Below are 288,358 nucleotides of genomic sequence, written 5' to 3'. Positions count from 1 at the left end.
TTGCTGATAACTAGGACATTACTAATTCAAAGACAGAGAACAGCAGCATGACATTAGTTGTATGTGGGGATCAGAATCCTGGTAACAATTGACTCACACAAGTTTGCTGAACACAAGTTACCTTTGGCCTTAAGACAGATTTGAGCTAGCTAGAATGACACTGTATTTTATTAGACTGCCACACTGGTCAGTCACAGTGATTGCCTGCACACTATGATTATACTCTTCTGTAGGCCAGGCATAGTCCATTTGGCAGAAACATGATGATATCAACAAAAATAATTCAGCTCAGTGGTTATCAAAAGCTTTTAGTGTTCAGCAGCATCATGCAGCTAGTGAGTGAAACAATTTGCTGACTGTGTCCTACTTTTTTCACTGTCCTGTGTTTCCTTTACTTTGAGAGCCAGTTTCCAAGCAGTGTTCCCCAGTAAAGGCCATCACTTGCTATTACCATTTAGAAATTAAATCCTCTGACAACTCAGCCTGATGGGAAAAGCCAGCTTTTGCTTTCCTACTGCACCACCATATGAACTAAATTAACTTCCAGAAACACAGGGCACACTACTCTGCATGTTTCAGCTTCTGGCTGTCAACTGGGACTTGCAAGTTGTGGTGGGCTGAAGCTACCACACAAGTACTCTATTCAAGATGTCAGATGATTTTAGTTTCTCAGGAGCCTTAAAATAAAAATCTTTTGTAAAAGTTATACAATGCCTTGTCTCCAAAGAGAAAGGAATCCTCCAGCTACAACATCAGGGCACAGAAGGTGAAGGAGAGGGACAGAAGTTTATTTGCCCTCCAAAAGGGTGCTGTGGCAGATACCTTTGTCTGGCACAGCACTGACAGGAAGACTGATCAGTGAAGATCCAGCCATAGGTTTGCTGTGCTCAGGTAGTCCTTACTATTAATACTGGCTCTTGGCATATGTGTTTAGCTTAGTTGCAGTATTAGGCTAATGCATGTTTGTAGCCATACTACACCCAACCTGCACCAGCACATATGTCAGCTTGGGGGTTTCCACATGACTGCTTTCACCAATGGACACATACTCCTGCCATTCCCATCCCAAAAGGCACAGAGCTGTCTCAGCTTCTGACAAGGTTCACACTCAGTATGACTGAAATGACTGCACTGACTGCAAGCAGACCTTTGCTGAGCTACAACCCTCTTGGACTCCGTCTCCTACATGCTCACCAGTCAGCAAAAAATGTGCAATCATGTACTTGTGCTTTGGGAGGACAGAGAGAGATCACAGGCTCACGTTGTTGCAGTATAGCCTTATGTACAGCCATCAGCTCAACTTTGGCCACAGGCCCTCTGGAATTACTCTTGGCCTCTGATGTGAAGATCTCACGTCAGCAGTACTCATGCAAAGCTAAAGTTTTCCATTTGCTCACTGCCCCCCTCTTTTCACTGCCAAACTAGAAGTGTGCTAGATGCTTACACATGCAAATGCAGTCATTAGGGGCCTGCTTCCACTGAAAGTAGCAGAAGCTAATTTGGATCAGTGGAGGTTGCACTCAGTTCCTTATCAGAGAAAACAGAAGGAGCAAACACAAAAGAGATACAATATGCTTACCAATGTACCTAGTACTGGCAGTAATACTAAACAACAACCCATATGGTACCACTTACAGCTAGACAATCGCTACACGCTGGGAACCCCAAAACTCAACATAGCATTACAGTCATCATTAGAGGCAATGAGATTTCATGCACACCCCCTACAAGTCCCATTTGACACACTGAGAGTAAATACCAGGCTTGTGTGTGTATCCATTGATGCAGTTAAAATGCTTTGGAATGAAGGCCTGATAACAGGTTTAGTACTTTAAATTAGCTTAGGGAAACACCAGCTGGTAAAGCCAAGGCATTATTTCAGGCTTGTCATTTTAAATAAGGTTGATAAAACTTATGTTTGCTTATTCCACTCTATTCAAGGCTAAAGATTTGCTATGCACCACTCTTCAGTGCTCTTATTCATGTAGCAGTCAGCTGACACTCTGTTGGCGTTATAAATGGAGCTGGAAACAAATGAAAAGACTGTGTATCAGTAGGGAAGATTTTAGTCTATGGGATGTTGAGGAGAACAGCAATAGTAATGGTGACCTCACAGAGTCAGATTGATGGCTGAAGCAGCCAAGAACAGAGCCAGCTACTCAGTAACATTCAACTGCAGGTCACAGCGTTTCTCCAAGTTATACATCTTTCAATCCATCTTCAGTTACAGATTGAATTCAATCACCTGTAGGAATCTACCCTCAGAAAGATCCCAATCAGATGAACATAGGTTGATTGTCCCAGAGATTTTAGACTGGAGTGGAACCAGCACCAGAACAAGAGGACACAGTCTCAAGCTGTGCCAGGGGAGGTTTAAACTCGAGGTGAGGAGAAAGTTCTTCACTGAGCGAGTCGTTCATCATTGGAATGTGCTGCCCAGGGAGGTGGTGGAGTCGCCGTCCCTGGAGGCATTCAAGAGGAGATTGGACGTGGCGCTTGGTGCCATGGTCTAGTCATGGGGTCTGTGTTGATAGGTTGGACTCAATGATCCTCGAGGTCTCTTCCAACCTTAGTTGTACTGTGATACTGTGATACTGTAAAGCAGGCAGTATTTTCCCAGCTCCAGCTGTGACACTGATGGCTTGGTGGTGTCCCAGTCCCTGTTGTCAATTCCCCACTGAAGATGACTTTCCCTACAGCTTCCCTTAGAGAAATGGTTCATGCGGAAACTCACTGGTCTATCTGGTCAGAATAATCCAAACTTTTTGTTACACTGTTCAAAAGAGGTTTTCTGGAGTACAGGGCACAGAGATGAAGAACTCTTCAGAAAAAAAACCCCAAACCTTCAGTAGAACAGACATGCTGTCAACTCATTAAGCTGTTTGCTGAATGTGAGTCTCCCAACAGCCCTCTATTCTATTGTTGTTGTTGTTGCTCTTACATTCTAAAATGCTTTTAACTTCGAGGTTTATCATTTCCAGGTACAGAAAAATTATTACTTTAGATTTACTTGTATAATCATAGAATCATAGAATCAATAAGGTTGGAAAAGACCTCAGAGATCATCAAGTCCATCACTGGAGGTGTTTAGGAAGAGACTGGATGGGGTGCTTGGTGCCACGGTTTAGTTGATTAGATGGTGTTGGATGATAGGTTTGACTCAATGATCTCAAAGGTCTTTTCCAACCTGGTTAATTCTATTCTATTCTATTCTATTCTATTCTATTCTAGTGTATGCAAGTATATATATGTGTAGAACAGGTGCTCTACAGTAAAATAAAGAAAGGTGGTGCTGTAAAAAAGGCTGTTGAGACAAGTCCACATTCATTAATATCTTAGTGGGATCTGTATCTGATAGCATAAATAGACTCTGGAAACAAAAGTTACTTGTTGGGAGAAAAGTAAAAAACAAAGCAGAAAGAGAGAGAGGGAAGGGAAATGGAAAGGGGAAAGGAAAAAGGATAAGAAAATGTGAAAGGAAAGAACAACAAGAGAAAACACTGCACCAGGGGCTCTGTGAAATACCATCTTGGGTGAAAGTGTAGTGTTGAGAGCAGAAAGGAGACTGTGGCAGAAAATCCCCAGTAATGTAAAAGGCTGGCAACATGCAATACCTTAGGCACTGTGAAGCCATTGAAAATCCATGGCATTTATTTGGTTTTACATTATTGTTTGATTTCCAAAGAACCTAATAGCTTGAGGACTGTCATAATCTGGGGCTTGGTATCATCTTAATTTTTGCCAAATTATATGAATAAGCATATTCATCATGTGAATCAGCACAGCCATTTGATAAACTAGGTGCAAGATAAAACACTGAACTGTTCAAAAATAGAAATCTAGCCACAGGAATCTATTCATTAATTATTTAAAAGAAAGCAAACTTCTGCCCTAAAGGCTATTCTAAGATTTCAACACAAGCACTTTGTAAATCGCTAAAATATTCTTGGCTTCATTCTTAAGAAATGAACAAATACAGTGACTGCTGAAATGGAATATTAAGCTTCTGTGGGTGTGAAGAAAAAGGCTGGACTGATATTCTCCATCCCTTCTGCTGTAGTATTCACTCATAGCCTAGCCTGTAGTGTTTGGATTTCTTAGGAGCTGTAAAGGCCAAAGTCAAACAGCTTCAATATGGTATGACAGATTTTCTACTTATTTGGCTCTAATTGGTGGCCTTCACAGGCATGCAGTAGATGATAGAAGAAGATGAAAGAACTAAGATAAATTTAAGCCTTTTAAATCCTTGTGTTCAGTTGTCTGGGTTTTTTTTCTTTAATTCAGTTCAATAGCCCAGCTGGTAAATTCTAGACAATGACATTCCTCTGTTTTGCATGCAAGGAACCATAGAATCATAGAATCAATAAGGTTGGAAAAGACCTCAGAGATCATCAAGTCCAACCTATCACCTAACACCTCATGACCAACTAAACCATGGCTTCAAGTGCCACATCCAATACCTTTTTGAAAACCTATAGGGATGGTAACTCCACCACCACCCTGGGCAGCACATTCCAATGGCCAACAATTCTCTCAGTAAAGAGCTTTATCCTCACCTTGACCCCAAACTTCCCTTGGTGCAGTTTGAGACTGTGTCCTCTTGATCTGGTGCTGGTTATTAAAAACTCTAAGGCATTCAGAGGTTTACTCTAATTAAGAGAGCCACATAAATACCTACTGAACAGAAAAAGTACTCCCAATACTGCCACTTACTGACTTAGTTGTTTGATTCAATGTTTTGTTCTTCTGAATTGAAAAGTCCTACCCTTCCCTAATAAAAGTAAAAATCAGCATTTAAAAACTAATATTAGACACCCAGAGCTAATAGGTTTGTTCTTGCACCATCAGTATTTTTCTCTTCATGATGGAAATACTGCTACCCATTTGTTATATTTTATTGGTATAGAACAGCCTCTGTGTGTTTGCATGTATATGTACACACATACACATATATATTCAGCAGTGTGCCCAGGGGGCCAAGAAGGCCAATGGCATCCTGGCCTGTATCAGGAACAATGTGGCCAGCGGGAGCAGGGAGGTCATTCTGCCCCTGTACACTGCACTGGTTAGGCCACACCTTGAGTCCTGTGTCCAGTTCTGGGCCCCTCAGTTTAGGAAAGATGTTGAGTTGCTGGAACATGTCCAGACCAGGGCAACAAAGCTGGGGAGGGGTTTGGAACACAAGCCCTATGAGGAGAGGCTGAGGGAGCTGGGGTTGCTTAGCCTGCAGAAGAGGAGGCTAAGGAGTGACCTTCTTGCTCTCTACAACTACCTGAAGGGAGTTTGTAGCCAGGAGGGGGTTGATCTCTTCCCCCAGGCAACCAGCACCAGAAGGAGAGGACACAGTCTCAAGCTGCACCAGGGGAGGTTTAGACCGGATGTTAGGAAGAAATTCTTCATTGAGAGAGTGATTGCCCTTTGGAATGGGCTGCCTGGGGAAGTGGTGGAGTCACCATCACTGGAGGTGTTTAGAAGACTTGATAGGGTGCTTGGTTTAGTTGATTAGATGGAGTTGGATGATGGGTTGGACATGATGATCTTGAAGGTCTTTTCCAACCTGGTCTATTCTATTCTATTCTATTCTATTCTATTCTATTCTATTCTATTCTATTCTATTCTATTCTATTCTATTCTATTCTATTCTATTCTACCCTATTCCTATTCCTATTCCTATTCCTATTCCTATTCCTATTCCTATTCCTATTCTATTCTATTTAATGCAAAGATTTCTGTCTTCAGGAATCTAAGCAGTGTTACATGAGAGTTTGCTTGCTTTAAACTCACTGGTAATATGCTTTTAAAGAATAACAAGATGTGGATATAAATAAATTAAATATGTCCTACTGGAGCTTTTTTTTTTTGTTGTTTTCTTAAAAACTGAATTACTGCCCAACATTCACTCAGGAGGAATCAAAGACATCTGTTAAGAGCCACTGTTTTTGTGTTGCTTCCAGCCTTATATCTGCTGCTGTTCTGGGTGGAAATAAGGGAAAGCCTGACACTTGTATAAATCATGAAGTAAGTCACTGTAAATCAAAGTAGCTATTACTATGCAGAGTTAGAAATTACCCAGCTTGCTGGGCATCAGTCTTCATAAAATTACACTATTGCTACTCCTGTCAGGAAGTGCAAGCAAAGAATAATGCTCTGTAGTACTAATTTGGTATATTCAGGAACTGCTTAGCAAGAAATGGGGCCTCATTAAGGCATTGACTACATCTGTAAGTGCAGTCTTTCATGATTGTGATGAACTAGGATAGTGGTCAATTCAATATTGTTGATTTGTTAAGTAAAATTTATGGAGGTGTGAGAGCACCAAGGTCACTTAAGAGAAGTATGTAGAACATGAATCTGATGAAGGTGACCTTGTAAAATTTAAAAGCAAGTAAACAGTGGGGTGAACACAATGGATATTGTTGGAGTGGAAATAAGGTTCTACCAGAGCAAAAGAAAATTCTTAAGGCATTACCAGTAATCAAATCCTCCAATTTCCAGAGGTCCAGCAAATCTGCTGCAAACCTTTGGCAGCTTAGGCAGTGACACTAAGACTACCAAGAGTTGGTCTTTCTACCCCTTTTTTTTTTTTAAGATTTAAAACCAGCTATTTTTTAACCTCCTTTAACAGGAAGAATAATAAGAAAATTTTAGGAACCCCTAAGTATTATTAATTCTCTTTTTTTATTCACACCATATAGGTGGTGTTGGATGATAGGTTGGACACGATGATCTTGAAGGTCTCTTCCAACCTGGTCTGGTCTATTCTATTCTATTCTATCCTATTCTATTCTATTCTATTCTATTCTATTCTATTCTATTCTATTCTATTCTATTCTATTCTATATTAAGACTGTGGCAGCAACAACAAGAACCACGGGCTCCAGTTGCTGTAAAGCCAACGAGGTTAAGAATCATGTCCTGTATATTTTCATGGTGCACATTAGCAAGCCATTACAGTAGGAAATCAGTCCAGTGTAGGATGGGCAGCAACACCTCACACTAGATCAGGCTGGCCAGAGCCTCATCCAGCCCAGTCTTAAACACCTCCAGGGACGGGGCCTCAACCAACTCCCTGGACAACCCATTCCAGGGCTTCACCACTCTCATGGTGAAGAACTTCCTGCTCACATCCATCCTGAATCTCCCCAACTCCAGCTTCATTCCATTTCCCCCTAGTCCTATCACTACCTGAGATCCTGAGCAGTCCCTCCCCAGCCTTCCTGTAGGCCCCCTTCAGATACTGGAAGGCCACAATTAGGTCACCTCGGAGCCTTCTCTTCTCCAGACTGAACAGCCCCAACTCCTTCAGTCTGTCCTCACAGGAGAGGTACTCCAGCCCTCTGATCATCCTTGTGGCCTTGTGACAATTTAGAGAGTTCAGAAAGTGGAAAATGCTAAGCCACAAAACAGCTTTACCCAATGGGCGATGGAGATTGGAACCAATACGGCTGACCAATATGATCGAGTATTGTTCCTTTATTGTTCCAGTGGTGCAGGCCTGAGGTGCAAGTATAGCACAGTAAAGTGTAGAAGAAGAAGAGACAGGAAAGGCAGAAGTGCGTAGCAAGGGAACTTCTACAACTTATATAAACTCAGAGTGCCCTGTTGGCATAGCTTCATTGGTTCCCTATGAGTGACCACACATCACACTATTATAGATTATTGGTCCAACTACTAACGACACACGAGGTTGTTGATGCAGGTGCATGTCCTGTTGTCCCAAGATAACTGTCCATGTTTATAGATACCAGTGTCCTGTTTTAGTTACATGCTGCAGGCACAGCACTGTTTTGCTACACTGCTAGCTGGCTCTGCACTTATGCTGAGCATGACCTACCACCATGTCAGGCTCTAGGCCTGCACTGCCAGGTTGCTCACACTGCTCATCGCTGGCATTGCCACATTACCCCACTCACACAATGGAGGCAAGCCAGGACCTTAGGGAAAGCCAATGAGAGTGCTGGTTGTACCCATGAGGACAGAGAAGGAGTTTGGAGATAGTCCCTAGGTCTCTCTTCAGTGGCAGGCTCCAGAACTGCAAGTTTATAATCCAATGTGTGCATAATGTGGCACAAATCCAAAGGAAAAGGGACCTGCCAGAATCAAAGCGTCCTTAGACACTGCTGCCACGAGGCAAAACGCATGCAGCAGCGCTGAGGAGTGGGAGAGAAGCCACACTGCTGGCCTGTTCCAGCCAACAGCCACAGTTTTCGGCAGGCAGGGTCACTCCAGCAGCAGGCAGAGTCACTCCAGCGGCAGGCAGGGAGCAGAACCCCATGGTAGGAAGGTCTGGGGAGAAGCCAGGTCCGCGTGCTGATCTCTCCGTTTCATCTCAAATCCATAGCCAGAGCAGAGTGAGTCCAAAATGAGTGCCAAAACTGATCCAAAAAATGAGAACCAAAATGAGACACAGACCACCTTCTGGTCACTCTATTTAAGATTTACCTAGACACTGTGCCCAGTGCCAATATATACTGGCCACGAAGAGCACAGCCCATCACAGTTCCAAATGCCAGTGCCGACTTCTCCCACAGGTGAATACATGTGAGCGACCTCAGCTCCCGTTGGGAAGAATGGGTGCCTTTTACCTGTCCCCCAGGGGGAGGGGAAGCCAATTTCATACCTTGGAAGGCAATTTCATTGCTTTGTCTTCCCACATTCAAACCTTGGTTGATGGAGATGGGGGACGGCGGTCTGGAGCACCCCGTAACAATACCTGACAAGCCACCCCAGGGTCTGTTTATCTGAAGCACTGAGCACCTCCACCTGGGTTACATAATACAAAGTATTTTGAAAAGGCTTAGTCTTTAGTGGACATCTCCATGTGCCTCAGCTCCCAAGATAAAAAAACTATCCTTCATCTCACAGTATTATTGAGAAACTAAATTAGCATGTTTGAAAGTTGTATATTCTGCCTGATTGCCATGGAAACACCACAATGAAATGATTAGTTTCATTTTCAGAGAAGAATGTAATTACTAAAGCACAAGGCCATAAATTGAACAATGAATATAGACCAAAGTACTGGCCAGTGTAACACAATTGGTCTGTCTTGTTCACTGAATGAGGCAGTGCACCTCTGCAAAGAGAATACATGCTCATGTCATGGAACTCTTGGTCAAGTGGTTTGCTCTGTACATTCATTTGCTCTTTGATCATTCATTAAAAATATTTATTTATAGACAGACTCATGCATAACTATATGGAGAACTGTGTGCCTACACACACACATCTATATATAAATATCATAGAAAAATAGAATTATTTGAACTGGAAGGGACCTTTAAAGGTCATCTAGTCCAACCCCTCTGCAGAAAGCAGAGGAACCTTTTGTTAGGTCACAGTATCACAGCATCACAGTATCACTTAGGTTGGAAAGGACCTCGAGGATCATCGAGTCCAACCTATCAACACAGACCCCATGACTAGACCATGGCACCAAGTGCCACGTCCAATCTCCCCTTGAATGCCTCCAGGGTCGATGACTCAACCACCTTCCTGGGCAACCCGTTCCAATGACGAATGACTCGCTTGGTGAAGAACTTCCTCCTCACCTCGAGTCTAAACTTCCCCTGGCGCAGCTTGAGACTGTGAGCCCTTGTTCTGGTGCTGGTTGCCTGGGAGAAGAGACCAACCCCTTCCTGGCTACAACCACCCTTCAGGTAGTTGTAGAGGGCAATGAGGTCACCCCTGAGCCTCCTCTTCTCCAGGCTAAACAATCCCAGCTCCCTCAGCCTCTCCTCATAGGGCTTGTGCTCAAGGCCTCTCACCAGCCTTGTTGCCCTTCTCTGGACACGCTCAAGTGTTTCGATGTCCTTCTTAAACTGAGGGGCCCAGAACTGGACACAGTACTCAAGGTGCGGCCTAACCAAAGCAGAGTACAGGGGCACTATGACCTCCCTGCTCCTGCTGGCCACACTATTCCTAATGCAGGCCAGGATGCTATTGGCCCTCCTGGCCACCTGGGCACACTGCTGGCTCATATTCAGGTGGCTGTCGATCAGCACACCCAGGTCCCTCTCTGTTTGGGAGCTCTCCAGCCGCTCCGACCCCAGCCTGTAGCTCTGCATGGGATTGCCGTGGCCAAAGTGCAGCACCCGGCACTTGGACTTGTTGAATGCCATCCCATTGGACTCTGCCCATCTGTCCAGTCGGTCGAGGTCCCTCTGCAGAGCCTTTCTACCCTCTAACTGACTAATATCTGCCCCTAACTTTGTGTCATCTGCAAACTTGCTGATGACTGACTCTACCCCTTCATCCAGATCATCGATGAATATGTTGAAGAGGACAGGGCTCAGAGTCCTGTCCAACCTGACCTGGAATATTTTGAGGGATGGGGCATCTATTACCTCTCTGGACAACCTGTGGGAGTGTTTTGACACCTTTGCTGTCAAAAAAACCCATCTTCCTTGTATCTAGTCTAAACCTACCCTCTTTTAGTTTAAAACCATTACCTTTCGTCCTGTTGCCACAGGGCCTGCTAAAGAGACTGTCCCCATCTTTCATGTTGGCCCCCTTTAAGTAATAAAAGGCCACAGTAAGGTCTCTCTGGAGTCCTCTCTTCCCGTGGCTGAACGAGACAACAGTCTCAGCCTGTCATCATGAAAGTGTTCCAGCCCTCTAATTATTTCTTTGGCCATCCTCTGGACACACCATAACAGATCCTTCTTGCACTGAGCACTCCAGAGCTGGCCACAGTACTCCAGCAGGCATCTCGTCAGAGCACTGTAGAGCGGCAGAATCACCTCCCTCAGCCTTTTGTCCACGCTTATGTTGATGCAGCCCAGGATACTATTTGCCTTCCAGACTGTGAGCACATATTATTGGCTCATGTCCAGCTTTTCATCTACCAGTATCCCCAAGTCCTTCTCTGCAGGGATGCTCTCAGTCACATCATCCCCCAGCCTGCAGGGCTGTTGCATGTCGCCTTTTTAGCACAGGCACATTTCTCAAGCTTGTCTCGCTCCCTCTAGATAGCATCACATCCCTTTGGCATTCAAACTGCAACACTCAGCTGGGTGTCATCTGCAAACTTGCAACTTCTTATAACGTTCAATATCTTTATTAATGATCTGGACAAGGGGATTGAGTCCATCATCAGTAAATTTGCACATGACACCAAGCTGGGAGCAGGTGTTGATCTGTTAGAGGGTTGAAGGGCTCTGCAGAGGGACCTTCACAGGCTGGACAGATGGGCAGAGTCCAACGGCATGAGATTTAACACATTGAAGTTCAGGGCTCTACACATTGACCACAACAACCCCATGCAGTGCTACAGGCTGGGGTCAGAGTGGCTGGAGAGCAGCCAGGCAGAGAGGGACCTGGGGTTACTGGTCCATAGTAGGCTGAACATGAGCCAGCAGTGTGCCCAGGTGGACAAGAAGGCCAATGGCATCCTGGCCTGCATCAGGAATAGTGTGGCCAGCAGGAGCAGAGAAGTCATTGTGCCCCTTTACTCAGCATTGGTTAGGCCACACCTTGAGTTCTGTGTCAAATTCTGGGCCCCTCAGTTTAGGAAAGATGTTGAGTTGCTGGAAGGTGTCCAGAGAAGGGCAACAAAACTGAGGAGGGGTTTGGAACACAAGCCCTATGAGGAGAGGCTGATGGAGCTGGGGTTGTTTAGCCTGGAGAAGAGGAGGCTCAGGGGTGACCTTGTTGCTGTCTACAACTACCTGAAGGGAGGTTGTAGGCAGGTGGGGGTTGGCCTCTTCTCCCAGGCAACCAGCCCTAGAACAAGGGGACACAGTCTCAAGCTGCACCAAGGAAGGTTTAGGCTGGGTGTTAGGAAGAAGTTCTTCATAGAAAGAGTAATTTGCCATTGGAATGTGCTGCCCAGGGAGGTGGTGGAGTCACCATCACTGGAAGTGTTTAAAAAGAGATTGGATGAGGCACTTTGTGCCATGGTTTAGTTAATTAGATGGTGTTGGATGATAGGTTAGACTTGATGATCTCAAGGGTCTTTTCCAACCTGGTTAATTCTATTCTATTCTATTCTATTCTATTCTATTCTATTCTATTCTATTCTATTCCATTCCATTCCATTCCATTCCATTCCATTCCATTCCATTCCATTCCATTCCATTCCATATAAAAATACTAAGCAGTACATGTCCCAGCATGGACTCCTGAGGGACACCACTTGTCATTGATACCCATGTGCACATCCAATCATTGAAGATATATATATATATAGAGAGAGAGAGAGAGAGAGAGAGAGAGAGAGAGAGGCACACTTCACAAAATCTTGGTGTTAATGACCTTTAACATTAAAATCCACCTCCTCATTTTCCTGTCCAATAACATTGCTATTAGTATAAGAAAAGCTTTCTCTGCTGGAGCTCTGATCCACGCAGTGGCATTTCTGCCTTTTGCATCAGCCCTGATTCTTTTCAGGGGAGTTCTGAAAGCATTTCTTTTCTTTTTTTTCCCTGTAACAATTTATAGTCAAATGGTGAGCAATGAGCCTCACAATTTAATGACATGTGCCATATTGAGATAATCTTTTATTAAAGCACTACTGAAGACAGAGGTGGAGTATGTGTATTTGTATGGTAATCTGTAAATGTAGCAAAAATTAAAGTCCATTTTTTAACTCTTTGCTTCAGGGACCTGCTGCTTTTAAGTTTCACCAGTCCTTTGAGTTAGGAATTACCCACTTAAGGTGCAGCTGTCTTCAAGTTATTGCTGCCATTTCAAAAAGCAGTATTAGTTGGGAAGTCTTTAACAAGATCCTCTGTTCACATGATCCTGCTGTTTGGGGTGTTCTGAGATTTGATGACAGGCTTTGTCCAAGTAAATGAGTGGACATGTAAAAGCTTTCATTCACAGCAGGCATGAATCTGGTGGACAGGGCAGAACAATCTCTCAGGGGAAATGACAGCAGCAGGAAACTCCATCCCATTTGTGCGAAGTCAAATGAGAGCTCAGGAGGAATACTTTCCCAGCCTCAGTGATTTTCAAAATGGCATCTTGCTTATCACACACAATAAGAAAAACACAACAGACTGTCATTTAGCTCAGAGTGTGAGCAACTGAGATTACTGTATTGTTTAACCATCTTCATGGTTCTTGCCAGCTAAGCTTTGTTGATAAAGACAGAGATTGTTTCCCTCTTTTATGAAGCTCTGTGAAAACTTCCATTTAGAAATTAAAACAACCTCCTGCATCTATCTAACCACAGCTACCAAAAAGACAAAAAAAAAAGAAGGAAAAAAGGCATCTCCTGTCTTCTTCCATGACTATGCTGGGATCCTCTTCATTTTTGCAATAGATTCAAATGTCTTGAACTCATTTCTTACTTCTTCAAGGATGGTGCTACCCATAGTCTGGTCTCCAGTTCTTTCTCATCCTCCACCTTTCTCCATCTCTACATTCTGCTCAGTAGTCTTCTTGACTACCCCTGTACCTTCCCTTGTCCTTTGTACCTGTTTTCTGCCAACACATAGAACAGATTCCTACCTCCTCTCTATTAGTTAATTTTATGTTTCTCCATATTAGTTCCTTAAAAGTCACTATTTTTCTTCATGACATTCCTTAGACTGGTTCATGAAAAGCCTCTCCTCATAGGGCTGTGCTCCAGACCTCTCCCCAACCTTGTTGCCCTTCTCTGGACATGTTCAAGTGTCTCAATGTCTTTCTTGAATTGAGGGGCCCAGAACTGGACACAGTACTCAAGGTGTGGTCTAAGCAGTGCTGAGTACAGGGGAAGAATGACTTCCCTGCTCCTGCTCACCACACTATTCCTGATGTAGGCCAGGATGCCATTGGCCTTCTTGGCCAGCGCTATGGTGGTAGGATCAGAATTAAATCACTAGAAAGGTTTGCAAAATACTTAGTTTTGTGATAATACAGGAATTTATTGAATATTATGAGGCAAAAATAGCTGCAAATATCAAACTGAATATTTTCATAGGCAGGAGATACACAGAATGAAGTCTTATTTTTTAAGGATGTACTTGTACTTTGTTCTGTACTTGTCTGTCTGTGCTTTCTTGGGTTATTAACTGATTTACTTCATCTTGCACACAAAAAGAAAAAAAAAAGAAGAAAAAATAACTTCTGGTTTGCATCTTCTGATTGTAGAAAATTAATTGGGTTTTGACATCTGTTTATTTGCCTACATACCACAAAATAGAATGGAATGGAACGGAACAGAACGGAACGGAACGGAATAGAATAGAATAGAATAGAATAGAATAGAATAGACCAGACCAGACCAGACCAGACCAGACCAGACCAGGTTGGAAAAGACCTTTGAGATCATCGAGTCCAACCTATCACCCAACACCATCTAATCAACTAAACCATAGCACTAAGTGCCCCATCCAGTCTCTTCTTAAACACCTACAGGGATGGTGACTCTGCCACCTCACTGGGCAGCACATTCCCATGACCAATCACTCTTTCTGTGAAGAACTTCTTCCTAACATCCAGCCTAAACTTCCCCTGACACAGCTTGAGACTGTGTCCTCTTGTTCTGCCACTGGTTGCCTGGGAGAAGAGACCAACCCTCACCTGGCTACACCCTCCCTTCAGGTAGTTCTAGACAGCAACAAGGTCTCCTCTGAGCCTCCTCTTCTCCAGGCTAAGCAACCCCAGCTCCCTCAGCCTCTCCTCACAGGGCTGTGCTCCAGACCCCTCCCCAGCTTTGCTGTCCTTCTCTGGACACATTCCAGCAACTCAACATCTTTAGCTCAGACCTGGAAACACCTACTGCATTTTTCTGCATAGCTCAGTTTCCCCATCCCTGGTTCCATTGAACATCTTTGTCAGAAGTATTTTGTCAACTGAGTTTTGAAAGAAAACATTAAATTACAATCTGGGGGGGAAAAAAGGGGGGTGGGGGTGTAAGAGTAAAGCAGAAAAAGAAAACTGAAAGACATTTTTTAATATAGAAAATGTCTCTCTGTGTTCATTTTTAAGTGCCACACTCAGAACAGTCATGGAAGAGCTTCCTCAGCTTCCTGAAAGTGATGTCTGCTGGCACTGATAATTAACTGCTTCCTGATTCACAGCTCAAAGGCAAGGGGGAGAAAAAAGGGAAGAGAAAAAAAAAAGGGGGGGAAAGAAAAAAAAAAAAGGGGGGGAAAGGAAAAAAAAAAAGGAAAGAAAAGAAAAAAGAAAATTAAAGAAAATTAAAAAAAAAGGAAAATAAAATAGAAAAGAAAAAATAAAAGAAAAAAGAAAAAAAGAAACAAAAAGAAAATAGGAAAGAAAAAAGAACAAACATTAAAAGAAAGAAAAAAAAGGGGGAAGAAAAGATGAAAAAGGAAAAAGAAAATTTAAAAAAAAAAAAAAGATAAAAAAAAATAAAAAGAAAATACAAAATAAAGAAGAAAAGAAAAAAATAAAATAAAGAAGAAAATGGAACAAAAACCAAACCCCAAAGCAGATAAAAAACCAACCACAAAAAACCTCACCAAACCCCACAACAGTCTCAGCTGTTTCCTAAATTCCTAGCCGGTGAAAACCTGCAAACTGTTTTGCAGAACCCCAGTGCCGGCGGCCCAGGCTGTCCTATGCCTTTAAGGAAAACTCAGGCAGGGCCACGGCCCCCGGGGCGCTTGGGGCCGGGGCCTAGCTCCAGCTAGGTCGCAGCCGCTGCGCTGCATCTGCGGACCGCACAGCGCTCCGCGTCCGGCGCTTTGGCGCCGCCTGCTGCCGGCATTGAGGAACCGCAGCGCCCGCTCGAGCTGGCCCTGCGGCACGCCGGTTGTTACCGCCGCACAGGCCGTGGGGGCCAGGCAGAGCCGCGGCCGCACCGGCCCCGTCCGCGCGGAAGGGCGCACGTGGCTGCCGGGTGCGCAGGAGGTAAACCCTGCAGGCCGAAGGCGCTGCCTCAAGAGCGGTCGTGCCCTGCCTTCCCTGCCGTCACGCTCCTGCTCTAGGCACTTGGCAGCCCCGTAGCTGACAGGGGAAAGAGGCATACCTGGAAAATCTCTGAGCTTTTAACGGTTTTTTCTTTTGGTAACAAAGCTGTGCTGGCCTCAAAGCCGAGCCCGATACTGCGTTGCGAGGGCTTGTTTGTGTTACACAGCCTTGTCTGCAAACCACCTGCCAAGGACACTGCTGCAAAAACACAAAACAAAACTGCCAGACCGTATGAGGCTGTGGAAAAGCTGAGGCAATGTAGAGAAGCATGTGGAAAATAAATGCTTGCAAGCTCGTTTTGTACTGGCCTCACAGAGCACTGCATAGAATCATAGAATCAATCAGGTTGGAAAAGACCCCAGAGATCAACTCCAACCTGTCACCCAGCACCTCATGACTAACCAACAGTGACTCCACTGCCCCCCAGGGCAGCACATTCCAATGGCCAATCACTCTTTCTGGGGAGAACTTTCTCCTCACCTCGAGCCTAAACCTCCCCTGATGCAGCTTGAGACTGTGTCCTCTTGTTCTGGTGCTGGTTGCCTGGGAGAACAGACCAGCTCCCACCTGGCTATAACCTCCCTTCAGGTAGTTGTAGAGAGCAATAAGGTCTTCCCTGAGCCTCCTCTTCTCCAGGCTAAGCAACCCCAGCTCCCTCAGCCTCTCCTCATAGGGCTTGTGCTCCAAACCCCTCCCCAGCTTTGTTGCCCTTCTCTGGATACCTTCCAGCAACTCAATATCCTTCCTAAACTGAGGGGCCCAGAACTGGACACAGGACTCAAGGTGTGGCCTAACCAGTGCTGAGTACAGGGGCACAATGACTTCCCTGCTCCTGCTGGCCATACTATTCCTGATGCAGGCCAGGATGCCATTGGCCTTCTTGTCCACCTGGGCACACTGCTGGCTCATGTTCAGCCTGCTATTGACCAGTAGCGCCAGTTGCCTTTCTGCCTGGCCGCTCTCCAGCCACTCTGACCCCAGCCTGTAGCACTGCATGGGGTTGTTTTGACCAAAGTGCAGCACCTGGCACTTGAGCTTTGCCTATCTGTCCAGTCTGTCCAGGTCCCTCTGCAGAGCCCTCCTACCCTCTGACAGATCAACACCTGCTCCCAACTTGGTGTCATCTGCAAATTTACTAATCATGGACTCAAGCCCCTCATCCAGATCATCAATAAAGATATTGAACAGGATGGGGCCCAGCACTGATCCCTGGGGCACACCACTAGTGACTGGCTGCCAGCTGGATGTGGCACCATTCACCGCCACTCTCTGGGCTCAGCCCTCTAGCCAGTTCCTAACATAGCACATAGTGCTGCTGTCCAAACCACAGGCTGACATGTACCTGGTTATGTCTGCTAGTGTGTGGTTTCAGCACACACACACACACACACACAAATCTGGAATATTGAAATAGTAGAGAAGAAAAGTTTAATGCAAGGACTAATCCCTTCTTTACATGAGTTTATTGATCTCTGCAAAGTGGAAAACACTTTTTTTTACTGTTATAGTAGTTGAACACTGAAGTAGGCTGCCCAGAAAGGCCACGGCATCTCTGTGGAGCAACTCAAGAGCATGAAAGGACATGGTCCTGGACAATCTGCTCTAAGTGATATAGAATAGAATAGAATAGAATAGAATAGAATAGAATAGAATAGAATAGAATAGAATAGAATAGAATAGAATAGAATAGAATAGAATAGAATAGAATAGACCAGGTTGGAAGAGACCTTCAAGATCATCATGTCCAACCTATCAACCAATCCAACCCACCTAAACAACTAACCCATGGCACCAAGCACCCCATCAAGTCTCCTCCTGAACACCTCCAATGACGGCGACTCCACCACCTCCCCGGGCAGCCCATTCCAGTGGGCAATCACTCTCTCTGTATAGAGCTTCTTCCTGACATCCAACCTAAACCTCCCCTGGTGCAGCCTGAGACTGTGTCCTCTTGTTCTGGTGAAGAACATGATCTTGAGAGTCCCCATGTAGTCTCACTAATCCTGTGTTCCTCATTTAGGCAGAGATTCAGGGGGGGTGGGAAATCACCACACTGCTATTTTGGCATTTATTTGAAGAACATAACTTCTACTGGGTGGGTATTTTTCTGTGCCAGGGTGTATTTTTGCCATTGTCACATCATTTTAAAGTGATTTTGGAACTAAGGAATAATAAAAATTATGTGAAGAAGTTGGGGGGGCTTTTAAGTTTGCAGAGAACAATGCTATCCTCCTGTGTCATTCCTGGAAAAGTCATTCCATTTAACTGTTATGTCAGGAAAGAACTCACATGTGCTTCCTTCTGCATCAAAGACTTGTTGCAGAACCTTGACTTTGCAAAGAAAAATGATGTTATTGTGTGTGCTGTTGGTCTGTAGTTCTGTAGCCAGGGTGATGTCACCACTTTTGCTGCAAATAATTACCCTGCAATGAACTTGGGGGGATTTCTAGTTAAAAGGGGACTAATCAATTCTTAGAAAAGTAGAGTTCTTGTAGGTGAAATGTAGCAATGCCCTCAGGCCCTGGTCCCTGCTCTATTGTAATGATTGCTGTTAAAAAACCCACACAGTAAGAAAGATTGGAAAGCTTTAGAACATGGGGAAACATCCCAAAATACATGTGTGTACTTATCCATTCCAAAGCTGAGCAAGCATGGCAGAAGGCCAGCGTGGATGAGCGTGTTGCTCCTGACTGAGCACAGACACGACAACAGACCCAGAAGGTGGAAGCAGCAACAGGCTATTTGAGAGGCACACACACACTCAATCATCTGAGAGGTCGTTTCCAACCAAAACAGTTCTAGGATTCTGTGATTTTGGCTGCACATGTCAGAGTAGAATTTGCAAAGCCAAAAGTCAGCCACAGGTGAAACTAGCAAAGAAGGTGAAGGGCAACAAGAAAGGATTTTATAATTACACTGACAACAAAGAAAAGGTAAGGAGCATGGGGGCACATTACTCAAGGAGGCAGAGGATCTCATGGCTGAGGGCATGAGAAAGAACAAGATGATTGATGGCTATTTTGCCTCAGTTTTCGTTGTTAAGGCTTAGTCCCCTAGGCCACTAGTAGAGTTTGTGGGACTGAGGTGTTCAAGAGGGGATTGGATGTGGCACTTGGTGCCATGGTTTAGTCATGAGGTCTGTGGTGACAGGTTGGACTTGATGATCTTTGAGGTCTCTTCCAACCTTGGTGATTCTGTGGTTTTGCTACTCTGTGAAGCAGGACCCACAGTATTGGAAGAGAGAGTTCAGGATCACTCTTCACACACAAGAGATCAGAGTCAGCTGGGATAGGACAGATGGCAGCAGATGGAAGTCAGAACATGGGAAATTTCAATCAGATATTAGGGAGGAAAAAAATCACCATGAGTGTGGCCAAACAAGTGAATCTTTGCCCAGAAAGGTTGTGGGATCCTGAAACTGGTATTAAGACTGAACTAGAAGGGTCTCTGAGCAATCTGATCTAATTAGATGTGTTGTTATCAAGGGGACTGAAGTTGATTTGCTCCAGACATCATCTATGATTCCATGAGCTTTGCCTTGGTTTATAATTAGAGAATTGTAGAATCAAGTCACAGAATGGTTTCTGTTGGAAGAGACCTCTAAGATCATCAAGTCCAACCTTCAACCTAAGACCATTGTGGCCATTAAAGCACCCACTCAGCAGTTCATTTCAGCAGCTGAATGATCCCATACAACAAATTCTTCTGTCTATACATCCTTTACATGCAGCATGACAAAATGGAGCTGGGGCAGATGAGAGAGAACATGGGCTGTAGTGAAGGCGCCCAGAAAATATGTTAAAGCATCAAGATATATATGCAATGCCATCTGTGCACACACAAATGTTCTAAGGGATGTGCACTTTTTGTCCTGGGTTTATACAAGTGTGAAAGGAGTCTGGTGCCTTAAACACACTCAGCAAGATCTGCAGACCACAGGAGTGGAGGAGAGGACCACAGACACTAGTACCTCTTTAGTTTCTGTTAAAGGCAATATCTGGTAAAAGACAGCACCTGTTGGGGCTGCTATTTCTGGACAACTTGTACAAAACAGAATTCCTGTTTGAATCATAGAATGGTTGGGGTTGGAAGGGACCTCAAAGATCATCCAGTTCCAGCCCACCTCCCTGGGGGAAACTATTCAGTGTTTGATAATCCCTTCAGTGAAGAAGTTTGTTCTGATATCCAATCTAACCCTCCCCGGGTGCATCAGAATTCCATGGCATCATGCTTTTCAGTTTGCAGGATCTTTGTGATCATGCTGTGTCGAGGGTTGGGGGGAAGGCCAGGCCTTCTCCCCACGCTGTAAAGTGAAGGGAAGAAAATTGCTCAACTCAACATTTGCAGAACATTCAACATAGTAGATTTCGAGGAAGAGCTCTTGAGATGGTAGTTTAAATAATTCATGTTAATTGTGTGTTATATTAGTGACCCTTAAATAATCAGGAAGACTAATGGTAACTGTTGATTGCAGTCAACTAAAATACAGAGTGGAGCTATTAATGAGTTTCCTACTTGCAACTTGGAGGAGCATACAATGCACATAAACATGCTATGTATTGTGTAGTGAAGTATCAATGCAGTATAATGTTATTTTTTTCATGTGTGTTATAATAAAACCAAACATATTTTTTGTGTGTTAATGAAACATGACAGAATTTACAGTAAATACATAGAATCAGAGAATTGATAAGGTTGGAAAAGACCTCAGAGATCATCAAGTCCAACGTGTCAGCCAACACCTCAGGACTACTAAACCTTGGCTTCAAGTGCCACGTCCAATCCCTTTTTGAACACCTCCCTAGGCAGCCCATTCCCACAGCCAATCTCTCTTTCTGTGAAGAACTTTTTTCTAACATCCAGCCTAAACTTTCCCTGGTGCAGCTTGAAACTCTGTCCTCTAGTGCTGGTTGCCTGGAAGAAGAGACCAACTCCCTCCTGGCTACAACCTCCCTTCAGGGAGTTGTAGAGAGCAATAAGGTCACCCCTGAGCCTCCTCCAGGCTAAAGAATCCCAGCTCCCTCAGCCTCTCCTCACAGGGCTTGTGCTCAAGGCCTCTCCCCAGCCTCATTGCCCTTCTCTGGACATGTTCAAGTGTCTCAATGTCCTTCTTAAACTGAGGAGCCCAAAACTGTACACAGTACTCAAGGTGTGGCCTAACCAGTGCTGAGAACAGAGGCACAATGACTTCCCTGCCTCTGCTGGCCACACTATTCTTGATGCATGCCAGCATGCCATTGGCCTTCTTGGCCACCTGGGCACACTGCTGGCTCATTGGAATGGGCTGCCCAGGGAGGTGGTGGAGTCACCATCATTGGAGGTGTTCAGGAGGAGACTTGATGGGGTGCTTGGTGCCATGGGTTAGTTGTTTAGGTGGGTTGGATTGGTTGATGGGTTGGACACGATGATCTTGAAGGTCTCTTCCAATCTGGTTTATTCTATGTATTCTATGTATTTTCTTGTTCAGCCAGTTGTCAATCAGTACCCCTAGGTCCCTTTCTGCCTGGCTGCTCTCCAGCCACTCTGACCCCAGCCTGTAGCACTGCATGGAGTTGTGACCCAAGCGCAGCATCCGGCACTTGGACTTGTTGAATGCCAACATGTTGGACTCTGCCCATCTGTCCAGTCTGTCAGAAGTTAAAGTAATGCAAGTAGTGTAGAGGATATTTTCCTGCCCAATTAAGGATTTTTCAAGTGGAAAGTACTGTTTTGTTATTTCCAGATGCCTAATACAGTGAACCCTACAGTATCACGTCAGTAGTAATCAGGCTGTGGAAATCGTGTCGTCATTTATTTATATTACTAGAGTACCATGAATTGGGCCAAATAATTGCAGTCCACCAAACTAAGATTTACAAAAATCATGTGTTTGGTTACCATAGGCCCCTGGGATCAGTTTATTGTCCTTGCAAATTCTCTGTGCTTAACTAAAAACTGAATTGGTTTTGCAGTTGTTTTATTCTTTGAGAAGAAACAGAGCGAACCGTCGAGGACAGCAGCCATCTATCTCATGGAAAATGTCCCAATGTCATTGCTGTATTTCAGATTTGCACCAGGCACCCTGCCAATTAGTCTCTAGCACTCTGCTCTTCTAAGTATATGCTAAATTTTGAAACAAAACCAGACTACACCAATGCCCACATTTCAGAATAGTCAAATGATAACAAAACTATGAGATAGAATAGAATAGAATAGAATAGAATAGAATAGAATAGAATAGAATAGAATAGAATAGAATAGAATAGAATAGAATAGACCAAACCAGGTTGGAAGAGACCTTCAAGATCAACACATCCAACCTATCATCCAACACCACCTAATCAACTAAACCATGCAACCCAGCACCCTATCAAGCCTCCTTCTGAACACCTCCAGTGATGGTGACTCCACCACCTCCTCAGTCAGCCCATTCCAATGGGCAATCACTCTCTCTGTGTAAAACTTCTTCCTGACCTCCAGCCTAAACCCCTCCCGGCGCAGCCTGAGACTGTGTCCTCTTGTTCTGGTACTGATTGCCTGGGAGAAGAGACCAACCTCTGTCTGTCTACAACTCCCCTTAAGGTAATTGTAGAGAGCAATAAGGTCACCCCTGAGTCTCCTCTTCTCCAGGCTAAGCAACCCCAGCTCCCTCAGCCTCTCCTCATAGGGCTTGTGTTCCAAGCCCCTCACCAACTTCGTTGCCCTTCTCTGGACACACTCCAGCAAGTCAACATCCTATTGCCATGCCCTTTCAGCTGCTAGACTCCATGAAAGAGAATAAAACCATTAAATGGCATTATTATCTAATTACTTGGTTTGGTGCCACAGAAACACTAAGTGCAATTGTGACTGGTAGATAATGTACCTTATACAAAAGTTCTGAACAGCCTTATTTTCATGTATGCTTTCTAGCCTGAAAGAGGAATTAAGCATTTTCCATCTTCTGCTTATGGACGCTCGATTGAAATCTCATACCCATGTGATTTAAAGGAGCTGCAGCCTGACAAGTATTAGCAATTTGGACTTCATCATTTTTGCTGTTTACACAGCAGATCCAGCTCCCACAGCACAACAAAGACAAAAGTCAACCCTGGGGCAAAATGAGTTCATTTTATCTACAAAGGGAAAGAACTCTTAAGTCACGGAGAACACACAGTCTACCTGTGACCCTGCTAGCAGAGCAGTGCTTAAGGGTATTAAAGCATATGCACTAAGTTCAAAGCAGTCTCTGCAAATAGTCTTGGAAGTGTTTTTATCTTCTGAAGTACAGCAAATATTCAAACATCCTTCTGTCCTTCTGTTACTGACATTGAGAATTCAATTCTTATTTTTTTTAATCTGACTTTAAGATTCAATATCTGTTTGCAAGAATGGTCCTTCAAGCTTGAATGATTTTTTCTGGCCCATCTCCTCTGTGATCTAACCAATACTGACAAAAGAGAGAGTAAATCTGCTAATTAAATGTGCTAATATTTGCCAGCACAGATCTACAACCTTAGTTTTCCACCTTCATTTCCAAGCAGGGATTTTAATAATGTCAAAAGGAGTCTCAGGATGTCAGTAGCTCTACACCCAGTGTCCAGATTCCCTACTTAGACTCTTTGTTTCTGCCCACAGGCTTGGATCTCGTTGTCAGAGTGGGTTCCACCATCAAAGTTTTGAGGCTTTCATCAAAGCCATGAAATTTCCATTACATTTAGCCACTGGCAATCTCCAATAGGATTGTTGTAGTGCAGCCTGGGGACTCTTTCCATGATTATAGCCTAAAAAGTGACAACTTCCAGGCTTGCAGTTAAAATTAATGCTCTTTGAACAATTATCAACTGCTCTAATACATCTTCATCTTAGTGCAGAAGCTCTGTCAGTTTGGTATCTACCTTTAGTGGTCTGCTGGGTCTATGTTGCTGTTAGAAGGGATTGCATTCCCAGTAAGCCTGGACTGAAAGGAAGGGCTAAAGAAGGTGTACACACTATCTATCTCTCCACCTGTAATTTCAAAGACTACAGGGTCTGACAACCAAATCCCACCACTGTCAGAGAGTTCAGTCTCTCCCAAGAGTGTGAGCTATCTCCTCTCACAACACTTCTACAGGGCCTGTGATATTTTTCCTCAAGCTATTTCCTACTGTGCTTCTAACATAGCCCTCCACTATAAGGATACTCTTTAGTGTCTCCATAGCAGAGAGAAACCACCTACTTTTACCAACTTTTACCTCCAACTGTTAGGGATTAGTCAAACATAAAAGAAGATTTTTTCCTCTCCCTTACCCTTGCAACATCCTCTGTCAAAAGCTTCATTTCCTCCTGTAGCTACATCTATCTTTGGAAGGAAGCTTTAACACATGGTGGTTCTGAACTGCTGATGGTTTCCAGTCACTGTATTGGTCAAAGAGTGAGACAGCAAAGAAGAAACCCAAAGAGTTTTTATCTGATTTCATTCCACATGTTACTGCAGAGCTAATCTACTGACACTGAAGCAGAGATGAGAACTACCATGTGTAGTTGCTGTGGAACAGATGCCAGCTTCCAGCAACATGGCTGTACAGACAATACTCACTTTTTAATATACATTTATATATAGATAAATATTATTCTGTTTTTACTGACAGATGTGCAAGCAATTCACATGACAATGTAAAATGTACTTTTACAACTCAAGCTGGTTTTTTTCATTACCACATGATGATTCACAAAGTGATTGTAAGTAAGAACAAGATAATAAGATCAGGCCCATATATACAAAGTTTAAAACTGACAGGTTTATATGAAATATTACACAGTTTCTTTGGGGGGGAGGGGGGAAGAAAGTGTTCATTTGTAGTGAATTATGAAATAGACCATCACAGAATAAACATCTGGTTATGAAACACACTGTGAAAAGTAAATACAGAACAAAACATAGTTCATGCATGGCAGTATCTTACCTTACTGTAATGGGTTGGGGCAAACCCCCTTCCCACCATGCGCAGAAATAACGACTCAGACAAACAGATTGCAAAAGTGATGGAAAGTTTAAATAGAGAACAGTGAGTGCGTGCAGAGAGCTAGAAACACAGTGACAAGAAGAACCCCAAAACAGACCCAGAAAGATCCCATCCCCACCTGAGGGTGCACCCAAAACCCCCAGGGCTCCTCCTTCCCCCCCCACTGCTAGGCTAGTCTCAGCTGGCCAGATCTGAGGCTGCCCATCCCCCCATGGCCTTGGGCCTAACCAGGCCCATGGCCGGGAGATCTCCCCAGTTACAGGGTGGCGGAGAGGAAGGAAAGAGGAAGTGCCAGACTCCGCCGTGAAACTTATAGTGGTGCAAGGGATCATGGTAGGAAATAACCTAATTTCCTGTGTCCACCCACTGGGCTGGACTTCTGGACACAGGAAACACCCCTGTAACAGAGGGCACCCAGCCCAAACTATGACACTTACTTATATCAAAATCAGGCACTGAGATTATACAGAACCCTACATAGGCCAGGGGAGGTTTAGGCTGGATATTAGGAAGAAGTTCTTCACAGAAACAGTGATTGGGCATTGGAATGGGCTGCCCAGGGAGGTGGTGGAGTCACCATCATTGGAGGTGTTTAAGAGGAGACTGGATGGGGCACTTGGTGCCATGGTTTAGTTGATTAGATAGTGTTGGGTGATAGGTTAGACTCAATGATCTCAAAGGTCTTTTCCAACCTGGTCTATTCTATTCTATTCTATTCTATTCTATTCTATTCTATTCTATTCTATTCTATTCTATTCTATTCTATTCTATTCTATTCTATTCTATTCTATTCTATTCTATTCTATTCTATTCTAATCGTATCCTATCCTATCCCATTCCACTCCACTCCACTCCACTCCATTCCATTCCATTCCATTCCATTCCATTCCATTCCATTCCATTCCATTCCATTCCATTGTCAGTCAGTGTTACCTTGCCTGATAAGGGATAGAGAAGGAAGATGTTAAGTTTCTGGAAATCAAAGCTGCAATTAAGAAAAGGTACTTTTGCAAACTACAAAGGTGGAAACAGCAGGTATATGGTGTGTTTTTTTTATTTCTAAAGGAAAATTTGCTGAAATTTCTTGGCAATTCAGGTAGGCAGAGAGCATATGAAAAACCACATTCAAAAGTCAGCGTGATGTTGCATTTATACTGAGTAACTGTGTTATGGAAATACCTAATAGAGTTTTGAGAAAGATCTGTTCAGTGAAAACAAAAGGTGTTTAGGATGCAGCGGTACTTTATCCCACACAGCTGGAGGAAGAGGCATATTTTCATAGGTTAATGGAAATATGGATTATAGGTTCTCCGAATCTTCATTGAAACTGATTTAATTTTGACTGGCTTGTTGTTCAGTGTCCAGGTATCCCAGTGAATCCCAGTTTCCAGAAGTCTGCCTGTGTAGCGATGAACGCCGTTAAGATTTGCGAGGCCGCACTGGCTGAACCACCATCCAGTGTTACCACTGAAGTTACTGCAGCTCTTTACAGGCTGTTCTTTAATAGTGCACATTGGCCTGCAGCCATCATTATCAACATCAAGTGTGCTGAAAGGCATCGAATTCTGGTTGTCTGCTTTTCTGTATCCTCTAAATGCATCACCTAAGTCACAAAGATAAAACATAAAGATCAAACGGTTATTATGGGGACTTGAGTATCTCCCCTATGAAGAGAGACTGAGAGACCTGGGGTGGTTTAGTCTTGAGAAGACAAGACTGAGAGGGGATCTGATCAATGTGTATAAATATCTGAGGGGTGGGTGTCAAGTGGAGGGGCCAAGCTCTTTTCAGTGGTGCACAGTAATAAAACAAGGAACAATGGGTACAAACTTGAACACAGAATAATTCACGTCAAGATGAGGAGAAACTTCTTTACAGTGAGAGTGACGGAGCACTGGAACAGGCTGCCCAGAGAAGTTGTGGATTCTCCTTCTCTGAAGACTTTCAAAACCTGCCTGGATGCATTCCTGTGCAAAATACACCAGGTAATCCTGATTTTGGCAGGGGGGTTGGACTTGGTGATCTGTGGAGGTCACTTCCAACTTTGAACATTCTGTGATTCTGTGTGATTCTGTGATTTCTTGCTTACTACATACCTCTCATAATGAACTGGCAATGGACATAGGAAAGACACAGGAAAGAAAAAGTATAAAATACTGTGAAGTATGGAAGTTGAAATTTGATGGAACACATTATATTTTTATTGCTTTCAGTGATACACACCAAAAAGTAAAGTTTTTTGTCCTGAAAGAGAGTGGAAGAAAAGATAAAAGCAATAAAAAGGATTATTAACTTCAGATTTTCCAATGGTGTGCCCAGAGGCTCAGAGTGAGTGTTGAGATAAAATGGAATTGTTAAAACACAAAGGTCAGTGATGACTGGCTCTCTTGTCTTACTAAAGAAATAATGTTTCTTGCAAATACAGCTAAAGGATTAACACATTTTGAGATTAACTATTCCTTTGGTAATAAGAAACATTCTTGCATAATAGTAAACATGCAACCCCCCCAAAAAAATTAGAAGAAAGCAGTAATCCATGGTGCCATAGCCACGTTTGGTATAGCTATGATATTAAGGGAGGCCTGGAATGGTAAATTAATTGGTGACTATGTATCAGCCACTAACTGTTATACAGTGTAAGGTCTAATTTGTTCCAGTCAGTTTCTTTCAGTATCCTTTGCATGCTACTGTGTGGGCACTTCTGAACTAACCAAAGCAACAGCACTAGGAAGACTTCTGCTGCCATCAGCAAATTTGAAATGAGATCACGGTCATCTAAAGAATTGGACCATTAATACAGAATACAGAATTAACCAGGTTGGAAAAGACCTTTGAGACCATCAAGTCCAACCTATCACCCAACACCATCTAATCAACTAAGCCATGGCACTAAGTGCCTCATCCAGTCTCTTTTTAAACACTTCCAGTGATGGTGACTCCACCACCTCCCTAGGCAGCACATTCCAATGGCCAATCACTCTTTCTGTGAAGAATTTGTTCCTAATATTCAGCCTAAATTAAATAGATATACACAAACATACAGAAAAGCCCTTACATATTATCAATTCTCTGGGCTTAAATCCATTATAAATCCTTTGTTTTCTTTATTAATTTTCTTTTTGAAAAGAGTGTTTATTCAAGTGTTTATTCAGAGAAGGGCAACGAAGTTGGGGAGGAGTTTGGAACATAAGCCATATGAGGAGAGACTGAGGGAGCTGGGGTTGCTTAGCCTGGAGAGGAGGACACTCAGGGGTGACCTTATTGCTCTCTACAACTACCTGAAGGGAGGTTGTAGACAGGTGGGGGTTGGTCTTCTCCCAGGCAGCCAGTACCAGAACAAGAGGACACAGTCTCAGGCTGCGCCACGGGAGGTTTAGGTTGGATATTAGGAGGAAGTTCTATACAGAGAGAGTGATTGCCCATTGGAATGGGCTGCCTGGGGAGGTGGTGGAGTCACCATTGTTGGAGGTGTTCAGGAGGAGACTTGATGGGGTGCTTGGTGCCATGGGTTAGTTGTTTAGGTGGGTTGGATTGGTTGATGGGTTGGACGCGATGATCTTCAAGGTCTCTTCCAACCTGGTTGATTATTCTATATTATTGTATAATTCTAAATATTCCATTAAAGACCTTGAAACAATAGAATAAAATTATCTCTTACTATGTAAAAATTGATACTGGCATAACCAATCATGACATCATTAACCATTTACCTGCATCAGTGTTCATTATTATAGGGAAAAACAGATTAGAAATAAATATTTTTAAAGTAGCTTTAATTAAGCATTGCTCTTTTGGATGTAGTTTTTTCATGCTAAGAAAGGGAGCAGCTATCCTTGAATATTTTAAAGAAGCAGGGTCTTACCAGCATTTCCTGAATAATGTCCCAAATGGATCTTAAAAGAACATGCTTCACCCTCGATCCAGAATCCATCATATGATGCATAGGCGTGCTTGTCATTTTCTGATTCCAAATCCACATAGAGACTGAAGCTGGTGGCTTTTTGATTTACAATGTGAAAAATCTTCCTCAGACCAAGCCAAAATTCCCCTAAACCAGAAATAAAATACAGAGCAAATAAATGCCTAGAGATGGAAAGTATAAAAGAAAGAAATTATTCTAGTTTTCCTACTTTCCTTCCTGAACCAGGTGTAATAAGGCTTGTATGATAGGCATATATTCCATTAAACAACTAATGAAGGGACAGAGCCCCTCAGTTTAGGGAAGATGTTGAGTTGCTGGAAGGTGTCCAGAGAAAGGCAACAAAGTTGGTGAGGGGTTTGGAACACAATCCCTATGAAGAGAGGCTGATGGAGCTGGGGTTGCTTAGCCTGGAGAAGACGAGGCTCAGGGGAGACCTTATTGCTCTCTACAACTACCTGAAGGGTGATTGTAGGCAGGTGGGCGCTGGTCTCTTGTCCCAGGCAGCCAGCACCAGAACAAGAGGACACAGTCTCAAACTGCACCAGGGGAGGTTTAGGCTGGATGTTAGGAAGAAGTTCTTCATAGAAAGAGTAATTTGCCATAGGAATGTGCTGCCCAGGGAGGTGGTGGAGTCACCATCACTTGAGGTGTTTAGGAAGAGACTGGATGGGGTGCTGGATGCCATGGTTTAGTTGATCAGATGGTGTTGGGCAATAGGTTGGACTCGATGATCTCAAAGGTATTTTCCAAGCCGGTTTATTCTATTCTATTCTATTCTATTCTATTCTATTCTATTCTATTCTATTCTATTCTATTCTATTCTATTCTATTCTATTCTATTCTATTCTATTCTTCCTACTTCATTGGGAAATCCATAGAAACAATTCCCATGGGCACATCAGCTTTTTTCCTCTGTGTCATTTCTAGAAAACTGCCCACATGGTAACATTGAAGCATTCCTCTGCAATATACCTTAGAAGGCCACAAAACTCTATGAGCTAAAAATCTACTTGATTACGCAAAATTCAGCCATGTTCCTATGGGCAATACTGAGAATTTACACATGTTAACATTCCATGAAATGCAACAAAACTCAAACTCTATTCTCAAGATTTGCTGCCTCTGTGTCGTAGGGTTGGAAGGGTAAGGCCCAAAAGCCTCCTCCCTCCCCCCTGTAATGTAAAGGGAAAGAAAAGTGAAGGGAAAGGAAAAAAAAATCTCACAGCTGAATTAGCAAAGCAGTGGAGCTGTATATTTACAAAGCAATGTAGGATATGCAGGGAAATATATACAAATTTACAATATTTACAATATATACAAAGATATACAATAAAGTAGCACAGAAATGAGAGTTCCCCCCTCTGCTGAGGGGGTTCCCCACCTCCGCTCTCCCCTCTCTCCCCCTCTGCCCAGAGCGGGTTAGAAAGAGAGAGAAAAGAGGAAAAAAAAATTAGAAACAGTTATGTGTTAATTGGAAAGCAGTTAATACAGGCCTTAGTAGCTTATCGGTTTCAAGGCCAAAGCCTTGGCCGAAAGCCCAGGAGCTGCAAGCTGCTGCCCTGCGGAGGAGCGGAAGCAAGACTGAAGATAAAGTGCCGGAATGCCCAGGATACCCTCCTGCACTCCCAGTTCAGAAGGTGCTTCCTCCCACTCTACCAATGAAATTAGTTTAGATCCTTCTTTTCATTCACCAACTTCCGTCCACCATATTCCCTTTCTTAAAGGCACAGCCTCAAACAGTCACACTCTGTAATTCACATTTTTTCCATGAAGATTGTTTCCTGTGTGCTGCACTTTTTCATGGAATCATAGACTCAAAAAGGTTGGAAAAGACCTCAGAGATCATCAAGTCCAACCTGTCACCCAACACCTCATGACTAACTAAACCATGGCTTCAAGTGTCACGTCCAATCCCCTCTTGAACACCTCCAGGGACAGTGACTCCTCCACCTCCCTGGGCAGCACATTCCAATGGCCAACAACTCTTTCTGTGAAGAACTTTCATACAGTTGAAAAGTTGTGTGCCTCCATGGCAATCCCAGATAAACTCCTGAAAAAGCAGCTGGCTTTAGACTTCCTGGTGGCAGTCTAGGTGGCAGTGAAAAAAGTAGTATCACAGTTGTGTTGGTATTAGCTACTGAAAGATTTCCATTCTGCTTCTAACTTTGCTGCCCTGTGGTGAAGAATAGAATAGAATAGAATAGAATAGAATAGAATAGAATAGAATAGAATAGAATAGAATAGAATAGAATAGAATAGAATAGACCAGACCAGACCAGGTTGGAAGAGACCTTCGAAATCATCGCATCCAACCTTTCATTCAACACCATCTAATCAACCAAACCATGCAACCAAGCACCCTATCTAGTCTCCTCCTGAACACCTCCAATGATGGTGACTCCACCACCTCCCCAGGCAGCACATTCTAATGGGCAATCACTCTCTCTATGAAGAATTTCTTCCTAACATCCAGTCTGAACCTCCCCTGGCGCAGCTTGAGACTGTGTCCTCTTGTTCTAGTGCTGGTTGCCTGGGAGAAGAGACCAGTCCCCCACCTAATATTACTGATTTTTCACTGCTTTAAGGAAGTTTGCTTTAAGCAAGTGTGATTAAAATTGATTGAGGCTTTTGTTGTGGGTTTTTTTTTAATGTGAATAAAGAAGAAATACAACTTACACGTTATTTCAGAAAGAAAACACCACAATACTTTAAATATCCTTTGTGAGACTGAGGATGGACAATAGCTACAGATTAGTAGGGTGAAAGTCATCATTGACATCACACAATAGATATGGATAAAAAAAATCTTAGTAGAAATAAGACCTTTAAGAAACAATAACTTTATACTACTAAAAATGCCACACAGTTTAGTGGAATGTGGCTCACAAAGACAGCAGAAATGTTGGTTTCAAACCACCTTGAAAGTGTTTTAAATTAATACCAGAAAGGTCACCAAATCCATCCAGATATTCAGACCACGTTCTCTGAAATGGAATGATCCCGTCAGTTCTCTTCTGAACCACAGTCCATCCACCCCCTTGGAAATCCATGTCACACAAAACCTAAAATAGGCATAAATAAGATTAGATATTCTTGAAGCAGCTGTTATGAAGAGAACATATCAGTTACATAAAGGTTGACTACTCAGAGCTTTGCAGAGCCACATAGCTTTCAAATAGCTTAAAAAGAAGCTCAGAGAGGATAAAAAATGAAACTGCAGTATTTTCTTACATGATCTTTCTTACATGATCTTGTACACCTTGATTTGGATATTTTACTCAACCAGTACAAACTGTTATGTGCACTTGTGTGCTCATACCAGAATCAAAGAATGCTTTGTGTTGGAAGGGACCTCCAGAGGTCATCTAGTCCAATCCCTGCAGTGAGCAGGGACATCCTCCAGTAGATCAGGTTGCTCAGAGCCTTGTCAAAACTAGCCTTACTTATGTTCAGGGTTGGGGCCTCAGCTACCTCCCTGGGCAATCTGTTCCAGTGTTTCATCACCCTCATGGTAAAGAAGTTGTTCCTAACATTCAATCCAAATCAACTCTTCTCTAATCTCAAACCATTGCCCCTCATACTATCACTAAAGGCCTTTGTAAACAGTCTCTCTCCAGCCTTCTTGTAGGCCCCCTTCAGGTACTGGAAGACCACTATTAGGTCTCTACAGAGCTTTCTCATTTCCAGGCTGAGCAACCCCAGCTCCCTCCGCCTGTCCTCATAGCACAAGTGTCCCAGCCTCCTGATCATTTTTGCGGCACTCCTCTGGACCAGCTCCATCTGGTCCACGTCCTTCCTGTGTTGAGGGCTCCAGAGCTGGATACAATACTCCAGCTGAGGTCCTACCAGAGCAGAATAAAGTGTCAGAGTCACCTCTTTTGATCTGCTGGCCACACATCTTTTGATGCAGCCCAGGATGTGATTGGTCTTCTGGGCTGCAAGCTCACACTGCTGACTCATGTCAGCTTCTCATCCACCAGCACCTCCAAGTCCTTTTCTGCAGGGCTACTCTCAATTTCATCATCCCCCAGCCTGTACTGATATCTAGGATTACCCTGACCTAGGTGCAGGACCTTATACTTCGTCTTACTGAATCTCTTAAGATTCTCCTCAGCCCACCAGAAGCTTTGATAAATATTACTGTGTATTAATAATAGCATGAACTGGAAGTAACATGCAATACCACATATTAATCATGCAAAGTATTACAGACAGAGGCACTAACACTGTGAATATACTTTTATTTCATCAAACTAAAATAGACACAACTTTTGGGTTCTCTCTCAGCATCAATACCTTCTTCTCCATAAACAACATGTTTGTGATGCCTAGGAAATGAGAGCCTTTAACAAAGAAATGGAAAAAGGGATTGTGGTGGGTTGGTGTTTCCCATTCACATTAACTAAGCATGACCTTCAGGCAGATCTAGCTACCTAGGCACAGCCTAAAACTGCCACAGGGACAGCAGTAAGTCAAGATATAATTTAAGGTGGAGCAGCAAAAAGTTCAATATAAGAAGGGGCCCCAATCCAGGGAAATCCCAATATGGACATTTAATAGCCTGCAACTGAGCAGTCCCACTGAACACATAAGATCAATGGTCAGATTTATGAGTCGTCTGCTACAGTTTGTGCCAAACAGCATGTCAAGTGGCAGCAGTCCAGCTGCCCTCTGCTCTGCTATGGAATATCACATTATGTGGCACATTTTCTTCTCAGCCCATTTAACTTTAGACACACACATGAGTTCCCTAGTTAGGAATCTTATTACCCTCGTCTGCCCTGTAATCCCCCCTATACGGAGAAATGTGCATTCATAGTGTGGCTCTGGGAAACCACGATCTAAATCACCCTCTGCAGGTGTTACCCCTCCACTGCCTACAGAAAAGGGCCCCAGACCCTTGGCTGCTCTCTAGGGATTCCCTCTAAGCACCTAAAGTTGAATGGAATCTATCCAGGCTGCTTTTGAGTGTTTTTCAAGTATGTTCCCAGTGCCAGATACTGACCAATTCTAACAGGTATTAGAAAATGTTTAGATGCTGCACCACCTAAGCTGTTCAAAGTAATTCTAGGGGATACTATCCTTAATTAGCAATACCTGAAGGGATCCTAGAGGAAGGCTGGAGAGGAACTTTTCATAAGGGTGTCTAGTGATAGGACAAGAGGGAATGATTTTATGATGTAGGAGAGTAGCTTCATACTGGATCTTAGGAAGAAGTTCTTCAGTTCGAGGGTAGTGGGACTCTGGAATAGGCTGGCCAGGGATGTTGTGGATGCCTCCTCCCTGGGGTTGTTTAAGGCCAGGCTAGATGAGGCCTTGAGCAGCTGACTGTAGTTGAAAAGCATCCCTGCCCATGGGGAAAGGAGGTTGTTATGAGGTGGGTGCTGGGTCTCTTTTCCCAAGTAACTAGTGATAGGACAAGTGGAAAAGACCTCAGGGGTGGCCAGTGGAAGTTTAGATTAGATATTGGGGAAAATTTCCTAACTGGAAAAGTGTTGAGGCACTGGAATAGGCTGCCCAGAGAGATGTGGAGTCACCATCCCTGGAGGTGTTAAAAAAACATGTAGACATGGCATTCTGGGACATGGTTTAATGGCCATGTGGTCTTAGGCTTAAGGTTGGACTTGATGATCTTGAAAAGCCTTTTCCAACTGAAACGATTCTATGAAAATTAATGCAAATACCTCATTACAATAATGCAAATAAAACTCATTACAAATAATCCCATTGCCTCATCTACTGCCTTGAGAAGATGATTTCATGCTTGGCTACTCCTCTCACTATGAGTCAGAAAGAGAAAAGGGAGCCCACTTGGTTACAAGATCGATCTTCAGTCCAGTAAAAATCAGCATGTGTTGATAGTTCTCTGAAGAGGCACATTTGATTCTACATGAAAGGTCTTCAGCCAATTAGGTACGATACCAAAACATGTACTAACTAAGGGAAAACATGAGCTAGAGACACACAAAGAAAGTCATTGCTGTATAATTTCTTAATCCTTTATATGCTGGATTGGACGTGGCACTCAGTGCTATGGTCTAGTCATGAGGTCTTGGGTGATAGGTTGGACTTGATAACCTTGGAGGTCTCTTCCAACCTTGGTGATACTGTGAAATTATACTGTTTCTTAAAATCTTATAATAGCAGATCCACTTTACACCTTGTTCTATGTCTCATATCTTGTGCAAGGTATGAGGGGCATGACTGCGCCCGGTACATTTTAAATGAGCAGGTTATATCATCGGACAGCAATGTGCCCTTGTGGCCAAGAGAGCCAACAGCATCTTGGGGTGCATTCAGAAAAGCGTCTAGGTCCAGGGAGGTTCTCTCTCCATCTCTCAAGAAAAGTAATTTGGATGAAGTATCAGTATTTCCTCAGTGGAATCCCCTTCAGTCTAGAAGAAATTCTGAAACAGATGCGTTTTGTGATACAGTTCACCCCAGTGTGAGGCAAACAGCTTCATTCTGTGGATGCTTCTACCTGTCTTTGCCTTTCTTTTACCTGGAAGGAGCTTTCTGGTGAGATAAAAATCTTTTCCCTGAGCTAGCTACATTGTTTAGAGAGAATAACAGGCTGCAGAACCAAGCTCACTTTTCCTTTTGAGATCCAGCACACTTGTGAAGCCCTTTCATCAGCACTTTGAACTCTTTCTTTGTTGGTCACATTTTGTAGGATTCCAATTGGCTAGAGATAAAGGGATTTAACCTTCCTTTGTAATATATAAAGTAATACTATAAAGTTAGATATTGGATTTTGCTATTTATTACCTGGCTTCTGCCCATCATTCTTTTCTCCAAAAACTAATGACCTCAGCATGTACTGCAAAATTAAAGGTTTGAAAGTGTCATACATGTCTTTCCACTGTACATAAGGACTTAAGCAGAACAGACTGAAATCAAAACAAAGTGTTCTTTGCTTTTGCATGGATCTGAGTGTCCTTAGACAGAGGAAATGAAACCAAACCTCTCATTTCCTAGATGAGTTCTTAAGTCCTAGGAATTACAGAAAATGCAGGTGGTGATAGGAAGCATGACTGCTGAACTTGATGATGCATTTCAACCATTTTCCTTTGTTGAAAGAATGTATATTCTGCAAACTAGCTATGAAAACTAAGCATTTAGATGTCTCTGTGCTTCAAGACTGAATTATAACTATGCTCAGACAAGAGCTAAGCAACTACGCCAGGGAGATCCAAGCGGGGCTACAAGAAGGCTGGAGAGAGACTGTTTACAAAGGTAGGACAAGGGGCAGTGGTTTGAAATTAGGGAAGAGCAGATTTTGACTGGGTGTTAGGAATAAGTTCTTTACCATGACAGTGGAACACTGGAACAGGTTGCCCATCAAGGTAATTGAGGCCCCATCCCTGGAGATGTTCAAGGTCAGGCTCTACAAGGCTCTGAGCAACCTGATCTAGTGGATAATGTCCCTGATCACTGCAGTGGGGTTGGACCGCATGACCTTTGGAGGTCACTTCCAACCCAAGCCATTCTATGACTCTATGAAACTAATATACAGCTGCACCTATATTTAGATGCCTATATAATTCTCGTGGTCAAAGCTATAGGCATCAGCAGTCATTTCTCAAGAGAAAGCAATGCTATACAGTCACCCAGCAGAATCATTCAAAAAACCTAAGGTCACATTATAGAATAGAATAGAATAGAATAGAATAGAATAGAATAGAATAGAATAGACCAGACCAGACCAGACCAGACCAGGTTGGAAGAGACCTTCAAGATCATCGCATCCAACCTATCATCCAACACCCCCCAACCAACTAACCCATGCAACCAAGCACCCTGTCAAGTCTCCTCTGAACACCTCCAGCGATGGCGACTCCACCACCTCCCCGGGCAGCACATTCCAATGGGCAATCACTCTCTCTGTGTAGAACTTCCTCCTGACCTCCAGCCTGAGCCTCCTCTGGTGCAGCCTGAGACTGTGTCCTCTTGTTCTGGTACTGGCTGCCTGGGAGAAGAGACCAACCTCTGCCTGTCTACAACCCCCCTTCAGGTAGTTGTAAACAGCAATAAGGTCACCCCTGAGTCTCCTCTTCTCCAGGCTAAGCAACCCCAGCTCCCTCAGTCTCTCCTCATAGGGCTGTGTTCCAAGACCCCCACCAGCTTTGTTGCCCTCCTCTGGACACGCTCCAGCAAGTCAACCTCCTTCCTAAACTGAGGGGTCCAGAACTGGACACAGGACTCAAGGTTTGGCCTAACCAGTGCTGAGTACAGGGGCACAATGACCTCCCTCCTCCTGCTGGCCACACTGTTCCTGATGCAGGTCAGGATGCCATTGGCCCTCCTGGCTGCCTGGGCACACTGCAGGCTCATGTTCAGCCTACCATCAACCAGCACCCCCAGGTCCCTCTCTGCCTAGCTGCTCTCCAGCCACTCTGTTCCCAGCCTGTAGCACTGTCTGGGGTTGTTGTGGCCTTGTGCAGAACCCAGCACTTAGATGTGTTATATCTCATGCCACTGGACTCTGCCCATCTGTCCAGTCTGTTGAGGTCTCTCTGCAGAGCCTCTCTACCCTCCAGTAGATCAACTCCTGCCCCCAGCTTGGTGTTTAGGAGCCAAATGGGTCAGTTACTCGGCTCCTCAGTCTTCCATCTCTAAAACAGAAAAGAAGAGTATTTCTCAATGTCTAAAAGTAGTGTTGGAACATACCTTGGGTTTTCCTCTTTGGTACATTCTTCACTGTATAGGAAAACTAATGATGGGATCTTAGAGATTAGATTTTTTTGTAGACAATGAGGAACTTGTCAAAATTATAGCAATAGCAAATACATTTCAGTGATTTAATATATTATTCATCTGCTGGGAAATTCTCAAAGAAACCCCATTTAAATCTATTAAATCTATTCTAAGTGCATATTCTCAAGCAAATTGTGACTGTCCTGAGAGATAAATTTATTACCTCAAAAGGATAATTTGATCCTTCTGGATGAATAATGTACAGACCAGTTGGAGTTTTTGAAACTGAACCAACGGTGTCTTTAATATGAGTGCAATCCAAGCCTAGAGAACAAGAGAGTTGATGAAGTTCAACAGTAAAATATGTTTAAAAGAAAACCCCAAATACAGCATAAGCACAGAAATATTACTTCAAATAGTGTTCACTTGGCATGCAAACTTAAAGAACATGTCTTGTCATGAAGTTACCTTATAAATGAGAATTCTCTGCATTCCATTAAGCTCAAAAAGAAGCATAAATTACATTGCATAGAGAAAATTCTTTCTAATCTTAATGAATGTGGTGTGGGAATTAAATGTTATGTATCTGGGTTATTCTACAGATTTTATCTGGGTAAGACTTGTACTGAGGATAAGACATAGTATCTGGGGAAGGATGTCTTTTTCCTGCAGATGTTTTTGTTTATACCTGCAAAAGCCTTTACATCATAATGTATGCATAAAAAGCCCTTTGCTTCTAAGTGCCAAGTCTGTGTTGAACAAACTCAAGCACTTTGTACAGCCAGTAGGACTGCACAGAGGTGATGTTTCCTTCAGAAGACCCCCCAGGGTTCAGTGCTGGGCCCCATCCTCTTTAATATCTTCATTGATGATCTGGATGAGGGGATTGAGTCAGTCATCAGCAAATTTGCAGATGACACCAAGTTAGGAGCAGATGTTGGTCAGTTAGAGGGTGGAAGGGTTCAGCAGAGGGACCTCGACCGACTGGACAGATGGGCAGAGTCCAATGGGATGGCATTCAACAAGTCCAAGTGCCGAGTGCTGCACTTTGGCCACGGCAACCCCAGGCAGAGCTACAGGCTGGGGTCAGAGTGGCTGGAGAGCTCCCAAACAGAGAGGGACCTGTGGGGGCTAATTGACAGCTGCCTAAACATGAGCCAGCAGTGTGCCCAGGTGGCCAAGAAGGCCAATGGCATCCTGGCCTGCATTAGGAATAGTGTGGCCAGCAGAAGCAGGGAGGTCATTGTGCCCCTGTACTCTGCATTGGTTAGGCCGCACCTTGAATCTTGTGTCCAGTTCTGGGCCCCTCAGTTTAAGAAGGACATTGAGACACTTGAACGTGTCCAGAGAAGGGCAACAAGGCTGGGGAGAGGCCTTGAGCACAGCCCTATGAGGAGAGGCTGAGGGAGCTGGGATTGTTTAGCCTGGAGAAGAGGAGGCTCAGGGGTGGCCTCATTGCCTTCTACAACTACCTGAAAGGTGGTTGTAGCCAGGAAGGGGTTGGCCTCTTCTCCCAGGCAACCAGCACCAGAACAAGGGGACACAGTCTCAAGCTGTGCCAGGGGAAGTTTAGGCTGGAGGTGAGGAGAAAGTTCTTCACTGAGAGAACCATTAGTCATTGAAATGTGCTGCCCAGGGAGGTGGTGGAGTCACCGTCCCTGGTGGTGTTCAAGAGGAGATTGGACATGACACTTGGTGCCATGGTCTAGTCATGAGATTTGTGGTGACAGGTTGGACTCAATGATCTCTGAGGTCTCTTCCAACCTTAGTGATACTGTGCTACTGTGCTACTGTGAAGAGTTTATATGTTACTATCACAGAATAACTACAGTAAATGTTATTACAGCTTACCTCTCCTTGAATCAGTTCTTTGCTGAGACACAAACATTAAAAAATTAAAAAGATGTCAAGTCTAGATGTAATGAATACTTACCATGAGACTGAACTGCTTTGTAAGAAAGTGGATCCAAATGCCTTCTCAAAACTTCAGTGCTCAAAAGAAGTAGTCTGTTCCTGAGTTCATTTACCTGCAATTTCAAATAAAAGAGCTTTAATTAAGTTGCACTGAGGAATCTTCCATTCAAAAGATGTATTTTTTTGGCTCCTACTAAAGTATAATCTGAAGTTGATTTGTGTGATGCATAAGGGATTCACACCTTCATTAGGTGAATTGGTCAGAATTTTTTTTTACTTTTTTCATAGGAATCATTCTTAGGAAGATTTTTGGTTAATTCAAAAATTGATTAAGGCTTTTTACCTTTCCATTTGATTAAGGCTTTTTACCTTTAATGAGTGATGCACAGTGTTTGCAAATGATCAGAGTTAACAGTGAAATAACATGTCACCTGCACAAATACAATGGGACTGAAGATAGGATCCAGCATGGAGGAATAGTCCCCACTTACCCTACACATTGGCCACAACAACCCCATGCAGTGCTACAGGCTGGGGTCAGAGTGGCTGGAGAGCGGCCAGGCAGAAAGGCAACTGGGGCTACTGGTCAATAGTAGGCTGAACACGAGCCAGCAGTGTGCCCAGGTGGCCAAGAAGGCCAATGGCATCCTGACCTGTATCAGGAACAATGTGGCTAGCAGGAGCAGGGAAGTCATTGTGTCCCTGTACTCAGCACTGGTCAGCCCACACCTTGAGTACTGTGTCAAATTCTGGGCCCCTCAGTTTAGGAAAGATGTTGAGTTGCTGGAACATGTCCAGAGAAGGGCAACAAAGCTGGGGAGGGGTTTGGAGCACAAGCCCTGTGAGGAGAGGCTGAGGGAGCTGGGGTTGCTTAGCCTGGAGGAGGCTCAGAGCAGACCATATTGCTGTCTACAACTACCTGAAGGGAGGTTGTAGCCAGATGGGGGTTGGTCTGTTCTCCCAGGCAACTTGTGACAGAACAAGAGGACACAGTTTCAAACTGTGCCAGGAGAGGTTTAGGCTGGATGTTAGCAAGAAATTCTTCACAGAAAGAGTGATTGGCCATTGGAATGGGCTGCCCAGGGAGGTGGTGGAGTCACCATCACTGGAGGTGTTTTGGAAGAGACTGGATGGAGTGCTTGGTGCCATGGTTTAGTTGATTAGATTGTGTTGGATGATAGGTTGGACTCAATGATCTCAAAGGTCTTTTCCAACCTGGTTTTCAATTCCATTCCATTCCATTCCATTCCATTCCATTCCATTCCATTCCATTCCACTCTACTCTACTCTATTCTATTCTACTACCATGTATGCCACAAAGTTGTGGACCAGGTGGTGCTTAGCACTCCTCACAGAAATGGAACTCGCATGCTAGGTGTGGTGAAAGAGACTCTAATTCTACTATTTCACTATATAAATGCTTAATTTGCCTCAGTTAGGCAATACCTATATAGTGATAAATAATACACATCTTTATGGTAAAGAAAGAAATACCTGGTTAGAAAGGTAATCCAAAGAAGACTGTTGATCGTGCATCATGTCTCTTATGAGCTTTTTTGTATTTCTTGCATATTCAGCGAGAGAGTTCTGCAAGTTTCCTTTAAATGAAATGACGTTCAACCATGTTGGTATCATAAATCTAGCAATACTCTTGACTGCAAGATGACACACTCATTTATGATATCTAAGTGAACAGTGAAGGGTTTTAGCCTTAGGGAACTTAAAAGTGAAACCAAAGTAGTACAGAGACCACAAATTAAAGCCCAAGATGCTAAATCCCTGAAGTCTCGCTGGTTGCATTGAAGACATCATAAGAAGTGGTGGCTCCTCTTAAGAACTGAATAATATAATCATATCCTTGAGCAGCTTGGATGACCAGTTAATGGATATCACAGAAATGCAAATTCAAATGGCAAAAGACAGATATTTCAAGTTTCCTGTCATCCTGCATTTACCCATTGGCTATGCTACTCTTGTTTTTTGCCCTGATGCCAAAAATAAAATCAATTTAACAATTAAACCTGTCAGATAATTAATAGTCCATATTAAAAACAGTTGTATGGGAAATACAAGAATTTTGCATATTTTCTTTTTAGGCCAATTACATAACTTACTGTGCAGTTTGTCAAGGCAGTGAATAGAGAATGTTCTCTGTAAGTATCTATAAAAGGCAAGCTGAGGTACAGATTTGATCCCACTTTAACAAAATCCCACCTAACTCTCTCACACCTAACTGCTGACAGACAGGCACCCTGCCCTTCTGCTCTGATGGAGAGGGCCACTGGCATTCAGAGGGTAACACAGATCTAGGTGGGCTGAGCTGCTGCCTGGATTTTCCAGAATTCACTAGTGATTAGAGACTAGAATGATTATAGTTTAACTTTGCCACACCAGCTGTACCCCAAAATATAGTGCCCCACATTTTCTGAACAATTCTCAGCCTAGGCACCAGTGTCCAAGGCTATCATGTACTCAAGACAATGAGTAAATTAGTACAGCATAGCATAGCATAGCAGAGAGTTGCATAGCACAGCATTGCATAGCTTGTGGCTGAGAGTATTCTTTATGAATACATACTGCACATGTAATGTTTTTCCCCTCGTAAAGTTTTAGCTTGAACATCATCACATGGTACAAAGCATTGCTCGTTTTGTTTTGAAATAGCTGCAGGTTTATTTTTCTCTTCTGCCTTGAGTGGACTTTCGACATCTCCAACAGTCCTTGTTCCCTGTTGTACCAAACAATGGAGGGGGAAATAAATTGATCATAAAGAATATATAAAATATAGCTCAGCCTGCCAAAATGAAGCAGATTACTCCATGGGATCTTCCTTCAAACCCTGTTTTTTAAAGCTTTATCGAGCTGTAATTAACAGAGCTGAGACTAAAGGTCTGTTAGGTGGCTTCTGCTCAGACTTACCTCACAGGAGAGTGTCAGATGTAAAGAATAATCTCTATAGATTTAAAAACCACCACTAACATTTCTGGTAAAGTACTCTGCCTCTGAACACTGTGAACTGGAGGGGAGAACTTGCAAATCTTGCATTTAGGAAGCTCACATTTTAGGACTTGCTACACCAAACAGATATCTCAAATGTCAGCACAATTCTTTTCACCGTAAAGGAGGAGGCATTTGGATTTACCACATATTAGCAAAGCACTTTCACTCTTGAAAGTCTCTAAATTAATTACTTATACTCTGATTGTAGAAATACTTGCACAACTTATTAGTCTGGGCACACAAGCAGTCCCAGGCAGATTTGTGGACAAACTCAGCATGGAAAAAAAAAAACCTTAATGCTCTTATAGAGGAAAGAATAAAGGGATAGTACCCACAGGCACACAGTTGTCTGAAGTAGTAACAAAACAAAAAAAAGCATTGGTAAAAGTAGTTGCATCAATTAATGTTCTTTTCAAATATTCTTTTTGTATTTAATAGTTTCTTCCACAGTGCCATGGGACATAAGGAAAAGGAATTCCTCTGACTCATCACTTAAATAGTAAAAGTAATTCCTGAAACATGTGTCATTGCCAAAAGACTAAGAGACATATTTTCATCTGAGTGAATCTTTGTTTGTTGATTCCACCATCCAAGCAAAGCATTGTAGTATGCTCATATACCATGCTTTCAAATGTAAATAGGGTCCCTGAAATGCAAAGACTTTAATGAAAACCACAGTTTATTTAGGCTTGAATATACCTTCAGGTGGTTTACTTGCCTGATTTAGGTTTCTTTTTTTTCCTGGTATTGGCACTACGTTGGCAAAGCACACAACAGCTGTTTGCCTGATTTTTGCTTTTTAAAAAGTGAGAATGAGAATTACAGAAAAGGGGAATTTTACACTAAGAAATAAATAAGTAACACCCCCACACACCCCAGCTCCTGAGTTCTTAATGTAAATTGCCTTTTGTGTCTGGAGGTGCTAGAGACCTAAAAGAACATGTTTCTTTACATGTGAAATAAGTACAAAATCAATAAAGACAAATTCTGTAAGAGTGATGCATAGATAGCTTAAAACTTAGATCATTTGAAAAGATGTTTTGTTCCAGGGCTTTATCACATCTACTCACCAGGTGTTCAATTGCATGCCTTCAAGAAAATATTCTTAAGCAATATTTATTTTCAACAAAAGTCAACAAGAAGCAGGCAATTAAGTCTGACCTCAGCAACTCAAGCAAAAGCAGGGACTGTGCCAAACCCAATAGTTATTCTGCATTTACAGATGTGGCCTAACAACAAAGCTGTGATGAAGGGCATTAGCACAAAAAAATGTTCTAATACACTGAATTCCTGTAATTTTCATTTAGTTTGTTTTCTCCATTTGAAAATACCTGTCTTCTGTATTCTTGTATCTATCCTGAGTAAAGCAATCTGCATCTTAAAAACATGTCACTTTTCTGAGAGATCATTTTGCTATATTCATTATCTTATCTAAGCAAAGTAACTGAAAACTCTTACCTTAGCTGAAGAAGGCTTGACATTACTGATGACAGTCTCTCCTAAACTGAACAAAACAATATTAAGGCAAATAAGTGAAGTTACCCTGAAGCAGTTCATCTTTTCCTTGAAGAATGCAAACGTTTTGCCGGGTTTCGAGTTTCTGTGGAAAGAATTGTGCTCTATGAAGTCCTGAGCTAACTATTTGGGAATGTCTGCAGCACAAAGAGGAGCCAACACATCACTTCCTTTTAATGCCTGGATTTAATAAACAACATTTTGGTAGCACAGTAGATTTTATATGCCACTGTTTGTAATCCGAGAGCAAGAACTGCGTATCGCCTCTGCCTCTTAGTCTCACTGGTAGCCCATCTGTAGGAACACAGGTATTGAAAGTGAGACAATCATTCAAATGCAATGAACAAAGTCAAAGTACAAGAGAATGCCCTGAAAAAGAAGAAGAAAAATAAATATAATCCACAGAAACTTAATTAAAGGTATGAGGCACTTATAGTGTATTCAAATGCACTATTTTTGTACCTTAAAAACTGGATCTGGTATTTTAACCAAAAAGGCAAATAATCTGGGAAGTTCACAGGGATACAACAGATTTTCAACTCCTCATGCACATATCAGAAATCAAATTGTTTGTGATCTGGCTGAACATTCTAATGTACCACTGGTGGATACAATGCCTAAAGGATCATCAGAATACACTGTTCACCATCAGCTTTCACTGTCAGAGCCAAACTTGTCTCAATACTGTGGTTCCTCTCTATCCCTGTATGAATTTGGAGAACACTGGAGATAGCTTTTGCTACAAAGAGACTAGAAAGCAATTCTGGGAGGGGTGTTAAAGCAGCTGTAAAAACAGATTTTAATACACTTTTTAATCCAATAGTTTCTTTCAAAATTCATAGCTAAAAGACACTAAATATCCATACCCGGCCTCTCCCTGAAAGGAGTACATTCAGCTGCCTTTGAAATTCTGATCAGCTTTGTTTTTTCAGTATCTCTCAAAATCAATTGTTTTTTCATTTGTTCTAAGGTATCATATGGCACATCATAGTTTCCCAGCATAATTACTAGAATTTAGTTAGTGTATCAGTTGATATTCTCTCAAGATGTAGGTTGCATAGCTCCATCTCAGGAAGAAAGTGGAAAGATTTTCATGTCACGTATATGACACTATGGGGAACAAAAGAAAAAAAAAGAGAAGGAGGTGATAAATTCCAGGACAGAATGGTCATAACATTGACCATAGGAAGGCATAGGAAGTTCCATGTAAACATGAGGAAAAAAATTTTTGCTGTGAGGGTGACAGAACACTGGAACAGGCTGCCCAGGGAGGTTGTGGAGTCTTCCTCTCTGGAGAGTTTCCAAACCCACCTGGATGCATTCCTGTGTGATCTGGTATAGATGATCCTGCTCTGGCAGGGGGATTGGACTAGATGATGTTTCAAGGTCCCTTCCAGCCCCTACTATTCTGTGATTCTGTGATAACATTGTCTGAACTCCTCCTGTTCAGTTGCCTACACTGTTAAACTGAAGCTTGGAGGAAAGCTAAAAGGCATCAGCAGATTAAGCCCCCACTGGAACAAGAACAAAAGAAAAATACATTTCTGCAGCAGCATAGCTATGCTCCAGCTTTCAAATCTGACTTGTAATAAATTTAGAATCTGTCCCACAAAGATTTAAGAGCTGATCTTTATCCTTCACTGGAATATCAGTCTCTAGCCCACAATAAAATGTATTAAACTTCTTTCGAACCACTGGACCTTCCATTTTGTAACCACTTGAGATCAGGCTGCTTGCTGTCCCAGAATAATCATACAGTTCTGAAGTACATGGCCCTCACCTAGTTGCCTCTCACCCCACAATATGAAAAATGTGAGGTTACCCACCTGGAGTACTGTGTCCAGTTCTGGAGCCCCTATTACAAGAGGGATGTGGAGGTGCTGGAAGGTGTCCAGAGAAGGGCCACAAGGATGAGCAGAGGGCTGGAGCACCTCTCCTATGAGGACAGACTGAAGGAATTGGGGCTGTTCAGTCTGCAGAAGAGAAGGCTCCCAGGTGACCTAATTGTGGCCTTCCAGTATCTGAAGGGGGCCTACAGGAAGGCTGGGGAAGGACTTCTCAGGATCTCAGGTAGTGATAGGACTAGGGGGAATGGAATGAAGCTGGAGGTGGGGAGATTCAGGCTAGATGTGAGGAGAAGGTTCTTCACCATGAGAGTGGTGAAACCCTGGAATGTGTTGTCCAAGGAGGTGGTCGAGGCCCCGTCCCTGGGGGTGTTTAAGACCAGGCTGGATGAGGCTCTGTCCAGCCTGCTCTAGTGTGGGGTGTCCCTGCCCATGGCAGGGGGGTTGGAACTAGATGATCCTTGTGGTCCCTTCCAACCCTGAATGAAACTATGAAACTATGAAACCAGGAGGAATTATGTAATAAGTATAAAGGAGGACTATGAAGAAGAAAAAGGGAAGGTGAAGGGAAAGACAGAAAGATACATAAACACTGTTTTTAATTCTAAATTTCAGAAGGTAGCTAAAGTTAAGCTGTGAGTTATGCTGGATAAGGTAAAAATTTGCTCCAAATCTAAAGAAGTTGACATTCTGCCAGCATGAGCTGACAATGTACTTCAATCTTCCTAGGTGTGACATGGGCTTAAATTCTTCAGCTCTGCTTCAGTCCTGTTTGGATGACCCAGTGCTCCATACCAATAAAGCTTTCTGCCACATCCTAAATGAAACACTTTATTTTATCAGGCAGACTGGGATTTTAAAAGGATGTGTAGGTTGAAAAGCACATACTAGTAAAGTGACAACCGGTCTTCTACCTGCAGCACACCAGAGTTCAGGCTGGGCAAAGAGGTGGTGAACTTGGGGATGGTATTCTGAACTAGAGAGAGGTAAAAGACTTCCATTTAAAGGTCACCTTCTCAACTGTGGTAACTGGCACATTATAAATACTAAGCAGATTTGGCAACCTGTGTGGTCATGAATGTACATCCAGCTGGCAGCCAGTCACTAGTGGTGTGCCCCAAGGATCAGTGCTGGGCCCTGTGCTCTTTAACATCTTTATTGATGATCTGGATGAGGGCATTGAGTCCATCATCAGTAAATTTGCTGACGACACCAAGCTGGGGGCAAGAGTTGATCTGCTGGAGGGTAGAGAGGCTCTGCAGAGGGACCTCGACAGGCTGGACAGATGGGCAGAATCCAACGGCATGAGATTGAACACATCCAAGTGCCGGGTTCTGCACATTGGCCACAACAACCCCATGCAGTGCTACAGGCTGGGGGCAGAGTGGCTGGAGAGCAGCCAGGCAGAGAGGGACCTGGGGGTGCTGGTTGATGGTAGGCTGAACATGAGCCTGCAGTGTGCCCAGGTAGCCCAGAGGGCCAATGGCATCCTGGCCTGCATCAAGAACAGTGTGGCCAGCAGGAGCAGGGAGGTCATTGTGCCCCTGTACACTGCACTGGTTAGGCCACACCTCGAGTACTGTGTCCAGTTCTGGGCCCCTCAGTTTAGGAAGGATGTTGACTTGCTGGAACAAGTCCAGAGAAGAGCAACAAAGTTGGTGAGGGGCTTGGAACACAAGCCCTATGAGGAGAGGCTGAGGGAGCTGGGGTTGCTCAGCCTGGAGAAGAGGAGACTCAGGGGTGACCTTATTGCTCTCTACAACTACCTGAAGGGAGGTTGTAGACAGGAGGATGATGGTCTCGTCTCCCAGGCAGCCAGTGCCAGAACAAGAGGACACAGTCTCAGGCTGCGCCAGGGGAGGTTCAGGTTGGATGTTAGGAAGAAGTTCTATACAGAAAGAGTGATTGCGCTATGGAATGGGTTGCCCGGGGAGGTGGTGGAGTCGCCGTCATTGAAGGTGCTCAGAAGGAGACTTGATGGGGTGCTTGGTGCCATGGGTTAGCTGTTTGGGTGGGTTGGATTGGTTGATGGGCTGGACACGATGATCTTGAAGGTCTCTTCCAACCTGGTTTGGTTTATTCTAATAAAGGTTTATTCTAAAGAACACCCACTTCACATGCTACACTACAAATAGGGGGGGGGGGGGGGGGGGGGGGATGTCTGTGGAGAACAGTACTTTACAAATGCAGAGTACTATTTTTACCTTCCTAAAGGGTAAAAGACATCGAGCAGCTGCGCACTGAGAAAGAGAATGATTGGTTTAAGCTTAAATGGAAGAGCCAAGAAACGTCTCACCAGGAAATCACCAAGGTATTTAGCCTTTTGCTGACAGCTCATCCAAAGCATGGCAGCATCCCAAGACAACACCCTGCTTTGCCTGAATGAAAAAAAAATAGAAGTTTCACAAGAGTCAGAACCTTTGATTTTTAACTCGGTGTGACTTTACTTTTTAGTGTACTTTTTACTATATTTTTTTTCCTAACTCCAACCAAGACAACTTTTCATATTTTTCTATAATTTTGGTGTTGTTTTGGTTGTTTATTTTGGTTGGTTGGTTGGTTGGTTTGGGGGTTTATTTGCATTGACTTTTCTTCACTCTGAGATGGGGGGGAAAAAAAAATATGTAATTTTTCTTCCTCTTAATTCCAAATCTTTACCGTCAACACATTTAACAGGCACCCGCAGCGCCACGAGCAGCAAATGGACTCCGGGAGGTGTTTCGTTTGCCGTGCAAAGCTAAGGAGAAACATTGTTTGTTCGGACATGGTTTGTTTGGTGTTCGGTTTTCGTCGTAACGGTGTCCTGTTACTGATACGAGTGCAGAGAGGGTGGGAAGAGGGTGGAGACCTCGCTGAGAGACAGCGGTCCCTGAAGAGCGGGGCAGGCACGGAGAGTGCCCGGCGGCTGAGCGAACTATCTGTGTCTCACTTCTACCCTGGGCAGGGCTCCCCAGGATCGGGGCCCGACTGAGCCCCCAGGGGCAGCGCTCCGTACCGGGCCGTACCCGCGCTGCTCCTCGCGCCTGGTTGGAAGCCTAGTAAAGACAGCGTCGGCCAAACCGCCACCGCCAGCCCCTCAGGCACTGCCTGCAGCCCCCTCAGCCGCTCCGGCAAGCGCTCCCCACGGTCCCCTTAAGCCGCTCCCCTACTATCCCCGTAGCAGCTCCCTCAGCCGCTCCCCTGCCATCCCCTCAGCCGCGGTCCCGCCCCGTTGCGAAGGAAACGGCGTCTCCGGTTGCCACGATGGCAACAGCACGCCCAGAGCGGCGCTAAGGGACGCCGGCAGCGGCGCACTCCTTGATGGGGGCGGTGGGCCCAGGACGCTGAATGGAGCTAAGTGGGAAGCCTGACGGGGCGGCACGGGGGCAAAACGCCCCCAGCTGCCTCCGGGACTGCGCGGCCGGGAGGCCGAACGGTGCTGTGTATCCTTCCGCGGACTCGGGCGATCGTGGGAGGCTGGGGCGAGCTGTCGAGGCGGGCAGTGTGGGTGGCGCGCGGGCGACCTGCCTCGGGAATGGCCTCTCTGCAGAGAGCCGGGGCGGGGGCGGCTGAGCCCTGAAAAGGTGGCGAATAGGACCATGGAGCTGCAGGGGGAGTCCGTGAGGGGCAATGGGGTAGGGGCAGCTGTGGCACAGCCCCTGCCTAGCCCCGTGGTCAGGGAGTGCCACTGGGGTAGCTTCCAATGAAACATGCATTGCAGTTTTTAAACTGCTGTAGAAAACTTAATCAAGTTTTCTTCAAACTCCAGATACTACACTGGGATTTATATTTCTCATCCTAACCTGAGGACCCTTATTTTCTTGAGTTTAAGTAATAAGAAATACTGACACAAGTTCAAAGCTTCACCTGCACACTGCTGCTCAAATCATTAGTGAGAAGAGGCAGGTCTGATCTTGCTGTGCAGAAAGCATTTATTCAGTGACATCAATGAATTTCAGTGTAAAGAACTCATTCTTGGTGGAAGAAGCTGGTTTTACTATTGAAACATTTTCCCTGTGATGCATGCACCCCTATGTTATTGTGGTGGGTTAGCCCTGGTGCAGGGGGCCAGATGCTGCTCTCTCACTCCCCCTCTTAGATGTAGAGGGGAGAGGAGAAATAGAGCAAGAGGCCCATGGGTCAAGATAGGAGCAGTTTAATAGGGCAAAAGGGAAAGCAAAGGCCAGATGTGGAAGCAAAAGCAAACAAAAGTAGTATTCTCTGTTTCCCATTAGCAGATAATGTCCAACTGCTTCCCAGGAAGCAGGGCTTCAGTCTACTCAACAATTGCTCAGGGCAGAGGGCAAACACCATCAGTGCATGACCCCTACTTCCTTCTTTCTCTTAGCTTGTATATCTGAGCTGATCTCATATGGTATGTAATATCCCATGGGTCATTTTGGGCCAGCTTGCTTGGCTGTGTTCCCTCCCAAAATCTTGCCCACACTGCAGCCTACTATTGGGGAGGGAACATTGGAAAAACCTTGGTGTTGCGTGAGCACTGCTCAGCTGTAGCCAAAACACTGGTGTGTTATCAACACCCTTCCAGCTACCACTACAAAACACTGCACTATGAAAGATGCTGTGGGAAGAACTAACTCCATCTCATCCAAACCCCATACAGGTACAGATTCAGATAGCAACAGATAGAGCTCTCTTCAAATAAACATCATAAAGGGGACACTTTTCATCTGCTGAGACCCCGAAATATGAGTGCAAGGCCTCTGTTACAATCATTGTAAACAGCAAAATACAATTACACTTCTTTTCTACATAATATACATCAGGATGTATGCATCAGGAACAGTGAGGCCAGCAGGAGCAGGGAGGTCATTCTGCCCCTGTACACTGCACTGGTTAGGCCACACCTCGAGTACTGTGTCCAGTTCTGGGCCTCTCAGTTTAGGAAGGATGTTGACTTGCTGGAACGAGTCCAGAGAAGGGCAACGAAGTTGGTGAGGGGCTTGGAACACAAGCCCTATGAGGAAAGACTGAAGGAGCTGGGATTGCTTAGCCTGGAGAAGGGGAGACTCAGGGGTGACCTTATCACTCTCTACAACTACCTGAAGGGAGGTTGTAGACAGGCTGATGACGGTCTCTTCTCCCAGGCAGCCAGTACCAGAACAAGAGGACACAGTCTCAGGCTGCGCCAGGGGAGGTTTAGGTTGGATGTTAGGAAGAAGTTCTATACAGAGAGAGTGATTGCCCATTGGAATGGGCTGCCCAAGGAGGTGGTGGAGTCGCTGTCATTGGAGGTTTTCAGGAGGATACTTGATGGGGTGCTTGGTGCCATGGGTTAGTTGTTTAGGTGGGTTGGATTGGTTGATGGGTTGGACATGATGATCTTGAAGGTCTCTTCCAACCTGGTTTGGTTTATACAGTTAGTTATGACTACAATATATTGTTATGGGACCAACTCTTGTGCACTTAGCCAGGCATATCAGCATTTTATATCTCACAGATAAAGTTTACCCTTTCCCTGAAAGTATATACAGTCAATCACACAGGTGATTGTTTCTTCTAATGAGCTGTTTGGTGCAGTTTCCATTGTCCTTAGCACAATACTAGGGATAGAGCTTTAACATTTCATTTTGAATGGGATTTAGAAGAAGAACGTCGGACGTTGAAAGAAGATCAAAAAATATGCCGGAATAGGGCACAGAAATATTTGATGGAGACAAACAGAAGAAGAAGGTAAGTGACTAGGAGCTTATTAAAAAAAGGAAAAAGTCAAAACCTTGAGACAGATCAATATATTTCTACTATTTGCATGTTCAGTTTGTTAGTCTCATTGCTTTTTTCTAGAGGAATCTAGGCTGAAAAGTTTCAGCAACCCAGTTTCTTGCTATAGGACAAATACAATCTAAAAAGAACATTGTTCTGATGTACTCATTAATTCTGTACTGTACAAAGTAAAGGTAAGTGGCAGTTTCATCTTGTGGCTCTGATCTGCATTTCTAGTATTCTTCTGGGTTTTGTTAGCTTCAATGGATGTACAAGAAATGCATTCTGGTGTACAGAGCAGGTCAGCAGGCAGACAGCTGTCACTGCCTTCTGAGGCATGTGCTTTTCCATCTGCATGACACAACAGCTGCACAGCCTTCCCTGCCTGGTGGGGCTTTGTGCTCCCACCTCCTGATACACACAATGCAAAGTCTTCCTAGCACAGGTTTAGAATAGAATAAACCAAGTTGGAAGAGACCTTCAAGATCATCGTGTCCAACCTATAATCCAACCCACCTAATCAACTAAACCATGCAACCAAGCACCCTATCAAGTCTTCTCCTGAACACCTCCAATGATGGTTATTCTGTATTTTGACACTTTAATTAGAACTTCTAATACTGTACCTTTCTATACACATGAGAATGCAAAGACATGAAACATTTTGTGAAAAATTAAGTAAACTATAAACTGAGATGTATCAGTGAAGTGCCATAACTAGTTGTCCTGAAGGGTCAAACCCCCAAACATGCCCTAGCCCCGACAGTGGGCTAAGCACCTGTGAATGTGCTAACCTGAACAATTCCTAGGGTCCAGATAAACATACACCACATGTAATTAACTTTGTGACACAGCTGTGAGCTGTGTGTGCCCCTTGCCATGTTTGGTTATGCTCCATCCCATAGGTCCAGTTATCAGGGTTCTGTGTTACCACAGGGCATCAATTGTCTTGGGACAGTATTTAAACCATTCAAGAAGTCAGGCAATTGCCTTGTTCTCACCTAGCAAGCAATGAGAGCCAAACGAGTAGCAGCTGAAGGGCTTGCACTAACAGACAACGACTACACCCAGGCCTTGCACCTGGACCAAGGCATAAAGGGGAAAGCTCCAAGAGAACTGAATCCCAGAAGAGCCATGGAAAGACTACAGACCAGCAATAGAGCACACAAGAGAGAGGTTCCCCTAGCCCCCTTCAAGCCAAGGACCAGCTCCACACCACAAACTCAATACAAGAGGCCTCCTAGTCCTCTCCAAGCCAAGGGCAACTCAAATTATAATCACAGCATCTGGGAAGATACTGAACAGAGGAGCAAGCAGTGAGTACCCAGCTATCTGCCACAGAATCCCATTTCCCACAGATCCCAGAACCTTTATTTCCAATTTGAATTGCTGTATTGGAAATTCTTAGATCTATGCTTGAATCACTAACTGTCATTATATGTTGAATGTAGTACCCACAACTAAATCAAACCTGTAAATATACTTCATAAATAAGTTATGGCCATGTCTGAAGATACCACCACCCAAGATATTAAGTAGTAAAGCACAAAAATACACAGTAGTTAAACAGGCTCAGGAGCCTTTTCCACAGCATTGGGACCATACTCACAAAACCAGGAGAGTCATCTGTGTATTCTCTGTGTGTATAATGTATGAGGATATTATTTATACTGCTATTTTAACTCGACAGTGTGTGCTGTTAGCATATGTTTTGAAATGTAAAGATAAATGGAAGAGGAAGTATAATCACCTGGGAGTAATTAATGATAGCGTGCAACCCACAACCTTGCAGAGAACAAACTGAATCTCAGCTGAAAGATTAAATACCTTATTTAGTTTTCAGGAACAGTACCACTGTACCACTACACATCTCAGATGAACACTGTTTATTGTATTAATGGTCTTGAAATACTATACTTCAATGTAAAAGCAAATACCAGACAGCCTTCATATTTTTGCTGGACTGGTGTAGTTAAACTAATATCAATACATAAATACATTTCAATATGGGTTTCATTGCAGTCTTAGGAAACAGTATACATACAAGTTCCTCAGGTGAGCTAATCAAAAAATCAGGTATGGTATTGATAAAATGGAATTGCTTCCATTTCTGATAAGTAAGAATGGCATAAGAATAAAACAATCAGTTCAGGTGGAAGTCTGTGGGGACAATCTTCCCCTAATAACTGTAAAGGGGTTAGTTGTCTAATGACAGAAAAGTAGTAACTGCATACAGTATTAATAAGCTGTGAAATATAATTCAAAATTAAGGGTCATTGCATGTATGAAGGAAAGTAATTTGGGCATAAAATGTTCCTTGCAATTGAATATTTTTTTCCTGACAGTTGTGCAGGTAGGGAGTGATTGGTCAACCACCAAACCATGTCTCAAACCTGGGCATGAGGCAAAATCCACTACAGTTGTAACACATGTAAGGATGTTAGCTTTGATGATGGTTTCTCAAAGGCAGCATGACTTCCTTAAGTTGTCACCTGGCAGCCCTCCCTGACAGGGCTTACAGGCATATCAGAAGTTAGTCTCAGCATTGCTAGTTTATAATTTCAAAACTGAAATAGTTTCTTTCATGTATTTTTCTTAATGTGTGGAGAGTAGACATGAGTGCACTGTAAAGTATGACAGTCTGTTTTCTACTTCTTCACACAGAAGGGTTGAGCTTGGAAGGGACCTTTTGAGATCATGGAATCATAGGATTGTCTTGGTTGGAAAACACCACTAACATCATCGAGTCCAACCGTTGACCTAACATCACCATGGCCATTAAACCATGTTGAAATTGCCATGTCCACATGCTTTTCAGCACCTCCAGGAACAGTGACTTCATCATCTCTCTGGGCAACCTATTACCAAAAGAATAAAGAAAGTTTTTCTAATATCCAATCTAAACCTCCCCTGGCACAATTTGAAGCCATTTCCTGTTCTATCACATGATACTAAGAAGAGACCAAGCCCCACCTCACTACAACCTCCTTTCTGGTAGTTGTAGAGAGCAATAAGGTCTCCCCTTAGCCTCCTCCAGACTAAACAATCCCATTTCCCTCAGCTGCTCCTCATAGGACTTTTCTCCAGACCCTTCACCAGCTTCCTTGTACTTCTCTGGACATGCTCCAGTAACTCAATGTCTTTCTTGTAGTGAGTGGCCCAAAACTGAACAGAACATTTGAGATATGGCCTCACCAGTGCCAAGTACTGCAGGAAAGTCATTCTGCCCCGTACTCAGCACTGGTTAGGTGACACCTTGAGTACCATGTCCTCACTCACCTTCATATTAAAAAAGTGTTTCCTGATGTTCAGAGGGAAGACCTTCTGTTCTGCCTCCAGTCCTAGCACTGGGCACTGCTCAAAAAAGCCTGGATCCCTCCTCTTTGCACCCTGCCTTATGGTATTTATAGATAATAAACTCTTCCCCTAGTCTTGTCTTCTCCAGGCTGAACAGTTACAGCTCTCAGCCTTTCCTCATAAGAAAGATGCTTCAGTCTCTTCACCGTCTTCATGACCCATCTTTGGGCTGTCTCCAGTAAGTGCATACAGAAGTGAATAGTTAGAGGAACCCATCTTCCTATCTGATGCCATTAGTTTCTTTTCCTCTGTTGTAGTGACCAAGCTCTTTAGTTTTGTGTTAACAGCAGTACCTCTACACAGCAAACAACCAGCCTATCAAGAAAGTAATTCCTTTATTGTCTCACTGCAATTTCAAGATGAGAGATTAAATACACTCTAGGGCAGTAGCTGACAGATATTTTGTTTAAATAACAGCATTCTGGAAATAAAAGCTACTGACTAAGCACATGCTTGATGTAAATGAATAGGATATATCACATTTTGTGTTTATATACCACACTGTGTTCTAAACACTGGCTGCCGATTTGCTGAGGACTGCAGCCTTCCTGCTGTCACTGCTCAATGCCAAATGTGCATCCCATTTCACTGGGATGTTACTGGCTGCAGGTAGTTGGTTCATTGTAAAAGTGCAAATGTCTCTGTGCATTTTTAAGTAAGCCTTACAGCCAGCTATCTAGATCTAGCATTTTGAATTACCTTGAAATCTGAAGAGGTAACCCATCTGTTGTAACTGGGGAAGGAAATGCTTTCCCAGTTTATATCAGTTTCCAATTTATTCCCAGAAATAGTTTATTTTCAACATCTGCACAAGCTTTGTGCTCCACCTGCTGGCTGATTATCTTTGATTATTTAATAAAAGCTATTTAAATTACTCAGTGTTATTGAGAGAGAAGTAAAAGCAGTCTAGTGCCAGAAATAAGAGAAAAAATTCTAGCATGCAAAGAGAGAGGGCAGTGTGTTAATAATTTTGTACTGCTTTCTACACCAGAATAAAAGTGAAAAGTAGTGCTCACTGTAGACCTGAAATGCCATTTCTGGCAAGAGCCACAGGATTGTGCTGAATTTGCAAGGCCTCAGGGCAGACGTTTGCCAGGCTCTCTGACCTTAATTTGACTTGCCTGCAGCTTTGTTTTGCTGCAACAGCAATTCCTCTAATTGGCAAGGTGTCTGTGGCTATTTTATTTTGCCTTTATCTGTCTTTTTACTGTAGTTGTATATACATAGCAGTAACAAGCAGTAGTGTAGGGAAATACAGGCCTGATGTGATAGCAAAGGCCTTGAGAACAGGCAGGGAATGATAAAAGATTGGGCATAGGCTTGGTACTGGAGACCCCACAACGTAAACAACTCACTGGTAGTTCATTAAAGAAATGCAGACCCATATCTGACAATACTGGCTTTAAAAGTAACAAAGAGAACAAGAGAATGGTATGCAATATGTGTAAAAAGCACCAAGTATTGAACATTTAGATGTACTGTAGAGCTGATGAAGAGCAAAGGTGTAAAAGTGTGTTAGCAAATACAAAAGGAACTCCCAAGTAGAGCCTGAGGTGAAGAAGCAGAAATTAACATGAACATCACGTTCTTGGTGAAGGGACTCAGATGCTGACAGCATCATCCCAGCACCACCAGAATGAAGATACCATCAAGGATGCAGAGGAAAAAGGGCAGAAACTCAGTGTGAATAGCAGTTCAAGGTGTTTTATAGCTATTAGTAAGATTTCTTCCCTATAGACGTATTCTAACTGTATTTTGGGTTTTTTTTGGTAACAGTTATATCTGGGTTAATAATAATTAGACTTAAGATTTGAATTATGGTAGCTGAAAAGGTGTGCTTGCTTTTTGCCTATAAATAAGATTTGCAGCAGAATGGCTGATGGATTTTGGTGGCAACCCTTCTGTGAACCTTTGAGGCATTTTGGAGGCCAAACCTCTATGAGCCCTGACAGAATTTTAAGAGTCAGTCCTTACATCAATTTGGGGCTGTCCTTTTGTATTCAGCATGTGATAATTAATGAAGATTAAGAAATAGACTTAATAGGTATTCCTAGGGTCCAGGTAACTATCTCACCTAAAGAAAATAATTGATGTATAGGCAACATCCATAGATCTTTTCAAGGCTGTAAGGTGTGTTTCCTTTTTGTCCATGAAGGGGATTTTGAGTGACACCCCATTGTAACCTTTTCTTGATCTTACTCCAGTCAGTAACTATACAAATACCTTACTACCTCAACTATAAAAGTACTGTGCACTGGATTGCAGATGTGATGGCAATGGATGAGTAGTATCAACTCAGTTCCAAAAGGTTCATTTCATAGCATTCCCTGTGCTCTGTATATATTCCCTTTTTTTAATCATTAGTATTTTCATCCAAGGCAGTAGTAAGCATTTAGTCCACCTGGGAATGTGGCATCCATCATTTCACTGTGAAGATAATTTAATAAAATTCACCAGGAAATAGTTCCACCAGCTAGTCATGCTGTTTTTAACATAAAAATACCTTCCACGGAATGGCTGTATATGTGAAACTGGTAAGTACTTTAGGTTTCGTGTTCCAAATTCACTATAAATGTTTTGGCAGCTGTTTCAAAAACGGCTGCACTGCTGGGTTGTTTATAGTAGACAGAAAAACTGGGTTAAAAAAACAGCAGTCAGGAAATTCTTCTGCTAACTCTCCATCTTAAAGACATACCCTTTTGCCAGTCTTACATCTGTGATATGAACCTAAGCTGGTGGCTTAAGGGGAGTGGATGAACAAACATTTGCTTTCACTGGTTTTCTGCAAGATGTCAGTGTGCATTTGCAAAGTTCTTTATTTTACATAATGCACCTGGGTGCCACAAGTTACATTTTATGAGGTTAAGAAGTTAATGATGGGGGCTTCACTGAATATCTTTAATGCAGTCCCTTACATTTAAATTTATCCCCATAGTGCCTTAATCCAAACCAAATAGTGAGGATCACGATGAGTTGTGGTGAATCATCAATCATTGCCCTACCTAACCGGGGGGCCACCAGGCCCCCCGGCCTTTGTTGTCACCACCACCATCACCCAGTGTGCACCATAAGGACTCACCAGTGATGAGAGGAGGATCCCTCAGCCCTGATGGGCTCAGCTTGGGGCTGCTGCCTTTCCTGGGGGGGATTAAAAAGGAGAAGGGGGTGGGGAGGGCCAAGTAGCCACACCTGGGGTGGGAGGAGACTCCAACAAGGCCCAGGTGCTCTGGATTTGAGGGGGAAAAGGGGGGAAATGGGGCAGGTGAGGGACTTTTAGGGTGTCAGGGAGTGATGGGACTGGGGGGAATGGAAAAAGGCTGGAAGTGGGTAGATTTGGATTGGGTGTTAGGGGGAGGTACTTCCCCATGAGGGTGGTGAGACGCTGGCGCAGGTTGCCCAAGGAGGTGGTGGAGGCCTCATTCCTGGAGGTTTTTGGGGCCAGGCTGGATGTGGCTCTGAGCAGCCTGATCTGGTGTGAGGTGTCCCTGCCCATGGCAGGGGGGTTAGAGCTGGGTGATCCTTGAGGTCCCCTCCAACCCTGACAACTCTGTGATTCTAAAACAATTTTGCAGTTTAGGCTGGATGTGAGGAACAAATTCTTTACATTGGAATGGGCTGCCCAGGGAGGTGGTGGAGTCACCATCCCTGGAAGTGTTTAAAACCAGACTGGATGAGGCACTCAGTGCCATGGTTTAGTTGATTAGATGATGTTGGGTGATAGGTTGGACTTGGTGATCCTGAAGGTCTTTTCCAACCTGGTTAATTCTGTGATTCTGTGAAAAAGGCCTCTTGCATCAGCTTTTGGACTTGCCCATTTCCAGCTAAATGGAACAATGGTGGGGTTTTGGTGCCAGTTGTTAGGAATGTGGAGGAGTGCAGCTCAGTCATACTCCAAAATCGTTTTAAAAATAAATACATGCAGACTCAGTCAGAATTTGCACTTTCCTTTTTGGAGTTATGCTCTGGAATTACTCCAGGTGCAGAGCTGTAGAATTTCCCACAAGTCTGAATTCAACAACTACAGTTTAAGTAAAGGCCTTCTTGAGCAGCTTCTAGAAATATTAAGGGGATCAAGAATAACATGTCTAAAGTACTTAGCAGGATAAGCAGGTCTGATTCCTCTCTTGTGATTTTCCTCTTTCTTTAGTCAGGATAAAGATGTAGAATATGGCAGATTTCTGTATCAGATTTTAGTGTGAGTGAAATACAGGAATATTGAGAGTTGACAATGAACTCTAGTTCTACTTCTCTTTAGTTCTAATTTCTGGATTGTATGAACAAGTTGAGTTCCTGTGAAATTTTAACTAAATTGCAGTAAAATGTTTCATGTGGATAGAGTCATTTGCACATTTTTTTCTGGTTTTGGCTACGTGCTTTTCTCTCTTCACCTAATCACAGAATCACAGAATCACCAAGGTTGGAAGAGACCTTAAAGATCATCAAGTTCAACCTGTCACCACAGATCCCATGACTAAACCATGGCACCAAGTACCACGTCCAATCTCCTCTTGAACACCTCAGTCCCACAAACTCTACTAGTGGCCTAGGGGACTAAGGAAGATTAAGCCTTAACAACGAAAACTGAGGCAAAATAGCCATCAATCACCTTGTTGAAACTTAGTCATGTCAGTAAGAGTAACCTAAATCCCTATACATTGTAAATTTTATTAGTAAGAGTATTACAAATCACACACAGAATCACACACACCTAATCACAGAATCACAGAATCACCGAGGTTGGAAGAGACCTCAAAGATCATCAAGTCCAACCTGTCACCACAGACCTCATGACTAAACCATGGCACCAAGTGCCACGTCCAATCCCCTCTTGAACACCTCCAGGGGTGGTGATTCCACCACCTCCCTGGGCAGCCCATTCCAATGGGCTTGTTTGGCCCTACCATGACATTTGCATAAGTCAATCATCTGTCTTACCCTTTATTTGAAACCTCAGAGTTTAATAACTTCATCTCTAGCAGAAGAGTCACCTTGAATTGTGGGAATTCACCTGGATTTGTGAAAGGGTAACATGTCATTTGCAGTAAGCAGGTTGTTAAAACAAGGTGCCATCTGTATACATGGCAGGATGTAGTCTCAGCAGTTCTTATGATCCAAGACAGTTGTGAGGAATATTGCAACTGGGACATCTGGAGCCTTCTGAAGGGAATGCACTTCCCAAGTAGAAGCAGAATAGAGTAGAGTAGAGTGGAGTGGAGTAGAGTAGAGTAGAGTAGAGTAGAGTAGAGTAGAGTAGAGTAGAGTAGGATAGAATAGAATAGAATAGACCAGACCAGGTTGGAAGAGACCTTCAAGATCATTGCGTCCAACCTATCATCCAACACCATCTAATCAACTAAACCATGCAACCAAGTGCCTCATCCAGGCTCTTCCTAAACACCTCCAGTGATGGTGACTCCACTACCTCCCCAGGCAGCCCATTCCAAAGGGCAATCACTCTCTCTATGAAGAATTCATTCCTAACATCCCGTCTAAACCACTCCTGGCACAGCTTGAGACTGTGTCCTCTTGCTCTGATGCTGGTTGCCTAGGGGAAGAGACCAACCCCTGTCTGTCTACAACCTCTCTTCAGGTAGTTGTGGACAGCAATAGACTCTCCCCTGAGTCCAGGCTAAGCAACCCCAGCTCTCTCAGCCTCTCCTCATAGGGCTTGTGCTCCAAACCCCAGTACTTTTGTTGTTCACTGGCATTCTGATTTCTGACTTTGGAGACCATTAATCCAGAGTACTGTATGTACATTACTGAAAGCAGTGGACACTTTTGCATGTTTCATTATCAGTTCTTACTTGTTCCCTCTCCATGTGCTCCACCAGTCTTTCCTGAGCTTATGATTGATAGTATTGAAGAGTGGAAGATCATTTGTCACACAGCTTCCAGTTTACGATATGGGGAGGAGTTTTCAGGTACAGTTGTAGTGATGGGAGGAACTGTCTTTGTAATGTAAGGTTTGAACAGCTGCATGGAATCTGTTGAGAGTGCATTTCCACTTTTTAAAAAACCAGTAACTATTTTGCCTTCAGTTTCTATTAATGAAGTGTAATAATTTCTCCCTAAAATTGGGAAATCTCAGTCATCACTTGCAGTGTTTTTGGCAACTATGCATGAATATTCAAACCAGTGCAAGTTCCTTGTGTCTCCTCCTGCTACGCTATGGCTGCCAAGTGGATTAAAGTGGATATTCCTGTAAAGCTGTACACTCGGGAATTAGATGGCAGTTCTCCTATTTTTCACTATTGTGCAATTACAGATTTCAGACTTTCTAAGATCAAAAGCGACTATTTCAAATTATTTTTGTTTGTTTTCACAGGCGGGACAGTGAATGGAGACTAGGGGAGGGTCAAGTGGAATACTTCAGTTTGAACTTGTTCCCTGAAAAGCAAGGGGAACAGTAATTAAAATAGTTTGAGTTAAGGAGTAGCTCTGTGTGACCATTTGAGGCTGTGCCTTTAAGAAAAGGACAGTGCTGGGACACTCTGGTCGAATGTTTTGGTGAAGACAATGAAAACATCAATGTTATAAACGAATTTCATTGGTAGATTGGTAGAATGCAGTTTTAAGTTTTAGTGCAGCTGGAGTTTTTTGTCAGTTAGCTCCTTTCCTTCTCCCTTCCAGCTTGTCTGCTTCTGGGCTCCTTGCCAGAGCGACCTTGAACAGATAAGCAACTAATCCTACTAATAGGCCTACTAGAATTCTGCTTTATGAACAAGTGCCTTTTTCTCTCTCTAACCCTCTTTGGGAAAAAAAAGGGAGGTAGGGGGAGAGAGTGGGGTACAGGGGGGGAACCCTCCTCTGTCTGGAGGAGGGAATTTCGTTCCTGTATTCTTGTTTTTTACTTTGCTGTATATTTCTGTATATATATCTTGTAAATACTGTATGTTGTGTACATATCTTGCATTTTCCACATTGCTTGTAAAATATAGCATTCCTTCCACTTCCCCAGCTGAGTTAGCTGTGGGTTTTTTTCCCTTTGTGGGGGAGAGAAAGCTAGGCCTTCTCTCTCAACCCACCACACTCTGTTGAGGAGCATCTTTGCTCCATGAAGCAAAAAGATCTATGAAGCAACTGCAAGTGATTAAAGTTATAAGAAGGTGTCTTATTGTGATGAGAGACACAACATATAGTTAAACATTACTACTTTTCCACTAATGGAGGCAGGGAGTGGGAACCTACTTAGTGTACTAGAGACCTGCCAAATTACATTTCTAATGCACAAAGAACTTCAAGGATGGGAAGCTCCCAGCTGTAGTGACCCTTGCACAGCAGACTTTAGAAATTTCACTTGGATAGTGTTAATTTTACAGTGTCACTTTATTAAGAATAGAATGTTTCCAGGGATGGGGCATCTACCACCTCTCTTGGCAACTTGTTCCAGTGTTTCACTACCCTCACTGTAAAAAATCTCTTCCTTATGTCTAGTCTTAAGCTACCCTTTTGTTAGTCTAAAATTATTATTTAAATATGAGATGCTTACATAGGCAGCATGACAACAAATTTACTGGATGTATCATAGTATCATAGTATCAGTCAGGGTTGGAAGGGACCACAAGGATCATCTAGTTCCAATGCCCCTGCCATGGGCAGGGACAACCCACACTAGATCAGGCTGGCCAGAGCCTCATCCAGCCTGGGCTTAAACACCTCCAGGGACGGGGCTCCAACCACCTCCCTGGACAACCAATTCCAGGGCTTCACCACTCTCATGGGGAAGAACTTCCTCCTCACATCCAGCCTGAATCTCCCCACCATGTGTTTTGCTCAAGGAGCTGGTTTAAGTTTGTAAGTAAAAATTGATGATTTTGTCAGCAGGAATTAAAAATTCCATATAGCTTCATCAAGCTTGTGCCTACCAAAGGAAAGCTTTGTGATTACAGCTGGTTTTGATTAAAGCCTTTTTGCTTTCCAGGTAGTAGAAGGACACATTTAACATACTTCATATAAACAACTGATTCTGTCATATCCCATTGGAATGGGCTGCCTGGGGAGATGGTGGAGTCACCATCATTAGAGGTGTTCAGGAGGAGACTTCATAGGTTGCTTGGTCGCAAGGTTTAGTTGATTTAGGTGGGTTGGATGATAGGTTGGATGCAATGATCTTGAAGGTGTCTTCCAACCTGGTGTATTCATTCCATTCCATTCCATTCCATTCCATTCCATTCCATTCCATTCCATTCCATTCCATTCCATTCCATTCCACTCTATTTTATTCCATTCCATTCTATGCTATTCTATGCTATTCTATTCTACTTTCACATTACTCTTTTATCCCATGTTGTTCTACTAATCTGACTGTCTTTCTGAAATCTTCTCAACAACTAGAAGTTGATACCAGCTCTTACATACTTATAGGTGAAAGCTGTAGTTCCTGTGTGTTATTTCTGAACAATAGCTTTTAAACTGTTGTTGTGAAAGGTGCACACACTGAGCATTTGCAGTTCACCTTTTCTATTCATCTGCCCACCATGATACATTTATTTGGTAAAGACTCTGGTGAAAGCCACATTGTTGAAAGCCACATTGGTGACAAGAACTAGTTAAATCTTCATGTTAATTCACATATAGGAAAGAACCAAATCTGTGGTTGAGGCTGAAAATAAAAATATTACAGTGTGTCTCTTCTTCACCACCCCCTGTCCCATTTACATTCGAGCCATAATAATCCAGCTGTGCTGAAGTTTATAGCATTTACTTTATGGACAAGCAAGCTTTTGTACTAAACCTGCAGATTAATCAGCAAGCTACTTAATTTTTGGCAAATGGAATTCGAAAACATCAGGATCATCTTCTTTAATTTCTTCAATAACAGAGCCTTTGAAGAAAGACGGAGGCAAGAAGAAGAAAAAGAACAAAAAATTAGACAACAAATCCTGCAGCAGAGAAAAATTAAACTTCAGGAAGCAACTGATAAGTTCCAGCGTGCTCATCGGCCTTGTTCTCAGTACAAGCAAATAGGTTTGTAAATTAAAATGTAACCATTATTCATTAACCACTATTGAGGCAAGCAACACCTGATTTCACTCAAATTCATTGAATTCATATAAGCAAAACTTAACTCATAATAAGCTCAGATTTGACATATATATGACAAATTTGGGTAGAAGGAAATAAAAAAACCCTTTTTTTTTTTCCCCCTGCTAAAAATTATATTGTGAAATATGATAATAGAATAGAATTAACCGGGTTGGGAAAGACCTTTGAGATCATTGAGTCCAACCTATCATCCAACACCATCTAATCAATTAAACCATGGCACCAAGCACCCTATCCAGTCTCTTCCTAAACACCTCCAGTGATGGTGACTCCACCACCTCCCTGGGCAGCACATTCCAATGGCCAATCTGGTGCTGGCCACCCGGGAGAAGAGACCAACCCCCTCCTGTCTACAACCTCCCTTCAGGTAGTTGTAGACAGCAATAAGCTCTCCCCTGAGCCTCCTCTTCTCCAGGCTATGCAACCCCAGCTCCCTCAGCCTCTCCTCATAGGGCTTGTGCTCCAAACCCCTCACGAGCTTTGTTGCCTGTCTCTGGACACGTTCCAGCAAGTCAACATCTCTCCTAATCTGAGGGGCCCAGAACTGAACACAGTCCTCAAGGTGTGGCCTAAGCAGTGCTGAGTACAGGGGCACAATGACTTCCCTGTTCCTGCTGGCCACACTATTCCTGATGCAGGCCAGGATGCCATTGGCCTTGGCCACCTGGGCACACTGTTTTCTCGTGTTCAGCCTACTATCAACCAGTACCCCCAGGTACCTTTCTGCCTGGCCACTCTCCAGCTACCCTGATATTCTGGTCACAGTAAACACATCACTTCCTTGGGATGTTGTGACTTCTTGAGTTATCTCCACTTTTTCCTCTGCAGTGTACTTATCTTTCATAGCTGAATGTGACATGTTACAAGTTACTTGGATAGTAGAACGATCGTGCCATTTGAACCCTTGAATATGAAATATTCAGGAATGTGCATTTTGTTTATCATTAAGGGAAAACAGTCCCAGCATATGTTAATGTATTACATAACTTTTGCTGAATTAGTCAGCTTTTTAAGCTGTTCTCTCTCTGCTGGGAAGTAATGATCACTTCAGCTCAATTCCTGCTTTCTTGGAATCAGTGCACATTGGCAGGACTTTCTAACAGCGTCAGCCAAGTCTGATTTCCAGTCAACTTTCCAGTGTTGAAACTCTTAAGATATGGTATATTACTTAGGTATTCTTTAACAGATTTACTCTCCCAACTGCAGTTGGGCCAGCTGTGAGGTAATGTCTCTGACTTCAAGATCACATGTCAGATTAAAATAACAAAATAGAACAGTACTGGTCTCGGGCTTCTTCATAGTTCTACTGACAGCCCAGACTGTGTAGCAATCACATTTTTTCCCTTGGTTTTCCTTTACAGCAATTCTGCCTCTGCCACTTTCTACCCTACTTTTGCTTTCTTGAAAGAGACAACACCTTGTGACTCTCTGAACTCTTTCTGTCTCCACTGATTCAGTTATTAAGTTACACTTTGGACTTTATAAAATATCTACAGGCCATAAGTTTGGCCTAGTGAAAATGAAGTTAATACTGGATTTTCTAACCTCCTCCTTCTTTTCAACAGAGCCATCTAAAAAGAAACAGCAAAGCTGCTGAATGCATGTATTACTGTAAACACCTAAGTAGACTGGAGATTTTTTTCCAGAGGAAATAGAGAAGCTACAGCTATTGCAACAGTCTGGAATTAGGCTTCCAAACTTCAGAAACTTAACCCAACCACTTATGGCAAATTATTCAATTTATTTTATTTTTTAATCCTTTATTCCATTGTGTTTTTCACTCTAATCCTCTAGTCCAGACAAAAGCAGCTTTTCAGTTAGAAGAAGCCCTTGTGCAAATTAAAGGAGCAGTTGTAACACCAGGATTGTACTTGCCCAGCAAAACCAAAGCCAACATCAGGTAAGCATTTCTGTTTACTCTGATGATGAAAGGAAGTGAATTGCTTAGTGTCTTTGATAAACAACAGAAAATTATTTCTCTTTAAGAAACTGCAGGCCATTTCTCTCATGGCAAAGAAAGCATTTCTGTGAACTGTTCCAATGAAACATGAAACATCTTGAGTTGTTTGTGTCCATTTGGTAAAACAATAGAGGAGATGACACAAACCTTTTCCCTTCCATGGAATTCTGGAATAGTCAGGGCTAACCCAGTCCACATTCAGTTGTAACTTGATTCAGACTGTCATGGTTATCAAACCATCTGCTGTTATAAGAATTATAAGGTATTCTGTCTAGAATATTTCTTATTCTAATCCAGACTTTTTCCTTTTGACCTTCCAGGGTAGCTTAGTTCGTGTATTCATCCTATGATCTTCTCTTCTTTCCAGTTGTCATTCCTCTGAATTTCTTATCCTCCAGATTTATCTTGAGCATCCTGATAACCATTTTGCCTGCAATTTTGATTTATATGACACACAAGGACTTTTTCTAAGATACATTGACTTATCACAGAATCTTTCTTCATGCCTATATCTGCTGTGTTTGATACTCCTTCCTGATTAGCCCCTTCCTACTTTCTTATCTCTTTAACAGTTCAGGATTCATAGAATAGAATCATACAATCGGTCAGGGTTGGAAGGGACCACAAGGATCATCTAGTTCCAGCCCCCCTGCCATAGGCAGGGACACCCCACACTAGATCAGCCTGGCCAGAGCATCATCCAGCCTGGGCTTAAACACCTCCAGGGACGGGGCCTCAACCACCTCACTGGACAACCCATTCCAGGGCTTCACCACTCTCACAGTGAAGAACTTCTTCCTTACGTCCAGTCTGAATCTCCCCACCTCCAGCTTCATTCCATTCCCCCTAGTCCTATCACTACCTGGTTGGTTTATTTGGTTTGGGTTGTTTGGGTTTTTGTTGTTGATGATGCTTTTATTACTGTTATCTTAATTATTTTCTGCATGCTGTAAATTGTGCAGATGTTCAGAATAAATTCTCTCTAAAAGAGATCTCCCTGCTTTTGAGCTTCAGAGTATTCTTCATTATGACATTAATATTCAGTTTGATTACATATCTGCTATTGATTAATACATGTTCATAGGCAATAAACTGGACAAATTAAAAAATATTTCACATCTCTTAGAAGCTAAATGCAGTATCTGACAGTCAACATGCATGTAGTTCTACAGCTTGTGCTCTGGATTGACATAATAAAGGAGGATTTGAGCCATAAAACCCAGCAAAAAAATCTACCTGATAAATATAAGTTGAAATAACAGCAAGAAAACTGGACGTTTCTGAACCCTGTTTCAGAGTTCCTGATACTTTGTCTCATTTCACTTGTGGTTAAGGATAGGAACTCAGTGTTTCTTCCCTTTGACTTTGTCATATGTTCCTTTATTTTTCATCTTTCTTAAACAGCTCCTCGTGCCTCAGGGGCTGACATTTTTGTCTCAGGACTTCTTCAAATCACTTAACCAATCCTTACTGTATAACATTTCTCTCAATCCATATTTTATTTGTTTACTGTTTAAAGTACACTCTTCTGTAATAATGATAGTGTATTCTTCACCTGATTTCCATTTTGGTAACCTGATTTCCTAAGGAAATTGAATTAATTCATATTCTTTTGCAGTTTGTGCTAAGTTAATGTGATGGGAAACTTCAACCCACCACACCTAGTAACCAAATTTGAACACGAGCTAAGAGTCTCAAAAGATTAATTAGATTTCTACAAGTTTGAAACTGGTAATTGGGCAGGGAAGAAATTGTTCAAACAAGTGATCTCAACCTGAAAAGGGTTTAAAAGTTAAGTTCACATTGACCTACTGGCAGCCCACAAGCTGCTTAGTACAGATAAAACACCACACAAATACCTTGGAACCTGCCTCCAGCTGGTAACTGGGAGGCTTGGGTAGGAGCCATATGGGCTGGGTGAAGGAGGATGTTGAGAATATTGAATTTAAGGTAATAAGACAAAAATAATTAAGTTATTGAAGTGCAGGCTTGTATGTAGGGGCAAGGTGAACAAACTGATATGAAACGTAGCTTTGCTTATTGTAATGCAAACAATTTGTCTTCCTTCTTTGTGACACAAAATACATTTTTGTCTTCCTTCTTTGTGACACAAAATACATTTTTGTCTTCATCTCACCCGACAAGTCAACCTGAACACATGCTATGCAGCCTAGATTGTTGTGGTCTGCTGAGGAAGATATTAGAGCAGGGTTGTTCATTTTGGTTTTGGTCTGGGAACCGTAGTTTGTGTGGGTGATTAAAGTGGCATTTCTGTGCTTTCAGACTTGGTTCCCCAAGTTGTGCAAAATTCTCCTAGAGGCCAAATAAATCTCTGGCAAATCAGTAGAGCAAGGTAAGCTTTGATACAGCAAAGCATTTTGAGAAGGTTCTCAGAGGTGAAGCTTCTTCAAAAGTCACCAGTTCTGAGCTATGAAGCTTTCGAAATATCTAATAATCCATTTTGGGAGAGCTAATAACTAACTCCAGTGAGGTAGTAGATCTCTTTCTACATTTCTATCTCTTCTTACACTTGCATAAAAACTCAAACAAAAAATCTTCTCCCATCTTCAGAATTTACCCTCCCTCAGAAACAGAATGTATGGAATTCATTGACAGCCCCTTGGAAAGGAATAAATGAACACTTTATTAAGTTTTCAAGATACATGACTGCAGAGCCAACTGGATATAGGTTCTAGAATTCTTTATGTCTATGTTTTAGAAGTTTGTAAAATATTAAATTAACCAATGGAGACATATTACCTGCTCTTGAAGAAAGGCAGGAAGAACTGAAACACCTAATGAGCAAGAAACTGTATTCTGTGCTCACAGTAGAGCTATGGCGCTTGCAATGAGGTTTAGTTATTAAATGCTGAAGCAAAGATTTTGATCAACTCATCATCCAACAGACACTGGGATGTGTGGACATTAAATGTGTAAATGGTGTGCTGCTTTCTGTGCAAGATACATTTCCCTGTTTATCTTCTAAAACAGTTGTATTTGATTAGGTTCAGTCTTGGACTAGACAATTATGACAAACAAAAACTGGTCTCTGAAAAAGGTTGCCACGTAGGAACTTTTATAAATGTAAATGATCCTAGAGTCTCAAGAGAGGGGAAAAAAGCCTCTGAGATATTTTGGGGGAACCAGGTGTATATCAGTCTGGTTCACAGTAACAAAGTCTTTTAAATAAGGATTGAAAGTTTGTGTGTAGGGAGGATATCTCCCATTCAAAAGAAAACAGATCTGTTTTCTGACTTGTATAAACAAATATGGAAAGTCGTTCTCCCTTTCTGCTATCAGCCATCTCATCAGAAATAATGAATTCCTCTTTTAGACCCTGCCAAATATGTATCTCTGGTTAGGTCAGTGCAACTAAGCCAAACTTTTTGGAATACTGCATAAAATACTCTGAAAAATAACAGTAAAATCAATGGGATTAATTTTTCCATTTTCGTTTGTCCTAAGTTTGTGTTCTAAAGACAGAAATGGTCTCTTTAGACCACATTTGACTCAAATGTGCTAAAAAGAAAAGAGGCTGATTTTAAGAGGGAGTATCATTTTAGCTACAGATTGAACAGATGAAGGCTCAGAAGAAAGAATTGTGGAAATTTAACTTCAAAAATGCAGGGGAATCAAGGAAGGGGATTGTTGAGTATCTGTACATATATTAGACATATGGTAGCCATCTCCAGCTAGGAACAATCCATGTTTCCTAATAATGCATCTCTGCAGGATAGCAGTAGAGGAGGGTGAGGTCTGTGTTGGGTGGCTGCACTGTTCCAATTTGCTCAGTAGGGCTGCCAGCTGTTAAGGAAGAAAGTTTTGTGTGGCATGAAGTAGTCATAACTTCTCATAAGTTCCTACACTACATATTGCCTGTATATGAAAGGAACCATCATCTTCACCATCATCTTCACTACATATGAGGATGGCAAAAAAATGTGGATGGTAAATCATCTTGTCATGCCTGTGGTGGGTTACACCCATCCTGAAAGGGGGAGGAGGAGTTGTGAGAGCCCTGCTCTCCCTGGGGATTAAGGAAACCTTATCCAAGTGGACTTGGTTCTTTCCTTTCCCCCCGTCAGAGGGGGGTTCCTGGAAACCGAGTCAGTCTGTTCCACTCCCCCTTCCTGTCCAGCAAAACTATAAAGGGGAGAGTACGGCAACCATTTGGCTCTTTTGCTTCTGCCTCGCCTGGACAAGAGGTCACAACTGGCCTCCTGGTTCTCTGGTTCTCTGCCACGTGTCCAGGCCTGGTCTTTCTCCCTGCTGCATCCACATCTCTCCAAAGGACTGATGGTTTTGTGTATCTCCCTATCCATCCTTGTTCCTTACCCTTGTGAACCCTTCCTGTTATTGCTATATAGATATATAGTTTAAAGAAAATTTTATCTCTCTGCTTCCAAACCGACTCCAAATTATTTCTCAGTAGATTTACCTCCTCCCCTTTTTCCTTACCCCCCCTTTCTTTCCTTTACTTTCTTTCCCTTTCTTTCTTTCCCTTATCTCTCCCTATTCCTTCCTCTTCCCTTTCGATTGGGAAAGAGAAAGGAGGAGTGGGGGAGGGATTCTCAGTCTTGCCCCCCTCTGAGCTCTTAAATCCCAGTTAAGGCTCAAACCACCACAATGCCGGATTCCAATTTAAATTAAACAAGAAAAAAAAAAAAGGTGGGGAGTAATATGTAGAAGTAAGATTTTTATATTTAGTTGCATATAAACCAAAATTTCACTTTTGCCACCAATTTACCAAAACACCTTCACCCAGTTAGCAATATTTAAGGGGCTGCATTTGCATTAAGGAACTGTTTATGTGAAATGCATCCTGGGAATCTTGCAAATAGCATCACTGAAAATTTATACTGATAATCTGTTTCCAAGGTCCATTCTCTTTCTACCACCATTTGTAATCATTGTGGAGTACCACAGATACTTGATCCTAAAGCAGCAAGACATAAGCTTAGCTTTCTAATCAAGTGTAAGGGTTGTGGCCATAACTGAGCAGATGTAAGAGCTCAAAAGCTGGTTGTGGTCAGTGATTTCTCTAAGTGCTGCTTTGCATATGGCAGACTAAGGGCATTTAGGGCCCTTGTACCAGGTTGGAGCCAAAAGACAGGATCAGTGTCCTTCACTAAACTCTTCCACCTAGGCAGTAAAGCACAGCTGACAGCCTGGGAACAGTTACACTTCTAGAAGACTAAAGCTTGATTTAATTATTGAGCTGGTGGGGTTTTGGTCTGGTTGGTTGGTTGGTTGGGAGTTTGGCTTGGGGTTTTCTAAGGCTTACCTTTCTTATTGGTTAAGGCTATTTGGTTTGGGGTTTTCTTGGTTTGGGGTTTTTTTTTTTGGGGGGGGTCTGTCCTTGGTATCTGCCTAGTTCTTGCTTCTTGTTTTCCACAGCTTGATTCCTATTCCTAGTGATCTTACCCAGCCTTGTTATTCCCTGCCTTCAAGAAACCTATAGTTTGTCTTAAGTTGGGCTGACCCTGACCATAGTACCCAGCTACAATAGCTACTCCAAAGATGTATTTTCTTTCAGGTAGCAAATGCAAATTCTTTAGTGTACCACATTACACATCATCAGTAGAGCTGGACTTTCCAGATACTACAAAGTCTTCTTGCTCTTTGAAAGAAGGGAGTATCTGACAACATCATTATATAGTTATCCTCTATATAAGCCATCCTTATGGAAAAAGAAAGGCCATTTTGCTGGGGTTTTTTGTTTGATCTATTTCTTCCCAAACACTTCATGTTCCATTTCTGTAAATGACCAAACTGTTGGCTGACATTTTCCAGACTAATTCAGCCTGAAGCAGTCACCCAATGACCCAAAACCCAAAAAAAGTCTTACTGTTTATAAATAACAGAAGAGAAGGTTTAAAGTGAAAACCGTTGGACAGTTGTAGAGAGTACTAACAGCATCACCTGTAGTTACATATCATGTAGCTGTCCTTGTGAGGCATTTATTGATGATGTATGCTTTTGGAATGGAATGTATTTAAACGTGTACAGTTGACACATAGAAATAAGACAAAGTAATAAGTTATTTGCTTGCATCAAGAACCACAGATGACACTTCATCCTCATCAGCATCTAGAAACAGTTCTTTCCATCAGAAGCAGATTTCAGCAATGGTTGGCTGGGATAAAACAATACAAGAGAGCTGTAGAACAAACATGGATAGTAACCAACTTCTCTTCCAGAAAAATCTGAAAGAAATGCAACAACTTCTTGAAAAACAGCATCTGAGCAACTTGGAGGTATGGTATTTCCATGTGATTCATTACATGATGCTTCTTAAATGCAATAGAAAGTTCCTTGAATGTGATAAGAATGACAGGTCTGTTAAGTACTCTACCAAGTAGCCAGCACCTGAGGGCACACTGTGCTATGCCTTAGCAGTGGATTTTTATAGTAAAATTCTGCACATTATAAAGTAAGAAACATGAGATCTTTAAACAATGTTTGTAAGAATATTTTCACACATTCTTCAAAGATATCTCTCATGTTGTCCTTCTGTGAACATCAGATCTGTATTGTCAGACTTGGCCCTGAAGCAGATATCACATTAGTCTATCTGTGATGGGTTGAGGCAGACCCCCTCCCCACCACGGGTAAAAATAATGACTCAGATAAATGGATTGCAAAAGTGATGGGAAGTTTAAATGAGAAGCGCTGAATGTTTACAGACAGCCAGAAGCACAGTGACAAAAGAAATCCCAAAGCAGACCCAGAAACATCCCATCCCCACCTGAGGGTACACCCAAGACCCCCAGGGCTCCTTCTTCTCCCCCCCTCCCCCCCAATTCCACTGCTAGGCTAGTCTCAGCTGGCCAGATCAGAGACTGCCCATTCCCCAGACATGTCCCCCAAGTTACTGGGTGGCAGAGAGGGAAGAAAGAGGCAGTGCCAGACCCCACACCGGATCTTATAGTGGAACAGGGAATTATGGTACGAAATACCTGGTTTCCTGTGTCCATCCACTGGGCTGGACTTCTGGACACAGGAAGCACCCCTTATATGAACACAGCAGAGGGCACCCATCCCAAACTGCTACACTATCACAGCAGCCTTGTGCTACGTCCAGACTTAAACTGTCAGCTTGCAATTTGCACTGAAGTGCTTGCTTAGCTGATTGCTACAGCTCCATGTAAAATGCTCTAGCAGATCCCTCTATCAATGATGATTCTGAATTTGGCCCTAGCTACACCAGGACGTCTTGAAGTAGGAAGAAAATCATGTAATGTCTTTGGGTAAAGCATATACAAATATACTTCTTGCTATATTGTAAGACACCTATGTATGTTGTCATGCATTTTATCAAACAAAATTAGCACATTCTAATCGAATTCTAGGGGGGAAATGGTGCATGATTTTTACAGAGGAATTTGTGCTAACAAATTAATATAGTTTTGAAAAACCTTCAGTCCTATCAAAAATTTTGCCTTTTCTTTTCCCCCAGAAAATATTTTTCTGCTACCACTAGGTGTTGCTCAGCTTCTTCCCTCTAATAAATAGCTTCTAATTGTAAATATTGAGACTTCAAACATTTGGACGTTCTTGAAATTGCATACTTAGGAGTCAGATTAGAAAAACAGTCAAGAAAGCTATTCTCATTGTTCTAAGGTTTGAGTTTTTGAAGTGTAATACTTGGATTGTGCCGTTGTTCATGTGCATTATGACTTCCTGTGATGTGAAATGGCAGTTCTGGGCCTCTCAGTTTAAGAAGGACATTGAGACACTTAGACGTGTCCAGAGAAGGACAACAAGGCTGGGAAGAGACCTCGAGCACAAGCCCTACGAGGAGAGGCTGAGGGAGCTGGGATTGTTTAGTCTGGAGAAGAGGAGGATCAGGGGAGACCTTCTTGCTGTCTACAACTCCCTGGAGGGTGGTTGTAGCCGGGAGGGAGTTGGTCTCTTCTCTCAAGCAACCAGCACCAGAACAAGGGGACACAGTCTCAAGCTGAACCAGGGGAAGTTTAGGCTCGAGGTGAGAAGGAGGTTCTTCACAGAGAGAGTTGTTAGCATTGGAATGCGCTGCCCAGGCAGGTGGTGGAGTCCCCATCCCTGGAGGTGTTCAAGAGGGGATTGAACGTGGCACTTGGTGCCATGGTTTAGTCATGGGATCTGTGGTGACAGGTTGGACTTGAGGATCTTTGAGGTCTCTTCCAACCTTGGTGATTCTGTGTGTGTGATTCTGTGTGTGATTTGCAATACTCTTACTAATAACATTTACGATGTATAGGGATTTAGGTTACTCTTACTGACATGGCTAAGTTTCAATAGTCTTGTTACTATCTGTTGTCCAAAATAATTTCAACAGTGCTTGCCTTTCTGAAAATATTTCACCCTGCACATCCATTGAGATCCTTTGACCTCACTTTTTTTTTCTGTTTTTACAGGCTGAGCAGGATTAGAAAGATTCCTAAAATTCTTTTCTTTCCTACCCGGTGATAAAGTTCTCTGTAGACTCTCACTAGTAGTCTTGGTGTGTTCCCTACTTTCCATCTCTAAAAATGTGTATAGTTGGTGCAGTAAGTCAAGTTTTTAGTGACCCTTCTACCATTCTCTAGCTCTGTTTTGCTTAAAATACTGAGAGCAGTAGTTTTTATTTTGTGCAACAGTTACATCTGAGCCAGCACATCAAAATCGTTGTTTGGTATATGTCCATTTAGTCTGTTGCAATTTGAATAAATTAATATTCTTATTGTTAATCTCATTCCCAATCAAAGGGTTTGTTGCACAGTCCTTTAGTGATTGTGTTGCAGGTGTAAATGAAATGTTTCAGATGGAGCAGTAGCATGGTCATAAGCAGAAGCTGCATTCAGCTTTTCACCAAGAGACAAGTGCTTATTATTTTCTCCGTCTGTTCATGTTGAAATTTTCCATTTCCAGCACCTGCTTGAACTCAATAATTTATGGAATTCCCATTAAGATGTTGCAAATCTCACAAAGTATCTTTTGTCTTCTTCTTTTCATCCCCTCTGTAATCTGGTGGCCACACCAAATTGTTTTGGTTGGTACAGAAAAATATATTAGAATACATTAGAATAGAATGGAATGGAATGGAATGGAATGGAATGGAATGGAATGGAATGGAATAGAATAGAATAGAATAGAATAGAATAGAATAGAATAGAATAGAATAGAATAGAATAGAATAGAATAGAATAGAATAGACCAGACCAGGTTGGAAGAGACCTTTGAGATCATCGCATCCAACCTATCATCCAACACCATCTAATCAACTAAACCATGGCACCAAGCACCCTATCAAGCCTCCTCCTAAACACCTCCAATGATGGTGACTCTACCACCTCCCCAGGCAGCCCATTCCAATGGCCAATCACTCTGTGTAGAATTTCTTCCTAACCTTCAGCCTAAACCTCCCCTGGCACAGCTTGAGACTGTGTCCTCTTATTCTGGTGCTGGTTGCCTGGGAGAAGAGACCAGCCCCCACCTGGCTGCAACCTCTCTTCAGGTAGTTGTAGAGAGCAATAAGGTCTCCCCTGAGCCTCCTCTTCTCAGGCTAAGCAACCTCAGCTCCCTCAGCCTCTCCTCATAGGGCTTGTGTTCCAAGCCCTTCACCAACTTTGTTGCCCTTCTCTGGACAATGGTTTCATTGCTGTAACATTTTCCCTTTTTAAAGAAAATACTTTTAAAACACTTTTTAAACAGAATACTTGCAAGTAAGAGCTAATGCACAGACAAAATAGGTGTAGATGACAATACAGGGATTGTATTTTCATCTTCCCTGCTTTACATGGCCATAATTATGTTATTCAAGTGGTATCTGTGAAAGCAACATTTAAATCCTTTTCTGACTGATTTGAAGCAGGAATTTTACTGTGGCTCTCCTTGTTTTCCAAGCATATTGTGCACCCATTGAAGTAAGGTGATATCCATGAGTCAGTTGACCTGCATGTCTGTTAGCTGTTGGTGTCATTATGCTTTTGAGGTTGGAGTGTGTCTCTGAAATTGAGATGTTTCAGGTAACTGATGGAAAAAATGAATTCATTTTCAAGTGCATTTGTAGTAAGACTGGAATTAATTACACAAGGGTTGCTTCTGCAGGGAGTATTTTATCAGCCTAACTCTTCAGAGGCATAGACAGTACCAGCATGGAAAAACAGGAGTGCCCACATAGTCTCTCTTGAGTGTCAAGAACTTGTAGACTGCTCACGGCTAGTTAGACTCTTAAGGGGAGAGTTAGGTTTAAATGTCATTGGAACTAAAGTCAGACTTGATTTTGAAGAGTCTTGAAAAAGGTTTCTATAGTCACCTTAAATCTAGAAACTTTGGACAGCTGGCTTTTTTACTAATAACTGTGAGTGGTTTCATTTGTGTTGATCAATTTCATTTTATGACAAGCTCCAATTATTTCCCTACTCATTTTCCTTTTGGCAAGAACAGAGGGGTTGCATTTTTATTGGCTTTCAACAAATATTGCAACACACCACTATTTTCCACTTCATTTCACTAATCCAGAATTCACATTGGTTACAAAGGCTAACTGAAATGTACCTCCAGACTGAATTATCAAACTTGTTTGGATTGTGTGTTGTGGTCTTTTTACATGGAATAGTGGTTTATTCCAAGCCTGTGTTGTAAGAAATGACATTACAATCTTCATATTTGACAGTCTCAATGTCAGTCATTTGAAGACTGTCTTCCCTCATTCAAAGCCCCGTCTGAACAGGTGATAATACAACTACCTGAAGGGGGTTTGTAGACAGGCAGATGTTGGTCTCTTCTCCCAGGCAGCCAGTACCAGAACAAGAGGACACAGTCTCAGGCTGCACCAGGGGAGGTTTAGGTTGGATGTTAGGAAGAAGTTCTATACAGAGAGAGTGATTGCCCATTGGAATGGGCTGCCCAGGGTGGTGGTGAGTCGCCGTCATTGGAGGTGTTCAGGAGGAGACTTGATGGGGTGCTTGGTGCCATGGTTTAGTTGTTTAGATGGGTTGGACTTATTGATGGGTTGGATGCAATGATCTTGAAGGTCTCTTCCAACCTGGTTTATTCTATGTAAATTCTATGTAAATTCTATGTAAATAATGTTGGATTGGAGCTGAAACAGCTTCTTCAGAACAAAAGAATTTGTTTCACAGGGACATTGAGAATGGCCGTTTAATATATACCTGCACACTATTTCCACAATTGCCATACATATTAGCATGGCTCCATTCTTAGTTTTGCATTCATATACATAGATCAAAATATGCAGAGGTAACTATGAAGCATTTATATATAACTCTGCACTTCATTATTTCTACCACACTTCATAGCTATTTTTGAAGTGATTTGTTTTCCTGCAACAGTAAAATATTCATAAACGTAGCTAAAGGAGAGGAACACAGCCAAAAATAGCAGTATCTGATCTTTAGTTTACTGCAGCTATGGTAATAATAAAATGTTTGCTTGCAGGAAGGGAGTGGAAGATTAAGAAGTTTCTGCATACTGGCCTGCCAGGATGCTATGTTATATTATGATAACTTGGTATCATCAGAGATAATATAAACCAATGTCTCAAGAGAACGTTGGGAAAATCCATTGCTTTCTCATCAAGATTAAAGTATCACTGTCCAAAATAATTCTACCCCTCTGAAGACAGCATAGCTGTATTTTGTGGGGTTTTGTTGTTGGGGTATTTTTTAAAAGACATAAACCTTTTAATAATAATAATAACAATAATAACAGACCAGGTTGGAAGAGACCTTCAAGATATCATGTCCAACCCATCAACCAATCCAGCCCACCTAAACAGCTAAACCATGGCACCAAGCACCGCATCAAGTCTCCTCCTGAACACCTCCAATGATGGTGACTCCACCACCTCCCTGGGCAGCCCATTCCAATAGGCAATCACTCTCTCTGTATAGAACTTCTTCCTAACATACAACCATCCAGTCTCTTCCTAAACACCTCCAGTGATGGTGACTCCACCACCTCCCTGGGCAGCACATTTCAATGGCCAATCACTCTTTCTGTAAAGAACTTCTTCCTAGCATCCAGTCTGAACCTCCCGTGGTGCAGCTTGAGACTGTGTCCTCTTGTTCTGTTGGTGGTTGCCTGGGAGAATAGAGCAACCCCCACCTGTCTACAACCTCCCTTCAGGGAGTAGTAGAGAGCAATAAGGTCTCCCCTGACCCTCCTCTTCTCCAGGCTGAGCAACTCCAGCTCCCTCAACCTCTCCTCATAGGGCTTGTGTTCCAAACCCCTCACCAACTTTGTTGCCCTTCTCTGGACACGTTCCAGCAAGTCAATATCTTTCCTAAACTGAGGGGCCAAGAACTGGACACACTACTCAAGGTGTGTGAGATGAGGAGTGTGCGTTTTAAGAGTAGGTAGCACTTTTCTTGCACTTCAGAAGGGCATTGCTCTTCACCTCTTGGAATTGCATGCAGTCAGCACTTCTTTGGCAGAAAATATCAAATATACATGCAGCAGCTCTTTAGTATAATAGCTTTCTGACAGAGTCCTTTGGCAGAAAATTCACTTGTCAGGATCTCTTAAACTTTTCCGTGTTGCAATGTTGTTTATTCATTGGCCTCATGAAAGTTTTATCAAGCTCATGTTTTCTCTTTATCATAGTGCTTTACTGAAGTGAAATTACTTGGCACAGCTGTTCTAAGCCTTAAGACATACAAGTGACATCTTTAACTCTTCCCAAGTGTTTTGTTCCTACAATAGGAATACGTAGACAGGCTGGGTTTATGTTTGATGCATCCCTGGAGGTGTTCAAGCGGGGACTGGATGTGGCACTTGGTGCCATTGTTTAGTAGTCATGAGGTCTTGGGTCACTGGTTGGAGTTGATGATCTTTGAGGTCTCTTCCAACCTTATTGATTCTATGATTCTATGATAATGCAGGCAACAGGCAATACAATGCCTTGTACTTATGTAACAGAAACAATATGCAAGTAGACAGGCGGATGTTGGTCTCTTCTCCCGAGCAGCCAATACCAGAACAAGAGGACACAGTCTCAGGCTGCACCAGGGGAGGTTTAGGCTGGATGTTAGGAAGAAGTTCTATACAGAGAAAGTGATTGCCCATTGGAATGGGCTGCCCAGGGAGGTGGTGGAGTCACCATCATTGGAGGTGTTCAGGAGGAGACTTGATGGGGTGCTTGGTGCCATGGTTTAGTTGATTAGGTGGGTTGGATTGGTTGATGAGTTGGACGCAATGATCTTGAAGGTCTCTTCCAACCTGGTCTATTCTATTCCATTCTATTCCATTCTATTCTATTCTAAACATAAAGATTGTACACTGTATAAACATTTTTGTGTCCTTATCACCCTAGAACATTCTCATAGATTTAATCAAATTAAATCAAATCTTTGAGATTTCCAGGTTTATTTGCCTGTAACTTTTGACCACTAACACAGAATAATCATTGGATGCTATTTTAGGTCTGCAGAAGTAGTTCTAGTTATACATTTTGTTACAAGAAACCGTGACATTCATTTTCATTACAGAGTGAGCTTGAAAGGGAAAGCAAATATTTAAATGCTTTCATGAGAATGATAAGCATCTTTAGTGTGTGAAAAGATGGCATTGTATGATGCAACAAAATAAATGAACAAAATTTGCATGAACTAAGTAAAAATTAATATGTGTTTAAATAAGGACTCCTTTAATCTTTAGTTCTTATTTGTGGCAGTTGACTGAACTGAGATTTTGTGTTCCCAGGAGGTTTTCAGTATTCAGTATTCCTAAGGTTGGAAGAGACCTCAAAGATCATCGGAGTCCAACCTGTCACCACAGACCTCATGACTAGAGTAGGGAGGACACTACTGCCCGCTGCACGACCTTCCCATTAAGGGTCTGATGTGCTACCAACTGAGCCACCTGAGGGGGATTTTTGTTTTACAAGGGCAGTAAAATGACATATTATGCAGGATTCCAACCTGGTTTGTTCTATGCTATGCTATGCTATGCTATTATGTGCTATTCTATTCTATGCTATTCTACGCTATGCTATGCTATTCTATGCTATTCCATTCTATTCTATTCCATTCTATTCTATCAAGTCTATTTTCAACCTCTGGAGCATAGATGGATAGAATTTTTTTTACCTTAGTTTATGAGAGTTGCAACTTTACTTGCATCCTCCAGACTTATTAGATTAAACAAATCTGCTGTCAGAGCAGGATTTTTGTAAATCAATCCTTACAAAATTTTTCTTCTGCTTAACTCAGTCATTTTAGAAGCATATTTAGTTATACAGATATTGTTTCCACAGAAAGAGTGATTGGCCATTGGATGGGCTGCCCAGGGAGGTGGTGGAGTCACCATCACTGGAGCTGTTTAGGAAGCGACTGGGTGGGGCACTTGGTGCCATGGTTTAGTTTAGAATAGAATAAACCAAACCAGGTTGGAAGAGACCTTCAAGATCATCGCGTCCAACCCATCAACCAATCCAACCCACCTAAACAACTAAACCATGGCACCAAGCACCCCATCAAGTCTCCTCCTGCACACCTCCAATGACGGCGACTCCACCACCTCCTTGGGCAGCCCATTCCAATGGGCAATCACTCTTTCTGTATAGAACTTCTTCCTAACATCCAACCTGAACCTCCCCTGGCGCAGCCTGAGACTGTGTCCTCTTGTTCTGGTACTGGCTGCCTGGGAGAAGACACCATCATCCGCCTGTCTACAACCTCCCTTCAGGTAGTTGTAGAGAGTGATAAGGTCACCCCTAAGTCTCCTCTTCTCCAGGCTGAGCAATCCCAGCTCCCTCACTCTTTCCTCACAGGGCTTGTGTTCCAAACCCCTCACCAACTTTGTTGCCCTTCTCTGGACTCGTTCCAGCAACTCAACATCCTTCCTAAACTGAGGGGCCCAGTTGATTAGATGGTGTTGGATGATAGGTTGGACTCAATGATCTCAAAGGTCTTTTCCAACCTGGTTAATTCTATTCTAATGAAAAATTAGTATCAGAGGGGGGAAACAAAAAAAGCTTCTAAATACACCAGTCTGGTCTTATGTCTTTATTTCAGAATTTTCATCAAGAAGTCGAGAAAACAGATGATTCAGAAAGCCTGTCAAGCCTTGACAGTCTTGAGGCTGGAGAACCAAATGGAAATTACACAACACGGAATGAATCATCTTTAACTACACGGTGTGACTGTGCCCTGTACAATCCAGAAAAATCCCAGACTGGAAATAATGTTTTGCTTTATGCAGCTCACAGCACTTCTTGTGAGAATGTGCATCTAAATAATTGTCTGAGAAATACAGATTCACAATACCACCACAGTTCAGCTATTCAGGATCTTCTAGCTAAACGCAATGTTCTAACTCCTGCTGAACATGTAAACAATTCAGAAGAGAAATCCTCTACTTTTCACAGCTCTGGAAAAAAACCCACAGAGTTCTCTACATCTGGTAAGCAAGAAAGCTCTGGAAGTAATGCGTTTACTTCCCAGCAAAATATAAAAGAAGATAGAAACAAGCCATCTTCTGGATTAGGTAGCACATTAGCCACTGATCATCCTCTTTTCAATCCTAACAAAGACTGGGCCAACCCTGATTCTATTCCAGGAGGAAGAGCTCAGGATCTGATGCAAGAAGAGAGTTTTAAAATGATCCCACAAAAAAGAACTATATCTGTGCAAACCTCCAGTCAATCTATTGCAACATCTACAATCTTATTTCCTAATCAGGGATGTTCCACTGGCATTCCCAGCACAGCTGGTATGTTACCAAAGGACAAAAACATCAGTACAGAGTTTATAAAAAATACCTTGGGGAAAATGGCTGAATCAAAAGAAGAAAATATTAAAAGTATTGATGACATTAAGCCAGTATCATCTTTATGTCAGTACATACCAAATGTCACAGTTCTGTGCCATGGCAAGCAACAGAACAATGAGCAAGAAAAGAGAAATACAGTTGAAACTGTGTCACTGGTGTCTGATAGAGAGTTCAATTCTGGCACTCCCTCAAGGCATAAAACCCTGAAAAACAATAGTCTTGGGGGGAAAAGAGTGAAATTATTCAGAAGTATCTTAAAGGATGATTCTAAATATGAAGCCACTGATTTCGAAGCCATTCCCACGAACCACGGAATCAATTTTGGAACTCAACCAATGTCTTCTATCAGAGACAGTTTAGAACTGGCAAAAAGAAAAAAGAAAAGTGCAGAAAATGAAAACTACAATAGAAAGCTAAGATGGTGTGAGGAGATTAGCCAGATAATAACACAAGATAATGACAAATGCCATGAAAAAAAGGCCAGTGAAAGATCTTCTGCACAGCTGCAATATGTTCAAACTTCAAATAATGTTCCTCAGACTAATTTAAGTGTTATTGCTCAACCTTCTAACCAGGAAGACTTTCTTATATCAAAACCAAATGTTAATACTGAAGATTCCAAGGAAGAGCTCACATCTCTGAATATGTGTGTGTCCTCTGGACCCTTTTCTACTAAAAGAGCTTGCATGGTATCAAAAGATGAAGAAATTAATCCCCTAATATGTAGTAATAATTCTAAAATTAATGAGAGTAATCAGCTCAAAAAGAGGGCAAAAATAACTAGAAGAGCAACATCCATAAAAGCCCGGTCAAGTTTTATACCTGGTAAGAGAAGAGGCACTATAATCCAACCACAGTCAGCCACTGAAGCCAACAGAACTCAAAGAGCTCCAGGGAAGCTGCTAGCACCTCACCCACCATCCGCACCTCTGCCGGGAAGAAGTGGCAAAAATGAAGCTAGCCCTGGGTGTCCACCACTACTGCGTCCAAGTCCAAGGAGTGATTTAAATGAAAGGCACATTGTCTTAGAAGATTGTGCTTTAAATAGAATTGGTACAGAAAACAGTGAAGGCATTCCTTGTCCTTCTGACTTGGGCACTGTGATACCTGCACCTGGCTGCAGTGTGGCCAAATACCAACCGTGGGCAAAACAGATTTGTTCTGTAAATAGTGCCCAGACGAGGGCCTGTCAAGATCGATCAGTAACCTGCACTCATGGAAGACCTGCTAATCCACAAAATGGGTTGCATCTCCATCACAGCCCAGCAGCTGGAAAAACAAGTCCCTCCTGGCAAGGGGTGCATACTGCCCGAGCTCCAAAAGGCTCTGCTACTGGTGAGAGTCATGTTTCTGGGTTTGGGCTGGGGAGGTGTTCAGACAAAAGTCTTTTTCAATTACATCACAAATTTGTTTTCAGTTAAAACATCCAGCCTTTCATCCTTTCACACAGCACAGCCAGTTTTAACAAGTCTTCACCATTTGTCACTGTCATTTCTGTTCTGGTGGTGCCCAGAGGCCTCTCAAACATTGATCTCTGTTTTTTAATAGAGAGTATTTTCCCTGAGATTATTTTCCTGACTAATGAGCAGATGTGACAGGTGGTCTAAATAATGATACAGAAGGAAGCAGCTACATTTATATGAGCAGGTTTTACAAGGTGACTAGGAGTCACAGCTTGTCGTCCAACAGTCACTGCCACCTGAAAGTAAAAGAAATGCAGATCTACCTTTTTTTCTTCTTTAAATGCTGACACTGCAGATGCCTAAAATTGTTAAGTTTTAACTCAATTAATGCTCAAACAAAAAGTAAATCTATGTTAAAAATAAAGAGCATCTACTATGCTGCAAGGTGTGTCCCATTTGTAAAGAATTTTAAATCTTTCTGGCCTTAGTCCTGCATTTTGTTAAAAAGCAGCCTTGGGAACAACAGGATGCAAGGATTGGCTGGTGAGATAGAGGACAGATGCATAAGAAATGTTGGGAGGCTAATCTCCTCCTTTTTACATTTCAGACTAGGTTTCCTGATTTTTATTCACCTTGTTTCTCCTCTGCAGTGTAGGCATATTCTGTGCCTTGGGCACTGATGGCATCTTTGTGCTCGTATTTTTGTGTGATGTGTGCTGGTTTGCCTCCTGTTGAGGGCTGCAGTTGAAAGCAGAGCTCCCGAAGCTGTAGACCCTGTTTCAGGTACAAGCAGCCACTCCAGACTACTTCACATACTGGGATCACCCTGAGGATTGGGCAGGCAGCTCAAAGATGCTTTGTAGAAAAATAACTTTAAAACCTCTAAATTTCTGGTTTCATCTACAGTAATCGACAGTTTTAACTATGAAGTGAATCAGACCAGCTCTGTTGTGTAACAGCAGAGACAGGCCCCCTGGCCTAAAGCAGGGGTGGGAAATGAGAAATGTTATCTGCTTGTCCATTGCATTTCAAACAGATAAGCTTAAGATAGGTGTGACTTAAGTTAACCTGTTGGATTTTACATTGAAAGTGAATGAAGTCTTGCATTACCGTGCCACACCTCCAGCAGAGATGCACAGATACCTGCCTCTTGATGGCCTTATTTGCACATCAGATTTCCTAATTAGGAATTAATTAGAAAATTTACTGGGTCAAAGTTGTGTGCACTACTAATACTATCTTCATTGCAGCTTCAAATGCTGTACCCCAGTGTCACACAGATCCACCTCTTTTTAAAGGTTGAGTGGATGTGCCTCTCTTGGTATCCACTTAGATTTTAGGTTTTGCAAGCCTTTGTAATTTTAAATGCTCTAGATAACTCTTAATGACAGTGCTGTAGCTTCTTCTACTATCTGCAAATGCACATAGTTCACCATAGTCTGTTCTGAAGTGCTTGCTGTGAGAGACTGAGTACTGCTTGTACTTGAGTAAAATATCTGCGGTGGCATTACTGCAGTGTTCAGTGAGGTCTGTGCAGACACTGGAAAATGTGATCTGTTGCAGTGCTTGGTCAAATGGACAAAGAATAAGTGAGAACAAGACGAATAAATGAAATGATTGTCCAGGCTTCCAGGATTCCCGTGGTATATTTTCTGACTGACACATATACTGCACCTGGGTGTTAGAATTATTTCAAGTCCTTTAGTGTTCAGTCAATAAAATGCTTTAAAAATGTGTTTAACATTTAGTGTCTGAAAAATAGGGGACCCATTCAGATACTTATTGTTACAGAAAAGTAGACTGCTTAGTACCTACCTTAAAGATAGAATAGCATAGCATAGCATAGCATAGCATAGCATAGCATAGCATAGCATAGCATAGCATAGCATAGCATAGCATAGCATAGAATTAACCAGGTTGGAAAAGACCTTTGAGATCGAGGCCAACCTATCACCCAACACTATCTAATCAACTAAACCATGGCAGCAACACCCCATCCAGTCTCTTCCTAAACACCTCCAGTGATGGTGACTCCACCACCTCCCTGGGCAGCCCATTCCAATGGCCAATCACTCTTTCTGTGAAGAACTTCTTCCTAACATCCAGCCTAAATTTTTGTCTTTTATTTATCAAAGGAATATTTTGCACATATCTGCTTGCAAACAAATTAATTATTGATGTCTATCAATAGAGTTTAAAAAAAAATGTGATTACTAATATAACAAGGGGATTCTTCTTAGTACAAGTGAGACATGGATAGACTGCAGAGTCCAATGAAGGGTCAGGAACATGGTGAAGGCAATGGAGCACGTGTCCTATGAGGAAAGGCTGAGAGAGCTGACACTGTTCAGCATGGGGAAGAGAATGCTGTAAGTGATCTTATCAGTGTCTACAAATACCTGGAAGAAAGGTGCAATGAGGACTGTGGCAGGCTTTTTTCAGCAAAGCCAGAAGCAGTGGGCACAGACTGAAACACAGAAGGTTCCCTCTGAGTAGCAGAAACCACTATTTTTTTTTACTATGAGGGTAACTGATTCTCCATCCTTGGAGATACTCATAAGCCATCTAAGGACATGGTCCTGGGCAATCTAGGTGGCCCTACTTGAGCAGGTGGTTAGATCAGATGACCTCAAGACATCCTTCTCCATCTCTCCTTTTCTGTGAATCAAATAAATTGTGTGAACTATTACATGTTTTCTGCACAGTGCTGTGTAATCTTAACAAACATTCAATCCATTAAGATGTAAGCTACAGCATCTTGGCAACAGGCATTTACTGTGTCACGCAACTAGACATGAGGATTATTCTCTTAATGCAACTAATTTTCTAAAGCAATTACTTGTTGGCACATCATTTGTTATTTGCTTTATCATAGTTCACTGTTCATTCTCCTGCCTTGTATCTTTGTACGGCATCTGGGATTTGAAGTAGGGCTTTACTTAACTTTCTTATAAATGCCCATGTACAATCCACAGCGGAATGGAATGGAATGGAATGGAATGGAATGGAATGGAATGGAATGGAAGGGAATGGAAGGGAATGGAATGGAATAGAATAGAATAGAATAGAATAGAATAGAATAGAATAGAATAGAATAGAATAGAATAGAATAGAATAGAATAGAATAGAATAGAATTAACCTAGTTGGAAGAGACCTTTGATATTATCAAGCCCAGCCTATCATCCAACACTATCTAGTCAACTAAACCATGGCACCAAGCACCCCATCAAGTCTCTTCCTGAACACCTCCAGTGATGGTGACTCCACCACCTCCCTGGGCAGCCCATTCCAATGGCCAATTAATCTTTCTATGAAGAACTTCTTCCTAACATCCAGCCTGTGTCCTCTACTCCTTGAGACTGTGTCCTACAGTCCTATGCTAACATGAAATTAAATATGCCTTAGAGGTGTCTGTTTTTTTCCTTTAGCTCTAATAAAGTTAATTTATCAAGATCAGATAGTAAACATGCACAAGGTAAACATCTAAATTTGGGCAGAGCTATTTTTACTAGCTTTATTTCCACTGTCTTTATCATGTCTTTACACATTGTTGGTTTCTTTTTGTATGCATGTCATTTAAGGTGTTGGTCCTGTTACAAGACAAAAGCAAGGGTTTGACAACCATGAATATAAACAGAGAGCTTTTTCAGTAGACAGAAGACAAAATGTAGCCTCTACAAGATGGAAGCCTACTCATCATGCACAGGTAAGTATTAAGTACTGTAAATGCTTATTTACCTTCAAAATTGCAAGTATCAGGAATATCAAATATAATAATAGTCATACAGTTTGGAATTAGTGACCAAGTGCAGGGTCCTGCATCTGGGTCGAGGCAATCCCAGGCACAAATCCAGTCTGGGCAGTGACTGGCTGGAAAGCAGCCCTGAGGAGAGAGACTTGGGGGTGCTGGTGGACAAGAAGCTCAACATGAGCTCTCAATGTGCACTTGCAGCCCGCAAAGCCAATCAGATCCTGGGCTGCATCAGGAGAAGTGTGGCCAGCAGGTCAAGGGAGGTGATCCTCCCCCTCTACTCAGCTCTGGTCAGACCCCACCTGGAGTACTGTGTCCAGTTCTGGAGCCTCTATTACAAGAGGATATGGACGTGCTGGAACGTGTCCAGAGAAGGGCCACAAGGATGATCAGAGGGCTGGAGCACCTCTCCTATGAGGACAGACTGAAGGAGTTGGGGCTGTTCAGTCTGCAGAAGAGAAGGCTCCCAGGTGACCTCATTGTGGCCTTCCAGTATCTGAAGGGGGCCTACAGGAAGGCTGGGGAGGGACTTCTCAGGATGTCAGGTAGTGATAGGACTAGGGGGAATGGAATGAAGCTGGAGGTGGGGAGATTCAGGCTGGATGTGAGGAGGAAGTTCTTCACCATGAGAGTGGTGAAGCCCTGGAATGTGTTGTCCAGGGAGGTGGTTGGGGCACTGTCCCTGGGGGTGTTTAAGACCAGGCTGGATGAGGCTCTGGCCAGGCTGATCTAGTGTGGGGTGTCCCTGCCCATGGCAGGGGGGTTGGAACTAGATGATCCTTGTGGTTCCTTCCAACTCTGACTGATACTATGATACTATGATACTTATCCTGCTGTCCTTGCTAATAAACCCAGCTGGAATACATCACTGTATCAGTATGCACTCATATTTTGGCATTTGAAACATTTAATAATATGAAATGATAAATAGATAATATGAAATAATAAATTAAAAAGTCTGTAGAAAGGAGTGTAGTTACCTAAAATATTCTTGTATTTTTAATAGAATTCATTACATACTGTCCAGCTGAGGCCTCTTCAGTCTGCATTTGACCCAGTACGCAATAGGAATAACACCTATAAGTCTAATGAAGGTATAGTAGCACATCTTACTTTGATTCTTTGTTGTACATAAGGTAGTGACCTAAGACATGCACAGTGCAACATCTATTGTGTCTTTTGGCACAGTGATTCTAAGTAAGAAAGGGTAGTTTGTTGTTTAGACCTGATTTTTCTCACAGAATAAGATGTAGCATCATGTATTGATGGCTTTAATCACACAGTACAACATATAATCAAGTTTATTCCATTCCTGTTTGTATTTAACTGTCTGATAACTATATGTATCATGCATAGCTGATATGTTGAGTTGCTGGAACATGTCCAGAGAAGGGCAACAAAGCTGGTGAGGGGTCTGGAGCACAAGCCCTCTGAGGAGAGGCTGAGGGAGCTGGGGTTGCTTAGCCTGGAGAAGAGGAGGCTCAGGGGAGACCTTACTACTGTCTACAGCTACCTGAAGGGAGGTTGTAGCCAGGTGGGGGTTGGTCTCTTCTCCCAGGTGGCCAGCACCAGAACAAGAGGGCACAGTCTCAAGCTGCACCAGGTGACATTTAGGCTGGATGTTAGGAAGAAACTCTTCATAGAGAGAGTGACTGGCCATTGGAATGTGCTGCCCAGGGAGGTGGTGGAGTCGTCATCACTGGAGGTGTTTAGGAAGACACTTGATGGGGTGCTTGGTGCCATGGTTTAGTTGATTAGATGGTGTTGGGTGATAGGTTGGACTTGATCTCAAAGGTCTTTTCCAACCTATTCTATTCTATTCTAGTCTAGTCTAGTCTAGTCTAGTCTAGTCTAGTCTAGTCTATATTGCTTTCTACCATTGCATAGTCCCAAATTTGGTAGAACTTGTTCTGATGCCAACTGCAAGATGCATTAGTGATCTTATCCAATTTTTTAACATACCATTCTTCTTGACCATGCCATCTTTTTGACCTTCTACTGTGAATTTTGTGTGCTTCACAGACCTATAGTCATGAAAGCAAGCAGCATAATTAAATGCCATGAGCCTTTCTCATTTGAAGTTACCCTGCAATCTCTTCAGTTTCAGAGAGCACTGTTCAGTTTCTTCTAGCAGAAAAACTAGCAAGTACACCTGTTGCAGAGGATGTCATCCTGGCAGCTATGGAAAGTGTGCACCCAGCCAGCCAGCCCTCACTGTTAAACAGGACTCCATGTCCATGGATAACTGCACTTTCAGTAGAAGAAGAGAAGATTTTCCAGTCTCTTGATCATCTCAATCAAAAGCTCCAAAGTAAGTTTGGTAATAAGTAGGATCCTCCATCAAGTGGTTAAACTTCTGTATTTTGTTGCCATGGATTAATTTGGATTAAAAATGTGAATCTTGTGATGGAGATGGTTTTATTCTATTTTATTCTTATTATATTTTACTAAATATAGCAAACAATACGTAAAAATCATAGAATCATAGAATGGTCTGGGTTGGAAGGGACCTCCAAAGGTCATCTAGTCCAACTGCCCTACAGTCAGCAGGGGCATCCTCAACTAGACCAGGGCGCCCAGAGCCCTCTCTAGCCTCACTTTGAATATCTCCAGGGATGGGGCCCCAGCCACCTGCCCAGACAACCTATTACAGTGTTCCACTACCCTTATAGTAAAGAACCTGTTCCTAACATCCAATCTAAATCAGCTCTTCTATAGTTGAAGCCATTGCCCCTTGTTCTGTCACCACAGGTGTTTGTAAACAGTCTATTCCTTCTTGTAGGCCCCCTTCAGGTACTGGAAGGTCGATAATAGGTCTCCCCAGAGCCTTCTTCTCTAGGCTGAACAACCGCAGCTGCCTCAGCCTGTCATTGTAGCAGAGGTGCTCCAACACCTGATCATTTTTGTGGCCCTCCTCTGAACCCACTCCATCATGATTTTTTTTCTCACAGTCAGTGAAACCGATTTATACTAACAGTGACTTTACCTTGGTTTATATGAGTCTGCTTTCTTTAAGTCCAATGATTTTATTTTACTATTTAACTACTCTTCCTTCTGGACTGCATTGTTTCATGGTTCAGGTTACCCAAATTTACCCCCTTATTGACTAAACTAAACCAGGTCTTATAAAGTTCTGCACACTACCTATAGATTTCTGTCTCAAATGGTGGATTGCTTGAATTTGAAGAAAAGAGCTTCTCTGAAGTCACCTCACACTAGATCAGGTTGCTCAGGGCCCCATCCGGCCTGGCCCTAAAAATTACCAGGGATGGGGCTTCCACCACCTCCCTGGGCAACTTGCTCTAGTGTATCATCACCCTCATGGTGAAGAACTTCTTCCTAACATCCAGTCTGAATCTACCCACTTCTAGTTTTGCTCCATTCCCCCTGGTCCTATCACTACCCAACACACTGAAAAGTCACAGTATCACCAAGGTTGGAAGAGACCTCAAAGTCCCTCCCCAACTTTCTTGTAGGCCCCCATAATATACTGTAATGCCACAGTAAGCTCTCTTTGGAGCCTCCTCCTTTCCAGACTGAACAGTCCTAACTCTCTCTACTGTCTTCATAGGAGAGGTGCTCCAGCCCTCTGATCATCCTCATGGTCCTTCTTTGGACACCATCCTGCATGTCCATGTCCTTCCTGTAATAGGGGCTCCAGAACTGGAGGAGTACTCCAGGTGGGGTCTCACCAGAGCAGAGTAGAGGGGGAGAATCACCTCCCTTGACCTACTGGCTACACTTCTCTTGATGCAACCCAGGATATAGTTGGCATTCTGGGTTGCAAGTGCACGCTGGTGGCTCATGTTGAGCTTCTCACCCACCAGCACCCCCAAGTCCTTTTCTTCAGGGTCAGTCACTGCCCAGCCTATATCAGTGCCTGGGATTGCCCGAACCTAGATGCAGGACCTGGCATTTGGTCTTGTTGAACCTCATGAGGTTGGCTTGGGCCCACCTCTCCAGCCTATCAAGGTCCCCCTTCCCTCCAGTGTATCTGCTGCACCACACAGCTTGGTGTCATCACTAAACCTGCTGAGGGTGCACTGGTCCATGTCACCAAGAAAGATGTTGAACAAGGCAGGTCCCAGGACTGATCCCTGAGGGACTCCACTTGTCCCTGGCCTCCACTTGGACATGGACCCCTTGACTGGCCATCAAGCCAGTTCTTTATCCACTGAATGGTATATCCATCAAACCCATACTGCACCAGCTTGGAGACCAGGATGTGGTGCGGGACAGTGTCGAAGGCTTTGCTCAGGTCCAGGTAAATGACATCAGTTGCTCATCCCTCATCTACTGATGTTGTGAACTTAGGTAGAAAGGAAAACTGAAAACTACAAGAAAAGCACATAAGGAATGTGAAAGACACAATGACAGAATCATAGGAATTAACAGGTTGCAAATAAAGTAGCTGTGAAAATTCACATCACAGATATGTGTATCTTAGAAATGTAACTGGCTTGCCTAATTATCTGGGGATTAAAATTGGTAATAAGGCCATACAGGTAGGTTTTATAGGACATAGAAGTACATGTCAGTATGTACCTGTAAGTGAAGCATTGTAAGAACATTGCTTCTTTTAAATTGTGAGCTTTTTTAATCCTCTTTTGGGGCTTTGATTTCACATGTTACCAAATTAAGTGACTAAAACTGTGCGCTTTCATAGTGGCCTTTTGAATGAACAGCAGTCCCTGGCCAGTCTAAGTCTTGAAGCTTTGTTGCCAGCTAAGAGTAGCTGGCATTGTTTTCTCTACCTTTAGATTTCTTTACTGACACTAGATAATATTTCCTGCTAATGTTAAATGTACAGACACAGCATGTACTTCAGCAGCTGTTGGGGGGGGGGGGGGGGAAAGAGCAATGCTATTAAACTGCATTTTCACAATCTCTGGCAAGTTTTGTGTTGAATGTTTGACTGTGACTCATTTCTGTTTAATGTTTGTCTTACATAATAGTATAAGATACTTTCCTGCTATTTTTAGATGTTCAAGAAGCCATTGCCAGAAACCAATCTGCTTCAGATGTTTTGCAGATAACCACTCCTTTAGTAAGTACTTAAGTTAAATAAGGTCAGATTTGATTCTACAAATTGACCTTAGAATCATAGAATCAATAAGGTTGGAAGATACCTCAAAGATCATCAAGATCATCAACGGGGGGGGACGTAGCTCAGAGGGAGAGCGCCTGCTTCGCATGTAGGAGGCCCCGGGTTCAAGCCCCGGCGTCTCCATAACCCTTTGTTTGTGTTCAGGAGGAGACTTGATGGGGTACTTGGTGCCATGGGTTAGTTGTTTAGGTGGGTTGGATTGGTTGATGGGTCGGACGTGATGATCTTGAAGGTCCCTTCCAACCTGGTTTGACTTATTCTAAATAAAGGTTTACTCTAAATAAAGTCCAACCTGTCACCCAACACCTCATGACTAACTAAACTATGGCTTCAAGTGCCACATCCAATCCCCTCTTGAACACCTCCAGGGACAGTGACTCCACCACCTCCCTGGGCAGCACATTCCAATGGCAAATCACTCGTTATGGGAAGAACTTTCTCCTCACTTCAAGCCTGAACTTCCCCTGGCACAGCCTGAGACTGTGTCCTCTTGTTCTGATGCTGGTTGCCTGGGAGAAGAGACCAACCCCCTCCTGGCTACAACCTCCCTTCAGGTAGTTGTAGAGAGCAATGAGGTCACCCCTGAGCCTCCTCTTCTCCAGGCTAAACAATCCCAGCTCCTTCAGCCTCTCCTCATAGGGCTTGTGCTCAAGGCTTCTCCCCAGCCTTGTTGCCCTTTTCTGGACACATTCAAGTGTCTCAATGTCCTTGAATTGAGGGGCTCAGAACTGGACACAGTACTCAAGGTGTGGCCTAACCAGTGCTGAGTACAGGGGCTCTTCACGTGAGTCCTCATGGTAGGGGTGACTTGGAACCTCAGCTTCCTCTACTCTTTCCTGTCTTGCAAGTTCAGTTCTCTGTGGTGGCACAACTGGTAATGTTTTTCATTTTCAGCAATTAGCATAGCATAGCTACCTTTACTGGCTCTAACATTTTACTAAAGCATTGTGAGCTTCTCTGAGGCTTTACTTTAAAACAATCTCTTCCACCACCTGCATTTTCCTGGCTTTCAATAGTTTGATTTATTGGCTGTCTGGTCTGTGACAAGGCTTTCTCCCACTGATTCTTCATCTGCAAATTTTTTTTGTTTCATGAATATGATAAATGCTAGACATTGACTGTCCAATCTCTGGAAATGCAAGCTCTCTGAAGGACATTTAAGATGCTCCTTTTCCTACAAGTATATACTTGAGCATTTAACCAGTCATCCAGCTGTAGGTACACATTCAGGTCTGGGGTCAGAGTGGCTGGAGAGCAGCCAGGCAGAGAGGGACCTGGGGGTGCTGGTTGATGGTAGGATGAACATGAGCCTGCAGTGTGCCCAGGCAGCCAAGAGGGCCAATGGCATCCTGGCCTGCATTAAGAACAGTGTGGCCAGCAGGAGCAGGGAGATCATTCTGCCCCTGTACACAGCACTGGTTAGGCCACACCTCGAGTCCTGTGTCCAGTTCTGGGCCCCTCAGTTTAGGAAGGAGGTTGACTTGCTGGAACGAGTCCAGAGAAGGGCAACGAAGTTAGTGAGGGGCTTGGAACACAAGCCCTATGAGGAGAGGCTGAGGGAGCTGGGGTTGCTTAGCCTGGAGAGGAGGAGGCTCAGGGGAGACCTTATTGCTCTCTACAACTACCTGAAGGGGGGTTGTAAAGAGGCAGAGGTTGGTCTCTTCTCCCAGGCAGCCAGCACCAGAACAAGAGGACACAGTCTCAGGCTGCGCCAGGGGAAGTTCAGGCTGGAGGTCAGGAGGAAGTTTTACACAGAGAGAGTGATTGCCCATTGGAATGGGCTGCCTGGGGAGGTGGTGGAGTCGCCGTCACTGGAGGTGTTCAGGAGGAGACTTGACAGGGTGCTTGGTTACATGGGTTAGTTGATTAGGTGGTGTTGGGTGATAGGTTGGACGTGATGATCTTGAAGGTCTCTTCCAACCTGGTTTATTCTATTCTATTCTATTCTATTCTAGTCTAGTCTAGTCTAGTCTAGTCTAGTCTAGTCTAGTCTATTCTAGAATAGAATAGAATAGAATAGAATAGAATAGAATAGAATAGAATAGAATAGACCAGACCAGGTTGGATCCTCGCATCCAACCTATCATCCAACACCACCTAAGCAACTAAACCATGCAACCAAGCACCTCATCCAGTCTCTTCCTAAACACCTCCAGTGATGCTGACTCCACCACCTCCCCGGGCCGCCCATTCCAATGGCCAATCACTCTCTCTTTGTAGAATTTCTTCCTAAACTCCAGCCTAAACCTCCCCTGGTGCAGCTTGAGACTATGTCCTCTTGTTCTGGTGCTGGTTGCCTGGAAGAAGAGACCAGCCCCCACCTGGCTGCAACCTCTCTTCAGGTAGTTGTAGAGAGCAATAAGGTCTCCCCTGAGCCTCCTCTTCTCAGGCTAAGCAACCCCAGCTCCCTCAGCCTCTCCTCATAGGGCTTGTGCTCCAAACCCCTCCCCTGCTTTGTAGCCCTTCTCTGGACGCATTCCAGCAAGTCAACATCCTTCCTGAACTGAGGGGCCCTTGTTAAGTGAACTGTCAGTCAAGATCCCAGATCTGTAAGGTGTAAATGACTGAGATTTCACCAAAATCATCTGCTGTGGGAAGAGATGAAAATGTAAATATTTCTTCATCAAGAGACAACCTTCTTCAGCTCTCAGTTTCAGAGGATCCCAACTGAGGATATTCACTCAGTAATTCAAGTGAGTGACAGTATACCCTGTAACACCAACCTCTAAATCCAGATGAAGGTACACCATTGTTATATAAACAGGAAACAGATCAACATCTCAAGTGATGCTTCTTGAATGTTATGTCACACATGAATGCATTTCTATTTATGTATATCCAATTCCTCTCCATTTCTATTTGTGAATATCTCATTATTCTCCATTTTATTGCAGAGAATTCAGCAATGTTTATCCTTCCCGTTGAACACTGCAATAGCTTCACAGCAGCACCAGAAAGCCTCAGCTAGCAATCAACTACGAGGGCACAGAGGATACTGATGTTACCTGCTCCAGGATACTGCAGCTCTGTGTGCTTTATTTGCAACATGCATAACTATTTGGCTCTATAAAATTAGCAACAGAATAAAGATAGAAACAGTAACTCAAATAATGAATGGCAGTTGACTGGTAAGCATTTTTAGGATCATTAAATCTCTTTCATTATGCACTTTATAAAGTGTTTGTATTGCTGTACCCATAATTAAAGTGAAAGGAAAAACAAATATTTTGCTACTTAGGTTGTGTACCCAAAAAAAACAAACCTGAAGCTGGGAAGGTAGTTGAAGATTCACTAATAGATTCTATTACAACTATAAAATATCTATTGTAGGTGTTACTTATCAGTAGATAATACATGGAGTTTTACATGGAGTTTCACCTTTTGCAGTGATGGCTCTATTGCAAATTGCTGCAGACTGTGTTACCTTTATTCAGTGGCTCCATCTGACCCTAAAACTGGCTCTGCTCCCAGCACCATATATCTTATGGATCATAGAATCAATAAGGTTGGAAAAGACCTCAGGGATCATCAAGTCCAACCTGTCACCCAACACTCACGGCTTCAAGTGCAACGTCCAATCCCTTTTTGAACACCTCCAGGGACAGTGACTCCACCACCTCCCTGAGCAGCACATTCCAATAGCCAATTACTCTTTCTGTGAAGAACTTCCTCCTCACCTCGAGCCTAAACTTCCCCTGGTGCAGCTTGAGACTGTGTCCCCTTGTTCTGGTGCTGGTTGCCTGGGAGAAGAGACCAACCCCTTCCTGACTACAACCACTTTTCAGGTAGTTGTAGAGGGCAATGAGGTCACCCCTGAGCCTCCTCTTCTCAGGCTAAACAATCCCAGCTCCCTCAGCCTCTCCTCATAGGGCTGTGTTCAAGGCCTCTCACCAGTCTTGTTGCCCTTCTCTGGACACGTTCAAGTGTCTCAATCTCCTTCTTAAACTGAGGGGCCCAGAACTGGACACAGGATTCAAGGTGCAGTTTGACCAATGCAGAGTACAGGGGCACAATGACTTCCCTGCTCCTGCTGGCCACACTATTTCTGATGCAGGCCAGGATGCCATTTGCCTTCTCGGCCACCTGGGCACACTGCTGGCTCATATTCAGGTGGCTGTCGATTGGCACCCCCAGGTCCCTCTCTGTTTGGGAGCTCTCCAGCCATTCTGACCCCAGCCTGTAGCTCTGCATGGGGTTGCCATGGCCAAAGTGCAGCACTTGGCACTTGGACTTGTTGAATGCCATCCCACTGGACTCCGCCAATCTGTCCAGTCGGTCGAGGTCCCTCTGCAGAGCCCTTCAACCCTCTAACTGACCAACATCTTCTCCTAACTTAGTGTCATCTGCAAATCTGCTGATGACTGACTCAATCCCCTCATCCAGATCATCAATGAAGATGTTAAAGAGCATGGGGCCAGCATTGATCCCTGGGGGACACCACTGCTGCCTGGCCACCAGCTGGATGTGGCACCATTCACCACCACTCTCTGGGCTCGGCCCTCCAGCCAGTTTCTAACCCAGCACAAAGTGTTGTGGTCCAAGCCACGAGCTGACAGCTTAGCCAGCAGTTTGTTGTGGGGGACGGTATCAAAGGCCTTGCTGAAGTCCAGGTAGACCACATCCACAGGCCTCCCCACATCCACCAGATGGGTCACCTGGTCATAGAGGGAGACCAGGTTGGAGAGGCAGGACCTGCCCCTCCTAAATCCATGTTGGCTGGACCCGAGCCCTTGGCCATCCTTCAGGTTTAAAGATAGGCTTAAAGATGCTGATTTAAGGCTGAAGCCTGTAAAATAAACTGTGTTGAAACATCAGAGTTACAGAAACATATTATGATTGCTGTTGCTGTCTGTCCTTGACAGGCACTGTTGCCAGAAAAGGGAAGCTACAGCAGCAATCCACGAGCCTAAAGGATCCTTATGTGTGTCAGTACTGATTTGGTCTTTGGTGCTCAAATACATGTAAAATTCCCAAAGAGACAAAGGCCTTCCAAGATGGAACTTAAAATGGGTTTGCACTGCAAATACTGATCCCTCACATCTCTGTTTGCACGCAGTACATTGCGACATTCCAGCATGGTGAGGATTTAATGCATCAATAGCAAAAGAAAGCTTGCCCACAGAGATTGAGAGTGGGGAAAGCAAATAATCCAAATACCAGAGGCCAGGGATCAAAACCAGCCCTGCTGGTCAGAAAGTCAAAGCACCATCTTAATTAGGTGTCTTCTGTTAATTGTGGCACTTGAGTCAGCTTCCTCAGCTCTTGGACAGAGCTTCAAATGCAGGTGCCTGAATTTGTATTTCTAGAAAAGTATTTTCAAATCAGTTGTTTGATTTAGGGCTACAGGTTTCAAGTCAAAGGTAATAAGCTTGTTTCCTAGATCATTTTTGCTCTTTTGACAATACTAAAGTACAGCTTTTGTCTATTACAGTATCACTAAGGTTGGAAGAGACCTCAAAGATCATCAAGTCAAACCTATCACCACAGACCTCATGACTAGACCATGGCACCAAGTGCCACGTCCAATCCCCTCTTGAACACCTCCAGGGACGGTGACTCCACCACCTCCCTGGGCAGCACATTCCAATGACGAATGACTCTCTCTGTGAAGAACTTTCTCCTCACCTCCAGCCTAAACTTCCCCTGGCACAGCTTGAGACTGTGTCCCCTTGTTCTGGTGCTGGTTGCCTGGGAGAAGAGACCAACCCCTTCCCAGCTACAACCACCATTCAGGTAGTTGTAGAGGGCAATGAGGTCACCCCTGAGCCTCCTCTTCTCCAGGCTAAACAATCCCAGCTCCCTCAGCCTCTCCTCACAGGGCTTGTGCTTGAGGCCTCTCACCAGTCTAGGTGTCTTGTTTAGGCATCAGGAAAATGCACTGCAAGAATGGACCCAGAGGAAGATTCTGAGCATTTGTGAGTAGCCAGCAAGGGCTTTTGTTCCTGTTAGCTGACAGTTAGTCTCCAGGTTGATGGTTAGTTGATGGTTAGTCTCCAGGTTAGTGTTTCCAAGCTTTTCTATGCATCGTATTAAAAAAATATTAAAATTGAAAGCCCTCAAATTGAAAAGGTTAAGTTTGATTTTTCAAACATGAAGAAAAGTGACTCTGTGTCATGGGTTTAGCTATGTGAATCTACTGGTGAGTATCTGATATAATGCTGATGTCATGCCAGCTTTAAAATGAAATTGCTGACTGGATCAAAGTATCACAGGGCTTGGAGTTCAGACTGTGAGACCAGAAGTTTCCTGTTCCAGTTGCTGCTTCTGGTTTCTGGTTTTGGGGTGTTGTCCTTTTCTGTTGGTCTGGCTGCAGGCTTGGGGGGTGGGCAGGGCTTCTGCTGCTGCTTCTGCTTTTGTTTGCTTTTCTGCAAAACAGGCTAAGGTAATTGTGCATTGTATCATCTCATTAAAGTCCTTATCTCAGCCACTGGGCTTTCTGTGTTAGTTCTCCTGCCTATCTTTGCAGGGGAGGTTTGCTCATTAGAGTGAGCTGTTTGAAACCAGGACACCATGTTAAAATCAACAGACTTGGTTTAGAAATGAATGTACTAAAATTTGCTTATCTTCGTTTGCTGGGGTTTTTTTCCTAAACCTCTTCACCCTGCCTACCAGTGTTGGAATGGAATGGAATGGAATGGAATGGAATGGAATGGAATGGAATGGAATGGAATGGAATGGAATGGAATAGAATAGAATAGAATAGAATAGAATAGAATAGAATAGAATAGAATAGAATAGAATAGAATAGAATAGAATAGAATTAACCAGGTTGGAAGAGACCTTCGAGATCATCAAGTCCAACCTATCACCCAACACCATCTAATCAACTAAACCATGGCACCAAGTGCCCCATTCAGTCTCTTCTTAAACACCTCCACTGATGGTGACTCCACCACCTCCCTGGGCAGCACATTCCAATGGCCAATCACTCTTTCTGTGAAGAACTTCTTCCTAACATCCAGCCTAAACCTCCCCTGGTGCAGCTTGAGACTGTGTCCTCTTGTTCTGTTGGTGGTTGCCTGGGAGAATAGAGCAACCCCCACTTGGCTACAAGTGCCCTTCAGGTAGTCGTAGACAGCAATGAGGTCTCCTCTGAGCCTCCTCCTCTCCAGGCTAAGCTTTCTGGAGAAATTAGTCCACAGTCTTTCTACAATAAAATTTCAGTGTGGAAAGTAAACATGAAAACCAAGTTAAAGAAGCTACGATTTCCTCTGGGAGCCAGGTTCAGCACTGTAAACTATACATGATTCAGAAGAAAGAGACGTCACATCCTTCTGTCAGGACTTCTGACTTTGAAGTCTCTATGTTGAAACAAAACACTGAAAAATCTTCTTTAAACGTGTATCTTTGAGCCAAATATTCAACTTGACTGAGCACCCGTGGGGTTGGTTTCAGGAGCAAGTACAACTCAGTGCTTTTACAGAGAACGATATGCTGATGCCAGCCCGCAAATCCAATCAGATCCTGGGCTGCATCAGGAGAAGTGTGGCCAGCAGGTCAAGGGAGGTGATCCTCCCCCTCTACTCAGCTCTGGTGAGACCCCACCTGGAGTACTGCATCCAGTTCTGGAGCCCCTATTACAAGAGGGATATGGAGGTGCTGGAAGGTGTCCAGAGAAGGGCCACAAGGATGATCAGAGGGCTGGAGCACCTCTCCTATGAGGACAGACTGAAGGAGTTGGGGCTGTTCAGTCTGCAGAAGAGAAGGCTCCAAGGTGACCTAATTGTGGCCTTCCAGTATCTGAAGGTGGCCTACAAGAAGGCTGGGGAGGGACTTCTCAGGATCTCAGGTAGTGATAGGACTAGGGAGAATGGAGTGAAGCTGGAGGAGGGGAGATTCAGGTTGGATGTGAAGGGGAGGTTCTTCACCATGAGAGTGGTGAAACCCTGGAATGGGTTGTCCAGGGAGGTGGTTGAGGCCCCATCCCTGGAGGTGTTTAAGACCAGGCTGGATGAGGCTCTGGCCAGGCTGATGTAGTGTGGGGTGTCCCTGCCCATGGCAGGGGGGTTGGAACTAGATGATCTTTGTGGTCCCTTCCAACCGTGACTGATACTATGATATTATGGTCCCCCAAAGTATCAGTGTGTCCTCAATGCATATCTTCTCCCATGTGAAAAAGTATACTTTAAGCAAAAAGTTGAAGACCAACAGGTCCCATGAAGCTGTATAGGGCAGCCAGAGAGCGAGTGTGTTCTTCTTGGAAAGAAGTTTGCTGCTTTACACTCAGCTTCCCTCCTAATTTACTCCTTGAGCTGCAACACTGGGTAAATCAACCCACCCATAAAATATAGAGCTATAAGGGAAATTTACCTGTGGCTTAATATTTTGCTTATGTACTGTAATGTGCAGGAAAATTTGATTGTGATGAACATTAGAAATCTGGGGCCTGCAAGCAAGCAGTAAGGCTCCAAGGTCCAAGAAAGACAAGATTTCAGCCGAAGCTCTTCTGTATGGAGTGTGTAATGATGAACCCATTCCAGCTTTACTCAGGAAAATTTACAATAGCCATGTAGACCAAGCAAGACAGCAGCCAAGAAGAATGTCCCAGATGGGTTGTAAATGACAGAAGAGCAGAGCCAGATGAGGGTGTTGTTGACAAGCAGCTTCCCAGAAAACATGGCCAGGAGAAGGCCAGGGTTAGAAGAAAAGGGGTGATGTTAACACATTCTTTACACCCCATCAGGGGTTAGCAGGGTGTGAAAGTCTTCTCCTCCATCTCCTGTACAGCAGCCTGCAATGCCCAGAAGAATGTTATCTACCTCTACATCTGGGAGGGCACCACAGGCTAATAGCCACCCACTCCAGCACCTGCAGCTAGGTCTTACAGCAGGAGTCAACGAACCTGAGGCCTCCTGATCAGGGCAAGAAGGGCTTCTGCTTGCTGCTGGCACTGGGGGCATCAGTGACAACTTAATGGTGCTTAATGGTGCTGTCAATGTGAAGTTGTAGCCACGTGGGGACTGTGTCATGTCCTCAGTGCTGGCAGGGACAGGCAGGGAGACAGGGACTGTCTGGGCTGCAGCTGGAGCGGCCACAGCAGCCTACAGTTTCTGAAAGAGACTCTGATTCTCTTAACTTCTGAAGCTTTCTGTCAGCCAGGAGCATCAGGTGGCAGGATCCTTGCCTAGTGCTTATTGATAAGCTATTGGCAGAGGCAAGAACTGCAGGGAAGAGGAGGACTGGGAGAGGCCAGAGACCCTCCTCTATCAAGTGTTCCTGACCACTTTGCTTTCATATGGAAACAATATTTTTTTCAGCTACCAGATTCATGGGATAGTAGAACTGCGGCCTTGTGAAGGGATGAAGGCTTTTGTGGAGCCACCCTGTAGTCCACATTTCAAGCACTTTAAACCACAGTGTTTTGCAGCCAAAAGGGACACAGGTAAACCTTTATGACAGTGCTTGGGGGTCATCCAACTCTTGTCACTCTAGGTGATCTAATTGTGGTCTTCCAGTATCTGAAGGGGGCCTACAGGAAGGCTGGGGAGGGACTTGTCAGGATCTCAGGTAGTGATAGGACTAGGGGGAATGGAATGAAGCTGGAGGTGGGAAGATTCAGGCTGGATGTGAGGAGAAATTGCTTCAGCATGAGAGTGGGTGGTGAATCCCTGGAATGGGTTGTCCAGGGAGGCGGTCGAGGCCCCGTCCCTGGAGGTGTTTAAGAGCAGGCTGGATGAGGCTCTGTCCAACCTGATCTAGTGTGGGGTGTCCCTGCCCATGGCAGGGGGGTTGGAACTAGATGATCCTTGTGGTCCCTTCCAACCCTGACTGATACTATAACTATGATGTAAACGTGGGCTGTTAGGTCTGAGGGTGCCTTAAAGCATTTGAGACTAAAGAGCACTCTTTAAATATGCACCTCTGTATTAGGACAGTATTTAGCACAGAAGCCTTGAGTTGTGTGGCTGTGGTAAAGCTCCTGCTGATGCTGGCAAATTCTGTAGAGAAAAGAGGACTGACAATGCACATTAGAAAAGAAATCAGCAAGATATGGGCAGAGTGAATGCAGAGAGTCCCACCTAAAACATGGCTGTTGGTGTGTGGGAATAATCAGACTCCCTTGTCATCAAATGCACTCAAAGACTTAAATCTGTTCAATCAAATAGTCAGGAAGTTACATATCCTTTAATCATTCTCATCAAAGTATTCATAATAGTCTGGCTTATCATCATTCCTGCTCTAACACCACTGCTTCTGTAAGAGAGACTTCACCCAGAGTGAATTTGACTTCATTTAACTAGAGATGATGCCACAATGTTTTTGGAACTGGATTTTGAATTGTAGCTGCAGTATTGAACATAAATCCCAAGGCAGGAACAATGGTGGCAGTGATCCAGGTGACAGAAATGGCCCTGGGTGACACAAATCTACATACAAAGTCTCTATTATTGTATATATTAATTTTGTGTTTGTTTTGAGAAGGAAGAAATGGCTCAACGTTTTTATTTCATGTTTATCCAATAGTTCATGCTCTTTCAGAGTGGCAGAAAAAGGAAAAAGAAAAGAAAAAGGGAGGGCGGGGGGGGGGGGAATGCAAAGAAGCAAGGGAGAGGAGAAGAAAGCCACTTTCCAGTGCCTTTCCTTTTCAGCAATGTCTGTTCATATTCAGACTTTTCTATTGGTGGTGAAGTCACAGAACCATAGAGTGATTTTGGTTGTATTACCTGGTTCCGATCTCCCTGCCATCGCCTGGGACAGCTCCTGCTAGACCAGGTTGCTCAAGGCCCCCTCTAGCCTGGCTTTGAACACTTCCTGGGTTAGAGCCCCCCAGATTTCTCTGGGCAGCCCATTGCAGTGCCTCACCACTCTCCTGGTGAAGAATTTCTTCCTACTCTCTAATCTAAATGTAGGTTTATTCCAGCTTGAAGCCATTACCCCTTCTCCCATCATTACATGCCTCTGTAAAAATTCCCTCTCAGCTATCCCCTAGGCCCCCTTTCAAATACTGAAAGGCTGCCATAATGTCTCCCTAGAGCCTTCTCTCTTCCAGACTCAACAACCCCAACTCTCTCAGCCTGAGAGACTCTAAGAGATTCTGAATCTGTTCATGGTTGTACCATCATGCAGTGGGGTAAAAATGCCAACAGAATAATGAGCTGTTTCTGTTGTTTGATGGCCATTGAAGAACTGTGCCATTGAGCAAACTGAAAGAAATGAAAGCATTTATTTCTAAAGAAGGCAATGCTCCTGAAATGCTTCATATTCAGCAAAGAGTTTTATTCAAAGAGGGGGAAAAAGAGGCACTTAGCTTCAAATATTTCAGTTTCTATTTAAAAGTCTGACTTTTATTTTTTGCTTCAAGATAAACTTTCCAGACTAAATTTAGTGTAATCAGACTAGATGAAAGCTATGTGAAATGTTTAGTTTCAGGTCCATTTAAATATTTTGGTAATTTTGTGGTAGTGGAAATTATTTCCTTTACTGGTTTCTTGGTTTGGTCATCTGAGGGGGAGAAAAAAAAAAGAGAGAGAGAGAAATTGTTTGCATGATCTGTTCAAGGGGTCTGAACTCTGTTCTCAGCTGTAGGCAAAGGGTTTGGCACTGAAGAACATGGCCTTCAGGGGAATCATCTGGTCAGTTTGCTGGAGTTATTTTCTCTTAGTTATTCACATTGCAACACTGATCTCTGTGTTTTCATGTCAGCCCATGCCCACAACCTCTCTTTGGAGAGCAGAGCTACATGGTGCTGATTTGCACAGCTGCTGTGGCAGTACCAGCACACACATTCTCAGTAGCCGAGAGCAGCACAGGGAGGTTTCAGCTGGCAGGGACTAGGGGGAAGGATGAGTATTTAGAAATAGAATAGAAATAGAAATAGAAATAGAAATAGAAATAGAAATAGAAATAGAAATAGAAATAGAAATAATAGAATAAACCAGGTTGGAAGACACATTCAAGATCATCGTGTCCAACCTATCATCCAACACCACCTACTAAACTAACCACCACCAACAACTAAACCATGGCACCAAGCACCCCATCAAGTCTCCTCCTGAACACCTCCAGTGATGGTGACTCCACCACCTCCTCGGGCAGCCCATTCTAATGGGCAATCACTCTCTCTGTTTTACACATCCCTTTCACCATATTGCTCTTAACAGCAGACAGAACTAGGGAGGCAGACCACAGGCTGCTAAGGGGGAACCTCTTTGCCTTCCTTGATAAAAAGGAAGATGGTTCTGCTCTTTATTTAGAATAAACCAAACCAGGTTGGAAGAGACCTTCAAGATCATCGTGTCCAACCCATCAACCAATCCAACCCACCTAAACAACTAACCCACGGCACCAAGCACCCCATCAAGTCTCCTCCTGAACACCTCCAATGACGGTGACTCCACCACCTCCTTGGGCAGCCCATTCCAATGGGCAATCACTCTTTCTGTATAGAACTTCTTCCTAACATCCAACCTGAACCTCCCCTGGTGCAGCCTGAGACTGTGTCCTCTTGTTCTGGTACTGGCTGCCTGGGAGAAGAGACCATCATCCACCTGTCTACAACCTCCCTTCAGGTAGTTGTAGAGAGCAAGAAGGTCACCTCTGAGTCTCCTCTTCTCCAGGCTAAGCAATCCCAGCTGATGAGTCCTGCCAGAACGGAAAGGTGACTTGATTGTCCAGATTAGATTAAGTGTATAATATTAGATTAAGTGTATCACAACCTACATTTGGTAGAGCTGAAGAGTGATCTTGGGATTTCCTAGAGAGCTGCTAAGGCAGTAATGAACACAGCCAGTCTGTCTTCTTTTTCTTGGATTGTTAAAAAGCTGGATGAAAACGTGAAAACTATTATGTCCTTCAGACCTCTCAAAAGTATTGCACCATCCACGCCCTGTGATTAAGTCCCTCTGTCCAACTGTCTGAGGTTGTCAGAAAGGATATGCTTTCTGAAGAAGAATGTGCTGCAAGGCCTTGTGGGACGACAGAGGATTTGCACAAATGATATGCCTGCAGACACAACTAAACCTTCCAATCCAATGATCTTACTACACATAGGTGTTTGTTTGCTAGGGGAATGGAGATATACAGGGCACCTATAAACATTTTCTTAGCTCTTAGCAATTAGCACTGCTTCCAAGAGTGATGGACATGGTGAGCCTTTTCCTTTTAGATTTCAGTGGCACACTGTAATGTGTGCTTCTGCATTGTAGCTACAAAAATACCCTGCTACAAGAAGGGGGAGGGCAGGATTTGTCTTCATCGGGGGGGGGGAGGGTGGTTGTAGCCCAAATATGGCCCAAGCCTGTTTGATAGTTCTCTCGTAAATGAAATGATGACAATCCTCTTGTGACTAGGAAACATTCCAGAGCCGGGGTGTAGAGTTACACAATGGTACAGTGTCTTGCCCCTGATTTATAATTTGAGAAGCAGATTGTGTTCAGACAGAATGTGAGTTGAACAATGAGGTTTCTAGTCCTGATCTCATTAACAGAGATTTATACCAAAGGGCTATTGTATCTTGTTCTTTTGGTTTGCCATGCCAGCAAACATTCATAAAGTTATTAAAAAAAAGGGGGCAAAAAAAAAAAAAAAGCTTCTGTCACACACTTAGGTCAGGAAAGTTCTCAGGAAAAGAGCTAGGCAAATACAGAGTGGTCTCAGTCTGCACTTATTATGGCTTATGCTTCTGGCCTTAATAGTCTCAGAATGATTACTGGATCAAACATCCCACTCAAGCTTATTACATGTAAAGATTTGTGGAGACACGGCTTAAAATGCCTTCTCACATATTTATGTTTGCTCATGGCTGAGTCACTCTAAGATAGCTTATTATTTGCAGATCATACATAATCACTGGAAGAATGCTCTGCCAGTTCAGAAGGACCATTAAGAGGTGAATAACGATCATATCCCAAGAGCTACTTTCCCTCCTGTCACCCCCAGAGCCTCTGTGCTAAATGAAAGGTCATAAAGACACGGCCTGGAACCTGCTCTTTGCTGACAGTTGAGTAGTCATTGTGCAACGCAGAAGAGGGTGCAGAGCACATTAATTAATGTTTCAGTAATGTTGCCAGGCAATTTGGCCTGACCATCAGTAAAAAGAAAATGGAGGTCCTTTTCCAGTCTCACTCGGCTAGAAAATAGACTGTCACAGATGCATGTGTTGACAACACAGCTCTGAAGCCTGCAGATGAATTCTGCTACCTCAGCAGGAGGCTGTCTCGGAGTGTCACAGCAAGAGATGAAGTCACACAGAGCACAGCAAAATCCAGCATGACTCTTTGGAGATTAAAGGACACCGTATCTGGAGTACAGGAGGCATTCGGCTTCAAAGTAACTAAGAGCCACCCAGCTGTCATCACTGCTTTTTCATACTCCAGTGAAACATGGACAGTTTATCATTATCAAGGCATGTGACTTCCCAGTTCCACCTGCACTGACTTTTGTGCTGTTGCTGGTATAAATAAGCACACAGTGCAATTAGCCTGTTATTCACAGTCCTGTCAAATACTGAGCACTGCAGTAATATTCACATTAGCTGTGTTCTCTCAGACAGCTAATGCACATCAGACGAGAGGCTGCTCGACCCCAAACTCAATGGCCAGGTTATATACATAAATATATATATATATATATATATATATAAAAAACAGCTGAGTGTAGGCAAGGTGACAGGGCAACAGAAATGTGTCAGGAAAGTCTTCAGCTGGCAGCCATCTCCACATCCTGGAAAACTGCTGCTAAATAGCATCTACTGTTGCAAAGAACATGGATCAGCCACATCACACGTAGAAAGAAAGTAACACTATGCAATGCAGGGGCATGGGGCAGAGTGGGTGTTGAGAAGATTGACAGGATGGCTCTGGTACGTTCAATTTGTACTGTGAAAGTAGGACACATTTCTACCCAGTAAAGGAACAACAGCTGAGTCTTTCTGTTGACTTGCTGGAACGAGTCCAGAGAAGGGCAACAAAGTTGTTGAGGGGTTTGGAACTCAAGCCCTGTGAGGAAAGGCTGAGGGAGCTGGGGTTGCTTAGCCTGGAGAGAAGGAGACTCAGAGGTGACCCTTATTGCTCTCTACAACTACCTGAAGGGAGGTTGTAGACAGGCAGATGTTGGTCTCTTCTCCCAGGCAGCCAGCACCAGAACAAGAGGACACAGTCTCAGGCTGTGCCAGGGGAGGTTTAGGCTGGATGTTAGGAAGAACTATACAGAGAGAGTGATTGCCCATTGGAATGGGCTGCCCAGGGAGGTGGTGGAGTCGCCGTCATTGGAGGTGTTCAGGAGGAGACTTGATGGGGTGCTTGGTGCCATGGGTTAGTTGTTTAGGTGGGTTGGATTGGTTGATGGGTTGGACACAATGATCTTGAAGGTCTCTTCCAACCTGGTCTATTCTATTCTATTCTAGTCTATTCTAGTCTATTCTAGACTATTCTAGTGTATTCTATTCTAGTGTATTCTATTCTAGTGTATTCTATTCTATTCTATTCTATTCTATTCTATTCTATTCTATTCTATTCTATTCTAATTAGCAACACAGATCATCCTTAGATCCTATTGTGGGACTGTAGCTACACCTTCCTTTTGCTCTCCCCTGCGTGGACTCCTAGCAGAGATTAAAAGAAGTAACATAATATACTCTCAGTCAGCTCCTGGCCTCACTGTTACAGAAGAGTTGCACAGTATTTTTAACCTTCACTTTTAAAACAGATTTTGAAATGGGTTCAGGTAGTCTCAGCTTCATATCATGTACCTCTGCTCTCTGGTGAGCCTGGGGAAATTGGAATTATCTTGTTCACTCCTTCTGTGCTCTCCACTGTTTTGCTGGCTCTTCCAAGAAGAGTTCAGACTGTACTGCAAGAGTAGCTTTTCTATCTTGCTAATGACTTGTCGCTGAATCCCAGACAGCCCAAATATGGATAGTGATAGTAATGGGTGACATTTTTTCTAGGCAAAATGTGCATGATAAGCTTTAACTAACTTTGGCAGTCTTCCACTGAATCCCTACCTTTCTTCCCTTGGCTGAGTATTTGGTGTAAAGTGTCAGAAAAATGGTGACTCTTCTCCTCCGCCTAGACTCCCCCCCAGATGTATGAACTACTCTTTATCTCCCACAACAGCCACTCCTCCCATAAATCTTATTTTCCCTCAAGGAAGTTCTCCTTTACAAGTTCCCAATCTAAGTGCAATTGTTTTCTAGTATTTTACACTTCCTTTACATGGAGAAGTGGAAGAGGCAATCCAGAGAGTTTGTTCTAATTCAGCTACAAAACCTGCAACGATCTGACAAGGCAACGATTAAATCTTTGCAACTTAAACCACCGGTTTCAATTGTTTCCCTTCTTAGAAGCTCTCAGCTCCATTCACACCTTCCCGCTGCTGTATTTACAGCAGGATCACCCAGCCTCCCCTTTGAAAACGGCACTTTTCGTCCTTCTGAGCACCTAGCCCCAGAGTGGGAAGAGCAGGACGGAATTAAAGCTTCTGGTCTCAGTTTTGGAATCAAGATCCAAAATGTGTGTCCTTAAATCGCGTTTTGTATTCGCACAGTCAATCAAAATGAAAAGGAACACGTTATTAGATCCACACTGGGATTTTGAAGAAGATAAACTTGACAGAAAGGCTCTTATTGGTAAGAGCATATCGTTGTGGCAAGCTCACTGTGTGAGGGACTACTCTGACCACCAGACCCCCCTCCACAGAAGGCAACCAGAGCAACCTCCTCCACCCTTTACATGGTTCTAATCTGTGCTCCATATTACCTGCATCTGTTTGGTGTACTTTAAGGGTACATAATTTTTCAGAGCACATATTCTCATAGACTTGTAGATTGGCACAAGCCAACCTCAAGAAGTTCAACAAGAGGAAATGTAGGGTCCTGCATCTGGGTCGAGGCAATCCCAGGCACAAATCCAGGCTGGGCAGTGACTGGCTGGAAAGCAGCCCTGAGGAGAGAGTCTTGGGGGTGCTGGTGGACAAGAAGCTCAACATGAGCTCTCAATGTGCACTTGCAGCCTGCAAAGCCAATCAGATCCTGGGCTGCATCAGAAGTGTGGCCAGCAGGTCAAGGGAGGTGATCCTCCCCCTCTACTCAGCTCTGGTGAGACCCCACCTGGAGTACTGCATCCAGTTCTGGAGCCCTTATTATGAGAGGGATATGGAGGTGCTGGAAGGTGTCCAGAGAAGGGCCAGGAGGATGATCAGAGGGCTGGAGCACCTCTCCTATGAGGACAGACTGAAGGAGTTGGGGCTGTTCAGTCTGGAGAAGAGAAGGCTCCCAGGTGACCTAATTGTGGCCTTCCAGCATCTGAAGGGGGCCTACAGGAAGGCTGGTGAGGGACTTTTCAGGATCTCAGGTAGTGATAGGACTAGGGGGAATGGAATGAAGCTGGAGGTGGGGAGATTCAGGCTGGATGTGAGGAGGAAGTTCTTCCCCATGAGAATGGTGAAGCCCTGGAATGGGTTGTCCAGGGAGGTGGTTGGGGCACTGTCCCTGGAGGTGTTTAAGACCAGGCTGGATGAGGCTGTGGCCAGCCTGATCTAGTGTGGGGTGTCCCTGCCCATGGCAGGGGGGTTGGAACTGGATGATCCTTGTGGTCCCTTCCAACCCTGACTGATACTATGATACTATGATTTGTGTTTTCAAATGCCTTACACCTAGGACTGAAGCTCAGATAGTCTGTTAACCTGTGGTAATAGCAATCCTGTGCATGGGTGGGAACCAAACTTGGGGTATGGATTAGGTACTAGACCTGTGCCCTGATCTTATCTATCCTCTTTGATATGTGCATGTCATTCTGAATTTTCCCTCAGAGAACTAAACAATTAATCCTGGCTTCCAGTCACTCTAATATGTATACACCAATAGTCTCAGCATCAGTGTCTCAGTGAATTAGAACAGAGAAGAGGAATATGAAAGACTTCTCCATCTTACTGAGGTTACATCCTACTCCAAAACCAAACAGCTGTCTCTTTAGAAATCTCAAGGATTTCTGACTGCAGATAAAAGAAGCTTGTTTTCTTTTCACTTTAAGGCTATTTTTTAATGATTATATTTTCTCTGTTACTGCCTTTTTAAAAATCCATTGAGAGATCAACACCTGAGGAGAATGGCTGCAGGGCCAGAGGGAGAGGCTTCAGGATCCAAACTTCAGAAGGCGGAGAAGAAGAAAGGAAGTGGAGTTGCAAACTAAGCTAGCTATGGCAGCTCCATTCCCAGGAGACTCTGCAGCAAGGTGCAGAGCTTGCTGACAGCCTTTTAGGAACATGCAATTTCAACAGCCAGATCTGCCAAACAGCCTCAAGCACAGCTGTGGTCTAAATGTATTACTTTTATCCACTATGTAGGGTCCAATGCAACTGTCCTTCATGCACACTAGTAGGAGAGAGCATATTGGTGGTTGAGGCCCCATCCCTGGAGATATTCAAGGTGAGGTTTGAAGGGGCTCTGGGTGTCCTGATCTAGTTGAGGATATCCCTGCTCACTGGAGTGGGGTTGGACTAGATGAGCTCTAGAGGTCACTTCCAATTTGGGTGAGTCTATGATTGCCCTCGCTGTGTGTTACCTTTTATGGGCACTTATAGCAGACCCAGTCTCATCTCTTCTTTCACCTGATTCTTGAGAGTGCTACAGGGTACACATCATTTGAGATACCCTGTGAAGATGTAATTGCATAAATTTGTAGTATAGAAAATCAGGGCAAACTTTGCCTGAATAAATTCAGAAAACCATGCTGAGATTATTTTAAGCATAGCTCATCTCCATTCTTTATCCAGTACAAAAAGAAACTTTGAGACCATCTGCCATCAATGGAGGAAGAGAGTCCCCCATACCAGAACAGTGTAAAGGAAAGTCAGTAGCATCTCTCTGCAGAAAGGCTCAAGGATCGATTTTCTGAGGTCCTATTAATCTGGGCTCAGGTATTCCAAGAGCAGAAAATACTAAGATCATTTTGTCTCTCTTTGTAAGTGACCTTTTCAGCTCATAGCATTCACACAAACAGGCTGCTGCAGGGAAGCACTTTTCGCTTTCCCTATTGGTCACAGCAGAGATTTTTAAATGAAACAGTGTACAGGACAAAATCTCTTGATTAAAGCTTAGGTGGAGGAGATGATTGGGTGACACTAAATCCAAAGAGCCATTTGTTAATTATGATTATATTCATGCAGTGCTACAGGCTGGGGTCAGAGTGGCTGGAGAGCAGCCAGGCAGAGAGGGACCTGGGGGTACTGGTCGATGGTAGGCTGAACATGAGCCAGCAGTGTGCCCAGGCAGCCAAGAGGGCCAATGGCATCCTGGCCTGCATCAGGAACAGTGTGGCCAGCAGGAGCAGGGAGGTCATTCTGCCCCTGTATACTGCACTGGTTAGGCCACACCTCGAGTACTGTGTCCAGTTCTGGGCCCCTCAGTTTAGGAAGGATGTTGACTTGCTGGAACGAGTCCAGAGAAGAGCAACATAGTTGGTGAGGGGTTTGGAACACAAGCCCTATGAGGAAAGACTGAGGGAGCTGGGATTGCTTAGCCTGGAGAAGAGGAGACTCAGGGGTGACCTTATCACTCTCTACAACTACCTGAAGGGAGGTTTTAGACAGGCGGATGATGGTCTCTTCTCCCAGGCAGCCAGTACCAGAACAAGAGGACACAGTCTCAGGCTGCGCCAGGGGAGGTTCAGGTTGGATGTTAGGAAGAAGTTCTATACAGAAAGAGTGATTGCGCTATGGAATGGGCTGCCTGGGGAGGTGGTGGAGTCACTATCATTGGAGGTGTTCAGGAGGAGACTTGATGGGGTGCTTGGTGCCATGGGTTAGCTGTTTGGGTGGGTTGGATTGGTTGATGGGTTGGACACGATGATCTTGAAGGTCTCTTCCAACCTGGTTTGGTTTATTCTATTCTAATAAAGGTTTATTATATTCAAGAATAAATTGGGTTTAATAGATCAGATGCCATTTGGGGAGTCAGATGTCCCTAGTAACTCAGCATGCTGACAGATCAGCTAATCATGACACTGCATACTGATTTTTATATTGATGTCTACTACAAAATAAGAAGACAAGAGAAAGCTGGAGTTGTGTGGCTTGCTGCGTGGTGGTAGGAATACAGAAAATACAATTCAAGAGACACAGGGATCTGCTGGAGAGAGTCCAATGGAGAGCTACAAGGATAACTGCAGGACATGAACATCTCTCCTATAAATAAAGGCTGAGACACCTGGGGCTGTTTAAAATAGAATTAACCAGGTTGGAAAAGACCTTGGAGAACATTGAGTCCAACCTATCATCCAACACCATCTAATCAACTAAACCATGGCACCAAGCACCCCATCCAGTCTCTTCCTAAACACCTCCAGTGATGGTGACTCCACCACCTCCCTGGGCAGCACATTCCAATGGCCAATCACACTTTCTGGGAAGAACTTATTCCTAACATCCTCCCCTGGTGCAGCTTGAAACTGTGTCCTCTTGTTCTGTTGGTGGTTGCCTGGGAGAAGAGATCAACCCCCACCTGTCTACAACCTCCCTTCAGGTAGTTGTAGAGAGCAAAAAGGTCTCCTCTGAGCCTCCTCTTCTCCAGGCTAAGCAACCCCAGCTCCCTCAGCTTTTCCTCATAGGGCTTGTGCTCCAAACCCCTCACAAGCTTTGTTGCCCTTATTTAGTCTTGAGAAGAGAAAGCAGAGTGAGGATCTTATCAACATCTATAAATACCTGAGGGGTGGGTGTCAAGATGAAGGTGCCAGTCTCTTTCCAATAGTGCCCAGTGATAGGACAAGGAATAACAGGCTAGAACACAGGAGGTTCCACCACAACTGTGGGGGTGACGGAGCACTGGAACAGGCTGCCCAATTATGTTGTGGAGTCTCCTTCTCTGGAGACTTCCAAAATCCACGTGGATGCATTCTTGTGTGGCCTGCCCTAGGTGATCCTGCTTTAGCAGAGGGCTGGACTTGATAATCTCTGGAGGTCCCTTCCAATCCCTAACACTCTCTGATTCTGTGATTCTTCCATTCCCCAGGGACTTCACCTGACTGCCAGGACTTTTCAAAGAGCATGGAGAGTGACTTGGCAACTACATCAGCTAATTCTCACAGGGCTCTGGGATGCATCTCATCAAGTCCCATAGACTTGCATAAGTTCAGGTTCCTCAGGTGGTCATGAACCTGATTATCACCTACAGTGAAAACTGAGGGAAAAAAGTTAAGAACCTCAGCATTCTTCTAATCTGTTGTTACTAGCACACCATTCTCACTCTTCACGGGGCTTATGTTTTCTTTACCCTTCCTTTTTGCACTGACAGACATGTAGAAGGCCTTCTTGTTGTTCTTCACATCCCTTGCCAACTTCAGCTCCAACCATGCCCTGACCTCACCCCTACACAATTGGGCAGCATCTTTGTATTCTTCCCAGATACCTGTCCCTGTTTCCACAGCCTGTGCAGCACCTTCTTGCTGTTTAGCTTGACCTGCGGGTCTTGGCTTAGTCATGGCAGTCTCTTCCCCTCCTTGTTAGATTTCTTACACCTGGGAATCAAGATCTCTTGCATTCTGTGGAACCTGTCCTTAAAGATCTTCCAGCTCTGTGTCCCTGAGGACCACTTCCCAGGCTGTCCTATTGACTAACTCCCTCAAGATCTTGAAGTTTGGCTCCTTGACTGATTCCACCACTTCATGATCACTGCAGCCCAGACTGCCTCCAATCTTGACATTCCTGATGAGTTTGCCTTTGTTGGTGACCAGTAGATCCAGTATTGCATCCCCTCAGGTAGGGGTGTCCATTTCTTGTCTCAAGAAGTTATCATCAAGCACTCTAGGAGCCTCCTGGATTGCCAACATCTTGCTGTGTTATTTTTAGAGCAAGTGCTGGGGTGGCTGAAGTCCCCCAGCAGAATGGGAGCCTGTGAGCACAGTGCCTCCTGTAGCTGGAATAGGAATGTTTCATCAATAGGCTCATCTTACAATCATAGAATCAATAAGGTTAGAAAAGACCTCAAGGATCATCAAGTCCAACCTGTCACCCAATACCTCATGACTACTAAACCATGGCTCCAAGTGCCACGTCCAATCCCCTCTTGAACACCTTCAGGGATGGTGACTCCAGCACCTCCCTGGGCAGCACATTCCCCTCATTGTCTTGGTCTCTGATTGCTACCCATAAGCTTTTGACTTGCTCGTGGCTATTCTTTAGGGACATCCCTTCCCATTCAATCTATTTCTTAACACAGAGGGCAACACCTCTGCCCCTTCTTCCTGAATACCAAGGTGTAAATCCCTTCCAGAAGTCATGTAGAGGAGACTTTAAAAAAACAGCACAGTCCTTCAAATGATACAGTTGTTCCCTGCCTTCCTGGGTCAGAATTCTCTTTCAGTGGTATGTAGCTGCCAGCCATCTTACCCTTCCCTGGAGAGCTGACTAGACAGAACTTTGTGGCAGAGCACTTACAGCCCTGAGCAGTCCTATCAATTTAGCTTGGCACTGCATATGACATCTGGCCCATAATTAATCCAGCATTTTAAGATCCTTCTGGTACTATTAAATGCAAGATATACTAAACCAAATGAGCCTGAAAGTTACCCTTTTTCCTTTCCTTTTAATTTCTTTTGAGAAAAGCAAAGCAGAAGATTTTAGGAAGATGGAATTAATATTTTATTTTAAAATCCAGTAGTACTACAGTTCACATTTCTGCCTGCTCCTTGGATGTTTTTTGTCCTTAATAAGAGAGAACTCACACATTAGCATGAGGGGTATCAGATGGCCCTTTTGTGCTTATTCATTTCCTATGAAGAACGTAACTACTGTGCCTGCTCATGTTTCCTTTGGCAGCTGAGTAGCTGGAGGCTTAACATGCCATAAATCTGCAGCTGTAGCAGAGCTCAAGTCCCACCAGGTTCATGGCCACTTTGTTCACCCTGTGTTGAGGAGGACGCCCAAGCCACCTCCCAGGCCATCCCTACCCTTCATTGCCTGGCCACCGTGGGGGAATTTGATATACCCTTAGAGCTCTACTGCTTCAGTGTACAGATTTATTCAGAGAGGTTGAAGAAAACATTAAACCAAGTTGCATGTTATCATTGTAGACTGAGGAATTAGAAGCTTTGTTTGTCTCCTGCAGACGTGTAGAAATTAGAATCATAGAATCATGACCTCAGAGATCATCAAGTCCAACCTGTCACCCAACACCTCGTGAATAACTAAGCCATGGCTTCAAGTGCCACGTCCAATCCCCAAAGGTGCAAGAGGTTAAGGCACGATTCATCTGTCCCTATATGTCTAAACTAGGTCAGATGAATCAGTTCCTAAAAGTACTTATTTGTCTCTAGTAACTTGAAAGAGAGCTTAGAGACTAGCTCAGATGTAAACACTGTGGAGAAGGTGTCACAGGCAAATACAGAAGAGGGCTACTAACCTCTTCACTTTTTCACTTGGCATATTGTTGGTTTTGGTTGTTGTTGGCTTGGGTTTTCTAACCAGATCTCAAGCTGAGGTTAACAAAGTTAGCTGCAAAAGGATGTAAACCATGAGAACATGATGACTGCCAATGCATGTGTGCACCTGTGGCATATCCTGCCCAAACCACTCATATTCCTGTGAATACAACTTTGTTCACTTGCACTTAATTCCCCTTTATCCAAGTAACTGAAGCACTGGGGTTTCACAGGTGAGTGAAAAAAACCAAGTGTTTTCAAACCTAAACCAAAGAAGGTTGAGATCTCTGCATCTCAATTCCTAACACATCCATCCAATGCAACCAGTACACTGTGTGTACAGAAGCTAGGAAGCACATGGATTCACTGCAACAAAAATCATCTGCCCATCAGTGTTGGACAGCTTGCTGTATTTTAAATGTCATATCACCTTGTGAGTTTATCAAAGGGGGAAAAAAAAGTATTGTAGTAACATGGCCAGTATTAAACTGGAGTTGAGTTGTGATATCACGCCTTCCTAGTTTCTAGACTCAGTCTTCCAAGGCGGAATTTTCAATATTACCCAAATAATTTTCCCCAGTCCAACCTGACCAGCTCTTCTGGAAGCATTTGAGTTACTCTAGATGGAAGATTCAACACCCAGGAAAAAGTTAATTTCAAATTTAGCAAACAAAAGGTACACCTACACTGCCTTGGCATCTGCCAGAGTTTTGTGCCCAAGTCTCCTGAGTGGCCATGCCATTCACCCTCAAGCTCCATTCTGGAGCCAGATCTGTTGTTTCTGGGCTGGGAAGAACTAGGCAGAGACTAAGTCCCACCCCCACACTGCAAGAAGATAGTGTATGAGTGTGACTCATGTTGGATTTGGCTTCTCCCAGACTAACCAGTATTTCAGCTAGCCTGATGTCCTAGGACATCCTTGGTGTTACACAACAAAAAGACATATATGACAGGCTGCAAACCAGCTTCCCCGCAGCAGCCCAAGGCAACGTCTTAAAAGGACCATACTCAAAATCAATAGCTCCATTGTTGGGAAGGTTTCTTTGCAGCAATACAAAATTATACTAAATGCTGTAGAACAAGATGGTTTTATACAAACTGGAGAGCAGTGCTGGTTCTAGTTCATCTGCCTATCAGTATACCCATATAAATGCATATGAATTTTGTGTCCCATGAGTAGACGTGTTTCTGTGTGTACACACATGCATGAGGGGGAACTGGTCACAGGATCACAGTATCACCAAGATTGGAAGAGACCTCAAAGATCATCGAGTCCACCCTGTCGCCACAGACCTCATGACTAAACCATGGCACTAAATGCCATGTCCAATCCCCTCTTGAACACGTCCAGGGACGGTGACTCCACCACCTCCCTGGGCAGCACATTCCAGTGGCGAATGGCTCTGGCATAGCTGCCCAGGCTGTGCCAAAATACATGTGATCCTTGTAAGCACAGCTGCAGCAGAGTTAGTCTGGACCCATAATTGCCACAGTCACAATCTTGAGAAGCAGGCATCTGCTTTGCTTCTGCAGACATGAATACTACTGATAATCCTGCTGAGAAGTCCTCTCCCTGGACAGTGACACCACTGAAGACTCTCACATCTAATGGATTCGTTGTTGCTGTTGTTCTGATCACTTGTTCTTAAGTTTCCACAGCAACTGGATATTTTTTTCTTTAGGGCATAGCTATACTGCTAAACAAAAGAAGGACCAGGTAATGAGCTCAGGAATTCACACTTATTGTCATACTACTTAATTCTTGGTGATCTCCCTGACTGTTTTGGTCCACTTCAGCTGTCAGTAAAAAACAGTCAGTTGCAGAGAGAGCTGACCCTGTGGAGTGTGGACACAAGCATCTCACTGTTATTCAGCCTTGAAGCTTAAATCAACAGGGCAGTATAAACACAGCCAAACAGTCTGTGTGTTCAATGAGATGAAAAGAAACAAACAACTGTGATTCCATTGAATGTAAATTTAGGGCTCCTAACGTCACCTTTCCCACAAATGAGGTTGTTGTATTGTCTAGCTGAGGGCTTTTGACCTGTGATAGGATGGGAGTTTGAGAAATGTGTCCTGATAATGCTGCACAGTGTGTTGAGGTTTACTATCAATGCTTCACTAAGGACATAGTCAACATGCTAATTTTGGCAAAATAGAAAGCAGGAACAAGGAAGGCATTCAAAACAAACAGGATCCTGGATAGGACATTCACTTTAATTTGTGTTTATTTTTCCTCACAGGGGAAAAGGTAGAGCTACCCAGCCTTTCAAGTTGCTTGTTAAGGTCCATAATGAACAGGAATAAGTTCACTCTTACTATGTTCTCAATTTCCTTAGGGAATCAGATGCCAGTGAGTTTGAAGTTTTCCTGTTAAAATCTGAACACTTCTATGCAGGGACCACTTTGCATATCTAACATGGCTTTCAGTGCATCCAAATTAATCAAAGTTATCTTATAGACAGACAAATTGCCAGAATTACAGTCCATAGGATATTTGGCATCATCAATCTAATTTATAAGAAACAAGAGGATACAAATCATATATAAGTATAAAAAATTGCTCCCAGGCACCCCTTGTTTACTCCTCAAATACTCTGCTGTTCACAGAATCACAGAATCACCAAGGTTGGAAGAGACCTCAAAGATCATCAAGTCCAACCTGTCACCACAGACCTCATGACTAAACCATGGCTTCAAGTTCCACGTCCAATCCCCTCTTGAACACCTCCAGGGATGGTGACTCCACCACCTCCCTGGGCAGCACATTCCAATGGCTAACAACTCTGTGAAGAACTTTCTCCTCACCTCGAGCCTAAACTTCCCCTGGTGCAGCTTGAGACTGTGTCCTCTTGTTCTGGTGTTGGTTGCCTAGGAGAAGAGACCAACCTCTGTCTACAACCTCTCTTAAGGTAGTTGTAGAGAGCAGTAAGGTCACCCCTGAGTCTCCTCTTCACCAGGCTAAGCAAGCCCAGCTCCCTCAGCCTCTCCTCATAGGGCTTGTGTTCCAAGCCCCTCACCAACTTTGTTGTCCTTTTCTGGACATACCCATAAACAAGAGTTCCACATTCTCCTCAAAGTCTTGGACCTGCATGTGGGGAGAGGAATTGCCTCTTTCACTGTGGACTCTGAGGTATACTATTGTCAGGAGATCAGCATTTAATGCTGCACAGCAAATCACACAACATATTAGAAAGGAAAATAGAGAAGAAAAAAACCCAGCTGACCCAGGAGGAGGAGTTTGCAAAGATAATTTAGCAGTTCTCTGATATGTTATTTTATTCTGTTGTGTAACTGGAGGCTTTGGATAAGCAGGTTTTCATTAGATAATCTCAGTTTGTATGAATCAAAACCAACTTCTTCCAATCTCAAGCAGAATTCTGAATAAAAAGCATTTGAGTTTCCTGCCACCAAAAAAAGACACTGCTTGGTAGGATAATCCAGAGATAGGTCTTCCCTGGGCTGTGAATTCAAGACAGATCTATTGTGCAGATAGATCTGGATTTTCCAACTCTGATTGTTCCCAGAGCCTGATGAGGACTTCACCCTGGCAGTGAGGAAGAAGCCTGAACACTTGATGACCTCAATCATAAGATGTGGATCCCAAGTTTTAGACTTTCATCTCTGCCCTGGTTTCCTGACTGATAGAAACCTTGTAAACTTCTCCAACACTGATAAAAAGCTCCAGATTCACCAACAGGAGAACATTAACCACAGAATTCTTTGGATACCAATTTCCAAACCTGCTTTGTGTTTCTTCTGTAGGAAATACAGAAATCCCAAGGTTTTGTGCAAACTGGGTGATGGTTGCATGGTTAGTTGATTAGGTGGTGTTGGATGCAATGATCTGGAAGGTCTCTTCCAACTTGGTCTATTCTATTCTATTCTATTCTATTCTATTCTATTCTATTCTATTCTATTCTATTCTATTCTATTCTATTCTGTTTTGTTTGGACACCACCAGTGTTTCCTAAACTGACCTTATATCTGTTGACATTAGGCTGTGCTGCCTTAATGCACCCAAAACAGATATCCTTGAGAGGCTACTCTCACTCTTCAATTAGTCCTGATTACGGTATCCTGTCTCTTAGGTTGAGTGGACTAGCAAGAACCTTTAGCTTCAGACATTTACATGGGTGACAATCTGCTTCCAGGTACTCATCCCCAGGTCTCTAGACACATTTGCTGTTCTAAAGTTAAATTTACAAAGGTGAACAAGGATTTGCAAAGGTAAACAAGGACAGTCATAGTGCCTGATTGCTTAGTGAGGAACCCATTATCACCACCTCTCCAGCAGAATCTTAATCTCACTTTCAGCAGGTCAAATTTCATGACATATCTCTTCCACTCTGACTTTTTCATGCCAGGAGGTACTGGCAGGGCAAAACAGCTGGATGAAATTTTTCAAAGAAAAAGAAAAAATAGTATTTTCACCCCCACAAAGCTTTCCTTGGTATTTTCTTTACTGTCATGGACAAGCCTACAATGACCTTACTCTTGCCTTTGTTGAACATCTCTCTGACACCTAAATATCATCAGAATACCATTCAGGTAGCTGCAGAGAGCAGAGAGCCTCCTCTTCTCCAGGCTAAACAATCCCAGCTCCCTCAGCCTCTCCTCATAGGGCTTGTGCTCAAGGCCTCTCCCCAGCCTTGTTGCCCTTCTCTGGACACTTTCAAGTGTTTCAATGTCCTTGTTAAACTGAGGGGCCCAGAACTGGACACAGTCCTCAAGGTGCGGCCTAACCAATGCAGAGTACAGGGGCACAATGACTTCCCTGCTCCTGCTGGCCACACTATTCCTAATGCAGGCCAGGATGCCATTGGCCATGTTGGCCACCTGGGCACATTGCTGGCTCATGTTCAGTTTAGAGTAGAGATTTAGGGGGGTCTCTGAAGGGAGGCTGTAGCCAGGGGGAGGTTGGTTTCTTCTCCTGGGTGGCAGCACCAGAACAAGAGGACACAGTCTCAAGCTGTGCCAGGGGAAGTTTAGGCTAGATGTCAGGAAGAAGTTCTTCACAGAAAGGGATTTGCCATTGGAATGTGCTGCCCAGGGAGGTGGTGGAGTCACCATCACTGGAGGTGTTTAGGAAGAGACTGGATGGGGTGCTTGGTGCCATGGTTTAATTGATTAGATAGTGTTGGATGATTGGTTGGACTCAATGACCTCAAAGATCTTTTCCAACCTGGTTAATTCTGTTCTATTCTACTCAGGCTTTGAAGTACTACACATATAACTAAGAATCTGCATCTTGATGGGCAGCTCAGCTCAGCAATACTATCATCTATGTCCTTTGTGGGTCTGGTGCTAAGTTACTTGCTTAAATTGCAGGACATTGGGAACATGTCTCCCAAGCCCAGAAGAAGTAATTCCCAGTGGAGCCCACCTTTTCCTCCCTGTTTTAGGAAGAACAGAATTGATTAGATTTGCTTAAATGATTTAAAAAAAGGCAAGAAAAAGAATCTGCACAGGAATTCAGACTAAGTAGTTCTAAAATAGCCTCCCAAGCAGAAGGTATTTTATAAAGATCACAGAACAAATATTGCAGTTCAGCAAAGACCTGACAATTTTAGCAAACAAATCTGAAACCAGAGCAGTTTCTCTGCCCTCCCAGGCAGGTTCTGGGTTTGGATTGCCAGTCTTTCAGATGGCCTCAGCTAAGATTCATGATTATGCAATGAAGGATGCTTGTCAGACTGAATGGAAGACAGCATTATGAAGCACTATTTTATAACACTTCATAAACTGTGTTTAAACAGTATAAACATCAGACAGAGGAAAATGGATTTTGCAATAAAAGCTATTTTTATGATAGAAAAAGTCACATGACCTCTTACCCAGCTTTTAAGAGAGCAATAGAACTTGCTTTGCCTGCCAGCCCTGAAAAAAGGCTGAATTTAATGTCAAAGGCAGAGGTCTTGTTAGGCAAGAGTGCTACATTCCAAACCTTAGAGGTTTATAGCTTCCCTCCTTGCTTCAACTCCACCATCTTGATGGAAAACAAACAGGCAAATAAACAAAAAAAGATTAGTTAGGCTTAATCCTTCACAGCCTTTGGCTTTTACAGCACTTAAAATCACTTTGATTTTTCACTAGGTAGCTTGTATACATGGGACATGTTCATAAACAATCATCTCACATGTGCTGCAGGAGAGATGTCTCTGTGAGTCCCAAGTATTCTGATTTTGAACCACTCATGTCAAGCTACATTGAGATCTGTCACTGATGTATCCCTCCCAGTGTAAAACCAATACTGTAGGCAGGCCTTTGCTTGTGGCTTGCTAATTTCAAGAATAATACACATTTCTCCAAAGTCACCCTAACAATACTTCTGGGAAATGTATCCTGCTGGATAACTACACTCCATTTGCTTTTGAAAATAAGCTTTCCTTTTTCCTTACTGAAATAGAATTAACCAGGCTGGAAAAGACCTTCGAGATCATGAAGTCCAACCTATCACCCAACACCATCTAATCAACTAAGCCATGGCACCAAGCACCCCATCCAGCACCCTCTTCCTAAACACCTCCAGTGATGGTGACTCCCCCACCTCCCTGGGCAGCACATTCCAATGGCCAATCACTCTTTCTGGGAAGAATTTCTTCCTAAAATCCAGCCTAAACTGCAAAATTGTTTTAGAATCATAGAATTGTTGGGGTTGGAGGGAACTTCAAGGATCATCCAGTTCCAACTGCCCTGCCATGAGCAGGGACACCTCACATTAGATCAGGTTGCCCAGAGCCACATCCAGCCTGGCCTTAAAAACTCCCAGGGATGGGGCTTCTACCACCTCCCTGGGCAACCTGTTCCAGTGTCTCACCACCCTCATGGTGAAGAACTTCTTCCTAACATCCAATCTGAATCCACCCATTTTTTTCCCCCTAGTCCTATCATTACCTGACACCCTAAAGTCCCTCACCTGCCCCTTTTCCCCCTCAAATCCCAGAGCACCTGGGCTCTGGTGGGGTCTCCTCCCACCCCAGGTGTGGCCACTTGGCCCTCCCCACCCACTCCCCTATTTAATCCCCCCTAGGAAAGGCAGAAGCCCTAAGCTGAGCCCATCTGGGCTGAGGATCCTCCTCTCATCACTGGTGAGTGCCCCTGGTGCACACTGGGTGTTGGTGGTGGTGACAACAAAGGCCGGGGGGCCTGGTGGCCCCCCGGCTAGCTAGGAAGAGAGTTGATGACCACTCCAGTATCACCCATGGGTGCTGGTTGGGCTTCCTTACTGGGGCTGAGCTCCTCCGGGTGGTATCTGCTGGGGAGGGTTCTGCCCATAGTTCTGGGGTGGGTGCAAAAATGGTGGTGGTGGTGGAGTAGCAGCTGTTTAGCCATATGATGCTGTGCTAATTACAGAATACAGAATTAACCAGGTTGGAAAATACCTTTGAGATCATCAAAGCAACTCCAGCTCCCTCAGCTTCTCCTCATAGGGCTGTGCTCCAAACCCCTCCCCAGCTTTGTTGCCTTTTCACAATTTGGTCTTCTCTGAAAAAGGCTATATACAGTCTCATTACTATGCTTTAAAAGGATTTTTTTTCTGTTATACATTGGACTGCTTAATTAGAGACAAGTTATAAGCATATCTCTAATGTTCACTCCTTGAGTGCTTATGCTGTCATTTGCTGACTTTCATGTTCCTTGGCTCTTCTTCTTTATGGAATGGGTTTTGTTTTTTTGTTGTTATTTCTTGCCTATCAGATACAAAATAAAGTCAGTACTTCAGGCTTTACAGGGAATGCTGCTAAATTTGAAGAGACTAGTAGGCTGAACATGAGCCAGCAGTGTGCCCAAGTGGCCAAGAAGGCTAATGGCATCCTGGCCTGCATCAGGAACAGTGTGGCCAGCAGGAGCAGGGAAGTCATTGTGCTCCTGTACTCTGCACTGATTAGGCCACACCTGGAGTCCTGTGTCCAGTTCTGGGCCCCTCAGTTTAAGAAGGATGTTGACTTGCTGGAAAATGTCCAGAGAAGAGCAACCAAGCTGGAGAGGGGTTTGGGGCACAAGCCCTATGAGGAGAGGCTGAGGGAGCTGGGGTTGCTTAGCCTGGAGAAGAGGAGGCTCAGGGGAGACCTTATTGCTGTCTACAACTACCTGAAGGGTGGTTGTAGCCAGGTGGGAGTTGGTCTCTTCTCCCAGGTGGCCAGCACCTGAACAAGAGGATGCAGTCTCAAGCTGCACCAGGGGAGGTTTAGGCTGGATGTTAGGAAGAAATTCTTCATAGTGATTAGCCACTGGAATGGGCTGCCCAGGGAGGTGGTGGAGTCACCATCACTAGAGGTGTTTAGGAAGACACTTGATGGGGTGCTTGGTGCCATGGTTTAGTTGATTAGGTGGTGCTGGATGATAGGTTGGACTCGATGATCTCAAAGGTTTCTTCCAACCTGGTTAATTCTATTCTAACTGTAGCAAAACATCATTCTCTGTTCTAGCTAGGGAAACAGCATGAGATACAATTACCCATATGCTTTGTAAGCTTTTGTATGTAAGCTGTGTGCTTTTGGCTTGTAGTCTTAGGAGAAAGGGGTCGTAATGTTGAACTCTCAAAGCAAAAAGTGAATTTGATACAGGGCTTCTCTACTGCTACCTGTGTATATGGAGAGCTTGTGTATTGCTTGAAAAGAGGAATAGCAGCTCAGTAACCCTTTTCTGTTCTGCTTGATTTAAAATCAACCTGATTTAGAGAAGATGTGTTTAGACACCAGCCTTTAAAGTAGAGCTTTAAGACAGTGAATCTCCAGGGGAGTACAGAAATTTTATGAGAGAAATGAGGATTAACTGCATGACTCCTCTTTGTTTTCCTTAGGCCTGGATGGTGTCATATACACTGTGCTGAGTTTCCTGGGCCTCACTCGAATTCTCAGTATGCATCTGTGATTCTGTAATTAAGCCTGGGAATAGGTTGTAGCAAATGTATGAAGCAATATATCACAGGTCCTTTGGAAGCAAAGGTTGTTAATAAACATTCACTCAGATATACTGATTTGATTAAACTAAACCAGGCAACACAGATGGAACTAGCATAAACACAACCATTTTTCTACCACGTACCATGTGTCAGGCAGCAACAAGAGTGGGCTGCACTGTAAGATGGGATGAACTGCAAGCTGAGGGTGACAATGAGGACAGCAGAGCAGTGTTCTCCCTGTCATGGCCTGGTCCTGCAGCATCCCAACTAGAACAACAAAGCAGGTCTGGTGACAGCAACCACATTCAACCACGAGTGAAGATCACCAGATCAGCTCATAGTGATGAGACAAGCTGAGTCCGAGGTGAGGTTCAGGATTGGTGGGGTTCATGGCCAGGCAAAGGTATACTGTTCATGCTGCTCCAGCAAGAAGATGGGGCAACAGCTGGGGCTGAAGTGTAGCAACCAAGCCAGAAGGATGAGGCTCCTGCTGAGATACCTTGCAGCAATGTTTCACCCGGTTCTTCTTTCAGGTCTCTGATCCAAGGTCACAGGAGAGCCTTAAGTGCGGGCACCCATATCACTGCAGGAAAAAAAAAAGTGGTTGTTGAGTCCCTGCAGGGTCCTGACACTATGATCCAGAAATAAGCTTGCTAGGACTGTGGAAGGTTAAATCGGGCAACATGATACCAGCCCTTGTAATTGAGGCACTTCAGATGTAAAAGCTGTGAGTTTGGACTTCCTCATGCTGGAACAGGTTAAAACCCTGACTTTCCTCTTCCTGGGTGAGTGATCTAGGTGCATGGTATGAAGGTGGCTACCACGAGGCCTTTGCTTCTCTAAAAGAAAACCTCTGGCAGTTTTCTGCAAATGGAAGTGCTGGTGTCTGCCTTCACCTGATGATCTAAGCCTGGCTCTGGAACAGACAAGGACTCCTGGCCTTCCAGCCAGGGCAACACTCAGTGAGGGTGGAGAAAAAAGGAATTCAGATATATCAGAGTTTTTCTTATCTGCCAGTTAGAGATATTTTTAATAGGTTTCTCATTGGCTTCTATGTCTCTTGAATCTGGAGTGTGTCATTAGTGCAAGTGCCTAGAATTGGACATGGATACCCTGTAAAACTTTTGCAGGAGCTAAGCGTCAGCGTAGCATGCTAGTCCTCGTTACAGACAAGACGCAAGATCTGGACTGTATCACAGTATAACTAAGGTTGGAAGAGACCTTGAGGATCATCGAGTCCAACCTATCAACACAGACCCCATGACTAGACCATGGCACCAAGTGCCATGTCCAATCTCCTCTTGAACACCTCCAGGGTCGGTGACTCCACCACCTCCCTGGGCAGCCCATTTCAATGATGAACGACTCGCTTGGTGAAGAACTCTCTCCTCACCTCGAGTCTAAACCTCCCCTGGCACAGCTTGAGACTGATCCTCCAGACTATTCCTATAGTATTTATATTTATTCCTGTAGTATTTTAATACTGGAATGACTAACTTATTTCACAGATGCATACTGACAATTACCCCTTCCCTCCTCTGTTTGTCTAATTCATGTGGCTTAACTATCCCTCGGTGATGCCGCAGACTTGCAAGAGGGAGGGAGGAGCTGCTGTTCAGGTTCTTTACTACTTCGTCACTAGCTAACCTTTGCCTTAAAGACTGATGCACTCTGCAAAGGTGCAACAGGGCTGGTCCTATGTAATTTGATTTGTTTGCCATGGAAAGGCTGGTTTGTTTACCTTGCACTTAAGGCCCACAGTTTATTCAGGACTGTAAAACTCTTCAGAATCACATATAGGAAAATGTGTGGAAAAACAAAACAACATTGAAAACTACTCTGGTCAGAAGTGAGTGGCTATTATTGCTAAAATTATATATGCTTATGAGATTTTATTCTGCAGCAGGAAAAAATACTTTTTCCACCCTCCAAATATCTTCTGTGAGACCATAAAATCCTGAGCTTTTTAAAAACAAGTTAAATACGTGTGTTTAAAAGAGTACTGTGCCTGACTTTCTGCTTCAGGCTGTTGTGAATGACATCAGAGGGTAATGAGGTCAGTGTTTGAACTGAAAGTCCCAGTTTAACTTTTGTTATTGTAAACTGCTTAAAACTGGAAATGTTTAATTATAAAACCACAATAGGTAGATAACACAACATTTAGAGCTTCTTGGTCTCATCCTCCTGAGCCAGGCTTGAAGTCTTTACTCATTTCCTTACTCCTGAATCATCAAAGCATTTAAGCACTCTAGATTTCAGTGGGATTTCTCCTTTAGTTTGGAGATAATCCTAACTGAAGTCAGTAGGAAACTTTGCCCAAAAAGACTTCAAGTTTCACTTTTTACTACTTTCTTTTTTTCCCCTGTATTTGAGCCTGCACAACTTGAAGTTGAGAATTCATGTGTTTGGTAGTTAGTGCTATGCATCATTCCCTGCCCAAACCAGTTCTTTCACTTTGGCTATTTGATCTCTGGCTAATAATATCAGTGGCAAGAGGAATTTAACAGATGGGGTAGTGCTGGAGTAGGTGGAGACATGTTGAGAATAGGGTTATAGTGATTTGTTTCAGGTGCCTCTTCTTTGGATGGTATTTAAATGCTAGGAAGAAAGGCATACTTTTACTTTATCCCCTCTTGAACCCTCTCTGCTATTTGAACATCTTTAAGCTCAGTGCAGCCTTTTTTCCTGTTGTTGTTTTGTTGTAAGTAAAATTTTTTGTGGAGGAAAAAAGGAAATGTGGGAAAGCACTTGGGGAAAGTACAGGGAAGTGTCTCCTTAAATGTCACATAGTTGCTACACAATAACTTGGTCTGTTGAACTGCAGCCCGCTGATGTAAGCAACCCTCACAAAAACCCTAGTGAGTATGTAGTAAGAAATTATACCAAAACTACATTAAAACACAATTTCTTAACAGGCTTATGCTGTTTATTGCCTCTGGATTCCTTTGCAAGTGTGCTTGACTAGTGTCTTACAAGTTAAATCTGTAAGATGTCTTTTAGAAGCTGACAAAACAAGACAGTGCATATTGTCAGCTTCAGCTTTGCCCCCTTCTATCACGGGCATGCTGCTCTTGCTCTCTCAGCAAGTCAAATGTGATTCACTTTTTACAAAGTACTCAAAACAATCAAAACCACTGCTAAACTTTTCAGAAGTGGGGCTGCTGTATAACCTGAGCAGCAGACTTTAACGGGAAAAAGGCTTTTTAGAGACTCGCACTGAAGCGAGAGCTGGTTTTGGAGGGGGGGTAATTGCTGAAGGATACAGTGTGAGGTGTGCAGCAGCCTTTATCTCTCATTGATATCCCTGCTAAGAGCAGGAAATTCCCCAAACTTTGCTAGGTGTCACTTGCCTTACTGAACCTTTAAAGATAACTTCCATGATAACAATGTACTTTCCTTAAACTTTGTAGTGCAAAGAGCTAGAAAGCACAGCCTCGCTGTTCCCAAATGGCACAACACCCTAGGGAGCAAGATGCGTCCTGATTCATTGGCGCTTCCTCACTCATAACTTCGCACCTTTCACAATTTGTTTTGGCGTTAGGCCATAGGGGGTGGAATTGATTAAGCTAGCAGTGGTGGTCTCTACCTTTGCAGGCTGGTCTGCGAGGCTCTCCTTTGGCAAGCCTGAGTTTTCCCGGCGCACAGACAGGAGCAGGGGGGAGGGCGGAGAAGCCTAGTGCTGGATTAGGCGATTTCATAGGTAAAACTTGTGAGGAACGAACTCACTGCTGAGGAGATTTTATAGGTAAAACTCAAATCAATTCTGTCAGGAAGAAGGCAGCCGCGTCTGGCGGCCCTCACGGGTCACGGCTGGGCGGCGGAACTCTGGTGAGCGGGGCCGAGGCCCGCGGCGGGAGCGCGCCGGCAGAGCACCGCCCGCGCGGCCACGTTCCCACGGCAACCGCCGAGCCGCAGACGGCTCGGGAAGATGTCTGCCGAGGACCAGCGCTGTGCGGCGGGCTTCGCTTTCCGCTCTCTGCCCCAGAAAGTTTTCCCCAGCCTGGAGGACAGGGACATCAGGGAACGACTCCTCAAATGGTGGGAGGGGGAAAGCCCCGTGTGAGAGGCATCTCGCTGTGTGTGGCGGGGAGCTCGGAGAGGCGGGAGGGAGGGCGGCGCTGAGGGCTACGGTCGGCACCACAGCCGCGCCCTCAGGGTTCCCCTCTGAAGTTGCGGTGGGTCCGTCAGTCCCTCATCCCCGTCTCCACAACTGGAAGCCTTCTCAGGGTTCGTCAGGCACGTAAAACGCCTTGTCTGGGAGGAGCAAGGCGTTTATCTTTGCCTGCCAGTTAGCCGAGATCCATTTCGGCTTGGCAGTGCTGCTCTGATGCTGCTTGAGAGGTGATGGTGCTTCCCTCACCCCGCCAAGAAGGGGCGGGAGGCGGTTATAAGTGAGAATGGGGAGGGGAAAATACAGAAGTGTAGTTCTTGGTCAGAATGGGACTTTATATAGTGTACCTTGGTAGATTGGCAGAGTGACTAAATACCTAGCGTGTCTGCAGAGTAATCTCTTTTTTCCATTTCAGGTGCATGCAAGACAGGATCACAGCACAAGCATTCAGTTTTGACCAGCAGTTTAAGCCCTATCAAAAGGATGAATTTATTATGGTAGTTCTAAGTACTTTACATTTTCAGTTGGCTTTTTGTTCACTGAAACTGTATATTGCAAAACTGTATAATGGCAGACACTGTAGGAGTGTAGCTCAGTGTCTCCTTGAAAGGAGGTGATTTAGGTGTGGTGCTGAAGTCTTTGTGGGCTGTGTTGTCCAGTAAAAAATATTCCAGTCTGTGCTAATGTTGCTCAGTTTAAAGAGGGAACAATTTAGTCAAATATTCAGCATCCAATTCAGACTCCCATCCCTGGGAATCTTGATCTGGGCCACCTCATTTAGTGTTGGAAAGTCCATTCAGGTGGAGTGTATGTGCAGTTGGTGCCCTTATTCATAGCTATTACTGCTTTATCCCAGTAAATCATGTAATTAGACAGTATATGCAGTATAGATCTGAAAATAGAAGATGAAAAATTTATTGTATACCATTGCTTTATGCTGGAGTTTTGTGCTCTCAATGTTTTGAGGTTTGACTCTCTTGCTGATTTTTTTGTCTTCTACTTTTGTTGTCTGCAAAATCAAATCTGTCATCTATTTGCAGAAAGAAAACAATCTGTGGGTTTAAGAACTGTGGTTTTAAAAACAACCTTTGGATTTGTTGCATGTCTACTTTATATCATTATCCTGGATAAAGAATTCAGCCTTTTTGTATTTTAAAGAAATTCACACAGATATCCAGCAGCATTTCAGCACCCACTGATACACATTTCAAATGATTGAAAGCTGCGAAATATGCATTTACATTCTCAGTGCTTGTCTGAAGTAAAAAATTTATACATATCATTGTGAAGTGATGAACTCTTGAGTTGCTGTGAATTGAGAACAAAGAGACCATTACATTATATAGGCTGATTTTTCTGTATCCCAGAGATGTGGGAAAGAAATTTGATGTAGAGACAGAAAAATCCATAATTTTCTTAGGAGTTTCTTCAGTGATTAGTCACTCTGCTTGTATGCCTATGCATAAGGGTAGGTTCTCTTAATTGGCTTATGAATCACTTAAACTTGTCAGCCACCAGCATTCCTATGCATGTCTTTTTAAATCTGATAAATCAGTAACATAAACAATTTGGGTCTTACTCTGGAACATCATCTCCAGCCTGTTAGCAACTCCTGGATTTCTTCTGTAACTGTTCAATAATTTTTGGGTGTCTCTACACTTATCCAAGCTTCAAACTTACTTGCAAAATATAAATTTGACAGTCATACCTAGAATTCAGTTTTTCACCTCAGCAATGTGGCATGCATCTCTTCTTCCATTTTCTTTATCTCCTGGGATTTCCCAGAAGTGTTTTATATTTTCTTGGGTAAAAATGCTCTACTGCAAAACCTTAATACTGCACACACTAACTAGGATTTTGTTTCATTTCATTAACATGTATTCTCTTATTTCAATATTGCAGGCATTTTTTAATGACCCAAACGTGATCTCCAGTTTAAAGTTGCTCTCAGCTTCAGGGCAGTGGACTACATTGGGTAAACTTAGAATGAATTAATCTCAACTAATAAATCTGCTGTTGCTATTTTGTAGTAATGATCATCTGTGTGTGTCTTCACAAGGCAGAAATCTCTTAAGGAATGAATTCTTTTACTAAATATTCTTACTTAGTTTGTTAATACATTGCCATGTTCTACACTTGTTTTTATCTTTTGACCCCCTGCACTGGTCCCTACCCCCAAGCTACTAGAATTGTTTTCAAGTGGTCTGTGACATCCAGTTGACCTGATCATGTATCTAGACATAATCAGTTGCACCAATGGCAGGATTATATACAACCTTGTTCAGATGGTATTTGGAGACAGACATTCTTCTATAGATGGCAATCGCTTAGTTCAGGACAGATCTGAGATTATCACTATGTTACAATTTAAGTTGAGAGAGCTGAAGATTAGATAGAGGAGGAGACTCAGGGGTGACCTTATTGCTGTCTACAACTACCTGAAGGGAGGTTGTAGACAGGCAGATATTGGTCTCCTCTCCCAGGCAGCCAGTACCAGAACAAGAGGACACAGTCTCAGGCTGCGCCAGGGGAGGTTTAGGTTGAATGTTAGGAAGAAGTTCTATACAGAGAGAGTGATTGCCCATTGGAATGGGCTGCCTGGGGAGGTGGTGGAGTCACCATTATTGGAGGTGTTCAGGAGGAGACTTGATGGGGTGCTTGGTGCCATGGGTTAGTTGTTTAGGTGGGTTGGATTGGTTGAAGGGTTGGACGTGATGATCTTGAAGGTCTCTTCCAACCTGGTAGTTGATTATTAAGTATGCTCTGAGCTTCTGTAAATGTTCTCTGCACAACAAAAGTGATCTAGCTGCAGGAAGAAAACTATTCAATGGATTACCCTAGTTGAAATTGTGGCATAAGGTTGACTTGTGCTTTGTTTCCATATGGTTCACTGCTTATAACACTTGGTTTTCTGTAGATGGAAGCAAGACACTAAAGGAGAAAGGCCAAAAGCAAACAGCACATGATTTTATGGCACCACATTAAACCCCATTTTTTTTAATTTTGCTAAGTGACACAGTTCTGTGGAAATGGCATGTGATAATGCTCTGGAATTTTAGGCATAACATGAACTTTGATATTTCCAAAGTGAATTTTTCTTGCTTTAGTAGGAATACTTGAAAAAGGAAGTCCTCAGTTCTTTTGGTTTCTCTGCAGAAACTTGACTATTTGTAAATATTTAATGGAGCATTGGGAATTTACTAATTTTTTTCCATTTCAGCTCTTTGGAATTGGCATAGGTTTTTCCCCACTATATGCAGTGACACTAGGCATTGCCACCTTTTTGTCAGCAAATTCCATTTTCCAAACACTGTATCTGGCTGTTAAAACAATTGAAATATGCAAGATGCAGCAAGTATCTTGAGTCCCGTTTGGGTACCTCTTTCACTTTGGCAAACAGGAGGGGAAAAAAAAATGCATAAAAAATTCACTCTGGGCAAACCTTTTCCTGCAAGGAATTTTTTAGGCTCTGTGCCTAGTCCTGTGTCTAAGTCATAGACCTTGCCAGCCCCCATAGTGAAGGTCAGTAGGTTACATACCTTGTGTTAAGAATGGAAGGTCACTTGCCAAGTATCCTGGCTTAACTCCTGATTCTGCTCTGTCTTCCTTGGCAGCAATAAGGAAATGCATTAGAAGTAATGCATTTTGTCCTGAGGACTGGAAGGGTTCCCTTTCTAAATCCTGAACAGCTGGTATACCCCACTTGCTCTTAAAGTTTCATCTTCCTATTCTTTGCCTATTTTTGGTGAGGAATGTTGGCACATTTTTCTATACTTAGTCTTCATGTGCATTTTTTTTAAATATAGTAAGAAGTAGCTTTGAGTGGGAGGAGGTAAAGAATAATCTCCTAATATTTTCTTCTTCAGACATGCTGATAAATTAATCCAAATATACCATTTCCTTATCACTGTAGAGTAACTCTTTTGCAAACAATTTCCTGATCTTGAAAGAAAATACTGAAAATGAGCTTGCCTTGCTTTGTAGAGAAGTACATAATTTAGGTTGATTCAAATACTGCATTTATTCTCTTGCAAACAAAAATGCTAAGGTAGTGGGTGGGTTTTTGTTGTTGTTTGTTGGGTTTTTTGGTGGTGTTGTTCTGTTCCAGGGGGGATATTTCCTTATAAGTGAGGTTTCCTAGAAACCTCCTTTCTCCCAAACATTAGCTTGGGCAGAAAGTATTTATGGACCCATGGAAAGATGTGAGCATTATATAAAACATCAATATGATATTGCCTTGTGAGAGCATTTGTTTTCATAATCCATTTGTCTTTTTCTGGCCTGTGGTCGCCTCTGCTCACTAAGAAATTGTCTTTTTAATTCAGTGTGCATGGTTTAATGTTCATCTCTAGTTCTGTTACTTGTCTATCTCCTTTTAAAATCTGTTTCTAAAAGTTCTTTACAACTTTTTCTTTTGCCTCTATATAATCACATCTTTTTTTATGACTGTTTTTCATCCACACCTTAATATTATCAGACTGTAATACCCTCAGTCTCCATCTGTTAGATCAAAAGGTGGCATAAAACATGGGCTCCCCAAAGACTGCAACATATGCCTCTCTTCTCAGCTTCTCCTTGTTTTGGGATTCCTGGTAGAAAGGACTCAAATGTTAACATTAATTGAAATATAACATTGTAGGTAAAAAATACACAAGGATATTCTCTGATCTGCTTCATCTGATCAGACAGATACTTAATTACCTACTCTCATACCATACACTTTTGCCTTTTGCAGTAGGGATATTTTCCCCCTCTTCATAGCTGCAAGGCAGAGTACCTCATAGTTTTGTCATCTGCTTTAAGTTCCCCCTTCATCTGTTACTCTCATTGCTAAAATTGAAGCAGCAAAAGGAACAGATTTGATGCATGTTAATTTAGGTTTTGAGTCTGGTATTCTTAAATAGCTGCAATGAAAACTAAATAGTATTTTTCCTTGGATGCATTACTGCCCTTGCACCTGTCAGCAGCCTTGAGGAGGCAGGGCTGTATCTGCTTAAGCTCAATTAACACTTGAAAAGTTATCTTCAAAGGTCTAGGGTTACTGCCTGTTTGTGTAAGTAGAAATGTAGTATTTGCTGAAGAAAGATTCTTGAGTTGCCATATGTACGAAGGATTGCTGTCTTTGGAATGAAGTTTTAAAATCTGGAAGGTAATTTTAAATCAGCATTTTTTTTTTGAGACTACTGCTATAGATTATCATTTGCAAAAAAAATTGTCAATGCAACTTCAAACTATCTATAACCAAGCTGCACTTCTGACTTTAGAAACACGAACTTCTTAATATAGAGCACTGAGCTTACATTATGAATCTTCTATTTTAAACTGCTTTGTAGATAGTAACTTGAATGATGTTTCCCTAAGGTAAAGATATTCCTTAAACTTTGAGGGAATTCTAAATATACCTAGCCAGTACCAGAACAAGAGGACACAGTCTCAGGCTGCGCCAGGGGAGGCTTAGGCTGGATGTTAGGAAGAAGTTCTATACAGAGAGAGTGATTGCCCATTGGAATGGGCTGCCCAGGGAGGTGGTGGAGTTGCCGTCACTGGAGGTGTTCAGGAGGAGACTTGGTGGGGTGCTTGGTGCCATGGGTTAGCTGTTTAGGTGGGTTGGATTGGTTGAAGGGTTGGACGCGATGACCTTGAAGGTCTCTTCCAACCTGGTTTATTCTATGAGATCTGGCAAGAAATTATCTAATCTGGGCTCTATCTGATCCATGCTAGATAGGCAATGTATTCACTTAAAATATATTGGCAGCATTTTATAGGTGTTCCAGAGCTAGCTGTTATGGGAACCTTAATCTGCTTCAGTACTTCTCAGCTCTGTTTTCTGCTTGCAGAGTTGTCAAAGCATTTCTTCTGATTTTATTGTTCACTTTTACAGTGTTGTTAAAACTGGTCACTCCTTTCCAGGAAACTTTAAATCTCTGATTTCAAATGTCACCTTTCAAATGGAGAATAGGAGCTTCCAGTGTACTCAAAGTTTTCCATTTGTAACTTGTTTTTCTGAACCCCTAAAGAGATTGCAAAGCTCTTGATTCTTTTTCCTGTTGAAAGTTTTCATAAAAATCTTGTTTCAAAGCAGAAGTGTCTCTCATTTTCTTTTCCTCCTCCATAAGATCCTAACAATTTTAAGGTCTATAAATAGCTCAATTTCTCATAACTTGACCTCAGTGACAGTGAAAAGGTAAGATTCTTTTTTCCTCAAATAATTTAACATCAGGAACAGGGAGGTCATTCTGCCCCTGTACACTGCACTGGTTAGGCCACGCCTTGAGTACTGTGTTCACTTCTGGGCCCCCCCCCCAGTTTAGGAAGGATGTTGACTTGCTGGAATGAGCCCAGAGAAGGGCAACAAAGTTGGTGAGGGGTTTGGAACACAAGCCCTATGAGGGTGCTGGCATTGCTTAGCCTGGAGAGGAGGAGACAGGGGTGACCTTATTGCTCTCTACAACTACCTGAAGGGAGGTTGTAGACAGGCAGATGTTGGTCTCTTCTCCCAGGCAACCAACACCAGAACAAGAGGACACAGTCTCAGGCTTCACCAGGGGAGGTTTAGGCTGGAGATAAGATGAAAGTTCTTCACAGAGAGAGTGATTGGCCATTGGAATGGGCTGCCTGCGGAGGTGGTGGAGTCACTATCACTGGAAGTCTTCAGGAGAAGACTTGCTAGGGTGCTTGGTTGCATGGTTTAGTTGATTAGGTGGTGTTGGATGATAGGTTGGACATGATGATCTTGAGGCTGTCTTCCACCCTGGTTTATTCTATTCTAGCATGTGGGTTTTTTCCCTAAGGTTGTGAGGCTGTAAGTCATATATTTTTTTCCTTGTAATTTTCATTACATAATTTGACTATTTTTTTGATAGTTACTATGTGGATGGGTAGGAGAATATCCTAAACTTTTTTTCTGTATTAAAAGCTACTCTTATCCATTTCTGTAGATTTGAAACTAATAGAATAACTATAAAATTTCACATCAGTATTTTTAGCTTAAGTAGGGCACTTTTTCAAACTATCAACTTAGTTTCTCTTTTAATTTTCCCCTCTTGTTGATAGATCATGTTGATACAGTTTATCTGGGGCTGGATGCAGAAATCCCAGTCCTGCTTAACCCATGAATGATCTCCATGTGATGATGTATGGGAGAAATTCCAGGGACTTTTTTTGAAGATGGGAGGGAAAAGATAACTTTTAAATTATGCTACATTTGCAAAGGTTAGGATCAGAACAAAATGATAGGTGCTTTTGGAAGCATCATGGTTCATATATGCCCTTTTTGGCATGTTCCTGAACTACTGTCTTGCCTGAATTTCCTAGACACTTGTCTTTAGTGATCCTTTTGGTCAGTTTGTCAGGACAGCACTTAGTTTTATCTTTAATTATACGCTCAAAAACTGTTTGATTCTGTGATGATGTTGACCAGCCTCCCATCAAGGGAATCTGCAGAGGAGAACAGAGAAGGCTAAATTAATGGAATGCTGTGAATATTATCTCTGCTGAGACACATTGCCCTTGTGTTGCATGCTCACTTGTGCTCTCCTTCCCTCTCCTGTTCAGAAGTACTTTGAAGAGTGTCGAGGGGGAATTGGAGAAGTGAAGATGTTCTAACATTTGGTCAGAACATTTGGACTGTAGGGAACAGATGGAACTGGACTGAGTCCAAAGCTTCCTAAACATGGAGTCTAATGCTATTTGGGATGCCATAAGTTACCCAACACCATGCAGACAGATTTGTAGATGTAACACTGTATGTAGAAAAGATATGTGCCCTTATAGACTGATGCCTCAAAGAAAATGCTGTAGGGTGTCTCAAGTGGCACTAGATGTCTGTGAGCAATGGGATCAAGCCTTGGAGAACTTGCAAGCACAGAAAACAGAAAAAATATGGAAAAAGGTTCTCTGCACTTATTGGTTACAGACAATAATACTCTGGATTCATATGGGAAGTGCTGATAGTGCTTTTTTTCATCTTCTGAAATAGCTGGTTAGTAAAGCTTACACTAGCTACCAAGTAACTCTTCAAAACATTCAGCTATAATACCTAACAAAGCAAAAATTCATCAGGGCTGTGTTCATGCTTGTTTGCCCTTTGTGGGGTGCTATTAGCAGCTATGGAGTTCTGTACTTCATGCCAGATTGGGTATTTGTCCTCAGATTCTTGAAGGCTTAGGATGTGAAATATGATTTTTCTAAACATGTGATGTTCAGTTCACATGGTGTTTCTTCTGTGGCTTGTTTTGGTTGATGCTATGGGTTAGCTGTTTGGGTGGGTTGGATTGGTTGATGGGTTGGATGTGATGATCTTGAAGGTCTCTTCCAACCTGGTTTGGTTTATTCTACTCTAAATAGTATTTACCAACAGGGGGAGCAGACACATCTAGCACAGAATTGAATAGAGCCTGGATGGAAGGCAGCATTCAGATGGGTTAAATGTTTTCTTTATGCAGGTTTGTTTCTTAGCTTGCCTTATTTTCTGAGGGACTGTGTGACTGAGCATGCTTCTGTGGCTCTGCATTTTCTTTAAAGAATGTGGCACACAATCACTTAGAGACACTCTAACAAATAACAATTACTGTAAAACCATTAGTAGATGCAAATTCTCCTATTTTATTTATGGCAAGAAAGCCTTCCTTGTATATCCCAGGTTCCAAAGTGACAAAAGTTGAAGCTACAGTGGTGCCCTGTACACAGATTTCCATGGCGTTTTTTGACCGGCTATACTCTGAAGGAGTTGTTAGAGAAAGTGGACATATTGTGAAGTGTTATGAGGACTATTATGATGGTATTCTCATCCCAGATGAATTAAGAAAGGTCAGTATAGCAGCAAATAATTAATTGTAGTTTTTAATAGTCTAATGTAACCACATAGCTGTGAGAGTTGGGGCTGTTTAGCCTGGAGAAAAGAAGGCTCTCGGGGAGACCTTATAGCAGCCTTCCAGTACCTGAAAGGGGCATACTTGAAGGCAGGGAAGGGGTTTTTCACAAGGGCTTGTTGTGATAGGATGAGGGGAATGAGATGAAGCTTGAGGAGGGCAGGTTTAGACCAGAGATTAGGAAGGAATTCTTTATGATAAGGGTGGTGAGACACTGGAATAGGTTGCCTGGGGAGGTCATAGATGCCCCCTCCCTGGAAACCTTAAGTCCAGGCTGGATGAAGCCTTTAGCAACTTGGTCTAGTGCAGGAGGTCCCTGCCTGTGGTGAGGGGTGTGTGGAACTAGATGATCTTTATAGTCCATTGCAATCCAAACCATTCTATGAATCTTTCAGGGGTTTTTGGGTTTTGTGTGTTTTCCCTAACAATACATACTTTTCATGGCTGTCAATGATAGCTTTTACCATGTTATAGAAATGACTGAAGCAGTCCCTGAATATGTGAGAGCAATGGCTATTCTCCAGGTGAGCCCTCTTCCCTTTTTAGATGGGAGAAAAAGATACAACCTTCTTCTATTCACCCTCAGCTGAGGTAGTCAGTGCTTAGGTGTGCATGGGGGAAAAGGTAGCTACTACTTAGGCTCAGGGTGAGGAGAAAGTTCTTCACAGGGAGGGTTGTTAGCTGTTGGAATGGGCTGCCCAAGGAGGTGGTGGAGTCAGTGCCCCTGGAGGTGTTCAAGAGGGGATTGGACATGGCACTTGGTGCCATGGTTTACTAATCATGAGGTCTTGGGTGACAGGTTGGACTTGATGATCTTTGAGGTCTTTTCAAGCCTTATTGATTCTATTCTATTCATTTGCATAAAAGGGGAAAAGAAATAGTGCCAAAGGAGAGGTTGCGTGGTACCCAGAGCTGTGGGTTCATTCAACTTTACAAGTAGTCGATGAGATTGAATATACTTAATAGTTACATCCTGATGCATTTCTAGCTAGGAATGCTGACCATGTTATATGTGAAGGCATGTAAGTAAAGTTATCTTTATGTATTTTCACTGAAGCAAAGGGGAGAAAACTGGAAAAAGTACATTATTTTTCAGTGTAACACTGGAATAAGAATAAATACAACTTCTGAGCAGGCCTGGAAGGTAAAATCTGTTTGTTGCACTCCAGCAGAGGTGCCAGAGAGCAAGTTATTCTGAAAAGGAATCTCTCTAATAGTGGCACCTTCTTAATCAATGTGTCTTCCCTGTGTTTCTTTTGACTTCATAAGCTGAAACAATTTTTTTACTTGTTTGTTTAGCATTAGCAAAACACAGTGTGGCAGAACTGGATTTTGCTCTTCCTTGTATATATAATCAACATAAGTACTTAATAATTATAGAGTTGCACTCATTTGCACTTGGCAAATCCTTTGAAGGCAATGTACCTGAACCAGTGACACTGGTTACAGGATGTGGCCTGAAATACTGGTCTGTCTTGTAAAGTTCTGGGAAAAGGAGGGAACTGAAGCTCATGTTTGAACTTCAGATGTGGTTTGCAGCCTAGCAGTTCACAATACTATGTATTTGTTTATAAGTTTGGTATATGTGAAAAGTATTTTGAAAATTAAGTATATTTGAGGTAGGAAAGTTAGAGGCAACATTTAAAATCAATCATTGGAGTTCCATTTTCCTTCCCTTGAAAGGGATGTATGTGTCTCCACTTGAAAGTTGAAAGATTCACATGTTTGAAACTAATGTGATTTCTGTTGATAAAACCTAAGATGGCAGACAGGATTAAGAGTCCAGTCTTCCAGGAACCAAGTCAAAAGTTAGACGGCACCCCAGGACAGACTGTAGGGGGCAGCAAACTGTCTAGCTCCTGGCATCAGAGGGCGGCCCTTAGCTGCAACACTCCCTATTTCCTTCCTGCCTGCCACCTCTTGCTTCAACCAAGAAAGGGGTTGGAATATGTGAGGTAGACATCAACAACAGTTGCTCCCCTGACCCCTTTTTACTCAGGTTGTGTAATGATATAAAGAAGACCAGAGAGCAGTAAACTCATTTCTAGCTTTGACGTTTGCCTAGGTTGGCTTCTATAGTTTGGCTGAGGTGACTCAAATGTCTTGTAGTCATACTGAGTTACCCTTCCCACCCACCTGTACAGTGTGCAGTGTTGGGACTAAGCTAGAAAGTCTCCTTGTGTTCACATAAAACTGCAACAAGAGGCAGGTGAGATGGATGGAGGCAGCTCAATAGCATGTCTGGCTAATCCAGGCTACAGATAAAGACTCACTAGAGTCTGCAGAGAAGAACAAAGTGAGTTTGAGTGGTCTTTGGGACAACACTGAGATTCCCTTACAAATGTGAGGTAATTGTGTAACCTTTGAGCAAAAAGGAAAATATAGGCAGTGTGAACAAAGACAAACTAATGGGCAGTGACTGACAGACCAAATATAGCTAATTATTTTCAGAATATTGATAATTCTGTTAGCCTGATGAGCAATTAAACAATGAATAACTTCTGTTATGTCTTGTGGGCACAAATCTGTGCCTGTATTGTATCTATAAAATTTGAACAGAATTGCATCATTGGAAGTAGAATTTAGAGTGAAGTACTTATACAATCTAGGAATGGAAATATTTTGTTATAGTTATATTTTATAACTTTGGCACACAAAATAGTTGCATTGTTTATAAACAATCTCAAATAAGAAACTTTCATCTATTTGACTTCTTTGTTGTTTTCATGTTCTACAAGGCCTTGCTTGTAGAAGACTCAGACCATTATGACTTATTCAGTCAACTGGATCGCAAGGAATTTCTCTTCTGTCTTTTTAAGCATCTTTGCATTGGAGGAACTCTTTGCCAGTTTGAAGATGTAGTTGGTCCATACTTAGAAACTACAAAAGCACTATATAAAGACTTGGTGAGGTGAGTGTTTTCTGTTACATAAAACTGCTATTTCTGTGTATGTGCTGTGCATAAATACTTTTTAATGTGAATTTGTTTCTGCTTCAAAAAAGGGGTTGTAATTTAATCAGTCTGCAACTTTATTTGTCCTTAGCTGTCAAGATGCTGTGTAGTTGTGCAGTTGTAAAATACATGCAATCTTAATGGCACCTGTCCCACTTAAAAACCTTTTATGTTGTATATATGGACATTGATATTTTACAATTTGCTCCCATTCTTAAAGATTCTTGTTTCTGTAATTGTGTACTGAAAATGTGGTGTGGCACTGGAACCAGATTATGTTCCCACTGTCATTGACAAAGTATCAACAATTAAGTCATGGACTACTTTTAAGCTTTTTTTTCCTTAAAAGAGCTAAATAAATTAGTTGAATTTTTTTGTTCTGTATATATTTTTCCCAGCTGAATATTGTTTTGTTTACTAAAAATATACAGTTGGATTTTGGCATTTTTAATTCCAAAAATACACTTACTGCAGTGTAAAGCTAAGCTAAGGGGTAGAATCTCTCTAATAACATGACATTAGTGCACAACAGTCCACTAATGCACATTTTTTGCCAAGTCTGGTGTATGGAGCTCTTTGGAATCTTATATTGTTTAGATTTGGGTTGGTTGGTTTTTTGGGGGGAGCTTTTTTGTTTTGTTATGTTGTTGGTGTTTGGTTTTTTTCAGATTAGAGGTAATTCAAATAAGGGGGGGGAAAAAGGCAGCTTTTTGCCCCATTTTGATATATCCATATACTGACTTCTCCAACTGAAAACATTGCTTATTTCATAGTTAGTGTGAAATTGAATGTATTTATCACTTATGCACAGACTCCTTCCTAGCTAAACTAATGGGAATATGACTATTATCAATAATATTACTGATGTTGTTACGATTTTAGATTCTATTTTGTCACTGACAGTAAATACTTGTAGGATAGTATAAAGAACAATATTAACCTGAACAATGGAAAACAATTGCAGACCTCTGAAATGAGAGATAGTACAAGAACTATATAAAGTAGATAGCAAGTGATGCATGACAATGTACACTACAAAGGCTTCAAATTGCTTAAAGTAGGATCTGCTGCTTTTACTTCTCATCTCTATTTGGAACACTGTGACCAACTGCTATTTTTTCTCCTATTTTAAGTTTAAACACAAGCATGTTAGGAAAAACTCATCTGTGATGTAGTTGTCATGAACTCTATTCTTAAACTGTCTTTGGATAAACTTAAGATTAAAAGTTATGTCTGAAACAAAGATACAGTGAAATTATTAGATCCAGTGATTCTTAAACACCTGAATATTTCTTTGCTGTTGTAGCACTTGTGTATAGATTCCTGTATCCAAACAAAATATTTTGCTGGTTTGGGGATTTTTTTGGGCATACATAACCAAAGAAGCTTACAAATCTTTAATGACTTCTAAGGAGCTCTCAGATTTTTTTCATGGTCAGTACCTTTCAGGGTGTAGGATTTACTCATGGGCTGTTTTCCAGGGTTATCTAAAATAAATTATTAAAGTAGCTGTAAAACAATTGATACTTTTAGAGAAACCTCTAAACCAGGCAAATTCTTATCAGTATTCCAAGAAGATTTTTCTAGAAATAATAAACTTATATTATTGCATGTATTAATTTGAAGACTGTAATAAGCCACCAGAGCTCTCCAGTGTGCTTATTTTTGATATTTTAATATCATACATCGAAATCAATTTAGTTCTTCAAAATACAGAATATGATATCAAAGGATCCATCAGGGCTTCAGCTCTAGCCTCCCTTTTCTTTTAAACTGATCACTCTGCACTTGAAACAAACTGCTTGTTACTCTAATCCTTGGGTTTAGTTGGCTCTACAATGACTGTAGCTGTTTCTGCTCTTGTACTGTTGAATTGACCTAGGACAATGCACAAATCCAATCAGTGCCTTCACTTTGTTTCCCTTTGCTGTTTTCTTCTAAACATGTTCAAGTTTAAACTACTCCTTTTCTTTACCTTCTTATCTCCTTTAAACCTTTTTACCTCTTTTCTCCTGTAAAATTTGATAAGAATGTCAAGTAGTTCTTGCAGTAGTAGTTCATTGCAGTGGGGTTGGACTATGTGACTTTTAAAGGTACCTTCCAACCCCAAACATTCTATCTTAAAAACTAAAGCATCTGCCAAATTTGCCCCCATGTTTTCATCTCGCTTTCAAGGTTTACTTTTTCTATACTCTCCACCTGTTTCTTACTGACTCTTTATGTGTTTCTGTAATTTTTCATGTGTGCTACTCTGTCCTGTACACATACAGTCCTGTCATGTATGCAGTATCAGGAGGATACCTTTCAAGGGACACTCCTCCATTCCTTTGTATTTTGGCATTTAGGTGTTTTTGTTTCTAGTTTTGTCCTTTTCCACCCCCCTAGTTGGCAGCTTGCTTTCTAGCCTCCAAAATTTTTAAATACATCTACTCAGTCCATGCGATACAACTAATCTTCAGTATTCATCTGCTGCATGTCCCTCCATTTTTATGCCTATAACTGGCTCTTGGTTTCTCACTGCCAGTAGAGCTGGCATTACAGTAACAGTTGAAAAAGAAACTGATGATTTAACTGTACCTTTTATCTTACTCCTTTGATTCTAGGTTTTCTGTTGGTCCTATGAGAAAAGCTTTTGATCTTGACATTTCAGACCTTCCCTTTCCCTTCCCAATCATGGCTGTCTCCTGCCTTGTCTCATACTCCCCTGTCTCCAGGTTATCCAAAATGCTGTTTTGTTACCACCATTTTGACAAAAAGTCAGTGGAAAGGATAAGCAATGCAGCTCTGCAGAGGCATTCATGATACAGTCTTGATGCAACTTCTAGTTTCTAGTCCATGCTGTGCACTGTTACTTCATTTTTGTACAAATCACCAGAAAGTAATGAAAATTACTTTTTTAATGGCCTCCTATATTTAATAAACAATTGCCAGTGAAAGTAGTGGTCTCTTAAATTCTGTTTGCCAAACAGTTCACCTTCAACTTCTTGTCAAATACTGGCTGCTCTCAATTATTTTCTCCACTGCTGTCCTGCATCTGACTACTTTTCACCTTGGACTGCAGTCTCATCAGATACTTTCTAGTCTTTCTAAAGTGGTACTACAAACTTTTCATGGTTTACAAAATTCTAGTGAACTATACTTAAACTTCTTTGTTTTGAGGGCTCAGAAGACTTGGTGGAAAACAAATAGATAGCACTGTGGTTATTAGTGCATTGAAAAGTTAGCCCCCACAGATAAACAGTGTAATTGTTATATATTCATAAAGGTATAAACCCCCACAATTTGGTCCTGTAACAATTTTTCTTATGGAAAAGAGCCTTGGCATGAAGAGTTCCATTAAAGTGTCTTTAGTGCTGGGCATGGCAAACCTGTCATGAGCTTTTCCCCACTTCTCTTCCCTACAGCCTTTCTTCTGGCCTTTCCTGGCTTCTAACTCCAAGGCATTAGTGTTCAAAATAACATCAAAAGGCTTGGGATCTAATTTAATTAAACATTTTCCGTGTATTTTGTGTTGTTCTGAAAGAATGCAATAATCTCTTGAAATTAACCACTCTAGATATTTTACAAGCACAGCTAGGAACTTCCAAATACAACTACTAAATGGCAGGTGTTTTCTCCTTTGTGAAAAGAGTAATGATTCCTTCCCAATGGCTTGATGTGCAATTTGTTGTCTTTCTCTAACACAGCAGTAATTAGCCTGTGATGAGTTGAATCTGTCCAGAATTTTAGTGTTGTGTTGCATCTGGTGTGACCTAAATAATTCCAAAGTCTTTCTCATAGTATTTTTTGTTTAGTTCAAAGTATTGCTTAAATGACTAAAACTTGTCAATTAATCTATGAATCTTGGTTGATAAATCCTGTCTTCTGTACTTAACCCCTGAGTTTCCTGACAGTGTCTCTTCATGCTAGAGTATCTTGTAGTCATTCTCTTCTTTCTGTCCCATCTCCATGCTCTTTCCCCCATAATAAATGAATTTATGTGAAAACATTGAGTTCTTTGTATGTTTGGAAAGCCTAATAAAATACTGTCAGTCAGGTTAGGAGAGAAATAGAGCCCAAACTGAATTGAGAGGTGATATTCTTGATAAAAGAGAATAGATGCACATTAAAATGATGAAGAAGCTACCCTATTCAGTGAATGGTTTAGAAGTTAACAATTTGAAGGAACAAAGTGTGGTATTAAGACTCTTTTTAAGGAAATAGAGCAAACCAGACTGTCAAAGGCAACCTGCTGGTTTCTTTCAAGTCAGCAAGGAAAGAATCTTGTCTGATTGTGGCAGATATATTATCTTGCCTTAAAAACTAACCAAAATACTAAAACTAAACAGGCTGAAGAATTACTTGAAGAAAGCTAATCACAAGGGGAAATTCTTTTGAAGGCAGTGGGATACACAGGAAGGCATTATTTTGGTACTCTGGATAGATATGAAAAACAAGAAACCAGAAATCAAAAGCATTGTTTTCAGACACCAGAATATGAAGCCAGATTAATTTAAATACAACTCTAGCTTTTGGGGGTGGTGATACATGGAAGCAAGTGCTAACCCCTCTCTACCTTTTTCTAAAAGCTGTCACTCCTTCAGCAGAGACATTTAAACAGTTTCTGAAAGGCTGCAGTTTACAGCCCAGTACATTAGCATAAACTGACATCCGTGTTAGTTTACCTCAATACGCTGGGCTGTAAACTTCAGTGGTTCAGAGGCTGAGTCATGAACCAGTTGAGCTGTCCCTGCTGGGAAGGAAGTAAATCCCCAGAGGGGTGGTAAGGCAGACAACTGGGGCCAGTACTAGTTTCAGCAATACAATCTTAATCCACCGTTGAGTATATCAAAATGTCAGTTGCAACAAAAAATTCTGAGAAAGCCTCCTCTACTGACTCACCACCGGAAAGATCAACTTCACACTATAGGCTTAATTCATACATGACTCTGTCATTACAGATGAAATCAGTTAATTGAAGAGTCTGTTTCTTTTATTGGTTGGAGAGACTGAATCAACAGAGATGACATTTGATTTGGGGTTTGTTTGTCTTACAAAAAGAAGCTTTGCAAAGCAGTGGTCATAGGAGACTGCTGTCCCAGGCAGCTTGGGGCTGGTGCAGTGTACAACTGGGCTGTTTAACACACATCTTACAATCAATAAGGTTGGAAAAGACCTCAAAGATCATCAAGTCCAACCTGTCAGCCAAGACCTCACGACTACTAAACCGTGGCACTTTATGTTCTAATAAAAGCCAGTTTAATACAGAAAATACTATAACCAGAGTGACCAACTCCTCTTCTAGCAACTTAGCTACACTGGGACCGTTCCAGGGAATTGAATGTGTTTGTGACAAACAGGTTTTGAGCTATGCATTTCTTCCAACTGTATCAGTATGGAATTTATGAAGCTCAGCTGCTCCACAGTGAGTTCATGTAACTAAGAATCTGTGAAATTAGATAAATGAGTAGAAGCTGCACAGGCTAATTTATGGAGAAATGTAAGTGTTCCTTAAAGCAGATTTAAGGAAAATTGACACATTTAAAAATAACTTGCTTTTAAAAGATGTTGAGATGCCTGGATGCTTTGCAGTACTGTCTTGGTGGTGTTAGTAATTGTGATGGAAGAAATGGCAGTCTCCACACCACACTTAAACAGAAAAATTCAGAATACCATCCTAAGTGGCACAGCTGCCCCTGTATACAACATTCCAATGGAAGAAAATGGACATTAGCTAATTTCTAATTAATATATAATTATAGTTTAAGCCTGCATTTCTTCACCAGCATGTATTAAGATGCAGTTGACTTTGCAGGGTTTTCTTCTCAAAGAATATTTAAAACAAATGAGGAAAATACAACTAAATAACTTTTCATAACTACCAAAAGACAAACTTCATAATGGAGTCATCTGGCATTGTTAATCCTGCTGTGATTTAGTAGCTGAAAATGGGGGAACCTAAGGAGGTGACTACATACATTAAGTAGTTTTCAGCAATATCCACATTAGTTGTCATCATATCCACGTTATCTAAAAGTGCTCAATGTGACACGAGCTGAATCATGACTATTAATTTGACCTTGATGAAATGTGAGTGAGAATACAATGCATAGGTTAAAAAGCTGTTTATTGAATGAAGTATTCTAATATTCACTGCTTTCTGCCCATACTTAATATGTTCTATTCCCCTGTATTTCAGTGTTCAAAAGAATACAATGCATATGTTAAGTTGTTTATTGAATGAAGTATTCTAATATTCACTGCTTTCTGCACATATTTAATATGTTCTATTCCCCCTGTATTTCAGTGTTCAAAAGAATCCTGAAACAAAAGAAATAAATGTTATTTCTACAGTCTTCAGAGTGTCTGCATATGTAAGTATTAATAATTTTTAGTACAGGATTTTACTGGAAGTATTGTATGTAGCATGAAATAATGCGGTGATGTTGACACAAATAAGCATAATACTCCATTTGAAGGGATTTTCACATAGTTGTTGTCATCCTTTTCCCCTCATCTCATCCTGTTTTCTTGACCTCTTTGTTAACTCTTCATCAGTTACCACCAACTAAAGTTTTATTTGGTAGCTCACTAAAAATAGATTTACTGGATTACACTTGAAGTCATAACAGTCATCCAGAAACTAGTTTATGGGGGGGGGGGGGGGAGGGAAAGCCACCACACATCTTTAGGTCTTGTAATACTGATTTAGATCTACTTGAGGCAGCAGTAAGGATTAAGAATGCACTCTTGGTATAGTTCTGTGTTTAGAAATGTTACTAGAGCTTTTTGAGTAGCTTGTACTGCATTTGTGTCTTTAAAGACTGAAAGGAAGTTTAGTATACAAAAAGGCTGGGGTGTTGAGATGACTGCTAACTTCCCTTGTCAAGTCTCATTCCTGTTTCTCTTACAAAATCACACACTTACCATCAAGATAAGTTTGAAAACTGGCTTCATGTTTACTAGATTCAGCATATCTGTCATTTAATTGTTACAATACAATGAACTACACCAAATTCTTCTTGAGTAACCACAATGTGTAATAATTAAATGTCAGATAACATACCCACTTTCAAAAGAACTAGGTGATGTCATTTCAAACTACACAAATTTCCCTGTAAGTTGACAATAGCTGAGTTGTTCATCTGTGGGTCATCACCTTTTAAATGCTATGTGATTCATAAAAGGCTTTTGAAAAGAAGCACTTTATGGGTGTATCAAAATTTGCCTATCTATTAGAACAGAATTAACCAGGTTGGAAGAGATCAAGATCATCGTGTCCAACCTATCATCCAACACTACCCAACCAACTAAACCATGGCACCAAGCACCCCATCAAGTCTCCTCCTGAACACCTCCAGTGATGGTGACTCTACCACCTCCTTGGGCAGCCCATTCTAATTGGCAATCACTCTCTCTGTATAAAACCTCCTCTGCAGACTGTAACAAAAATAAAAGAACAAAACAAACTCCTGATACCTTTTATGTTCTTCTGGTATTAATTTTTTCTCCCCAACTCCAAGTCAATTGTATTAATATGAACTTTGCAGATTTCTGTTTAGGTAGATGCATGATATTTCAAAGCTTCCCTAACTGTCTTTGCCACAGTGTTGGGGAGGAGGGAAGACAAACTTTTGGCAACTTTTTGAAAACAAAAATTGGGTGGGTGAAATAATCCAGTGTAAATACAGAGCAGGCTCTCCTTGCTGTATATTTGGGGGGAAAACTGGGTTTTGCAGCACATTCTGAAAATTGGTTGAGGTGAAGGAGAATTCTAAAATTCTCTATTTGCATTAAAGAACATCCTGAAGAATTTTCTCTATTTTGAGAGAAAAGCATAAACAACTACATCTAGATGGCTTGATGGCTCCATAGATCAAAAGTCCTTGAATTCTACTTGGAAATTAGAGCAAGGGCATGTACTAGAGTACAAACTTGTGATGAAAAGTTTCTCTCAACAGCATTCCTGCAGTTTCTGACTTCATTGGGTAAATAATTGTAGAGTGTATTATTGTAGTTTTAATACTGAGCTGACAATTTTTACATTATGTTTTCTGGGGTTGTATCTGAAAGAAATAGACATGCCCTCTTAGCCTGTTATGAATAAAAGCTGTGTGGTAGAAGTGACTTGAAGACCAGCTCAGTAGCCAGAACACATTTTTTGCAAGCTGGATTAATAAATGAACAAATAACTATATTCATAGATTTGCACAAGTACAGATGGAGCAGGAATGAGTAACTTAATGTAACACCCTCCTGACACTATACTTTTGGGTTTGTGTTTTAAGCTGTGGCTAAGAAGCCCTTGCTTTGGAAACAGCATCAAAAAATAGCACACTATAGGAGATGTAAATATTTCAAGGTTTTAGAGTGGAGATATAAATGTCTCTGTATCTGTTTAGCATCTAAACTCGATAGACATGGGCATCACAAGAAAAATCTTGTGAGCAAGCACTCTGTTTAAACTCCCAACACTCCGGCAAATTGTGTGCATTCCATATCATGAAAGGCTGTTACAGCTGAGGTATTTGGATGCTAATTGGTATTTGAGCACTTTCTTCACCTGAACTCAACTATGGCAGCGTTAGAAATCAGCATAATGCATAGTGTATTCACAAAGTGTTAAAAATACATGGTTGATTAGATTATGCAGTTTTGAGAGCAGTTCAGCACTATATTTCTGTATTATGCTATGCATACATACTCTTAAATCATCAGCTGATCGTGTTGCTACAAACAAAACCCCAAATGATCCCATTCTTGATATCAATAAATCAGTCATTACACTCCCGCATGTCTGAAGTCCAGAGTACACATGAAACTGGCATGATTACACATCCTCTGTTGCTCTGAAAACCACAGTAAGTCTGTGTAAATTCCAGAGCTCAAGTATTCTAGGGGTTTTGTGACTACTTCTACTAATTGAATTTAAGAACCCTTTTCATCTAATTAGATTATAGTCATTATTTTCCTTATACCAGGTTTAGTATATTCTGAAGTTCTTGAAATGCATTACACCAAGACTTAAGTTTTGTTCTTGCATTGGTGGATGTGTGTGTTCACACTGCTTTCTAAGAGTCAAAACCTCAACTGACATTGGTCAAAGCCATAAGGACTGAAGGAGTGGGATCTGCAATAGCAATGGGAAAAAAGTTTAATGACTGATTGCATGTTAATGACGGTCTACTCCAGAGTAGTCTGTAGTCCAGGAGTTGAAAATTTTCATAGAGAAAACAGACATTATAAGCAATAAAGTAGTTTCTCGCAGGAAAAAGAGTGGACCAGAATCTACGTCTCTTCAACTGTTGTATGAAGGTGGTGGGGAGCAGGAGGAAACTGTTACATGTTTTAAAAGGTGTCAGCTACATAGTAGTTGAACATCTAAAAGGTCAACAAATATACTGACTGAATTGGAAAAATAATCAACTCTCCCCAAATCCAGCTAGTTTCTAGATCCCTACTGGATTTGAAGTGTGTGTCAAGCTGTGCCATCCTGTCAAGGCTGAAACTTCCATTGATGTGGGCAGATGCAGGGTGTTAAGTTCAAGAGCCCAGTTTTTGTAGCATTAGTTGTCAGCTGTATGTGGGGTTTTTATTTAGAAGGAGGATTTTGGAACTAGGTGCCTAGATTCCCTTCAACCACTTTCTGAGGACTGGCACACAAAATGTTTTCAGTAACAGTTCAAAGTTGTCAGTAAGAGCTGTAATGAAGGTTTTCCTCAGACACCAATACTTGAAACTGAACAGATGCATTAGCAAATGTTAAGTGAAAAAGAACAGCTTTATATATTGAATCCCTACATCTATTTCTGTTTTGGAGGAACTATGATTGCACTGTTGTAAGTTTAATAATCTGCATTTTAGTGTCTAGTTGTGTCTGCACATGCTTACATATCTAATTTTACATTAATATTAAATTTACCTCAAGGTTATTTGAACTACTCAGAGAGAAGTACTGTGCACTTTGTAGTGGCAGGATCCGATCTCCTAGAGACATGATGCTGCTTCAATAAGCGACAATGTATTTATTTTGCCATGAAACAAGCTGTTACAATTGGAACACAAGGAGACATTCATTTAGATTTATGAATTCTCTCATGAGTATCCAGGTTGTTGCTAATACAGGGGTGATTTTTTTTTACCTCCTCACAGGATGACTATGGCCTATGTTACCCTTCAAGCAAAAGCCACGAACAGACTTTTGCCTACTTGATTGTGGACCCCTGCAAGCGACACGTGCACACTCTGTATCATTGTTTTGGTGCAGACTTATTTAGCTACTAGTTACAAACCTGACTGTTCTCCAGTTTTATAATGGAAGTGGCCTCCTCTGCATGCTTTCAGGTAGAAATTGCCGTTTTCTTAGGCGGAAAGAAAATTGCTCTTTGATTACCTGCTCTGTACAGCTATGCCTCCATATAGATGGTTCAACATGGTTAGTGACAGAAGTTTTTCAGTGTTTAAAAGGCATACTTCTTGAAGCTGTTTTCCTGAGTTTTGTCTTCCCTTAGGCATTCTATCTAATAAAAGGTATTTCTCTCGATGTCTTCTCTTTATGAACTTATTTTTTTTCAGATCTGCAACACTGAAGTCCTCCAGAGTCGGTGAAATCCCTGGGGAATCGGTAGAAAGTTTGTCAGGGGGCCTGGCCGACCTCCCTTGCTCCCACACTCCACTGCCCCTCACCCCCGACCCCCACTTCGTTCCGCTTGGTAACAGCCCCGAGGAAAGCCAGTGCCGCCCGGGGCGCGGCCGCCCGCCACGGCCAGGTGAAGCGGGAGCCAAGGGCTGCCAGGCTGGGCCCGGTCTTCTCGCCCCGCGAAGGGCTGGGCCACACCGCCTCAGCCCCGCAGCTGCCCTTGCTGCGGGAGGGGGCTGGTCGTAGCGAGGTGGAGGTAGTCCGGGCCCAGTCCCCGCCTGCGGGATGAGTGTTGGGAGCAGCCCCCACCCGGCGGCGGTTGGCGGGGGTTTGGGTGCCCGACCCCCTTCCGGGCCCACGGGGGAGGGGAGCACGGCCGCCCCTCCCCACTGCCTGGCGGAGCGGCCGCCTGGAAGTTGGGATAGAAGTTCGGGATAGAAAAAAAAGTTCTGGTTGTCGGTACCGCTCCGTGGCAGCCGAGGCCGGCCGGGCGGGAGCGCAGGGAAGGGCGGAGGGGTGATTGCCAAGCCCGGGTGTAAGGCGGGTGCGGGTTGCGCGGGGCTAGGGGGTCTCCCTCGCGCTGGGCGCCCCCCGAGTGGGAGGCGGTGCGGACGGACCCGCGCAGGAAGGCTGCGCAGCACAGGCTGCCTCGGTCGGATACGGTGCGGGCGGGCTCAGGAGGGGCGGAGCCGGCGGCGGAGAGTGATTCGGGCGGGCGTAACTCCGAACTTTTGTTTGGTGTGTTGTGTGAGTTAGTTTTCGCCGCCGGGACAGAGGCGCCGGCCGGGCTGGGCCGGGCTCAGGGAAGCGCCGCACGGTCGGAGTTGTTTTGCCAGTTACTGCGGCCGGGTCGGTTTCCCTGCAGAGGAGTGAGAAGCACCAGCGACAGCAGGACGAGCCGCGGCCCGGGGAACGGGGCATGCGGGGCTGGGAATCTGGGCTCTGAGTCGCCGAGCCCCGCCAGGGAAGCGCCGGGGGGGGGTTGGGTCCCGACGGAGCCATGGATCCCGGGCAGCCTCAACCGCAGCAGCAACCGCAGGCAACGCAATCCCCGGCCTCGCAGCAGCAGCCGTCGCAGCCCCCGGGCACGGTGTCGGGGACCCCGGCCGGCGCGGCGCAGCCCCCAGGCGCGGGGCCCCCTCCGGCGGGGCACCAGATCGTCCATGTGCGGGGCGACTCGGAGACCGACTTGGAGGCGCTGTTCAACGCCGTGATGAACCCCAAGGGCGCCAACGTGCCTCACACGCTGCCCATGCGGCTTCGGAAGCTTCCCGACTCCTTCTTCAAGCCGCCCGAGCCCAAGGCCCACTCCCGCCAGGTGAGGGGGAGGGGGCGGCCGCGCCGCGGGCGGGCGGGAGGCGAGGGGCGGCCCGGCCCTGAGCTAGCTCTCTCCCTGCTGCCGCCAGCTTCTCTGAAGGAGGCGTAGGGGGGAGGGGGCATGTGAGGGAATCCGCCCTTCGTGAGCTTCAGCGGCGTGGGGGGGCAGCTAGCCGGGGCTGCCGGGGTGCTCGCTCCCTTTCTGTATCCCTTGCCTTGCGGGGCAGTCCGCCTCTCTCCGCCTGCCGCCATCCCCCTCCCTCTGTATTTGTTCTTCCCCAGGGGCGGGGGCGCCTCCTCCCGCGCTTCGGGGCGCTGAGGGGAGCCGGTAGCGCGGCGGGCGGCCCTTAGCCCCGGCCCGGTCTCCGGCGGGGCCTCGGACTCCACATCCGCTCCTCGGCGAGTCCCGCAGTCACTATCGGCCTGGCCGGGAAGGCGGCGGTGGCGAGGGGAGAGCCTCTGAAAACTTGTGTGAAAATGCTTGGCAGGCGGGGCGAATTTCGCTTTGAGTTCTGATCCTCCTGTGCCTTGAGGTTGTCCGTCTGCGGAGGGAGGTAATGAAGTTGTGCCAATCTCTCTCCCCGGCTCCGACAAACAATATGGATGTAGTTTTCCCACCATTTCATCACTGCTCGGAGTTGAGTAGGATTAACCCCTCGCCCCCCATACGCGCACTGAAGAAGCTAAACTTCCGAGCCACCCCTCGGGGCTAGCGACGTCCAGGGTCCTCCGAGTTTCTGCCTGAACTGCTCTGAAGGAGAAGCTTGAAGTCGCAAATCTCGGAGCCCGGATCAGGGCTGGGGGCTGCCGAGGCCTCAGCAGGGCCGTCCCGAGGGGGATGCGGGAGAGGGCCGGTGTTCGGCTTCCGAGAGGTTTTGGTCGCTAAGCGGAGTGATTTTTGTGCCGTGACCCAAGTGTTGGTGCGAATATGACTGAAAGTTAACGTTTGGACCGCTGTTCCCAACTTTTTTTTGGAAGGCGGCTGTGCCTACTTCCAGTGTTTCATTAAGAAATGAACTTTGTTGCTAAGCTATAAAGTAGGGTTTATGGTCGGCTATTGTCACTTTATCTGTGCAGCCAGTAGGAGTGAAACTTGCTCTGTGTACTGGTGCATGGTACTCTTGTTGTTAAGGGTCTGTCAACATTTCCATTATTAAACTACTGTTTTGAAGAATTTATAACTTTGCTTCAGAAGTTCACTCCAGGCTGATCCTTGGCACGTACTCTCTCAGCCTAAGAGTTAATTCGTCTACCAAACACTCGAAAAAATCAGCCTGGCTTTCATACTGGAAGACTGAAAAGAAAATGGAAAGGGGTGGGGCTGAGTTGCTTCTGTAGTTTTCCTTGCTTCTGACTCGCAGATCTTTAATAACATACTGAAATCCAGCGAGGAATAAGGTTATTACTTGTAATTTTTGCTAAATCTTGAGGATCATATCGCAGTTCCATTGTGCACAGAAGTGAACTGGTACGCATTTCAGCTAGCACTTGGTGCTGTGTCTCAAATACAGTCAAAATACAGTAACGGCAGTTAAATAGCTGTCACCTCCAAAATGCACCTAATGTGTGTGACGTTGACACAAGTTGTACTTTTAAGCTTATGCACCCATCTGGATGCGTTCATGTGCAACCTGCGCTAGATTCTGTGGACCTGCTCTGGCAGGGGGGTTGGACTCGATGATCTCAGGAGGTCCCTTGCAACCCCTAACATCCTGTGGTCTTGCTTGTGTATGTTAGTTACTCTTCATCTGTAATGCATATATAGTTGGTTCCTTGTACCAGTCAGTTATTCCTAAAATACAACACTTCAAGTCCAGCTAAAGCCACAGAATCGTTTGCTTCACTGTGGATTGTCTTTTAAAATGAGGCTGTTTTCATTTTCCTTTTGTTTTGCTTAGTTGTGCCACAAAAACTAACAGGAAAGGTCTTTTCAAAGAAAAAGCAGAAAATGTCTTCACATTTCTGCAGTTCTCCCTGTTTCCCAAGAATTGTCTCAAATTCAGTTGATATGCAACTTGCATATTTGCTTGAAACCCAAACATAAGATAATTAGTTTCCAATTTAGTATAAGAAACTTCCCAGGTGGTTGCGTGGAGATGTAGTGTAGGTGTGGGGCTTAGGGACATGATTTAATGGTAGACTTGGCAGTGCTAGGTTGGTGATTGGACTCAAAGATCTTAAAGGTCTTTTCCAACTTGATTCTGTGATTTTTGATTTTTATGAAACAGAATTCTCAGTCTGAAGAGTATGTAAGTGTGGCCTCATGTGGTGCAATAACTCATGTAGAAAGGTGTGGCAGGGGCTGATACATGCATCCCATTATAGGTGCCCAGGTTGTTCTGATGCATCTACAAACCTGATTAAGTTGTAAGTACATTTTTTTTAAAAGCCAGCATTATTTTAATCCACTTTTTCAGAACTGCCTTTTTTTGTTTTGTGAATGTGTAATTATTGCTGGCAAGGGACTTTGTTGTACTTAAAACTGGTAACTGATTTTGTGAATCATTTCTGATTGAGTGATTTAAACAGTTTGCTGAAGCTTTGCCTTGGATAAAGCATGGGAAGACTCTTCATAAGCTCCCAATACCCTTAAAAGTGCAGTTTGTGTGTGGGATAGGGAATTTTGTGTTCTGTCTTGTTGTATAGGCTGTTTATATTTTTTGTGGTTGGGTTGAGGAGTCTTCCACTGCTGGAGCTCACTGCAAATGTCTGTTGGCATTTCTTTGTTGCTTTTCTCCTTGAGTAATTGTATCAACCCTCTGCAGAGGATTGTATGTGTGGTGTCCTTGCACCCCCATACACCCATTTCAAAAGGAGAGTGGGAAATGAACTCCTCCAGCAGAAAGTGGGTGTGATTGTGATGAGTGGGTGCAGTCCAGTAAGGAACCATATGCTGTATGAGGTCTGCTGACTGTGGCCATGTATTTTTCTTAATCTCTATCAAGCATAAGAACTTTAGGTTTCAAGAGAAAGTTGAAGGCACTTAGCACATACTTTCGGTCAATATTTTGCGAGTTACACAAGGGCAGTTGTGATGCTAATTAACCAACCTTGGAGGCTTTCTTGAACAACAACAACAACTGGAAAATAATCAGAACTTTAGAATGATTTATGGATTTTTGGGGAAAGGTTTATTTAAAGGGAAATGCCTTCTGACAGCTGCGTTTCTGCTGAAAGACAAGAATCTTAAATGGTAACAATTTTACTCCTGGCAGGCCAGCACTGATGCGGGGACAGCAGGAGCCCTGACCCCACAGCATGTCCGAGCTCATTCTTCTCCAGCATCACTGCAGCTGGGAGCTGTTTCTCCAGGGACGCTTACACCCTCCGGAGTAGTGACTGGACCCGGAGCTCCATCTTCGCAGCATCTCCGCCAGTCTTCATTTGAGATCCCTGATGACGTACCTTTGCCGCCAGGTTGGGAGATGGCTAAAACGCCATCTGGGCAGAGATACTTCCTTAAGTAAGTAGAACTGTCTCTCTGGTGATTTCTGTCTTGTTTTGGCTGTTGTCTTTTTCATTTTTTTTCCTTTTTTTCTTTTTTTTACAGTCTTTGAATTTGATTAGATTCCATTGTTTGAAGTACAAATTTTTAAGTAGGAAATACAATGTCTCAAGTAGGAGATCATTATTTCTTCCATATCACCTCTCTGCTACTTTTGAAAAGTATATGAAACTCTGTGGTTATTTATGCTTTCTTAGTTCAAGAATGTTAACCATTGCATTGTATCTATAAAAAAAAAATCAGTTAAATGATTTTTAAACAGTGTGACTTTGAGCTTTGGTGAATTGTGCAGATCAGAATGCATTTTGCACAGGTGTAAAAATGCAGAGTAACTTTAGAAACTATTGTAGTGATAATATATTAGGCCTTTTGTTTTTTTTTGAATAAGGGTAATGGTGTGAAGCACACAAGCAAATCAGTTTTGCCTGCTCTCAAGGAAATTAATGTGTGTTTGATTTGTGTTGGTAACTTTTACCTCATCTGCATTTCCTGCAGTGAAAGGGAAATGGCAGAACTTCTAACATTGTTTCTTGTTCCTACAGATGTAGCTTTTTCACACAGCGAGTTAGTGTCACCTTTTCTATAAGTGAAGAGAGGTTACACATGCCAGCCATCTAACACCTAATCCATCAGGGAGCATTTTCTTTTACACTGCTGGTCTTCTAAGCCAGCAGGAGCTTGTCTGTCTTTCTGAAAGTTTGCCCACCAAGATCCATAATTTGCCCTCAAATGTTTTGACTATATTCTGAACATTTTATTTGACTGCAAGTCTCTAAGTAACCCATTATATGTCATTTTTGAAAGGGCTGGGAGAGAGGAGGGGCAGCAGAGTGTTATTTATGTAGAACTTGTTTCAGCCAAGAGAAATATCTTTACTCCTACCTTTCTTGCTAAAACATTGTCATTAGTGTGTGTGTTTGTTTGGAGTAATGGAGTATGTAGCTTCAAAAACAAATTTGCATTGTCCTCAAGGAAAATGGAACTTTCAGAGCTTCTTACAATTGCTTCTTGTTCTTGTAGTGACGGTGTTTCAATATAGAGAAATTAGCATAGCTTCTTATGACCAAAGAGAAGTTACAGCAGTTATCTGACATTACTTGAGCCTGCAGATTACATTTTGAGAGTGATTGTTCTGGAATGCAAAAAAGAGCATTAGAAACAGACCTTGAAGATGTGGTCTTTTCTTTGGTGAAGTTTAACACATTCTGAAATGTAAGTTCTGTAGTGGGCAGAAATAAGTAGTTACTTTTTGAAATGGTGTTACGTTTGTGCCATTTGAGAACTGTAGCTCATTGGACCTTGAGGAAAGCACAGACTGAATTTTGAAGTAAAAAGCAAACTTTGTTTTGACTGTGCTAGTGAGAGCTCTTACAGAGCAGCAGCTTGTGAAGCAGAAAAAGCAGATACTTGGTTTTCTTGAGGTTTTACTGTCACAAGTGTTTTTGATTATGCTATCAATTTTACAGAAAACAGAACAGCTGAAGAGATAATAGCTTTTAATAATTTATTTTTTAAAAATTATGCACATTCAGGTGCAATCAGAGTGAAAGATTTGTTCTTGGAAAGCTTTCCATTATTACCACAAAAAAAAATCTTTACCCTTTTTTTTTAAGCGAGTTTTTTTTTTTTTGTCCTTTCTTGGTGTCCTGGTATCCATTTCAAAGGGTCAGGTTTCAACACGAACAATAAAGGGCCTGAGACTGGAAAGTACACACAAGTCTGGCAAACTCATCTGCATGAGCAAGATCGTTTGTTCTCGAGCAGACATCCAAAGTAAATGATTGAAAGCGCTGCTAGCTGTGAAGGATGTGTCTTGAAGGGGAAAAAGAGTGGAAATAAACCAGGTTGTTAGGAAGAAAAATAAAGGCTGTACTTTTTGAACCTCTCCCTGCTGGGTCACATGCTGACCTTGGGAGATTTTAAACAGCTTAATGGGCAAAACTGTTTTCTTTTGGCTTTCCTTGGGTGATGCTGTGGTATGGGAGAGTCTAATGAGGACAGTTCCGAAGGCTCTGCTCACACTTAAGGAACATTAGTTGTTCTTAAAAGATTGTTTAATCCAAGCTACAGGTGAGATCCACCAATTTTATTGAGGGTCATGAAGATTTGTAAAAAAACGCTTGGAGTACTAGAAAAATGTTTGTTTTGTATGTTTAAGAAATCAAAGAGATACAAGAAACTTTTTTGAGTTACAAGTTTGCATTGTAGCAGTTTTTTTCAGTGCTGTGTAATCAGTTTTATCTCATACCTACAACCTGCTCAAACTCACATCTTGCCTAGGTATAGCTTAATCATTTGCTTGGAGTGCCAGTACTAAGATTCTTGATGCTAAATACATTTAACGTCGTTCTTTCTACCATATGCACATTTTTGGTGTCTCTTCCAAGTATTCAGCTTTTTTGTTTCATTGACTGCATTGCTTTTTTGTTTCCATTTGCTCTGTTCTGTAGCCACTTTGTGAATAGTCTGGTAATCAGGCTCTAGAAAGATTTTTGCAGAATAGGTAACAGTATTAAATTTTTTCCAGATGTCAGTCAACCTTATGGTTTTAGTTATCATAATATACTGCAGTGCAAACAGAATAATATAAAATTAAGCACTGCACTTGATACAGCCTGGAATAGAGTCCTTTCCACCAATCAATGGGTCAAGCACAACAAGCATAGTGCTTTGTGCAATGAAACAAAAGTAGTGTGTACAGGAGAGAAAATACTTGTCTGTGTACGTAGATATAGGCACGGAGTTATTTGGCCAGGTATTTTATATACACGTGTCCATACATACTAAAAGAGGTTGGAAGTAGTAGTGTAGGGTCTGAACCAGAACTGCTCTTGTAAATCAGTCTGTCATCCAGAAAAATAGACCCCTTTGTGAATGCCAGCGTATGATTTGCCAGAATTCCACTCATTAGTGTTCATGTCACTGTTAGGAGTGGGACTCATGAATATAATTTTCCGCTAGTGAACATGCAGGTGATTCTGGCCAGTGAGTTAAAAGATGCTTGTTATGCCACTGGCAAAACTAATACTATTTCTTACTGAAACTGCTGCTTAAATAGAATGCATAAGTTTAGACTTGCCTGGTTAGTAAGTGGTCATGTCTGAGTCATCGCAGCATTGCTGTGCGGTACGCTTTAGCCCATTCTTAAACATGCAGTAAAAAACACTTGCTTGGTTTGTGTGGTGATGTCAACGGCATTGCTTTTTAACCACTTCCTGTTAGCCAGCTGCTGGTTGACATTTCAGTGAACTATGGAGAAAGATAGGGGATCACTCTCTAGGCAAAAGATAATTTGCCGTGGGAGCAGCAGACAACAACTTGCAGAAAGAAGGGAAAGGGGGAGAAAAAAAAAAGAGCTTAGCTTCATTTTAGAGTTACTCTTTTATCACTTCATCTTAGTGATATGCTTTTAATTCATACAGTGCTTGTGGAATACCTCTTCTCATTTTGTAGTGTGAGGAAAAGTTAACTGATGGTCCAGCAAACAAGTCTTGTAATTATTTTTCCTACAGGAAGTAGTTCTTGCAAGCAGTTTATCAACAACTTCCTATTTTTTTTTCTGCAAAGTGTTGAATGACTTCCTGAAGGAGGCCAAGGTGGTTTTCATTAGTGTCTGTGGGTGTGTTTGAGGTGTTTACCCATCTGGCAGAAACCTTAAAAATAGATTGCTGTTACACATTTCTTACGTGCTCTCGACGGAGGTATGGCTTTGGATGTTATGAAACCAAATTGTTTTAAGATAAGAGGGAATTTTGTTGCTGTACTATTCTTCTATGTCACACAAAAAAAAAATAGCCAGCAACACCATTTAATTTCTCTCACATCCCTTTTTTTACTCCTGACTGGAACCGCCCACTACACTAGTATCATCTGCTCCCCTCCTCCTTGTTTCTCCTCACCCCACTAAAGCAATCTTTCTTTCCTGGGCTGGAAGGTGTTTATTGGAAAAACTGCTGCCACAGTTGCACTTTTTTTGTGGAATACCTTAATTTACTGAGAAAATGCATATTCAGAATCCTAGGTTAATGTGAGTTCTTCTGCAGTTCAGGCTGGTTTGTCACTGAAAAAACTGAGAGACTTGGGGGTGCTGGTGGACAATAAGCTCAACATGAGCTCTCAATGTGCCCTTGCAGCCCGCAAAGCCAATCAGATCCTGGGCTGCATCAGGAGAAGTGTGGCCAGCAGGTCGAGGGAGGTGATCCTCCCCCTCTACTCAGCCCTGGTGAGACCCCACCTGGAGTACTGTGTCCAGTTCTGGAGCCCCTATTACAAGAGGGATGTGGAGGTGCTGGAACGTGTCCAGAGAAGGGCCACAAGGATGATCAGAGGGCTGGAGCACCTCTCCTATGAGGACAGACTGAAGGAGTTGGGGCTGTTCAGTCTGCAGAAGAGAAGGCTCTGAGGTGACCTAATTGTGGCCTTCCAATATCTGAAAGGGGCCTACAGGAAGGCTGGGGAAGGACTTCTCAGGATGTCAGGTAGTGATAGGACTAGGGGGCATGGAATGAAGCTGGAGGTGGGGAGATTCAGGCTAGATGTGAGGAGGAGGTTCTTCCCCATGAGAGTGGTGAAGCCCTGGAATGGGTTGTCCAAGGAGGTGGTTGTCCCTGGAGGTGTTTAAGCCCAGGCTGGATGAGGCTCTGTCCAGCCTGATCTAGTGTGGGTTGTCCCTGCCCATGGCAGGGGGGTTGGAACTAGCTGATCCTTGTGGTCCCTTCCAACCCTGAATGATACTATGATACTATGATATTGTTGGAAAACCAAAACTGCAGCCGCTGTTGTGGTGGGTTTGTCTTCTTTTTCATGATTTTGAATACTAAAAGCCAGTTAAGATTGAACTTTGCTACATTTTCCATGTAATATATCAAATTCACTTATTATTATTGGTGGGTTTTGAATGTTTATGAAAATTAAGTTTATGAAAATGTGAAATGGAGCTACAGAAGGAAAAAAAGTGAATTCTGTGCAGGGAAAAATGAGCACTGTGAATTTCAGGACATAGGTGGAAGAAAGAAGGATTACTTAAAACACTCTTAAAGTGAAACATGCTGTGGTGTGGTTTTGGCAACTTAAGACTTTTTTTGTCTTTGAAGATGGTCATATTACTACTAAGTGTATATCTGTCCTAGCTCTTGCTTGGAAGAGTCCTGCAAAAGAACAGTTACACAAACTATTTTCAATTTGAAGTTGTACTAGAGATTTTCATATCTTTAAAAGGATGGAAGAAGAATAAGGGCAAACCTGCCTTATTTGTGTTAACAGTGAGACCAGGCTGGGAGGAGGATGAAAGTACATCTTCAGCCCACTGAATTCAGAGAACTTGCAGCCAGCTTAGTGGGTGGGCATCAGTGAAAGCAATAGCACACAGTGTTTTTCTTGTGTTTAGTTTTGCTTTGCCAAAGTAAAATTGCAAATGATGATAACCCTGCATTCAATACCTTTCCATACAAGGTGATTTTGATAAGACTCTTCCAAAATGGATTTAATAGCTGTGTTTTCATGTAAACCAAAAACATACCCTGTGGTTTTCACTAATGTATTTTCCTTTTAGTTACAAGCATATTGGCATTTGCTGTCTTCAGAAAATAAACTGGGGAAAAAGGCAGGATCTGTGGCAGTTAGTTGTAAATTAATGAAATTATCTCTGTGGATTGTATTTATTTATTTATTGATTTAAAATTGGCTGTTGATCTGTACCTTTCTTCCTCCCACAGGTTTTTTTTTCCTTTTAATCTCTCTCTCATAAAAATAACCTTCGTGCTTTATAGTGTCTGATTTGGTGAAGTCTTTCCATAAACTCTTACAAAGCACTGGATGAAACCTCTGCTGAGAACTTTGTAATACTGTAGGAGAGCATGTGGCAGCTGTAGAAAATAAAATAGAATAGAATAGATTAAACCAAATGTGACTATAACTCCTGCAAATCTAAATAGAATCTGAACATACATGCAGTGGAGAGTGGAAGCAATGGCATTCTCAGTAAAATAAGGTTGTATTAATGCATTGTTCATTAAGGAGGGAGAATAGAGTTGCTTCAAGTAGCACAGACAAAAACCTTTCAACTTCCCTTATGAAACTGGTCAAAATTACCTCTGGTTTAGCTGCTGAAAGCACTGGTGCACTTTTGGGTTTTATGCTTTAAATGCCTGATACTGTTCTATATCAGTGCTTTCCTATCTCTTGAATCAAATTTGAGATACATTTTTATTGTACTGTGGTCTGAAAATGTCTTCTGTTGAAAGCTATGATGTAATTGAGGTATTTACTAACTAGTCTTTCATAATGAGAAATTTCAGAGTCTTCACTGATAAGAGGCAGCTTCTGATACAGCTTTAATCAGAATTTCATGTTTAAAAAAATTACTTCTGCAGTTCTGCTTATTGAAGATTTTGTCAGGTTATATTTGGTTAAAAGCTCTGTGGGAGCAGTTACACTGCTATGGAACCACTTCTATTCTCTCAGGTCTTGACCTCTTCAAAAGACAAAGCGAGAATTGGATGTAAATCAAGATGAGTGTCTTCTGCACTCGTTTATCCTTCTGCATTTCTTCTGTATGTTGAAGATGGCAGGGAGTTGTAGTTGTGTTGTTTGTGTTGTTTTGGGTTTTGTTTAGTTTTTTCTTCAGTAGTCATCTGGTTTGCAGTGTAGGGTAATCTGTAAACCATCAGTCACATCATGGAAATTCCTACTCAATAGACAGCAGTAGAATAATAAGAGGATGTTAATTGGAAAGTTCCCGTGAAAGTAGGAAAGGCAAGACCCCACCATTTTTTTGCAAAAAATACTTGTAGACAGGTGGCTATTGGTCTCTTCTCCCAGGCAGCCAGGACCAGAACAAGAGGACATAGTCTCAAACTGTTCCAGGGGAGGTTTAAGCTGGATGTTAGGAAGAAGTTCTATACAGAGAGAGTAATTGCCCATTGGAATGGGCTGCCTGGGGAGGCGGTGGAGTCACCATCATTGGAGGTGTTCAGGAGGAGACTTGATGGGGTGCTTGGTGCCATGGTTTAGTTGTTTAGGTGGGTTGCATTGGTTGATGGGTTGGATGTGATGATCTTGAAGGTCTCTTCCAACCTGATCTATTCTAATCTATTCAATAAATGCATTTCAACTGTCAGTGGTACCAGTGGGTAAAGTCAGATCTACAGCACCAGAACAAGAGGTCACAGTCTCAGGCTGCGCTAGGGGAGGTTTAGGCTGGAGGTAAGGAGGAAGTTTTACACAGAGAGAGTGATTGCCCATTGGAATGGGCTGCCTGAGGAGTTGGTGGAGTCACCATCACTGGAGGTGTTCAGGAGGAGACTTGATGGGGTGCTTGGTGCCATGGTTTAGTTGATTGGGTGGTGTTGAATGATAGGTTGGACGTGGTGATCTTGAAGGTCTCTTCCAACCTGGTCTGGTCTATTCTATTCTATTCTACTTTCACAAGGTTGATCTCATTCTCTCTTATCATTCCTCATCTGGAAAGGGAGAAAAATCAGTAGCTTTAAAACTTCAAATCTAAAACCTCCATTTATAGTTTGCTCAGTTTTCCCCTCCAAATGTGGCACAACAGCTGCAGCATTTTCAAAGCTAACCCAGAGCAACCCAAATGAGTTTTTCACTCGGTTGATCCATTTTTAGATTCTTGGGGAAAGCAGCTTATTAGCTCTGGGAATGCTGAAATATTGAACTGCAGGACCTAAATTTGGTCACATGCAAAATTATAGCAGAGTTCCAAATCTGCTGCCAAGGAAGTACTTTCACACATCAGACAGTAAGCAGTTACTGGATGATGCCTAGGAGAGCAAGGTGTCTTGGTTAAGACTGAGATACAAAATGAACTGTTTAAACTAGTCTTATATTAAGTACAAGCAACTTCTTTTAAGCTCTTGATTAAGACTAGACACTTCCCCCTCCGCAGTTAACCAAAGGGTGGCGGGGGGGGGGGGGGGGGGGAAGTGAGATAAACAGCTACAGAGAGCTGTCAGCCAAGACTAGGGATGTTTCTCTTTTCATGTGTGGCCAGAGCGCTGCATGTGTTTATCTTCATACCCGGGAACAAATTCAAATGATGTAATTAGATTTAGTTGAACCTTTTGCAACTGATAGCTACTCAGTTCTTCTGTTAATTTTCTGATCTTATAGTTTTGTAAATTCCAATGTAACTGCATGTGTTGTTTGTATAATCCAACCATATAGGCAGTGCACCTCCTACATGGTGGAACTTGCTGTCTTGCACTATTAGTGTAAACATTGTTCCATCTTTTAACGTGTGGAGTTTTTTGCTTTCTTCCCCTATCTCCTTCTCCCCCTGCCACCCCACCAAACTGCACATGATTGTGCAAACTATAATATTCAAGTTAATTAAAATCTGAAGAAAATTTCACTTGGCTGAGTGCAGGAGATTTACAGGAAACTTTAGTCAGTAGCAGTTTTTCACTGGCAGTTGCCCACAGGACTTGGTCAGGATACTGGGTAGCTGACTCAAGAGAAAGATGGAACTGTCTGTGGGGGGAAATTTGACAGCCTGGGAGTTAGCATAGTATGGAACAAAGTTCTTGGGAGTCGTCTGTGCATAGGAGTGTTAACATACAGATGGCATGTTATGGCAGGACGTGGACGTCGTCTTTTGCAAACAGCTTGCTAAACCTCATTTTGATGTAAGGCTATATTGGGAAATTTACTAGATAAGCTGTATTTTTTGTTAAGCATTTCAATAGGAATGTAGAGCATGGGGGAAATTTATCTTTATTATGAAAATGTTATCTAAAACCTGGAGTTTTTGGTAAAGAATAGAATATAGAATAGAATAGACCAGGTTGGAAGAGACTTTCAAGATCATCTCGTCCAACCTATCATCTAACACCACCTAATCAACTGAACCATGCAACCAAGCACCCTATCAAATCTCGTCCTGAACACCTTCAATGATGGTGACTCCACCACCTCCCCGGCTGGCCCATTCCAATGGGCAATCACTCTCTCTGTAGAACTTCTTCCTAACATCCAGTCTAAACCTGCCCTGGCACAGCTTGAGACTGCATCCTGTTGTTCTGGTGCTGGTTGCCTGGGAGAAGAGACCAACATCCGCCTGTCTACAACTTCCCTTCAGGTAGTTGTAGAGAGCAATAAGGTCACCCCTGAGCCTCCTCCTCTCCAGGCTAAGCAACCCCAGCTCCCTCAGCCTCTCCTCGTAGGGCTTGTGTTCCAAACCCCTCACCAACTTTGTTGCCCTTCTCTGGACAAGTTCCAGCGAGTCAACATTTCTCCCAAACTGAGGAGCCCAGAACTGGACACAGTACTCAAGGTGTGGCCTCACCAGTGCTGAGTACAGGGGGATAATAACCTTCCTGCTCCTGCTGGCCACGCTGGAGTTTTATTTGGAGAACAAGAGTTTTTGAAAGGCGTGACTAAGCTGTGTTGCTGTTTCATGGCCTCTTGAAAGTCTGTTTTCTGGGATTCACTCTGCTAGTGTTTTACTTGGCTTTTAACTAAGTTACTTCAGGCTCTGTTTCAGGCAAGTATAGCTAGGTTTTCTAAATTGCTGGTTAAGTCAAACTAATAATATAATGCTGCCTTGTAAAGTAAGACTTACCAGTACACTGCCTGTCGGTCATGCCAGTTGCTAAGGAAACAAAGCTGTCTTGAAAACAGTCTTGGACTTTGCTTTAATTTCACTAATGAGGTTTTGCTGCGTCATAGTGAAAGCCTAAATCCCTTTGTTGGGTCCCTGATGTGCTGTTTGGTGACTTAGATCAGCGTTAGTGGTCAATTTTAGTTATTGATTATTATGTTGAGGTTATGAAGCATTTTTTTTGGTCCCTTTCCCCTGTTTTATAGGGAAGTCATGTAAAGGTCATTTACTGCTGCTAGTTTCTCTCTAATGCATTCTGATTTATGGAGAGCTTTCCTGGAAGTCTGTCTGCACTACATGAGTCCATTTAAACAGTCTTACTGCTTTAAGAATGCCTTTTTTTCTGCTTACCTGTTGTAGCTGAAGTGCTTGAGTTACAAAAGTAAACTGTTTTCTTTTTCCAGTTATGTTATGAAGTTAGACACGTATATATAATGTAATAAAACTTCTGAAAGCAAAGCAGCATAGGTTATAGATGCAAAATCAAATTCTTTATGTGAAGAAAAGGAAAGCAACTCAGTTTTGTTTAATTTTCTTCTTGTTTTTCCTATTTGAAAACCTTGGTTTGCAGGTCCTCTGCAATTATTTTTGTTCCAACACTGGCATAATCTCTTCAGAATAGTGAGAAAGAGACTAAAAGGGAAATTTCTTTCCATATCTACTAGCTGTGTGGATTGAGTAGGTTTTTGTAATTTACAAAGCCTTTGCCATTGTCAGAGTAACCATCTTTGCAAGTTAAGAATATGAAATGAGATATACTTCAAAAGGTGTAATCTGATGCAGAGAAGCCTACTAAAAAGGAAAGGTGTAAGGACTTGGAAGTGTATTCTATGCATGTATTTGAAAAACATGTTTGTAGAAAAAGTAATGCTGTGCTTTAACTGGAGTTTAGGTGTCCACTGAATTCTGTGCTGGCCTTCGAGCCTGGATGAATTATTTCTCTCTGAAAAGTTGTATGTACTTCCAGTTTTCAGTGAAAACAGTTAATAGCACACTGCATGCTTACATGACAATGTAGGTGATCTTTGAGGTCTTTAAGGGCAACAAGGCTGGTGAGAGGCCTTGAGCACAGCCCTATGAGGAGAGGCTGAGGGAGCTGAGATTGTTTATCCTGGAGAAGAGGAGGCTCAGAGGTGACCTCATTGCTCTCTACAACTACCTGAAAGGTGGTTGTAGCCAGGAAGGGGTTGGTCTCTTCTCCCAGGCAACCAGCACCAGAACAAGAGGACACAGTCTCAAGCTGCACCAGGGGAAGTTTAGGCTCGAGGTGAGGAGAAAGTTCTTCACCGAGAGAGTCATTCGTCATTGGAATCGGCTGCCCAGGGAGGTGGTGGAGTCACCATCCTTGGAGGTGTTCAAGAGGGGATTGGATGTGGCACTTGGTGCCATGGTCTAGTCAAGAGGTCTGTGGTGACAGGTTGGACTCGATGATCTTTGAGGTCTCTTCCAACCTTATTGATTCTATGATTTTATGCTATGGCATGAACCTGACTAAGCTAAAACTGCTTGGGTTCTAGATCATGGATGGATAGATTTTAACTTTTTTGAGTGAGCTTTTTATTTACACTGCTGTTGACAAAATACACATATGTTATCAAGTGTAGAGATGGGTTTAATTTTCTTATTCTTTGTCCCTAAATGTATGTACCCTTAACTTCCCTCTCTGTGTGTCACTTAAACTCTTCTCTCCAGTGAGTGTAACATTTGGACTGAAGTAAACACTTTGTTTCACAACTGATCTTTCAGGTTTCCACTTTTTCACAGGAATCTTGTTCTGAAACTATTCTAAAGCAGACTTAGAAGGTTGGGACTAAATAATTACTAGGTAAGAGAGGACAGGAACTTTCAGATTTGTAGCATTAGAAGAATGGTTACAATCTGTGTTCTTATGGGGAGGGAGGATTGTTTCAGTAATTTTTTTTTTCCCTTCCCCAAATGACTAGTAACTGGGGAAAAAATACTTAATGGATATTTCACAGTACCCTGAAAATTTGGTCATTGACTAGGCATAAGGAAGACAAAATGTGAAACAGGCCTTAGCATAAAATGTTAAGAATAAACATTTTAGTGTCTCTATTAATGAGGTCAAAGGAAATCTTATTTATATTCTCTTAAAAATTAGTCTGCAGCTCAATTGTGCCCACTTTTTATTTTTCTGACATGATCAGCCTTGTATTATAGAGATCTGTTGAGGAACTTGGACAGTTCATTGTTTTCTTAATGAGTGAGATGCTATTTGTACACGGTAATGTCCCAGGAAAATGAACCTTAATTCAGTTTCATAGTTGCGGTACCCATGTTTCAACTTCTAGTTTTAAGGTTGCATTGAAAGAGGGAAGAGGGGAGCAGGAAGGGGACGTTTTTGTTTTCTCCCCTGGTGCAAATATTTGTGTGGCTTTTGCTCAGGGCTAGAATTTGAATTCTGTTTATGCTGTGATAGTGAGCAACTCTGAGATTGCATGTGGACTTCAATTAATTCCTCCGCTCTGCAATCCTGCTGGAGTAGGAGTGTAGACCCTGGTCTGTGCCAAGCTTTGCCCTTTTAAAATGGCCTGAAATGCTTGCTCTGTGAAACTGAAGGGGAAGATTTTAAGTGCTTTCCAGGCCAAGCTAACTGCTAACTTAGCATATAGTTTTGAGAGCTGCCATGCAGTGAAAATTGCTACTTTCTGTAATGGATACATTTCATGTAAATAATTTTATGGGAAGAAATCTTTTATCTTTGTAAGATGTCATTGAACCATTCTGTTGTACATGCAGAACAGATTCACTTGTATAGAATTTATGTGAAATACAGGGGATTCTGGTGCTGATGCTTCTTGCTTTGCCAGGATCTGCACATAATTTGCCTGTAACTTTTGTAAAGTTCTTTATAAGAAAGATGGAAGGAAACATAAAATTTTGCTAGTGCATGATGCTTTTACTTCACAACTAGCTGAAACAACTATCTTCTATTTTTTCACAGATTTGATCATTACTGCCATTACCTGCAGCTGTGATACGAAGTTAGGAAAGCATAGAATGCTTCAATTACATGCCCACTGTTGATTAAAATATTCTACCCCCACCTATCATACATAGGTTGATATGCATCTACGTTGTCTCTCTTCATTTAGTCTGTTTTACAAGCTGCCTAGAAATAGGATACAAATGCTCATAAGCAGCTGCTTTATCAAAGTGATGAGTGCAAAAGGTAAAAAGTTTCATTAAATGAAGACATACAGACAGATATATCAGTTGCAGTAGCAACTGATGCTGTTGGATTGTGCTTCATAAAACACTCCTCACATTTTCATTTCACTAGGACTAGTAGCTTTTCATTTAGGTTAGTATAGTACTTGCATACTCTTTGAGTCAGTATCTGTGCTAAAGAAAAAGCATTTAGTTTTCAAAGCTATTAGTTGTTTACCTCCTGCCCAGCATTTTAGAGCAGTTGAAAGTTTCCTAGCTGTTACCCTCTTGCGGCTCCTACAGAATCCATATTTGGCTATAGCTTGCCATAGCAAGGCTGAACTTCAGAATCAGATGATAATGTTGTGTTGTATTACATAAAAAGATTTCTATGTGAAATATCTAAGGTATACTCACAGTGATTAGGTGAAGGGAAAAAATCCGATGATGTGTGGTTGAAGTGGAGATGAAAAACAGGAATAGCAGCAGTAGGGAGATGGTAGAAGTAGTTCTCCCTAAGTCTTCACCTGCTGTTCTCGATAAGATGTTCAGTTTTATGATTCTGTGTTCAGTTTTAAAACCTAGCAAATGCTGGGCCCTGGCAGCTTTGTTCTTGTAAAAGAGCTTCTTTGTAGCATCTCTTTAAAGTGTCAGTATTGATTCAAACCAAGTGCCTGTCGAGATCAGTTTCTTGTTGCCAGTAGTGGTGATGAACAAATGTCTCAACAATACTAAGAACAGGGCAAACATATGTGACAGTCTCTGAGAACATTCACAGATTTCAGCTGTCCTCCAAGGTTTGTACTGTCTCTTCTCGAGGCCATAGAAACCTTCAGCATCTGCTGCATGCTTTGGCGAGGAGCCTAACTGGTTGTCTATCGCCGCATGAAGAAACGCCTTCATTCTGTTTTAAGCTTGGCTCCCATCAGCTCCATTCAGCGGTGCCCAGTTCTTATTTTGGAAGTGACAATGAACGGTTGATGCATATTGCTTCTGCTCAAGATTAGTATCTTTTCTTCTGGAAATTATCTCTTTTGAAACTTGGAGACTCCCAACCTGCTGGGTGTTCCTGGGATAGAAGTCTTTTGCAGTGATCCCCGCAGGATCCTTTTCCAATTTTTATTATTTTTCAGACAAAAGATTAGGAATGTTAAATAAAATCCACTATTTGGAACCTTTCATCTGAAAAAAATAGAATTAAATGTGCTCCTCCTACTGCTGATCCTTTCACTCTATATGCTTCCCCCTCCTCCCCCCGCCCAGCTCTTTGCAGTTAGCAGCTGACTAAGAGTAAGTTTGTGTCGTTGGAAAGCTTTGTGATGCTGCTGCTCTTTTTCTTGTAGAGATCCTAGTCCACAGGTCCCTGTGGCAGTTGACTGATGCAAGATTTGTGGATTTGGCATTTTTTTGTTTAAATATGGGGGGGGTTGGGGATTGTTTTATTGTTTATTTTTTGTTTGGTTTGGGTTTTTTTTTCTTATTGATTTTGTACTCCTAACTGTGCATGTCATATCAGGACCTATCCTTAACCTGTAACTGCTTTAAAAAAACAAAACACACGAAAGCCCAGCCAACAAAACAGCAATACTTGCTCCTCCTAATCAGGTTCTCTAGTTACAGGTTTCTGAAACTTAATACCTGCTCTGATTGCTGTGTCTCCAGAAGCTGAAATTTTCCTATGATCCTTGGTATGCAAATACTGCTGTTGAGCATTCACCTTGAAGAGGGAGCATCGTCTGTACTTCCTTCCAGCTTATATCTGGGAGCTGGTCCAACAAAATGGAAGTGTGCTGGTGTGACAAAATGATGTCATATGTGTCACTTAAAAAAAACCAAACCCAAATGAGATTAATTTCTACAATACGATACCCTGTGGCTGATACTACACAAATAGTTTTTATACACTATACAGTATAGGTTTTTCATTGAATGAATATGTTATTAGAGAAGTAAGCAACGGCAGGGTACTGGGGAGACAAGTTGTGTTTCTTCATATCCTCAGTTCCATCAGTGCTAAATGAATGTTGGTCTCAACCTTGATTTGGAAGTGTCATTTCATGTTCTACTTCTAAGCTGGGTTACATAATAGCTTCTGTCTAATGCCATGCCTCACCTAGGATCTCAGCATGTGTATACACCATATTTTTCCTGTGTCAGGCAGTGTGTCTGTATTTACGAGTTCCGAGTTTTTCAGCCAGCTGTAACTGATTTTGTGATATCGAGTATATTGTTTCACATGTGGCAATCAATAAATAATCAGGTAATAGTGGACAGTTGTCTGACTCTTGAGTGGTTCAGATGGAACCTTCTTCTTGCAGCAGTGAAGATTGATTAATTCTGTACACAAGCTTCAGGATGGCTAGGACCTTAATTTGACTGGAAGATTTGAAGAGCTGTGAATTTACCAGGTGATCTAGACATGGGGCTGGTTTGTTTTCTTCAAAGTTCACAAACACAGCTGTTAGCATCTTCATTAATATCTAGCCAACCTAGCATTTAGTGAAACCTGGGCAGTCATCCTTCTGGTCAAAGCAGAAGTGTTGCTTAAGCTAAATCAGGTCAGAAGTGACTGCTTTGCCAGCCCTGGAAAACTGCCAAGGATGGAAGTTCAAACTCTCTTCCTTCTGTTCATATGCTCCTTCAGAAAACAGTTCTCTGCAGCAAAGTATCTAGTGTAGCTTCTGATGGACAGCTCACATCTAGTGACTTTATTAATGGGTTGTATTTTCCCTACTGGCAAGGAAAAAAAAAGGAAAAGGAAAAAAACCAAAACCCAATCAATCAAACTCGACAGGCTGGACAGATGGGCAGAGTCCAACGGCATGAGATTGAACACATCCAAGTGCCGGGTTCTGCACATTGGCCACAACAACCCCATGCAGTGCTACAGGCTGGGGTCAGAGTGGCTGGAGAGCAGCCAGGTGGAGAGGGACCTGGGGGTACTGGTCAATGGTAGGATGAACATGAGCCTGCAGTGTGCCCTAGGCGGCCAAGAGGGCCAATGGCATCCTGGCCTGCATCAGGAACAGTGTGGCCAGCAGGAGCAGGGAGGTCATTGTGCCCCTGTACACTGCACTGATTAGGCCTCACCTCAAGTACTGTGTCCAGTTCTGGGCCCCTCAGTTTAGGAAGGAGGTTGACTTGCTGGAATGAGTCCATAGAAGGGCAACAAAGTTGGTGAGGGGTTTGGAACACAAGCCCTATGAGGAAAGACTGAGGGAGCTGGGATTGCTTAGCTTGGAGAAGAGGAGACTCAGGGGTGACCTTATCACTCTCTACAACTACCTGAAGGGGGGTTGTAGACAGGCAGATGATGGTCTCTTCTCCCAGGCACCCAGTACCAGAACAAGAGGACACAGTCTCAGGCTGTGCCAGGGGAGGTTTAGGCTGGATGTTAGGAAGAAGTTCTATACAGAAAGAGTGATTGCCCATTGGAATGGGCTGCCTGGGGAGGTGGTGGAGTCGCTGTCATTGGAGGTGTTCAGGAGGAGACTTGATGGGGTGCTTGGTGCCATGGTTTAGTTGTTTAGGTGGGTTGGATTGGTTGATGGGTTGGACACAATGATCTTGAAAGTCTCTTCCATCCTGGTTTGGTTTGTTTTATTCTATTTATTCTAATCTAAACAAGATATCATGCTTTAGGTATGATTTTCTTTAGGATTAATAAATAAATAAGAGCAGATAAGAAAATTGCTCAGTCTGTTTCAAGATAGTCATGCATGGTGACATCCCACAGCACATCTTGCTCTACATGAGTTGTCTGAATGGCTGTGCTCTACTCTACAGTCTTGTATGTGTTCATTAATTCATACAGGGATTTGCCTTCCTGGAATGCCTGGTTGACACACAGATCAGTTTTCTAGGCTATTGCTTACTGTTGTGATCATGTTTATGCAATTCCTTTTAACTTGCTTGAAGCTCTGACAGGTCGCTGGATGTGTATTACAGTAATCACATTTCATCTACCACATGACATAGCTTCTTAAATGATCTATATGCTGTCTGTTAAGTCATAATAGCAGGGAATCCTATTCAAATAGAAGAATCCTATTCAAAATAGAAGGATCTTATTCAAAATAGAAGAAATTGCTGCTTGTCTATGAAACCATCCTTCATATTTGTACTCTTGTAATTATGGGTTTCTGAACAAGAGAGATTGAACAGAGAAGACAGAGCTAGACAGAACAGAGGAAAACAAAGTGCCTCTTATATTTAATGTAATTTGGGGAGGGGGGAAGAGGTCTTACAACCATTTTTTAATGTCTTTTACCCTGTAACTTAAGTAATATTTTGATCAATCCTGTAAATTATATTTGCAGGAGAAATAAATATTTTAAAAAGCTCTGTTGAAATGGCCCTTTTAAATTCTGACTCAAGCCTCAGAGGAGTGTTCTTCTGCTGCTAATTGCAAAAGAAAGATAATTGTGAATTCCAAGAATAAGCCAACAATAAGGCATAGCATTATTTTCTTGTCCCTTTTGAATGCACATTGTATTATGAGCCTCCACAAAAGAGGCCACTTTGTTTTTTCTGTTAATATCTACCTACATCCTAGCCCCTGGGGCAATGCTCAACAAACCCACTATTCTTAATCTAAAATTCAGAGAGCTGATTGACTGCAGTCCTCAGGAAAATTAGCTTTAAGGGTCTACAAAATTTTACTCTTAAAATTGTATTTTGAGATATTTGAATAGAATAGAATAAACCAGGATGGAAGAGACCTTCAAGATCATCGCGTCCAACCTATCATCCAACACCACCCAACCAACTAACCCCTGCAACCAAGCACCCTGTCAAGTCTCCTCATGAACACCTCCAGTGATGGCAACTCCACCACCTCCCCGGGCAGCCCATTCCAATGGGCAATCACTCTCTCTGTGTAAAACTTCCTCCTGACCTCCAGCCTGAGCCTCCCCTGGCACAGCCTGAGACTGTGTCCTCTTGTTCTGGTACTGGCTGCCTGGGAGAAGAGACCAACCTCTGCCTGTCTACAACCCCCCTTCAGGTAGTTTTAGACAGCAATAAGGTCACCCCTGAGTCTCCTCTTCTCCAGGCTAAGCAACCCCAGCTCCCTCAGCCTCTCCTCATAGGGCTTGTGTTCCAAACCCCTCACCAACTTTGTTGCCCTTCTCTGGACACGCTCCAGCAAGTCAACCTCCTTCCTAAACTGAGGGGCCCAGAGCTGGACACAGTACTCGAGGTGTGGCCTAACCAGTGCAGTGTACAGGGGCAGAATGACCTCCCTGCTCCTGCTGGCAACCCCCCCAAACTCAACCAACAGAAAAACCCACTTGTTTAACCTTCTGTTCAGTAAGTGATCAGCATCTTCTGCTATGGAATTTGCATTTCTGTACTGTTTGTAGAAACACCAATTTCATTTAATGGAATAATCTGAAACGAGGTGTAAGGTTGTCTGTTTCAGTGTGTTTAACAAGGTATCACTTTTCTGCTAGGAATAGATGGTGCATCAGTGGGGGAGAGTGGAAATAGTAGATAAGTTGTAGCAAATTATTGATTTGGGGGCTTTGGGGGTACAGTGTTTGGTGGGGTTTGTTTGTTTCTTTTTTTGGTAAATAAACCCATGCATTAATAATGCAGTTTAATATGACCTTCAAAACCAGTAAATAAACTAGTGTTAAAAAATAGTTCTTGATGAGCCATATAGAAGGAAAAAAAAAACTAAAAAGCATTGGTTGCCTGGCTTGTAAACTGTAGTTGAAGAAGTTTTATTGCAGACATTTATGTGGAGCTACCGCTTTGCTGTTGCACAGAAACTGAGCTAGGGTGACGTAATGTGTTTAAGACCAGGCTGGCTGAGGCTGTGGCCAGCCTGATCTAGTGTGGGGTGTCCCTGCCCATGGCAGGGGGGTTGGAACTAGATGATCCTTGTGGTCCCTTCCAACCCTGAATGATACTATGATAATGGTTCTTCCAATCACAGCAATACACTTAATAGTTACTTAGGACTGTCAATTAAGAGAAGAAACCAAACAAGCCACAAACAAACAAACACCACCACTCCCCCCGCCCCAAGCAAACAAATAACCCAAAACAACTAAAAACCCTCAAAGTGTTAATTCTGGGTAAGTATAATATATGACTATGGGCCAGCATGGATTCTGTATCTGATACTCCATAATCTGAGCTTGGTTCTATTCTAACAGTATGTGTAAACTTGGCTTTGCTGCAGTTACAAATTCAGTATGTGAACTAAATTCAGCTGAGGTCAGCAAGATGTATGGGGTGGTTTTGTGGCTGGATTTTAATTTTTTTTAATTGGCTTGAGCTTTTGGGTTTGGGGGTTTTTGAATTAAACTATCTTGGGCATTGAGCTGAGCTGTTAACCAGTATGATGTGTTATGATATCATGGATAATCCTAATGAAGCTGTTATGAGACCCATTTTTGTTGCCTTTGTATAGTACTTTTTTTTTACCCCACTTGTAATTTATCAGAGGGGGAAAAAAAATCCAACCAAACTGGAAAATCTGAAATACTGTGGGTTTTGGGAAGAGAAGTACTGTGGGTTTTGGGAAGAGTGTTGGGAGGAAGACAGCTTGGATTTTTGTCACTGCATATAAGCATTCAATTTTTAAGTCTACAAGCACTCAGCAGAGTTTTTGGCCCATTCAGGCCTGTCACAGGGTTTAGTGCTGGCACGACATCAACATCTTAGTGTAGATAACTTTTAATGAGGGATCACAATATTAATTTAACTTTTAATAGTGTTAATTTTATATATCTGGTATTGAATTTTATATATCTGGTACTGTAAGAAAAACATACTAAGCTCAACTAATGACTAACCTGTGAATGACTTGTAATCCTAGAACCATTTTGGGTGGAAAGGACCTTTTAAGATTGGTGACTCCAACCATTAACTTAATACTGCCAAGTCCACTACTAATCCAGGTCCTTAAGCTTCACATCTATGTGCCTTTTAAATACCTCCAGGGATGATGTCTCCACCACTTTCCTTGGCAGCCTTTTGGCAAAGACATTTTTCCTAATGTCCAGCCTAAACCTCTCCTGGTTCAACTTGAGACCATTTCCTCTTGTCCTAACACTTATTACCCAGGGGAACAGACTGTCTCTCACCTCACTACAGCTGCCTTTGAGATAGTTGTACAGAGTGGTAAGGTTTCCCTTCAGCCTCCTTTTGTTCAGGGTAAACATCCCCAGTAGTTCCTCACAGGACTTGTTCTCTAGACCCTTTGCCAGTCTTTCTCTGGACATGCTTCAGCACCTCAATATCCTTGTAGTGAGGTGCCCAAAACTGAACACAGTGTTTGAGGTGAAGTCTCATCAGTGCTGAGTACTGGGGGATGATTGCTTTTGTAGTCCTGCTGGCCACAGTGTTTCTCAAACAAGCCAGAATGTTGTTGACCTTCTTAGCCACCTGAGCACACAGCTGACTCATATTCTGCTGACTCATGTTCTGCTGACTGTTGATCAACACCCTCAGGTTCTTTTCTGCTGGGCAACTTTCCAGCCACATTTCCCCAGGCATTGCATGGAATCATGGTGACCCAAGAGCAGGACTTGCTACTTATCCTTGCTAAACCTCATGCCATCAGCCATGGCCCATCAGTCCAGCCTGTCTAGATCCCTCTGTAGAGACAAACTTGACGTCATTACCAAACTTACTGAGGTTGCACTTGATTGAAAATATTAAAAACTGGTCCCAATACTAAGCCTTAGGGAACACCACTTGTTGACCAGGCACCAAACTGAATTTGAATTTATTCCCAATCACCAGCAGTCTTTGGGTCTGGCCATCCAGCCAGTTTCTTACACAGTCAAAAGTACACACCCAAGCCGGGAGCAGCCGGTTCTCCGGGACAATGGTGTGGGAAACGGTGTTAAAGGCTTTACTAAAGTCCAGATAGACAACATCCATAGCCTTTCCCTCATCTATTAAGCAGCTCACCTTGTTATAGAAGATGATGAGGTTTGTCAAGCAGGACCTGCCCTTCATAAACTCATGCTGACTGGGCAAGATCACCTGATTGTCCTGTATGTGCTACATGATGGCACTCAAGATGATCTGCTCCATGACCTTCCCTGGCACTGAGGTCAGACTGACAGGTCTGTAGTTCCCTGGACCTTCTTTCCAGCCTTTCTTGTGGATGGACATTATATCTGCTGACCTCTAGTCAGTTGGCACCCTACTTGGTTAGCAAAAACTGTTGATAAATGATGGCAAGAGGCTTGGTGGGTGAGCACTTCCACCACATCCCTCTGTTTACTTGGATGTATCCTGTCTGGCTTCCTAGATTTGTGTGTGTCTTAAGTGGTGTAGCAGCTCAGTAATCATTTCCCCTTGGATTATGGGAGCTTCACTAGTGCAAGTAAAATCAGGGTAAAGGCTTATCTGTTCTCAGTAGTTTTGTATGTGTACCTGTGGAAGCAGAGTTCTCAGCTCTTCTGATGATCTACATCAGAACAGTTACTAAAAAGTGCAAGCTTTATTAGGAAAAGAATAATCACATAATTTTATTTGTAACTGTATCCACATCACAGTTTTGGGTATTTTTGGTGTGATTTTGTTGTTGTTAAACAGCTTGTAAGTTCTTGAAGGACAGCTGTCAGGGAAATTGAAATGTTGAGCAAGATACAAAGACATGCAGCCGGTAATGTGAGGGAGGGCTAATAAGGAGGCTGAAATAGAAAGGAAATGCAAGATAATGCAGAATCAGCATTTCTTTGTATTTCCCTTGTGTTGAAGCAAGGTTGTTCCACAAAAGCAATAAAACAGGTAATGATTTACCTTAGTTTCAAGTAGTAATGATAGCTTGAAGTGATAATTGCATGCTTATAAAATACAGTGTCTTACTCTCTTCAGTGACAAAACTAGCATGTTGTTATTTCCGGCAGTTAAATTAGGCTTGATAGAGAAGCCAAAGAGGAGGGATAGGCTTGGTTTCTGTTTTTATGCTCAGGAAATACAGGTGGCTGTTTTGTTTGCCTTAGGCAAAGCAAGATGATGAAGAATACTGAGTGTCTGACCAGCAGGGGTTGGATGTGGGGAAAGAAGAAAACAAGAAACATGTAGGTGCAGGTCTCCCAGTAAAGGAATTTGTCATGGTTTATTCTAAGAGGAACTGATACAAAGAATTTAAGTCTTTATCTGTTTTCAGATATTCTACTAGGCATTTTCAAGTGTGAATAAACTGTAATATTTTATAAACTTACTAAACTTAAATGATTAAAACAAAAAAATAAGCTCTCTTCTCTGTGCCTTATGTAAATAGTTCCTGCATTTGTGGTTCAACTCAAAACCCCAGAATAAAACATGAAGTTATTCCTTGCTGCACACAGCTCATTTTTGATTTATGACTTGCTCTTCCAGTTGACCAGCTCGGTTTAGCTGCTGTGCTATGTAAAAGTAAAGTCAACTTTGAGTGCTTTAATTAACTTGCCTACTACATGATGATAGAGCAAATAGTTTCAGCACATGTGTTCATTATAGAAAGATGTGTTCAACTCATCTGTGGACCTTCTATTTGCCTAAACATACACCATCAGATACATAAAGCAAAAGGTATACAACTTGATTCTAATCAGGAATTATAACACAGAACCACATTTTAAGAAAGAAATGACATTAATTACAATCAAATTCTCAGTGTTCAATATAGAATTTCAATGATTAACACAACCTTGGAACAGAAAGGTATAGCAGTATTAGATGTTTTGTTTAAATCCAGTCAAGAACTTTGTATAGCATGAAATTTCTGTCCTTTCAAAGTGGAAAATTATCAGGTGTACCTGAGATCTGAAAACTGTAGTTCTGGTTCTGGAAACTTTGGTATGTTATTTCATGTGGGTTTTAATAATCCTTACAGAATAACTTTATGCCCCTTAGCTAGTATGACAAAAAGCATGAAGAGAGTGAAGAAATCTTGGTCACAAGTTATGTGCTTTTTTTCATTCTCATAGCCCTAGATATGCCACTGGTGGTAAAGTCACCACAAGAGAGAGAGACTGTAAAAATTAATGACTTAATTTTCCTTGTATAATACTGCTCTGTATCAGGCTACTAGCTTTCTGATTGTACAGTTAATTGAAGCCAATTTAGATGTTTTTAGAGATTATATTTCCTTCTGTAGTGAATGATGTGATATTAATAGCAGTGAGATTGATTTCCAGAAGTCTAGCATTTGACTCTTTATTCAACCACTTCTGTTTGGTGAGTCTGTTTTCACTCCCAGGTTATGTTTTGCTTCATTATGAGAAACATACCGGGAACTGAGAAAGGCAGTAAGGCTTCCCCTTAAAGAAAAGGGGAAGGGTCAAAAGGATAATTTCTTTAATCAGTGCTTACAGCATGCTGTTCAGAGGCAACTACTGGATTTCTATTGATTGTGGCAATTCAGCCACTCCTTATAAGGAAAGCCAGTATGCTTAACAACTTTATTTTTGGTTTGGCTTTGACCTCTCTGATTAAGTCCATCAGTAGATACTTTCTGGGCAAGTAAGTCACTGGTGCAGAAGAAACTGGCAGTTAAGGCTGCAACAGTTCAGAGTTGTGGTGGTAGGCTTGATTCTGAAAATAATTACATATGCACAATTCTGTTGTTTGTGTCTGAGTGTGAGCTCATATTAAATAACTTCATGTTCTGTGATATTGCAAGCCTTCGAACTCTTCCACTGGTTGCTTTTGCAAATCAAAATCACACAACTTGGGAGTTCAAGCTGCTGTTGTTTTCACTAGTTCTAACAGATTTTAGGCTGTGTGAACAAGACCAACCTGCCTGAAAAATTCAAATGCTGCCCTTTTGAGACAGATGCACCTTGAGCAATGGCAGAAGAATTTGGAAATGGTGGAGATAGCAGTCACCTAGTTTACATGGATAAAGACCAATAACATAATCCATGTATTTTGCTGTTGACAATATGAACATCTGTTCTTACCAAATACTGTTCTACTGAAATGGTTACTTTCAGTGAGGTTACCCAAAGACAATGCAGAAGAAATTGAAGATGGTTTCTGTGTAAAATGGGGATAGAAGGATATAGGATTTGTTTTATTAGAGAGATAAAAATAATGGAAAATAAATTGAAATAATGTTTAATGTTAAGCCTTCCCTGTTAGAATAGAATAAAATTAGCCAGGTTGGAAAAGACCTTTGAGATCATCAAGTCCAACCTATCATCCAACACCCTCTAGTCAACTAAACCATGGCACCAAGCACCCCATCCAGTCTCTTCCTAAACACTTACAGTGATGGTGACTCCACCACCTCCCTGGGCAGCCTATTCCAGTGGCCAATCACTCTTTCTGGGAAGAACTTCTTCCTAACATCCAGCCTAAACCTTGAGACTGTGTCCTCTTGTTCTGGTGCTGGTTGCCTGGGAGAAGAGACCAACCCCCACCTGGCTACAACCTCCCTTCAGGTAGTTGTAGAGAGCAACTACAGACTAAGCAACCCCAGCTCCCTCAGCCTCTCCTCATAGGGCTTGTGCTCCAAACCCCTCCCCAGCTTTGTTGCCCTTCTTTGGACACGTTCCAGCAACTCAACATCTTTCCTAAACTGAGGGGCCCAGAACTGGACACAGGACTCAAGATGTGGCCTTACCACACCTTGAAGGTATAAACTTGCTATTGCTTATAGTGCTTGAACACTTTGGAGGACTGAGTTTACAAAAATGTAGACACTACTTCAATTGAAAAAAAACCCCACAACAAACAAACAAGCAAACCAAAACCCAACAATTTGAATACTCACTGTAGTGGAAATGAGATTCAGAATTTTCATTTCTTGTCTTAAGTATTGTCAGAGAATGAGGCAGATTAAAAAGAGTCTCTAGTCTGTAAAGGCAGCAACTTGCATACTGACTGCACTTTTCAAAGTCAATGCAGTCTATCCAAACTCCTCATACAACAAGTTTTAATTGGCATGTAGGAACTGATTTGAAACTTCCCACCTTCTGTGGAGTTACAGTCATGTTTTATTAATCAATAACATTTAAACAAAACCCAAGTTATTACTTCACAGCTGTTTTTGGTAGAGAGGCAGTGGATTAAGTGTGAGGCCTAGTTTTCTTGACAGAGATTTCATAACATTTCCCACACAGTACTTTACTTGTCTCAGGCTTCAGATAAATACGTGTCTAGATTTCTGTGGCTTCATAATTGCCTGTTTGTTTGCTGAAGCTCTAGTTTGTAACTTCCTTTAGCATAACTTTTCAAATTTGAGGGGTGGGTTATTTAGTGGATTGTAAGAATAAAAATTGTGCCTTCCCCTCCCCCCCCCCCATTTTTTCTTTTAGTTAAATCCAGATTTAGTGATCAGTAAACATAACCAAAGACCAGCACCCTGTGACAGTTTGGCAATAGTTTTCACTGTTTAACAGATAACACGCTAAAAGCATGCCTCAACTGCTTGAAAAGGAAAAAAAAGATGTGTGTGCCAATTCCTGAAAGTGAAATTGGGACTGATGTCTAAAAGGAAATTCGGTTCTCTTGTGGTTGTGCCAGTCGATAGGCAGGTAATAGTCCTTTTTGTCTTGAGGGAAGAGAGGAAAACAATGATATGTAGACATGTTTTGACAGTGTCTTGCTCAGCACAAGAGTGTTTAGCTTTGTTTTGAAGAATTCTGGGAAGTGAGGGCTTGGGCATTATCTGTGAGGCCAAATGATGAAAAATTTTGACTAAATGATGTGAGGAAATGAGTGCTACATACTGAAATTACTGTAAAAGTTATTACTGCCTGAGGGTATACGTTGTAACAAAAGCATTAATTAAAACTAGTATTATCCTGGCAAGACGTGGAGAACAAGATCTGTTCTTGTAACAGAAGTGTGATTGCAGTCTTGTCAAAATATCATTAGACCCTGTGGCAATTGAACATCTTTCCAACATGGCTTGGCTTTTTGGAGTTCTTTTTTTTTTATGCTACAAGTAATTTAGTAATCTTCTTTCTACAACTTCTTGTTTTAATTTTTATGGTCAGGTTGAATCATAGTGTTTTTGTGAAGATCTGAAAAAAAGTGAAACAAATGGGACCAGATGTCCATCAGCATGTTATTAAAGGGAGTAATACATTGTTTTTGCAAGGCAGTTTTATCCTCCTACAGTGCAAACCTGAAGGCTGCTTGGTATGGAAAAACTGGGAGGAGAGTATTATAGAGGAAGGGCATAATGGCTTTTTATTTAACCCTCCTTTGTTTTAGAAGGTTGTTCTCAGCTTGTGTTAGTGAAGCAGGAGATGTGGCAAGTTATCTGAAGCAGGTTTTATCAACAGTGTGCTGGGTGAAACACGCTCAGCAATGCCTTTCATGACTGCTGCGTTCAAGTGCACATGGATACATCCTCTTGAAGGCTGTCTTTACTGCCATTTAAGAGGGAGAGACTTTTTGTTGTTCATTGCTTTCTTGTTGAAAGTAATAGCAACACAAAGAATGAGCTGAAATACAATCTTCATGAAACAGCCAGTCTGTACAGAAAAAGTATATGTACATCTGCATGTGCATGTCTTCAATGCTGAGCTTGACTTGGTGTATTTAGTTGTGTAATTTGCAGGCATTTAGACCAGTTGATCACAATTGACATTCAGCTGCTTAAAGAGCTCAAGGGGAGACCTCATTGCCCTCTACAACTACCTGAAAGGTGGTTGTAGCCGGGAAGGGGTTGGTCTCTTTTCCCAGGCAACCAGCACTAGAACAAGGGGACACAGTCTCAAGCTGCGCCAGGGGAGGTTTAGACTCGAGGTGAGGAGAAAGTTCTTCACCGAGAGAGTCATTCGTCATTGGAATGTGCTGCCCAGGGAGGTGGTGGAGTCACCATCCCTGGAGGCATTCAAGAGGAGATTGGACGTGGCACTTGGTGCCATGGTCTAGTCATGGGGTCTGTGTTTATAGTTTGGACTCGATGATCCTCGAGGTCTCTTCCAACCCTAGTTATACTGTGATACTGTAACTGTAGTTCTTGGAGAACAAGAGTTGCTTGGTGGTATTATGAAGACTTTTCATTCTGCTTGTTGTTTACTTCTGGCAATAGTTAGAGAAGGCATAGTGTAATTTTTTTTGGGGGGTCGTCTTTATTTGCTATTTTTTTCCTAAAGCTGCTCAAGAGCTGTTGAGATTTAATTGTGTTCTTCTCTACGGCATTCCTTTTCATCAGTTTTGGGGGAGGCAGGAAGAGTATTAAATGAAGAGGATAGCTTGGTTGATCCTATGGTACTGAACTTCATCTTTATGAAGCTGGTTATGGAAGCGATTGGACAGTTTGCTGTTTTAAATAGTAATTGAATCACTTAAATTCTTCAAAGTCAGTAATTATTTTGACAGTCAGCATGCAAACGGAGAAAGACTGAAATTCCATAGCACTGTTGAATTGCTTCATGAAATTTGTTTACTGCATGAAATGTCATATCTTCTGATTTATTTTTTCCTTTTGTGCTTGTTTGGTTTTGGTTTGGTTTTGTTTCCCCTAAATGTGCTTTTTTTTTCCCTGAAAGTATTTTTCATCACTATGGATAAAAAGTATTCTACAGGAGCTGGCAGTTCTAGTCTGTCTGTAGCGTTCGGGGTAATCTTTGTTTAAATTACTTCTTAATTGATAACTTCTCAGCTTTTAGACTAGTTACATTTTTTTCTTCTTCCCAAAACCTTACTCTAGAGAAGTAACTTGAAACAAATACTTCTTGAAGTGGCTTTGTCAAAACCCAGTGTGATGTGAGAGCCGACGCTCTGTAACATCCCATGCTGTATATTGGTGACGTGAATCTGTTTGCAGGCTTTTTGTTCCTTAGTCCCTTCTGTCTCCTTTCCATCATGGGTGTCTGAAATATGAACTTAGAGAACTTGCTGGCTCCCATGCTCTTCAAAATTATGATGACTCCTCTTGCATATGATATGTGAATTTTAGTGGTAGATAATGTAGCAGCTACTTGCATACATGCTGTGTGTGTATATATCTGTGTTTTGAAGTTTTGTGATTTCAGGACTGTGACAGAAATTAAAGTCCATAAAAAAGCTTTCATGGTTCAGAAACTGTAGCCTGTAGGAAAAGATTAGTCTTGACAATGCAGCATTGTGTATTGAGTCAATTAAGCATGTAGGTTTAGCTAGCTTGGGAACAAGTTCCAGCATGTGACATTATAAATAGCACTCTCACATAACAAATGTAGGCTTAGTAAGTGGGCCGTAATTTCCTCTGCCACTTTACCGCATTTTTTGGAGTCAGCTATACTGATGAACAATTTGAGTCTTTCTGATGACTTTCTTGGGTGCTACTACCACATCCTTGGAGGGTATTGGATGAAAATAAGGACAAGTTACGCAGCCTTTTATGTCAGGCGTGGCTTCATTGCTGGCTATGATTTTGCTTTGTCTTTTCAATTTGGCCTTGTACTAGAACAGCCTCCCCCCCCCCCCCCCAATCCTGTTGTATTTGGTGGAGATTTATTAGGACTGGATCACCTTCAGCATGAACTCCAGATCAGATTTCTCATGGCATTTATGAAAATAGAAAGGCAGTAGAAACTCCAGTGGCTTTAGTAGGGAGACTCCTAATTTCAGGTAGTATTTGTAACGTGTCTAAATGGATTTCCCAGTTGGAAAAATGAAAATAGGTAATATCTTGTAAAATAATATTTTGCAGTGTTAAGTGCTGTCAGCTTTGCCTTGTCTCCTCACTACATCTGTAGGAAAACTCTCAATAACTTTTGTTGGAATGTAACAAATATGATCCATGTAAAAATGAAAAGTCTGTGCAAGCAAACCATGCGTTTTGAGCCTTGATTTAAAATACAGCTCTCATCAGCTGTTCCAATAGTTATACAACAAACACCAGATCAGTGCAGCTAATCAACATAATTTACTTTAAAAACAACTTAATTGTCATTTTGGCTACTTCAGGGGAAATAATATTTGGAGTTCTGCAACTCAGTGCATTTCAGAAGGATGACATTCTCCTTTAGATGGTCTCAGCCAGCGTTCTCCATTGTGGAGTGCATGCCTCTGAAGTGGTGTGCAAGCCAGTCCATTGGGGCATGGGAAGAAAATGTACTTTTGCACCATTAATAAATTTTAAAACATAGAATAGTGTTTAGTTTATCTTTAGCTTGTCCTTTCTTCACTTTCTATTTTTGTGTATGATCTATAATAGACATGATACATAGTACATGTATATAATTTATATGTATTTATACAGAGAGGAATGCGTACTTCAGATTTTTTTACTAACAGAATTCGTGCTCAAAAACATTAGGTCTAAGCTACCTTGTAACAAGCATTTCCCCTCAGTTTAGGAAGGATGTTGACTTTCTGGAATGAGTCCAAAGAAGGGCAACAAAGTTGATGAGGGGTTTGGAACACAAGCCCTATGAGGCAACACTGAGGGAGCTGGGATTGCTTAACCTGGAGAGGAGGAGACTCGGGGCGACCTTATTGCTCTCTACAACTGCCTGAAAGGAGGTTGTAGACAGGCGGATGTTGGTCTCTTCTCCCAGACACCCAGTACCAGAACAACAGGACACAGTCTCAAGCTGTGCCAGGGGAGGTTTAGGCTGGATGTTAGGAAGAAGTTCTATACAGAGAGAGTGATTGCCCATTGGAATGGGCTGCCTGGGGAGGTGGTGGAGTCACCATCGCTGGAGGTGTTCAGGGGGAGACTTGGTGGGGTGCTTGGTGCCATGGTTTAGTTGTTTAGGTGGGTTGGATTGGTTGATGAGTTGGATGCGATGATCTTGGTCTCTTCCGGTCTGGTCTGGTCTGATCTATTCTATTCTATTCTATTCTATTCTATTCTATTCTATTCTATTCTATTCTATTCTATTCTATTCTATTCTATTCTATTCTATTCTATTCTATTCTATTCTATTCTATTCTATCATGTTCTTTGTCCTCCACCCCTTGCCTATTGGAAAAATTCTGCATTCTCATAACTTTGTATTTTAAACACTGGAAAAGAAACATTTTTGCAGTTTTGCTTTCAGTTGATCAGGCTTGCTCATGGTGGGTGTGAGGCTGTCTGGTGAGAACAATTAAGTTATGGTAAAGTTGCTTTGATTCAGTTCTGTAAAAATCTTAGGAGTTGCATTTCTATATGATATCAGAATTGAAATTGCCAATAAGTACTGGCCACTCCTAAACAGCATCATATCATCTTCACTGCAATCAAAAAGCTTGTCCTTGATAACAGAGTCACCTGTTACAATGACTTGGAGGTTGTAGCCAGGAGGGGGTTGGTCTCTTCTCCCAGGAGAGCAGCACCAGAACAAGAGGACGCAGTATCGAGCTGCGCCAGGGGAGGTTTGGGCTTGAGGTGAGGAGAGGAGGAGTTGTTGGCCATTGGAATGGGCTGCCAGGGGAGGTGGTGGAGTCACCATCCCTGGAGGTGTTCAAGAGGGGATTGGACATGGCACTTGGTGCCATGGTTTAGACATGAGGTCTGTGGTGACAGGTTGGACTTGATGATCTTTGAGGTCTCTTCCAACCTTGGTGGTTCTGTGATTCTATGTTAAGTTTACTACTGTTTATAGGCTGGATATAAAACCCAAAGCCTGTCATAGCTTAACCTGTTTTTGGAGGTCAGATAATGTGATATTTAATGGGCCAAGCCATCCATACTACTGAAATAGAGTGAAACTAGCTGGTTTCGATCTGCATCCTTCTTGTTGTCCTTATTGTTCTCCCTTTTCTTGTTTGGTTCTGATAAATATATGTAACTTTTTGTTGATTCAAAAATTATGAGCTTTTGAGCTTTTGGTTACATTGTGAGTCATACAAGAAACTGAGGTACCTAATGAAGTGTTTAAGCTTTTTGCCATGCATGAAACACTTTTCAGTTCACATTTTGAGAAAGATTTTCAGGCTCTTTTTACTGATTTTCTTGTCAGTTGAACTTGCTCAACAAAAGGCAATAATCTGTGCAGTTTCAGGATTGATGTAGGACACTTGATGCTGTATCCACTGGATGGGTTCTTGTGTTGCCTGAGTCTTGTATCAGGCAATTACTAACTGTTTTCTTTAAAAAGTCTTTTGGAAGGGGGTTGTGTTCCAAAGCTGTTCTGGAAGTTTCTCCTGCCTTACATTCAGCAGGAGGAGGAGGCTAGTTACAGTGCGTCTGTTCCTTGACCTAGTTGTGTCATCATTAAAGAATTACAGAAATCTGAACCTTTAACATAAAAACTTATAAAACTGTCGTTCTAAACTTAAGCCTACTCCCATGTCACAGGTTTGAGTGCTGTCTTGGTCTTGCTTCTTGTGGAGGGTTTTGTATTCATTTATTAGCATCTTCTGTTGGGTTTGATTAGGTTGGATATTTTAAGTATCTTTTTGGTTTGCCTTTTTTCCTTCCTCTTTAGCTGTGGTGTCTGTAGGAACACAGGAGGTGTGGTATCACTCCACCTTTTGCAGATGCTGAATTTAATTTCTTAGAGAGGAGTGGGTTAATGTAGTCTTGAAATACATCATCAGAAAATGTGATTACATCGGCAGTAAAACCCCCTAGTGTGGATGCAGTCGGTGAGGACAATACTTGAATCATCTGAGTAGCAAAAGTAGGGCCAGAAGATGCTCCTCAACTCTGGTACAGCATATACCATGGGAGACTTTTTGCTTGCATAGTGACATCAACCAGAAGAATAAGAATTTTTGTTAAAGCTATGCTTGCTAGCAAAATAGTTTGTTATTGAGCCTTGACTCAGTTCTTTTTCCTTTTGGATTTAATGGCAAGGCATATTTTAAAGACAGGTGATCTGTTGGCATTGTAAATGTTTCAGGTACTCGGGTGACTGTCATCTGCTGGCCAGTGCATCATGTACCCAGCATTTGTATGGGAGCTGAGGAGGACTTGGGTTTACTAGAAGTTAGGTGTACTGCCTCTGTAGGCATCTCCAAAGAGATTTGAGAAGCTTGATAAGGTTTTCAGGCAGAAGTTCTATTTATTACACCAGTGAAAAACCATGCAAGTGTTGGTCATAATTGTCAGTCATTTATTGTGGTCTCCCAATACAGAGGGCTTGTTCTCCTAGATGTTTTGTGAACAGAGACAACTGGGTAGGAAGAGGAAGCCTGTTGATTCCTCTTAGGAAGAAAAACCTGTAGTATGAGCCTCCCTGTTACTGGATATTGTTTAACCTTGAGAGTACTTAAACAGATTGAAATACTTATTAGTGGGGCTGCACAACCTATCTGCTTCTGGAAATACTTTTGACTCCTGGTAACATAATGAACTCCCAATAGCTGCAGAGGTGGGTTCAGCATCAAAAACACTCATGGCTGAGCTTTAATAGGCTTCACCTGTCCAAACATATGGCTGACGGCACTTGAGGCAGAATTTGACACCTACAGTTATATAGAAAGGAAAGAGCCTGGCTTTATGTTCAGGGTGGTAAGAAAACTTTTTGAGCAATGCTAATAATCAGAGTTTTATTTGTAAAGTGATACAAAACTGTGCCCTCAAAATATTCAGTCTCAAAAAGCTCCTTCTTCAATACACAAAATGTATGCTCCTTTCCCCTACTTAGACCCAAATTGAATCTGTTTCCTGGGAGCAGGCACTTCAAAGTGGTTAGAAGTTTCAGTGTGGATTCTGCAGGTTGAATGTTTTGTTTAAGAAAGACCTAAAGAGTTGTGGCTGCCTGTGGATTGGTAGGCTTGAATTAATGGAAAATAGGGAGTGTTACTTAAGCAGCCATCTGAAATGTAACGATTGTTTTGCTGAGAATTCTCAGATCTCTTCAATGCTTAACTTTAGGATCTAAAAGTGATTAGGGTCTGATGCCTATAAATAAACTTTTCATATGTTGTGCAAGATTTTATAGTTGTCTTTGGTGTGTTACTGCACAGGAAGCTGGAAGGTGCTACAAATCTGAATACTGATTTGTTGGCTTCGTTTCAGTCTTCATTCCGAGGGTGTGACCTGTGGGTTCCATTTGATTAAGTCAAGGGATGGGGCAAATAAACATCTTAAGAAATAACTTTTTCCAGACCAAGGCAAGCCAGTGTACATTTGTTTGTATTCTAAGAAAAGAACAAACTCTCTATTTTTGTCTTTTCCTTCTGAATTTTTGCTAAGAGGGGAGTGCATGCTGATGTTTTTATTCGGAGTTTTCCTAAAAGAAATGCTACATTTCCAGGCTGCTCAAACAAGTAGAACTTTTGACTGTTTTCAACTGTGTCTCCATAGAAATTCTTTCCTCCCCCACCACGTTCTTTCATATTTAGTTTCCATAACCAGCACACTATTGTGAAGGAGGGGAAATGCAGGGTAACTGCAGGGAAGCCAGCCAATCACACCAGCATCAGAGCAGACTCCAGGGCTTGCGGAGCTAACCTTTGTGACCTTCACAAGGGGCCTCTCCGAGGAGAGCCAATTTTCCTGTCTTGTAATGGTAAAGAAAAAACTTGGCAACTCCTTTGATCAGCAAAGCAAAAACAAGGAGAGCAAGGAGCAAATGGGCAGCTTTGTGCACAAAACTGCTAAGTCAGTGCTGGCTTTCTGTGTGCTGAGGACAGCAGTTGCCACCTTACACAGAATACACATTTCCACAGGGTCTTGGGATATTTGTTGCATAGTTGTAGAAAATCCTTCTGTTCAGAACTAAGGAAAAATCCTTGTTGTTACCAGTTGTAGTGAGGTGGAATTGCTTCATTTAATAATGGTCAGTGTAGGAGTGAGGGCACTTTTCCTTACTTTTTTGGGGGGTGGGGGGCGGCAAGACTTTCAAAACAGAAGAAACAATTGGGTGAGACTTGTAAAAAGTAATTCTAACATTGAGAAGCAGATATTTCTTGTATGCAGCTGGCATGTATTTTTTTTTTACTGCAAAACATCATGCTTTGTAGATTTTGATGATGTTTTCCTTTTCCTCAGTTGATGCCTACAATGCATTTCAGATGCTTAACAGAAGGACCGGTGGTTTTGCTTTGCAAACATGTAAAGTTTTGTCTTGACTTGTACAGATATAAAACCCAAACTATCTGTTACTACATGGGGAAAAATGTGTATTGGTTCTTAGTTTCTTCTGTGTGTGTTCTTTTTACTGTTATTCAGCCCATTTTAATCTCCCAGACCAATTTAGTTCTGTCCAGTGAACTTAAGGGTTTGTTCATTCTGGACACGAATTCTTCCTGTGGTTTGTAAACTTGCAGATTTCAACCTCCTTCCTTAGCTTCTTCAGCTTCTCTTCATGAAGCTTGGCTCCTTAGGAGATGTTGATATTACCAGATTGCCAAATTCCTTTGCAAGTCATGTTTCTTCTTTTAGACTTTCACTATTCATTTTCTTTTGATGTTTCATCCTTTCCTCTGCCGCTCCCTAATTAATCACCTCAAGTACTGTGCTGAAGTGGTTCACAGTGATTTTCTCCTTTCTTACATGACTAAAAAATAAATAAACAGCTCCATAGTTATGGAGCCAGGGAAACCAAGTTTTCAGATAGCTATTGTTTTGGAATGCAGTGCACTACAATTTTATGAAAGTGCAGCAATTTGAATGAGTTTCATTGTCTCACAAAACAGCTACAGGTTTTCAGTCAGTAAACAGTTTCTTAGATCCTTGCACAGTTCTGGGTAGAATGCAAACTAATTTTGAATGGGTATGATTAATTTTTGTGCAAATTGTTCTTCAGCAGATTTCACCAGCAGGATGTCTGTGACTCCAACAGAGACTGATTTTCAGATAAAATATCTGATGGAGATATCCAGGAAATTGATTTACTTGATGTCTCTCATAACCAATGAATGTCTAAGTAAATTGTAGCAAAATGACTTCATCAGCAGATTGATTTGTCTTATTCATACTTATAGTGTGATAGAGTTGTTGCAGCTACTCTACTTAAAAGAACAAATCCAGTGTCTGCTTACTGCTTCCCTCATTGCTTGTATTGACAAAACCAGAAAAGAGCAGTTCCTGGCCTGTTCTGTGAGCAGGAGGAGTATGCCTCCAGGCCCCCATCCTTCTCTTTCATGTGGAAGCAGTGTTGGCAGCAGCAGCTTCCAGCGAGCTCTGTGCATGCTCCAGCACAGAAGGTGGTGCTTGGTTACTTGAATGATGCTTGCTGGCCAAACAGCTCTTCCCAGTATTAGATTAGGTGAGTTACCAGATACACTGCTACATTACAGATACACTGCTTGACTACTGCAGTCGAGAGCCATTTAGTTAATCAAGTAAGACTGCAGAATCACAGTGTATTAGAGGTTGGAAGGGACCTCAAGAGAACAAGTCCAACCCCCCTCCCAAAGCAGGATCACATAGGGTAATCTGCACAGGAATCCATCCAGGTGGGTTTTGAAAGTCTCCAGAGAAGACGACTCCACAACCCCCCTGGGCAGCCTGTGAAAAGCCTGTACTGAAGAGCCCAGAATAGTAGTAGTCAAGTCAGATATGAGAAGCAATGGAACACAAAGAAATGGGGTCTCTGAAATAGAGCAAACTCAACTCCAGGGCCTTGTCCACTTTGTGTTTTGTGCTGGTTACTTTGTGCATCTTCTGCAGCATATTCCTTGACCTTGTCATGCTGTTAAATTTTGTTTGTTCTTCACATGCATGAAAATGCAAGTAGGTTACATGTAGGGAGGAATGTGGTGTTGTCACATCTGTAACATTCCTTTTCAGTTCTCAAAGGAACAGAAATGTAATGATTTTCTGAAGATGCATTTAAAGGATACCCAGGTATCAGGAGAGTAACTGGAAGTGGTCAAGTGCCGATTTATAGAACTAGGAGAGTCACAGTATCTAGAAATAGATCTGTTTCTTTTAAGGTACAATTTACTTTCCAAAGGTTTTGAGATCAAGTTTAAAGTTATGATCTGTGTAGTGATACAAGCCAATTGCAGCATAAATTAATTGCAGAGAACATTAAACAGTGTGTGTTTGCTACTGGACTTTGAGTGATAAATTCTGTAAGGAGGTAGCTGGGTAAGTTACCTGGAAGTGTAAAGAGTTAAACCACATCTCTGAAAGCACTAACCAAGTGAGTGTTTACTTTTGTGGTTTATTCAACCATCTCTGTTCAAACGTAAGAAACTGGGAGCTGAAGAGCAGAGAGGTTCGTTTCCTTCTTCCAGAATTTGAATTCAAAATGGATGTGAATGACATCTGTTATAAAAAGCATTCAGTATGGGGTGACTGGAAACAATTGGCTCAGATCACTAAATACTGATCAGGCATTTCATGAGAATGCTGAAAATTACTGAAACAGTGCAGACCAAAGGGGTTGTATTAGCACAGTGTCAGCTTTTAGCAGGCTGGTTGTGGGTGACTGTGAAAAGGATATTCATTAAAGAAGAGACTGGGAGTTTCATTCTCCTCTGTCATGGATTATGTTGAACCTGCTGCTGTTATTCACATCCTGGGGTAGTCATGCCAGCTTCAAAAATGAAAGTGCTAACTGGAGCAAAGCATTATGGGGCTTGAAGTTCATATTGCAACATGGGAGGCTTCCTGTTGTTGTTACTGCTTCTGGGTTCCAGCTCCTTGGCTGTTGGTTCTTTTCTGCAGGGATGGCAGCGAGGCATGTGGGAGTAGGGTAGCCACTAGTTTTGGTTTTCTGTTTTATGCTGCTTTTGGTTTTGTTGCCCCTGTATTTCACTGTGCTGCTTCTGCAGATAGGCTAAGCTGCTGTAATTGTGTATTGTATTATTAGATCAATTAGATCATTAGCTAAGGTAATCATGATATCCCATGTTAGGTTAAACTCCTATCTCTTTATCTCAGCCCTGAGTTATGTGTGTTACTCTTCCAACACTTGTGTTGGGGGAGCAGGTGATTTAGCCCGTGTGCTAAACCATTACATCCTCTCCATGCGTGTGTCGTCCCCCCCTCCCCCCTTATTTTTTTTTACCTGCAAATACTGGTTTACATCTTTTGACCTCAATATTTTTGTTTAGATTACTGAGTTTAAAGGGCAAAAGTGGATATAGTCTGAAGTTTGAAGTGCAAGGGAAGTCCCTATGATGGAGCCGTGTCATAGCTGTGTGTTAATTTGCGGTTCATATACCTTGTCCTGGGAGATGTATGTCAAGTAGTCTCTATATTTAGATTACTGAGTTTAAAGGGCAAAAGTGGATATAGTCTGAAGTTTGAAGTGCAAGGGAGTCCCTATGATGGAGCCATATCATAGCTGTGTGTTAATTTGCAGTTCATACACCTTGTCCTGGCAGGTGTATGTCAGGTAGCCTAGACAAAGGCTTGCTTTATGAGAAGTTGGCATGGACTTATGATTAATATTGTTCCATTAATTGTGTTCTCTAATCTAATACTTAAAATTCAGAGTAGTTGTGTCCTACTAGCTGTTGAAATTACTGATATGTGGTAGAACGTACTGGCAATTCTGAGATCAGTAGCTGTATGTCCTCCAAAGACAGGTTATCAAGCAAATGTGTTTTGTCTCTGGAATTCTGCATGCTAGCTACTGAATGAGTCAAACCTAAGCAAACAGTCAAAATATAAACAACCTTCCATGCTGACACTTAAACTCTTGTTTGAATTGAGAGTTTGAAGCAATTTTCTTTGCCTGATGGGTGGGGGGAAAAGTAGCTGCATCAAGAACCTGCATCAAGAACAGTGTGGCCAGCAGGAGCAGGGAGGTCATTCTGCCCCTGTACACTGCACTGGTTAGGCCACACCTTGAGTACTGTGTCCAGTTCTGGGCCCCTCAGTTTAGGAAGGATGTTGACTTGCTGGAGCATGTCCAGAGAAGGGCAACAAAGTTGGTGAGGGGCTTGGAACACAAGCCCTATGAGGAGAGGCTGAAGGAGCTGGGGCTGTTTAGCCTGAAGAGGAGACTCAGGGATGACCTCATTGCTCTTTACAACTACCTGAAGGGATTTTGTAGACAGGCAGAGGTTGGTCTCTTCTCCCAGGCAGCCAGCACCAGAACAAGAGGACACAGTCTCAGGCTGCGCCAGGGGAGGTTCAGGCTGGAGGTCAGGAGGAATTTTTACACAGAGAGAGTGATTGCCCACTGGAATGGGCTGCCCGGGGAGGTGGTGGAGTCACCATCGCTGGAGGTTTTCAGGAGGAGACTTGACAGGGTGCTTGGTTGCATGGTTTAGTTGATTAGGTGGTGTTGGATGATAGGTTGGACGCCATGATCTTGAAGGTCTCTTCCAACCTGGTTTATTCTATTCTATTCTAGCCCTGTGGAATAAGAATTTTGGCTATAGAATGCCTGTCTTATAGAAGAGACTAGAGGAACTCAGTTTGTGCAAGAGTTCAAAGGAAATGAATACTGATTGAAAAAAGGCTGCTTCATCACAAAAACCAGTTTGTGAATTTTGCAGGCACAAAAGGAAAAGCTGGAAGTTGCTAATAGCAGTATTTGGAACTGAAAGGGAGTGGAGGAAAGGGATGGGTCCTAGGGAAGTGCTGACTAATGGTCAGCTAATACTATAAGGGATTAATAGCTGGCTTCACTTCCTAAAAGCAAAATAAACCCCATAGTATCCAAGAATAAAGTTTGGGTTGAGGAAGTCTCTAAACAGCACTATTAGAAAGCGAGGAGGGACTGTGCTGTCGAGAGCCTGATTGTAAAGATGTTCTCAGCCATGAAAAAAGGCACACAACTGACTAATGGTGCAACCTGAGTTCTCATCTCTTGTGTGGGTAGGATTTTTTTATTGTATTAAAGGAGCCTGATAGGAGTAAACATGATTTTAAATGTTAGGCAAATATTTTAGGAGTGCATGTTTTTTACAAATGAAAGCCAAAGAGTACACTTCTCCCTGCTTTGCCTGCAGCAGCACAGCCCCCTCAACTCCCCAGTGGCTGAATGCTGATTTTCATAACTAGTAGATGAAGACTGCAGGGCTTCTAAATTTGGAATTGACTGCTAACTTAAGGTGATAAGATCTTCCTTCAGCCTCCTCTTCTCCAGGCTACATAACCCCAGTTTCCTCAGCCATTCATAAGACTTGTTCTCCAGACCCTTCACCAGCTTTGTTGCCCTCCTCTGGACACGCTCCAGCAACCCAGTGTTGCAGTGCAGCCTTGCCAATTACAGGGTACAATTACTTCTCTATCCCTGCTGGCCACGCTATTCCTAATACAGACCAGGGAGCTGCTGACCATCTTGGCCACCTGAGCACACTGCTGCCTCACATTCAGAGAGCTGTCAACCAGCAGAGTCTGTGCTATTGCATGGGGTTGTTCTAATCAAAGTGCAGAACCTGGCACTTAGCTCTTCTAAACCTCATACAACTGACCTCAATCCATTGATCCAGCCTGTCCCAATCCCTCTGCAGAGACTTCCTACCTTTGACCAGATCAAAACTTCCACCCAGTTTGGTGCTATCTGCAAACTTACTCAATCCCTGAACCAGATCAGATTATTGATAAAGATGTTAACCAGAATTGGCCCTAAAACTGAGCCCTGGGGAACACCACTAGTCACTGGCTGCCAACTGGACTTCACTCTGTGCACTACCACTCTTTGGGCCCAGCCATCCAGACAGTGAAGCGTCCACTCATCCAAGCCATGTGCAGCCAATTTCTGCAGGAGGATGCTGTGGGAGGCAGCATCAAAGGCTTTAGTAAAGTCTGGGTAAACAACATCCACAGCCTGTCCCTCATCCACTAAGCGGGTCACCTTGTCATAAAAGGAGATCAGGTTCTTCAAGCAGGACCTGCCCTTCATGAGCCCATGCTGACTGGTCCTGATCATCTGGTTGCTCTGCACAGATTGTGTAATGGCACTCGAGATGATCTGTTCCATGACCTTCCCTGGCAACAAAGTCTAACTGGCAGGTCTGTAGTTCTGAATGGTCGTTGCATTTCACAGGATCACATGGAATCACAGAAATATTCAGGGTGGAAAAGCCCCTTAGGATCACTGAGTCCAGCTGATAACCCTGCTCGACAAGGTTCACCCCTAACCTAGAACCCCAAGCAGTTTTCAGTCTACTGAGAGCTCGCTAGTTAGCCAGGACTGCTGGTCCATGATGGAAAATGGCTAGGTGAGTATTTCTGCCAGTTCTAACTGTCCCCATAGACTTATGTACGTGTGAGTGATGCAGCAGGTTACCAACCATCTTCCCTTGGATTATGTGGCCTTCATTCTGCTCCCTATCTTCCAGCTCAGGGGGCTGGGTATCTAGTGAACAACTCATCTTGCTGCTAAACACTGAGGCAAAGAAGGTATTAAGTACCTTGGCCTTTTCCTTGCCGTGACCACTTGTGCCCCCCTGGATCCAACAAAGGACAGATTCTCCTTAGTCCTTCCTTTGTTGCCAGTATATTTGTAGAAGGATTTCCTCTTCTCTTTAACAGCTGAAGCCAGATTAATTTCCAGTTGGGCTTTTGCTCTGTATTGTCTTTGCCACTCCATGTTGAATGAGTAAATAAAAAAAAGCCTTCTGAAAGCATAGCCTTTGGACAATGTGATGCATCTGGCTGCTGAGAAATCTCTTGCTTCTGGTGCATTGCAGCTTGGGAAGTCTGTCTCCAGGGGGTTAAAGTGTGGGGGATGAAAAAAGAATAGTCTGCTGGCAAAAAAAAAAAGTTAAGAAAAAAGTATGTGCAAGATTGCTTAGAGTTGGCTGAGCAGGTAGTTCACAAGTACTGACTTGGTCAGCAACTTGCTGTTGGAAGAGTTTCTTCTTTGTTTTACATGGCAATCCACAAAGTCTTCAGGGACAAGAATAATTTCCTTCAACCTCAGCAGCACATAGCATTTTTTCTGAATTGTAAAAGCAAAAAGTCTCTTGCTAAGACATGGCCCTAGAGGAGGAGTCAAAAGGGATGAAAATCCCCTGTGATACAGGGAGTGAAAATGAAAACAAGACCACAAACAAACAAATCCAAACAAAATGCACCCATAAAAATATGGAGACGGGAAATAGGGGAGTTGTTTTCTTGCTAAGCTGCAGTCTCAAATGAGGGAAAAGATGCTCTATAAGGCTATTTCACAGTATCACAGTACATTAGAGGTTGGAAGGGATTTCCAGAGATCATGGGGTCCAGCCCCCCTGCCAAAGCAGGATTACCTGGGGTAGTTCGCACAGGAATGCATCCAGGTGGGTTTTGAATGTGTCCAGAGAAGGAAACTCCACAACCTTTCTGGCCAGCCTGTTCCAGTGCTGTGTCACCCTCACTGTAAAGAAGTTTCTCCTTGTGTTGAGGTGAAATCTTCCATGTTCAAGCTTGTACCTGTTGTTTCTTGTCTTACTGAGCACCATCAACAGGAGATTGGCCTCTTCCACTTGACACCCACTCCTCAGATATTTATACACATTGATGAGATCCCCTCTCAGTCTTCTCAAGACTAAGTCCCAGGTCTCTCAGTGTCTCTTCATATGGGATGTGCTCAAATCCCCTAATTATCCTCATGGCTCTGTGTTGGATTCTCTCCAGCAGGTCCCTGTCTCTCCTGAACTGAGGAGCCCAAAACTGGACACAGTCTTCCAGGTGTGGTCTCACCAGGACAGAATAGAGGGGTTTGAAGAGCCTCCCTAGACCTGCTGGACGCACTTTTCTTGGTGCACCTGAGGATACCATTGGCTCTCTTGGCCACAAGGGCACATTGTTCCATGGAGTGCTTGCTGTCCACCAGAACTCCAAGGTCATTCTCCATGGAGCTGCTTTCCAGCAGGACAGCCCCTAACCTGTACTGGTGCCTGTTGTTAGTCCTCCCCAGATGCAGGACCCTGCATTTGTCCTTACTGTACTTCATGAGGTTTGCCTGCACCCAGATGTCCAGCCTGTCCAGATCTCTTTGGATGGCTGCACAGCCTGATGGAGTGTCAGCCACCCCACCCCCATTCCTCCCCCAAGTTTTGTATCATCAGTGAATTTGCTGAGGGTACTCTCAATCCCCTCATCTAGGTCACTGATAAGTTATTGGACAAAACTGAACTGATTAAAGCTGAGAACATCTAAATAGCTGATTAACTTCAGGTGTGAAGTGTCAGTTCTGAAGCATATATTAAAAATACTTGTCACTATTAGTGATTTTAAAGGCAAGAAAAACATCTGTGTACTCTTTGTAGAAGAAAGCTACGTGTTCCATTTCCACTAGGTCCTACCTAATGGTTTCTTAAGAGTCAGCTCATCCTGTCAAAGCCATCTGGGAGTAATCATTGTCTGAACACTCAAGCAACCGGTTTGAACTGCCCTCTGAGACTTCCTACTTCAAGCAGTAAGGAAACAACCTAAAGAATCTTTTTATCTTAATATTTTGTTTTCCTTGGTGGTGGTTTGCCTCAGGGTTATTCAACAGGATTGCCAGAAACCCCCTCTAGATACTGAGGCAGCTGGCTGTAGCAGCTTTTATTGCAGCATGCTTAGGCAAGTGTCTCTGACTTGAAAACCTTCAGGCAACTGAAAATAGGGTCTATAGAAAGGGGTGTAAATTTGCCTGGCTCCTGTTCATGCAAAAGAGGTGTTTGATTTCTTTCTTACTTGCTTTGTCTCCTTTTAAGAGCTAACTAGGGAGAGAGAGGTGAGATAGAATCTCAGAGTTAAAAGGACAAGAAAGTGATAAGGGATTCTATGGCCTGTTGCTTCTGAAAATCATCTGTCCTTCCCTTAGTGTGGAAGTATTTGTGTAACCTTGTCTTTAATGTTACAGAGGATGAAATGGTTGCATCATGAGAAAGTCTTCTCTGTGTTTGCTGAGGAGAAGCATGGGAGAGTATCTATAGAGTTAACTGAATCCAGTAATTTCACTTGAAATCGCAGCAGAGACAGTTCTTCCTTTAGATTTGCCCTCCTTAGTGATACATCTTTCTCTTTCTTTAACAATTAAGGAGAGAAAATAATGGATTTTGAGTATGCCAAGTGACTTAAACACAGGAGCAGGGTGAAGGGAAGGCAGAGGTTTTCTTTAAATACAGCCTCTTTTTCTGCTGTGAAACAAAGAGGGCAAGTTTAGAATTCAATTAATCTGGTAATACAGAATGTGATCACAGCATTTAGTCCTGTATGGAGTTTAGGAAAGGACTGAGCTGGTACAAGGACTGTAAGAGAAAGGGCTTTTCCTCTTACCACTGTTTTGTACAGTTTTCAAAGTAATGGAAGGAGCCTTAGAAGTGAAAACACCTTCATGTTCCTTTGGTTTTCTGAAACTGAAAAAATAATCTTCTTTGATGTGCCATATCTACAGTGGAGCCCAGGAATCATTACCCCTATTTTTCTAGATGAGATCCTTGAGTGCAGAGCAGGAAGGGGGTCAGGAGGAAAAGGAATAATAAGTGCAAAAATAAGCAGGTTATTACTGCCTTCCCACCCCCTCTTAGACAAATGGCAGTTGTCCCAAGTGTGTTAAATGTGGTGCTATGTTGGCAAGCCTTGGAGCATCACATCATGCCTTCACCTCTTCTCTTAGTCATGCATGTGTGAGTGCCTACTGCCCACTGTCCATTTTAGCATTATACACTCTGAAGTGAGGACCATTCTGTGAATGCCTTTTTAAGAACAGTGCTGTTCTGCAACTTCAAAACAGCAAGATGTTTATAACCAGAACAGTAAGCATAGTATGAAGTCCTTCATTTATGTGTTGTGCTCTGTCTACATGCAGGCCAATGCTAATTAAGGCTGCCTTTGAGCACCTTAATGTCAAATACTGTATTTTGTGTATCTATAAAAGCTCTCTCTTTCATGTATCCATGTCCACAGCTTTATGGGCCATGCTTTCAGGAATTTCTTAGCAGATTACAAGCTGCAACCACTTCAGGAATAAATTCCAGACTGTGCCTGACTCTTAATGACTCTGCAAAATCTGTTTCTACACCAATTGAACTTTTGTCAAAGACTTTATGGCATTTAAGTTCCTCTTACAGTTTTGTTCTAGTTTAGATTCAAACCATAAATTTGCTGAATTAATTTCTCCTACTTAAGACTAATTATGGTTTTATTTCATAATTTGATGAAGGGGCTGGAGCTCTGATAATATCTTGTCAACAAGGTAGAATAGAATTAACCAGGTTGGAAAAGACCTTTGAGATCATCAAGTCCAACCTATCATTCAACACCATCTAATCAACTAAACCATGGCACCAAGCACCCCATCCAGTCTCTTCCTAAACACCTCCAGTGGTGGTGACTCCACCACCTCCCTGGGCAGCCCATTCCAATGGCCAATCACTTTTTCTGTGAAGAACTTCCGAAGATCCAGCCTAAAGCTCCCCTGGTGCAGCTTGAGACTGTGTCCTCTTGTTCTGGTGCTGGCCACCCGAGAGAAGAGACCAACCCCCACCTGGCTACAATGTTTGTGCCCATCTCATGTTTTGCTTACGTTCTGTCTCAAGGTTAATGAAGTCACACCTGTGACTCAACACATGATTGCACTCTGAACAACTGGAAGTTGATGTTAAGGTATGAAATCAGGACAGAACTGGCTGTTGTCATATCACCAGTATGCCCACTGTCATCGTAGCCTGTGATGTGGTGAAGATATCATCAGTAGCGTAAGGAGTATTCCAACACAAGCTTTGTTTAGTTAAAACTACACTTTGGCTTTGCATAAAGGCCTGTCAAGGAGAGGAAAGACTACAGAAAATCTAAAAAGAAAACCTTATGATGTATTGCATCAGCATCCAGAAACTCTTAATGTATTGGACGTGGCACTTGGTGCCATGGTCTAGTCATGAGGTCTGTGGTGACAGGTTGGACTCGATGATCCTCGAGGTCTCTTCCAAGCTTAGTAATACTGAGATATTGTGTATTTCTGTTTTTTGAGGCAAGTAGGCTGTGCCTGAAGGCATTGCTGTCCTCAAATGGCAGACTGTGCTATGAATTTTAGGGCTTTTTTTCCTGACATTCTGGGGCAAGTTACACATATTATTGTTGTTGGGTGCTCCTTAATATATGAGGCTGTTCCAGTCCTGAAACCTAAGGAAATACTGCAATATGGAGAGGACAAGTAGAAACACAGTGCTTTCCCAAGCAGCAGGTGGAAGATGATCTCTCAGCAGATGAGATTTTCATTGCTGTGTGACCAACAGCTTTTCTTGTGTTGGATTTATTATTTACAAAGACAGTTGTAAAGTCCTTAAAGGCTGCTGGGCCATTTGAAGTGTGTGTCCATGTGTAATAGGGGTGCAAATTTAGGGAAGTGTTGATGGATTGGGGTAGAGATAATTGGTAACAGAGCTGTCTCATTTCCCTTTCAGGCTTTTCTCCTTACTGTTGCTGCTTAGAATCCAGATTTGTGTCATCTCAAACAATGTATTGATGCTGTTTAAGATATAAACATGTCATTTTGTTACACCATTTGCAAAGAAATGTACCTCTAAGTCCTCAACTCCTAATTAAAAATGAGCCCATATAGCTGAAGACTCAGTTGCATGTTTTGATCTTTTCCAATCTTTGAATTCCCCTGAACAGCATAGGAAAGTGCACAAAGAATGTCACAGCTCCTACCTTCAGGTGAGGCTGAATCCACTCCACTGTGTGTAGTACCCTAAGAACATCATCAGCCATAAGATAGACGTCTCTGCATGCTGTACTCCAGTTTTGGGGATCAGAGTAGTTCAGGCTGACCTCTTCAGAGACCTACTTGGAAGAATGACATGGGCTAGGGCTCTAGAAGATAAAGGGGACAAAAGGAGCTGGTTAGTAGTCAAGCACCACCTCCTCCAATCTCAAGATTGGTGCATCCCCCTGAGTAAGAAATCAAATAGGAGAGGCAGGAGACCTGCATAGTTGGGCAAGGAGCTTCTGGAAAATCTCAGATGGAAGAAGGAAGTCCCTGTTACATGGGAAAAGAGTCTGGCCATCTGAGAGGAATATAGGAATGTTGCCAGAGTATGTAGGGATGTTATAGGGAAAGCTAAGGCCCTCTTTGAATTAAACGTGGCAAAGGATGTAAAAAATAACAAGAAGGGTTTCTTCAAATACATTAGGAGGAGAAGGATCACAAGGCAAAATGTGGACCTGCTGCTGAATGAGGTGGATGGCCTGGTGACAGAGGATACAGAGAAGGTGGAGTTCCTGAATGCCTTCTTTTCTTCAGTCTTCAGTAGTAAGACCAGCCCTCTGGAGTCCCAGACCCTAGAGGTACAGCAGAAAGTCTGGAGGAAGGCAGACTCTGAGTCAAGGAGGACTGGGTTAGAGATAAGCTGGACCTCCACAAATCCATGGGATACACCCATGAGTGCTGAAGTAACTGGCTGCTGTGATTGCTAAGTGACTCTGCATCATTTTTGAAAGGTCTTGAGAACAGGGGAGGTGCCTGATGGAACAGCTCATTCTGGATGTCATCTCTAAGCATGTGGAGGAGAAGATGATGGTCAGAAACAGTCACAGTGGATTCACAAAAGGGAAAGCATGCCTAACCAATCCAATAGTCTTCTATGATGGTGTGACCAGATGGGTAGATGAGGGGAGAGCAGTGGGTATTGTCTACCTTGACATTAGCAAGGCTTTTGACACTGTCTTCCAGAACAGTCTCATAGGTAAGCTTAGGAAGTCTGGGTTAGATGAGTGAACAGTAGGGTGGATTGAGAACTGGTTGAACAACAGAGCACAGACAGTTGTAATCAATGATGAAGCACAGAGTTGGAGGCCTGTGGTTAGCGGTGTTCCCCAGGGGTCAGTACTGGGGCCAGTTTCGTTCAACATATTCATCAGTGACCTGGATGAAGGAACAGAGTACACTGTCAGCAAGTTTGGTGATGATACAAAACTGGGAGGAGTGACTGACATGTCAGAAGGTTGTGCTGCAATTCACTGAGACCTGGACAGGCTGGAGAGTTGGACAAAGGTGACCCATATGAAGCTCAACAGGGGCAAGTGTAGAGTCCTGCACCTGGGGGACCATATGAATCAGTATGAGTTAGGAGTTGACCTGCTGCAAAGCAGCTCTGTGGAGAAGGACCTGGTAGTGTTGGTGGACAAGTATTCTGAGGTACATTAAGAGTGTGTCCATCAGGTCGAGGGAGCCTCTCCTTCCCCTTTATTTTGTCCTAATGAGACCAGTTCTGGTCTGCCCTGTTGAAGAGGGACAGGAAATGGTTGGAGAGAGTCCAAAGGAAGGCTATGAGGATGATTAGGGGACTGGAGCATCTCTCTTAACAAGGAGAGGTTGAGAGATCTGGGGCTCTTTAACCTCAAAAAGGGCTGAGAGGGTATCTTATAAGTGCATATAAATATCTAAAGGGTGAAGGTCGTGAGGATGGTGCTAGGCACCTTTCAATTTTGGCCAGGAGTAGGACAAGAAACAGTGGGTGTAAACTTAGAACACAGGATGGTTCATATGAACTTAATGTAAATCTATACTTTGAGGGTGACAGAGCACTGGAACACACTGCCTAGAGAAGTTGTGGAGATTTTCAAACCCTACCTGGATGTGTTCCTGTGCAACCTGATATAGGCATACCTGCACTGGTAGCAGGACTGGATTTAGATGATCTCTGGAGGTGCCTTCCAACCTCTATGATTCAATGCTGAGGCTGCTTCTACCCTGAACTACTTCTTTCATCCTATTTCTACAGCAAATGATGGAAAATTCAGCTGTGGGGTCACCTACCCCATCTGCCTTATCAGACTGATCTTGGCTTTCTAGCTATTGCCACACTTCTTAGGTATTCCCATCCAGCACTGTTCTTGAGTCAGTTGGTAGTGTGATTTTCCCAGCTCCCTGTGGTCAGACCCAGAATGATAGGTAGGTGGCTCTCTTGCAGGTAGCCTACACTGCCTATGCACAGGACAAGTTTGTGTAAGATTTGGCAAAGGGCTTTGTTTGAACTTGACTTCATTTTTTTTCTGGAGCCAATTTATGGATATTTCAAGAGCAGAAATGCTCAGTTTCTCCTGGCACTGGCAGGAGAACTAGCATTCAGTATCTATAAATCAGCAAGTTTGCAGATGACACCAAGTTAGGATAAAAAACAGGATCTCAGGTAGTGATAGGACTAGGGGGAATGGAATGAAGCTGGAGGTGGGGAGATTCAGGCTGGATGTGAGGAGGAGGTTCTTCACCATGAGAGTGGTGAAACCCTGGAATGGGTTGTCCAGGGAGGTGGTCGAGGCCCCATCCCTGGGGGTGTTTAAGAGCAGGCTGGATGAGGCTCTGTCCAGCCTGCTCTAGTGTGGGGTGTCCCTGCCCATGGCAGGGGGGTTGGAACTAGATGATCCTTGTGGTCCCTTCCAACCCTGAATGAAACTATGAAACTATGAAACTATAAATCAAATCTTGGTGTACTAAAATATACTGGCCATAGCTCTAAAATAATTCAGCAATGCCATTTATGAGGAGGCTCTTACACTGCTCATGAGTCATCTATTCCTTTTTTTTGAGTTCTTAGGTAAAAGGTTCAATAAGAGCAAGTGCAGGGTCCTGCATCTGGGTCAAGGCAATCCCAGGCACAAATACAGGCTGGGCAGTGACTGGCTGGAAAGCAGCCCTGAGGAGAGAGACTTGGGGGTGCTGGTGGACAAAAAGCTCAACATGAGCTCTCAGTGTGCACTTGCAGCCCGCAAAGCCAATCAGATCCTGGGCTGCATCAGGAGAAGTGTGGCCAGCAGGTCAAGGGAGGCGATTCTCCCGCTCTACTCAGCTCTGGTGTACCTGGAGTAGTGCCTCCAGTTCTGGAGCCCCTATTACAAGAAGGATATGGAGGTGCTGGAGCATGTCCAGAGAAGGGCCACGAGGATGATCAGAGGGCTGGAGCACCTCTCCTATGAGGACAGACTGAAGGAGTTGGGGCTGTTCAGCGTGCAGAAGAGAAGGCTCTGAGGTGACCTTATTGTGGCCTTCCAGTATCTGAAGGGGGCCTACAGGAAGGCTGGGGAAGGACTTCTCAGGATCTCAGGTAGTGATAGGACTAGGGGGAATGGAATGAAGCTGGAGGTGGGGAGATTCAGGCTGGATGTGAGGAGGAGGTTCTTCACTATGAGAGTGGTGAAGCCCTGGAATGGGTTGTCCAGGGAGGCGGTTGAGGCCCTGTCCCTGGAGGTGTTTAAGCCCAGGCTGGATGAGGCTGTGGCCAGGCTGATCTAGTCTGGGGTGTCCCTGCCCATGGCAGGGGGGTTGGAACTGGATGATCCCTGTGGTCCCTTCCAACCCTGACTGATACTATGATACTATGATAAAAAAAGAAAAAGGGAAAATACTGGAGAAAATCACATGTTTTGGGGGTTGGAGGATTGGGAAGACAAAGGAAAAATGCAGGCATTTAATGCAAAATAGAATCAAAGGTGTCATGCTTGCCAGTGGACAGGTCCACATTTGGGAAATAATGAAAATGTGAGATTTCATACAAAGTCTAGAAAATAATTAGGTGTGCTGGGTTGAGGCAGCCCCCCTCCCCACCACGGGCAGAAATAATAACTCAGCCAAACGGATTGCAGAAGTGATGGAAACTGTAAATTGCAGTGAGTGTTTGCAGAAAGCCAGAAACACAGTGACAAAGATCCCAAAACAGACCCAAGAACATCTCATCCCCACCTGAGGGTACACTCAAGACCCCCAGGGCTCCTTCTTCCCCCCCCACTGCTAGGCTAGTCTCAGCTGGCCAGATCTGAGACTGCCCATCCCCCCGTGGCCTTGGGTCTAGCCAGGCCCAAAGCCAGGACGCATCTCCCTCAGTTACTGGCTGACGGAGGAGGAAGAAAAGAGGAAGTGCTAGACCCCACAGTCTCACAGTATCACTTAGGTTGGAAAGGACCTCGAGGATCATCGAGTCCAACCTATCAACACAGACCCTGTGACTAGACCATGGCACCAAGTGCCACGTCCAGTCTCCCCTTGAACGCCTCCAGGGTCGATGACTCAACCACCTCCCTGGGCAACCCGCTCCAATGACGAATGACTCGCTCGGTGAAGAACTTCCTCCTCACCTCGAGTCTGAACCTCCCCTGGCGCAGCTTGAGACTGTGTCCCCTTGTTCTGGTGCTGGTTGCCTGGGAGAAGAGGCCAACCCCTTCCTGGCCACAACCACCCTTCAGGTAGTTGTAGAGGGCAATGAGGTCACCCCTGAGCCTCCTCTTCTCCAGGCTAAACAATCCCAGCTCCCTCAGCCTCTCCTCATAGGGCTTGTGCTCACGGCCTCTCCCCAGCCTTGTTGCCCTTCTCTGGACACGCTCAAGTGTTTCGATGTCCTTCTTAAACTGAGGGGCCCAGAACTGGGCACAGTACTCAAGGTGTGGCCTAACCAAAGCAGAGTACAGGGGCACCCCGCCATGGATCTTATAGTGGTGCAGGAATTATGGTAAGAAATACCTAATTTCCTGTGTCCACCCCTCTGGGCTGGACTTCTGGACACAGGAAGTAAACACAGCAGGGGGCACCCAGCTCAAACTGTAGCATTAGGTTTAGCTTCATTTGTGCACTTGCTTGTGTTGCATAGGGACTTTTCCCTCTGTCCTCAACACAGAAAGTGCACACCGCCAAGTCAACAGTTTTCATAGGTCTGTCATGATGTGGTCAGTGGTTTGTGGATTTCTTCTGCTTTTAATAATAAAAAAAAGGATTTCCAGTGAGTTCCTAAACCAGTCCCAAAAATCTGAAACCCAAAATCCAAGTTGGTCATCTCAATTTCAACAGAGACTGGAAATAATTTTCTCAACAGACATCAAAGTTGTCTCGTCTACATAGCAAGATGAGAGACTGAGAGATGCCTGTGTATACTTTTTAGGGTAATGCTGTCATGCTGAAGAACAACTTGCCTTTATGTGTGTTTGTGTGTGACTGTTTCTCTAAGATGAAGAATGATATCCAAAGACAAAGAGAAGCAATGGATGTTTGTATTCTTTTCTACATAGATCAGGCCTCTTCAGATTTGTTGCCATTGCAGAAATGTCATATAGTGTGTTAAGTTAATATCATAAGTGTGTTAAGTTAAAATACCTTTTCACTGTCTTTTGCACTTCTTCCTAATGGCACATTTCTGTCACACATTTTAGTAATACAGTCTGGCAATTTCTGACCTTCTTGTGTTGATAACATCTCCTCTGAAATGCTGGGTTCTGCACATTGGCCACAACAACCCCAGGCAGAGCTACAGGCTGGGGTCAGAGTGGCTGGAGAGTGTCCAGGTGGAGAGGGACCTGGGGATACTGGTCAATGGTAAGCTGAACATGAGCCAGCAGTGTGCCCAGGCAGCCACGAGGGCCAATGGCATCCTGGCCTGGATCAGGAACAGTGTGGCCAGCAGGAGCAGGGAGGTCATTCTGCCCCTGTACACTGCACTGGTTAGGCTGCACCTCAAGTACTGTGTCCAGTTCTGGGCCCCTCAGTTTAGGAAGGAGGTTGACTTGCTGGAACGAGTCCAGAGAAGGGCAACAAAGTTGGTGAAGGGTTTGGAACACAAGCCCTATCAGGAAAAACTGAGGGAGCTGGGATTGCTCAGCCTGGAGAAGAGGAGACTCAGGGGTGACCTTATCACTCTCTACAACTACCTGAAGGGAGGTTGTAGACAGGCAGATGTTGGTCTCTTCTCCCAGGCAGCCAGTACCAGAACAAGAGGACACAGTCTCAGGCTGCACCAGGGAAGGTTTAGGTTGGATGTTAGGAAGTTCTATACAGAGAGAGTGATTGCCCATTGGAATGGGCTGCCCAAGGAGGTGGTGGAGTCGCCATCATTGGAGGTTTTCAGGAGGAGACTTGATGGGGTGCTTGGTGCCATGGGTTAGTTGTTTAGGTGGGTTGGATTGGTTGATGGGTTGGACGCGATGATCTTGAAGGTCTCTTCCAACCTGGTTTATTCTAAATATTCTAAATATCTTTTCTACTTATACCCCCTTACAGGAAGGCAGGAAAGGGACTTTTCATGAGTGTTTAGTGATGGGGCAAGGGGGAATGGTTTTAAGCGGAGGGGAGAGTAGGTTTACACTAGATCATGGGAATAAGGTCTTCAGTGCAAGAGTGGTGAAACTCCGGAGTAGGTTGCCCAGAGGAGTTGTGGATACCCCCTCCTTGGACATGTTCTAGACCAGGTTGGATGAGGCCTTGAGCAAGAAAGTCTAGCTAGGAGTGTCCCCTGCCCATGGCAGGGAGGTTGGAGTACATGATCTCTAAGGTCAGAGAATGAGGGAGCTGGGGTTGCTTAGCCAGGAGAAGAGGAACTCAGGGGTGACCTTATTGCTCTCTACAACTACCTGAAGGGAGGTTGTAGACAGGCAGAGGTTGGTCTCTTCTCCCAGGCAACCAGCACCAGAACAAGAGGACAGTCTCAGGCTGCACCAGGGGAGGTTTAGGCTGGCGGTTAGGAGGAAGTTTTATACAGAGAGAGTGATTGCCCATTGGAATGGGCTGCCCGAGGAGGTGGCGGAGTCACCATCGCTGGAGGTGTTCAGGAGGAGACTTGACAGGGTGCTTGGTTGCATGGTTTAGTTGATTAGGTGGTGTTGGGTGATAGGTTGGACGCGATGATCTTGAAGGTCTTTTCCAACCTGGTCTGGTCTATTCTATGCCATGCCATGCCATTCTATGATGATTCTCTGATGACAATTGTGAAAGCTCTCATTACCAATGATGTACAAGCTGTGCCCCATATATGCCTTTATGCTAATAAAGGCAAAAAAGAGGAAGAAAGAATCATTGTTTTACCATGACTGAGAATTCTCTTATACTAATGAAGTCCTCAACATACCTTGAAAAGTGTGCCTACCAACAGGGGTGCTGTAGTTGCAATAAATACTACGGAATGTCAAACCTCCAGACTCCTAGATAAGCTTTTCTTGAAGAATTTAGGTAAGGTTTTGAGTGTCCTTTGTGTGTGCTGTGTGCTGACATGGCTTTCATAACACAGTTCACTTCTTTTCAGTGCAGCAACTGGAGTAGAGATGTGAAGGTGTATCACACTGTGCTCAGGCACATCAGTTTTCTGGGTTTAGGAATGGTCTTATTTTATTTGTCTATTGTAATCTAAAGGCTGTTCTCAATAAAAAGCAACAAATATGATGGTTTTTTGCTCCTGGGTCTGCTTCTTTTGTGTCATGCTTTAAAATACACCAAAAACTAATCAATCAATCAGTCAGAATCCAAACCTTGACCACTCAGAAAATCCTCAACAAACCAATAAACTCAACACCCCCAAAAAAATCCCAAGCCCAACCAAACCCTTTGAAATTGGGGTTGAAGTTTGCTTTGACAAATCTTCAGGCTTGTGGTAGTGTTTAATGCTAATAAAGATTCAATCAGAAATTCTGATCCTTAGTAACTGCAGAGATACACTTTGGGTGCATAAAATGAGAACTTTGTTTCCTTCTTGAAAGTTGTTCTGGTGAATATGTGATTAATTTATATATGATTAAAACTTGACAATGTGTAGGGAGAGAGACAGCTTGATTCTCTCCATAATGCATAGTACTTTGCAAGTGCTTTTTGTTGGAAGGTAGGGGGTGGCATAGCTTGGAACACTCACTCTTCTTAATACCAGAACTGACAGAAGTTTGCTAACAAATGTTTATCATGTTCTGGCTGCTTTAGAGTTGTTTTTCTGAAGCCTGTTACCATAGACCTACATTTATGATACAGTCTAAGTTGACTTCCTTAGTTTATACAACCATTTGTCCAATTTAACAAGGATTTGCTTCACTTAGATATAAATGAACAGTTAATAGATATGGTCAGATAGCTAGATGTGGGCTTTGAGAATTTATTATATGAAGTAGAAAGTCTTAGATTTGGTGATTGCCCCAGAGATCTTGCTTTGAATTCTGAGAGTATTTCTCTCATTTTGGTCTGTGCACATGGTATAAAACTGTGATTCTAGATGAGTAGGGAGAACTTCAGTTCAGTTTGACAGTACTGTACTAAATATAATGAGTCATTTATAGTTTCATTGTTTGGTGTAGTTTGCCTTTTTTTTCCCCCTTTTATTAGCAAGTTAGGTTGACAGTAATGCTGTACCAAGGTATGACTTAGGTCTTGTGAAGTAGAAGATATGGAATGTTGGGACAGTTGTCATGTAATGCTGCTGCTATGGAAAAAAAAATCTGTTTAATGCAGTGAAAGACAATGAAATGAATTATTGATGTCTTGGTTTGTCCATTTAGACCTTTTCTGTACTGCTATTCAAAACAAGGGAAGATATTTTCTTAGTATGTAGCATTCCAAACGTCAGGATATGGAGCAAGTAAGATTTACATAAGATTTACACAAGCCCTATGAGGAGAGGCCGAGGGAGCTGGAGTTGCTTAGCCTGGAGAGGAGGAGACTCAGGGGTGACCTTATTGCTCTCTACAACTACCTGAAGGGAGGTTGTAGACAGGTGGATGTTCGTCTCTTCTCCCAGGCAGCCAGCACCAGAACAAGAGGACACAGTCTCAGGCTGCACCAGGGGAGGTTCAGGCTGGAGGTCAGGAGGAAGTTTTACACAGAGAGAGTGATTGGCCATTGGAATGGGCTGCCCAGGGAGGTGGTGGAGTCACCATCATTGAAGGTGTTCGGGAGGAGACTTGATGGGGTGCTTGGTGCCATGGGTTAGCTGTTTGGGTGGGTTGGATTGGTTGATGGGTTGGACGCAATGATCTTGAAGGTCTCTTCCAACCTGGTCTGGTCTGGTCTGGTCTATTCTATTCTATTCTATTCTATTCTACATGTAAGTAGCGTGATCTGATGGAAGTTAAAAAGAAAGGTTTTGAGGGAAGGTGTAGGGAAAATGGATGCCTAGGTGAGGAGGCAGAGAGCTGAGGGGATGGGGTGGGGGGAGAATTTGCCTTATTGAACCGGCCTTACGGTTAGTATTATTTTAATGTGATCAGCTTGTTTACTTTGAGACTTTTCTTCTGTGTCTCTTTAAGAAGACTACTGATTGGAGTTTAGTTGGTTAAGTAAGGACCATGCTGACTTTTCTCAGGCAATACTCAGCTAGGACAAGTTGGAAGTTGCTGCTGCCTTTAAATAGCCATCCATGGAGACATTACCTATACCTTGCCTCTTGAGCAGCCGTGAGCAATTGACAGTGTTGTTCTTGTGCTCAGGAATGGAGGTACTTAAGAATTGCTTCTTCATAGTCCATTCATCTATCCCGTATTCAGATATGGTAGAAAAAAAACCCTGTTGTTTCAGTGTGTTTCTACAGTTGACTGCAAAAATGGCCCTGTAATCACAGTATCACCAAGGTTGGAAGAGACCTCAAGGATCATCGAGTCCAACCTATCAACACAGACCTCATGACTAGACCATGGCACCAAGTGCCATGTCCAATCCCCTCTTGAACACCTCCAGGGATGGTGACTCCACCACCTCCCCGGGCAGCCCATTCCAATAGCTAACAACTCTCGGTGAAGAACTTTCTCCTCACCTAGAGCCTAAACTTGCCCTTTCAGGTAGTTGTAGAGGGCAATAAGGTCACCCCTGAGCCTCCTCTTCTCCAGGCTAAACAATCCCAGCTCCCTCAGCCTCTCCTCACAGGGCTGTGCTCAAGGCCTCTCCCCAGCCTTGTTGCCCTTCTCTGGACACGTTCAAGTGTCTCGATGTCCTTCTTAAACTGAGGGGCCCAAAACTAGACACAGTACTCAAGGTGTGGCCTAACCAATGCAGAGTACAGGGGCACAATGACCTCCCTGCTCCTGCCGGCCACACTATTCCTAATGCAGGCCAGGATGCCATTGGCTCTCTTGGCCACCTGGGCACACTGCTGGCTCATGTTTAGGTGGCTGTCGGTCAGTATCCCCAGGTCCCTTCTGTTTGGGAGCTCTCCAGCCACTCTGACCCCAGCCTGTAGCTCTGCATGGGGTTGCTGTGGCCAAAGTGCAGCACCTGGCACTTGGACTTGCAGCGATATTATTTCTTACTCTACACTCGAATAGCATATAAAAACAAAGGCTGTAAAAGCTGTACCTTTGGTAGATACTTTATAAGCTCACAGTGCTACATGGATTTTTTTTAATAGGAATTAAATGGAAACAAATGAGTGTGTTATCATGGGTGCAGTGGTGTTTTCCCAGTTTCCACTGCTCCCAGAGCTGAGCTGAGCAAATATAACAAATCAGAAAGAGAAGGGAGGAACAGCACATGCTGGTACTGTAATTTCAACACATGGCCTGTGAAGCATTACTGTGCAGTGTGTTTTTACATCTGTATTATCTTTACCTGGTTTCATTGCTTTGCAAAATTGCCCACCAGAAGAGTGTAAAAGCGTTCTCCAATATGAAGGTTTCTGTGTAGCCCAGTATATACAGGGCACTCTTTACTGTGTTGTGCCCTGTTTTATAAATAAATAGGCTAAAAAGGAAATAAAGAAATCTTACTGTGTGTGGTATGCTTCTCTGTGGAGTTGAATGTAGGAAAACATATGCGAGTAGAGACACAGGGTGCTTAATAGTAACTGCATGAAATGGGCTGTGTTGTGGAAACTTAACAGGGCAGTGACACCCTTTTAATTAATGCTGCACTAACAGGTTTCCTGTACACAAGGGGAAACTGACAGTGGTTGCCACATGGAGACAAAGCAGAGCTTTGTTTACTGTTACATTTTTGTACAAGCAGTATTCCTGACTACTTTGTGACCCAGCTGCAGTGTGTACGTAACTCCTTGACCTGGAATTGGTTGTGTGTATATTTAAAGAAGGTGAAATGGACATTTTTTAAACCTTTTTTTTTAAAAGCCACTGCTTCATGCCCTCTGCCTTATGACAGAAAGTCCCTTCAGTGATCAGAATCAAATAAATCATTCTACATAAGTAATTGGTTTGGGTAACTACTGCCCCATTTCATGATATTCTGGGTTTGTATCTATTCATTCTCAGGTGTTTGACATGATGAACTAGTTATGAAATTTAGTATTGGGGAAGGGGGGATGACTACTTTTTGAGCATCAGAGGATGTGTTAAAACCACTTAATAATTGGAGTCAAGATTTTTATTAGTGAGTTTTATAGGCATAGCAATTAGTTGCTTAGGGCAGGGAGCAAATAATACTCTGTTCTGTTCATACAGTTTGACCTAAGATGAGGTCTTGATTTATGATCAGAGATCTTGGATGTTGTGATTGTGCAAATACATAAACAAAGTTTGGGATTCATCTCTTCTAATGTATTTGACTTAGTTAACTTAGACTGCCTTCTTGAAGGACTATCATGGAATAGTTTGCATTGGAGGGGACCTTTAAAGGTCATGTAGTCCACCCTCCCTGCAGTGAGCGGGGATGTGTTTCACTAGATCAGGCTGGTCAGAGCCTGGCCCAACCTGACCTGAAATGTTTGCAAGGATGGAACTTCTACTGCCTCTCTGGGCAGCCTGTGCCAGTGTTTCTCCACCCTTGTAAAAGATTTCTTCCTTATTCCTTATACCTAGCCTAAATCCCTTTTTGTGTAGAAACCATTTCTCCTCGTCCTGTCACAACAGGGTGTGCTAAAATGTCTGTTCCCCATCCTACTTATAGACCTTCTTTTAGTACTGAAAGGTCACAAGAAGGTGCCCACATAACCTTCTTCAGGCTGAATAACCCCAACTTTCTCAGCCTTTCTTCATAGCAGAGATGTTCCCTAAGCAATGAATATGAACTCATCATGCCAAGTTCCTGGATTGTACTTGAGATTCCAGAATTCCAGAGATGCATGTTGTTGGGAAAGTGTTGGTGGCTGGAGTAAGGGTTTCATAATCTGACATACTCTGATGTTTGGAGAGAATTCAAATGGTTCTTTCTTGGGTTTTAATGTGGTTGTTGTGAACAGGCTTAACCTTTTGTTGTTAAACTTTCTGTGCTTAGCAGGTCATTGTTGCGCATGCGTGACTCTTCTAACTCTCACTTTCTTTTGCCTTAGTCACATCGATCAGACAACAACATGGCAAGATCCTCGGAAGGCCATGCTTTCTCAGATGAATGTTACAGCACCCACCAGCCCTTCTGTGCAGCAGAACATCATGAACTCAGCATCAGGTAAGTAAAATTGGTATTTCTGAATAAGATGATATGTATGAAGAGACTGCAAGCTATTTTCAGTTGGGGAGGAGGAAGTACAAATTTCACAGTTGTCCTGGTTTTAAGCTTTAAATTTATTGCTGTCTGGTGCATCAAGCAAGAGCCTGGTATGGGAGGTAAGAGAATTTGGTTAATATTTATGATGTCAACAGCAAATATGCTATAGTTCTTTGGTTTATGTGTTTATTTTTTTTCAAGTGGATTATTAAAGCATTTGAAGAAGCAGAATTTTTGTCTTAGTTTCTTCTGATTGAAAATGTCATTCAGCTCATGAAGACTAGAATTTCCACTGAGTGTCAATTTACATTAAAACTGTTGTGCTTCTGCAGTGTTCTTCTGCCTCCTCTTGCTCACTTACTAGGCTTTGCATAGTCCCATTAATTTACATTTCCTATGTTTGTTTAAAGCATCTCATTTTTTCATGTCTTCCCTAAATGGATAGAGCAAACACCTGGAAATTCTTGTTGAGAAGCAGAGATGTTTTGGTTTTCCTCTCATTTTCCTGTTGTTTCCAAATTCCTGTAGCATGATAATTATTCCTCTAACTGAGGAAGCCTGACACCTTCTCAGTATTCAGTATTCCTAAGGTTGGAAGAGACCTCAAAGATCATCGAGTCCAACCTGTCACCACAGACCTCATGACTAGAGTAGGGAGGACACTACCTGGAATATAGAATTGTTTTTCAGCTAGTCTGGGTGGTGGGGCTTCATTAGAGAGCAGTAAAGCGTGCTTGTTCTTGCTATAGAATCTGCTATATGTTTTAAGACTTCTATTGTGCTAGTTTTACTGCTGCGCTCTTTGTCACCTTCTGTGTGTCACTGAGGTTCATGCTTTATTTATTTTCTCACAGTCTGGTTGTATTTTGTTTATGTCTGCTGTTCTGTATTTCACAGAGGTTATTCTCTGTTGCTGCTTTTTGTTGTCCACTTAGACAGCTTTGTTTCATTCTGCAATTCGTATGCTGCAGACAATACCCAAAGATTAACAGGCATGACCAAACTGTGTGTTCATGACTGAGTATTAGAGGAGAAGCCAATCAAACGCTTTGCTGGCTACACTAGGAGGCTGGATTATCCTGAAACAAATGAGAGTCCTGTTGAGGTTCAGGAAGTCATGATTCAGAGCAATTAAGATCTCAGGCTCTGATGTGAAAATGTAATAGCTGTGATTATTTTTACTGTAAATATATCCTGGGAAACCTGCAGCAATAAAGATGATGGTTTTGCAGAGACATTTCTGAGGAAAAAGAAGTGGAGAAAGGAAAAAATTTAGTATCATAGCATACTGTAAGTTGGAAGGGACCTTGAATATCATAGTATCATAGTATCAGTCAGGGTTGGAAGGGACCACAAGGATCATCTAGTTCCAAACCCCCTGCCATGGGCAGGGACACCCCACACTACATCAGGCTGGCCAGAGCCTCAGCCAGCCTGGGCTTAAACACCTCCAGGGATGGGGCCTCAACTACCTCCCTGGACAACCCATTCCAGGGTTTCACCACTTTCATGGTGAAGAACTTCCTCCTCACATCCAGCCTGAATCTCCCCACTTCCAGCTTCATTCCATTCCCCCTAGTCCTATCACTCCCTGAGATCCTGAGAAGTCCCTCCCCAGCCTTCCTGTAGGCCCCCTTCAGATACTGGAAGGCCACAATGAGGTCATCTTGGAGCCTTCTCTTCTGCAGACTGAACAGCCCCATCTCCTTCAGTCTGCCCTCATAGGAGAGGTGCTCCAGCCCTCTGATCATCCTTGTGGCCCTTCTCTGGACACCTTCCAGCACCTCCATATCCCTCTAGTTACAATCCCCCTGCCACAGGCAAGGACACCTCCTACTAGACCAAGTTGCTCAGAGCCTCATCAAGCATGGTCGATTCCTTTGGTCTGTTTCACCTTGTGGCTCCTCCTATGTATGCTAAAACTACATGCTTGGTGTTTGAATAGTGATAGAATTCTATATTTTAAGATAATTCCTCAAACCTTCCATTGTACCAAGAATTAACAGCAAAGAGTTTTGATGGTGAAACAGGATTCACTTTATGTATTTAGACCCTAGCTAAAAAGCAAACAAAAACCAAACAAAAACTGGAAAGGAAAGCTGGTTATTTGTAAGGGTAAAAATCTAAAGAGAGAATTGAGTAATCAGTACATGAGGACTGCCTTTAGAAGAAGATCAAGAATTGGCATGTAATTGATGTGTGAGCAAGTGCTTGTGCAATAAATAAGAGACATTAAAATGGGTTTTCTTGTGCCTTGAGAAATTGCTTATTTGCATACAAGTTCATGGAGCATTTGTTTTCCATTTCACAGATGATACTGTATTGAAGAGGGACTGAAAATCTTGTAAAATCATTTTTCCCCAGTGCTCTGAATTTGATAAAGTACAGGAAGAAATCAGAACTCCTGTGTATATCATTGCATATTTATGTAGCATTGCTTGTTTTATAAGCTTAAACCAGTTGAGGTACCATGTCTTGGGAGTGGCTCTTTGGATGCACCTGCTTGCCCTTAACTTCCTTGCATTTAACAAAAGTCTGTTTTGAATTAAATAATACTGAACCTGCCTTTTTTTGGATATGATTCTGTTTCTGATACCTGATTTGGCAAATCTTTATGTACTAACTTTAAATGTATATTTGTTTTGACTAAAGGCTCATATCTGGTTCTGTGGCTTTTTACTACTGAGTTTGTGGTAACTTAGGCTTCCTTGGTGGCCTTGTAAAGAGTCTTTGAGACAAATGGAAAAATCAGGTAACCTACCACTTCAGCACAGTGGGGCTTAATCTGAGTGCTAACGTCACAAATACAAGGCCACTTAATATTCTAATTTGGATATTCATCCTCCAGCACTGGGAAATGAAGTTGAGACCTTTAAGACAGAGGTTTCCTGTTTTGAAACATTACTGGCAATGAAACATGCCCTAGTCCTCTCAGAGCCTTTCATGAAAGATACCGGGAGAACCCAAGTGTAAGTATTGTGACAGCTGGAGGTCACTGACTTGCAAAAAAAAATGTCCAAAATTCCACAAGGGAGAATGTTTTCCTTTCTGTATGGCTCATTCTTGCATAGCACTCATTTAATTGTAGTGCTTAATCAGAAGCTGCTGTCCCAGTTTTAGTCTCTTTAATTGCAGACTGCCATAGGAGCATGTGAGTAAAGCTGCTGCAGTGAAACGTAAGAAGATTTTTAGGCCTGTCTTGAAAGCCATTGGAAGCTCTATCAATGCAGCCAGCTAGAATTTTAGTCATTAGCTAGAACTAAGAACAGGAAAATAAACTGAAGGAGGGAGAGAGAGAGTAGAACCCTGAGAGCTACTGAAATTGAAGATAATCCTGTTGCATTTTCCGGGTAAATGGGATAAGTGGAACTCAGGGGGAATGAGAAGAAAGCAAAACTGGAAGGTGTGGTAAGGGTGAAGGCAATGATCTTGTTAACAAAATGCTTTATGAGTGTTAGTTAGCATGCTTCCTTTACAGGAAGTCATCAATATGTGGAGAGTGAGGACTTTTTTCCTGCTTGTATTGGTTCTTTGATTTTGTCTCGGTCTTGTTGAGCTTAGCTTGCTACTACACGTAATCAACTGAAATGTTTTGGGCTATATGTGTGCAGAGAGACACTGCTCGTTGAGATGGCGTTTGTTGGTTAGTCTGCTGTGAAATAGTGTTGCATCTTCACATCAATAATGGAAGGAAAACAACCTTGTTCCTTCTAAACATGCAACATATGGCAAAATTAGGCCTGACTGCTCTGACTTTGTGTTTCTAACCATTCTTTTTCTTGATTTAGAGGGGGGGAAAAAATCAAAGAAGGTAGTAATGATGGTTTGTTGTCCTTCTGCAGGACCTCTCCTGTACATTTCTTACTGAGGTGAAGTTATACATTTGAAAGCAGTCAGTGCCTTTCTTCAACGATTGTGCTTGCTGCAACAGAGATGGGATAATAATTGCAGTTACATGCTTCCATTCTTCAGATACTTTTACTTCCTGAATCATGCTTGCCAGCACTGCTTACCTTATCCTCTCCTGCTTGCGCATAGACATGAGATAACTAGCTTTGGAGCGGATTACCTGTCCTTGTCTTCATTTGTCTTCCCTGTTACGTTGTAGTTTTGGCTTTCTGGTGAAAGTTTGTAGTGTAATTGCATTGCCACTTGCAGTAGGGCCATAGTGCCATGTTAAATGTTGGTAGGAAAGTGGACATTCCAATTCATAACTCTTGAGGATTTTTTTTTTCCCCTTGGGGGCTGGGAGGGTGAGGAGGAGTATGCCAGTTACTAAAAGAAGTTCTAGCTCTTAAATTCTTGTTCACTTCACTTGCAGATTTCTGCTCTGTGTAACCACTCATTCTGTTTTGTGTACAGTCAACACTACATGGAAGATATTGGGGAAACAAGTTTCTAAGTATCTGGATGACAGTAATGTTAATTTCCTTCTTCAGCTGCAAAACTTGCCCCCTTTTTGCTGATGTCTGTTTGTAAATGTTACTGATTGCACGGAACAAAGAGGGACTTCAGGTAAATTTTGTAGACTTTGGTCATTTTAAACACGTTTGGAATCACAGTGATAGGGAGTAGAATAGAATAGAGTAGAATAGAGTAGAATAGAATAGACCAGACCAGACCAGACTAGAAGAGACCTTCAAGATCATCATATCCAACCTATCATCCAACACCACCTAATCAACTAACCCATGGCACCAAGCACCCTGTCAAGTCTCCTCCTGAACACCTCCAGCGATGGCGACTCCACCACCTCCTCGGGCAGCCCATTCCAATGGGCAATCACTCTTTCTGTGTAAAACTTCCTCCTGACCTCCAGCCTGAACCTCCCCTGGTGCAGCCTGAGACTGTGTCCTCTTGTTCTGATGCTGGCTGCCTGGGAGAGGAGACCAACCTCTGCCTGTCTACAACCCCCCTTCAGGTAGTTGTAGACAGTAATAAGGTCAACCTCCTTCCTAAACTGAGGGGCCCAGAACTGGACAGAGTACTCGAGGTGTGGCCTAACCAGTGCAGTGTACAGGGGCAGAATGACCTCCCTGCTCCTGCTGGCCACACTGTTCTTGATGCAGGCCATTTGAAGGGAAACATTTCAGCTTTCACAGTGAAAGATTAGGGATGTGCCTAGAAATCAGTGTATCAGGTGAGGATGATTTCGGCTCATGAAATAGATGTTCCAGTTCCTAGGTCATCTAGGTGTATTCTTTTAACAGCTAGATACAGAGCAGGGAGCTGTGCTTTGCATTCAAGACTCTGCATTTCTTGGGGTATGAGGAAGTAGAAATTCACAAAAAATGGAGGCATGCACATGGACTTTTAAAATGACATGTATTTATGTTAAGTTACAGCATTGTATAAATATTTAGTCACAGAAATCTGCCTTATCAGTAGTTCTGTAACAACGGCTTACATTGGGAAACTGGAATCTAACTTTTTGATGACCTTATCTTTAAAAGTACCACAGTTAATGGTGAGTTCCCTAGAAGGGTTGTCTCTCCCTGTGCAAATATTTTGATAGAATTATGAGCTTATGGTTCTGATTGTGTTCAGGAGCCAAACAGAACTAGTAGGAGACAACGTCGCAGGGGTATATTGTTGGTGATCAGTGTTTACAAAGGTTCGAGGGGAGACTGCAAAAGTACTTGTAAGAGAGAGATCCTTTGGCACTGATGAGTAGACAGAATCTGGCTCATGAAATCATCTGAGTTCCTTGGAGGCAAAGTGTCTATTCACAGCCACCATACTTTGCGGGGTCTCTGTGTGTATTCAGTGAATAGAAGAGAAGAGAAGAGAATAAACCAGGTTGGAAGAGATCTTCAAGATCATCGTGTCCAACCTATCACCCAACACCACCCAACCAACTAAACCATGCAACCAAGCACCCTGTCAAGTCTCCTCCTGAACACCTCCAATGATGGTACTCCACCACCTCCTTGGGCAGCCCATTCCAATGGGCAATCACTCTCTCTGTGTAAAAATTCCTCCTCACCTCCAGCCTGAACATCCCCTGGCGCAGCCTGAGCATGTGTCCTCTTGTTCTGGTGCTGGCTACCTGGGAGAAGAGACCAACCTCTGCCTGTCTACAACCCCCCTTCAGGTAGTTGTAGAGAGCAATAAGGTCTCCTCTGAGCCTCCTCTTCTCCAGGCTAAGCAACCCCAGCTCCCTCAGTCTCTCCTCATAGGGCTTGTGTTCCAAGCCCCTCATGAACTTTGTTGTCCTTCTCTGGACACGCTCCAGCAAGTCAACCTCCTTCCTAAACTGAGGGGCCCAGAACTGGACACAGTACTTGAGGTGTGGCCTTACCAGTGCAGTGTACAGGGGCTTTATTTAAAAGTTTATAGAGTCTGACAGTCACTAAATGTGCTGCTTTCAGCAGCTAGATGGGTCCATCACCCTAGGCTAGGTGCCTGGGCTAAATGGCCAGGGGTTTGTGGGTTTTGTCTGTGTTTTGTGCAACACAGGCTCCAGCAACTATAGAAATTTTAGTGAGAAGGCCCAAGGGGTAGCAATATAGTTTATATACCTTGAGGCACTTAGCTATGCTGCTGATTCTGTTGCTATAAAGCTTTTTTGGGAGAACAGTGACGTGCAATTACAGGGAATTGTCCCAGATGCCCTGAGTGAGTGTATCTGCTGTTCTTAACCATGGTTTTCCATTTTTCCCTGTTACTTGTCTGCAATAAAGTATGTGTCAGACTGCCAGTTACAAAACCAGACATGACACTCTTCTGGTTTCACAACTGCTCACAAAAAAAGTACTAATCAGTGTTTGAACTAGCATGTCAACTTGTGGGGATGACATCAGAAACACAAGACCGGTTACTGGCCAAGGAAGAAAGGAACATCACAATCAATGCCAAACGTTTCTAGAGAGAAACATACTGTTTCTGCAGCCCTTGGTGGCTCTGAGCAAGGAAGGCTTGCTGCTATGACAGACAGGTGGGCAGGCAGATATTTTCTGTCCTGTCCACAGCTGTGCATTTTAATTAGAAAAATGAGAGCCTTGCTTAGGTTTGTCTTTAGTAAGATCATAAAATCATAGACTCAAAAAGGTTGGAAAAGACCTCAAAGATCAAGTCCAGCCTGTCACCCAACTCCTTATGCCTACTAGACCATGGCACCAAGTGCCACATCCAATCCCCTCTTGAGCACCTCCAGGGGCGGCGACTCCACCACCTCCCTGGGCAGCACATTCCAATAGTATCATAGTATCATTCAGGGTTGGAAGGGACCACAAGGATCATCTAGTTCCAACCCCCCTGCCATGGGCAGGGACACCCCACACTACATCAGGCTGGCCAGAGCCTCAGCCAGCCTGGGCTTAAACACCTTCAGGGACGGGGCCTCAACTACCTCCCTGGACAACCCATTCCAGGGTTTCACCACTCTCATGGGGAAGAACCTCCTGCTCACGTTCAGCCTGAATCTCCCCACCTCCAGCTTCATTCCATTTTCCCTAGTCCTATCACTACCTGAGATCCTGAGAAGTCCCTCCCCAGCCTTCCTGTAGGCCCCCTTCAGATACTGGAAGGCCACAATTAGGTCACCTGGGAGCCTTCTCTTCTGCAGACTGAACAGCCCCAACTCCCTCAGTCTGTCCTCATAGGAGAGGTGCTCCAGCCCTCTGATCATCCTCCTGGCCCTTCTCTGGACACGTTTCAGCACCTCCACATCCCTCTTGTAATAGGGGCTCCAGAACTGGACACAGTACTCAATACACAGTACACAATAGCTAACAACTCTCTCTGTGAAGAACTTTCTCCTCAAGATGGATCACTAAATCTCATAAACAGCATTGTTCTACCACGTAGGTGGACTGTTCAACTCCTGGCACCCTGTTTCAAAAGCATTTTGCTCTTATTTACTGCAGAAGAGCATGCTGGACCAGCATATGCTTTACTCAGTGTTCAGCAGGGCTGACGCCTCAAAGCTCATGTTATTGTTTTGGGTGGTTTTTTTCTAGAGCCAGTTGATTTTTTTGGCTTTGCAGTTCAAAAGATAGTTTCTTGATGAGTTTCATGTCAAGGGATGTAAAACTTGGAAGGACTCTGAAGGAGAATGGTAGTGATGAGGTCTGCCCACATGGCCAGCACATAGGCTTAGCAGTCGAGGAACGTTTTTGGCTCTTTATTGGTTTCTGTACTTGGATGATGTGGGGCACGTTGCTGTGCTCCTGTACCTCAGTTTTACAAGATAGCATCTCACTCATCAGCAGGCTGGTCTTTAGGTCTGGTAGCAAAGTACAGGGTTCTTTGCACTTGAGGTTGTAATTCTGCATCAAAGCCCTGTGATTATTAGACTTTATGAAAGTTTTGGAGTGTTGTCACTCTTTCTTGCTTATTCTGTTCACTAGCCTCTGATTCCTCTTGTTACTTGTGTGAGGCACTTAAAGCTTGTGAAGAAAATACCCAGTGATTAGAACACTGATTTTCCTCACTCAAAACCCTGTGGCTCTAATGATGTGGTAGAGTTGCTAGAGAAAAGCACAGCTTTCTGAGCCAAAATGAAAAGGTTTAAATTAGAAAGGTACTTTGCAGATCTTCAGAAGCTACAGTAAGAAAATTCTTGTCCCGGTTTTATGACTTTGGATATTATTGTAGTGCAATTAAATGATTATTTTACTCTTTATGACGTTTGAGTTTGAGGAAACAAATCTTCTGCTCCCTCCACCCTCACCCCAGCCTTAGGCAAAGTCTTCAAGAGGAGTACAACTTCAGGACAAAATCACAGGCAGAGCTAATGTAGTTTGAGTGTGGATATAGTAGGTACTTGAGGCATGTACCAGATGCATACACATATTTTTGTGTGTGTAGCTGACTGTCGTGAAATTGTGATGTTAGTTCATACTTAATGTATCTTACATTATACAGAACGGTCTGTTAGTCCAAGTCTGACCAGCCAGATGGCTTTTGCTAATGTATTATAATATTACACTGAGGAAGAGTGGAAGGAGAGGTTGAAATATAATGGCTTCCTGCAGCAGTTCTTGTGCTAATTTCTTCTACATTCTTAACATTTGTAGTTGATCTTTTGCTATATCGTCTTTCAGTTGTACTTAAACCTGAAGAAATCTAGACAAGATCTTCCTATGCTGAATTGAGGTACTTTTAAAAGTCCATACATATGAGTATAAAAATGCATACCTTTGTAAAGCACCTGACAGATGAGATTAACTTAAAGAATAGTTTTCAGGCTAAGCAAAATACAGAGGGAACGTACAGGATCCTACAGAGGTGGGAATAAGTGCTTTATGAACTGTATATTGGTGAAAGGTGGGTTTCTCCAAAGCTGCTATTTGGAACATAAGAAAAACACACCTCAAGACTCTGTCTTCAGACATTAGCTATGGAATCCAGAACACCATCACCTAACATCCTTTTAGCAGCTCCTAAATGTAGATTTCCCTGCTTATGCCTTCCTGCTCATAGAGGCGTAGCACTGCTGTTTGTAGCACTGTGTCTCTATGTCTGCTTGTGGTGTTTTCTTACCTTTGCTTTTGTTGTTGCTCGTTTGCCTTCTGTTCTGCAGGTTTGTGTTTTTGCTTGCTTAAGCCTTTAACATTTTCACAGAAAGCTATGGTATGAGGTACAGGGAAAATGATTTTTTAGGTTCTTTTAATTGTTTGTGAAAGACAAAGAAATATTTCAGCATCTCATCAATGTTACATCCTTGATGCTGCTGGACCTTAATCACCACATGAACTTTCCCATGTGAGATAGAGTGTCTCTGTGCTTATTCTTTTTCCTGGTGCTCATGCTGGTTTCATTCTGGCAGGCTTGACTTATTGCTGGTTTTGTGTTATAATGCTATAACAAAAAGGAGTGTCGAAAGCAGAAGAAAGGGTGAAAACAAGTCACAAACCTCAACTCCAAATCCTAAATAAAACCCATAGAAATGTTTTCTGTTCTTATGATTTCCTCCCCGCCATTTCTTTGCCCTTAACCCAGAAATGTTAGAGAGGAGCTTGAAACCTCTCTGTTTCATGTACTGTTATATATGTGAAATGTCGGAATCTTTTTTAGAGCCATTTCAGCTGGAGCAAACAAGAGCCCGCCATCAACTCCTTCCTTCTATATTGCAGGCCCACTCCCCGATGGATGGGAACAAGCTATGACCCAGGATGGAGAAATTTACTACATAAACCATAAGAACAAGACCACATCTTGGCTAGACCCAAGGCTTGACCCACGCTTTGGTAAAAGTTCATCTCGCGTCAGAATTTTTGATTCGCTTCAGTTCACTCAGCTTTAATTTTGCAGGCGTAGTTTTGGAAACCTTTTATCATACCATTCAAATATCACAGTACCACAGTACCAATAAGGTTGGAAGAGACCTCGAGGATCATCGAGTCCAACCTGTCACCACAGACCCCATGACTAGACCATGGCACCAAGTGCCACGTCCAGTCTCCTCTTGAACACCTCCAGGGATGGTGACTCCACCACCTCCCTGGGCAGCACATTCCAATGGTGAATGACTCTCCCAGTGAAGAACTTCCTCCTCACCTCAAGCCTAAACTTCCCCTGGCGCAGCTTGAGACTGTGTCCCCTTGTTCTGGTGCTGGTTGCCTGGGAGAAGTGACCAACCCCTTCCTGGCTACAACCACCTTTCAGGTAGTTGTAGAAGGCAATGAGGTCACCCCTGAGTCTCCTCTTCTCCAGGCTAAACAATCCCAGCTCCCTCAGCCTCTCCTCATAGGGCTTGTACTCAAGGCCTCTCCCCAGCCTTGTTGCCCTTCTCTGGACACGTTCAAGTGTTTCGATGTCCTTCTTAAACTGAGGGGCCCAGAACCGGACACAGGACTCAAGGTGTGGCCTAACCAATGCAGAGTACAGGGGCACAATGACTTCTCTGCTCCTGCTGGCCACACTATTCCTAATGCGGGCCAGGATGCCATTGGCCTTGTTGGCCACCTGGGCACACTGCTGGCTCATGTTTAGGTGGCTGTCAATCAGCACCCCCAGGTCCCTCTCTGTTTGGGAGCTCTCCAGCTACTCTGACCCCAGCCTGTAGCCCTGCATGGGGTTGCCGTGGCCAAAGTGCAGCACTCAGCACTTGGACTTGCTAAATGCCATCCCATTGGACTCTGCCCATCTGTCCAGTCAGTCGAGGTCCCTCTGCAGAGCCCTTCCACCCTCTAACTGACCAACATCTGCTCCTAACTTGGTGTCATCTGCAAATCTGCTGATGACTGACTCAATCCCCTCATCCAGATCATCGATGAAGATGTTAAAGAGGATGGGGCCCAGCACTGATCCCTGGGGGACGCCACTGGTGACTGGATGCCAGCTGGATGTGCCACCATTCACCACCACTCTCTGGGCTCGGCCCTCCAGCCAGTTCCTAACCCAGCACAGAGTGTTGCGGTCCAAGCCACGAGCTTAGCCAGCAGTTTGCTGTGGGGGACGGTGTCAAAGGCCTTGCTGAAGTCTAGGTAGACCACATCCACAGGCCTCCCCATATTTTAATTTGAATTACAGAGACTTTCTTTAAATCAATATTTAAAAAAAAAGGTTAAAAGAAACAAACAGCAACAACAACAAAGGATTAGCATATATATCCCTGCACAGCCTGTGTCACCATACAGCTCCCAAACTTGGGGGCATTTAGGAACTACCTAGAGACAGTCTCAGCCAAGCTCACTCTTCCCTTTAAAATTGTAAAAACTGAAACCCTGAAGATTCTTTTTAATTCCCAAACAAATATTTACTTCCCTTTGCGCTGTCTTGCAGAGGACATTGTCACAGAGTAACATTTTATGCTGCTTGAATACACTTGAAACATACCAGCTCATAACTCCAGCTTGTCACAGTGATGATCACGGCAAAACTTCCTGTTTTAAACAGTATGGAGAGAATTTACTTGTTCTGTTTCTACTTTAATGATATTCTTGATGGGTTTGGTCTGTATGAAGAGCAGGGCTGCACTGATTACTATGAATTGCAATAGCATGTAATCACAACAGCCTCTGAACTAGTTTCTTAAATCCACCAAGTGATTTTTCTGCTGTGTTTAAGGAGGTATTACAACTTTAGGTTTTGTATATGGCATGCCCTGTGTGGGTAAGCTTTATTAGATGTATTAATTTGCCCTTGATTTGTTTTCCCTATAACTTACTATTTTCAGCTCCTTTAGATTTTAGTTATTTTTCCAGAGCCATGGAAAAAACAGTAGGGGTGAAAAGAAAAAAAAGAGGAGATCGTTGTGGTTTTCAGGCTTTACTTTTGGACTCGATGCAGCTAAATGAAAACAGTGTGCAGATCACTGAGTAGGTCAGGCTGAGGGGATACAAAGCCTTTGAAGCTTTACAGGGGTTGACCTAACAACAACTGTGGGCCCCTTTTGGGAGAGGCATTAACTCCATGAATGCCATATAAACAGAGAGCTGCACAACTCAACAGTGCTGTCCTGTTCTGTTTTTCTGAACTGGCTGTTAGAAATTTCAGCGTTCTTGTTTGGTAGACTTGAGTGCTTCCTTCAAACATCCGTTTGCTCTTCTGGATCACGCCAGATTGTCACACTTTGTTTATAAACCACTCACCAGTTTGTAGCCGGGTTGAACCATTGTGCAACTTGAGCCCAAAGGTGGGGCATGTACTGAAGGTTGTCAGCTTTGGCAAATGTCCGTGCTGGCTTTAACACCAGCCAGAGTTGCAAACCTGTTTGCATGTTGCAGGAGTGTGTGGGTAGGTAATTTGCAACTTCACAATTACTTAATGTGTGAATAAGGCTTAAAAGGAACTAGTAATTTTGCAAGGCAGTGTTGTCTTTTCACTTAAAAGAAGCAGGACAATTACATATACTTAAGTAATCTTGCAGGGTATGTATTTTTCTGTTCTTTGTATTACTTTATAGCTTCCAATGATGAGCTGACATTAAAAAGGAGTGTGGAAAAGGCTTTAATTGACAGAGATGAATCTTGTTTCTCAGAACTATTTTGTACTCCTGTAAATAGCATAATCTAATTGTAAGGGCAAAAGCTACTTGTCTTGTCTCTCCTGGAACCTCATCAAATGTGAAGGCCACGCAGTTAAACTGGAAGAAGTTAGAAACTTCCAAAAGACTGCATAAGGATTTCTTGCTGCATAACTTCCCTTTTTGGGCCCACTGCGTATGTGTATCCCAGACAGGCTTGAGTACATGCCAAGGCTCTTTATTTTGTGGTTGGACTTTTAATCTGTTCCAGACCTTTTCAGTCAAAGAGCTCAAGTGTAACTGAAAGGGGCAGGAAAGAAGAAAAAGGAAAAAAAAAGGCAAGAAAGAAAAAGAAAGGGAAAAAAAAACCCCAAACACATGTGGGCTCTTCTGATCTGGAGTGATGGCAAATAGAGACAAGCTGCTAGCTGCTGTTGAGCTTGAAGGAGTTTTAAAATCTTAAGTTGTACACCCTGTATTGTGGTTTATATTTTTATCATTTCAGCCAAGAAAACACAAAGCCTTATTCCTTTTGCTTTCTCACTTGTGACCTCCTTAAGTCACTCCAGTAAAAGGGGAAAAAAAAAAGCTGTTTGACAGCTAACTTACTGAGCCTTGCTTTTATTTATCACAGGGAGATCCTCAACAAATATGTGCTGTGACCCTAAGCAGTGTGTGAATGACTCAGAAGTTTACCTTTCTGTGCTTTTAATGTAGGTTGAAAACCCTGCTGGTTTTTTGCCCTCTGAGGATCACCATCCTCTGTTTGAATATAAGGGTTTGGTTTTCACTATTTTTTGACTACCCATGCTTTGAGAAGCAATCCAGGGTGAATTTGTCTGTTAAAGCTTTGATTCTTACAGTAATGTTGATTGAAGGAGAAATTAATTTCTTCCTTGAAATTGCCACTTTCACCAATCTGAAGAAACCATTGAAAAGCTATTGAGTGGTATGTGCAAACATTCTCTTCTGTTCCAGTATTCAGAAAAAGGTTTCAAGATTCTTTACCCTTACTGCTTCTGAATTCCCAGCTTCCAAGGAGACAGCTGTTACGTCTCTGTATGTTCCATACCAGATGGAAACTTTGCATTCATCTTTTGCTTTTTTCCCTCCTCAAGTAGGTGTGCATATGCTTTGTTTGTTTGTTTTAAATTATGCTGGGGATTTCCCATTAATGTGGCTAGGAAAAAAGAGAGGCAGGAGGATCACTTTGAAGAAATTGGTTTAGGTGGACGCTCGCTTGGCATGGGGTATCTGGGTATTGTATTTGTGCTTTTAAACAGGAAAGAAAAGGATGCAGTTGAGATGGATTCTTTATTGGAACAGCTTTTTAAGACTGTATCAGATAGGAGTCCCTGTCCAATTACCTGGCTGTGGACCAGACTGGGTCTAATACCTGAGTGCTCCAAGTTGCAGAGAAGACTTTTGTTCCAAAAGTCAGATTTAACATCTTTGAGTGGGCTCGAGCTCTTCAGCTACACCAATTAAACAGCAGTGAAGTCTTGTCATGGCTCAGATATTGATCCTCCAAGTCTATGGATTTGATTTTAGAATAGGTGTGTGCTAGGAAAATTCATAAACTTTAAAATCTGGGAAAGAAGTATGGAAGGAATGTTTTCTTATGCTGAGCACAGGCAATCATAAATGATGAGATGGGATCAAAGGAATGGGAATGGGGCGGGGGTCCTTAGGCTGATGTCAGCAGGATTCTTGTCTAGTGGAGCATCTGGTACAAACATGCTATCCTACCTTCCATGCACTAAGGGGCATCAAATGACAGGGGAGGTTTGGGGTTTTTTTCAGGAAGGCTGTTTATTTCTTTAATTGAACTGTCAAGCTGAGCATGTGTTCTGGACTGTTGTCTTTTAGTAGCTTCTGCTGTTGTCCATTGGGCATTCTTTACAGATCCTGCTGTTTATATTAAGTCTTCCAGAGAATGTAATAAGTTTCCTTGGTAGTCGAAAATATCTGGGTGGGAAGCAGGTCAGCTCTGCATTCTGGATGGCTGGAGATGCTGAAGCAGAGTAACATCTGCTTTTTCTATAAAATTAGATTTCCTAGAACCAGTTGAAGTTTGGAATCATTCAACTTCATTGCTGAAGTTTCCAAAAATCAACTTTTGTATTAAATGCTTCCAAAGGGGTTTGAAATGGTTAAGTTTTCAGATGCTAGGATGTGGGTTTGATATGCAAATTAATTTGAATTTGTCTTTTGAGGACATTTAATTTATGAAATTTGAAGATGGGACAGTGAGCTTGAAGTGGGAAAATACCAGCAAGTGGCAGCTGATTTCTGTGGCTCTGTTGGGTTAGTGTAAGTCTTGTGTTTATGGAGTAGTACTTCATTAGAGCAGTCAGGCAAGTCTGAAGGAATTGGAGTAAAGCAAGGTACTGTTTTAATTTTCTTGTTACTTTATTCCAGATTTCCATTTTGCAGGCTTGTTACTACTGATCATACCAGTGTTACACATGCCCAGTTTTTTTCCTTCTGTTGCTTCAAGTGTGTGAGCTACCGTATGGGGTATGAAGCAAAAGATCAGACAGACCGCTGCTTGAAGTCATTGCCATGACTTGATTTTCATAACTCCCACTTAGAGATTATGTTAATGATTTCCACTTAGAGATTGTTAATGATTTTTGAAGTTCTGTATAAATAGAATAGAATAGAATAAACCAGGTTGGAAGAGACCTTTGTGATCATCAAGTCCAACCTATCATCCAACACCAACTAATAAACTAAACCATGGCACCAAGCACCCTATCAAGTCTCCTCCTGAACACCTCCAATGATGGTGACTCCACCACCTCCCCGGGCAGCCCATTCCAATGGCCAATCACTCTTTCTGTGTAGAATTTCTTCCTAACCTCCAGCCTAAACCTCCCCTGGTGCAGCTTGAAACTCTGTCCTCTTCTTGTTCTGGTGCTGGTTGCTTGGGAGAAGAGACCAACGCCTGCCTGTCTACAACCTCCCTTCAGGGAGTTGTAAACAGCAATAAGGTCTCCCCTGAGCCTCCTCTTCTTCAGGCTAAGTAACCCTAGCTCCCTCAGCCTCTCCTCATTGGGCTTGTGCTCCAAACCCCTCACCAGCTTTGTTGCCCTTCTCTGGACACATTCCAGCAAGTCAGCATCCTTCCTAAACTGAGGGGCCCAGAACTGGACACAGGACTCAAGGTGTGGCCTAACCAGTGCAGTGTACAGGGGGAGAATGACCTCCCTGCTCCTGCTGGCCACACTGTTCCTGATCCAGGCCAGGATGCCATTGGCCCTCTTGGCCACCTGGGCACACTGCTGGCTCATGTTCAGCCTACCATCAACCAGTAACCCCAGGTACCCCTCTGCCTGGCTGCTCTCCAGCCACTCTGACCCCAGCCTGTAGCACTGCATGGGGTTGTTGTGGCCAATGTGCAGAACCCAGCACTTGGATGTGTTAAATCTCATGCCCTTGGACTCTGCCCATCTGTCCAGCCTGTCGAGGTCCTCCCTCTGCAAAGCCTCTCTACCCTCCAGCAGATCAACTCCTACCCCCAGCTCGCTGTCATCTGCAAATTTACTGATGATGGATAGCCATGATGATCAGAGGGCTGGAGCACCTCCCTTGTGGAGACAGGCCACAAGAATTGGAGCTGTTCAGCCTGGAGGAAAAAAGGCTTCAGAGAGACTTTATAGCAGCCTTCCAGTACCTGAAAGTGGCTTACATGAAAGCTGGGAACAGACTTTTTACAAGGGCTTGTAGTGATAGGACAAGAAGGAATGGATTGGAGCTTGAGGAGGGTAGCTTTGGACTGGAGTTTAAATTCTTTACAGTGAGGGTGGTGAGAATCTGAAACATGTTACAGAGGGAGGGCATGGATATGGCTTGCCTGGAGGTGTTCAAGGCAAACTGGTCTAGTGGAAGGTGTCCCTGCCCATGGAAAGGGGGTTGGAACTAGGTGATCTTTAAGGTCCCTTCCATCCTAAACCATTCTATGAATCTGTGGGCTTATGTGCACGTGCATATACACAGGGTTTGTTCCCCTCAAATAAAATGTGGGAAACCTACAATTTATTTATCTCTTCAAAGGTTTCATATTATTTTGTAATTGTACAGAAGCTTGTCTTGGCCTAATTAACCCAGAAAGTATCATGTGGTGAACAATGTGGTAGTTTTATATAGACTTTGCTGATTAAACTTTGGAAAGCAATGCAAACTAGCTTTGCTTCAAATATGTTTTTAGAGGTGCACAGTGGAGATGAGCTTAGAGTTCTGCAGTTTCTGCGGTCTTCAGTATTTCACAGAATCACCAAGGTTGGAAGAGACCTCAAAGATCATCGAGTCCAACCTGTCACCACAGCCCTCGTGACTAGACCATGGCACCAAGTGCCACGTCCAATCCCCTCTTGAACACCTCCAGGGACGGTGACTCCACCACCTCCCCTGGCAGCCCATTCCAATGGCTACATACACACAATTTGCCCTCATTGCCCTCTACAACTACCTGAATGGAGGTTGTAGCCAGGAAGGGATTGGTCTCTTCTCCCAGGCAACCAGCACCAGAACAAGGGGACCCAGTCTCAAGCTGCGCCAGGGGAAGTTTAGGCTGGAGGTGAGGAGAAAGTTCTTCACCGAGCGAGTCATTCGTCATTGGAATGTGCTGCCCAGGGAGGTGGTGGAGTCCCCATCCCTGGAGGTGTTCAAGAGGAGATTGGATGTGGCACTTGGTGCCATGGTCTAGTCATGAGGTCTGTGGTGACAGGTTGGACTCGATGATCCTCGAGGTCTCTTCCAACCTTGGCGATACTGTGATACAATTTAAATTCAGATGGCATTAGCTGAGGTTTCTTTTGATAATCTGTCCAATGTAGTGTGTCCTACATAGCTCTCCTGTAGTAGTAATTTTCACTCTGTCAATTCCATTCTGCATGAAGATCTTGAAACAGTGCAGGTTTATTTAGAATTTGTTCAGACTTCCAAATTTAAAATTGATTTATTTTTATAGAATAGAATAGAAAGAATAGACTAGAATGGAAACTGTTTTGTTTTATATGCATACACAATATCACAGTATACCCTGAGCAGAATGTTCTTACAGCTAGTCATATTACTGCTGAATCTCATGTGTATTTGCTTTTCTGAATAGGTACAATATTCTTGTTCTGAAACTGGCATACACTGATTCAAAGTGCTTTGTAAATATTGCTATAAGGAAAGAAGTTAAACCCATGAACAACTGCAGCAGCATTTTACTCCAGTTTGGTTTTCAGTTTAAGAGGCTGTGGATGCCGTAGAGTCTTAGTGGTGGTCAGTCAATGCAGCTGTTTCACCTGGGAGGTTTAGGAGGCAGAAAGACTTTTTCATAGCAAATTTACCAAAGAAAACAGGCTGGATGTGAGGAGGAAGTTCTTCACCATGAGAGTGGTGAAGCCCTGGAATGGGTTGTCCAGGGAGGTGGTTGAGGCCCCATCCCTGGAGGTGTTTAAGATCAGGCTGGATGAGGCTCTGGCCAGCCTGATCTAGTGTGGGGTGTCCCTGCCCATGGCAGGGAGGTTGGAACTAGATGATCCTTGTGGTCCCTTCTAACCCTGACTGATACTATGATACTACTATGATACTATGATAACAGCTGTTTAGATTAATTTAGATTGTTTTAAACAGTAGGTGCCATAGTGACAAGTACTGCTTTCCAGTTCTCACAGTGAAATGATTGCTTTTTACTAGGAAGGCTAAGCTATAGTATGCTCAGATGCTGAGCTGTTTTGTTGTTGTTTGTTAAACAAAAAGGTCTTTAAAATAGTTGCTTCAAATTGCTTTCCATTTTGAAGAGTGAAATGCTAAATACAAAATGCTAAAATCATCAAAGGTTCATCTGTGTCTATTACTTATTAAGGGTGCTCTACAGCGATTCTGGCATGTAATTCTGCAGAGGGGAAAGGTGCTGTGCCTGCTGCAAGCTGTCAGTGCCCTGGGACCTGTAATTTAAATTGGCCTAGGATCTTGGGAGAGAATTAGCCTTTTATGTTTAGTTATTAGCAATCTCCTGGCCTTTGCTTTCTAGCACCCATGGCTAGTAATTGTTTCTCTCTCACTTTGTTTTTGTTGGCTTTTGTTTTCCACTAAGGATACAGACAGCAGACTAAACTTTTCAGTAACTGTCAAGTATTATCTCCTGCAGTACAGAAGAGGCATTTGTTGTTGAGTTTGAACAGTGGAAGATTTAATGTGTAACATTTGAAGACCACTGGTTCTCTGTCCTCGAAAGCATATTGCAGCTATTACAGTAGACTGTCTTCTGCAGATTGTGAAGCTGAGCCCTATTACAGGATGGCAGGGTCTTTTATTTATTGTCTTAAGTTGCCCGTGTTTTTTGACTTGTTTGCCCCTCCTCCTCCCTCAAATCCCTCTCTTCTGGAAACAAAGACTTGTTTGTTCCTCCTCTGCCTGTGAGGTCTTCGCAGCCTTCAGTGTGTGGGTGCAGAGTCCCTTATTTAAGTGCTTTACACAGCCATGCAAGGTAAGGAGCAGGACACATTGGAAAATTGGTGAGACCTGATTCTAATAGGTAAATGAAATCAAAGGGAAATCAAAGCAGTTTTAAAGAGCTGAGCCCATCAGAATCATCACATGCCCATGAGGTGTAGACAAAACAAAATGTGATTGTATTGATGAGAATATTCTTTAGAGTGCAGATTTCTGCACTCATGTCCTCAGCAAGTAATGCAAGCTGAGAACTGAGTATCAAATAAGCACCAAAAGAACAACCAATAAGCAAAAATACCAACAAAGAAATCCCAAACAACGTCATCTCTGGTTTTTTTCTTGATAAGAGATGTGTTTTCCCTCTCTTCATTAAACATTGTATTGGAAACTACAGAAAATTACATTCTCCTTTCTGTTTCCCTTAAAGACTTGTGTAAGCAGCCAAGATAGCTGCAAATCTTACAGTGTTAACAGTATTGGGGGTTTTCCACTGGTTCCTCACTGACAATGTTGTTAAGTCCATAACATTCAGTTAAGCAGCATCTTCTTTTAATGATAATGCTTTTAGTTTTATTTCAGAGTTCAAAATAGTTCCCTTACATAAAAACAACAACAACTTTATGGCCTCTTCTGAGGACAATTTAAAACCTGAAGCTGAAGTCTTTAGCACTTGCATTCTTGAAATAATAAAATATCCCCCCAAATCCTTTCAATTAAAACCTGAATGAGAGTTTAGAAATGAGATTCTTAGGTTCTGGTTTTGAAGTGTTACCAGATCCTGTAATTAAATTTAAATTAATATTAAATATATACTGAATTCTCAATAGCTTAAGATATTTAACACATCCAAGTGCAGGGTTCTACACATTGGCCACAACATCCCCAAGCAGCACTACAGGCTGGGGGCAGAGTGGCTGGAGAGCAGCCAGGTGGAGAGGGACCTGGGGGTACTGGTTGATAGCAGGCTGAACATGAGCCAGCAGTGTGCCCAGGTGGCCAAGAATGCCAATGGCATCCTGGCCTGCATCAGGAACAGCGTGGCCAGCAGGAGCAGGGAGGTCATTTTGTCCCTGTACTCAGCACTGGTTAGGCCACATCTTGAGTTCTGTGTCCAGTTCTGGGCCCCTCAGTTTAAGAAAGATGTTGAGTTGCTGGAATGTGTCCAGAGAAGGGCAACAAAGCTGGGGAGGGGTCTCAAACACAGCCCTGTGAGGAGAGGCTGAGGGAGCTGGGATTGGTTAGCCTGGAGAAGAAGAGGCTCAGAGGAGACCTTATTGCTCTCTACAACTACCTGAAGGGAGGTTGTAGCCAGGTGGGGGTTGGTCTCTTCTCCCAGGCAACCAGCACCAGAATAAGAGGACACAGTCTCAAGCTGCACCAGGGGAGGTTTAGGCTGGAGGTTAGAAAGAAGTTCTTCACAGAAAGAGTGATTGGCTATTGGAATGTGCTGCCCAGGGAGTTGGTGGAGTCACCATCACTGGAGGTGTTTAGGAAGAGACTGGATGGGGTGCTTGGTTGCATGGTTCAGTTGATTAGATAGTATTGGGTGATAGGTTGGACTCGATCTCGAAGGTCTTTTCCAACCTGGTTAATTCTATTCTATTCTATTCCATTCTATTCTATTCTATTCTCAGATACACTTTTTGTTGGAAACATTACTTTCAAAATGGACTTCAGAAGGCATTTGGGGATTCGGGGATGAGGGAATAAAACGAAAAACATCAAATGTGATTTGTTTCTTACAGTTTCAAGTGAAAAGTCATTAGATGCAAACTGTGATCAGAGAGAACAGGAATAAAACAAGCAGCTGTCAGAAAGACACAGAAGAATTTGATATGAAAAGACAATTACTTCCAAGGCATCTTAGTGGAAAAGAGATTGAGGGAAGTAGTACTTATGCAGGAAAACAAATTCATAATGACTTGAAGGGATGTTAGTGATATTGCTGTTAAGTGTTTAACTAGGGTTAGAAACTTGGATTTTTCTGAGGCTGGCTTTAATATGTCTGTGCTATAAACCTTGTGAGGCAGAGACTCTGAATATATGATTATGTAATTGAAGACTGGACCATAAAGGTGGCCTTTTTAACCAGCAGAAACCATCAGCTTTGAGTACTTAATTTTTACAGGGTAGGTAGGTTGCTCTCAGGTGGTTGTAATTTTCTAACCTTTGTTCCCTTTACTTTGCACAGTAATTGACCTTACTTCTTGTTTAAAGCAGGAGCTTCTGAAAGGTAGCACAGATGTCTATTTGAGTTTCAGAAGGCTGTTGTGCCCTACTAACCCCTTCATTATCTACTTTTAATGTGAAAGAGGGTAAGATAGAAAAAACAAAAGTGTGGTCCTGGCTCCAGACTTGATAGAATTCTGGTCAAGAAGAAAGGAAGAGATTAATTCCCCACTCCAGCAGGGTCATGTCTGGCTTGTCTAGAGCTGCTTGGTGGACTGTGTTTCTTTTTGAATTGCTCTCTTTAGCCTCAAGTTCATCCTGATTTGGTAAAGGTAGGTAGTCTAATTGCTGTCAGTCTTCCAGTGGACATTGCCCAGTGAGGTCCTAGAGCTTGTAATTACAGCTTACTGCTCACATCCTTGCAGGACAGCTGTTCCTCCTGTTGAAACTTTTGCTTTAGCAGTTTCTGGTATCTTGGGGCATATGAACCTTCTGTGTCTTTTTAGTGGAAGTACAAGCTGTCCTATCTCTTCCTGTTGCTGGCCTAGGGACCACAACTATCACAAAACTAATTGACTCATCCTGGCCATGACCTTCCTGAAGCTCAGCTTTGATGGTTGGTGGATGTGTCATAAGATCAACTGCTTGATTTTAACCTTTAATTCACAGCAACATTATCTTCCCAATACTTCCCCCTCCTCCCCCTGCCACTGGTTCAGGATGGGACTTGCAGGTTAGAGTTGAACCTCCAGCCCTTTGTATTCTCTGTTGTTTCTACTTGGTACTGGGATTCAGTTTCTATTCCTGCCTCACATGTTCACTTACCTTTACAGGAAGGTTTGTCTTATTTGCAGTCATATGTGTGAAATTCTCACAAGTCACTACACAAAAGGTTGTTTCAAATCATTTCAAGCTATTGACACTTTCATTTTGATGTGACTCATGGAAATGTGAGCTGCCTGTCCATTAGACTACTGACTCAGTGCTGGACCTGTGGAATAGATGAAAGGGTAGACTAGAAACTGGACTCTGTAACTTGGATGGACTTTTTTCTTTCCTCTGTGAATGTGTGGCATTTCTTCTTCATGTGTTACCTCTCACTGTAAAGTTGAGCTGTGGCAAGGGGAAAAGTGAGCAAGGCTGTGAACCACAAGCCATTTTTACTACTATTATAAACTACTTTTAGTCTTTCTTGAAACAGAAGGAAAACACTACTGTACCTTAAGTTGGACACTTAAGACTCTCTTTAACAGTGGAAACTGATGAGCCTATAGGAGAATAGAATAGAATAGAATAGACCAGACCAGACCAGATTGGAAGAGACCTTTGAGATCACTGAGTCCAACCTATCATCCAACACCATCTAATCAACTAAACCATGGCACCAAGTACTCCATCAAGTCTCTTCCTGAACACCTCCAGTGATGGTGACTCCACCACCTCCCTGGGCAGCCCATTCCAATGGCCAATCACTCTTTCTGGGAAGAACTTCTTCCTAACATCCAGCCTAAACCTCCCCTGGCACAGCTTGAGACTGTGTCCTCTTGTTCTGCTGGTGCTGGTTGCCTGGGAGAAGAGACCAGCCCCCACCTGGCTACAACCTCCCTTCAGGTAGTTGTAGACAGCAATAAGGTCTCCCCTGAGCCTCCTCTTCTCCAGCCTAAGCAACCCCAGCTCCCTCAGCCTCTCCTCATACGGCTTGTGCTCCAAACCCCTCCCCAGCTTTGTTGCCCTTCTCCTGACACGCTCCAGCAGCTAATTCTCCTTTCTTATGATAGCTAGAAATACTGGGGTTCCAGGAATATTATCTATATATGTTGAAAACTTGAAAACATTTGTTCAGACTAATACAACAGATGGTTTTCTCTGTACCAAATCAGCCTATTATTCTAAAAGACACTCTCTCCTCAGCTCATCACCCTAAAAGATGCTCGGTGTTTTGGTTTTTTTAAACTTCCCATAAACCATAATCCTCATTACCAGAAAACAAAGCACAACAAACTACACCCCACCCTCACTCCCCCCCCCCAAAAAAAACCAAAACATCCCTACCACTCTCACAGTATCACCAAGGTTGGAAGAGACCTCAAAGATCACCGAGTCTAACCTGTCACCACAGACCTCATGACTAGACCATGGCACCAAGTGCCACATCCAACACTGCTTCAGCAGGCTGTTCCAGACAACAAGATGGAGATGCAATTCCCAAACTAAAAGCTCCCAAAAGCAGTACTCTGGTAATCCATTCAGCCTCTCCCAGCCCTTGGTTTCACTATGGGAGCTCCACTGTCTCTGTTTAACCATGCTGATCTTGTGTGGGGGAAGAAATCAGGCCTCTCAAGTAGATGCATCCCAGTTATGCATTATTCTATAAAATAAAGTTCTCTTTGGTCTTGCTTTCATGTGGGAAGGGAGGAAGGATGGCTTCTCATTGTGCATTAATGGCAGTATTTTTGTTTGGTTATGTAATTCATCTGCCATTTCTGTTCCGACTCTGTGTCGTGTCAGGGTGGCCCTACATGGCGTTGGTAAGGCTCAAAACTCAGTGTGACAAGAATATAAATGATGGTTGCATGACCTACATCACATTGTGGGGAATGGTAGCTTTAACCAAATCTAGCTTGGTATAAGTGAGACGATCTGTTTTGTCATTCAGGGTGCTCTTGAGAGTAATGCTTCCTGAATTTCACATGAATAGGAAAAGCAATTCCATATTATTTCTGTCTAAGGTGAGAATAAATTTATTAGGAAGAAGAGAGATTCTTCTAATTATACTTGAAGTATTTTACTGCCACTTCTGACTTTTTCACCAACTTACACCTTTAACTGTCTTCAGAACATGTACTCTTAAATTTGAGACTGTTGCATTGATTTCACAGAGGTAGCATGTGAGCTCACACTTGATACTCTGAACATCAGTGTAGCTACAAGTTTTATGCTGTTAAGGTTTGCAATTTTAGCAAGTTTCTAGTATCTCAGGGTAACAGTTGCCTTGTGTGTCTCTGTTTGAATTGCATTTTAAAATGTTTATTGTTTTGGTTCCTTAGCCATGAATCAGCGAATCAGCCAAAGTGCTCCAGTGAAGCAGCCACCCCCTCTGGCTCCTCAGAGTCCCCAAGGTGGTGTGATGGGTGGGAGTAGCTCCAACCAGCAGCAACAGATGAGGCTTCAGCAGCTACAGATGGAGAAGGAAAGGCTGAGACTGAAGCATCAAGAACTGCTTCGGCAGGTGAGGCCACAGGTTAGACACCTACTTCCACTATTTCTTTTGTATGTTGTGTTGTGGTTTTGTTTCGGCTAAGTTGCTATTTCAGTGAGTTTTAAAGACTAGTGACTGTACCAAAAGCATTGAGATCTAGAAAGGTCTGAATTTGTTCTGTTAGTGATAATAGGTTGGTAGTAAAATCATCTAACTTAGCAGACTGAAGGATTTTGCTGTCCTCCCTTGTTTTCCTCTGTAACAAAACTCTCCAAGAGCAGGCTTCTTTAATCGTAGGATGACGTCATGGAATGTTGACCTGATTGGATATTCCTCTTAAGGATATATTTCAGAGTTGTTGAGTTCTGAGTCGTGCAAAAAGGCAAGAAGTTGTTTTCCACAGCTGCTTTAGTTCTCCCTTTTAAATGGAGGAAGGTTTTTTTCACTTTCAGAACCTGACACAGTCTGTAGGATTTCAAAGTACTTTGAGAAATGTATGTAAGATGCATCAAGGAGATACCTTGTTGTTAAAATCTTATCTGCTAACCAGTGGAGTGGAGCACAATGGGATCATTCATACTGTGTTTTGAACCTGTGTTTTTCTTATGCTGAAGAATTTCAAACTTCATCATTAGGCTGCAAGCTGATTCCTTTCAGCAGTTTTCTGCTGTATGAATATAGCTGTAGCAAATGTTGAAGCGTAGGACTGGACATTGAAATCTCTGGATTCTCAGTTCGGGCTTGACTTCCTTTTGACTGTAAGCCTCCTGCTTCAATTTCTCCTTCTAAAATGTTTTAAAAGTTACTGCCATCTGTGCTAGATACTTAGAATATTCTTTGGTTTTTTGACACTGCCAGAGAAAGCACTAATCTTTTCTCTGAGGAAAGCCTTCTAAAATCTTACCTTGTTCCCTTTTCACTTTGGGTGATGGGCCTTATATCAGGAGAGGATAATACCTTCATGTCCTCAAAGACAGCTTTTCTCTTTCTTCATCACCTGCAGTATTCTGTCCTGGAATCTGACTCTGGTTATCCCCTTTGTAGTCAAGGCCTGTTTTGTAGGAATCTTCAGCATCTCTTGGTGTAAGATGGGTCATCTTTACAGCCCTTACTTTTTATAGTTCTCTAGGTAAGAATACATTGCAAAGGTGGCATCAGGACTTTCTCTGCTTAAGCATCTGGGCTTCTGCTGTTCTTGCTTTGCAATTAATCCACCAACAAACATTTTTACCCTGTGCTAGCATGCTTCTAGGTAGGCCTTCTAATTGTATTCTTGCCTCAGTTGTCATTGAGAGCCTGACTAACTTTGGAGCAGGCGACAGCCAGTTCCCCTCTCGTTGTTCTCCCTGGTCCTTGAGCTTATCTGTCAAACTCGCATCCCTGGTGGTAAATCTGTGAGTTTTGTTTCACTGTGTCGTGATGTTCGTAGTTTCTTAACTCCCTTATCCTGTCTCATCTGGCCTGTCTTGGGGGCTTAATACTGCAAGGTGGTGTTTATAAGACAGCCTGCATAGGCAAACCATGCAGCTAAAGTAATTTTTATCCGTCTTATTTTTACTCTTAGGCATTGCGGAATATCAATCCCAGCACAGCAAATTCTCCAAAACATCAGGTAGGCTCTTAACTGATGTTTCAGCATAACTAGAAAAATGAAAGCATTACATTAGGCTAGCAGGGGACCTTTTTGCTACCTGAAAGCATTCAAAAAACAAAAAGAAAACCCCCCAAGCTCTGCCATACACATTTTTGAACGACTTCCCTGGTCACGACCCAAACGTTTTTAAGAGTGCTGCCTTTCTACAGCTTTATATCAGTGTTGAAAAGCAAATGAGGAATTCATTGCACATTTTTCCTGCCTTGAAAAACAACCTTCTTATTTAGCATTCTTGAGGAGACTGCTGTTCCAGTCCTGATGTCATCAAGATGTGTATTTAAAGCAAACCTCCCGTTATATCTAAGGTAGTAGTTTGTGACTTCTAAGTGCCGCTCATATGAATGCTCTTATCAGTTTGTTTAAGCAGGTACAATCTTAAAGAAGGATATCTGTAATATGATGTTAAGAAAAAGCCACTTGAAATACTTCTGATTTTTTAAGCATGTGCAGTGTAACAGAATTATTTAATAGATTAGGCTAACGAAATAATTGCTGTGGGGATGTAATATGTGATGGTTATTATTAACAGGATCCTGCCACAGGTACATTTTTCTGCATAGAAATCAACAATGCTGAAAAGCCTCCCAGGTTCAGACCAGAACAGAACCATGTGAACAGTTTAATGCAGACTTCTTTTAGGCTTTCAAGAAGTTGAATGTGGAAGAATCTCTGACAGGATGGATTTATGGATATATTCAGACAGCTTCTTGCTCGCTGTTGCTAACAGTGTTCTTAGTCTATGGGTTCTTAGGACAATATTTACATTGGCTTTTACTGTACTCCTGTTTTTCTAAGGAAAATCACTACAGGCACTAGGCAATAAAAATAATGAAGTATCCTGTGTCTGCCAGCCATGAATATTAATGTTGCTTTGTTTTCTGAAGAGTACTGCAAAATTTGTATGTTACTAGCTCCCCTGAGAAGCTCATGTTCAATACAGGAACCCCAGACCTTAGAAACAGCACTGCCAGCCTGAAAAAAAACCACTTTCTTGTTTGGCAATATCTATGCAGCTCAAAAACGGAACCATTTACATCGAGATGTAATCATTTGATTCATTTACAGAACATAAAGCACATAATGATCAATGTTGATCAATATTGAATCCTATTACGAAGGAGAAAAACTTCTTTTCAACTTTCTGGCAAACAAGGGAATAAACAGAGAAGCACACACCTCTACCCTAGTTGGAAGCACCTTATCTTCTGTCATGATTAGGTCATTCAGAAGGGACTTTTCTTTCTTGCTGAATGCCAAAAGTGTATTCTGTGGTTTCTTGTATGCCTGAAGCTCTGTTGCATGATCACTCTCTCTTCCACGGTAACTTCTTCCTGCTGCCCACTCAGGGAGATGCAGCAAACGGAGAACTTGGTATCAGTTTTAGACCTAGTAAGACTGGGGTTTGAAACTTCTTTAATCTCTAGCTTACAGCACAAAAAAGCTTCAAAACCTCAAAGGGACCTTATTCATAGTTCATTAAACATTTATGTAGTGGTCACTGCTTTGTTTGGGACGGGAACTAATGAGAGGATGTATGCAAAAATCAGGACTCCAGTTACAGTTAAACTGGCTTCCTAGCAGATCACCTGTACACTCTGCCTGCCTGGGAGCAGTTTTATTAGAGCCTGCATCTGCTGGTGAGCCAAGCTGCATTTGAATGCTCTGTTGGATAGAGAAGTATGCAATTGTGTCAAAAGTTCTACAGCACTAGGCTGTTCATGTTGTATCATCTAAATGTAGTTCTTGTGTTTTCACGTCTCACTTCAATAATGTAGTGAGCACATGGAAGAAGGTGCTGAGAGAAACCCTTCTGGAAGTTGTAATCTAGACACTTCTTGAGGCCTTGTGCTATAGAGGCAAGTATTGTTAGCCTTCTCCAAAGAGAACTGTTATTGAGCCCCAGTCTGTACATCCTATCAGGTCATAGTCAGCCTAGTGAGTCAGTAAAAACTCTGCAGAAAGAACAAACATTTCTTCAGTCAGCTTTTTCCTTTTGACAGATCTTTTCTTTCCTTTGTAAATAAAAGTGATGAAGTTTAGAGGAATTAACCTGCTTCATGATGATAAAGCTGGGCTTGGGGGAAGAGCAGTAGCTTCTTGTGCTAAAATGTAGGTGTTCTTTTAAGGAATGCTGAAAATAAAATCTTAGTTTGCCCAGTGCTCTCAATTCTGGGAAGATCAAATCCAGTCTAGAGAGAGATTGTTAAGGAGTTATGTGATGCCTGCCCTCTTGAAGCTTGCCTCTAATGAAGTATCTCTTCTGTATGGATTAACAAAACATGAGAATTGTTCTTTGGCTTTTAACTGGATCTCTGAGCTTTTCTTAATAACAGAAACAAACAAGTTGGAAAGGGCTGGTGGAAGTCATCCAGTCCAACATCCTGCATCCAGCCCAAACTCCTCTTCCTTCTTGACTTTTTTGTGCGTGCAACCTAGGTAAGACGCCACGGTCACGCTGGTGTCTTTGGTCAGGTTGTTTTGGTGCTAAATGAACATGGTGTCCTTAGTTTTTGTCTCTCTGCCATGATACTCTAGTAGTCTGTGGAGATACTAATACTCAAAGTGTTATGGGTAGAGGCCTTAGAGCTTGTGTACCTCTTGGAAGGATTAAACAGTTGCTCAGCTTCATCTTTTGTAGCAAGGACTGTAAAAGACTCTTCTTGTTTGTGCTGCTTCCTTGGCAGCTCTGCATACCTGCAATGTGCACTCTGGTCATTGCCTCCATCATTTTGTCCTTTATATTTATGATGAACTTCTTATATTTTCTGTCCTTCCCCAGACTTAGTTTGTATCAACTTTCCAGTGACATCCTGGAAATTCCCCTGCTTAGTGAAGGATCTGCAGAGACATGTGGCCAGTCTGTCACTGTTTGCTGGATCCCTTGGGTTTGTTTTTTCAGATTTGCTCTTCTTGCATAAAATCTAAGCACTTACAGTACTGAAATGTTACTGAGTTCGAAATGGGACATTTGTTTCCTACAGTTCTTTGGGGGTTTTTTAAGAAGTTCATGTTAGTTGTTGCTTGATACCTTTCATCAGCTTGGTTGTGAAGATTTCCAGTCTTCTTGGAAAGTATTCATTTGTTAGGAGACTATTACTGGTTTTCAGTGACAGATTTGCTCAGTCACGTTGCAAAGCTGTGCTGTTGTCAGATTTGTGGCCATTCTTTAGAAAATAAGGAAGGCATCATTAAAACCAAGAACAGTCTGGACTTCTGTACTCTTGGAGTTCCAAGATTCTAGTGAAGTTGGACCTTTTACTTAAGGACTTGCATTTTAGTTTGTGAGATTTGTTTTCTCTTCCCTGCAATAGGTCTTTAAATAGCAAGATATGCTTGTGTTCAGATCATAATGCAAATGGTGGGCAATTCTTACTTCACTTTCTGAGTAAATCCTAAGCAGCATTGTCCCTTGCATCTCTTGTTTCCCATCTCTGTGTTATCTGTAGCTGATCTGAAGTAACAATTGTCACAAATATTCCCTCAAGCTTTTCATTTTAGTGGAAGTAAACATAGTATCCCTCCTTTTGTTGTGTTTTACTGACTTGAGATCTCTTTTTACAAGTGCTAAGTTTTGGGTTGTCTCTCGTGGTTTAAGTTTTCTATTAGAGATTTCTTTTGCACAATGAATAGAATAGAATAGAATAGAATAGAATAGAATAGAATAGAATAGAATAGAATAGAATAGAATAGAATAGAATAGAATAGAATAGACCAAGTTGAAAGAGACCTTTGAGATCATCCAGTCCAACCTATCATCCAACACTATCTAATCAACTAAACCATGGCACCAAGCACCCCATCCAGTCTCTTTCTAAACATCTCCAGTGGTGGTGACTCCACCACCTCCCTGGGCAGCACATTCCAATGGCCAGTCACTCTCTCTATGAAGAATTTCTTCCTAACATCCAGCCTAAACCTTCTCTGGCACAGCTTGAGACTGTGTCCTCTTGTTCTGTTGGTGGTTGCCTGGGAGAATGAGACCAGCCCCCACCTGGCTACGACCTCCCTTCAGGGAGTTGTAGAGAGCAATAAGGTCTCCCCTGAGGCTCCTCTTCTCCAGGCTAAACAACCCCAGCTCCGTCATCCATCCCTCATAGGGTTTGTGCTCCAAACACACAGCACACCTATGCGGTGTTGTGACTTTAGAAATTAATTCAGGAGAAGACTTAATTAGTGGTTTAGAGACATCCTAAGCTGGGGCTGGAGACTGCAGCAGGAGAGTTGTGTGGTACTTTTTAAGCAAAATTTACTTCTTAATAAAATGACATCTGACTGAGAGGTCTGGTGGATGTGTTCTGGCAAACTGAACTGCACCAGCTTAAGACATTAAACTCCGCTGTTTGCCAGGGATTGCCTTAAGAATAAGGCAGCGGAAAGGGCTGTGTCCAACATGTGTTTTTTCATAATCTGGAAAATGAAGTATTGCTGTGGCTGCACTGCAAGAGAAATCAGACACCTGATCTATCAGAAAAAATATTTTACAGTTGGATTGGTTTTCTGACTTGTCTCAATGTATGAACATACAAATGCTAGTTCCAGATTAAGAGCCATGGTTTAGTAGTCATCAGGTCTTGGATGACAGGCTGGGCTTGATGATCTTTGAGGTCTTTTCCAACCTTATTGAGTCTATGATTCTAGGAGAGCAGTAAGAATATGCAGTCAAAGGCTATCTGTAAAAAGTCACTTTGAAATTTCCCCTGGTTTGTGATCACAGGGATTTAAGACATCAAGGCACACATCTTCCTCTGCCCTGACTGACAAACTTGGCTTCTTCAAAACACTGTTAAATAAAACAGAAAGTTTTGTCAAAGCACCAGAAATTTCACCTGGGAGTTGCATGTCCTGTAGAAATTCTGGAGATGTCCCCTGAGCCAATTATTATGTAAGTCCTCAGTATTTCTGATGAGCAGTGCACTAAGGTACTGCTTCAAGGACTGCCTAGAAGCTGCAAGTGTGATTGGACGTAAATAGAAGACTTGTGTGGCTGGATTGAAGGAGGAAGGGTGTGCTGGCTGCCATCTAATTTTACAAAAAGGGGAATTCAGACAATTTTACTGCACAAGCACACATTGCTGCTGTTCAACAGGCTTGGGAACTAAGTGCTTTAAATGTTCTTTGGCTTCTGAAATAATATGGCTTACTTCTTTATTAAAAATCATAGATCCAAATGAAATGTTGTTTATTACTTTCTGTGGCAAAAGCTGCAGCATTTGTATTTCAGACTGCTGGTAAATGGTGAGCAGCAGTAATTAGCAGTCACACAGCAGGAAAGGTGTGAACAGAATAGAATAGAATAGAATAGAATAGACCAGTCCAGGTTGGAAGAGACCTTCAAGATCATCGTGTCCAACCTATCATCCAGCACCACCTAATCAACTAACCCATGCAACCAAGCACCCTGTCAAGTCTCCTCCTGAACACCTTTCAGAAGCTCTGATTTCACTTTAACACCTAAGCTATGCAGGTTAACCAAATCATTTCCTTGCTTGTCTGTGAATGTACAGATCTATGGATAAATGTTCTGTCTGAAAGTCTGTAGAGTAAATCAGACCTGTATTCATTGCTTTTGACTGTTTCTTATGCCACTAAGTGCTTCAGGACACAATCTGTGACTCTCTGAGTTGTAGCTCACTGCAATGGATTTCCTGGAGTGGGTGGTGCTTCTTACAGAAGTAGTGCTGAAGCAACTGATCAGCAGAAGCTAATGAGTCGTGTTGACCTGAGTACAATACAGCCTTTATGATTGCTGACTCCTGCTGAAATGTTACCTGCCTTACTGGTGCTCTGATACACCTTGGCTGGGCAGGTGCAGTACCAGAGACATGGCAGATAGATAGTAAGAGGAGTATTGAAGCAGTGGCAAGACTGCAAAACCAGACAAGAAGCCAGACATTACTTACAGATGTCTATTCCAATGTATGCTGTTTTATCTGTGCCTGCAGTGCTCGGTGTAGCCTTGAGGCCTTTGCCAAGTGTATACAATACAATTATCACTCTAGCACTATCACCTCTTCAATTAAATTTGCTGGGTTTCACGATTGCAACATTGAATGATTTGTGCTTCTCCCTTACTGTTCACTAATTGCACAACCCTTTATTGCTGAGTTCACTTGCCTTTGTCTGTCCATGTGTTTTCCTTGTTTCTTTTGTATACATGCTGCAACTTTGTGGCCCCCAAACAGAATGTAAATAATTAGTCTGAAGAAATAACTGGTGCTGTAAGTCATGGTTGTCTTCTTCCCTTAACACACTTCCTCTCATCCTGGTTAAACCTGTGGATCATTTGAGAGTTGATCAGTGTTTGGGGGCAGAAACTTTACAGTGAGCCCCTTCTTAGGTCAAGAAGGGCAGGGAACTACTTGAAAGAGTCCAGCACAGAGCCACAAAAATGATTAAGGGAGTGGAACATCTTCCTCATGAGGAGAGAGACTGAGGAAGCTGGGTCTCTTTAGCTTGGAGAAGAGGAGACTAAGGGGTGACCTCATTGTAATGGGTTGGGGCAGATCCCCTCCCCACCACAGGCAGAAATAACGACTCAAAGGGTTTGCAAAAGTGATGGAAAGTTTAAATAGAAAAGCAATAAAAAACACCAATGAAAGCTTTACAGAGAACCACAAGCACCGTGACAAAAGAGAGAGATCCCACAACATGCCCAAGAACATCCCATCCCCACCTGGGAGTACACCCAAGACCCCCAGGGCTCTTTCTGCCCCCCCAACCCAGCCTTGGGCCTGGGCAGGCCCAAGGGAGGCAGCTCACGCCATTTTACCTAGGCTGCAGCTGGGGACGAAAGAGGAAGTGAAGACCCTGCATGGGCATTTTATAGGGGAGCAGGGCATTATGGGAATAGAATACCTGGTTTCCTGTGACCACCCCCTGGGCTGGGCCCACCCCTTGGGACCTCCCAGGTGTGGTCTGCGCAGTGCCATCCGGGCCAGCACCCAGCCTAAACCACCGCACTCATTAATGTTCATAAATATGTAAAGGGTGAGTTCCAAGAGGATAGAGCCAGGCTCAGCTTGGTGGAGCCCAATGACAGGACAAGGCACAATGAGTGGAAGTTGAGGCCTAGGAAGTTCCATGGAAACATGAGGAAAACTTTTTTTCATTGTGAGGCTGACAGAACACTGGAAGAGGCTGCCCAGGGGAGTTGTGGAGTCTCCCTCTCTGGAGATACTCAAAACCCACCTGGATGCATTCCTGCGGGGTCTGGTGTAGGCGATCCTACTCTGGCAGTGGGGTTGGACTAGATGACCATTCAAGGTTCCTTCCAACCCCTAACATTCTGTGATTAATGTAAATACTTTTAAAACCCCACCAAACAATTCTAAGGATCTATCAGTTCAAATTGAGTAGCGTGTCACATGTCTAACACAATGAGAACATGATAAATCAGATGTGCAGTGGAGGCTTTTTACCTTTCCTTAAATGTATGATGAAGATAAAAGTGGTCTGAACAGAGTCATTTTATGAAGTGAGTTGGGACATGGTGTGGATGACCTGGAGCTTCATGTAAAAATCAACCTGTATGTAGCTATGGGGCGGGGGGAAAAAAGAGGAAGGAAAGTCAGTAAGGTCAGCCAGATAAATTGCACAATGCTGACCTTACTTTTGAAATTACTTTGCCTAAGGAGCTGACAGATCATTTGAGTCTTTATGTAATAACCAAAATCCAGCTTTTATGTTAACAATAGGAATGCTAAGCTTTTTTTTTTTTCCCAGAGGTACTTCTTGAAAGTTTGACATACTTACAAAAATAGGATGAGATCAAGTTATAGAAAGCTAAGCCAGGATTTTGTCATGGGTTTATTTTTGCCTCCAGACCTAAAGTATTTCTAATAAAGGGTGTATTTTAAAGCATGAACTAAAAGCCTAGAGCTCATATTGCTCTGTTTGGACCTGGGAGAGGCTTGTACACTTCCATATGTTAGAACAGAATGCAATAGAAAACTGAATGGAATGGAATAGAATAGAATAGACCAGACCAGGTTGGAAGAGACCTTCAAGATCATTGTGGCCAACCTATCATCCAACACCATCTAATCAACTAAACCATGGCACCAAGCACCCCATCAAGTCTCCTCCTAAACACCTCCAGTGATGGCGACTCCACCACCTCCCCGGGCAGCCCATTCCAATGGGCAATCACTCTCCCTGTGTAGAACTTCCTCCTAACCTCCAGCCTAAACCTCCTCTGGCACAGCCTGAGACTGTGTCCTCTTGTTCTGTTGGTGGTTGCCTGAGAGAAGAGACCAGCCCCCACCTGTCTACAATCTCTCTTCAGGTAGTTGTAGACAGCAATAAGGTCTCCCCTGAGCCTCCTCTTCTCCAGGCTAAGCAACCCCAGCTCTCTCAGCTAATGTCACTTTAGTGCTTTATATACATAAAAGATTCCATTTTGGTTTTCCTTAGCATCACTCCTTGGGAAACTGATGTATGATTAAGCTTCTTATGCAGGCTACTGGCAATTCTCCCCCCTCCTTTTCATCTTTGTCAGGGGCTACAGCCCAAGGGAATAAAAATGCAACACACTGATCTAAGCATGGAAAGGAGGGGAAGAGAGGGCATTCTTGCCATGGCCAGGTAGTTGCTGCCACATAGAGCAGAGTGCTTATTGATTTACAGCTCTGTTATTGGAGTGGAGAAGGAAGTTGTGCTGTATTCCAGGCATGAACCCAAGGCTAAATAGATTCTAGAAGGAGTGGTACAAAATTCCTTCCTTCTTCATTGGACAAATAAGATCGAATGAGGTAAAAGGAGCTACATCACATGAAGGCAGTCTCTCAGAGGAGAAGGCTTAAGTGATGTTTGGAAGAATTTTGGTCTTCAGAGGCAGGGCATAAAGATGGTGATGTGAGCAGACAGTTCCTGAGCCATCTCTGGGATAACTGCTCCAAGATCTCTGCCTTGTTTGGATCACATTTAGATTACATTTGGGAAGCATTTCAGTAACTAAAACCTTTTTTCCTTTCCATTTTTATTTTGCTGGATTGAGTCCACCTGTCTATCCACCTTCTTGTAGCAAGGCTGATGTGACTGATAGAAGTTTGTAAACTTAGCTTTTAGGTAAGACCTCATTGTGTAGTCCTTGCACTTGAGTTTATTACATAAGCAAATGAAAGCCATATGGGTATGCCAAAAGAAATGATTACAAGGCACCTACCATCCTGTGATCTGAAAATGAGGAGCAGGATTATTATTACTATTTATTAGAAAAGTGGCCAAGTGGTGGGTAGCAGAGAACTGGATTTACTTGAAGTAGGCAATTGGGTGTGACCAACACAAAACCCAGTGGTATGTTTGTGTACTGTCTGCTAAGGTCTCATCAGCTGGAGTGAGAAAACCTAGTACATGACATGACACTTGGTATTAAATATATAGAATCATAATCCACAAGGATGGGAGGGAAGCATATACAGATTAGAAAGGAATAAATACAGGTGGTAGGGAACTATTCAATATTTGAATAGAATAGAATAGAATTAACCAGGTTGGAAAAGACCTTTGAGACTATCAAGTCCAACCTATCATCCAACACCATCTAATCAACTAAACCACGGCACCAAGCACCCCATCAAGTCTCTTCCTAAACACCTCCAGTGATGGTGACTCCACCACCTCCCTGGGCAGCCCATTCCAATGGCAAATCACTCTTTCTGGGAAGAACTTCTTCCTAACATCCAGCCTTGGTGCAGCTTGAGACTGTGTCCTCTTGTTCTGTTGGTGGTTTCCTGGCAGAGGAGCCCAGCCCCCACCTGGCTACGACCTCCCTTCAGGTCTCCCCTGAGCCTCCTCTTCTCCATCCAGGCTAAGCAACCCCAGCTCCCTCAGCCTCTCCTCACAGGGCTTGTGCTCCAAACCCCTCCCCAGCTTTGTTGCCCTTCTCTGGACACCTTCCAGCAAGTCAACAGCTTTCCACAATCTGCTGGAAAATAAAATAACCCTAAACTTTTTAAAAAAGAAATCACTTTGCATTTGAGAAAAACTGGGGTTTGTATCTTAAATGTCTACAGTAGTCAGACAAGTTTGGTTTTGCCTGAGATTAGTTTCACAGGCACAGTCTGGAAGTCACTTACCACTAATAAAGGTAACCAGCTAGACATGGGATAGTTGTTTAGGTGGGTTGGATTGGTTGATGGGTTGGACGCGATGATCTTGAAGGTCTCTTCCAACCTGGTTTGGTTTATTCTAAATAAAGGTTTATTGTAAACATGTAATCATAGAATCAATAAGGTTGGAAAAGACCTCAGAGATCATCAAGTCCAACCTGTCACCCAACACCTCATGACTACTAGACCATGGCTTCAAGTGCTACATCCAATCCCTTTTTGGCCACCTCCAGGGATGGTGACTCCACCACCTCCCTGGGCAGCACATTCCAATGGCCAACAACTCTTTCTGTGAAGAACTTTCTCTTCACCTCCGGCCTAAACTTCCCCTGGCACAGTTTGAGCCTGTATCCTCTTGTTCTGGTCAGTAGATTCTTTACCAGTTTCTGCATTAACAAAGCACAGATTTGGTGAGCCATTGATGATGTTTTCAGAGAGTTGCTTGAAGAAAATTACTGTGGTGTCCACATGTGTAACTCAGGGATTACCTGTTGAAGAAGAGATGGAGGGGGCACTGGAGATTGCATTAAATTCTGCTTATCTCCACCCACCTTTAATTTTGTGTGTTCTGTGTGAAAACTTATTTCCATTAAATTAATGGCAACCTTTATGGAGGGATTGGTCCGGGTTGGGGCACAGTCAGATGCATATAAATCCAAAGGTAATCCAAATCCCTAACTCCAGAAATGCAGTGTCTTCATTTTACTAACAAATTGTTAGGGATTTGGAGACCTTTAAGATGCATGCATGGGACAAATCACTGACCTGGTCAATCAGAAATTGTAAAATGCCTGCCTCAAACAAGAGAAGCAAATCAGAACTTGCAGAGAGAGACTTTAAACTTTGTCAGATGAAGCAAGAAAGGTAAAAAGGAAAGCAGGGACAAAATCAGAACTTAAAAGACATGGGGGGGAAAGTGCTTGTCCACAGAGGTGGACAGATGTAACTTAGGAGTCAGATAGTGTTAACAGGTCTCTTTTTTGAGCTTAAGAATAGACTTAGCAACAGGATATTGAAGTGAGCTGGGAAAGATTTTTGTTAACACAGATATTTGTATCTATAAACACATTGGCAGTGAAGTCTCTGTAATACTGCTAGATTCGGCTGATGGAACACTCATTATCACAGTATAACTTAGGTTGGAAAGGACCTCGAGGATCATCAAGTCCAACCTAGCAACACAGACCCCATGACTAGACCATGGCACCAAGTGCCACGTTCAATCCCCTCTTGAACACCTCCAGGGATGGTGACTCCACCACCTCCCTGGGCAGCACATTCCAATGACGAACTACTCTCTCGGTGAAGAACTTTCTCCTCACCTCGAGTCTAAACCTCCCCTGGCGCAGCTTGAGACTGTGTCCTCTTGTTCTGGTGCTGGTTATTATCTTTTGAAGTCAGTGAAAATTCTTGCTATGTTTTCAGAAACTTAATTTCCTTTTAATCTTGTACCTAGAAACTAAAAGCATCAGTTACCTAGAGTGGCACGTGTTGGTGTATCTAAATGTGTGTTCACATGCCTAACCTGATTCTTTCTCCCCTTCCCCCTCTCCTAGGAATTGGCTCTCCGTAGTCAGCTTCCAACAATGGAACAAGATGGTGGATCTCAAAACCCTGTTTCATCTCCTGGAATGTCTCAGGAACTGAGAACAATGACTACAAATAGTTCTGACCCTTTTCTTAACAGGTTTGTCTGAGTAGCTTCTAGAGGGAAAAATTTGATTTCAAGTTCTGTTTGGTAGATGTAATGGTTTATTTTGAACGGCTGCCTGTGCCAAAAGCCACAGCTGTAAATGAATCTTTCCTTAAATGGCAAGTCTAGTAAAAGTTGAGGATTAAAAGCTGTCTCCTGTGGGAGGAAGTAGTCTGTTCAGACTTGTAGAAAGGGCTTTTTTTTTTAATTCAAAGTCATAACATGTTTGCTTCTGCATAATCTGTTGACTAACAGTCATTTCAAATTACTGACTCAGAAGAATTTGTGAATAGCTTGCCATGAGATCAAATGAACTGTGAGGCACATTTAGGATTAGACCTTGAGGTTCATTTTAAGGTTTCTCCATTCATCCCTCCACTTCAGGTATTTAATTTAGCAGGATTTTTGCTCTGTTGATGTTAGGTCTACAAATAGTGGCCTGTTTCATTTTAATTGCTGCAGGAGTTTGAAGTGGGTCTTTTAATCACAATTTAGAACATTACAGTATAGACTGTTCTTTTTCATGCCACTCTTTGCTTAATCCCTCTGACCTGGAGTGGTTGTTTTGTTGGAAATACTGTTCTGATACAGCTTGAAATTGCTTTGTGTTAACCATTGCAACTTTGGAGAAATGGCTGCAGTTTGAGAGAAGTTGCCTCAGTAATTTAGTATGCTGGTAAGAAAATATGAAAACCACATAAACTTCTAATTCATGAAGCAAAAACTTAATGTCTCAATAATGGTACCAGGTCGTTGAGTTGGAGTAGTTAATTCTGTAGCTCTTAATTGGGTTATATATTGTCAGTATTCTACACCAATGTCAATTTAGTATCCCCTATTAGAAAAGAAAAAATGTGTTCTATCAGAGTTCACTGCTACTTCTCTGTGTTGCCTTGAAATGCTAGCCTAATTTTAGGGTGCTTTGTGAAGGATAACAATATGCTCATTCTCCTCTTTAATGGTATGTTGTTATATGATGGAAAGCCCCACAGAAGTCTTTCAGTGTAAGACTTAGATTCCGTAGGTTTTGTCAGCAGTATAGAATAGAATTAACCAGGTTGGAAAAGACCTTTGAGATCATCGAGTCCAACCTATCACCCAACACCATCTAATCAACTAAACTATGGCACCAAGCGCCCCATCCAGTCTCTACCTAAACACCTACAATGATGGTGACTCCACCACCTACCTGGGCAGCACATTCCAATGGCCAATCACTCTTTCTGGGAAGAACTTCTTCCTAACATCCAACCTAAACCACCCTGGTGCAGCTTGAGACTGTGTCCTCTTGTTCTGCTGCTGGTTGCCTGGGAGAAGAGACCAACTCCTGCCTGCCTACAACCTCCCTTCAGGTAGTTGTAGAGAGCAATAAGGTCTCCTCTGAGCCTCCTTCTCTCCAGGCTAAGCAATCCCAGCTCCCTCAGCCTCTCCTCACAGGGCTGTGTTCCAAACCCCTCCCCAGCTTTGTTGCCCTTCTCTGGACACCTTCCAGCAACTCAACATCTTTCCTAAACTGAGGGGCCCAGAACTGGACACAGGACTCAAGTTGTGGCCTGACCAGAGCTGAGTACAGGGGCAGAATGACCTCCCTGCTCCTGCTGGCCACACAGGCCAGGATGCTGTTGGCCTTCTTGACCATCTAGGCACACTGCAGGCTTATGCTCGGCCTACTATCAACCAGTACCCCCAGGTCCCTTTCTGCCTGGCCACTCTCCAGCCACTCTGCCCCCAGCCTGTAGCACTGCATGGGGTTGCTGTGGCCCATATGTAGAACCCGGCACTTAGATGTGTATATAGTTTCAAACCTCCTTGTAGTTTAAAAAGTCCATGTGATTTTGGAGTGGGGCAAGCAAAAATGCCTGCCTGAAATTCAGATACTGAAAACTTAAAATCTTTGCAAACCCTTGCTGCAATTGTAAATCCCTTCCTGCATTGTTTTAAATAACTCAATGTCACTGATACCTCACACCTGGATTTTTCATCCCCAAAGGTGTGCTGTAGTTGTATGTAACTGTTCCAATAATTTATGCTCCATCAGATTAGCTTCCTTCATTTCCTGCCTTTTCCAGGAGAATTCTCTGTCATTTCATATACTCTATGCTCACTCCAACTCTCAAAAGTAAAGTTCAGTGGTGATGGTGCAAGCACATACTTTCCATCTTGTCAATAGAATCTGTTGCCATTCATATGCCTTGAGTTATATAAACAACATCTGTTGCTCGTAAGCTTTTTCTCCTACTGCATGAAGTATTGTCGGTGCTGGGGTTGTGTATGTTACTGTGAGAGCAGGAGAAAAGTTTCTGTCTCAAAGTATGCAGTGTTTTGTATATGTTGAGCAAAGAAAGCCTTGCACAGGGGAAAGGGTAGTGGTGTTTTGCTGTTAAACTCCCTAAGAAGTGCAGTAGTTTTGCCCTAAAGATATCTTTGTGCCTTATGTTGAAGTTCAGACTTGGAGAAATGCTTCTTTCAGTCTTCTTAGGGTATATGTAAAGTTCCTGGTGAGATAGGAACTATGAACTTTAGGTAGAGTCATAGAATAGTTTGGGTTGGAAGGGCCCTTTAAAGGTCATCCTGACCAATACTCCCTGCAGAGAGCAGGGACAGCTTTAACTAGACTGGGTTGCTCAGTGCCTCATCCAAACTGAACTTGGGATGGGGTATCTACCACTTCCCAAGCAACCTGCTGCAGCCTTTCACCATCCTCATTGTAAAACAATTTCTTCCTTGTGTCTAGTCTGAAACTACTCTCTTAGATTAAAACCATTACCTTTTGTCCTGTTCCTACAAGTCCTTGTGAAAAAACTCTGTCCCCACCTTTCTCACAGGGCTTCTTTAAGTACTGAAAGGCCACAATAAACTCTCCCTGAAGCCTTTGTTACTCCAGACTGAACAATGCCAGATCTCTCAGCCTGTTCTCTTAGGAGAGATGTTCCAGCACACTACCAAAGTTGGCTATTCAAAATGTAGGTAGTCAAGTATTTTCTACTGCCTGCATAATCAGAACATCAAAAAAAAAGTTAGCAAAAAAAAATTGCTACATTGGAGACACTTAAACGTGTCCAGAGAAGGACAACGAGGCTGGGGAGAGGCCTCGAGCACAAGCACTGTGAAGAGAGGCTGAGGGAGCTGGGATTGTTTAGCCTGGAGAAGAGGAGGCTCAGGGGAGACCTAATTGCCCTCTACAACTACCTGAAGGGAGGTTGTAGCCAGGTGGGGGTTGGTCTCTTCTCCCAGGCAGCCAGTACCAGAACAAGAGGACACAGTCTCAGGCTGCACCAGGGGAGGTTCAGGTTGGATGTTAGGAAGAAGTTCTATACAGAAAGAGTGATTGCCCATTGGAATGGGCTGCCCAGGGAGGTGGTGGAGTCACAGTCACTGAAGGTGTTTAGGAAGAGACTTGATGGGGTGCTTTGTGCCATGGGTTAGTTGTTTAGGTGGGTTGGATTGGTTGATGGGTTGGATGTGATGATCTTGAAGGTCTCTTCCAACCTGGTCTGGTTTATCTGGTTTATCTCCTGCTTGCTGCCTTCACTACTGTCCCTGGAATTTTCTTTTATGAATGAGACATCCACACATGCACACTTGCTTGTTTTTTTTTTAATTAGACTATTTCATCTTTTGGGTTGCTACTCTTTTTATATCTTTTTATTAGATTTATATTGGCAGTGGCAGTAATACTCTGTTTAATTCCTAAATTGGGATTTATTCTTTTCTGTGCACATATTTGAACAAATAATAGTTGAAGAAGCATCCATTCTATTTTGGGTCATGTGGTTTAGTTGCCTGTGGTAATTCTGGGTGGTGTGTCTACTAAATTAAGAAACCCTTGTTGATGAAATAGGAAATGTGTATTAAGAAGAGATTTAAAGAGAAGGGATGGACGTTCCAAGTGTGAGAGCAGCAGCTACAAAGCCTTCTCCAATAGAATAGAATTTAACCAGGTTGGAAAAGACCTTTGAGACTATCAAGTCCAACCTATCACCCAACAACATCTAAACATCAACTAAACCATGGCACCAAGCACCCCATCCAGTCTCTTCCTCAACACCTCCAGTGATGGTGACTCCACCACCTCCCTGGGCAGGACATTCCAATGGGCAATCACTCTTTCCATGAAGAACTTCTTCCTAACATCCAGCCTAAACCTCCCCTGGTGCAGCTTGAGACTGTGTCCTCTTGTTCTGGTGCTGGTTGCCTGGGAGAAGAGACCAACCCCCACCTGGTTGGTTGTAGACAGCAGTAAGGTCTCCCCTGAGCCTCCTCTTCTCCATCCAGGCTAAGCAACCCCAGCTCCCTCATCCTCTCCTCAGAGGGCTTGTGCTCCAAACCCCTCCCCAGCTTTGTTGCCCTCTCTCTGGACACATTCCAACAACTCAACATCTTTCCTAAACTGAGGGGCCCAGAACTGGACACAGGACTCAAGAGGGATTTAGTTAGCATAGTCTCACTTCTGGGTTTGGTATTTTGTCCCACAAAGCAACCCAGCATATTTTTCACTGAAGCTTTAAATAGCTTAATTATTCGGATTGTTATGCAGTGAGCAGTGATACTACTTTTTAAATCACTCTTTAACAAAATATTTATGATTTAACTATAAATAAATGTTAGGTTTATATCTTGTATGGCAACGATGTCTTTGTGAAATCTTATCTGTATATACACTCATGGCTGATGGCATTCTGCTTACACAGAGCTGATTCGCTGCTCAGCTGTTGTCTGATGCTCCATGCTTGACAAAAAGACATGCTCCATGGATTTCATGAGCACATTATGTTTTCTCCTCTAATGCTCATTTGAACTGTAAGTTAAGTTGGTCTTTGTGTAGCATTCAAGCTGGAAAATAGAATAAACCAATAGAATAAACCAAACCAGTTTGGAAGAGACCTTCAAGATCATCGTGTCCAACCCATCAACCAATCCAACCCACCCAAACAGCTAACCCATCAAGCACCCCAAGTCTCCTCCTGAACACCTTTAATGATGGTGACTCCACCACCTCCCCGGGCAGCCCATTCCAATGGACAATCACTCTCTCTGTATAGAACTTCTTCCTAACATCCAACCAAACCTCCCCTGGCACAGCCTGAGACTGTGTCCTCTTGCTCTGGTACTGGCCGCCTGGGAGAAGAGACCAACACCCGCCTGTCTGCAACCTCCCTTCAGGTAGTTGTAGAGAGTGATAAGGTCACCCCCGAGCCTCCTCCTCTCCAGGCTAAGCAATCCCAGCTCCTTCAGTCTTTCCTCATAGGGCTTGTGTTCCAACCCCTCACCAACTTCGTTGCCCTTCTCTGGACTCATTCCAGCAAGTCAACATCCTTCCTAACCTGAGGGGCCCGGAACTGGACACAGGACTCGAGGTGTGGCCTAACCAGTGCAGTGTACAGGGGCAGAATGACCTCCTTGCTCCTGCTGGCCACACTGTTCCTGATGCAGGCCAGGATGCCATTGGCCCTCCTGGCTGCCTGGGCACACTGCAGGTTCATGTTCAGCCTACCATCGACCAGTACCCCCAGGTCCCTCTCCACCTGGCCACTCTCCAGCCACTCTGCCCCCAGCCTGTAGCACTGCATGGGGTTGTTGTGGCCAATGTGCAGAACCCGGCACTTGGATGCATTAAATCTCATGCTCTTGGACTCTGCCCATCTGTCCAGCCTGCCGAGGTCCCTCTGCAGAGCCTCTCTACAGTAAGGATTGTCATGGAATACTCCCCCTACCACAAGAAATACGACTTTTGATCATACCTTGCGAAGCTTGGATTGAAGAGGTGCATGGGAAGGGAGGCAATGGTGTACTTCTGCAGCTCTTTATGGAAACCACAGTTCCTACCAGAAATACCTGTGCATTTCTTAGGCTGTTCTCTGTGGGTCACAGCTCCTGCCAGGAACCTGCCCCAACATGGGCTCCCAAGAGGCTGCAGCTTCCTTCAGGGCACACTGATCTGCTGCAATGGAGGGTCCTCAGTGGGCTGCAGGGAGACACCTTGTGTTACCATGATGTTCTCTATGGGCTGCAGAGGAATTTGCTCTGACACCTGGGGCACTTCCTCCTCCCTCCTCCTTCACTGACCTTGGTATCTGCAGGGCTGTTTCTTTACCCTGTTCTCACTCCTTATTCTCAGCTGCTGCACAGTGGATGTTTTTACCCTTTTAAAAATACATTATCACAAAGGTACAACTTGCATCACTCATGGGCTCAGCTTTTGGCAGCAGTAGGACTATTCTGCATTCATGGAGTCAGCTCGTGGTGTCTCCTCACAGAGACCACCCTTGAAGTTCCCCTGCTACAAAGACCTTGCTATCTAAACTCAATGCACTGATGTACTTCCCCCTCTTCCCCTCCCACACAGATTTCCCACTGCAGCTTTCTTGGGCTTGCTAGCTGCACTAGCAGTAAGATGGCAAATGCATGTGAGGCCCTGTGCCACCACTGTTTTGTTAATTGTTCTGTCAACAAGATCATGCTGAACAGGGTTTGTTTACAGGATGGCTTCTGTACCAGTGTTTGATTTATGTTGGGCTGCTCTCTTGCCATGACATGTATAACTGAACTAGTAGTAATGCAACGGTGGCAAGCAGCTGAAGAATTGCTGAAGGACTTCCAATTATAGCTCCTATTTATAACAGCAATGACCTAAAAATACACTTCAGGGGTTGATTAAACAGAGAGACATCAGTAGCTAGGAAAAAAAAGTATAGACTAGACTAGAATAGAATTAACCAGGTTGGAAAAGACCTTTGAGATCATCCAGTCCAGCGTATCATCTGACACTATCTAATCAACTAAACCATGGCACCAAGTGCCCCATCCAGTCTCTTCCTAAACACCTCCAGTGATGGTGACTGCACTACCTCCCCAGGCAGCCCATTCCAATGGCCAATCACTCTATCTATGAAGAACTTCTTCCTAACATCCAGCCTAAACCTCCTCTGGCACAGCTTGAGACTGTGTCCTCTTGGTCTGGTGCTGGTTGCCTGGGTGAAGAGACCAACCCCCACCTGGCTACGACCTCCCTTCAGGTAGTTGTAGACAGCAATAAGGTCTCCTCTGAGCCTCCTCTTCTCCAGGCTAAGCAACCCCAGCTGCCTCAGCCTCTCCTCATAGGGCTTGTGCTGCAATCCCCTCCCCAGCTTTGTTGCGCTCCTCTGGACACATTCCAGCAATTCTTATAGAAGTGTAAAAGGGTTTGCCATTCCGGTTATCTTTTCAATAATCATTAGGGACTATCTGTGACACGCTTCCAAACATTTTAAGCTGTGGGTGGGTGCAAAAAGTGTAAAACAATGCAGAACACAGGTAGGCAGTTGTGTAAAGCTGCTTAAATATGCTCTCATCACGTGAAATTGGATCGAAATAATATGGTTTTCATTGGAAAAGGTCTGCCTGAAGTAAACCGCAGGTGTCTCACACAGCCAAGGGCTTCAGGTTTTTCTCAGAACAGAGGCTTTCTCGTGACAGCAATATTTTCCAAGCCTTTGAATTAGTTCAAAAGCAAGCATTTGTTCTAACTTCTTCAGTACTCTACCCTCATATTGTTTTCTCCCTTTCTTCCATTACAGTGGAACATATCACTCCAGAGACGAAAGCACGGACAGCGGACTTAGCATGAGCAGTTATAGTGTACCCAGAACCCCCGATGACTTCCTGAACAGTGTTGATGAGATGGATACAGGTCTGTTTTCAAGCACATCCTTAATGCATGTTTTCCAACTATATTTGTGCCTGTTTGTGATGAAAGCAGGCAGCTCTGAAAAGCTGCAATACTCCCTGCATTGTTTTTCTACCCTATTAATTTTCTGTAATAGAAATAGTTAGGCTTGTGGAAAATGTGTAATCAGCTCTATTATCATAGAATCAATAAGGTTGGAAAAGACCTCAGAGATCAAGTCCAACCTATCAGCCAACACCTCAGGACTAACTAAACCATGGCTTCAAGTGCCACGTCCAGTCCCTTTTTGAACACCTCCAGGGATGGTGACTCCAGCACCTCCCTGGGCAGCACATTCCAATGGCAAATCACTCTTTCTGTAAAGAACTTTTTCCTCACCTTGAGCCTAAACTTCCCCTGGTGCAGCTTGAGACTGTGTCTCTCATTCTGCCACTGGTTGCCTGTGAGAAGAGACTAACCCCCACCTAACTACAACCTCCTTTCAGTAGTTGTAGAGAGCAGTAAAGTCTCCCCTGAGCCTCCTCTTCTCCAGGCTAAACAACCCCAGCTCCCTCAGCCTCTCCCTTGGGAGGGTGAGGGATTGATCACAAATTTTCCTGCAAGTGTAAAAATTAAAACATGCTAAATGACATCAAAGATCTGTAGAGATTTGTGTCAGTAAGTGGAAAAACTGGCAACAAAGGCACCTTCTTTGTACATCTGCAAGCAATCAAGTCATCTTTGGGGTTTGTGATGAATTTCTATGAATCATATTGCTTGTATGATGCAAGAGAGAGAGGATTACCCTTTGACCCAGTTGTCCTGCTGAATTGTGTGTTAGGTACTTCCAGTGTATTTAATATCTGCCTTGCTTTGTGTTATAACTAGGTGACAGTATCAGCCAAAGTAACATACCGTCCCATCAGAACCGTTTCCCAGACTACCTGGAAGCCATTCCAGGGACAAATGTGGACCTTGGGACACTGGAAGGAGATGGGATGAATATAGAAGGAGAAGAACTGATGCCAAGTCTGCAAGAGGCTTTGAGCTCTGACATCCTTAATGACATGGAATCTGTCTTGGCAGCCACCAAGCTAGATAAAGAGAGTTTTCTTACTTGGTTATAGGGGCCTCAGGGAGACTGCATTCTAAATCTGTGAAGGATCTAAGGAGATTAGGACATCTGTATCTGAAGTTCAGAGCAAGCCAGTGTGGTGCCCTTTGGCTTGTGTTCAGAAAAAGTAAATGAACAAACACTCAACGAGATTCTTTCGTGTTGCTCTTCCTTGCCCATCGCTGCTGTTATATATTGCTGACTTTTTTCCACAGTTGACTCTGAAGAACAGACATCTTCTTGATCTTTTTCTATTGCTGTTGCAACTACTGTTCAAGGGGGGTGGGGAGGGACGATGAGCCTGTTTGGATGACGAATGCCATTCCTTTTGTCCTCATGTATGCTTGCATATCATTTTATCTAAGTACTCAGATTTGAGGGTTAATTTCTGCATGTCACTGCTTGTAGTTTGCTCAGCTAGTTGTCTCCTGCTGCCTGTGGCAAGTGGTAAAACATGACATACTGGGGTGACAAGCCAAATATGATGTATCTGGTCAAAAGAAGTCAATACTGATTTGGAGATGCGACTTAAAGGAGGGCTGAAGACCGTTTGGCATTGTGTTTCTACTAGTAGCTCTTTCATTAGTCACAAAGTGCTCTTGTTCATATTCTATGTTATAGTAAACCATGAGTCCTTTTACATAGAGACATATATGAACTTTGTTGCCCACATATTCTAGCCTAACTTTTGTTTGTCAGAAATAGTTAGATTATTTTTGTTAGCTGGTTTAACTGTAGCTGTAGGATGGGAAGTAACTATAGGTGTTTCTCTTCTCCTCTTGGTTTTTAATAGTGAAATCCAAGGGTTTGTTGTTGGGGTTGGGTTTTTTTTTTTCCCTGACTTCACATAGTCTTATTTAAATCTGAATTGTCTGCTCTTTTTGTTTTTAATACTTAAAACATGCCTATTGTAGCCTGATAAGCTAGAATACATAAACCAGTATGTTTTGCCTGTAACTTTTGAATTTCTTTTTAAAGGCTAGCTTTGAATGTAATCATTAGAATTCATGACCAGTGGCTTATTTTTTTCCAGGCTTATCTGCAAGATTTTTAATTACAATCTGATTGCAGTGAGGTAAAAAGGTAGAACACTGAGTGTCACGTGTACAATCCTAAAATGCATTTTGAAGTAGCAGAATCTATTTTGAACACGACTGATGCATCTAATCTCTCTTCTGGTTTCTTCTGTCTTGATGTCTGAGCAAGTTTAGCTTTGAAAGTCCTGAATGGGAATAAAACAAAAGCTTTCTCAGAAAGTTTTTCTGATGTTAGCATGGAAATAGTCTGAACTATTGCTATCACTCTGAGTTGCAATGAAAAGGCTAGAACACCAAAAATAAAAGAGAGAGAGAGAGAGAAAGAAAAAGGAAATCTTCAAGAAAAACTCCTAAGTGTATTTGTTATCAAATTCTGTTTGGTGAAAAATAAGCCCTGGGCACTATATGTAGAAGAATGTAAAGCTATGTGTTAGATGGTGACATGAGCAGGTAATGAAGATGTATATTAGTAGTAGAGCTTAGCATGGGGTAGAGGTGAATATGAATTAGCTTTATTTTTAACAGGAAAAGATGTATCACTAAGTTGTTTGCAGGAGATGACACAGCTTCCAAAGAGTATTTTTAAATGAACAAAATGAGCATGAATCAAACTTTCAGTATAAGCTATGAAGTCTTCGTGGGGCTTTGGGGTTGGGTGTTTTTTTTTCTGATGAAAAATAGTGTCACCAGTTAACACCTCTGTAATTAAGGGCTTCTCACCATTCCCAACATGAGCCTTTACTTCCAAGAGTGTGTAACATGACTGTAAAGACATTGTAAGTGTGAAACTTGGTTTTGAAAGAAAAAGAAAATCTCAGCTAGCAGGGACTTCTCCCGAGGAGAGATTTTTAAGGGTGTTTTGGTTTTGTTTTTGAACACTTTGTCAAGTTAAGAGTGAATCAGCAAAACAAGGCCAAAAAAAGAAACAAATCCCATATTATTGTGGTTTGGATTTTTCTTTATGCTTCAGAAATAGTTCTGGTTTAGGATAAATGTAAAGAATGACAACTCTGAACCAAGTCTCCTTTTAAAACAGAACTGATGCAGCAGAGGCAGAGATTTGCAATTTGCCACTCTAAATGTACTTTTACTACTACATGTAAGGATACTCGTGTTTGACAGACACAGAGTTGTTTGTGGCTTGTTCTGCTGTTACAGGCAGGGTTTCAAACACCAGTTTTCAAAACACATCCACAGTGACAAATACATTCTGCTACACCACCAATTCAGTGACTGAATAGGCCACTTGTATTGTGCAATGACACGGTAGCTCCTGAAGCAGTACATTGTGTCCGGGATAGGGATTTTAGTAGCATTTTTACAGTTTCATTATGAATTCTTCTCTCTTCTTCCCTTCAGGAGAATAAGACACTAAGTTGTTGTAACTTGAATGGTCTGACTTAAAACCACAACAGCAAGGAAATTCAGAGCTGATGCCATTTCAGTTGTCTTCCACAGTTGTATCTGGGTATCACAGCACACACCATGCACTGAGTGCCAACTCCTGACACGCTGTACCTTGCTGCAACAGGGACGAGTACAGAACAAATTCTCTTTCCTTGCTTTTGTGTGTTTGTCACAGCTTTAATATTTGAATGTTTTCTTCTCATTGTAGAAACACTAAATGGCTTATACTGTATTTGGGTAGCACTGCTTAGAGTTAGATACTGACAAACTGGGAATCCTTGAACTGCTCTAACATTAATTATGTTTTGTGATACTTATTTGAATTGATTTTAATACATTTCCGTTCTCTCATTCATTAGGAAACGTACCATAGAGATGCTGTACTGTTGGCAATCAACATTGACTTGGATTGATTTTGTTGTTTTTAATTCTGCAGATGCATTGCTTGATGAAGTGGTTAAAATTGTTTGAAATGCAAAAGTCGTTTTGGGGTAGTGTTTTATACTGATGTATATATTGAAACAGGAGTCACTGTAATAATTGTAATAGCTTTTAGTTATAAATACACTACATGCAGACAGATAGGGCTGTACAGTACTGTGCTGTTCAACACCTGGGCAGGGCTACTGCTTGGCAACAGGTTGCAGTGTCAGTAAACCACACGGATCAAACGTTGTACCATTCAGTGTTGGCGCTCACCAATGCAAAAGGAGAAGAAGAAACGATTTCAAGGTGATGAACGCTACGTAGCTTTCTGGTAAATTAGTACTAAAGTGACCTTTTCACTTACAAGCATGTTTTGTTTCTGGGTTTGTTTTGTTTCTTTTATACAAATTAACAGGTGTGCCTGTGTAAAATAATTTGTTTTGTTTTCCTGTATCTTGGGGGGGAAAAAAAAAATACTCTCCACATTTAGAATGTTGTATGTTAGAGAACTAAATGCACCCTTGTCAAAAATGATATATATTAGTTACCAATGTTACTATTAGATATGAGCATGACTGTAAGTTAGGTACTTAAGTACATTCTGTTACATTAATTTTCTTTATGTAATACTTTTTTTTCCTCCAGTTGTTTTATTTGGTATAAATATATACTTTGTGCTTAAACATCTTTGTTTGGTTTTGACATTCAGTAGCGTGTAAAGCCACTGATTTCCTTCAGTGAGACGGATGCATTGAATTGTTGGAATTCCTGTTGTAGTATGTCTGTTCTTGTCCCCTGTGTCACTGCTTTCGTAGTCACCAACTCCAGTCCTGAAAATGCTGTGTGTAAGCTCACCTAAGAGACAGAGGGCTCGCGCTGAAGACGATGAAGGCTTAACAACAATGCGTACATCCCTGTGTGTTTGCAATAACCAAGAGGCAGTGACTCTACCGAGCCTCATACAGCTTGTGTAAAACAATCCTTAATTTGCATATGGCACTACAGTGAGAGCTGGTAACAGAGCATCTGTTGCCTACTCTAAGAAAGCATCCTCTTTTTTTTCAGATAAGCTGGCAATGTTCAGGAACTTCCCACGTAGCAGATCCATTTTTGGCGAACTCTTTAAGTTTATACAATAATTTGTGGCAGACTATCAATAAAGACACACTATGTTCATTTCCAACTTTTGACTTATGAATTGTGAAATATGTAATGGCATACCTTGAAAGTGTCTGAAGATTTTAGTTGTGAAAACTTGACAAGGCTCATTAATTTTTGACCTTCTCTAAAACAGAAATTCTGGAAGGGGGGCGGGGGTGTTAATGCAGTGCAACTGGTGATGGCTGAAATCACACACGCTGCATTTTAGCAGATCCAGAGTTACTACTATTTAGCAGATCCAGAGTTACTACTACTCAGCAGTGAAATTCAATGCAGTTGTGTGTTTGCTTAGTTAAAGGTCCAGGGCTTGATGCTCATACCACTTTGTCTTTTACTCCTGAGTTCATAGCTAGGTTTAGTTACTCAGATCCCATGCTGCCAGCACCAGAACAAGAGGACACAGTCTCAAGATGCACCAGGGGAGGTTTAGGCTGGAGGGTAGGAAGAAGTTCTTCATGGAAAGAGTGATTGGCCATTGGAATGGGCTGCCCAGGGAGGTGGTGGAGTCACCATCACTGGAGGTGTTTAGGAAGAGACTGGATGGGGTGCTTGGTGCCATGGTTTAGTTGATTAGGTGGTGTTGGATGATAGGTTGGACTCGATGATCTCAAAGGTCTTTTCCGACCTGGTCTAGTCTATTCTTATTCCTTTCCTATTCTATTCTATTCCATTCCATTCCATTCCATTCCATTCCATTCCTATTCTGTGCTACGCTATGCTATGACACCATGCACCTGGAAGTAGTAAGCCATGACAAGACACCAATCTTATTTCCTGCTATCACTCCCTCCCACTTATAAGGTGGTGACATACTGCAGTAGTTGAAGGTATGAGTGACCTTCTGAGACAGCCTTAAATAGCCTAGTACTGCAAGGCAGCATATCTGGTCCAGGTGTTCCAGGCTCACTTGGCAATTCTGTTTGAAACATTTGCAACACTTAGTTAAAAAGTATTGGCTTCAGTAAGCCAGAAATAGTGTGCTTCCAAGGAAGCTTTGAATCTTCCCTCTCCTGATGTGCAAATTATCAGGGAAAAAAAAAAACCAAAAAAGGCATTTTTCACCTGGATTCCATAACAAAATAATTATTTGAGATCAGGCTATGATCTGTCTAGCACCTCCTGTTCTGGAGGCTCATTCAGAGATAGTGGCGACACGTTCTATTTACAGTATCACCATCCATAGTTCCTAAGTTCCTGTTCAAGAGTAAAGGTGTTCTTCTTGCCCCTTGTCGTCACCACTGATTATTGCTAACAAGAGTTATCTGCACCCTCTAAATTTAGATGTCCCCAAAATAGGAAGGCATCTGCACAGCATGAGAAATCCTGGTTGGCAGGAAATGGTCAAACCAACACTGACTGAAAAGCCAAGTCATCTTTAGAATATGGGGTTGAGCTGTGTACCAACTGCTTCACATCTCTGAAACAAAAAAGCCAGTGTGTTTTCCTCTGAAGCAAAAAGATGCAGGAAGCACATTAAACAAACATAAATACCAGGACAGCTCACAATGCTGCCCAACAGTTTGTGTGGAACAGTTTGATTGTCACTTCTCCCAGCATACTCCTCTCTAATGCAGAGGTTGCAACAGTGAATGCTACAGGCAGGCTCTTACTGACTCACATCATTTTCTTCACATGAGAGTGGAGTTGGGCACTCTGGTTATAGTATTTTCTGTATTAAACTGGCTTTTATTAGAACATGAGGTGCCACGGTTTAGTAGTCGTGAGGTCTTGGCTGACAGGCTGGACTTGATGATCTTTGAGGTCTTTTCCAACCTTATTGATTCTATGAAAGGCAAAGTAATGTTATTGGGTTTTCTCATCTTTTTCTTAGTTTTGTGGGTTGTTTTAAAAGGGGGGGACTGGGACTGTAGCTCTAGGTGCTGTTTGTTCCCAAAGGAGAGCAGAGGTCCTCTAGAATTCAGCTGGCATCCTGTTTTAAAGCCTGTAACACAGTGCAGAAACGGCAGTAGACTAGGAATAGAATAGAATAGAATAGAATAGACCAGACCAGACCAGACCAGGTTGGAAGAGACCTTCAAGATCATTGTGGCCAACCTATCATCCAACACCATCTAATCAACTAAACCATGGCACCAAGCACCCCATCCAGTCTTCTCCTAAACACCTCCAGTGATGGCAACTCCACCACCTCCCTGGGCAGCACATTCCAATGGCCAATCTCTCTTTCTGTGACGAACTTCTCCCTAACATCCAGCCTAAACCTCCCATGGTGCAGCTTGAGACTGTGTCCTCTTGTTCTGTTGGTTGTTGCCTGGGAGAAGAGACCAACCCCTGCCTGGCTACAACCTCCCTTCAGGTAGTTGTAGACAGCAATAAGATCTCCACTGAGCCTCCTCTTCTCCAGGCTAAGCAACCCCAGCTCCCTCAGTCTCTCCTCATAGGGCTTGTGTTCCAAACCCCTCCCCAGCTTTGTTGCCCTTCTCTGGACATGTTCCAGCAAGTCAACATCTTTCCTAAACTGAGAGGCCCAGAACTGGACACAGGACTCAAGGTGTGGCCTAATCAGGGCAGAGTACAGGGGCAGAATGACCTCCCTGCTCCTGCTGGCCACACTGTTCCTGATACAGGCCAGGATGCCATTGGCCCTTTTGGCTGCCTGGGCACACTGCTGGCTCATGTTCTGTCCTACTGTCAACCAGTACCCCCAGGTCCCTTTCTCCCTGGCCACTCTCCAGCCACTCTGACCCCAGCCTGTAGCGCTGCCTGGGGTGTTTGTGCCCAGTGTGTAGAACCCAGCACTTAGATGTGTTAAATCTCATGCTCTTGGACTCTAGTCTGACTCTATACATGCTGCCCAGCTTCTGTTACAGGATGGCTAATGGTAAAACATGGGGTTTGGTTTGGTTTGGTTTGGTTTGGTTTTTTAACAAGGATGGATTCCTGCTCTGGTCTGACTTCCCAGAGACTGGAAAAGTTTGGCTTTCCTATTTCAATGCTTTGATTTCTGCAGCCAGCTGTCATAGCAGGGGCATGGTGTCCTCTCCACACCAGTACCCCCATGCCTGCTGGGAGACTCCTGACCAGTGCTTCAACCTGATATTACCAGTGATTTTTTTTAAAGCTTGCAGTTTTATTCCATCTTTGACTCGTAGTTTCATTGTTAGGCATGCAAACACAATTGTCTCAGCTCTCTTGGGTGACAAGCAACCCTTTTCAGACTTCACCAAGGGATATAATCCCTTGTTACTCAACACTGGCTGTTGAAGAGTATGACTCCAAAGCCTCTGAGAGGTTCAGCTCTAATTCTGAACTGGTCTGCAGTTGAAACATGATACTGGTTATGTGTGCTCAGACCCTCACTTCTAACTGATTGGATAATTTAGGTGGTGATAATCTCACAGCAGTAACAGCAAGATGCCTTCTGGTTAGACCAGCAGCCTCCAGCTTGTGGTCTGCAGGTTGCAAGGGGCTATGGATATCTGCTTAGTCCAAGAAGATGCTTGCTAAAGCAAAGCCTGTGCGGCACCCTTACACCTTCCATGAAGGAGAGATTTGGACTGCTGCTGAGAAAAGTTTCAGTGCCTACAAAAAGTAACAACTGCTGCCCTTGTCAAAGTTCCCCTGTTGCTGCTGCTTGTGCCTGCTACTGCCTTCATCCCCTTCAGCAGAGGTGAAAGAGCCCATGGCCATTTGGGACACAGTTTAAGGGCCATGGTGGTGGTAGGTCGATGGTTGGACTCCATGATCTTAGAGGTCTTTTCCAACCTAAACAATTCTAGTTCCAACAGCTGCTTTAAAGCCTCCCTTTGTAGATCTATATACACTGTAGATCTATATACACTAGCATGTGAAACTCTGACTTCCTTTTTTTCTGACTTCTTGTTTTCGTTTAAGGTGTGACTCACCTTTTAATGGTGTAAACTGCCCCTCAAGGACCTGGTACATTTTATATGGATTATAGGTTCCCCTAAGGATTAATCTGAATGATAAGCACCAACAGATCACTGAGATACAGACATTTCTCTTTGCAGTTCAGTGGCAAGAATGCTAGAAAGCCTGTCACCCCCAACTGTAATGCCACCATACAAGTTCTGCTCATCCATACACTAGCCATGGCTTGGAAAATAAGCTGGGCTTGCATGAAATCCATGACTGCAGTATGGCTCAGGTTCCTCACAGCTGCAGTTTACTGCTGTGATTCATGGATTTTGCTGTATCATGAGCTTGGAAATAAAATGTGAAGTCATGGAAATTGGAATCCAACAGACCTGTCCTGCTCTATGGGGCCAGAGGTTCTTAACTGCTCTTAAAAATGTCTTCCTCGTAACTCAGGAAAGACATCTAGGGGACTTGTCTGCTTGTGGCAACTGGCTTCACATTTCCTTGCATTGTAGTTTTCATGTCACTAACATCTAACAGATGACCATGTTATTGAAGTGAGTGCACTGCTGACAGCTGAGTACTGTGTGCAATTCTTGGCCTCTCGCTCCAAGAAAGGTACTGAGGTGCTGCAATATGTCCAGAGGAGAGTGGCAAGACTGGTGAAGAGGCTGGAGGGAAAGTCTTACGAGGAGAGGCTGAGGGAGCTGAGGCCATTTAGCCTGGAGAAAAGGAGACTCAGGGGGGGCCTTATCCCACCCTACAACTACATGAAGGGAAGTTGTAGTAGAGTGGGGGTTGGGCTCTTCTCCCAAGCAACTTGTGACCAGAGGAGTTTTAGGTTGGATGTTTGGAAGCACTTCCTTGTGGAAAAGGTAATCAGACACTGGAATGGACTGCCCAGGGAGGTGGTGGAGTCGCTGTCCCTGGAGGTGTTTAAGGAAAAATTGGATGTGGCACTTAGTGACATGGTCTAGTCAGTGTGGTGGTCTTAGGTCATAGGCTGAAATTGATCTCAGAGGTCTGTCTGTTCCAGCATCAATAATTCTGTGAAAGGATAAAGATGGGTTTTTAAATGCAGTCAGCACAGTCTAGCTTGGTACACACTGCCCTGCATGTTAGGAAGAAATTCTTCACAGAAGGAGTGATTGGCCATTGGAATGAGCTGCCCAGGGAGGTGGTGGAGTCACCATCACTGGAGGTGTTTAGGAAGAGACTGGATGGGGTGTTTGGTGCCATGGCTTAGTTGATTAGATGGTGTTGGGTGATAGCTTGGACTCGATGATCTCAAAGGTCTCTTCCAACCTGGTCTGGTCTGGTCTGGTCTGGTCTGGTCTATTCTATTCTATTCTATTCCATTCCATTCCATTCCATTCCATTCGATGGACTCCCACTTTTAGTGGCACATCTGAATTTCTGCTCAGCCTTTAAACTTTGCCGTTTCCTAGGAAAGTTGTGTGGCATGGTTTTATTTGTGCCCTGGGAGCACCAAAATGTTGATATTTGCAAAATGCTTTGAGGAGGCATTTGAGTAAAGCATTATTTAGATGCTTCCTATTAAGTCATTCCTGAACTGTGATATTTTGGGGGTCTTTTACTGAGTGGCAGCAACATGCAGGAACACAATTTTTGCAATGGAGTAAATGTATGCATCTGATTCTGCCACTTGGAACACACCCATTACAGAATGGTTAATGTGTTAGTGCTTATCACATGATAGTTTTCATGGCATGTGGACAGGCACTCAGTAGGAAAGGTGTGCTGATTTCAGTTAGCCCTCCTCTGCTGCTCACCAGTTAATTTGGATTAGCTTCTATTTGGTGGAAGACAGAGAGTGCACAGTGACCACTGACAGAGTAATGTGCAACAGTTCTTTCTTTGCTGAAAAATGTCTGCCTAAGTCCTTAGGGATTTAGCTAGATTTTCAAATTTAGCTTTCCTCTTTGGCTTACCCAGTCTTGTTTTTGGGAAGCCAAAATCTCTTAGGTGTAAAAGTACATTGATGAATTATGAGAGAGAGAGATAGAGGGACTCTTGCGTCATTGTACACATATACACACAGAGTAATGCTGCATGCATTTCTGTGCTTATCTATATATAGACACACTATATATAAGCACTGATTTCCTGCCTAAAGACAACTCAAGTTCTCACAAGCATTGTGATATTTGTTCTAGGTTCATGGAGGGGGGAGACACACCACAAAACAATAAGTTATAAAGTCTGCTTATTTTTAAATCTAAAGGGGTTTAGGTGTGATGAGGACTAAGTCATTCAGAAGATCAATAATGGATAAACAGAGAGCATGTGAATGCAGATGTTATTCAGCTGTGCACCTCTGAAGAAACCAGTCATGAATCATACAATCATAGAATCAGTAAGGTTGGAAAAGACCTCAGAGATCATCAAGTCCAACCTATCACCCAACACCTCCTGACTAACTAAACCATGGCACCAAGTGCCACGTTCAAGCCCCTCTAGAACACCTCCAGGGACAGTGACTCCACCACCTCCTTGGGCAGCACATTCCAAAGGCAAACAACTCTCTCTGAGGAACTTTCTCATGAATAGTCAGAGCACACTAACATTTGTAAGTCAGTTCAGTGATTTAAAGGCACCTTGAACATGAAGCAAAAAACCAAACCAACAAATACCAACCAAAACAAACAAAAAGCCACAAAATCGAGGGAATGAGGTAAGAGGAGATATGTTGTCAATCACTCCCTTCATGTGAGAGTGCATCTATTCCTTTTAAGCTGGGATAGAAGGGAAATCAGCTTCAGATTAGATTTGTCAACACGGAAGTTTGCCTTCAAGTTTAGTGCATAATCTATGCTCTTAGTATAGGCACATTCTGTAACTGTGTAGTCATGTATGTGCATGCACAGAGAGATGTGTACGTGTGGCTAAGGAGATAAGGGAACTGGTACATTGTGGAGCAAAATGATTACTCATGGCAGAGATCAAACCCCTAATGCTGCAGTTTAATACAGAGAAGTGCCACTGAACATGAGCCAGCAGTGTGCCCAGGTGGCCAAGAAGGCCAATGGCATCCTGGTCTGTATCAGGAATAGTGTGGCCAGCAGGAGCAGGGAAGTCATTGTGTTCCAGTACTCTGCATTGGTTAGGCCACATCTTGAGTCCTGTGTCCAGTTCTGGGCCCCTCAATTTAAGAAGGAGATTGAGACACCTGAACATGTCCAGAGATGGGCAATGAGGCTGGGGAGAGGCCTCAAGCACAAGCCCTATGAGCAGAGGCTGAGGGAGCTGGGGTTGCTTAGCCTGGAAAAGAGGAGGCTCAGGGGAGACCTTATTGCTCTCTACAACTACCTGAAGGGAGGTTGTAGCCAGGTGGGGGTTGGTCTCTTCTCTGAGGCAACCAGCACCAGAACAAGAGGACACAGTCTCAAGCTGCACCAGGGGAGGTTTAGGCTGGATGTTAGGAGAAAGTTCTTCACAGAGAGAGTTGTTAGCCATTAGAATGTGCTGCCCAGGGAGGTGGTGGAGTCACTATCCCTGGAGGTATTTAGGAAGAGGCTTGATGGGGTGCTTGGTGCCATGGTTTAGTTGATTGGATGGTGTTGGATGATAGGTTGGACTGGATGATCTTGAAGGTCTCTTCCAACCTGGTCTATTCTATTCAATTCTATTCTATTCTATTCTATTCTATTCTATTCTATTCTAGCCTATCCTATCCTATCCTATCCTATCCTATCCTATCCTATCCTATCCTTGTGCTGAACCTATTATCCTTGGAGCACAGGGTGAGAAGTCATTGGTCACATTACAGTAAGGTAAACTGTAGGTTGGGAAAATCTATTACTCTCCTGGGTGCCTTGCCAGGGTGCTGAGGAGGCTCTAGTAACTCTGTCACAGGAGAATTCAAAGAACAAGTTAGACAAGCACCTCTCAGAAATGGGATAGAGCTGACCCAGCCTCGGGGTGGCTGGGTGTTCTAGCTGACCTCTGACATCCACTCCCAGGCACCATCTTCAAAGAGTTGAGGCCACTGCTAGAGTTCAAGCAGTAGGTTAGGAATGGTTCCTAGAGTTTCAGATCGGCAGACCCCTTCCATCTTTGGTTCAATTCGTAACCCTTGCAGCTCCTGTAATTTGTTGTCAGCTAAGGTCAACACTCCAGAAAGGTGCTGTTTTGACTCTACCATTTTAGAATCATGGAATCATAGCATCAATAAGGTTGGAAAAGACCTCAGAGATCATCAAGTCCAACCTGTCACCCCACACCACATGACTACTAAACCATGGCTCCAAGTGCCACATCCAATCTCTTTCTGAACACCTCCAGGGACAGTGACTCCACCACCTCCCTGGGCAGCACATTCCAATGGCCAACAACTCTCTCTGTGAAGAACTTTCTCCTCACCTTGTAATGGATGATCACATTTGATGGTGTGAAAATGGAGAGGTGGGGAGGGGACAAAAGGCACCTTTTGTTCAGTTCTGGTTTGCAAACATTGCTTCTTTCCCTGCCTAAGAAGTCCTTTAGTGTCTGCTCCATTCTTTTGAGAAAATGTGCATGCTTTAATTAAGCTCAACTGCTTCAATAAGCTGGACAAAAAGTTTCCACTGGGCAAAAGGGTGCTTTAGTGCTATCTGTCTCCTAACTAAATGTACTGCATGTGTTCAATTTGTCTGTGAATTAACCCAGCCAGTCGAGTTTGAGTGGGGCCAAGATACAATAGATTGAGCACAGCTCCCACTTTGCAGGAGAAAAACCTCCTGCAGAGAAGTAAAATCATCCTGAAAATCATCCAGCCTTTGTGGAAAAGATGTATTTTTGGCTGAAACTCTAAGGGAACTACTGATGAGCTTGAAGCTAAGCCCAGATACCAGTCTTGGCAAAAACAAAAGCATCAAACTGGGTAAGAGGGGAATAAGTCCAACAGAAGTGTGTGGTCTTTTCTAATGGAACAGCCTTTTGCACGTTCTCCAACGCAGAGCAGTGTGGTAAAAATGATGGCCTGCAGACCTACACATCATTTGTTTACTGGTATGCATTTCCCTTAAGGAAGTTGTGTGTTTCCCACCTCCACCTAAAAACTTTCTCATTATGACACCTTTATTTGTCTGGTTTTCCTGCTAAGGAAGGTCTTCCTTGTAGCTGACTTTCTGCTGGTTGTAATTCTGCCTTTGAATAAACAAGCATCACGAGACTTGAAAGCGAGTTTCTTGGAACATAAACCTGTTAGTGACTCTGCAGCCATTTCAGTAAGTGAAGATGAAATGCTCTGTGTTTGGCTCAGGGTCATTAAATAACTCACTGCCCTTATTGCCAAGCAAGGGTTATTTCATACGCTGTTTCCCTGGCTAAATTCCAGCCTGGCTTATTCCTGTGCCCACCTTAAGTGCTTGAGTAGAGGAGATGACACTCTTCACTTACCTCTCCAAAAAGTGCTTGTGCCCCATCAGGCTCCTGCAGCCTGCCTTCCACAGGTGCCTGTTTGGTGGGTGGGTGATAACTCCTATTATGTAAAATACTTCAGGCTCTCTCAGGATGAAAGGTGCTAAATGCATGCAAGTCGTTTATTGTTTTGCTCAGAGCCTGCCAGTTCTGCCTGAGCTGGAGACATGCACGACCTGTTCTGACTTTTCCAAAACAGGTTTTAATGTGCACTAAACTCATTTGTCAGTGCTGCTGCACTGCCTTTTGTTTCTAAATTTACCCTGTTGCACAGCTGATTAGGGAGACAGGAAGCAATGTAGCTTGAAGCTTTCAGGAGACAGCCCCTCCCTAAAGATGTACTTAGTGAACTAAACGCACAGCGAACAACAGGCAAGAGGTGGAGTTTCAAGCCCAAGCATGCCACTTTAGGTGATATTATCTAAGAGTTTATCACTTCCTTCTGAACTTCACTAGCATTTTTTTTCCCCCTCAAAGGATTTTATTTTACAGTGCAGACAGGATGGTATTGCTGCTTCTCTGCCCTGGCTTGAAGGGAGGAGACTTTTGAGGAGTTTGGGGTAGCAACAGCAGAACTGGGGTAGGTAAAGCAGTGTTTTGGTGAGCTTAAACCAGAGCTTTGGAGCTGAGAGGGGTTTTGTTCATCTCCCTTATTTTGGCAGATGTCTAAAGAAGTGTTGTCTCTCCCTCTTCTATTTTTGGATAAAAGGATGGGAACCCTTTGCTCCATTCAAGTAGTATTTGAGCCCAGTCAGGAGAGAACTCTTTAGCATGGGGTGCTTCCATCTGGCACAGAAGATGACCCAACATCTTTCTGAGGTTATTAACTCTCTGATACCCAGTCTGCACTGATACTGGCAGGCATGGGTATTGGTCTGCACATGATGCCAGCAATCAAGATGCCTGATCTATAAAATGCACTGAGTCTCATGATTCTTTGATATGAAAAAGAAGAGAAGAGAGCTTTCCTAGTTTGATTGATGTGGAAAGGCAAACAGGAACCAGTCGTTTGTTTCTTCTGCCAGCTGAAGTAGTCATCAATGGGTGAATGGCCTGCAGTTATCACCCAGCGTCACAAGCCTAACCTTGACCTGTAATAGAGCACAGACTTCTGGCCAACCTCCTCCCTTCACTTGCCTCACCTATGAAATGAGTATTGTTAATTTGCCACTATGAGGTGACTTGCTTTATCAACTGATTTCAAAGTTTCTTTCCCTTTGCAAGCTAAGAAGTCATTCTTGAAAGGCATCCACCAAAATAATGTAGGGTTAGGAACTACCCAAAGACTTCCTGAGACTGTGAAACCTGGACCAGAAGGGCTTCCTTGGGAGCCAAGATGCACTTAGCCTACTGTTCTCCAGAGGCATTTCAAGTGTCTTCTCTTGAAGCCTACCTCATCAGTGGTGTCACCTTTGGAGGGTTGGCAACTGCATCTGCTGTGAAATTCTGGTGTGCCAGAAAACTGCCCTGGCAAGCCCAGCTTCTCTCATTTGTACCAGAGGACACTTGGGGTCTGTGGTGCTTTAGATAATGCACAGTTTTTCTGGAAAAAGAAAAAAAGAAGCAAAATGCTACTAAGTCAAATCACAGGCAGAGAAGTGAATGATCACAGATAGTACAGACCCTGGAAAATGCTCCCTGGGGTGATCTTCAACTGCACTTGCTGTTCAGTATAAACCTGTTAATATTGTTCTTTCTAGCAAGATGAGGGAAACCAGAATCTGTAGTCTGTCTCAGTACTGAACAGAAAAGGTCACAAAGGTGTTAAGCAAGCATGCAGTCACTCCCAGGACAATTACTTCAGGGAGAGCACAGTCATTCATCTGTTATTTCCCATGAGTTTTACTAATCCTGTAGAGCTACCTTAAAATGTCTTTTGCTGAAAGGCAAGTTGCTGGATTCATCCATTCAGTAGGTATGTGGAGTCTCTACATCACTTACAAAAAACCCCTTCCAAACATTAGGTTACCTTTGCCATGATTCTGTAGTGGAGGGTGTGATGGCTGGGCGGCAGCAATGTGCACAAACGCCCTTCCCAGGGTCTAGTTCAATTGTCAAGGCATAGCTATAGTTAAAACTTATGGAACACTGCATCAAGTGCATTCTTCCAGAATGTGAACAGATAAAAGCAAACACAGAGCCAGCTAATCCAGCATCCTTCTGAACAGCTATTGCTGTGCCATAAAATGCAAATTAATAGGGCACTTGGGTTAGGTTCTGTTTTATTTTTCTGTCTTGGGAGGAGGGGGGTAAATGGCTCTGAAATATAGCTGTAGGGGCAGTACAAGGTACATAGTTTTAAAGTGGTTTCTCCATTTAGCTGATTTTCCCCCTTCATTGACACCTATTATTCTCAAACTGCTCCTTTTTTGGGCTTTGTCTTATGGAAGAGAGTTGCTAAAGTCGACAGCAGACCTCAAGCTGTCCCCCTGCCAGGGCAGGTCATGGGGTTTTGTGCAGTTGAGTGAATCAGCCTGATCCTAAACATGCAAATTATACTTGTCTGCTACAATTTTAAATAAGCTGGAAGCTCTGCACTATGTAATTAAGAGCTGTGACAGGGAACTCTAAACGTTGCTTCCAGCCTAAAGTAAATCACAGATCTGCGTACAGGACCTCCAACAAACGGAATCCAGCTTAGCCTGATGAATACTTCCGTGTTGTTAACATTCCCTTTGCAGTGGAAATTACACCTTTGCATTAAAGTTTATCTGAATGCCACAGTGCTGATCTGCTTTGAACCATCTGTGTTCCTGCCAGGGTGCCAGGCCAATGGCATCCGGGCCTGGATCAGGAATAGTGTGGCCAGCAGCAGCAGGGAGGTCATTGTGCCCCTGTGCTCAGCTCTGGTCAGGCCACACCTTGAGTACTGTGTCCAGTTCTGGGCCCCTCAGTTTAGGAAAGATGTTGAGTTGCTGGAATGTGTCCAGAGAAGGGCTACAAAGCAGGGGAGGGGTCTCAAGCACAAGTCCTATGAGGAGAGGCTGAGGGAGCAGGGGTTGCTTAGCCTGGATGGAGAAGAGGAGGCTCAGGGGAGACCTTATTGCTGTCTGCAACTACCTGAAGGGAGGTTGTAGCCAGGTGGGGGTTGGTCTTTTCTCCCAGGCAACCAGCACCAGAACAAGAGGACACAGTCTCAAGCTGCACCAGGGGAAGCTTAGGCTGGATGTTAGGAAGAAATTCTTCACAGAAAGAGTGATTGGCCATTGGAATGTGCTGCCCAGGGAGGTGGTGGAGTCACCATCACTGGAAATGTTTAGGAAGAGACTGGATGAGGCACTTGGTGCCATGGTTTAGTTGATTAGATAGTGTTGGATGATAGGTTGGACTTGATCTCGAAGGTCTTTTCCAACCTGGCCTATTCTATTCTATTCTATTCTATTCTATTCTATTCTATTCTATTCTATTCTATTCTATTCTATTCTATTCTATTCTATTCCATTCCATTCCATTCCATTCCATTCCATTCCATTCCATTCCATTCCATTCCATTCCATGAGCCTTTGGTGTATTGTACTCCTCCAAGCAGAGACAGTGCCCCACCCATACCCCCCACCCCAGAACATAGAGGACTGTATACAAAACCCTGTGATCTCCTGTTCCATCAGTGATTTGGTGACTCAGCCCCCAGTATCCTTGCCTGAGAAAGTCCTCAGAAACCCATTGTACTGAAAGATCCCATGCTGATGGGTTTAACTCATTACATGCAGTAACAACAGGGACCCCTCTACCCAAAAGTTGATCTTCTGTGGCAATGCTACATCTGGGAGAGGGATTTTTTTTTGTTTGTTTTGTTTAAGTCATCCATACAGCTTTCAGAATACCTGAAAAGAAGTGTGCACTGAAAGCTTTGGCTTGACAGGTTTGGAGAAGCCACCAAGTAACTCCTGCTGGTGAGACGGTCCTTATGACACTAATGCTGTTGAAATTGGCAGAGAGCAGCTGCTCTCCAACTGAAGCTGCCTTTCATTATTTTGTGGCATTTATGTGAATAGCAGCTTTTAAGTTCATGGCTGTCTAGGGGAAGAGAGTTCACAAACATTAGATTCAGGGTGAATTTTGCTGTTACCAGCTGGGATAACTCACTGATGGGCAGAAAAGTCTAGGACTTTATTTCTTCTCACACAGCAAAAGCTAGGACTTCCTCCCCTCTCCTCTCCTCTCCTCTCCTCTCCTCTCCTCTCCTCTCCTCTCCTCTCCTCTCCTCTCCTCTCCTCTCCTCTCCTCTCCTCTCCTCTCCTCTCCTCTCCTCTCCTCTCCTCTCCTCTCCTCTCCTCTCCTCTCCTCTCCTCTCCTCTCCTCTCCTCTCCTCTCCTCTCCTCTCCTCTCCTCTCCTCTCCTGAGTCTCCTGAGTCTCCTGAGTCTCCTGAGTCTCCTGAGTCTCCTCTCCTGAGTCTCCTCTCCTCTCCTGAGTCTCCTCTCCTCTCCTCTCCTGAGTCTCCTCTCCTGAGTCTCCTCTCCTGAGTCTCCTCTCCTCTCCTGAGTCTCCTCTCCTGAGTCTCCTCTCCTCTCCTCTCCTCTCCTCTCCTCTCCTCTCCTCTCCTCTCCTCTCCTCTCCTCTCCTCTCCTCTCCTCTCCTCTCCTCTCCTCTCCTCTCCTCTCCTCTCCTCTCCTCTCCTGAGTCTCCTCTCCTGAGTCTCCTCTCCTGAGTCTCCTCTCCTCTCCTGAGTCTCCTCTCCTGAGTCTCCTCTCCTCTCCTGAGTCTCCTCTCCTCTCCTCTCCTGAGTCTCCTCTCCTCTCCTCTCCTCTCCTGAGTCTCCTCTCCTGAGTCTCCTCTCCTGAGTCTCCTCTCCTCTCCTGAGTCTCCTCTCCTCTCCTGAGTCTCCTCTCCTGAGTCTCCTGAGTCTCCTCTCCTGAGTCTCCTCTCCTCTCCTGAGTCTCCTCTCCTGAGTCTCCTCTCCTCTCCTCCCTCTCCTTCACAAATAAATGAACAGTCTACAACTTAAAACTGATTTATTTATCTATTAATTAATTACTGTATCCAGTCCTGTCTGAAGCAGCAGTCTTTTCACTCCTTCTCCCAAACAGAGTACTCCCCTCAGGACCAGGATAGTCATTCTGACCCTGTACTCAGCACTGGTCAGGCCACACCTTGAGGACTGTGTCCAGTTCTGGGCCCCTCAATTCAAGAAGCACATTGAGACTCTTGAATGTGTCCAGAGAAGTTCAACAAAGCTGGTGAGGGGTTTGGAGCACAAGCCCTATGAGGAGGGGCTGAGGGAGCTGGGATTGCTTAGCCTGGAGAAGAGGAGGCTCAGGGGAAACCTTCTTGCTCTCTACAACTACCTGAAGGGAAGTTGTAGGCAGGTGGGGGTCGGTCTCTTGTCCCAGGCAATCAGCACCAGAACAAGAGGATACAGTATCAAGCTGTGCCAGGGGAAGTTTAGGCTGGAGGTTAGGAGGAAGTTCTTCACAGAGAGAGTTGTTAGCCATTGGAATGTGCTGCCCAGGGAGGTGGTGGAGTCACTATCCCTGGAGGTGTTCAAGAGGGGATTGGATGTGGCACTTGGTGCCATGGTCTAGTTAGTCATGAGGTGCTGGGTGACAGGTTGGACTTGATGATCTCTGAGGTCTTTTCCACCTCATTGATTCTATGATTCTATGTTTAATTGTTTCCTAAATTTCTAATGTTAAACATTTGGAAAGGCCAACATCTTGAGCAGGAGGAAAAACAGAGATAAGCCATAACATAAACAAATAAATGAATAATCCCAGCTCAGTATAAATCTGAGCAGTGTTTATGATCCTGAAATAGCTTTTTAACGAGTCAGAGAAAAGCAGGGTGGTGGGGTGGTTTCTTTTTTAGCTTAAGATTCCCTGGATCTTAATGTATTTTATTTCTGTTGAATTTAACTTTAGCTTCTTTATTTTTAGGTTGTGTTTGCTTTGGAATGATTCTAGCATCCTAAGCTATTTTTATTTTGTTCATGGGGCACACTGAAAAATTTGATGTGGTTACTTGAGGGTTTCTTTTTCAGCTGTTAAAACTTTCAAGCCACCAGGGTTGAAGCAGCAAAAGGATGTGTCAGGTGTAGTGATGGAAGGCTGATGCTTTTCTTTATAGATCAATTGATTCTTGGGGTGTTTTGTTTGTTTGTTTGTTTGTTTAATTATATTAACCAAATCCTTGATAGTTGCATTTTGTTCTGCAATAGTAAATAAAGAAGAAATCTCCCTGGCAGTTTAAACTGGATCTTTACCTGCTCCAGTTTCTTCCTTCCTTCCCCCATTCACTTGTGTATGAAGAAGAAGAAGAGAATGCACTGCTGGAGGGCACCTCCAGTGGAGGTGGTGGAGGCACCATCACTGGAGGTGTTCAGGAAGAGACTGGATGGGGCACTTAGTGCCATGGTTTAGTTGATTAGATGGTGTTGGGTGATAGGTTGGACCTGATGATCTGGAAGGTCTTTTCCAACCTGGTTAATTCCATTCCATTCCATTCCATTCCATTCCATTCCATTCCATTCCATTCCATTCCATTCCATTCCATTCCATTCCATTCCATTCCATTCCATTCCATTCTATTCTAATGAGATCTGTTGCCCTCCAAATTCACAGTCAAACCACTGCCTGCCATATAGAGGGTGACAAAAAGCCTTTAAAACACCTTGGAAGGTGGGTAATCTGCATGAAGGAGTCATATTCCTCCATTACAATGAGTCTGCTGCTGAGATGTCATGAAGAGTTACTACACATGGTGTTGCTGAATATGGAAGCTGAAGGGAACCTGCAGAACCCTTGCCTTCGAGTGATGCCTTTGCACAGAGACACTCAGGCTCTTGGCTATGTGACATGCTCAATGCAGCTCTTGTTGGACACCATGTCACCTATGAAACTAGCAGACTGAAAGTGTCAAGAGATGATAAGGTACTTGGTCAGCTTCCAGAGGAGCTGTTGCTGGATATGACTGAGTGCACCTCAATGGCCTCACCTCCCTGTGGGAAACTTTCAGGAGACCTTGAAAAGTTTCAGTAGCTTTTTTTATACCTTTGTAAGAACCATTCCCCCAAGAGATGTGACAGCTTCATTTTAAACTAAACAAAGATTTGTAGTATGAGAAATCATATTGACTGAAAAATTGGCACTCTGACAGCACCTGGGACTTCAGTGGAATAGAAAAATAAATACATTCAGAACCATGTGGGGAATGAAAGCCTTACCTCAGGATTATTTGGTTTATAATTTGTCCCACACAAAGAGCTATGTGAAAATTGCCAAGTTAGCAGTCATTGGAAGACAGATTCAAGGCTGCCAGGCAACCCTACCCTGCCTTCCCATGTACATTATTTATGCTACAAATCATACTCCCTATAGAAGCATATAATGAATGAATATATTCAGTGAATGAGCCATGCTATGGAAAAGGAGCTTGGAGACAAGATTCATTTCTGAAAGACAATGCTACATCAGAATTTCTTGTTTCAATGCACAATAAAACAATTCCAATGTTTCCCTACTGTAAAACGTTGAAAACAACTATTCAATGAGTGAAAAGAAAAAATCTTCCATACATTTGTCTAGATCTTCGCACACTGTGGTTTTGTTTCTGAATTTTGTTTCACACTTAGACAATTTCTTCTCCCTAGGAACACTGAGACACTTGAACGTGTCCAGAGAAGGGCAACAAGGCTGGGGAGAGGCCTCGAGCACAGCTCTGTGAGGAGAGGCTGAGGGAGCTGGGTTGCTTAGCCTGGAGAAGAGGAGGCTCAGGGGAGACCTTATTGCTTTCTACAACTACCTGAAAGGAGGTTGTAGCCAGGAAGGGGTTGGTCTCTTCTCTCAAGCAACCAGCACCAGAACAAGAGGACACAGTCTCAGGCTGCACCAGGGGAAGTTTAGGCTCAAGGTGAGGAGAAAGTTCTTCACTGAGAGAATTGTTCGCCATTGGAATGAGCTGCCCAGGGAGGTGGTGGAGTCACCATCCCTGGAGGTGTTCAAGAGGGGACTGGACGTGGCACTTGGTGCCATGGTCTAGTCATGGGGTCTGTGGTGACAGGTTGGACTTGATGACCTTTGAGGTTTCTTCCAACCTTGGTGATTCTGTGATTCTGGGTGATTCTGTGAACTCTGTTTCCTGGAGCAGAGCTCTGCCAAGGTGGGTATCCCATTGCCAGCTATGACCCACAGCAGAAGGCTGTAAGCACAGGAAGACACACTTGCATAAGTATCACTTTGAGGTCCAGAGTATACAAGTGTTATTGCAGAGCGTGAATATGGTGTAGAAGCCCTTGTGTGCTCTCCTGACAGGTGGTAAGCATCTCAGTATGCACTGCATCATGTGGCAAAGCACTACACAGCTCTTTGACTAGTTAACTGTTGTGCAAATAGCCATTGCATCTTGTCTTCAACTTGGCCCCTGCTAATTTAATTTGAAGTTGTCTGATTCTTGTAACAGAAAAGGAGGTGAGGAGTAGGTTCCTGTTCACTTCCTTCCTATTCATATTTCATTTTCTCCACAGTCCTTTCTATTTTTGAGATTAGATTAAAACCTGTGATGAAATTTGTGCCAGACTGCTGTGCCCTTCATGAAGCCTTTTCATTTCTATGCTGTCATTTGAATAGAGAAAACTGCTCAGAGGTTTCCAGACATGAGAGCACACTGTATTTCTCCAGTGTGTCTCTCCATTCTCTGTAACTTCAACCCTTTTTGGTCAAGTTGATCAAACAGGAAACTTCAATAGATACTGCTTAAATATATTCTAAACAATGTCCAGCTGCAAACAGTGCTTTCTAGGAACAAATACGGAAAGGGCAGAAGATTAATTCCTGGAGACTTGCACATCCTGGTCTCCAAACTGCTGACACATGGGTTTGATGGGTGGACCACTAGATGGATAAGGAACTGGCTTGATGGCCGCACCCAAAGAGTGGCTGTCAATGGTTCCATGTCCCAGTGGAGGCCAGCGACAAGCGGAGTCCCTCAGGCATCAGTCCTGGGACCTGTCTTGTTCAACATCTTTGTGGGTGACATGGACAGTGGCATTGAGTGCACCCTCAGCAAGTTTGCTGATGACACCAAGCTGTGTGGTGCAGCAGACATGCTGGAGGGAAGGGAGGCCATCCAGAGGGACCTTGACAGGCTGGAGAGGTGGGCACAAGCCAACCTCATGAGGTTCAATAAGAGCAAGCGCAGGGTCCTGCATCTGGGTCGAGGCAATCCCAGGCACAAATCCAGGCTGGGCAGTGACTGGCTGGAAAGCAGCCCTGAGGAGAGAGACTTGGGGGTGCTGGTGGACAAGAAGCTCAACATGAGCTCTCAATGTGCACTTGCAGCCCGCAAAGCCAATCAGATCCTGGGCTGCATCAGGAGAAGTGTGGCCAGCAGGGCAAGGGAGGTGATCCTCCCCCTCTACTCAGCTCTTGTGAGACCCCACCTGGAGTACTGCCTCCAGTTCTGGAGCCTCTGTTACAAGAGGGATATGGAGGTGCTGGAAGGTGTCCAGAGAAGGGCCACAAGGATGATCAGAGGGCTGGAGCACCTCTCCTATGAGGACAGACTGAAGGAGTTGGGGCTGTTCAGTCTGCAGAAGAGAAGGCTCAGAGGTGACCTAATTGTGGCCTTCCAGTATCTGAAGGGGGCCTACAGGAAGGCTGGGGAGGGACTGCTCAGGATCTCAGGTAGTGATAGGACTAGGGGGAATGGAATGAAGCTGGAGGTGGGGAGATTCAGGCTGGATGTGAGGAGGAGGTTCTTCACCATGAGAGTGGTGAAACCCTGGATTGGGTTGTCCAGGGAGGTGGTTGAGGCCCTGTCCCTGGAGGTGTTTAAGCCCAGGCTGGATGAGGCTGTGTCCAGCCTGATCTAGTGTGGGGTGTCCCTGCCCATGGCAGGGGGGTTGGAACTGGATGATCCTTGTGGTCCTTTCCAACCCTGACTGATACTATGATACTATTCCTACTTTTCAGTAACACTTACTACCCTGGCATTTCTGTGACAAACTCTGTTATGATTTTTTTCTACACTGTGCTTTGAGATGCAAGATCTTACCCCAAGGTGATATAGCATGGTCTGGTCTGGTCTGGCTGTATGTTGATGGCATTGACCAGCCAAGGGTGCTGCTGCTGAGCCACCCATCACTAGGCAAGCTCATAACACAGGACCTTCCCCTAGAAACTTGAAATGATGTTTTGAAGGAAAATAAAGAGTATTACTGGACATGAAGTAGGAAATAATGGTAAATGTGCAGTGTTGTTTGGGGTGCAATCATCTTGACAAACTTCATAAATCAATGAGGGACATACCTAAAGTGAGCTAATCCTTACCTTCCCTTACAGGGATTAGGGAGATTACAGTGCTTTTGGGGCAGCCAAACTAAATGTCTAAACTGAGGTAGATTGAAGATGTCCTTAACGTGTCCAGTTATCTTCATTCACTGTAAAGGAAACTGATGCTCACTTGGGTGGATGCAGGTGTCAAAGGTCAGCTGGGAGGACAGAGTTGACTGTTTCTAGAAAGACATGACAGCTTTGCACTGTTTGCTGGTAAGGTTTCTGCATCCAGCTACCCTTGCGTGGAGAGGAAAAGGCAGCTGGAGAATGTGCTCAGGATGACACCAGGAACTAAACCTGGGAGACCTGGGAGTTGTGGTAGGAAGAGTCATTTGGGATGATATGGATAAACCTGAAGGTGAGACGAGACATTGGAGATGTGGGGATGACAGGGGTGTGAGGCTGTGGAAGCCACAGAGTAAACACAAGATCTTGAAGAGCTTTGGGATGCTGTCACTGGGGTTGAGTTATTGGGAAGATGCTGGGATACACAGATGATACTGAGGCTAAGAGACCTGAGGCATAACAGTCACTGGGGGCAATGGTATTGGGAAGATGCTGAGGTGCACAATAAGGACAAGCTGGTATGACCAAAGCAGAAGTTTAGTTTTATAGGCATTGAAAATACTTGGGATAAGGAACCTGTGGGGGTGTGAGGGGAGACTGGATGTTGATTTGACTGGTGAAGAAAGAGATAATTAAAACATGAGTAAAGATACATGTAATGGCCATTGCTTCTTGCCTTTCTTTAAGTCCTTCCTCTGTAACTGCTCAGGGCCTGCAACAACACATGGTATTAGGGTCTCTTATCATCTTTGTGCAGCCCAGTCTGGCAACAGCTGCTCTTTCTTCCTCTCCAGCAGCAAGGAAGGGAACACAGACAGCTAGTCTGGCTGTGCACCATGTCTCACTTCTCATCTCCCTCACACCATTAGGGTAGAGTGCGCATGACGGATGGCGGAGAAGTCTGCCCTGATCTCAAGCAGAGGTGGTGAAGCATCTCCTTGGTGGAGAATTGAAGCTTTAGACCTAACCAAGGAACAGAAGTCACAGGTTTTCAGCCAGTGCAGAAAGCCTCTGTAAGCAGTAGGAACCACTGCTGCCAGTTGACTTCTAGACTTCTGCAGGTAGAAGGGGATGGGGGTGACCTCAGCTCTGTTCTGCTCTCTGGAAAGGATGTGGATAGCTATCACCACGATGTTTTACTTGTCTCTCCCTACCATTGCCCTTACTCCTCCTCTTCCTGACCACCCTGCTCTTCTTGTTCTGCCAGTCACTCTGCTTCAGGTCATGGGCTCTCTGCTAGGCCAGGGTGCTTCTATTTATCTTTCAAATTCCTTATGTCATCATAGCTATATTCTCACTGCTTTGTAACCAAGTGCCTTTTTACCTTGGTTTGTAATCAAGTGCCTTTTTCCCTTGCTACCCCAGCTCCACTTGCCCCCTCACACCCACTCTCGGCCTGGAGCCTCCCAGTGCAGCTACATCGCTGCTGCCTGCCGGGGACAGTCCTGCCAGGGCCTGGAAGCTGGCAGGGGACACAGCATGCCCTGTGCTAACACAAGCCTCTGCAAATCCATCTGCCAAACTGACAAGTCTCTGCTAAAGTACACGAGCTGAGACTTTTAAAAAACACATTTATAACTTGGCTATGTCTCCTGGCATCAGGGTGACCTCCCCCCTCTTTTGCCAAATTTCAAGCTCTTGCTCAAATAAATGGTTGCCTAATCTTGCTCTGAAAACCACAGAAACATTTTTACTGAAACTGCCCTCCCCTTTTCTCCTAAAAAAAACTATAAAGGAGGGGGAAAGATCAGCCCAAGGCCAACCCTTGGCAGAAGACCTTTCAGCCTGGATGAGTAACATCTAACAAACTTAGCAGCAACTGAAAGCAGGAGCTTATAATGAGAACTGTCAGGTGTCAGGCAGGGGTATTTACAAGCAGTGCTTTCAATGCTGAATGCAATGTGCATCACCCAGAAGAGAAGGGAAGTGCATAAATGGTAAAGATAATTTTATGTAACCTGAAGAATTGGAAGCATGCCCTGGAGTGTCTGTTTCTCATCCTATTTCTCATCCATAGTAAGCTTCCCCTCTTTGCTTCTCGCAGTTGTGCTCTTCCTCCTCTGCAGTTCCTGCCATCTGGAATAGCATTCTTGTATTCTTTTGTCAATTCTCTAAAGCCATCTTTTGGTTAAATTCATACATGAAATCCCATGTCTTTTGCCCTTTAATTTTCCTCTTCATCCTGTCAGTATGAATCTCTGAAATGGTTGGCATAACTCAACTGAGAATATCTGGGATTTGTTTAAAAACAGTTCTAAAAAGGCAGCAAATCTACAGATGCATGTGTCCCTCAACACATTCACATGCATGATACTGACTTTTGCTGGGCAATTTCTGTAAAGCTCTTTCCTCAGCCCATGCAGCCAAAATGCCTGATGTTCTCACCACAGAGCTCAGCCTGTTAGGAGTGAGTGAGGGGAATGAGGTAAGATGAAGCACTGGGGAACCCAGCTTATTTTAAGGCAACAGAGAGAGTTGTTGGCCATTGGAATGTGCTGCCCAGAGAGGTGGTGGAGTCAAAATCCCTGAAGGTGTTCAACAGGGGATTGGATGTGACACTTGGTGCCATGGTCTAGTAGTCATGAGGTGTTGGATGACAGGTTGGACTTGATGATCTTTGAGGTCTTTTCCAACCTTATTGATTCTATGATTCTATGCTCATGAACTGGTGTTTAAATAAAGGAAGGCAAAAAATCAGTGGGGGACATCTTAAATCAGATTAGCTCCATCTTAAAAAGACACCTCTAGTAACACCTAGTCTGTTCTCAAAATCAACACAAGCCCTATGAGGGGAGGCTGAGGGAGCTGGGGTTGCTTATCCTGAAGAAGAGGAGGCTCAGGGGAGACCTTATTGCTGTCTACAACTACCTGAAGGGACGCTGTAGACAGGTGGGGGCTGGTCTCTTCTCCCAGGCAACCAGCACCAGAACAAGAGGACACAGTCTCAAGCTGTGCCAGGGGAGGTTTAGGCTGGAGGTTAGGAAGAAGCTCTTCATGGAGAGTGATTGCCCATTGGAATGGGCTGCCAGGGGAGGTTGTGGAGTCACCATCACTGGAGGTGTTTAGGAGGAGACTTGATGGGGCACTTAGTGCCATGGTTTAGTTGATTAGATGGTGTTGGATGATAAGTTGGACTTGATGATCTCAAAGGTCTCTCCCAACCTGGTTTATTCCATTCCATTCCATTCCAGCTGATGATTCATTTCACTCACTGTGTATTTTTAAGCACCGTTTAAAACTGTTGATGCTGGGAAAAACAGCAACAACAAACCAAACCAACCAAACAAACAAAACAATTCCATGTAAGAAGCAAGGAAAAAGTATTTAGCACCTGAATGAGCTTCAGGTAAAAGCAGCTGAAAAATAAACCTTACAGTTTCCTACTTAGAAGAGTATGTTGCTCACCAGCCCACACGCACTGTGGAGAAACTATCCACAGGTCAACTTGCTTAGACAGCTCTCGCTGGGATTCACAGAGGGTTAAAATTCTGCCCAGTCAGTTGTAGGAAGGATTCAGCCGTTTCACAGCTGTAAATCCAGGAGACCGGTTTGTTATCTAATCCGTTATCTTGCATAACACAGGCTGTGGGGCTTCCCTGGGTTGATGTTTACTCAATTAGACCATAATCTTCTCGGAAAAGCAATGCCTAGGCACAATTTTATGGTTTCTCCGGGTACTTCGCACACCGGTCCCCCAGTTATGAGCCCCCGGGTTTTGCATCTGTAACGCTTTCAGGTTAACTATGGGTGTAACTTCTGTGCGTTTAAAGTTACCTAAAGAGTTGGCGCCTCCTTAATGGTGATGAATCCCTGTGATGTGGAGTTAGCCAGCTGCTAGGTAACACCAGCAACTTAATCACGGTCATAGTAAAGGACATCGCTGTTGCCCAAGAGGAAAACGTGGGGTTCTTTTTCTCGCGGGGATGAGAACCGTTCCCCCAGCTGCAGATGTTGAAAGGCACGTTTGTTTTGAAAGCGGTCCCGACATTTCAATAGGAGGCTTGTTTACATAATTTGCTCTTAAAGTAATTTACAATCTACTAATCGAAGCAATAACCTGGGTTTTCTCTCAGCGAGAATCTCTCCTTCCACTAACCTGCAGCAAAGGGAACGTACAGCACGTAGGAGGCATTTGCCTTCGCACAGCCGTTACAGCCCCGTTCGGGAGAAGTTTGCAGACGTCATCTGGAAGGCGACTCAGAATGATCAGAACGTCAGGGAATTCACATCTTTATTTCCTTCTGGGGTTTATGAATCAAAACTCTCTTCACATGCTTTGCTTTTCTGTTTTCTTCATTCACTGTCTTCTGGAGAAGGTGCATGCAGCCGAGTGGCTTGGTAGGGTGGCACCATGGATGTGGTGTAGCAGGATGGTGTGATGCATGTGAGGTGTGGGGAGCTGTCAGCTGTGCCTCGTCCTGTTTCCTTTCCATGTCTGTTTTCTGTGACCCAACTCTTGGATGGTGCTTGTGAAAAGCAAGCTCAGAAGGAGAATGTTTAATTGCTCGTTGGTGCCTCCTGGGGAGGATTAGAGCCCAGAGAGGGTCAGGAGGGGATGAGGTGCCCCAGAGGCAGGGCAGGGCTGGGGAGACTCTGGGTGCTGCTGAGCTAGCCAAGTTTAGCTCTCTAGGCTGCATTTCCATCGAGGTTCATCTGGGAAATAAAACACTTTTCTACATCTCTGAAAAGCATTGCAGAAGGTACATCAGCCTGAGGGCTTGAGCCAGCCACATGGCAAGAGGGGTGAGAGAGACTCAAACAATGCACTGCATCTGCTTTTAAAAAGCCT

General features: G+C 43.1%; 4 protein-coding genes and 1 non-coding gene across 16 annotated transcripts; 4 read left to right on the top strand and 1 right to left on the bottom strand.

The window, feature by feature from the left end:
* Positions 1 to 25,485: 25,485 nt before the first annotated feature.
* Positions 25,486 to 43,997, bottom strand: ANGPTL5 (angiopoietin like 5). Its single transcript, XM_068143281.1, has 8 exons — positions 43,822 to 43,997; positions 41,941 to 42,091; positions 40,858 to 40,961; positions 39,383 to 39,476; positions 37,673 to 37,773; positions 31,694 to 31,814; positions 28,693 to 28,878; positions 25,486 to 26,433 (listed from the first exon to the last, which is right to left on the bottom strand). The coding sequence occupies exons 1-8, from the start codon at positions 43,918 to 43,920 to the stop codon at positions 26,114 to 26,116; spliced, it is 1,176 nt and encodes a 391-aa protein (XP_067999382.1). The 5' UTR covers positions 43,921 to 43,997; the 3' UTR covers positions 25,486 to 26,113.
* Positions 43,998 to 48,973: 4,976 nt separating this feature from the next.
* Positions 48,974 to 94,960, top strand: CEP126 (centrosomal protein 126). The gene is made up of 11 exons (XM_068143188.1): positions 48,974 to 49,144; positions 51,270 to 51,395; positions 63,604 to 63,749; positions 65,622 to 65,727; positions 71,846 to 72,044; positions 80,790 to 82,881; positions 86,532 to 86,656; positions 87,708 to 87,795; positions 88,803 to 89,012; positions 91,684 to 91,748; positions 94,703 to 94,960. Exons 1-11 carry the CDS (start codon positions 49,050 to 49,052, stop codon positions 94,805 to 94,807), a joined length of 3,357 nt encoding a protein of 1,118 aa, XP_067999289.1. The 5' UTR covers positions 48,974 to 49,049; the 3' UTR covers positions 94,808 to 94,960.
* TRNAA-CGC (transfer RNA alanine (anticodon CGC)) lies at positions 91,860 to 91,931 on the top strand. Its single transcript has one exon. It is a non-coding gene; the product is annotated as a tRNA-Ala (tRNA).
* Positions 94,961 to 122,220: 27,260 nt separating the features above from the next.
* On the top strand, positions 122,221 to 150,517 carry CFAP300 (cilia and flagella associated protein 300). Of its 5 annotated transcripts, none has more exons than XM_068145182.1 (7): positions 122,221 to 122,250; positions 128,594 to 128,675; positions 130,081 to 130,153; positions 136,820 to 136,986; positions 139,787 to 139,959; positions 146,288 to 146,354; positions 150,133 to 150,517. In XM_068145182.1, the coding sequence occupies exons 2-7, from the start codon at positions 128,598 to 128,600 to the stop codon at positions 150,262 to 150,264; spliced, it is 690 nt and encodes a 229-aa protein (XP_068001283.1). In that variant the 5' UTR covers positions 122,221 to 122,250; positions 128,594 to 128,597; the 3' UTR covers positions 150,265 to 150,517. The 5 variants fall into 5 exon arrangements, with proteins under 5 accessions (XP_068001283.1, XP_068001254.1, XP_068001263.1 ...); XM_068145153.1 differs by lacking the exon at positions 122,221 to 122,250 and adding an exon at positions 127,969 to 128,105; XM_068145162.1 differs by lacking the exons at positions 122,221 to 122,250; positions 150,133 to 150,517 and adding exons at positions 127,969 to 128,105; positions 147,220 to 147,388.
* Positions 150,518 to 151,073: 556 nt separating this feature from the next.
* On the top strand, positions 151,074 to 263,995 carry YAP1 (Yes1 associated transcriptional regulator). Of its 8 annotated transcripts, none has more exons than XM_068145080.1 (9): positions 151,079 to 151,937; positions 155,152 to 155,399; positions 212,839 to 212,954; positions 223,073 to 223,186; positions 237,576 to 237,769; positions 239,292 to 239,339; positions 251,047 to 251,177; positions 258,740 to 258,852; positions 259,717 to 263,995. In XM_068145080.1, exons 1-9 carry the CDS (start codon positions 151,620 to 151,622, stop codon positions 259,953 to 259,955), a joined length of 1,521 nt encoding a protein of 506 aa, XP_068001181.1. In that variant the 5' UTR covers positions 151,079 to 151,619; the 3' UTR covers positions 259,956 to 263,995. The 8 variants fall into 8 exon arrangements, with proteins under 8 accessions (XP_068001218.1, XP_068001231.1, XP_068001224.1 ...); XM_068145088.1 differs by having other exon boundaries at positions 151,081 to 151,937; positions 237,576 to 237,757; XM_068145117.1 differs by lacking the exon at positions 223,073 to 223,186 and having other exon boundaries at positions 151,074 to 151,937.
* The last annotated feature ends 24,363 nt before the right edge of the window (positions 263,996 to 288,358 follow it).

This window comes from Melanerpes formicivorus, unplaced genomic scaffold (assembly GCF_026170545.1).
Source record: "Melanerpes formicivorus ecotype bairdi unplaced genomic scaffold, bMelFor1.0.p_v2 SCAF_1, whole genome shotgun sequence".
Taxonomy (NCBI): Eukaryota; Metazoa; Chordata; class Aves; order Piciformes; family Picidae; genus Melanerpes; species Melanerpes formicivorus.
The sequence above is the reverse complement of the archived record's forward strand: the minus strand, read 5'-3'. Positions and strand labels throughout refer to the sequence as shown.

Coding starts and splice junctions, on each gene's coding strand:
- CEP126 (XM_068143188.1), top strand. CDS start 49,050: ATGGAGCTAAGTGGGAAGCCTGACGGGGCGGCACGGGGGCAAAACGCC. Junction 72,045..80,789: donor AGCATCTGAGCAACTTGGAG/GTATGGTATTTC, acceptor TCTTTATTTCAG/AATTTTCATCAAGAAGTCGA. Junction 91,749..94,702: donor TGCAGATAACCACTCCTTTA/GTAAGTACTTAA, acceptor ATTTTATTGCAG/AGAATTCAGCAATGTTTATC.
- CFAP300 (XM_068145153.1), top strand. CDS start 127,996: ATGTCTGCCGAGGACCAGCGCTGTGCGGCGGGCTTCGCTTTCCGCTCT. Junction 139,960..146,287: donor CTATATAAAGACTTGGTGAG/GTGAGTGTTTTC, acceptor CCTGTATTTCAG/TGTTCAAAAGAATCCTGAAA. Junction 146,355..150,132: donor TCTTCAGAGTGTCTGCATAT/GTAAGTATTAAT, acceptor ACCTCCTCACAG/GATGACTATGGCCTATGTTA.
- ANGPTL5 (XM_068143281.1), bottom strand. CDS start 43,920: ATGAACTGCTTCAGGGTAACTTCACTTATTTGCCTTAATATTGTTTTG. Junction 42,092..43,821: donor TCAAGCCTTCTTCAGCTAAG/GTAAGAGTTTTC, acceptor TTGGTACAACAG/GGAACAAGGACTGTTGGAGA. Junction 39,477..40,857: donor TGGATTACCTTTCTAACCAG/GTATTTCTTTCT, acceptor TTGAAATTGCAG/GTAAATGAACTCAGGAACAG.
- YAP1 (XM_068145080.1), top strand. CDS start 151,620: ATGGATCCCGGGCAGCCTCAACCGCAGCAGCAACCGCAGGCAACGCAA. Junction 155,400..212,838: donor GGGCAGAGATACTTCCTTAA/GTAAGTAGAACT, acceptor CTTTTGCCTTAG/TCACATCGATCAGACAACAA. Junction 212,955..223,072: donor CATCATGAACTCAGCATCAG/GTAAGTAAAATT, acceptor TCTATATTGCAG/GCCCACTCCCCGATGGATGG.